At 34.8% G+C, this 288,358-nt stretch overlaps 1 protein-coding gene across 4 annotated transcripts; it reads right to left on the bottom strand.

Moving 5' to 3' along the window:
* Positions 1–63,328: 63,328 nt before the first annotated feature.
* LOC145664541 (sodium-dependent nutrient amino acid transporter 1-like) lies at positions 63,329–252,745 on the bottom strand. 4 transcript variants are annotated; one of them, XM_081731301.1, is made up of 13 exons: positions 252,031–252,745; positions 177,165–177,349; positions 102,245–102,364; positions 94,933–95,206; positions 85,404–85,614; positions 84,199–84,469; positions 80,485–80,588; positions 79,334–79,523; positions 74,983–75,159; positions 72,706–72,805; positions 71,258–71,434; positions 69,123–69,220; positions 63,329–66,962 (listed from the first exon to the last, which is right to left on the bottom strand). In XM_081731301.1, the coding sequence occupies exons 2-13, from the start codon at positions 177,201–177,203 to the stop codon at positions 66,786–66,788; spliced, it is 1,938 nt and encodes a 645-aa protein (XP_081587427.1). In that variant the 5' UTR covers positions 177,204–177,349; positions 252,031–252,745; the 3' UTR covers positions 63,329–66,785. The 4 variants fall into 4 exon arrangements, with proteins under 4 accessions (XP_081587427.1, XP_081587428.1, XP_081587426.1 ...); XM_081731302.1 differs by lacking the exon at positions 252,031–252,745 and adding an exon at positions 177,515–177,946; XM_081731300.1 differs by lacking the exons at positions 177,165–177,349; positions 252,031–252,745 and adding an exon at positions 154,377–154,614.
* Between the last annotated feature and the right edge of the window lie 35,613 nt (positions 252,746–288,358).

The following is a 288,358-nucleotide window of genomic DNA, read 5'->3' as shown; positions in this document are numbered from 1 at the left end:
GATGATTTTTCGTTTCTTTTACTTTTATTAAAATGTAAAACTTCCAAACAAATGTACAAGATTAAATCTAAACCTAATAGCTCTCTCTCTTTCTCTCTTTCTCTCTTCAATTAGTTTTTTTTTGGTGAATGAATTCAAATACGATTTTTGATACAACGTAAAATATTAGTGAACTAATGAATGATACATAATCGGAAATGTATAAAATATATCACTTTCACTAAAATCACTACACTGAAAAAAATATTTTTTTCTTTTCATAATAATGAATTCAAATACAATTTTTGCATACAACGTAAAATATTACTCACTAATGAATGATACATTTTTCAGAAATGTATAAAAAATATCACTTTAATAAAATCACTAGACTGAAACATATGTTTTCTTTCTTTGCGTGTTTCATTTCATTATTGGTATAGTAAACTTGATAATGCATATTATTTTCAGACAGTTAGATATCCTCTTGTCACTCAATTTACGTCATAAAAATATATATCACTTTCACTAAAATCACTACACTGAAAAATATTTTTCTTCTTCTTTTTTATCAATACATATCATCTCATCGATGTCATCCACAGGTTGAGTATCAGTTTCCCCCCACCATGATTGTGTTTGATTTCTGTCAAATAATTCATCCCTGATTGCTTCTATAATTTTTTGTTTACATAATACTTTCATTTCCAATTTTAATCTTTCATCATCAATGTTTATATCGCCGTCCTTCTTCAAAGCCGGAGATACATTCGAAAACTATTGTTCATTTCACTAATAATATTTTGTTCATTTACACACGTGTGAATTGCCTCAAGTCTAGTACATGCAAGACATTGCGATTCTACATGATTGCGAATAGTCACTGAAAATATTCACGTACCACCTCAATGCAAAGTTTACTTTTTTTTACAGCATGCTCAATACACGGTAATATTTCCAAAAAATGAAACCATTCGCTTAAGTATACACTGTTTCGAGGAGCATGAAGTGTACCTTTTTTCTGTATTATAACTATTTTCTCACCCATCAAGTTTCGCATCAGCAGTTCATTATTTCGTCCAAGAGAATTTATAGATGTAATTTCAACTTGCGAATTTAAATAATCCGAAACAAATGGGATCAAATGTACAAGTTTTTCCCACTCCGACAAATTTAACTCGACTCCAAAAATAATTCCTTTACCAATACGGATCACTGGCTCAAATGTATCACTATCCAAACCAATACAAATTAATTTTGTTTTCATTGAACTAAGTCCATATTGGACACTTAACAGCAAACACTCTTTCTTAGTCACCATTATCGTTGAACAAATAGTCATGGACATGTTACTCCAATAGCTGAACAGTACAGAATAATGTCACTATATACACACATACACACACGTTTGTCTGAGCACACGTGAAAGGGAAAAAGGATGAGAATGAAGAAGAAGTCGATAATCATGTACATGTCCATACACTTACGATGCGCTCAACTCTGTGAATTCAATATCGTGCATGCTATGTCCCATTAAATTAATCTTTTTTTTCCTTTGTATATAAAACAAACGTTTCCACTTTGCAAATATATTAATAATGCGCCTTTTTCTGCTTCTACTTTTTCAGTAAATCGTCCTGGTAGAATCATTTTTTGTCCTGCTTCAAAAGTCACACAAACCTTCTTTCCATATACGGTTGTAATTAATTTGCAATCTACAATACGATAGGTTTTATTAATTTCTAAGTCTTGTAATTTTGTAAAAGATATTAACGACGCTGCATTAAGTTTGGTTAATAAATTCATTGACGATGCCATCTTTAACTAATGGATTATGTGTTCACTCTCGAAGACGTATTCTATATGTATGACCATTAAATCACCTTGTCCTCATTGTCTTAAGAATTCGCAGGATACCTTTCTTATCTCTCGGCGGAAATAATAATAAAGGACTCTCCTGCGTGAGACACAAAACTTAGTACATTCACACAGGATTGAAAATTTTCAAGCTCATCGATTTTCCTTAACATTGTGTGAGAACATGATGTCTTAAGAAATTACACGAACAAAGATCATTTCTTTGATCACATAGGAAGTAAATCGTAAACGAAATAAGCTGAATTGCATAAATAATGAAATTTGCAACTAAGTAAGTTAACGAATAGTGTAATGAGAGAATTTACTTATCATGGGTACAAAAGATTTATTACACTAATTTTACAGCTAAAAAGTGCTAATGCTATATCCATACATATCAATTATTTATTAACTTGAGAAAGGCCTACGACTCGATTATGTGGGAAACAAAATTTGAAATACCGAAGAAAGTTATTAAACTAATTAACATATTTAAATGAATCTAAAAGTAATAAATTTTTCTTCACGAACTATGAGATTGGTCTGAAACAAAGAGAGATGCGTTGACGCCCTTATTATTATACTGAGCATCTAGACTAGTAATACATGAAGGCAAAATTTGTATGTGATGTCTTGTACTTCCAAGTCGAGTTGCCATATTACACGATTTAACGGATATCTTCCAATTAAAGCTTTAATTTGCAACAGTGAAAACAGAATGAATCCTTTTTCTATGACTTTTATAAGGAGTTCTGTCCGACATTGGATCTCATCATAAATTTTTGTAAAAGTATCGTCGATCTTGCTTCTCGATGTATTCTATCTCATCTCGAGAATGAACTATATCATGAGGGACGTACCCTCGCCACAGAATTAAGATTTCTTGTTCAAAGTAATTCTACTTAAGGAACGTCTAAGACGATTTTTCGTTTCTTTTATTTTTTATTAAAATGTAAATTTCCAAACCTAGCCATAAGAACAGAAACACGACTAAAGTAGAATGTTACACATGTTGATCGGGAAAACAATTGTGTGCAACGATAAAGATGAAATCTTTCAGTTTAACGCCCCACAAATATCTCTTTTAGGCTAAGATGAAAGGATGATTAAGGTAAATGAAATGATATTATGAGAATCAACGAACCACATGAGAATCAACGAACACGATGTTGTCCATCACAAATTTATTTAATGTCCTACGATTATGCCCATTATGCTAAGGCACCATGAGCTAATATATTCGGTAGTCGAACTAGGGACCCCCATATACCAAATGTAAGCGCTTTGCCGCTGTGCCGTCTGCTCATCTTTTCAGCACCCCCAGCTGACCTAATAGCTAACACGGGCATGTGGTGAACGTGGTCCTGAGTTCGATTTACGGATGGGAGAGCATTGGAAGTCAAAAATAAAGCAAGCTTATTATGATAACTGTTTTCAAGAAACATATGAGCTTTTCCAAGGGAATAAAATCTCCCCACCTCTCCCATGCTACATTTAATATCCTTATTCAGTTCCACATCTAAAACAAAGTTTCATTTCTTTATTCACATACATTATTTGATAGGTGTGTTAAAATAGCATCTTTAGTAAATCTTATCTATTAACAGACTTATTTTTCATTACACGTAACTCAGCATTTTCGCATTCAGATTACACTATCTTCAGTCGCACGTGAGTATGTTCGTATGTGAAGACGACAACAAACATACATGTAATCTCAAATGCTGTATACGTTTGAAAATGCGATATTCACGAATCATGCAATGCGATATTCACCTTAGCAACTAAGGTCTATTCGATCAAAGAACAGTCTGCAGACAAATCTTATTCCCATGAACACTTACAAGTGAATTCGTGAGAATCCCAAGACCAAATTAGATAAAGCAAATAGTTCACGCCTTCAGTTCATAACCTACAGGCATCTCATGGGCGTAGTCTTTTGTGCTATGGGAATATGTTATAACGCAATATCTCATCACGGGCATAAGCGCAAATTCATTTGGCATAATTTGATCTTTGATTTCTCTCCGGGTTCGATTCTTGGTGAGAATACATTAAATATTTTAAGACATTAAGTTAATTCGATCCTTTCTGTCGTTTGGGGTCCGGGTTTGATTCTTGGTGAGAATACATTAAATATTTTAAGACATTAAGTTAATTCGATCCTTTCTGTCGTGAAAACGAAGTGCTATATACGTGAAATTCTTTTTTTTTTCATGCAAGGACTAGTTCAACTTTAAAATCATAAAGTACCAAATTCGATCCCAGCTCCCTACCAAAGTAGATTTTTGTGTACAGTCTTTATTTCATAAGTTAGCGAAGCTACTATCAAGGTTAGTTGTTTGCTTCACTTTCACTCCCAAAATAATAATAATAATAATAATAATAATAATAATAATAATAATAATAATAATAATAATAATAATAATAATAATAATAATAATAATAATAATAATGTGATGCTGTATTTTTCAAATTTATTTTTATGGTTGTTATTTATGTTTTAATACCACTTTGGTCCGGGTTCGATTCTCGATGATAGAGAGAAAGAGAGAGAAAGGGAGCATTGAACACTTGAAAGCATTATAGTGCTTCGAAATGAAGAGCTTCGAACAATGTACATATCATATGCTACGCTAAAATCAATACATGAAATTATTTTTTTTTCATGCAAGAATTAATTCAACTCTAAATCGTGAAGTACTCGTCTTGCGTTCGATTCCGATGAGAGGGCTTTCAAAATGAAAGCATATTTAGTGTTCAGGTTCGATTCTCGATGAGAAAGCATTGAATATTTTAAGACATTAAGTATGATCTTCGGTTTCCCAGGAGAAACGAATCGGGGAAAGACGAAGACCAATCAAATTGGAGTGCTTCGATCACTGAATATCAAAGGATTGGGGGTAAAGGTCTACCCTATGCTACGCAAAATAGCTATTCAATATATAACGAAAAAACGAAAATCAATCAATCAATTGGGAAGCTTCGAACTTGATATTCAATCAATTGGGAAGCTTCGAACGTGATAACTAAAAGGACTCTCGTCAAGATCCGATAGCCGTCCAAGAGTATGAGCATAGTAACAACGTTCGCTTACGTTCTTCGCAGGAGGGAGTGGAGGGGTTTGGGGGTTCAAATCCATAACGAAAAGACAAAAATCAATCAATTGGGAAGCTTCGATCATGATAACTGATAGGACTCTCATCCGTCCAAGAGCATTTAGCTATTCAATACATAACGAAAAGCAAAAATCAATCAATCAATTGGGAAGCTTCGATCATGATAACTGATAGGACTCTGATCCGTTCAAGAGTATGAGCATCCAAGACTATGAAGGCCAAGAGCATTTAGCTATTCAATACATAACGAAAAGCAAAAATCAATCAATCAATTGGGAAGCTTCGATCATGATAACTGATAGGACGCTGATCCATCCAAGAGTATGAGCATCCAAGACTATGAAGGCATCCAAGACTATCACCATAGCAACAGGCTCTTCTCATAAACAAACATTTTCCCACGGATCCTGCGGTAGCCGTAAAAGGCTATGAACATAACAACTATAGGCTTGTCGAAACTTGCCTCCTAATTTCAGGAAATGATATCGATTTCTAGGAAAACAAGATCAAATTTCGCTGACTCGGCCATCTATACGCACTCTATTCTACTTAAGTTTATTTCATATACCAATAAGACGCAATACTATGTTAGAAAATATGTCATAGATGGAATATCCCTGCAGAAAGTTGAAAAGATTAAAGATTTAGGCATAACATTTGACATGAATATGAAATTCAATTATCATATTAATGACATAGTACATAGAACACGAAAGACTATAGGGTTTATATTTAGACAGTGGCCTGAGTTTAAAAATGCAAACACATATGTCTATCTATTTAAGGTACTTGTAAGACCCAGATTAGAATTTGGTGCAATTATATGGAATAATATATCCACAACATTATGTAGCAAAATTGAATCAGTTCAAAAATGCTTCATTAGGCTATTGTGTAGAAATAACAAAAAAGATTACTACTCTCATAGTTATGATTACTGGAACGAATACTGGGGGTTCTAAGAGTTACATGTAAGAAGAAAAATGATAGAGAAAAACTTTATTCAGAAAATTTTAGATAATAGATATAGTAGTGAATACTGCCTACATAATATAGGTAAAAGGGTACCAACATATAATTTTAGAAAAGCATCGGAAGAGGTTCCCATGAATAAAAATTCTATAATCTTAAGAAAACTGACAAGTTCTTTTAATATATTATCGGGATAATTGTATTTATTGAACAGACGTATAGATTTTAATAGGTATGTACAGAGTGCGGCACGTAAAACGTAATATTCTGGTATATTGTGTTTTTGGCAACACTTAAATAATCTACCTTCCTACCAAGAGATGGCGTGTCGAGGTCGGGTCGACTTACGTGACCTGCAACAGTCACGTGCAGCCGCAGCCAGTGAAACTTGTCGAAACCAGTTGAGAAAAAGGCCTCGTTGTGTTAAGCCGGGTGAGTGTCAGTGTGTGATAATGCCGTATTCGATACCCGAGCGTGTTGCCATTGTTGAAGGGTTCATTCTCACTGGATCTTTTGTGAAAACAAAGAATTTGTTTCGGGAGAAATTTCCAGGACGTTCTGCGCCAGCAAAAAGCACCATTCAGGAATTGATTGAAAAATGGCGGCGTACAGGATCGGTTCAAAATGCTCCCAGGAACAGACGACCATCTGTCTGCACACCTGAATTAAAGATGCAGGTGGGGGAGATAATGACAAGAAGTCCTCGAAAGTCAACCAGGAGATTGAGTCAACAGGTTCATGCGAGTGAGAGAAGTTGCAGACGTGTTTTAAGGGGACTGAAGTTAAAACCGTACCGGACTTTACGGGCCGGTTTTACGTGCCGCACCCTGTATATTTTTATAGTATATTTGTATGTTTGACGGTATCCTTGTTTTAAGGACAATTTTAAGAAAATTGACTAACTAGTTTATGAATAATGAAGTAATTATGTTTATCCAGACAAGATACAAGTCATAAAATTATGTATATATTATAAGATAGACAATGATCTCCTATCGTCGAAACAAATGTATTGTTAATATTAAAAGGAATATAAGATGTGTGTTATAACCCTTAGTTCTATGACTAATGCCCGGTTGCACCAACCGAGGATTAATCCGTGGATAGGGATTAAACTAAAGTTAATCATCGAAGTGAGGATAATGTGTTGCACCAACACTGATCTGAAGATTATATTGCCAAATCGTCGAATTAAGATTAGCCATCGAAAACGGGAGTTTAATCCTTGATAACGTCGTGATCAGCTGTAAGTAGAGTGAATATGCTTGCAAAAGATTTGGATATTTTAGATGAATCTGAAGTGCTCGAACAGATAGAATATGCTATCCGACCTAGAAGAATAATGAAACAGGGAAAATCCTTTTGAGTACTTCAACGATGATGCATTTTGTAATCGTTTTCTCCTGTCGAAGTACTCTTGTTTTGTTGCAGGATTGCTTGCAGAAGATTATATCAATAACTTGGCTGTTTATGTGGTTATTTATGTGGATATAAATGGTGTTACTGTGCTTATTTCAATTGTTCCTAAAGCAAGAAAGTGATATTTGTATCAATAAATATCTGTCATTACTACAATGGACCGATTAAAGTAGCATACTTGCACTAATTCATTATATTCATTAACTTATTTATTATAGTTTGTGAATTGAAGAAGTGTAGTTTTTAGTGGCTACCTAGTAGAGTTGGACATAGTAGGTTAAATTTACCTCACATTTAAGGTAATTATATTTATAAGATTCGACCTTTCTGCAAGACACTCTCTTGGGGTCAATTATATTTTATGGTATACACTACAACATTCCTTCATTTAACAGGTCTATTGGCATTTTAAATATTTACAATTTTGGTTTATTTGGGTTGAATATGCCCTTGTATATTAAATACTGGAGAAATAAGTGTGAAAAGAAAAGTAATAAACCGAAGCAGAAAATTGGAACATTAACTTTGTATGTCACAAACTAGAATTGCTCCCATCCTTACATTAAATCTGCTAGCATGTTCTGCAAATTTTACAATAAAAACTATTGATTGCTGTCATCGTGCTTCTATCAATAATGGTCCCCCTTCCCTTTGATCAGTAATAAAGACAGAAATCAACGTGCCGTGCGGGGCTCTAACCCGCCTTCACTCGCTAACGCTCGCTCGGCAGTACTGTGTAAATTAAATGTATAAACTTTAGTACACAAAGAAATCAACCCAGCTACTAACCTACATGGGGGACCAGTAATCTAGAACCTTCCCCGTGGATTTTCCTATAAGGTAGCTATTAATCATAGTAGATGCTAATGTGCTAATTCATGCTGCGAAACGACAAAAGTCTGAGATTAAGAGGTTCACACAATTATGAAATTTACGTTAGTAATGTGTTATGTTAATTTGAGCATTTGTGCTGTATCGCCGGACTACACGAAAATCGAAACAAAAAAACTACATTTCGTTAGATTAGATTAGATAACATTATATTAGGTTAGTGTTAAGTTTAGAGTTACCCCTCCGTTTCTTTATATAAAAATTAGGAAAATTTACAGGAGAAATGCGGTAAGAAATGATGATTTGGAGTTTTTATGCGTTGTTTAGGTATGTAACTTTGGCAGTAAAGTTATGTTTAATACGAGAAAAGATATGTGGAAGTGGGTACTATTTGCAAGACGCGGAAAGTTCGATGATTTAGCAGCGTGCCCATTTTATGTCAAGAACAGAACTCTTCTAACCCGTTCCTACTCCTACTCTTACTACTACTACTACTGCTTATACTATGGATCCGGATAGTACAACTGAACGTTTTGATGTTTTTTACTGCTTTTTTGTAGGTATGAAACTGGAGGAGCAACTCTAAACTTAAGCCTTAGGTTAGGTTAGGTTGAGTTACAAGTCAGGTATCTTGAAAACAAATACGTATAAACTTTTACAGCTTGGAATAAAAAATCAATATATTCGTATAAATATGGAGTTCGGATATAGGTATGGCATAAAAACTACAGTGCAAAAAACACAAAACAACTTGTGCTAGGTGGCCACTATAAAGCACAAATGCTACATACCCAGTCGGGGCAGGGTGAAGCTAGTGGACCCACACGATAGCGCAGAAGTATATCCGAAAGGAGCGGGCGCGGAGCGGCGTGTACGCGCGCAACCGAGGGTAGTGAAAACATGTGAATTTTGGTAATGATACGAGTTTCAATAGCACTTGTCATGGGTTCATACTAATAACTATCTGCACTGTTTGCAGAAACACATTGTCGTAGTGGCCACCTAGCAGGTTAGGATGGTTAACTTACATTTAGTTAGGATATAATTCGATAAAACTCAAATATGAGTGTCTGAACTTTGACACATACGCGCCATTTCCACACTGCCTTATCTGCCACTAAACAACCAACAACAGACACTTTCTTAATTCAACTTTTCCCATCACATGACTTTCAATAATTCTTTATCAGAAATCAAAATAAATTAACGAATTTACCCATTTCCTAAAACTGGTCCGGCGATACAGCACTTAACCCTTAATTTGGAACACAAATATACAAGCAATAAAAAATCGGGCAATTACCTATAACGTTTTTAGTAACGAACAAATACATTATTCAACATGTAAGGTAATTTGATGCCATATATAGTGTTTGCACTATCCTCGTTTATATCTATACCGACCTTTCGCTAACGCACACCCTCGCTACCGATCGGGTCACTCCTCTGCGCTCCTACCGTAACTTGTTTAGATAGCATTCATGCTTTAGTGACCATCTAGCAAGAGTTGCTTAGTGTCTTTTGCGCAATAGTTCTTATCGTATACATACACTGAAGTTCCCCTAAAATGAATCTATACAAGGGAATGCAAGTCCTCACCCAAGAATGATTATTTAAGATACAAAAAGTCGATTTACTGAAAAAGAAGTATATATATATGCAAGAAATTTGTGCTGGATCCATACGTAAATCTGCACCGCATCGCCAATTGGTAACATTATGCAAACCCGACAGTCAACTACTAAAATAAACTTTACTTTATAAAGATGACCATATTTAGGTACACCAGTGCTACTTTCTGGAATGCAATATAACCAACTGGCGACGCAAATGTAAACTTAAACTTTTTTTTTTTTTTTTAGCGGAACTGGCGAGGCGGTGTAGATGTAAATCTATATCAAAATTTGGATTTTAAAAAGGTGGTCTGAACGGAGTCGTGGGGGGCGAGACGGGACATATAACCTCATTGTTGATGTCCCCATTATTCCCCCCATTCATACTCATATAACTGTTAAATACAGTGTGATGATGAGACACGGCAATATGATGAGTTAACCTAACCTAACCCTTCCTACTCTGCCCTACACTTCAAAATAATGGCCTAAATATTGATTGTAAGGTAACCTAACGTAACTTAACATAACTTACTCTACCCTACATTTGGAACGCTTACCTCTGGTGCGTGGGGTCCCTTATTCGATCGCAGGCCAAGTCAATTTGTTTTGGACAAGATCGTGTCCGTGGGTTTTCTCAGGATACTCCTGTTTTCTCCAATTCTCATTGCACCAATTTTTCTATCATTCACTTGTCTTCCTTAGCCTGAATGGCATAAACGTGGGACGTTAAACTTAAAGATTTCATTTCATTTTTCTGCCCATATTTTAAAATAGTGGTTAAACATTGAGCTAACGTAACCTAACCTACTCTACCCTACCCTATATTTGAAAAAATTGGCAAAGCATTGTGCTAACGTAATCTAACTTACCCTACACTACTCTACCCTACGCTACCGTATTCTACCCTAATATTCTCTACTTCTCCCTATCCTATCCTTCAGTGCAAATACCGAAAGTTGGATTTTGAACAAGACGGTATTTGTGTGAAGCTTAGCGTAGTTTGTAGTCAAAAATTATTTAAGAAACATGGACTACCCACCCTTACTTGAAAATGTCTCTTAACAGCCGGATAAAGGAGTTTGATCTGCTAGAACAAAGCTATTCTTCTATTTTTTTTCAATTTAATATTTGAACCCTAGATATCTATATTTGATTTGGTTTGGAGTTTAGCATCCCTTTCAGCAGCGAGGCTATATAGGATGCGGTCCTACAGCTTAATGTAAGATCCGAACTACATGAGCTCTCGCCGGCTGATTTTCCACGCCATTCCGCTTATCAAAAAAAAAGAAAGAAAAGCGCTCGTATATATATATATATATATATATATATATATATATATATATATATATATATATATATATATATATATATATATATATATGTATGTATTGGAATATCAGAAACAGCTTCATTTTAGTATTTAATATGACTTTATTATTATTATTATTATTATTATTATTATTATTATTTGTTAAAGGACATGTTTGTCCAAAAGCATTAAAACATATCTGCCTTCCCGAGCAGTCAACTTCACCCGCTTTTTTCCCATATCTAGTACAAAAGTTACCACATGCTACGCGAATCAGTTTTCAGTTGTTACTGCACTGTTTTAGCCAATCAAATGCATGATATCGCATGACGTCATGTCATAAACGTCATAGTTTTATACAGCTTCCGATTACTCGTGGATAAGTTAATCCTTTCTCACAAACTGTTGGTGCAACGATGTAAGATTATTATCCAAAGATAAAAATAATCAATGGATTATCTTATCCGATCTTAATCTTCGGTTGGTGCAACCGGGCATAAGTGCTGTATTTTTGCTATCTGGCTGTTCATGGCACTAAAAATAAATAAATAAATAAATATATTATTATTATTATTATTATTATTATTATTATTATTATTATTATTATTATTATTATTATTACCCTGGGGACACCGCGAGAACACAGTTCCACATTGCCTATGGCGTTTTCTTTTTCATTTTTGTTTCTCCATTTCTACTCAGCCGTTTCTGATTTATAAGTACTGGAAATTTTATGATACAGGACCATTTTGGGGGACCATCTTGAAAGCGGTACCCCATATCAAAATTTGTTTCCTACAAAAAATGTTCAATTTTCCAATCTCTTTCGAACAAGGTATAACACGATCTATGTTCCCATTTGAAAATTGGGGAACCTCGTGTTTGACTCATTTCTAGGCCCTTCTGTATTGTACATTGACTCTTAATACTTTTTCTTATTTGATGTATAGTTCGGGAGATTAAGGCTTGTAACACTTATTTTGACTCACCCTGTATATATCTACTTAACTATCCTTTGGAAAATGATCATACATCGAAACAGCTTCCCCAGTCATCTCCATTGTTTGTGGTTTTAATTGATAAAAAAATAACTGGGTTTAAATTAGTCTTGTGTAAGTTAGTTTCACCTATAATTTAGAAGAGTGTTCCGTCATGCATATATGAAAGAAACGCCATGTGATGCATATATGAAAATGTATTTTTGGAGTCTTCCCAGCTAGCCCAATTATTTGCTGTTGGAATCAGTCCCGGATAGAGGAATAAATTCACTCCAAGATTAACTAATAGTGAGTTTCGGAATAAGAGTTCTATTTTCATGATGCGTGGCATAGTTTCAGATTATTCCAACTGGCTGAGGTTTAAACAGGTCAACAATACGGAACAGACTCTTGATATTTATAGATATCAACAATATAGAATCTTGATATTTATAGGTATCCTCTTCAACCTCTCTCTCCAAAAAAAATGCAGTTTAAAATTCGTCTCTCTTATTGATTCTTAAAATTGTATTTTTTTTTCTCTCTCTCTTGCTGATTCGTTAAAAGGTAAATGAATACTCATAAATTGCTGTGAATATGTAGCTAGGATATCTATAAATATATCAAATAATCTTGTTGTGTGTTGAAAAGTAGGCACAATTTCAGACATGGAGCTACGTGAGACGTGGACCTATAAGATTTAAACTGGACTTCAAACCACCAAAATTCGTTCGAATTTCTATGTTTTCCCACCGAGAATTGAATCTGGAATTCCGTGCTTCATTCTTTGCATCGCTTTAAGCCAAAATACTTGTTTCCATGATCTAATATTCATTTTCAATATTATGTTATTCAACACAACATAGATATGAAAAGAGAAATTTCGCGGACAGTTTTAAATGTCCATGCTCTTCAGTGTAAATTCAAGCTTACAATGGATTGCACCTCATGGTACGAAACCAAACTCTCGAAACCACTCGACTATATTGCCACCGGCTAAGCAAGCGGGAAGGGCATATAAAAAATTATGCTGTGCTGTACTATAATCCTGCCAGTTGGAGGCAAAATAGTGTAGTGAGAAATGATGGATCTTGTGTGGTGATCTGGACGCTCTAGTCACATCGAATTTAAACTATAATCGTGATTAACAAGTCCAGTTTTTCAACGCATAACACAGAAAGTAAACTCAATGGGCCTCACGCAGAGTCGTTTTGACATATGATTAGCGTCGTACTAAAGGCCTGACTACTGCAGGAAATATGTTAGTCGAACTCTTTAGTTTGGCACTAATCACGCGACTCTGCATAAGGCCCAATATGTTTCTATGATTATATAGCTAGTAAGTTGTAAATAGGTTTAACGGAGGGAATAATAATCGCACATCTACTTTAAACAGTTAAAGGCATAGGAAGTATAATGCAATAGTACTCGTAAATACTTCTGCTTTTGATCAAGACAAGACACGGTCAGCAGAGAAGGCTATTTCGATTTCCTCCACTCTACCTACCCAAGCTCCTGTCTATTTGACTCAAGTCAAAACATGTGCACCATAACAATAGCGGTAAGTTCTACTGTATATATCAGCTAGACCATTTTAATACTTTTAATATGGTAAGAAAATGGGATAACGCCGTAATTATACAGTGGATAATTCAAAGTAAAGAAATTAGAATAGAGAATGCGTACTTTTATTACATACAAAATGTTTTTATTACTTGTTATTTTGTGGCAACTTAATATCAGCTTTAACATTCTTTCGTAAGGTATTGCAAAGCGAATAATAAAGGTAGAAAAAAATGTTAATAGGAAAATATTAGAGAAATTTTATAATAGGTAATATCATGTCCAATTTAATATCCATAAGAATATTTTCGTCCTTCTCGTGTTAATATTTTCAGAAAGCCTGTAGCCAAGACACGTTTCGCTTAATATGGAATCTACAGAAGGGATATTAAAGAATTTTTTTGCACAAAAACGATATAACATGATCTATTTTCATGAGCGTTGTATCACATACAACGGCTGGTTAAAATCTCATTAGCTCCAACTCCCTAGGTACCAATAACTTCAAGCTTATACAAAACGAAATGAAGGCGATATCGCGTAAGCAAGAAAACGAAGAAGTAAAAAAAAAAAAAAAAACTATAAAATTAGATGGGATCAAGGAAAACCATATTACTTATTTAAAAATAACAGAAATTGAAATAAAAGCAAGGTAATAAAATTAGATGAATACTGCTTGCTTCTTTCGAAAGAAAAACTGATTTGCATAAAATCCTCCAGCTTTCGTATTGACTAAAATTTGTTATGCAAAACAAGAACAATTTACGATATTTATGGCTACTGAAAATTAAATCAGATAATTTAGGGAGAAGTAGAAGATATAAATATTACTTCTTTCTGCTATTTCTTGGTCCTAAGCAGAATCTTACAGTTAGAGAAGAAACCGAAGAGGCACTATTGTGTTTCTTATTCATTGTAAAGAATGTGAATGCTCTCAGAGCCAGTTTTTCAGTAAGAAAACAGTCACCTTTATTTAAATTTCATTTAGGATAAACACGTGAAGTATTCTTAGCATAGAAATTGTAAATCTCTACATATCAGAGTGAAAACGACGATGTACGCTTCTGGTCGTAAAATCCTAGACTGCCTTCCAGGTTTTTTTTTTCTTTAAAAAAGAAAGAAGACGACTTACGTCCCTTAGTTTTACTTACAAGAGAAATAATTTTTTTCAATTTATTCTGTTGCGAAGTAATATAGGGCCTACATAGGTTTGGACTGACAAACTTTGTCGCCCCCCCCCCTCTCCCACGCACTTCCGCTACAGGGTTGCCTCACTAGAAAAATTTATGATAGTGGTTTCTGTTGCAGAAAGGAAGTGTTTCTGAATATCAGTTAACAACTTTTTTTCTGTCTTTTAACTTATGTCAACAATCAGGTTCTGTGTATCTTTAATCGCTTCTCACTAAATTTAGTACTGAAGTTATCGATTCTCTTCTAATCTTGGTTAACAAGTTAACTGTTGTGCCTCATCTTGTTTATTATTATTATTATTATTATTATTATTATTATTATTATTATTATTATTATTATTATTATTATTATTATTATTATTTCTTGAATATAATTAAAACCATTCTTTCAGTAGAACTGTAAGTTTATTTTTACTTCTTATGACACAACACATGTATTTGCTATCTTTTCTTCATAGCTAAGACAAGTTTAGGATTCAAAGGACTTAGCTACAAATTTCGATATAAAAAATTAACAGATGTTTACAAGACGATTGCACCAATATCCACTACTTATCGACAGTGCTGTATTCGTGTACATTTTCACATTTTTGTTACTAGTCACCATTAGAATTTGATGATAAACTCATTATTATCCCTAAAATTTATTATTTTATATAACCATAACAGCTTGAACATAGGTAAATTTGTTAGCATTAACCACACAAGCAATAGGATCTCCAACTTTGAAACAAAATTCTGATTCATAGCAAAATGATATACATTACATAACCATATTCTTTACGTATTTCTCTTATAGCTGTTTTAATATAACTCCATAATTCACATAGAATACAATTTTCATATTATATATTTGTTAAGTAATGTTAACTACAGCTTCATCAATTTTAAAAAATTAGGAAAATTATCAAGTGTCTATGACCAGGCCTGTATTTAGGTAAGTGCTATTCTGTGCTCGAGAACAAAGCGGCAGATTTTAGGGGGCGGAAAAATTTTGGATTTTTTTTAAAAAATGAAATGAAATCTTTAAAGTTTTACGTCCCACGATTATCGCCGTGAGGCTAAAGGACACGGTGATGATGAGGATGAATGAAATGGTGGAATGAATAAAGTGGTAGGAAACGGGAGAATCCCGAGAAAATCCACGAACACGGTGTTTGTCCGCCACAAAGCTCACTTGGCGCAATCTGGGATCGAACCAAGGACCTCATGCACCAGAAGTAAACACTACCACTGAGCCACCGTGGCCCTCAGGATTTTTTAAAAAGATACACAATAAGGTAATATTTAAAACTAGCAACCCGCACAAGCGCGAGAAAATATGTTTGTTTTCAATTTGCTCTAATTAAGTAGTTACTAATTAGGTAGCTTATCGGATTATTTTTAAAAAGTTATCCTCTCCCACCCACCCAAAATTGTGAGGATGAAGTTGAACATAATGAGAACTAACACCGTTAACCTCAGCGACCTCGAAAACTATAAATTCAACATTAACAGTCTCGAACTGGAGGGTATAGGGCCTCGACAGGGGAGTAACTTGGAGAGCCACATCTTCCCTTCCCACGTAGCATGTAGGAGTCTCACATTTAACAGAGTTTTGTAAAACATTTGCGATAGATGGGGTAGCTTTTCTTCATAAAGCTGTCAGCTTCATTTACGCATGGTAATTTGGCCCTAGGAAGGGGGACCTGTTCTGTTTCTTTATGGTGTTGCAATAGCTTGTCAAACGAATAACAGAGGGCCCCTGGAGGACTTTATAAAAGTAGTCACATTTTTGGCATTTATGGAGCCCTAATACACACAGGCAATATGATACTGGGGCCCCATTCTTCATATTGATTAAATATATTATTGCTAGGCCCCAAACAAGCCTTTATAATACTATTAGCTTCATTCCAAGAATGGGATCCCAAGACTACATTCAATGCTGGAAGCCAACGAAGTCGGGGAACGGAACAAACTACAAAGAGTAACTATGCTTCAACAGAGCAGACATGTTTTATATTACTTTCCATGTTATTCAATATTCTATATTCTATATATATTTAGAGAGGGCCCCGGCAGAGATCCCTATCCTCCTGCCTTGCTCAGTCCGAGCCTGAACACTAATATCTGTCGTTTTTGATTACTTTTAAAATCTTGCTCTCTCCCTGGGAAGTGGAATATGACCTTGAAGTTGAATTGGATCAAAACTGTTACTATTCATTTCAAAGACCCCAAAAACTATGAATTCAACTTTAATATTGGATATTTGGGGGGACGCACAATATAGAAATACGGGCCTACCTATGACATAAAATTTTTATATTTGTAGGCAGGAAATTAGTCATAACAGTGTAATACTCGCCCTTGCGCTTACAGGGTTTCAATTTTTTTTATTGCGCAACATATTATATATAGTTCATCAACGCATTCATGAAAACACGCGAGAACTGAACAAAATTTGGCCCAGTAAATTTACTAAAGTCGCCACCGCAGCAACTCGCCACGGAAGAGAAGAAAAACGCAATTTCAAAAGTTCGTGTGGGCACAGGAGTATATAGAGACGATATACAAATCACATCGTACGGATTATTATTGTTTCCGAAACGAACTTAGCCACAGCTAAGAAAATATAGACTAATTAATATACCAGTTATAGAAATAACTTACTGAACACTGAAATGTAATTTACAGAACACTATATTATAACACTGGAGATACACGAATTCAAAACCAATTATTGCGGATCATAATAAGTATAATAGAATTGAACCAGCGACGTTGAGCATAAAGACAGTTCTGCTTCATAATGCCCGCAGTGTCATCACATATCATCCTTCGACGCATCAAAGTATTTCATAACAGGTGTTAGGTAAGTCGTAATTTGCTTCATTTTAAGTAGATTTAGTGCTTAACTAGTAGTATTTATTCCTAGTAGTGTTTTTACAGGTATTTCAGGTTTTAGATTAGGTTCCTATGGATGTATTTTACTTTATTTTATTTATTTGTTTATTTATTTATTTTGCAGATGTTCCATCGAGATATCACAATTCCAAGCATCATCAATCATTTCTCTTCATCACAGGTAAGTATTCTCTTCTTCCATTTCATTATTTCCATGTATTATCGTAGATTTTAATTATTATACTATATAATTATCATTTATTTTATAACAAACTAAATTGCATCTTATAATCCTTCATTAAATACTATATATTAACTGTTCATTAAAATTATTATTACTCGTTTATTCAACTATTATTACCATACTTTACTTTCCAGAGACAAAGTTGAGTTGATCCCAGTGTTATTTCTTTTACTCGTGGAAAAATGCGAACCTATGTCAACTTTACCTATGCACTTGTAGAAGAATCTCATTACATTAACATGAATAGATCGCTAGCATATAATTACGATATCAATAGTTGGCATTTTTAAAATGATTACTGTATCTTATAATCAGTAAACTGTAATGACTATTGCTTGCAGACATTATGTTTCCTTTATTAATATCGATTTTTGCATTCAACAAATGATATGATTGTATTGTCAATAACTAACTGAAAATTTTGAAAATAAGACGGTGATGAATTAAATTATAGACATTATCATTTGTAGTGGCTGAGTGGGCTCTTGGGGTTTAAAAATCCCCAAATCACTAGCCTTTCTACTGATACTTCATTTTAATTATTTCGCACTTCACAAAACCAAATATACAATATTTAATAAATAAATTTTATGATTTTACCTTGTAAACAACTTGTTATAAATAAATATCGATTTTACTTATCAGTTTTCCAGAAAATATCAAATATCTTATCTTTGATGAAAATCCTTATTATTTTTTAAAAGCAAACTTCGTTGTGTATGATTTAAATGTTCTTCTTTTCTTCTTGAGCAAGTACCAAAAATTTGAATCCTTTTCGCCAACATTGAATATTCCAATGTAATATGTGTATATGAAAATTTGGTTACATATTGAGAATAAGGTAGATATTGCATAACTTCTCAAAAACGTAAAAGAATTAAAGTTAGGTCAATAATTACAATAGAAGATATAAACAAAAAGAAAACGACTCAACAAAACCTCAATTAAAACAAATAAACTGTAGTGCCTTGTCGTCATGTGGGGCAGTACAGCTCTCCCCGTCGTTGGAAAAGAAAAATTTTATAGACATAAAATTTTCTTCAACACTGTACTTCTTTGACATTAGTGGTCATCTCGTCAACTCTCTGCGTTCTATTACCATATTTACTTAGTAATCGTTCTTTTTCTTCCTGTGTACAATTGAAGTATTTTAGGTTTCGAAAATTGTGTGTTCCAGCCGGCTTGTTGTCCAAAGTGACTAGTACAGCACAATTTCTCAATATTCGTGCAACTCTATAAGATCCTATGTAACAATGCAAGTACTTCGAGGTTTCACTTTTGAGAGCCTATGATTGGTAATGGTTTCGTCGCATAACAAGGTCATCCAGTTTAAGGGCTATTTCTGATTTGCAATTCTCTGAGTCTTTTGACGTGATTTTAGGTAGGACTGGGTTTTTTATCAAAAACATTCGATCATGGATGTCCAGCGGATATAATTCTTCCGGCTATTTGAAGGCGCGTTTGAAATTTTCTACTGACGATTCCCTAAGGAATAGTTCCGCATTTGTCTGATGATTAACAATATTCATGGAATAGTTTAACAAGTTTTGTATAAACTTCAACATATGGCTCCATTTGTGCTTGTTGTCTGCGCAATATGTCCGAATGATCCGATTGAGGTCTTTGTGTTTCCTCTCTACTACTCCATAACCACGAGGGTTATAAGGTGACGTTGGTTGATGTTTAATCTTGTTACTTTCACAATATTTCTTCCATGCTCCGGACATAAATTGTGAACCTTGATCCGTGATGATTACACTGGGGTAGGGCAACAAGTAGAAATAGAACTTTTCGAGCGTTCTTATAATTTCCACAGTTGTAGCTTTTCTAAGAGGAAAAAGCATGTAAACCGGGAGTAAATATCTACCACAGATAATATATAATTAAATCCGTTGCTATTAGGCAACTTTCCCTCAAGATCCATACAGAGTTTTTCATGAGCATAGTTTGCAGAGAGATGGTATGTCTCTTTTCGTATTTGTTTGTTAGAATACTTGTTTCGAGCTCAATCTAAACAATTTCGAATACAATTGATCATATCACGTTTCAAAGTACGCCAATAGAATATGGATCTACAGAAAGCCAAACATTTTTTATGTGCAAAGTGACCTTGGTTGTGAATTCTCGTAACTATTTCCATTGCCATATTTTTAGAAATCACAAGCAACCAACTACCTCGTCGCATATTTTTAACAAATAATAAAGAATTATATAATTTAATGTATTCGGGTTTGTGTAAAAGTTTCTTCTTTAGACTAATGCAATAATCGTCTTCGCGTTGTTCTTCCAATGACTTCTTCGCATCAAACAATTCTGGATCCTCTTTGAAAATAAAATTTCCATAAATATGGAATACGTCATGTTTTAATGGTTCAATTGTAGTAAAGGATGTCAAAGTTCCTGTGTTTTCTGGTGGATAACGACTGAGAGCATCAGCTATGAAGTTCTCTTTTCCGGTAATATGCTCAAATTTTAAGTCGTATCGTTGTAGTTTCAAGATGATCCTAGTAGTTCGAGCATCCAAGTTCTTCATTGAAAAGGCATATGTTGCGGCTCGATTGTCGCAGTGAACTATGGTTGTTCGTCCTAAGATGTAACTCGAAAATCTTTCACATAGGAAAAGAATAAACAGAAGTTCTATTTGGAAAATTGACATTGAAAGTTCATGCATCTTGACTCGTTGACTAGCATACGCTAAAATGACTTCTTTGTGTTCCTCAGGATATTGGCATAAGTATCCTGCTAAAAATTCTTGACATGCGTCACTATATATGTGGAAGACTAAATCAAAGTTAGGCTCTCCTTGTGCTGGTGGAGAACTGGCTAGTTGTCTTAACGTATCAAATTTTTGAGTTAATTCTTCTGTAAACTTGAAAGGGACATCCTTCTTCAGTAATTGATGAAAAGGTGTTGTCAACTCAGCATAATTTGGAATATGTCTATGTAGCCATCCTAGAATTCCTAAAAATGATTTCAAGTGTTTTCGGTTCCGTGGAATCGAAAAGCATCGTACAGATTCCGTCATTTTAGGATCAACATTCACTTCTTTGCCATTGACGATATGGCCAAGGAATTTAATTTCAGTAACTATAAACTTACATTTTTTAAAGTTCAATGAAAAATTTGCATCGTGAAGATTTTCATTACTTTCTCAAGATGGATAAAATGTGTTTCTAGATCAGGGGGAAAACATAATACGTCATCAAGATAGACCGTAACAAAACTTCTAGTCGCCATATCAAAGAATTTGTTCATCATATTTTGAAAGATTGCTGGCAAGGAACGAAGACCCCTTAAGACAGTATTGTATTCCGAGATATACAAAACTCGTGCACTTGTATGAGTCAGGATGTAATGCCAATCCGTAGTATCCTGCTGTGCAATCGAATGAGGAAAAGTATTTGGCTCCCGATAACCTCGACAAAATTTTAAATATAGGTTCCACTTGGACCTTAGGCGCTACAACTTTTGTGTTGAGACTACGCAGATCTAATACTGGCCTTACACCGCTAGAACTCTTTCTGACACAATGCATAGGATTTCTATATGGAGAGGATATTTCCTCTGCAATTCCATGCTCTACCCATTTCTTCAGCTCAGCTTCGAATTCGGAACGTATAGCATAAGGAACATTATAGAGCTTCCCGACGACAGGTTCATCATCCGTCAGTTGTATCTTATATGGTTCTGTTTTTATTCTCCTCGGGTATTCTGTGAACATCGGTCGAAAATGAAGTAACAGGTTCTAAGTTCTGTAATCGTTCTCGAGTATGTTCAGTTAAATCATGCTGGTTGCACAGTAAATTAATTATGTCTTCTTCCGTAATGTTCGGTTCAGGGCTCTTTATTCGTTCATATTCATTATAAACTTCAAATGTTACCAAATCAACTGGTGGAAGAGACACTTGTAAGAAGTTAGGTTTGATATATCAACTAGGACTTCTAAATCCAAATTATCCCTTAGCCTTATTTCCTGTTTATCTACATCGATAACACAATGGAATTTCTTCATAAACGGACTTCCTAATAATATGTCCGGCTTCATGTTTTTTACTACAAAGAGAGGAGTCTCAAACAGGTTTTCTTGCAGCTTTAAATTTATCACTTGGAATCCCTTGACATTGAAGTGTTCCGATCCCGCAAAAGTTCTTAAAGTGAGGTGGGAATACGGACGTAGTTTTACAGATGGAAATATTGCTTGTACTTGTTTCCAAATTCTTTCGCTTAGAAGATTAATCTCCGCGCCTGAATCTATTACACAAGTGAGGGATGTATAATCTATACTTCCTTGTAACGTCGTTGACGGATAAGAATAATTATCACTTGATAATTCAGAACTTTCTTCTTCAATAACAAAAGAAACTTGATATTTTAGTTCTAAGGGTTCGTTATGCTCTCCAAAGTTAGGTGTTTCGTCAAGAGGGTTTATAGATACTAAATCGCAACCACCGCCCCCCTCTATGACAGGTTGCGGAGTCAGTTTCCCTGATTCTGTACAAGTTGAGGTTCAATAGGCGTCTGAATTTCATTTCTGGCCCGCATGTCAGGCGTAGTATTATGTACATTTTCGTTGAATCTTGCAGAGTTTTCAGAATTAGCATTAGCAAGCTCACTTCTTAGATTTGATTCACATTGACAGAGACACGACCTATTCATCCAAGGACGAGGATAACCAGTCATTCCAGGAATTGACAAGTTGTAATTCGGGTTTTTCCATCTTTGCCAAGTTCGGTTATTTCGACCGTAATTCCTATTTTCGTTACTTCTCAATTCGAGTCCCGTGTTCCGGTTACATTGTGGTACCAATGTTGAAGGTTGTGTTAACGCTTCTGTTTGCGATGCCGTGTCTATTCTGGCACGCTTTACGTAGTTAACTCTAGGCGGTCGATTAAAGTTTCGCCGTACACCTTTGTCTATCTCATCTATTTCTTCATGAAAATTCCTTCGGTTGTCACGATGTCGACTATGATAGCTATTAAATGGTGTAGTGCTATTGTAGTCCTCCATATTCATTATACGCATTAACAGCTCATCAACGGTAAAACATGGGTTTGCTCTTAGGATTTTAGCATCATCACCCGGGATATTATTCAGAATCAAATCTATGAGTTCCGCTTCATCCACATTGTCCACAATCGCTCGGTATTTCTGAATCAAAGCGCATACGAAATCCGCCAAAGAAGGATATTTGCTACGATTATATTTCATTCCTTGTAAATTACGCTTTTGTACTCTCTCAAGACGAGGAGACAAATATTGTCTTCTGAAGTATAGCACAAAATCTTCACAGGAGCGCAATACCGGTTGAATCGTTCGAAACCACGTGCTCGCACCTCGGGTCAAACATCTTTGTACAAAATACAGCTTTTCCTCTTCAGTCGCATGGAATAGCTTGAATGTCTGTGTTAAATACTCAAGGAACGTTTTCGCAGAACCATTCAATTCTCCATCGAATTTCAGAAATTCCCTTAGATCACTTACTCTTATTCTTGTTTCGGTTGTCAGTACAAGACAAGGCATTCCAGTATTGAGACGATATTGCTTAGGCGTCAGATCTTCTTTGATAGAACATACAGGGTTCTGCAAAATATATAATAACTGTGGCTCTCTTGCACAACTTCCTGTTGGTTTTATCATATACCTCGAAGTAATGCCACTGCCATTATATCCTTCCACAGTCGCCAGGGTGACATGGTCTTTATGTTTGCTTACATCTCCGTTTGTCGACTGACGCATTACCGTTGTAACAGTAGCATTATAAGTTATAGAAGAGCTTTGTAAAGTAGGTATAATAGGAGTATTCGTTTTACAGACGTCTATTACCTCGATCTCAGTACTCGTCTTTGTGGATGTCTTTAATTTCTGGATTTCTTTCTCTAACCGTTGGAATCTTTGATTTACATCATTTTCTAATTTCTTCATTCGCGTATTATTAGTTTCAACATTTTTACTAACTTCACACTGTTCGCTTTTCATGGTTCTTATTACAGTAGTTTTATCATCGCAAGATTTTATCAGTTTTCCCACAGAGTACTCCAAGTTATTTACTCTTTCCTCCGTCTGGTCTTCCTTTACCTGTAATTCCTGTACATCTTTTTCAACAATTTTCACACGTTCGTTGAAATCTCTTCGCACCTCCATTTTCAACATCTCCATTTCTCGGGTGTTCCGATCCAGTTGCATCTCCATTTCTCGGGTGTTCCGATCCAGTTGCATCTTCATTTCCCGAGTGTTCTGATCCAGTTTGAGTCCCAGTTTGGAAATTTCTCCAATCAGGCTTCGAATTAAATCATTAGATGGCATTTCTTCCGTTTTCTGGGTTTCTCCATTCCCAACTACGTCTTCCATTGATATAGTTATATCAGCTTCTTTTGAACACGCTTCGGTTGGTTTCTTATTTTGAAAATCTGTTGTATTGTTTGTCGATTCATGAACAAGGCTGTCCGTCATGATAATCATTTCATCCACTTGATCATTTGCTTCGAGAGACATCACTTCATTCTCTGTCATCTCCTGCTTTTTTTCTTCTGTTTGTTTCCTTACTTTTCCAGTATATCCATTTTCATCTTCCTTTGCGCTATATGTAATAAGGTCCTTCTCATTTCTTTCTTCATCCACTTCTTCATTTTTACATGGGTCACAAATCCATTTCACTGACTATTCACTCAATAGTTCAGATTGTTCTTCCGATAAGTTAATACACTCCACGTGAAAGGAACCATTGCACTTATCACAAACAATGCACTTTTTAGTACCCTTTCCTCGTCTTCGTGTCTTTTTAGCGCACAGAACTTCTCCTTCATCACAACATTTATACGTTATTACAGTTTCATTCTTCCACATCATTTTTCCTTCTTTCTCCTTAACAATGATTCAGGGACCCCTTCCACTAGCCATATAAAACAAGAAATATTATACGTTAAATTTATTTTTTTTTATAAAATTCACATTTTATATTTTATTCCAACAGTAAGTTCATAGATATTCAAACTATCGTCTCCATTTAACTCCTATTTCCACTGAGATTCCTGTATTCAAACGACGTGTTTCCTGATGTTCCTCTTAACCTCATTGTTGATCGCCATTTTGTAATACTCGCCCTTGCGCTTACAGGGTTTCAATTTTTTTATTGCGCAACATATTATATATAGTTCATCAACGCATTCATGAAAACACGCGAGAACTGAACAAAATTTGGCCCAGTAAATTTACTAAAGTCGCCACCGCAGCAACTCGCCACGGAAGAGAAGACAAACGCAATTTCCAAAGTTCGTATGGGCACAGGAGTATACAGAGATGATATACAAATCACATCGTACGGATTATTATTGTTTCCGAAACGAACTTAGCCACAGCTAAGAAAATATAGACTAATTAATATACCAGTTATAGAAATAACTTAGTGAACACTAAAAAATGTAATTTACAGAACACTATATTATAACACTGGAGATACATGAATTCAAAACCAATTTTGCGGATCATAATAAGTATAATAGAATTGAACCAGCGACGTTGAACATAAAGACAGTTCTGCTTCATAATGCCCGCAGTGTCATCACATATCATCCTTCGACGCATTACAGAATTTGATAACAGGTGTTAGGTAAGTCGTAATTTGCTTCATTTTAAGTAGATTTAGTGCTTAACTAGTAGTATTTATTCCTAGTAGTGTTTTTGCAGGTATTTCAGGTTTAGATTAGTATTTTTACTATGTAAGATATGGATGTATTTTACTTTATTTTATTTATTTGTTTACTTATTTATTTTGCAGATGTTCCATCGAGATATCACAATTCCAAGCATCATCAATCATTTCTCTTCATCACAGGTAAGTATTCTCTTCTTCCATTTCATTATTTCCATGTATTATCGTAGATTTTAATTATTATACTATATAATTATCATTTATTTTATAACAAATTAAATTGCATCTTATAATCCTTCATTAAATACTATATATTAACTGTTCATTAAAATTATTATTACTCGTTTATTCAACTATTATTACCATACTTTACTTTCCAGAGACAAAGTTGAGTTGATCCCAGTGTTATTTCTTTTACTCGTGGAAAAATGCGAACCTATGTCAACTTGACCTATGCACTTGTAGAAGAATCTCATTACATTAACATGAATAGATCGCTAGCATATAATTACGATATCAATAGTTGGCATTTTTAAAATGATTACTGTATCTTATAATCAGTAAACTGTAATGACTATTGCTTGCAGACATTATGTTTCCTTTATTAATATCGATTTTTGCATTCAACAAATGATATGATTGTATTGTCAAAGACTAACTGAAAATTTTGAAAATAAGACGGTGATGAATTAAAATAGACATTATCATTTGTAGTGGCTGAGTGGGCTTTTGGGGTTTAAAAATCCCCAAATCACTAGCCTTTCTACTGATAATTCATTTTAATCATTTCGCACTTCACAAAACCAAATATACAATATTTAATAAATAAATTTTATGATTTTACCTTGTAAACAACTTGTTATAAATAAATATCGATTTTACTTATCAGTTTTCCAGAAAATATCAAATATCTTATCTTTGATGAAAATCCTTATTATTTTTTTAAAAGCAAACTTCGTTGTGTATGATTTAAATGTTCTTCTTTTCTTCTTGAGCAAGTACCAAAAATTTGAATCCTTTTCGCCAACATTGAATATTTCAATGTAATATGGGTATATGAAAATTTGGGTACATTTTGAAAATACGGTAGATATTGCATAACTTCTCAAAAACGTAAAAGAATTCAAGTTAAGTCAATAATTACAACAGAAGATATAAACATAAAAAGAAAGCGACTTAACAAAACCTCAATTAAAACAAATAAACTGTAGTGCCCAGTCATCATGTGGGGCACTACAACAGACAACATATCTCTACTTTGTAATTTACTTGAGTTACTGTCTATTATTTCATGTTTCCTTTGTTGATAGTCAGCAATTTATACATATAACGGCTTAATTCTTTTGAAGCAGAATAATCTATTCAATAATTGTGGCATAATTAAAGTTAAATGTCCTTTAAATGTACAAGAGATCGAAATCCTCTAGCAAGTCCTATTCAAAGGAAGGAAGTAACCGATTCTTGACAATCTTTATGTTGGTAAAAATCCTTTTTAACATAGTATTTGGGTGGCTGGATGAAAGAAAATTTTATTCTATTCTAAAATTTATTCTATCCTAAAATTTATTCAATTATAAAATTCATGTTTTGAAATTTACCCCAATTCTCAATCAATCACTTGGCCTTGAAAGTAATAAATGCGTTAAAATTTATGACGTAAGCAACATCGATCAAGCACTAAGAATTTCTACAGTCGCATAAGTATAGAAAAGTTATCGAACATACTACTGAAAGCTCAATCCTTACTTCACCGTCTAGTTTTAGTAATGTTTTGGAGTCACCGAAGGAGTTCTATTCCCCTGGTAAAACTTATGTTCATTTTTGTCTATCCTTTTTTCTTTTATGTGAATTAGAAAAAAATGTCCATAGTTTCAACCAATTCAAGGAAATCTTTCGCAATTTTGAAACGTTCTTTTGAATCAATTGTGACTAGAGAAAGAGGCAAAATATAAAATTTATTATTTTAAACCATACCTTATGAGGGTATGTGAACAAAGATCTTTACTTATGTATTCTAGACCGAAATAGAATGTTTAAAATTTTCATATTTGATAATATTTTGAGAAAAGTATTATATTTACAATATTTTCAGAAAATTTTCATATTTGACAATATTTTGAAAAACATTTTCATATTTGGAAAATATTTTAGTATTTCATCACATTATGCATATTTCGTGTGCCTAAAGTAGGGTTGCCATTCGTTACGGAAAATCTGGGACCATCACGGAATCGAGATCTGCGTCCCGGCATCCTGAAAATATTTCTCAGGACGCTTAAATGTCCCAGATTTCAGCAAAAAAGAAATGAAGGAAATATTATAGTTTACTTTGTCACAGAATTAGGTATATAATTATTCTCTTCAACTTCTGAGTATGGCAATTCAAAAGTTGAAAAAACTTGAATAATAAAACATGGATTTAATTAAATTTACAATTTAACTACTTTAACATTGATCGAAGCATTCGTTTCATTGGGCCAGGGACAAAAGGTTTTATTGCTCAATCTTACTGTCATCTTTAGTACTCTGTTTCAATCTGCACCTTGCATCTGAATGAGCTAAATCCTAAAAATTCATATCTTGAATGAGCTAAAACAGACTCTGAAAACCACGAAACATAAAAGATCTGAGAATTAAAAAAAATGCTTACCAGGGGGAGGGGGTGAATCTTCTGCTTACGTTTGCATAACTAGGGAAGAGAAGGTCTACTCAAATGACTAAAAATGTGATTTTGTAATACTTGAACAACTCTATCTAGTAGAAGAAAGTAAGTTAGTATATAACACTTCTTTTCATTTTAAGCATTTCAAAGATTCTCGTAATTTAGTAGCGTCCTAAATTTTCATTTTTGAAATATGGCAACCCTAGCCTAAAGTGTATCTTTAACTTCGATTAACCCAGTGACTTTACATTATCTTGAAGAAGTGATGAAATCATAAACATTTTTAGTAGCCATTCTCTTGATTATGTACAAAAATATAACGTATAACCCCTTCGTCCCTCCCAAAAAAGTAAATCTAAGATTTTGGAATTTTGAGATTTAAAAATTGTATATCAGTAAAGTTCGAATTTTTTTGAACTACTTTGATGAATTCTTACTTACAATCAAATATTTTGTTAAGAATTTAGTATCAGGAAATGCAATATTGATCACGATGCAAACTGAGAGTATGTATTTAATTTTCTGTGTATACCTACATATTGTGTAAATTTAAAGAGAATATAGGCTGGGCTATAAAACTATTAGACGGGTATACTTTCGATTACATGTATCCCTTCAAGGATAAGCATATTTTCCTTCTCATGTAAAAAAGTGTACAACTTTCCTAGCAAATTAGAGTCTACCAGCATATCCAGTGTTGGTACCTGTATCATGTTTCCCTTTGGGAGACAGACTACGTCCTAACATTGCAAGGTACAGATATCCACGGTATGATCACAGCCCGACAACGTTCACCCATAATCTAAAAACCTTTCTGAAACAAGAGAGAAGATACAATCTCACTTCCATTAGGGCTAAGATACAAGTTTCACAACTGAAACCAATATCCCATTTATGGTTGAAAATAATCTCTTCTCACCGTGCAGTATTTTGTGAAAATTAACGGCATCTAACACTTCAGAAAATATCAAAAACCATGTTAGGTTTTACTTTATTAGGCTCTCCTGACTTTTATGAGAAAGACAGTGCCAATGTAGAGTTTACTTGTACTTCAAATACATTTAACTTTAAAAATAATAATGCTATACCGTGATTATATGGTTAGTGTACGCCTACTCGACACGGAGACCGGGTTCGATTCCCAGCGGGAACTCATGTGATTCGAATCTTATGCTAAGTTCTAGGGCTACGTCTCATATAGCCTCGGTGTTGAAAGAAACGACAAACACCAATCCACTTAAAAAACAAAAGCAAGTACTCCACTCTATTCCACTGGGTACAGAGCTTTGTAATGCAAAATTAAGGATATTGAAGTGTTTACCACAGTTGTTGTTCGTGTTGGATAAGCATTTACCCTTTTTGAAACCATATATCTATTGACTGACCTATAGATCCAAACATACATAGTGATTTCACATTCGAAAAGTGCCTGCTTCGCACATAACACCCTCCCGAATAAGGATAATGGGATATGCCCATCATGCCAAGTTAGTTTCAGAGTCCTCTGGAAACCTCGTGACACAAGTTTTTGCTCAAAAGTAACATAAATTCTACTGCGACTTGATTACGGTATTGCAGGAAAAATGCCGAAAAGTCACCGAAGAAATTGGTGCATACGTGGCTTTATAATGTTGTTTTCAAATCAAGAAATGAGTCAATTGTTTAAGAAACAGTGCCATAAATTCAGATTATGCCAGAAGTGTCAAGTTGCTTCACCGACTAAGAGTTCCACATTCTTTTATTAGTACATTAGTATAGAATCTATTACATAGTATGGACTTTTCAATTTCAGAGAGGTCCAATTGCCCCCCTACCCTTCCCAAATGACGCTCCTATTGAGAAACCATACTTATCCAAGAAAAATCTATTTTTACTTTATGATTTAAATACAATCTATAACAATAATATCAAGAGAAAACGGACTTATGCCCCGGTGTATAGAAAAAGTGAAATCTTTGAGTTTAACACCCGACGATTTTGCCCGTTAGACTAAGGGAGACGATGATTAAGGCAAGTGAATGATGATGGAAGGATTGAAAATGATGATGGAAGGATTGAAGAATCCCTTTACACTATATATTAATAGCAGTGACTGTGAACAAAACACTTCAGATCAAAATTCAAAATGACTATGTTTGTGACTCTTAATCTCTTGAACCACCCGACCGATCTAAAACGAAAAAAAAAAAAATGACGTAGATGCAGTTCTGGCCTGGGAATGTTTTTAGCTATTTACTTTCACGGTAGAATTTAGGGAGGAAGGGAATTATAAAACAATAAATACAATTTAGTAACTCTTGAACCAAACGACCAATCTCAATCAAATTTTCAACATAGATGACGTTCGTACCTGAGATGGATTTTACCATTTCACTTTTACGGAATAATGTAAGGGATGGGGAGGATGGGGAGATATACGAAAATCAATAAATATAAAAATAAAAGTGACCATGTTCGTGAGTTAATAATTCTTGAACCACCCGATTGATCTCAATCAACTTTTCACATAGATGAAGTTCGAACCTGGGAAGTTTTATATTATTTCATTTTGATGGTAGAACTAAGGGTATGGGGAGGGAAGAAGGGTAAATATATGAAAATGAATGTAACTTAATAACAGTTGAACCACCCGACCAACCCGGATCAACATTTCAACATAGGTAAGGTTCGGACCTGGAATGGTTTCAAAATTTTACTTTGACGGCACAATGTACTGGAGGGAAAAAAGGGGCATATATGTAAAAAAAAAAAGAAAAGAAAAAGAAAAAAGAAAAAGAAAGAAAAAATAAAAATAAAAGTGATTTTCTTTGTGACTTCATCACACTTAAACCACCGAACCGATATTAATCAAGTTATCAACATAGATGAGATTCGGACCTTGGGTGGTTTCTATCATATACCTTTGACGGTAGGACTTATTGTAGGAGGAGGGAAGGGGAGAGATATATAAAAATAAATAAAACTTAATAACTCTTGAACCACCTGACCGATCTCAATCAAATTTTCAACATAGATGACATTCGGGCCTGGCATAATTTTTATTATGCAGTGTCCCGCAACGTGAGGAGGGGAGAAGATTTTTCCTTAATTTAACCCAACGAAATCGGGGTGCATCTTAGATTCGAGGACGTCTTAAATTCGAGTAATTATCGAGAAATTCTTCATTAAAGATATTATTAACGTGTTATTAAAGCTAGTTTGCTAGCCATAAATATTTTTAATTTTATATCATATTGGATCATTCAGACAACAATAGCGTCCTGCGCTTGCGCAGGACGTGTCGGTTTGCTAGTATAAATTAGTACATACATGACTTTCGCACCCGCAAGAACAGCAACAATACTTAATCCTTGAAAAACGTATCGTATCCTACATTATCATACTTCGAGCATGGACTAAAAATAAACCCTTCGTCTTAGTCTGAAGCATTGCATATCAGCGCTTATCGCTAATAACCGAGCGGCTCTATCGGTTAACAGTGAAAAGAAAGTAAGAATTGCGATTTTCATTCAACTTTAATTATAAGGAATTCCAATTATACGTATTATTATTATTATTAATCTAAGTATAACGGGAATAATAATCTAATTATAAGTATAAAAGTTTAATCTAAGTATAAATATTAATCTAAGTATAATATAATAGTCGAGTCAAAATACGATTTGACCTGGGCAAAACTGCAACCTTTAGTTTTACACATGTATTTTGTTTAGGTACCCCACCTGATGAAAATATCCAAAATCCGACAAAATCGGACCACGGGAACACCTCCAAAAACGGGTTTCAAAATGGCGGACCATGGTTTTTCAAAAAAATCGTAGACCTTTGCGTTGGCGGCTCTAGTAGTCCTCTTAATTGACACAGAGACATGAATGATACCTCGTTGAAACGCTCATAGACAACAAATTCCAACGAAGTGACTTTTGTACCCATCATGCCCAACCCCTAGAAAAAGAAGAAGAAGAAAGTTGATTTGTTTGTTTTTTCTCTTCTGAATTGATATTTCTTGGACCCTTGCAACACTGTACGTCCTCATACGCCTTCAGAAAAATTCCCACACGTAGACCAGATATTGGTAACAATAACATTAAAAAATTAAGGACGTAGGTTCAACAGTAAGGGAGATAAAAATTCGGAAGCACGGACCAAGGAGGGTCACTCTGTATATTTTTTACAGTGGTCTAACTTATGTTTCTTAGATCTAGCATCCTCCCTAATTGTCACAGGGACATGAAGCATACCGCATTGGAAAGCTTACAGAACCCCCTTGCCAGCGACGTATCGTTTGTGCCCCCTGTGCCCAACCTGTAGAAAAAGAAGAAGAAGAAACCTTGAAAAAATTGGGAAAATCTACACTTTTACCTTTCTTGGGCTCTGGCAACCCTGATAATCGTTGTACGCTTGAAAAAATCTTGTTTCTTTCTTTAAATCAAAGGTCGCTTTAATATAAGTACTATACATAAAACAAAAATATTCTTAAGCAAAAGAATGGGAATAACGAAAGACTTTGGGAGGAAAATTACACATCTACATCGTCATTGCCTAAGCTAACACTGTCCTCACCATATTCATTTAAACAGTTAAAACATTCAGTTTCTTGGCACACACCACAAGAAATAGCAAATAGAAGGTCATACCATAATACAGTGTACAAGACAATTCGTTTTATAGAAACATAACACCTATATATAAAGCAAAAATATTCGAAAGCAAAAGAATGGGAAGACGAAAGACTTTTGGAGGCAAATTACACATCTACATCGTCATCGCCTACGCTAACACTGTCCTCACTATATTCATTTAAACAGTTAAAACATTCAGTTTCTTGGCAGACACCACAAGCAATAGCACATGGAAGGCCATGCTTTCTGCAAGTACAATGCGTTGTTGCACACCCGGTAACACAGTTGCGATGAACAATGGTGAGCAAATTCGCTGGAGCTGGTGGTAGATCACATAAGATTGGGTGGAGCTCACCATTCCTTTCTTGCCAGCTCCATTCTGTAGCGTTTGCAGGTTTCGACTTCCACACTTGGACCTGGTGGTAGGTGCGAAGAGAGTGGAATTTGGTGGAAGACGCAGTTGGTGGCAGTCTTTCTGGAGCTACGAAACATTTGGCTGTTGTGACTTTTGCACTGAACATGCGATGTCTAAGACGAGTGAGGTCGATGTGATCATCATCCCCAAACAATAGAACCATTGCTTTATGCCCGGCTTCGATTATTGCGCTTGCTGGCTGGCCAGGAAAACAAAATACAGAAGCTATTTCTCGAAGTCTAGAGTCTTTCTGCATTTTTATAAATGCCTTCTGCTTTTCAAGCCCATACACTCGTGATGTGCTGTCGCAACCAGTAAAGGCATGCAAAAAGAGGAAATGTTCACACAAGCTGGGACTGAGACTTTCACGAATTAGGTGTATGTCATAATCGGGCTTAACGTTTTTTCTTGTATTTATGTCGCTGCGGTAGACGAGGCGGAATGGACTCGGTTGTGAGTAATATAGGAGTAAAAGTAGTACGTCTGTGTCTTCTCCAATCACAAAAGTGTGATAGGTCTTGGAAGCTGTGGCTGCTGTTGTGGCTATCAGAACATCAGCATCTCCGTCACCGTAAAGCACTGTGCAACCTACTTTCTCTAGGTGGACTGTTATGAGGTCGATCATTTGCTCCTTATTACTTTTGTTGGACAAGAAGCTGTCCTTTTTGCCAACGAATTCCATCGATGGCATAAAATGCACTGTTGGACCAGCACAGGATCCAGCTCGACGGCGGTGTGTGACATCTTTCGTTGATGGTGATTCATACCCATCAAACACGATGGTTGATGTGCCATATTTAAGAAACTATATACTCAGCAAATGATGCAGCGATATTGTCGTACGAACTGCCTTTACACCATTGTAGTCTATGTAACAAAGATCCTCCGTCTAAGTCATACAGAATATTGTCTGGCTCCGTTTCCTCAAACTGTGCGGTCTGCTGCTTGCTGAACTCTAGTATCACATGAGCCAGTGGGGCTTTGTATGCCTTACGCATCATGCTGGGTGACTCAAATAAAGCTGGTGGGTAGGCACATAATTCATGAGCTAAGGTCTCCTCTAAAGATGTGCTGCCTGCATTAGCGACAACTAACAGTCTTTAAAACAAAAGATTCGAATCGACGGAGATATCGTTGCTGATTTTAACACTACTCGCGGATGCTAGAGTTTTGACTATCAGCACGCTTCCACTTCACAGTGAACAGGTCTTTGCAAGATAGTTTCTTCGCAAGCTCTTCCCCAACTGAAAATAAATTATGCACGTTGACCGAGGAATTCGCTATGACACCAGTGACAATGTTTCTCAATGATTTGTCTCCGTCAAATGGTGAGATGGGCTGCAGTCGTGCAAGAATGCGACGTGTGTCACTGATATCACGTGACATTCTTGACGTTTCGGCTTCTTTATGTTGTTCGCTAGTGACATATGCTGTGTGAGTAAGAGTTTGCATCGCCAGATTATACTCGGAGCATGCTGGCATTGAGAGCACCCACAAAGATCGTTGCATCTCCGACATTCCACTCCCATGGGTTAGACCTCCAGTGGATTTTAGCGATCTCATCAGAACCTGCACTATGACTAGATCAGAAAACAACCTAGCCCAATAACGGTTGCTTCTTCTAATAACTCCGAACCCATTTTGAAAGCTTTCGTGAACTGTTGGATTAACCGATGGCAGCGTTAACATTGTTTGCAGGTACAAGCATGTCCACTTCAAATAATTGAAGTGTCCTGCTGCAGCGAATATGGGAATGCACTCTGCTATAGCATCAAGGTGATCCTCCCAGCTTCCTGTTCGGTCTGCTGCCACAAGTTTCCTTGCTGTAGTCAACATGCGCTGGTATGCAAGCCACAACTGACTTGTTTTTGATGTGTTAATAAGTTCTGACTTTCGTTCTTCTATTTTTTTCTGGGCTTCTTGAAGAAGAGGTGAAGAACTAGCTCCAGTTACATTAATCTCACTCGACATCAGACTCTGGTAGAGAGAGTAAGCATCGTTGATAGTTCTGTGTATTCCGTTATTGGTCTCCAGAAAAACATTCTCCACAAGCAATGCACTTAATGCGAGGTCAACCATCATGTACGCACGGAAGGCTCTTGCTACGGACTTGCCACTTAACATATGTACAACCGAATTTTCTCCATAAACCTCATGCAAGATTTCACATAAGCCTGAACCATCCATCAGGGAACCAATTGCTCCTAGAAGGTTCATCAGAGTATGAAATGAGCCCAACAGGAGAACCGTGTCCTTAATACTGGTGTTATGTGCTCTATCATACAGGATACTTGAAGCTTTCCAAAACAGTGGTTGGTCTAAGGTGATGATTGGTGTGACTTCATATTTTCTCGCAAGATTATTCAGGTACACTAAAGTGGAATAGATGCATGACATATCAGATGGAGGGAGGTCAATAATCGGTAAGCAGAGAACAGTGGATTTCCCTGGATGATGAAGAGATGGATCTGCGTGAATGGCCTGCATCATTCCTGATCAGTTTGGAGTGCGTGACGGAAAGTGCCAGGAAAGTTTCCACAAAATGTCCAGGGAGCTTTCGTTCGGTGATGGTGCTGTTACCAGTTCACAGTTGACCTTTTCAAGAATAGCCCTGGCTTCAGTGTATGCATGAATGGGAACACTGGCAAGGGACTTCACATCAGCATCAGACACAGACTTCCGAAGAATGGTTAGACCTTTGAAACAAAACACAGCACAGAAGTGTGAAAACAATTCAAGAACTATGAAAATTGAAACATGTTTACGAGTTATTATTGAATCGCCCTTGCTAACGTAGTGAAACAACATTGCGGAACACTTAAAGTAAATGTAACATCCATCTTGGCTTATTAAACTACATAGTTACTATGGTTTATTCTTTATGATTTTAAGTACGCTATTCAGTACTGATTTGTAGAAAAGCTTAAAGAACCCCCTTTCCAACGACGTACCGTATGTGCTCCTTGTGCACAACGATTTTTAAGGTTGCCAGAGTCCAAGAAAGGTAAAAGTGTTGATTTTCCCAATTTTTTCAAGGTTTCTTCTTCTTCTTTTTCTACAGGTTGGGCACAGGGGGCACAAACGATACGTCGCTAGCAAGGGGGTTCTGTAAGCTTTCCAATGCGGTATGCTCCATGTCTGTGACAATTAGGGAGGATGCTAGATCTAAGAAACATAAGTTAGACCACTGTAAAAAATATACAGAGTGACCCTCCTTGGTCCGTGCTTCCGAATTTTTATCTCCCTTACTGTTGAACCTACGTCCTTAATTTTTTAATGTTATTGTTACCAATATCTGGTCTACGCGTGGGAATTTTTCTGAAGGCGTATGAGGACGTACAGTATTGCAAGGGTCCAAGAAATATCAATTTAGAAGAGAAAAAAACAAACAAATCAACTTTCTTCTTCTTCTTTTTCTAGGGGTTGGGCATGATGGGTACAAAAGTCACTTCGTTGGAATTTGTTGTCTATGAGCGTTTCAACTAGGTATCATTCATGTCTCTGTGTCAATTAAGAAGACTACTAGAGCCGCCAACGTAAAGGTCTACGATTTTTTCAAAAATCCATGGTCCGCCATTTTAAAACCCGTTTTTGGAGGTGTTCCCGTGGTCCGATTTTGTCGGATTTTGGATATTTTCATCAGGTGGGGTACCTAAACAAAATACAGGTGTAAAACTAAAGGTTGCAATTTTGCCCAGGTTGAGGGTAAAATTGCTCTAGATTTCCTGGACTATAAGTATAAAAGGGGATAACAAAACAACAAACAACAATAATATGATAACAATAAAGTAAAATAAATTAATGTTAAATAATCATGATAACCATCCAATAAATAAATAAATACAAATATATATATATTAATTAAGAAGTTCATTCATTGTGGGAATTCAAATTGGAAAAAAATGTAGTTAAAAAATAAACATTTTTAAATATAGCAGGTTCACACATTCATCAAATAAAAAAAAGTTTTAACTAAGCGGAAAAAAATGGACCCAAAATGATCTATCCTCACCGGTGAGAAACTACTAATGATTGGCACAAAGGAGTCAATATACAATCTAGTTACATTACGTTGTTGCAAAATTGTTCAATAGATTTTTTTCTTTTTCATATTTTTCTTTCTTTTTTTTAAATACTTCGAATGATAATCTTTGAGGTTCAAAACATTTAGTATTTTCGTCGGCAGTTAAATATAAGATCTCGTCCAACGTTATTTCAACATTACCCGAAGAGGAAAAACTTTAAGTTTATAACGTTGAAGGAAAAAAATATATAATTTAGTAATTATTCTTGTTCACAAGTTTAGTCCTCACAGTTAACTTTGATAAATTAATTCAGCCAGCAATTAAATTTAATGATACTTGTCCAACAGAAATACACAGGAAGCCAAATAATTATATATTAATTTCTAAATACTGTAAGCCGAAAGTTTATCTAATATCCAAAATGCAATTAAATTCCATGATATCGTCCAAAAATAAAGAAAACTGAAAGCAGAATACTTTTAGTCTCAATTTTCAGTACCAAGATCGAAAATACAATTAAACATGACTGTATGCTGTATAAACTGTCACTAACACTTCATCCAAGGATCGAACCAAAAGTAACGAAAAGGTTAATGCTTCTGTTCAAAACCGAATGAATTTTGGAAAATTTTATCATGGAACTATAAAAGAAATACAGAGGCGGACTATGAGGGAAAAACCATTATTTCATTTTTTACTGCATTAAACTCATCCAGAGGGAATGATTGGAAAACCTCAAAGAAAATGAACTACATACTACGTCAAAATTGATCATTTTAAACGAAAATTATCATTGAATATTTTTTTTTTAAATTGAAGGGAAGAGGTGAATTATTTTTTACGTTCCTTTTTTGAAAGTTTTATCATAATCAAATGTTTTTTTACATTATTTATATTGTAAGATCGTCTTGCATGTACACGTGAAACTTGCAACATGGGGTGATTACCTCCTTATAGTAAGTTCGATAGAGATGGATCACTTTTTAATGCCAAAAAAAGCTCTACATGCACAATTATTCGAGTAAAAACTCGAATAATTGTGCATGTAGAGCTTTTTTTTGTGCAAGAAATTGAAGACAGGACTATTAACCGCAGCTAAAGGTTTTTAGGATCAATAAAGATATATTTCTACCCGAAATCTAAGCTTTAAAAAATGGCTGACTGGTCCATCTATCCCATAGTACTATGGGTTAGATGGACTATGCACTATAGGAGTGATGGACCATATTCAGAACGTAAACAATACAGAAACTAATAAATAAATAATTAACAAGTTTTGTCTTTAATAAATATTTGTCAGTATTTGTCTTTGTCAGTGTTTACAGTGAGTGAGTGTTCGCTGACTGGGGAATGTAGATCAAACGAAAGGATAACAGTCTCCTACATGAGTTGACAGTTAAAACAAGCATAATCATGTTTGAATATCATTGATATAGCAAACAACAATGAGTACTTACGGACTCCTTGCCAAGTGTGCATTTTGACTTTTCTCGCCTTGTGCTGATAGCGGCATTTTTCACCAGTGCTGCTGTGTCACTGATTAGACAGTGAGTCACAACTAGAGGAGAGAAAGGAGCTTGAGAGCCTTAACTGGATTAGGCATTCATCCTACTTTATTTTACTTCACATCAACGAATTTCCAGTTGAATTTGTGAACAAAACACCTCCTAGAGTATGTCGTCATTGCTTAATACTTTGACCCCCTTCTGCTCAAAAACACAAAACGCGCTTTGTTGTGTGTCATGGTATGCTAAAGGAGTAACTATTTCCAAAATTTCAATTTTTTTTGTCCAGGCCCATTGGAGATATTGGACAGTGAAATATGGCAAATTGGCATAATTCCCCAAATTTACGACATTTTTTCAGGCCTTTGGGACCAGTTACAGGTATGTACATTTTTGAGTATAAACTTATGACCCCGGACTACATGCACACACAAATTCAGAGCTCTACGTCAGCTTCTTCATTTTCCCAAACATGTCTTCAATGTTCAAAAATGTTGCTACTATAGGCCCTGTTTTCACCCCCTTTCAAATGGTTTTAGGCAAAAATGTTGAGATATTCAAAACAACGTAAACGCCTGAAATCGAAAAAACGCAAAATGGCGGCAGCCGCTGCGTCGCTACGATATGTTTTGAAAAATAATTAATCGTGGTTTTGAAGTACCCTGATATAGTATAAACATACATGAAAAAAATTAGATTTTTTTGAAAAGGTCGAGAGGCAATTTTTCTTTTCCCTCGATCACTTGGCATGGATTGACCCGCTAGTGAGAAACAAAAGCAAAGAAATCTATATCAAGAAAGTTGAATATTGATTTCATTGAAATGTGGTTAAAAAGAAGTTTTGACCTACCTAAAATAAAAAATTTCGCCTACTAAAAAAATGTGTGGACTTCTGTTTCAGAAAAAAAACGCAGTGTTTAGCATACATCCGCCATGACACTGCACTAATATTCACACTGTACTCTAATGGATAGTTTACGAATTATGGTCCTGATTCTTGTCACTTGAGGGGGTTAATCTCTACCGGGCTTGCCTTATACTTTATGGATTGCAACTCCAAAAAAATAAAGTTTTTTTTTCTGCATGTTGGAGGAAGTTACATACCGAGTTTCGTTAAAATCAGGTAAAATTTACGATTTTTATTGTGGAACAGAGAGACAAACAAATGCCAATTGAACCAAATGGTAGAAGCGTCGCTAATGGTAGAACCCTCACTTTAATAAATGTATGTAGAGAGTCATGAAGCATACTAGTATGGCTCCGTTGAAATATTAAATTAGAATTTTCTATCCTTTCCACGATTACAAGATTGTTTACTTCTATGAAAGTTTGAAAGAGTAACAATTTGACTACGAATTAATGGATTAATGCCATTATCTTGAAATTAGCGTAGAGGAAAAGCTGCTTAAAACATAATCCCTAACTAGTAAACAAGATAACCTTGTTTTAATCATTTTCATTTTCATTTAAAGTGCTTTCCCAAGAAGAAATCGATGCCTTCCTAAGCGATTCACATGGCCAAGTGCCTCTCTATTCTTATGGAATGGTTTCAAGCACTTGCTCAAGAAATTCTGCTGTATGATAAGCACCACTTGAGAACAAGCTGATGGAACGAAGACAACAATAATTAAACCTGTTGTCACCGACTAGATGATATGTAACGAACAATTTCGTCTACTCTCAGCTCTGCGTTTCTTCATAGCAGAGGACACTGAAGAAACAACTTAACACCATCTACTTTTCGTGCTAGAAGAAAATAAAATCTCTTCCTCTTGGATTATAACAGCCATTAGTACGAAAACAACGAGAGTTACCTATTATCCAGGCAATTTTAAGAAAAATTACGCGTTCACTGCCTTAAAATTCATCCTTTCACCTAAAGACCTTGCCCTTATTCTTATTGAAGTTTCTATTCTACAACTAAAACCCTGCTGCTTTCCACTGATACTCAGAAAGGAACGTTAAGTATTTCCACAGAGTCTAGTTTCAATTAAAAATAGTGTATTAATAAGGTAGCTAAGAGAATATGCACAATTAAAATTGTAGTTGCTATTGACGAAAGTGAAAGACAATATGATTCCAGCATGTTGAAAATGAAATATAGATGACTAAATTATATCTGAGAAGAGAAAATACCTTTTCTGTTTGAAAACACTTAAATAAGTTGAGACAATTGATGTTGATACATATTAGATAAGAGAACTACTTGCTGAAGGGCATAACCATCATGATCACCGTGTTGAATCGTGATCAAAATTTCAAATGTCTTCTAATATGCGAAAATTGTATTGGAACCTATTTCTAAAATCAACAAATCTTGTAATGCGTTTTTACAAATCGTAAAAAATCATGAATTCTAGAAGTAGAAATTCTAAAATAATAAAAAGTCGTTTCTAAATACTGATTCTTATCGTATATTAGTGCAGGAATTTTGTGAAAAAAATAAAAATGATCTATACAAGCAAAGAACTTCGCACAGTTGTAGTACATAACCTCCTTATCAACATATTTACTACAAGTCCCCTAAGATTGACCTTGAGCTTCGGCAGCCATATTGGAAAATGCCGCCGATTTTAAGTTTTTCCCCAATAACACCACAATTAGCAGAGATAGCGTAAACTATAAATAGTAATCATATGTAGAAAAGGAAACACCACACATTTTGGTGTATAATACATCTCTCTAGCTTTATTCGTTCAGGAGATATGAAGTTTTAATTTATGGGAACTTTATTTTGAGCAGATAGTACGGTTTCTCTGGCAGAATTCGATTACTACATATTGCAATTACTCAAATTGTGCATTGAAATGATTTCAGTACTCTTAAACTGAAACTGAAGAATAATATTACAGCTATGGCTTCAATAAATGCAGGAATAAAAATCAAATAAAATAATGTAGTTATTAATAGCCAAGAATTATTCAATAGATTTATCTATGTAGTACAAGAAATTGATCAATTGGAAGATTGTTTCCGATATGAGTTTTCCAAAAACCACCTTCATTATTTGATAACTTCTCAATGAAAAAGGGCATCAAGTCATCTTCAGTTTCAGCTTTTAAATGTGAAGAAAACAACTTTAAAGTACCAACGAATGCTGTTCGTGTTTTAGATAGAGGATACAGCTCCATTCTGTTGTATGGCCAAGACCACCCACATACAGTGATATGCTTGACCGCTACCTGTCATACATAGTATCCATTACGGTGATAATTGCATCGTTGGTTTTGATGGATATCTTAAACAGCCAACGAAAAGAATCGAGGAACAGAGAAGAACAGCATGTGCAACTTCGGCAACAATTCACTTTCAAAGACAACTCAGTTAAGACCTGTACTCAAGCTGAATTTTTAGGTAATTGCAATAATAAAGGTACCTTAATTAATGCCTTGGTAGCTCGTTGTTCGAAGTCCAATGTGAATGTTTGTCAAGCAGAAGCTAATGCTGATATTTCCATCATTAACTTTGGAAAATGCAAAATGTCAAGGCCTGTTGTTATAGCTCAGGACACTAATCCTTTGATTCCGTTAACAGCATTAACAAAGGAAAAGTGTGATTTCTGGTTTCTAAAACCTGCCTCTGGGACTAAGAAACAGAAAACTTTATTTAATATTTACCAGCAACAGTTATTAGTTAGGAAAGATATATGTGATGTACTGTTGTTTTTGCATGCACCAACAGATTGTAATACAACTTCCACTATATACCGAAAAGAAAAACTTCAAGTCATGCGTCTTCTCCAGAATGATAAAAAAATTGAGGCCATCAATTTTAGTGTTCAATGATCCATTATCTATCAAAGAAACAATAGCCGAGGCTGGTGAAAAATTTCTGCTTCAACTCTATGGTACCAAGAAAAGCTAAAGCCTCGATGAGTATCGTTATTATGGGTACAATTTTCTCACTGGTAAGCAAAATTAACTCCCAGATTTCATCCCAACAAATGCAGCCTCAAAGTAACATTCTTTCCATGTATATCATCAGGTGCAGAAATGGAAAGGAAATTCATTGCAGCCTACAAATTGGGGATGGATACAATCTAACAACAAATTGATGCCGGTTTGCTCAGACCTGGAACCTGCTCCTTCTTAGTTATTGCACACAGGGTCGGCCTTAAGCCGATTGGACCGATTCTTGCCAATCGGGTCCCGCGCCTAAGGGCGCCCCGCGCTAGTGCCGACTACTCTACTGCCCAGTCTAATCTACTCTCCAGTTCTGTTTTAATTATTAGGCCCAGAGCAAACAAGTGTGTTGTGGTCACTATGACTAAATTTTGCTCTTAATACATGCCATTCTGCTCGCGGGGCCCCCAACCAAGTGGCTATGGTACCGTTAAGATGGCTTTGATACTGTCGGTTGTCAAGGACACATAACAGCATATTGCAATACAAGTACATCCATTGACTCCACAAGGGAGGGTATGGCTTCTCCCTAACAAGTTAATAAATAGTTTTATTAAGTTTCCGGGCATATGCAAATATTTTCTGAACTTAATGCTGCAGTAGTTTCTTTCTTTCTTTCTTTTCTTTTTTGTCTTTTTCTTTCTTTCTTTTTCTTTTTTTTTTTTTTTTTGCGTTTCCAACTTATATTGTAAAAATTGATATGATGTCCAGGAAGTATTCTGCACACCCCTAACACTCCCCCAAATTTCCTTATACATGCCTCTGGGCGTAAAAATATTGTTCTCTTTGAGTTTGTGTGTAAATGTATATCACTATTCTGGGCGCACACCTTGTTTTATTTTGAACATCCCACTAAGTAAAAGTTTCTGGCTTTCTTATTCATTTTGTCATGTGATACTACCGTGAATACCGAGATGGTATCAAATAAATCAGCCTCAGTGCAACTTCTTTGAGTATCCTTTCTCTTATTATAGCTCTATTAAAAATACAAAACCAGAGGACAAACTTTGTCTTCACCTGCAAAAAATCTCATGAATGTATTTTTAATTTTTTTTTTTTTAAGTCAGGAAAACTGAATGTATACTAGTGCGTACTGAAGAGGTGGTTGCTTATGAAGGTTTGTCTTCTAACACGAATAATCCAATAAAATATGTTATCCATCTTCCATCAGTTCCTTAAGGTTTGTGATCGTCTCATCACCACTTCGTTTTGTCTGCAGTCGATAACGATTTCAAGCTGATTATACCTTTCATAAGTAGCTACCTACGATGTTCTTACTAGCAGTGCCGTGCCATGGAAAATCAGTGCCAGGGGCGAGAGCATACGACGGCGCCCCGTACATATCAGTGAGGTCGACAGACCAGCCGCAAAGCGCCACCAAGGTTGGCACGAACCGTAAGAAAATTTTCAAAAATAAATTCTGGCTTTCCTTGGTTTTGAGCACTTTTTATTACTTTTTTTCTTTCATTTTATATATGTGCACAAAATGCACATGCATTTTCTTAACATAAGTAACATTATAGGACCACTTGCTAAAGCAGAAAGAGGATTTAAGTGCATACTATAAAGGTAACCAAGAACGTTCTGTCGCTTTTTGTGGAGGTCTGTGTTCGATTGGCCCTCACACCGTGAGTTGAATGCGAATGGAGATAAGACGAAGGTCAGTGTTTGCTGTGGATATATCCAACATACCACCTGGTTGCGGCAGTTCAGTTACATCATGAACTTCCGTAAGGACAGAATGAACATGAAACCTCTACTGAGCGTCATAAGGACGTATATGCTGTACGACTTCAAACTGGGGTCAAATGCCGCTGCAGCGGGGTGGAAGATGTGTCAGGCCTTTTGCATGGGTGTCGTGACTACGCAGACAGTGCAGCGGTAGTTTAACAAATTTAAGAACAGTAACGAAACACTCGAAGACGCACCACGTGCTGGAAGACCAACACATGTCAAAATGAAGATCTTCAGGCAGCAATTGAGGCGAATAGTGGCCATACATGAAAGGAACTGGAATTGAAATTCAGTGTGAGTGGAGAAACCATTCAGCAGCACCACCATCAACTTGGGAAGCACTACAATTTGGGTCGATGGGTCCCACATGATTTGACTCCGGACCAGAAGCCAACGCGAGCAAACACCTGTGTTTCTTTGCTGTCTTGTCTGAGGAAGGAGTCATGTCTGGGCAGCGTATTGACGTGATGAGAAGTGGGTTCTGTACGAAGCTCCATTGCGCCTTCATCATTGGTCAGCATCCAACGAACCGGTTCCAAAACAGCCGAAACCAGCACTGCACCAGAAGAAGGTTCTCCTGTGTGTTTGGTGGACTGATCGCGACATCGTGCATCGGGAAATGCTACCAGCTGGTCAGGGCATTAGTGCAACTGTGTACTGTCAGAAGTTGAGCCGTGTTCAAGAGAAACTCAAAACTCTGGAGCCAGCACTTCTGAATCGCAAAGGGGTCTTCCTGTTACAGGACAACGCTACGCCCCACGTGGCTAGGATAACCCGGAACACCATTCTGCGCCTTGGATGGGAAACACAATTGCATTCGCCATACTTCTCGGACATTGTACCGTCCGATTCTTACTTGTTACATTCCTTGGAAAATCACCTTAGAGAACGCCCGTTCAAATCCTTAGTAAAGGTGCAAAATACACTTGATACATTCTTTCCTTCACGGCCCACCAAGTTCTACCGCGATTCAATCCATGGCCTTCCAGAACGTTGGCAGAAGGTCGTCAATGTTGATGGGGACTACTTTTGATCTTTCAGGTACGTCTTAGGTGCCATATCAATGTTCGAAGGTGGGGGGTGAAAAGCGACAGAACTTTCTTGGTTACCTTTATAGTTTGTACCGATATGTACTAAAATATTCCAAGCAATTTTTGCTCTCCTCTTTTTCTTCTTTTCCTTTTTCCTCCCGAATTTTTTACCCCTTACTTCTGCGCCGGGGGCCGTCGCCCCTCTCAGCCCCCACACCGCACGGAACTGCTCACTAGCGTACATTAGGTTTTCTTGACTTGAATTCTTTTCAAAAAGATACAGTTGTTAAGAAATCTTTGAACTAACGAATTCATATCAATGTGCATTCCATTATGTCTTTCAAATATAAACTTGTGGAAACGTATTTCTCGTAATTCTAGCCCAATTTGATATATTACATGACTCCCTTTTGTATTTAAAAATGTCGAGCGAGATAAGGATGGCTGATTTCAAGATGGCGACCAAGATAAGCATCCCTCAAATAGATGTCTACTTGCTCCCGGTGTCGGCTAATGTTTTTTTCTTTATTCCTTTACCCGCTTTTCAAATAAAATGAAATTTTCAAACTTGAAACACACTGTTATGACTTATTCTGATCAATCAGTTTTGGGGGCACTGCGGACGCCTTTATGGACAGAAGCACTTTAAATTTTGTTTACGCTCGTTTCTCGATATTCCACACTTCTCTGCCAAGTTTGGTCAAAAAACTAGTTTTCCCACATCGACACCTTTACCTGTAAGAGAAGAAAACTATGAAATACTGGTACAGAACCTTCTTGAAAAATTGCGAGGCACAAGGGTGAAATATTTATTATAACATTAATTCCCTGCCTGCGTTTTGATTTGTGTTATTTCTCTGAAGAATTGCTGCCATAAGCAATGAGCAGGGTGAGCGTTTTCACCAGAATATGTTGTAGATGGAAAAACGTTATAACGGGAAATGGGTATAACCACTAGATCAGCAGGGGAAGCGCAATATATATATATATACAAGTTGGCCCAAAAGATCCGTTGGTATACAGTCCCGTACTGATCAACTCATTGCTTTTTACATAATTTCTTATTGTTATTTATCAGATAGACTTAGTTTCTTTATTATTTGTTCTTAATGTGTTTTTACTTATATCTTAAGATCGGGAGAGCCGAAGCGAATAAACCCATAAAATAGAATGTTATACACGATTAATGCAGGGGTGTACACATACTTTTGGGCCACCCTATATACAGTGGTGCTATTCTAATTTTTTTAACAACAGGTTCTCTCTCTCTCTCTCTCTTTCTCTCTCTCTGTATATATATATTAGAGATATAGTAGACAGATAGATATAATTCTCTTGTAACATATAGCGACCTACATAACATACAAATGGTGTGATAAAATTATGTTGCACCTCAAATAATTTGGAAACGAATTATCCAACATAGACAGTTGTCAAAGACCTTCATCCAGCAATGGACCGACAATTTTTAATAATGGTATGTATGAGTTTCAACTCTCACTACTTCACTCATATGATCCCAGTTCTCATTCTTGATATCTGAGCAATTGAGATTAAGGAATAAACGTCTATATCTTCTTCTGAGAGATGGTACGTTTGACCCTGTAACTGTAAGAATTTCTAAGAACAAAGACACTTAAAATAGAATTTACCGTTCCCCCGGCCTCCTTTAATCTTCTCGTATGTACAGAGCAAAGTAATGTTCTTTATATATGTCAATTGTGTTTGGTTGTGAAAAATTTGGATTCTACAAGCTCTCCCTCCAGCTGAAATTTACAATGCACACACTTGCTATGCTAATAGACATACAAAATATATAGAAATCTTATCTGCATGCTTTATTTTCGATTATCGAAAGTGGTTCTGCTACGTGAAGTTGCCACCGCACATATTGTCTTTGGTATACATTGTTTATAAATTCTGAACAAACGACAATTTTATGAGAACAATTGTGAACAAACGATCTGCAAACTTTAATTTTCAAATTCTGAAAATGGGTTCTGCCGGGTTTAAACAGATACTTTGTTTGGCTTCTTCCTTTCACGCTTAGCTTGGCGATATATATATAAATTCTACAGACCTTAGTGCAAATTAGTTGTAAACCTGGGGCCCCGCAAAATGTTCCCACTCGGGATCCGTACCTCCTAAGGCCGGCCCTGATTGCACATAATATTTTGTGGGTTTAAAGATAATTGTAAGAATAATTGCATTTGTTTCAGCGCTAGGTTACCTTGTTAGCCCATGTGTGGTTATTGCCACGGTGTTTCGTGGGATAACTACCCAGATGTTCCTACTTCGGAAGAAAATGAGGATGAATTACGTGTATTTAATATTTAAATTACGTAGACAAAAGAACAAGCTTTAGACCATATTTTTAATGATAATTTTCAATATAAATTCTTGTATTCTAATGTATTTTTAGCATCCTTACATATAAACATGTAGTAGTACCTCTGAAAATAATATAAACACTGCAGAAATATTAAGTCAAAGTTAGAGGTTTGTTCAGATGGTCAATATACGTTTATTTCTAATACAAAAGGGATCACCACGTGATTTATTACTGTGTGATTACAAGCCACTGATAGAGATATATAAACACATTATACACCAAAATCTGTATTTTTATCCTCTTCATTTAAATGCACAAGATGAGTCAGTATGCAATTTGTAATGTCCTAATTCTGCCAGAGAAACCGTCCTACCTGCACAAAATAACAGTTTCCATTACTTAAAACTTCGTATCTCCTGAACGGATTAAGTTCTGCACAAAATAACAAAGTTCCCGTAATTTAAAACTTCATATCTCCTGAACAAATAAAGGTAGAGAGATGTAGTATACACCAAAATGTGTGTTTTTTCATTATCAACATATCATTGCTGTTCATAGTTTACAATATATCTGCTCATTTTAAAAAGTTATCGGCGAAAAACTTAAAATCGGCGGCCATTTTCCAATATGGCGGCCGAAGCTCAAGGTCAATCTCAGGGGACTTTTAGTATGTTCGTAAGGAGGTCAAGTACTACAACTGTGCAAAGTTCCTTGCCTGTATGAAGCTTTTTTTTTATATACAAACCCCTAATTTTCACCTAAAATTCCTGCACTATACCTGTAATTTCTCATGATTTTTGGTATGTATAGTTATACAATAATTTGATTTTGAGATTTTTTATACTATGAAACACAGGGTCCTGAATGCTTATACTTGTATTGTGATTAGAGATAATGACATGTCGAAGTGAAAAAACGACTGAAGTATAAACTAGAGACGATCGTATTCTGGTTTCAAGTATCTCAAGGTGTTGGAAAATCAAATAAGCACTTACAGATTCGGATTAAGATTTGATTACTGGGCTTTCGGCATCCATGACTATGTTAACCCATCATGTATGAGGGATGACGTTCCTCGGCGATCACACTATTCGAGGAAAGAGACGAAAGAAAGGATTGGGAAAGAATGGAAGCGTCCTGGGACCTGTATGTAGATACCATCCCAGCATTTACCTGGTGTGGATGAGAAAACCCCGGGACAACTTTACTCAGGATTTCTGGTTTGAAAAGGCTTTTACACCCATTCAGGAATCGAACCAGGGACCACTCGCACCAAAGGCGAGAGCGTTAGCAACTACGCTACGTGGGGCCATACTTATTGTCTCGTACATTCTGATAATTATACCAAAATTACATAGCTGTTTGTTACGAGAGTGTAGAAATACACTACTTCATCTCGTAATAGATAGTAAGCTTACCATATAAAACTATTACGTGAGTAGGGCATAATTTGGGAGCTTAAGGGGGAAGGGGGCAATCCTGAGATTCCGTTTATATTGGAGAGCCTTGCCCACTCGCAAACAAAACCTGAAATTACGCTGCAGCTGTCGGATAACATATTAAATTAACATCAGAGTCTACATCGACAGTGTACTTAATTAAGCTCTCTTATAACCTACTTCCATTTACTTCCAGACATACAGGAAAATACTGACATAAAACTGTTAGAAACTGCAGTTTGTATTTATGTTCATTTTATTCTTTTATTATGCTTCAACATACAGGGTATAAACAGGCACCAAAAAGATTCTTCTAAAAGATTATCGTATACTGAAGACCACAATTTACTGCGGGGGGCGCGGTGGCTCAGTGGTAGAGCGTTCACCTCTGATGATTGGGGTCCCGGGTTCGATCCCAGCCCCCGCCAAGTGAACTTTGTGGTGGACAAACATCGTGCTCATGGGTTTTCTCGGGGTTCTCCCGGTTCCACCCACTTTCTTCATTCCACTATTTCACTCATCTCTCATCATCACCGTCTCCTTTATCCTAACCGGCATAAGCGTGGGACGCAAAACTCAAAGATTTCATTTCATTTTCTACAATTTACATTCAACAGTGATTATCATCTGTAACTTGGAGTGCAGAAAAAATAAATAAATAACTATTAGTTCTAATTTATAAGTAATTTTGCCTATACAGTAGACTTTCGACTATCCGGGTCGCGATTATCCGCCCTCGTTAAAGAGAGAGAGAGAGAAACGTGATAAAATGATAAGCATTTTTTTTAACGATCTACTCGACTTGTAATGCCTTCATAAAAACGTGACTTGGCCCAGGAAAAGCAGTAATCGATTAAGATTTTTTCAAACCCTAAACGTTAAAAGTTGACACTTCTAGACCTTACTTTCACATTTATGTAGTCATTTATCAATAAACAACAAGTAAAGTTTAAATTATTTATCTAAGAATTAAGCCTACGTTTTACGCCAATGTTTTGTTCATTTTAAAATTGGTTGCATGCACAAGTACATTATTTTATGTTTCCTGCAATCAAGTTAGACATTATAAAATTTAGCTCAGCTTAAACTGTGTATAGTACTTTTATTATTGGACTTCCTCTTTCTGTAACTTAAAAAAATATTCAGTACAATATATTAAACATTTATACAGAATTGGCCTGTACTAACAAGAGGTTAGAAAATGTGAATAAGAGCAGATTTTCGTATAGGGAGTATGTTTTTAATAGAATGAATGGGAGAAGAAGTGAGTAACGATAGAATTTCGGGCTATCCGGCATTTTTGTTATCCTGTCTGACCATCAGCCACATTAGGCAAGAAAGTTGACAGTATATTGTAACACAAAATAAGAAACACTTCCAATGTACTTTAGAATAAAAATCTCAGGTGTAACCGAGTGAAAGAGAATAGTTTCGTCACTGTAAGAACAACTGTATAATTAACAATTTCTCCGCATTGTTGTTTATGGAGAATGTTCGCAAATATGGTTAGTATCAGTGTTGCCACACTTAGTACAGTCCGCAGCAAAAAAACCTGCAACATGAGCATCTAAGTTTATTGTGGAACGACGAAATCTTTTGCTCTAAAACAAGTGTGCAAGGGAGCACGCCGAGGTATCTCTGGCGTGATTCGTGCCACTTAGAGGTTATGTTGACTCCCTGCGCTGTTAGGTGTAGTTTCACAATAAACTTACATGCTCATGTTGCAGGTTTTTTGCTGCGGACTATACAATTGTACCAAATTCAGCCCTTTTTGTCATTCATCGGCCCGTTGGTACCAAGCTGGCATTTTCAGCCTCTTTCCTGAAAAAAGTTGGTACAATTCTACCCAATTCAGCACCATTTAACAAATACTTGGTGTTATAATATTTAAAATTTTCGATAATGTGTTGTGGTATCTTTCAGGGACGGTTCTAGGATCCTGGCTTCACATTTTTTACAAATGTCAGTTTACTTCCTTTATATTCTTCTTACAGTTTATTATCCTTCTTTGGTCGTGAAATACGCGAGAATAAGGTGCAATAATCTATATTTTAATATTCTATTATAGCATACTGTTTACACACGAACACTGAGAGCGTTTGGTTTCCTTACAATACATACCGAAGATGATAACTGTTTTCCCTTTTAACTTGCGGCCTCTGTTATACTTCCTACGTGCTAGAAAAGTTTCATCTACTTCCACGGTTGTTCGGAGTAATCCTATTTGGATGTTTTTAAAAAGTAATTTTTAGAAAGAGCACTTTCTTGGTTTGGACTCTTGGCAGAGGGGGGAGGGGAGCGTTCTAGAACTTTACCTCTTTTAGTTTCGTGTTATAGAACCATGTATTACACTGGTATAAAATAATGACTTCGGCCCTTTTTGCTTCAATTTGGTGCTATTTTTCAGCCCACTCTAGAGCTATTGCTGTGGCAACACTGGTTAATATATAGGGTGCGGGAAAATTAGTGAAGAGCAAGACGTAAAACACTTTCGGAGGACTTGTCGGTAAAATGGGGTGACAATACGAGCAGTTTTTCTTATAATTCCCTATATTATTATGTCACTATTTGTTATTGACATATGCTATTTATGGAAAGACATTCACACAGCTTTGACCTATAGAAAGAATCAACAGGGTGAAAGCTACTCGAAAAAAAACTTTCAAGATAACCAATGCTCAAAAATTCTACCTAGGTATTAAAGTATTTTTGAAGAATTAGTGTATTGAATCATAGTATGTGTGCATCAATTCAAATATTTTTTTTAAGAAACGTTATTTTAATTATTTAAATAATAATAATAATAATAATAATAATAATAATAATAATAATAATAATAATAATAATAATAATAATAATAATAATTGTTGTTGTTGTTGTTGTTGTTGTAGAGTAATAGTTGTTGTAGCCTTTCATATTATTTGCTTTAGTGTGTAATTATAAGAATAACTTTGAGCTGCTTCGTAGCTAATCGGTTAGCGTACGCGCCTTTGACATGGGAAACCCGGGGAAGCTCATGTGGTTCGAATTCCAAGTTAATCAGGACGTCCGCCTTCAGGCTCATGTTTCGTCTTGTGTCTCGTCTCGAATAGATGTGCTTGTCTCGTTTCGTGGCAACACTAACATTGTTTCACAGACATGTTTTTTTTAATTATTATTATTATGAAAATTTCCTGGAACACTTTTTGTTTAATATCAAGAGCAGGCAACGAGCGATGAGCTCGGAAACCGGATTGTCCGTTGAAAACCGGACGGTTGATACCCCTATTTCTTAATGGTCTAAAATTACAGAAAAAAGACCCATAATATATATATTTAATTTTCAAAGAATCAAACATCTTTCTTTTTCGAACAACAGGCATAATTTAGGTATTACTATAATTTTCAGGTTCTAATTCAGCAATAATATTACAGAGCTTTTCAGCTGAGTAAATTTGCAAAATATCTATAGTTTTTTTGAGTGACAAAAATAATTTAAGCTATAATTTATATATGTGTGAAAGTTTATAGTAAAATCACAATATACCTATCATAGTTTGGGTTTTTGATGGACCCCAATTTTCACCTTCTAAATCCGCCACTGGTTGTGTGGTAGACAAACACCACGTGCATGGATTTTCTCATATTTTCTCCCGTATCCCCTTATTCACTTCATTCCACCAATACGTATACTATCGACATCATCGTCTCCCATAGCCTCGGTGTATCTCCGTTGGACGTTAAACTAAACAAAGCATAGTATCTAGATTTTGACAGCTGGCTCCGCTTAGAATAGTCATTAACGCTCTCGCCTTTGGCGGGAGCGGTCCTGGATTCTTTTTCCGGTAAGGATACTCAGTCAAAGAAGTGTAACAGCTTTATCAGACCAGCCATCCTGAGTGAGATTTTTCCTGGTTTTTCCTCATTTACACCAGCAAAATGTCGAGATGGTACCTAACATATTGCCCCAGGTCGCTTTCTTCCTTCCTTCTTCCCTGAATAGTGTGCTGGCCGAAGGACATCATCCATCGTACGTGACAGGATTAAAGCCAATGACACTGGTAATATCCAAAAAATATGTATAAATAAATAAACAAAATAGATTTTGACTTGCATTCATTCAATATATTACACTGCTCGACAAAATGAAAGTTTTTGGAAGCTGTTTTTGATTTGACATCTGATTTTATATAATTTGAGGTTGCTAATTACGAAAATGAAATTAGTTTTTCCCCGTCACGTCAGGTTTTTCACAAATCGGAAAACATAATTGCGTAAATCGTGCTATTTACATAGCAAAGCTGCTAATATGACTATTATCTCTGACAAAGGAACATTATTTTGCTTAATAACTAATCTGAACATCGATATTCTAAATTATTAAGGTAATTGATAAATTTCTAATTCTTGCCTCTGCCTTTTCACTTGAAACTCCTAAAAATAGATTTATTTTGGTGAGTAGTTTGCGAATCTTCACGTACCAACGTCCAACAATAATCCGCCAGCATTGTTGTACTCAAACGTTCCTGATAGCAGCATCCAATTGCTTTGATTTCCTGGTGAAATCTTTTACCATGTTCTTCACTTAAATCACCGAAGTTAGAAGGAAAGCTCTTTAAATGTGAATATAGAAAATTAATCTTAAGATTCATTTTGCACCCTAATGTTTTAAACTTCTGGAGCATATTAGACACAATGTACTTCTAATTCTCGTGTTTGTTGTTCCCGAGGAAATTATGACACACGTCCCTGAATGCACTCCATGCTTCCCTTTCAATACTTGTCATACAATGTTCAAAGTCTGAGTCCTTAAACAACTTTCTGATCTGAGGACCAATGAATAGTCGTTCTTTTAACTTAGTACTTGAAAGTTCTGTGAATTTTGTCACTAGATACTGTCAATATTTATCCAAAGCATTGACAAATTGTTTCATTAGGCTTAGTTTAATATGCAAAGGTAGTAATATGACTTTTGGAGGGTCTACGAGGCAGACGTTTTTCACATTTTTACTTCCTATATTGTGGCTTTCCCTGACAGACCAATCAGTTTGAGTCCAGTGTTTATCGCGTTCTCTGCTGTCCCATTCGCAAATGTGGCATGGATATTTGGTGTACTCTTGCTGCAGGCCAAGAAGCATACATATTACCTTTAGATCACCACACAATAACCACTGATGATCCTCGTATTTGATTTTTTCAAAATTATTTATCCTTTCGTAAGTCTCCTTGAAATGTACACAATGAGCAATAGGTACAGAGGGTTGTTGGTGACTGTTGTGAAGAAAAATACCCTTCAAACTTCTCTTGTTGGAATCAATGGAAAGTCTCAATTCCTCTGCATTATATTCATCCTCTGTGAGTTTTATCATGAGATTTCTGATATCGTTGCAAAAAAAAAAAAAAAAAAAAAAAAAAAACATGTTTCCGTCAGCAGAAAAGTATTGTACAAATTCTTTCTCACGATGTCTAAAACATGAAGATGATGTCCCTGAAGCCAATAAATTCTTTTCACTAAGCCTTGAGCGTTGAGCCTAAGAGTTCCGTTGGTTGCTTGAACAGATTTAAGTCTCGCACTAAATAGTTTAACTCGGATTTTGTAAATAACTTTGGCTCAGCAGTTTCCTCTTCTCTGCTATACATCTCATCACTACATTCGGTGCTTCTAGAAACAGAATCTGTAGACAGTATTTCTTGCGGTGGATTAGATACTGGAATACCAGGACCACGTGGTACAGGTCGTAATGAAGATGGCGTAATGAAGTCTTCAGGATTCGTTTGTTTCTAGCAGTAAAACCTTTAACCTCACACGAACAGAAATAGCAGTCATTACTATGATCTTTTGCTTCACGCCATATCATTGGTATTCCGAAACGTAGAGATTTCTTCTTACCTTTTGTCCAGTTCCTTAGGTCTTCGACATATACTTTACATACTGTATGTGGCGCAAATGATTTTTCTTGATCTCCTAACTTTATTCCGAAATAGGCGTAATATGCACGCTTCACAAACGATGTAACTGTTGGTTACAGATATAGCAGAAATAATCAGGACTGTTCCGACACTTCCTACGTTCCATTTCGATTCAACAATAAACAGCACAGCTAGACACAACAACAAAACATATGACGACCCTTAGTTCTGACATTCACAGCTTACACAGCGCTGTCATTGCATTCCCAACTTGTAACGCGTTGTGATATGATTGCGTCATCTACCAGATACTGTACATATTTTTTCAATGTTAGCAGAATAAGTAACTGCACGTCTTTTATTACAAATCCAAAGATAATCAGAAGGATGGCATCGAAAGTATCTTTTTATATTTGCAATTATAATCAGTACTTCGTCCGAAATATACATTTATAACGCTATTTTCCTCTCCTCTACCCTTTATTTTAAGAAAACTGTACGTGATAGAACAAAACTAACTACATTTTTGGATTTCTCAGGTCAAAAACATTAAGAAAACGTTAATAATTTCCAAATAGCAAAATCATTGTAGAGCAGTGTTACTTACCACCTTTCGTATTCGATATCGAAAGATAAGGAAGCATTTTTGCCCATAATACTTATATCTCCATTGATAGTGTGTCCAATATGTGCTTACGGGAAATCGAAGACGCATAAGCTAACCTATATACATGAGGAAGCTCTTTTGGGAGCAATAATAGTGAAATTTATATTAAACTAGCCTTTCGGCTGACTGGAAACTTCACCTCTAGTCCCCTCTTTATTTGTTCGGGCTACGGCCTGGTACTCCTTATATCCCTAACATGTATCTAATCTTAAGGAGTTTCGACTTTCAAGATACGGACATCTTAAATGCTACCCCTACCTTTTTTCCTTCTAAAGAAAAAAAGGCTCAAACACGTCAAACTAAAAGTGAACAGCAGTTTTCAGGCCTTTATCCTTAAGGAATTTGAGATATGCCCATCTTATTTTAAGAATTGCAACGTCCACTGTTTTCTTTCTACACAACTTTTGTAGAAGTATCAAAATTTCGAGATATTGCCATCCAATTATAACAGTTGTAACCGTACCCTTAAGCTATATATATAAAAGCTTAAAGACGTGTTTAATTGTTTTAAATGAGAAATCCATGTATCAAATTTCATGTTTCTAACATTCAGTGATGCCAAGAAAATTTTAAGATGATTGCAACTCCTCTTCACCCTCTTTCCTGTCGGATTTCCAAAAATCGTTCCTTAGTGTAACATCACAAATCCGGTGCTCTATCTAGATATCATGTTTCTAGCTTAAGAAGTTTGGCCTAGGCGTTGATCAATTAGTCAGTCAGTCAGGACTTCTTTTACATCGAGAGATTAAGAACCTAATGTTAACTTTCGTGTGTCTAAACTTAGAGTTTCTAGATATGGCCATATTATTACAATTATTGTAACGTCTATTCTTTTTTTTTCTTCTTTCCTTTTTTCTTCTCTTGTAGGGGAAATACAAAAAAAAAAAAAAAAAACGCTGAAATACGTCTTTAATTATTTTAAATGAAAAGTCTGAATACCAAATTTTATGTCTCTAACCTTAACGGATTTTGAGATACAACCATCCCATTATAACAATTGTAAGCCCAACTTTTTTTGCTTCCTATCTTTTTCACTTCCCTTGTCTGGGAAATATCAGAAAATGATGTGAAACACGATGTCGAATGATTTTAACCCTTCGGGGTCGCAAATGAATGACCTCCCTGAAAGGTATCCAAGATTATGATTGGGTATTGAGTGAGTTATTTGACAAACTAAACGTAATCGAGGCTTATAAACCACACCTGTCATCAATGGACCGATCGGTTGTGTTTATACACCACTCCCGTCTCTAAAGGATTAAATGAGAAGTCCATATAAACTTATTAAATTTCATGTCTCTACCCTTCAGTGATTCGGAGATCTAGACATTTTACTGTAATAATTGCCACCCCCAAATCACCCCTTTCCCGTAGAATTTTGAAACATCCTTTTTTTAGTGATACCATACGTCACAAATCCTATGCTTCCTATATCCCTAACAATCTCTGATCTAAAGATATTTCAAAGTACGGCCATCTTATTATAACAAGTACAACCTCCGCCCTTTTTCCTTCAGTTTTAGGGAAACATCAAAAAACGCTGAAACACTTCTTTAATTAACGTGTCTCTACTCTTAAGGGATTTCAAGACATTGCCATGTTATTTTAACAATTACAACTGACACACTTTTTTCATTCCGCCTTTTCTTCCCTTCTAAGGGTAACATCAAACAACGCTGAACACGTCTCTAATTATTATTAAAAATTAAAAGCCTAAACACTCATTTTCATGCCTGTAACCTTAAGGGATTTCGAAATATGGTCATTTTATTTTACTACTTGCAACTCCAACTCCTTTTTACTTACTAGCTTTTTTTCTTCCCTTGTAGCGAAAATAGAAAAAAAATGATGAAACTCTTCTTTCGATATTTTAAATAAGAAATCTAGATGCCAAGTTTCATGTCTCTAGTCTTAATGAATTTCGAAATATGGCCATCTAATTAAAACATTTATAAGCCAACCGTATTTTCTTCTCGCTTTTTTATTCCCTTCTAAGCAAATATCGAAAAAACGGTGAAACACGTATCTAATTATTTTAAATGAGAAGTCCATATATCAAATTTTATGTCTCTAACATTCAGACATTCTAAGATATAGACATTTTGAGATAATAATTACCATCCCTCTTTCTCTCCCTTCCTCGCCGAATTTCTACAAATTCTCATTTGTGAGACATCACAAATCTTATACCCTATCCGAATTTCAAGTCTCTGGCTTAAATGGTCTGGTCTAGGTGTTGATGAATCAGTCAGTCAGTCAGGACTTATTCTTTTATGCGTGCAGCGCAGTTAGGCAGAACACTGTGAAATACATTTGTTTCCTCTTATAGAAAACCTTAACTGTTCTCCAGCTTTTTCGAATGATAGTAAAACTACTGTCTTTATTTATAAATAAATATTTATACTCATATTGTCCTATTTAGTTGTAATAAGCATAGTTTAGTTTAGGTATTGTATAGTGTTATAGTATTTATTTATAAATATTCCTTCAGAAAACACGTCAAATAGTTCAAAGGAGATGAGGGATACTTTGTTCAAACTTAATTACTTTCTAGTAAAACAAAAACCACTCTATGTCTTCCAATTCAACGAATATACTTTCATACCTTTAATATGTATGATCTTCAATATAATTTTTAATTGCATTGTATCTGAAGGTAGCCCTGTGTTGAAATAGAATATAATTCAACGTATGTTAGTAATTACCTTCGTAACATTATACATGTATTTTTGGTTTGACGGATTCATTTGGTTGGCTTTCCTTTTAAAATCCGTTTTTCACAATAATGCTGCACTTGGCATACACTATAACTTGAGATATGATCAAATATGTGAGCTTTTATCGAACTTCTTCATGACTATATGGTTAGCGTACACTTCTATGCGGAAGACCCGGGTTTAATTCCCAATGGAAGCTCATAGTTCGGATCCCATATGAATATGAAGATCCACTCCTAATGTAATTGTCCGATCCCAGCTCGCGCCAAGTGAACTTTGTGGAGGACAAATACCGTGTGTATGAGTTTTCTCGGGTTCTCCTGTTCCCTCCCACTTTCATCATTCAACCATTTCATTCATTTCTCATCACCACCCTCTTTAGCCTACACGGCATAAAACTGAAAGATTTACATTTATTTTTAATGTAGTTACACCACTCTGTACCAACTGTCCAACCAATGAGCTTACACTAGAATCCGAATCTGAAAGCATACACACAAAAAGTACGCGCTCTGCCCACGTAGCTACAAAGAGAGACAATGCGTTTTTGAGTCGATTTTACTTGCATTAGAAATGGTCGAAACCTTTAAAAATAATGATAAATAAAATAACTACTGACTCATTGATATACAAGTTTCGAATCCGTTACAAGAAATTTTAATAAGTATGTTCTCAAACTCAGCTTTCATGCTAAAAGGAAAGTGCTTATAACAGTTTCACAAAAAACTTTTCAAAAATCAAAACTTTCGATATCTTTTTAGCAAACTCATAGCTCTTGCTTGAGAAATGCTTTCTACTCGAAAACAAAATTAAAAATTCACCGACTTCTTGACAACCTTTTTCGTGTATTTCATCCACAATTCATCAGCTTTTTGATTCACCTGTTTGTATACTAACTAGTAAGACTGCATACGTTGCATAATGTATGTACTTATGTATCTTTCAACGATCTTCAATCCAACTTATGAGCTGTGCAAAACAAAGGGGAAGGAAAGCAGCAGAAAGTGGGAAGAGGCGCTGTTGCGAATAGTAGATGTACTAATTCTGAGTAGAAAGCTTAAAGGCTAGAGAAAATTTTAAATTCCGTCAGTATACAATACTCTTTTTGATATGCAATCCAACAGGTTTTAGCAATGATAAAGAATTTAATTAGGTTTCCACCTCATACAAGGATATAGTTACTAGTGGAGCATATGTAGCATCTAGTCACCAAAACATAATATTCTTGTGTACGTTATGAGACAATAGAAAGAGCCACGGGAGAAAGTAACGCCTATTTTCAACTTTAATCATCCAAGACTAGGCGGGAAAAAAAGTTAGTACTGCATTAAAATCTAAAGGTCTGTTCGTGTTGATATTTTTGTACTGTAGTTTTTTCAGTGTCATGACTGAGCAAAATGAAGAAACCTCAAAAAATGTATAATCCCTCAAGATGAAAATACTTCAAATAGAGCTGTGTAAAAATTTATGAATCATACATGCTACTGTTTGGTATTATCATATTTTTGCTTTCAAATTGTATCAAGTTACAAATTCAGAATTTTACTTCATAAGAATCAAATATCAATAATGTTTCTTTAAAAAACAGCTACGCCTAATATTATTTTTTAATTGTATTGGTAGAATGACAATACATGATAAATCGGTGGGAAAACATTGAACGCATCAGAATTATTCAGATTCCAGTTTTGAACCGAAGATCCAAGTCTCATTTAGCCTCTGTGGTGGAAAGGGGCGTTAATTGTCTATAAATAAACCTAATGACAAATGCAATAACCTCACTGGGAGTGCGGTATTAAGTTAATGTTTAAAATTCAATTGTCCTTAAATATAGTAGAGTCCGAATCATTTTTAGTATAGATACAAAGTGTCCTTATATCACAATTTAAGTGAATTATCAAGTATAAAACAGTTTCAAGACTAATATTAATTACCGGTGTTTTTTTTTCTTTAACATTTGCTAATAAGGAATTCTAATGCAGTATCTTTGCCAAATTTGTACCGCCAGGGTGCTTCTTTGCAAACCAAGTAGAGAATGTAGTTCCTGGCTGAACACCAAGCGGGTACTATCTTTGTATAAAAACATGATTAATATTCCGATTCTACTTTAAGTGCTACGTTCTTTCACATACAATGTCAGTGTTATTCGCGTTAAACTTCAATCAGAAGTTTTCATCAGTAAGGTCAACCGTAACATCCGATTTCTCTATAATTCACCAAGACATGTTGGGGGTCACGGTGGCTCCGGTGCGTGGGATCCCTGGTTCGATCCCCGCCGAAGTTAGTTTGTGGTGAACAACATCGTATCCGTGGGTTTTCTCGGAGTACTCCCGTTTCCTCCCACTTTCCCATTCCACCCATTCTTCCATCATTATTCACTTGCTTTAATCATCGTCTCCTAAAGGGCATAACGTAGGACATTAAACTCAAAGGGCCTTATGTAGAGTTGTTTTGACGTATGATTAGCGTCATACTAAGGGCATAGCTACTGCAGGAAACATATGTCAGTCGAACTCTTTAGTATGGCACTAATCACGCGTCAGAACAACTCTACATAAGGCCCAAAGATTTCAAAGATTTTCAAAGATATGTTACTAGAAATGTTGAATTCATTCATCATACACATTAAATACATACATATCATTTTTGTTCAAATCTCTCTGATATATTTTTATCCTCACAAACAACTTGAATGATGATGACAAAAAGTAACCTATAAGAACACGTTCAATTATTTTACAATAATTTAATAATTTTTGCTATAGCTTTATCATTCACATAATCACTTGTAAAGATCTCACTGCACTTCCGTTAGGGTGTAAAGTACAAATAAAAGAATTCCTTTTTATAATCATAAATATTTAATAAAATTGTTCTTTATTACATTTATAATACAAGAATTGACCATTAATGTTTGGGTTGATTGTGTATCACAGATACAATCTTATCACAATCACACTAAAACAAAACAATAAAATCATATTATCCATTATTGGAATATAGCATATATGTAATTTGCATAGTTTCATATAATTCTTTGTACAAAACTACATGTATAAAAATATGCAAAATTCTTATTGTTCAATATATGCTGTCAATTGGTAACATTTATACATAATGATTTAGATACTAATATCATAATACTGAGTGTCTCCGAATACTTCAGAGTAATAATTTTCAAATAGATATACCTAGGTATTTAAATAAATATTTCTAAATCACAAAACAATCTTTTACTAAAAGTTATTTTTGGAAACCTTATACTAAATAAGTAAATTCTTTAGTTGCAACTTTCATATTATATCTTAGTATGAATTGTGAATTAATTTAATTTTTCTTTTAAAATACAGCACAATACATGTATTCCAATTTTAGTTGAAACTTAAGTACAAACTGAAAATAATTACACAAATCTGTGTAATAATAGATTTTTTATTATATTTTTTAATTCATAATAATTTGCTTCCTTTCTAACATTGTACTTGTTACACCATAGTTGAACAAGCTATTCATTTTTACTTAGAAATAATGTGTATCTGGATTCTTCTTGGCTTCTTTATAGAAGTAATACGATATACATCAGGTAGTAATACATTAAAAGTTAAAAACAAACACAATGAAAAAAACTTACATCAGTGACAAAAGTCGTCTTTTTGTTTTGTGCAGGTACAAAAAATCATTAGTCTTATAAGACTTTATAATCGTATGTTGAACTGTCTTGGCTACGAATATAAGAATCCATCAATCAATTTACCGTTTTTGTAAGATGTTATCTTGCAAAATTTCTTTATATTGTAAATAAAAAAATCGTTTCTTGTTAACAATATTTACATTTCTTCAGTAAATTTTAATTTCTTTACTTCTTATTACAATCGATTTAGTTCTGTAGCAAGACTAAACTTTACTGCACTTCGTCAAAAGTTTAATATGTATTAATCTGACATTCAGTATGCGAGAAGATATTCAAAAGAAAGTTAGTTCCTCATTATTTTAGCTATACTTTAATATATATAAAATTGGCATATGAACGGACGGTATGTAGTAAACTTTACAACAATGAATTCTTAAAAATTTTGTCAGGTGTGCGTTTAATAATTTTCTGAAGGGAAGACTGTTTAGTTTATTCTACATGTTTCGAAAGACATACATTAAATCTATTATTCAAAACACTTCATAGTAATCTTAATATTTTCCATATACTCATACACGGTATAATTAGTGCATTGCTACATTCTGGGAAGGTCAAAAAAAAGACATAGCAACATTCTTTGGAAAACATCACTAAATATTGAAGTTTTCGAGATTCTAATCAAAAACTTAGAAATTGATACATCATGTGCAAAGGGTTGTTGAAATATATGATTAATGCAATTTTGTGTATAATCTCTCTGGCATATTATGCCAAAAACAAAAGAAAATAGCTATTTTTCAATTTAATGTCTTAGTTGGGACACTTTTGTTAGAACACGATAATTACAGCATACATTACTCTTAGTGAATTTAAATCTAAATTCATTTTCCAAAAGAATTACTTGCAGTTGTACTCTAAATCGCACAAATCACGCAGTTCAACAGTCCACAGCAAAAAAGCTTTCAATAGCTTTGTGCCATTAATAAGTAGATCAGGACATCGAAAACTTCAATGTACATTAATTTAAGCAAATTTAACTTAAACCATCTCCTATAAGAATACTGCATGGCCTTTTGATTCAACTAATTGAAAATACTGTATCTAATTAGTGAATATTTTGTCAATAACACAACACCAATATAGAAAAATAAATTTAATTCAATTTGTAATAAATTCTTTACAGGGAATATTACTTTCATTAAGATAACTCTGAGTATAATAATACGTATGTCTGTTGATAAATTTTGGTTCCGAAGAAAACTTTCTAACTGACTCAAGTTAGCATATTACCAGGGTTACAAAACCATTTATCTATTTAAAAATATGGCGAACTTAAGCAAGTGTTTAAGTTACAAAAGACCCACACTTTACAGATTTTATTATGTACATTACATGTGCAATTAACCATCAGTTACATATAGTTGGCACTTGGTCGTCAAGTGCTTAATGATTGAACTTTCTGTTCCGGGTTTAACCCTGATAAGGGCGCTTATCTTGGATTAAATCCTAAGTAGTTTTGAATCCTTCTTTAAATAAGAGGGTACGCTTCATATAGACTCGGTGCTGAAAAGGGACGTCAAATTCCAATCAAGTCAAGTTCCAATCAATCAATGAAGTTACGCATGAGCTTACCAAAAATCAAATGTATAGTAAACATGTTGCCTAAGCGCGTGGATAGGGTTCAAGGTATGTGTACATACCAGTAAGAGCTGTAGGTTCTCTCGTATAGACGCAGGTGCAAAAGAACGTTAAAATTCAAACATACATACAAAGACAATTAAGTTACATACATAAATTTACAATGCTCTTTTTTTTGAACTGTTAAGTTAGTACACAATGAAGATACAAATAGTACTATAATAATAATGTAGAATACATTCTATCACATTAGTCATATATACATAATTATTTTAATCACAGTCTTGCATAGTATTCTATTTACAGTAATAGTTAACACTTAATAGTAACAATATTCATATATTATTTTCAAATACAGTATTGTCTGCACAGAAACATGTAGACCACGTATATCGCTATTTTGCACAATTTGTAAAATAACATATATGATGGGAAAGAGATTACTCTTGTAAGAAATTGTTTAAATAATGTAAATACTAAACTTTGTTATGTTGTTGACTCATAGATTCAATGAAATCATTTTTATAGTAAAGTGAAATGTTAATAAAAAATTAAATATTATTGATTTTGAACTTCGTTTTCAATCAAACTTCATTAGCCATACACAATTGATGTTAATATTTTCTTTTTTTCAATTGTTATAGTCTCTCATTGAATAACCCTCGACTATGATTTTTTGAATTGTGCGCTATAACTTTCGAATGCAGGTATTTGGTATTGAACCAAATTTTAGCTCATCTCATTCTTTTCTTATATGATTATTATTTATATTTATCACTTTCCATGAACGTATCTTATTATGTTTCAGATAGATGTGCAATTATTACTAGTGCATAGGCAAATACAATTTTATTTCTAGCCTATGAATAACAAAAATGACATTAACAAAATGTAAGAAAAAAACAGTTGTACTAGCGATAAACCCAAATTCCTTTCAGTCATATCTATTGTGTAGAATTTACAAAATAAAATGTATCTTTAGTAAGAACAAATGGTTTCCGATCGAAACTACTTATACTCTTAATTTCTTAAACTTGCAAATACAATGTTTCCTTCTTACGCAAATGTTTCGGGAGGGGGAAGTAGGAACAGTTACGGTGAACCTAATACAGTTTGTTTTAAATGCTGAATGGACTTGTAAAAGAGCTAAACAAATACTTGGTTCAATCCCACTCACAGTTCGAATTGCTATATGGCACCCATCCTTAACAAAGTGCTTTTACTGTGCTATTTGTAACAGTATAAATGTTTTTTAACTTCAAGTTTATAATATTAACACTTAACCTATCTTGTACTCCTTCCATTTTCATAATGTACCTAGATAAAACAAACATCAACCTCATGTATGAAACATCAATAAATGCTGTCTCATAGTTTTATATTTGTTCTGTACTTAGTAATATACAGTATGCATCGGTTACATACAAAAATAGTAGTTATCACAACAACGATGGCAAAATCTACATACAGATATAAAACTTTTGTTGAATAGAAATGCTTAATGCCCAAAATTGTACCCTGTATTTTGTGATAACATATTATTTCCTATCTTTTTACTATATACCAGTACTATTTCACAAATAAGTACTGACATCATTCATATTTTTAGAATGACTTTCAAGATTGAACTATGACATTTTTCTGAAGAAAAATGAAGTAACATAGTTGCGTCAAGAAACTGTTTCAAGAGGTAGACTAGCATATTCATTACTATTAATTAACTTCCTACAACACAAATTTACGTTTTTAATTTTAGTACATGAATAATTCTTCTTCAATTTATTCCCAATATCTACATTAGCATGCATATAATACCGAATACTTGTATACAATTTAATTATCTTTTAATTCAATATATAATTTTGAATAATACTAAATAAGGTACATGTAGAATATTTTTAAAAATGATTAGATTGATTTAGGATTGAAATAACTTTGAAAACCAAACCAAATCTACAAAAATTGAGACATTATTCTAAGTGCTAGTATCACGAATTGGCACAAACTGATAAAAGCTTTTGCTTTTAAACAGAAGATACAGACTGCCAAAGTTAGTAAAATTGTTTAGGCAAATAACACAGTATATATGATTACATATACTAATTGAAATTTACATAAATCAAAAAATATTAAAGACAATTATATACTCTCACAACCTCTATTTTGATTCCATGTTAAACTAATTACTAAACAGTGGCGAACAATCATAAAGCTTGTGCTGCATACTGTATGTGTACAATATAATCTTCTCCCTCTAGAAAGGCATTATTAAAATAGTATTTATTGCACATATTTGTATGAGGCATATTCATAAATAAATGAAAAGCCTTTTGAACGAAGAAATAAACTAGCGCACATTTTATCTATTTACATAATGAGATTGCAAATTTTAAAACAAAATACAAATATTTAATATAAAACATTTAAAATAGTATGATGGGTATGTACTATTATTAAATTCTCAGAAAGTGCTACTGTCTTTTAAATATTTAAATATATTGTGTTCCATTACTTTAACGCAGTTAAAATGCTTCTTCTTCTAAAAACATAAACTTGATTTTAAAATCACAACTTAGCAGTTCTTATAAAGAATATCTACACTTAAATCTTGTACAGGATTTAGAGAAGTACAAACTTACGTTTTTCTTGTATAAAAATAATCGAGTTCTGTAATAAGATGGTAATGTCTTGCACCATAAAGCAAACACGTATATAATACTGTTTAAAATGCTTTACATGCTTCTATAATAAACTTTCACTCATTTGTGAATATCCTGTTCCTAATACTTTGGAAAACACTCGGAGCACACTCTTCAATATAGGTCTTATGATCCTCAATTACTTGTTCTCACTTCGAGAGACCTCTTACGTGCATTTCTATTCAGTTCACGATAAAATGTAATCAACGCTTGACTGCATTTTAAAATATGTTTATATGTACATTTTCAATAAAATTAGGGGCTAAATCACTGTTTAGGATAATGTAATGTTTTTCCTATCAACATCTGGACGGCACGTAGAGCCTTGTTTTCACCTTTGTTGTCTTCTCGTTTCTTCATTGCTTTGAATTCTTTCCATTCTCTGTTAGTTTTTGGGTTCTTTGGTCCCCATAAGGCCGTTGCACGGAATGAAGCTTTAATCATCTGCAAAAGAAATGTACAATTTAATGAGAATCTACTTAATAGTTACTAATCAGCCGTTAAAATAACAAGTTCTCCCAAATAGGGTTTAAATTTGATATCACCTTTTCCTGTATTTTAATGTACTTTTCCATAGCCTGTACTTTTAATACACTTTCCAGTGTGGTCTGGCCTAAATCATGAGCTTTATCAATCTTATTCAATTTACCGAAAAAAACACAAGAGTACTCTCGAACATCAACCACTCTTCTCTTCTTCTATGTTCGAAATATCTGTATGAACATACTGTATTATCAAAGTTCTATCCGCATCTTTTGTTGTGTCAATTCGTCAGTGTGATCGTTAATTTAGTGTTATTTCGTTGTTATTGTAAATATACTAGGATTGTTATTCTTTATAGTATATCATCGACTGGCTTCATCAGAATAATCTTTTTACACAAATTTTTTCTTAAGTTTGTTATAATAAGTCTCTCTCTCTCTCTTCCTCTCTCTCACTCACGCTCTCTCTCTCTCTCTCTCTCTGTGTGTGTGTGTGTGTGTTGCTTTTCTTAAGAATAAATTATCAGTACAAAATCTATAACTTTTAACGAAATAATTCAAAGTAAAACAATTATCGTTTATCGATTAAGCAGAGCTCGCGTTTTAACTTTAAATCCTATACAATACTTTCAAAGACCATAATCATCTAGGTAATAAGTGCTCAAATCAGTAGCGCACATAGAATTTTATTTCAAAAAGAACTAAACCTCAATGCGTTGAGTTGGTACAAATGAAATATCCCTTCCGTCATTTACTAAAGTCAAGAAAATTGAAACTACGATGTCTAGCTAATCAAAACAGTCGCCGCCTGATCTCATACGCTTTCTCCATCACCCAACTAACGGTTCGATTCCGTGGCAAAATAAAGTCTGAAATCAGATGTGAAGAAGTTCGCTATCGCACGTTCTCCATTTACTCTTCGTTTAAGTTCTCTGTACATTTATTTATCAAATTAGAATAAATAAGAAGTTAATTGCTAAGAATTAATCAGTCTAAACTATGAAATCTTAAGTTTGGTCATTAAGTTTTAGGCACTAATCAACGAATAACTGGTAGTGTGAATAAAATATATTTCCAGTTAGTAAATTAAAAATAATTATGATTTTAATCAAAGCATAATTTATTGTAGTAATAATTACTTTTTAGAGTAAGCTAAACAACAAAATGCACGATATCAATATTTATCTGGTGAGTTTGAAAAACAGAAATTAACTCATTGGATTTTAAAACGAGGATCAAGATTACACTTTAGTGCGTTATCAAGCGAACTATCTATTTCCGCTCACTTTTTTATTTTATTTAATAGCAAAATATTTTCTATCGCTGACATTTTCATGGGGAATATAGGCGTAATTGATGCATTTGGGGATATATTAGGTTACAAGGTTCACGTTAATGAAAAAATTCGGTATTTTTCTTCAGTATACATTAATGTGTAGGATTACGTAAGCATGTTTTTCTTCAACAGCTTTCTGTACAATAATGTGGAATTTTGAAATATTTTCTCTCATAGTTATTCTAATCTGAGAAACTTTAAGTAATTAAAAGTAGATTACTTTCTCGTCTAGTTTAATCTAATATTGTGAACCACTTTTAATGATGTACCTTGATATTAATATTAACGATTGCGCAAATTGATATTTTGCGGAAATATCCGAAAGGATGTTATCAGACACAAAGGTCAAGTTGAACTGTATTCTTAACAATATATAATTTTATTATTTCGAATGTACTTTGATTCAGAAGTATCAATGGTTCACATTTCTTTCAAAATTTCTATAAATGAGCATGCCGCTGTCATTCTATGTAATCATCAACATTGTAGACGTACAAAATGACACATATGAGTTAACTCTGTTACAGTCTAAGATATATATATCTCAATGTTTAATGTCACTCACTACCAGCAGTGATGTCAGATTGTGTTACATTATAATATAATACAGTTGAAAATTCAACTTAAAATTCGCACTTTTTCAATACATTTTAAATTCTGTTTTTTCAAAGTTCTTTAGAAACATTTTTTTTAATTCATGGTATCCTTAAATTTGGTTTGTGGCACCAATATAATCAGTTGACTTCATTTGAAAGTTTTATTTTTACAAGTTTTGAAATATCTTACCTCTATAAAGGATGATTCTCCTCTGTTCTTAATTATAGCGAACAGCATCCAAATTGGAACTTGGATAATAGCAAATGCCATTAACAACCATCCAAAAACTGTAAAGAAAAATTACAGATTCAATTAATATAGTATACCATGTTCCACTTACAAGAATGGACAACTTTGCTGCACAATTTAGGATTTCTTAGTTCCTTCGTGGTCAAATGGAACAAGTGCATGCTTCTTGTGCATATTGTTTCTAGTTAGAAGTCCGAAACAAGTGTGTTTCTTAGGATAAAAACCGATTTTGTGGTTTGGATCTCAATTTAAGAAGCAGGTCTCGTCTTATATATCCTTCGTGCTGCAAAGGCCGGTTAAATTTCGATAAATCAATCTTGTTTTTAAGTATTTACTTATTTATTAGCAAAGTTCTCAATACAACTGTGAAGCTATTATATGTTCGGGAGGTTTACAAAGGAAATATGGAAAGGAGTTTTAGAAGAAAATCAACCAAGGTTTATGTTTAAAACTATCTCTCAAAATTCACTTGGTGGAACTGCAAAGATGCAATTACATGTTCATCACACATTCAATTCCAAAAGTTGTTTGTTTGTGTGTGTGTGTGTGTGTGTAAAATAGCTTTCAAAAAGTGAAATCTTCGATGTAACTTTTATTATTATTCAGTCCAAACTCTTTCGCCTTCGAATATTTGTTCACAGAATTTGAAACTAAAAATATATAACATGATAAACATGCATGTTGTGCGGTATGGTTGCGAAATGTGATCGCTTATTCTGAGAGAAGAAGCAAACTGAAAGTATTTCAAAGTAAAATTCTGAGGTGAATATTTGAATCCAACAGGGATAGGAATGGGGAATGGTCGAAACTTGATAATGAAGAATTATATAATTTAACATTGTTAGAGTCATAAGTTTAAGAGGCTCAGATGGGCAGGTCATGTGGTCAAAATGGAAGAACGTAGGAACGCTGTCAAAATTTTACTTTGAAATCTAATAGGAAAAATACCATTGGAAAAACTTAGCTACTGATGGAACGACAATATTAAGATGGATCTTGCAGGAATAGGAATGCAAAGTAAAAACTGGATCCAATTGAAGAGTTTTGTGAATGCAGCATTGAACCTCTGAGTTTCATAGGCCATGTAGATAGTTTAGTTAAGAGTTAGTTTGTTTAACAACTTATTAGTTAGTATATTTCTTTCGAAAAGCAAAATAATTAACATTTGTAGTTTAACGTCCTGTGTTTATTATTTTAGGTAAATGGAAAGGATTATTGACGGAATGATGGAAAAATGTATGGAGTAAGAATAGTGAAATGAAATGAGACAACACCGAAGAAATCCACAGGCACAATATCGACCATCATCAGATCACGTAACCTTCGCATCAGAGTTGGATCCTCTATCTCTGAGACATCGCACCCTGCAGTACACTTTTGTTTGTTAGTCATAATATATATATATATATATATATATATATATATATATATATATATATATATATATATATATGCAAAATTGTACATTTGATTTAGATCGAAGGAAATGATTAACACAAATAGGCGTCATTTGCAGTAAGCTTGAGAAATATCTCAGGGGAACGAAATATGTTTATGCTTCGTCCTATGTACCGAATAAGCAAAATTGCATGCTTCGCCCTATAAGTTATTTCATTAATAACTTCGGAATGAGCATATTCATTTAAGAATAGTTTTCAATAACTCGGAGGTGGATTGCTTTATCTCTGTTTCATAAAACAAATTGTAGTTAGATGGAAACACTCGTTTCAAAATTAACGGTAAAAGGTAATGTACAAGGAAGAGACACTTGTCAACGACTACGTAACTTCTTATTAATGTTGCGTTTCTTCGCAAACTGATAGATTTCTCGTGAAGATAAATTGCGTTGGTTCAAGTCAATGTTTTAGTATTAATGTATTTTAATTTAAGGTTTCGAATATATCATAAATTACACGAGGAACAAATTACGAACAATGATTGTAAATACGGCTTTACTAGTTGTTATGATTTTAGAAATTCGGAATACTAATATACTTCAACATAGTTTCAAGCTCTATACATCAAAACTAACTACTACAATTATCAAAAATCAATTTTAATAATCCTACACTTACCTTCTGCAATTGTTGGGAAAGGCTTTCCATTGTATGTGACAGGCTCCAATTCAATCAAAGAATAGATCAAGATGATAAGTAGTAGTAGTGGAGTAATGAGGCCCCAACAAAGTCTCCAGTAGACTCCAACTCGTCTCCCTATCATAAATTCAATATCCCGGCAGATATTCTCCAATCCTTTAAAGTATTAAAGACACAAATAATTAAAAACGCCAATATTAATTAGAACACACAGAGACAAGGTCAACATTTTCAACCAAATGATCAATAATTTTGTATCTCAAATACAATGAGAATACAAAATATTAGAAGACAAACATTTTCATAAGCGTATGGAAAATTCTGAAATAACATTGTTTTAGGTGTAAAGGAAACAATTCATATATGAGTCATCGTATTCATTGGTATATACGAGTCATTGGAGATTTTTAAAAAAAACTACTTGATTTGTTTACTAGTTTATTTTAATAGTAAAGCATTTGGGATTGCATTTGCTTCTTATCACATGAGAATATTGAGCACAATACTCAAGTCTAATTTTGAAATCATCATAAATTAAGATTAAATATTAGGCTTATAATCTAGTTAGCATAACTATTAAGCAGGATGGCAAAGACCTGTTGCCTCTTATAAATCTGCTTCAACACTACTGAGTTTCATAAACTAGTGAGCCCAGACGGATCTCAGAGCACATTCCAATATTTGCTGTACTATTTGTGAATTTAAATAAGATTATTTCATAAATCTTTCAAGAGAGAAATATCTTAATTGCGAAACAAATAAAATTGAAAAAATGAGGAGTTTTATACGTAAAGGCTTGATGTATACATTAATTTCGTACTTCAATAATATACTTACTTATTTATGTTCATTTTACTATTAATAGCTAATTTAATTTCGTAGAACAGCGTAAGTTAAAAGGTAAGTTTGTATCCTTGTTGAGGTAAGTTTCTCAGGTATCAAAATTTCTCAAAACTATTTCGCGCACATTACCTAGCACAATTTTCAATCTAACAAACTTTTAAAAGGAAATTTAAACTATGAACAAAACTTTCTTTCCTCATTTCTTTAGAAAATGAACGTGTTGCTTCTTTATTCTGCCCGAAAATCAATAAAGAGATTGACTGACTTAATTTAAAACGAACGTATTCCATGCAGCATATGCTTTCGTAATACTATTAAACAAATATATACAAATAATAAATTGAACAAAATAATAAATTTAGATACTACTTGATTATCAAAACATTTCTATATTTACATGTTTCATGTACAATATCTATATTTTAATGGACCATAAAAGTCCTTTCAGAAATTGAAACTTGGGCAGTGTGTATCAAGGGTAAGCATGTTAATATTTAGTTTTATAAAAGCTGAATACAAAATTTTAATTGTCCTCTCATACGCAATTATACCGTAGAAGAAACTTAGTTTCACAGAATGCTTACCGTATATCCAAGAAATTGCTGTAATTTCCACCACGGAAAGAACGAAAATGATAAAGGTACCGCCGAAATAATCCACGAGTTCTAGAATGGCTTGTCCTCCCTGTAAAATGCAAAATTAAGAAACATGTTATGTACGATTTTTAGTGAACAACGTTAATATTAATTATAGTAGCATTATTCACGGATAGGACGATAGAGTCTACCCTCCAAGCTACCTTTCCTGAGTTTAGTTACTTTTGCGATACACAGAATCTCATGTCAAATTTCAAAATAATGATAGTTTAGTAAGTCCCTACCAATGCTAACGTCTTGTAAGGCTTTAAACTGGCATGAAGCTCTATTATTCAAATACACGATACATGGTAACTGACACAAGTCCATGTATCATGTGGTTCTTACTTAATAATATTGCAATTTGAGTACTATTTCTTTCTTTTCAATTACACAGAATTATATAAAGGTATGAACAGAAAGTAAAGAAACATATAAGAATCGTTCCAGTATAACAAGTAATTCTTACAGTCGTTTGTCGAGTGGGATTCAACATTTAATTTTGCCCATAGCATACTGATGTCGAGTTACGCTGTAATCCTTTCTACGGTTGATTTCAAACAATGTCGAGTATTAGTTGCTTGCTTTTCGTTACTACAAGTAGCTGACTATCTTTAAACCACCAATTTTCACTCCTCTTCTAACAGATGGCGTCAATGAAGTAGGTTTTAACTTTGGAAACCTCCCATTATATACAAAACACTGTAATTCGGCAAATTAATTGAGACCAATTCGGACAAGCTCAGCAAATATACAAAGACCACAACGGGTTAATTGTTATAGCATATAATATCTACCAGAAATATTTACAACAGACTATGTATACTATTTGTTGAAGTCCATTCAGATATATTTGTTATCGTATTCTATTCTTGCATAAAACTTCGTATTTGAGTAGGGAACACGGTGGCTTAGTGGTAGAGTGCCTATCTATGGTGCGTGGGGTCCCCGATTCGATCCCAGCCAAATAAGTTTGTGGTGGACAACACCGTGTCCGTGAGTTTTCTCGGGGTATCCCCGTTACTCCAATATTCTCATTCCACCAATTATTCCATTATCATTCATTTCCCTTAATTATCCGTCTCCCTTAGCCTAATCATGAGTTGTTAAACTGAAGGATTTTGTTTCATTTAACTTGTATTTCGAGTTACATTCATCATCCAGAAGGCAATCTTTCCCTCCTAACGACCCTTTTGGATTTGCTAATACGTCATCATGTTAATTTTCAAGCTTGTATGTAATTTATACTAGCGTTAATAATAATAATAATAATAAAATTACATGTTTATTAGTAATTAACATAATAAGAGTGGCTTAAGCATAAATTTTTATTCTTTGCAGATTAGAAGTATTTTAAAAATGATACAACTTATGAATTTTGTGTCCTACGAGCTAACAAGATATAGCCTAAATCACAAATCAAGAAGTGGAGCTGGAGTACTTCATACCAAAGGCTATCAAATCATTCAGTAAATCAGAGTTCTCCTTGATTGATTAAGAAATGAAATCAGTCTCATATCCGTTTTAGTTCTTTCAAGATCCCCAACTATTAGACAGCTTTAGAAGCAGGATTCCAGATATTGTACGCACAAAATAACTATAAATCAATAATATTATTTCATAATGCAGAAACCATATGTCACTGATTTGATATTACTTGTTTACCAGACGCTTAACTAGGAATGTAATGGACACTATTGCCACCTGATCTCAATCCTATAGACTCTGTATAAGACGTTTCTACGTTATTGTCCGTTAAATGTGGGATCTCAGTCATCTACGGAAGAAAATAATCACTATATAACCAATAGTTTCTCGAGATCTTAGCATATTTAAGAGGATTTGGAGTTTATGTTGGAAATTCAGCACGAAAATAATGTGCTCAAGGTTGTGATGTAAGCATGTGAAGAGAAACATGAAGCCAATGTGATGTTTTATAGTTCTTCCAGTTTCAAATTTTATAGGTACCCGACAACATACCCTTATGAAGAGGATATTTGGCTAGAATGAATATTCTCCCCCAAAATATAGAGTTTACACTGAACAAAACGAAATTCATGTTTTTTCAATTCCCTTTTCTGATTTTACAAATATTCCCCAAATTTACTGAGAATGGCTTTGCATCGTAGAATTTTGTTGAAATATTTGACAGAAATAATAATGATAAGTGGATAATAATATTTATGATAAGTGGAAAATAATATTTTAAGAAAAGCTTTAACTTACGGGTGTCACGTAGACAAGACCAATCAAAAATCCTCCGAGGCAAATCACAAGGGTCACAATCCATCTCTTCCAATGTTGAAATTCATCACAAATAATTGTTATAACTGCTCCAGTTAAAGATACAGCGCTTCCAATACCCAACGTGTACAGCATAAGAAAGAAAAGAACGGCAAATAACTGAAAAAAATACAAAAGAACATATAAAATAAATGTAAGAGTAAAAAGGGCATGTGTAGGTGTGTACTTTATGTTGTGTTACGGAAAAATGTATCTTTTGTATCTCTGAATCTTTATCTTCCTGGGTTCATACTTAGTCCTACTGAACAGGAATGTATAAGTACGAGCTCGTGTATAGATAGAGATTTAGAGTCAGACTAATTTTGAATGACTTGCAATAGAAAAGTCCATTATGACATGTACGCAATTAATTTACATTTATAACCATTAACGTGCACAAGGTTTCTCTCAGGAGGGGACAAAATTTGTACTTTTTTAGTACGCCCTTTTGGCTCAGTTCGTAATAGGGGAAGAGAAAGACATGAAATTGATACGCCTAAGAGCTCATTTGTATGGTACCTTCCTTCCTGCTCCTGGTATTTACAGTTTAATTCTCAGCAAAAGACAAATTTGTATTCTTCTGATTGCCTATATATATATATAACAGCACCTAAAAACAAAGAAATGATGAAAATATTGGAGAATTAAATTTTAAAAATGCTCGGAAGCTTAATTCAAAATAATGATCTACTTGATTCCAGGAAGCGGTCATGCCCTGCTCTTGTCCCCTCCGCATGTCCATGTTGATTACAGTAAAGCAAAGAATAATTTCTAGGAAGTGTAAAACTAGAAATATACATATAATGTGTTTGTTTTATTTATTTATTTATTCAGACAAGGATGCTCACAGGATTTTTTTCCAATAGGGCAAAAACCGATACACAGGCACAGTCGTACATACACATATGCTTTAATGTACGCGTAAACATAACATAAAAGAATATTTATTTACGTATATATTCTTATTAACTACAGTAAATAAATTACAGTGCTACAGTATAGTATTTATAAATATATTAAGTACTGTAATATGTTAGCAACCCCTCCTGGTGCCCATGTTATTTCAAATTGTAAGGGTATCTATGGTAATGAGAAGTAAAATGAGCTGACTAGGAAACCTGCACATAAGCAACCTTTGAATTATTGCAAGCAGGGCCGACCCTAAGCAAATATGCCGCCCCGTGGAATGGCATCATTTTCCGTCCCCCTTTCTCTAGAAAGAACACATCTTAAAAGCCACGATTTTCTGTATGCTACCCCATCATGAACAATGAAAGGGAGGGAATTAGCACTCGCACTCGGAAAGGCCTAAACACTACAAATACAATGTCGTTGTGTGTGTTTTTTCTTTAAATAACAATATTTTATGTTAGTGCAAAATAAAGCAAACACGCCTGCAGAGGAAAGATAGTAATCATTTTTATAAAATTTAATATCTAGCTTCACTCTCAATATGTCAGTTTGGTTTGCAATTCAAGTGCAACTACCTCTTTTATCTTTATTTCTTGATTTTCTTTCAACATTTGTTAATGAATAAATAAATAAAAGAAATTTATTCTACCTTCAATGATAGAGAACTTGTTTGTGACAAAGAAAATACTAGTTTTTACATCAAACCTATGATAACTAATTAAAAGGAACAGGTGTTCACTACTACCCGAGAATTGAGCTCTTGTACTTGTTAACAATCAAACAATGCTGGGATTTGTTTGACGATATGCTTTAGCACTGTCCATGTGATCTTAAATTAATGCAACCTAAATATGATTTATGAATGCAGAATTCAAATAGGTCAGCTTAGTAAATTTAACTACCATTATCATGAAGTCTGTTTCCAACAAGAAATATTTATTTTAAATAACTGTGACAGAACTATAACGTAATAGAAACCAACCGCCCCGTGTAAATGCATATGTTGCACATATGGTAGAGCCATTCCTGATTGCAAGTAAGGTTTTGAAACGCAAAATAAACTTAAATTACGTGTTGTGTGAATGAGTACTCGGGACCTAAGTATAGAAAATAGAGGCTAATAAGTTAATTTGCCATTTACCATTTTACGAAGGAACAAAATATCAGCTTCTTCTGATATACTGTATGATAGTATGCATATTCAGTGTTCTCATGATGCTTTGATTAGTTGACATACATAGCTCTTGGAACTCTGTAACAAATCTCTACCAGCAAGTATTTTGATGAGAACAGACTATAAATCAGAATATATTGAAAACGTGGATGTATCATGTTTTTTTTTTCTTATTATTATTATTGCGAATGTAAATTATTCTAGTAATTTTAGAGATGTTCTCTAAAGACATTAATCTGCCTGATTTAAGTATTATTTTACGCTTTTCAATGTTTGGCATGCTAATGAAAGGATTTTTAAAGGTATGGTATGGTGAACATGCAGGTGAAGTTTTTAGAACAGAACACACACAAATTATCTCCAAAATTGCACATTAATCCTTCAAAAATTTTAATAAGTGAAGAAAGAAACACTATAGTGCGCATATACTGAGGAAAAGCAATAAAGAAATAAATTGCAAGCTTTTTTTTTTTTTTTTTTTTTTGACCTATTGCTTCTGTTTTCAGGAAATTAAGCATATGGAATTTAGAGCGCTATAAATCATTCTAATAGTTTCCCAAGCATGGTGCATACAAGCTACAAAGCGTTTTTAAGACTTAAAAGAAAAGAACAGGCTTTAATTTCGCGCCAATATGAAGCCTTTATGCACACAGAGAAAAAATAAAAAAAGAATATGGAACAAAAAACTTTCTTCTTTGACACTTTCCTCCCACCTCAATTCTTTTTTCTTTGTGTGTGTGTGTGTGTGTGTGTGTGTGTGTGTGTCTACCTATTTCAGAGGATTTCTTTTTTCTTTTGGTAGTTGCATCGTGGTGACATGAAGTCGATTTATTTCACGGAGATAATTGAGAAGAGCGTTAATCTCGTAATGTAGTTTCCTTGTCATCTCTCGCGCGGAAGAACACCTTCAGGCACAAGGCTACGGAGTTGAACGTGACGTTAACAATTCCTAGCTGAAGGCGCTCCAATACTGAACAGATACGAAAGAAAAGATAAAAAAGACAGAAGATTGTGCTGCATCAGCCATTTTCTTCGTTTCTCCCCTTTCTTTCCTTCCCTGAAACCTTTTCTGGAATACACAGGTTCCTGAAGTACAAATCGAAAGCAAAGAGAGTTCTTTGAGAGAAACAAATCTGGAAAGAATATTTTCACACGTGACTTGCGTAATTGCACTTACTGAGACGATGATAATGTACTTAATAAGCGTCGCAAAAGTACGGATTAGACAAGTAGCTTTCCTGAAGTGTCATTCGAAATAAAATTCGATCGCAGTAGAGCACTTAGGATTTGCGTTCAAGGTACAAACGACAATAAAATTTTCTTTGCACCAGTTTAAACTTACTTTACTAAGAAGGAATTATAACAAATGAGAATCCACAGTAAGGAAAAGTTTTCTCTCGAAACACCCCTGATGATTTAAAAAAATAATACAATGTGCAAAAAAATTTCGACAATCAATCTACGAACCAATGCTAATGTACTTCGAGAAGAATTATTTCTCCACTTTCTAGTTACAATTTATAAAATAATCAACCGATTTCGGTATCAAAATTTAGAGAACAGAGTATTAAAGTACTAGGAAAACATGTTTTGGCATATCTTATCAGCAGCGCCATAACTTAGTTCTTTTTTCTGGGGGAGGGGCAAGCATTAATACGCATATTTGGGCCCCCTAGAAAAGTTGTTTTTCTAATTTTTGGGACCTATTTTTCCATCTTTCTCTTACTCTTTATGGGCCCCCGGAGCCTGTGGGCCCTCCCGCACAGCAAGGTTTACGCGGCCGTTAGTTATGTCCCTGGGCCCCTTTCATACATGACAAATTAATTAAGGGGACAGTATTGACAAATCTCAAAGCCATACGAATAAATATTATTTCTAGGGACCCTAATAGTATACATTTTTTTACTGAAATGGGCCCACGACTCATTTTTGTTTTATTGACCTTTTATGTGATGTTTTGTTTATGTAATGTAGTGAACCTGTTTGATACTTCATTTTTAATTCCATGTTCGTATCATATATGGGGTAAGAATTTTTTTTTTAAAAGGGGTCCCCCTCGAACGGCGCAGAGCTTCCCTAAGGGGGCAGTTGTCCCTTGCTCCCCACAAGTTGCGGCCCTGCTTACCAGTATTTCTGCATTGTTTTCGACTTAGTTCGAACTAGGCTAAGAAGACTGTGTATGATTTTGTTAAATGGCTGTATCCTTACCTGTGGAACGACATCGAATTTAGCGATTGCATCAGGGTAAGAGACAAAAGCAAGTCCAGCACCACTCTTTACAACATCTCTTATCGAGTCTCTTCCCAATTCATGTTTGAGATTTCCTAAGATGGAGAATATTGTAAATCCGGCCAACAAACTCGTTAGGGTATCCATTATGCTTACGATGAGAGCATCTCTATAAGAAGAAAGAATTTGAAATCAAATTATAGATACAGTAGAAATCACCATCATCATTACAAGCACCATGATGACCATCAAAATCTCAAAAACATCATCACTACCAGGATCGTCATTGAAGCCAATATCATCAATATTAATAATAACTATAATACAAAACTATTCATTCTATCAATTTCTAATAATAATATTTTAACATTTTATTTCCAGAATATCAAAGAGTACAGGGCGAATCCAGGATGGACTTCTGGGGGGGGGGTAGTAATACTGCTACTTAGAGCTTCTGTTAAGAGCTCCAAACTCTAGGATGGGTTTTATTTATATTTAAATAAGAAAGTTTCCTCTTCTGGGGAGGGCGATTGCCCCGATCGCCCCCCTGGATCCGCCCCTGAAAGAGTATCTATATGTATTTGTAATACATGAGGCTTTCCAGTTTTGTAAGAAATAACATAAATTTTCAAAAAATTATGAATGTTTGAAAATACCTAATTTTATGAAACCATAAGTACCAGTAGTATACGGAAGGGGGATTCCGTGTTTCAGTTTTAATACGCACACTAGTTTGAGTATATATATATATATATATATATATATATATATATATATATATATATATATACAAGTGCCTGAAATGAAATGAATATCCCTCTTGATAAAAATCTGCGTACATCACTGGTAAGTACACCGTGATATATCAGATTAACTCTATATATGATGATACGAATTCTACTTAATTTTACATCAAAGAAAGATGTTAATAAACAACAATATAATCGAGACATCCTTAATTCAAACACTTCTCAATTGGATCGAGGTGTCTTATCTATAACGCCACTCAATGTTAGGACGATAAACAGTACTCTTGTACCTTGAGTCATTTCCGCCTTTTTTCTTGTGCGTTTAAATTGGCATATAGGAAACAATCTACTTCTAAATTAACAAAAGTTGTAATTCCTTACCTGTGGACATTATGTTTGAAGGGGTTATACGAAGAATACATGATGATGGGCCCAAAAGAAACTGACAGTGAGAAAAATGATTGGGATACAGCAGCATACCACACCTAGAAACAGAGCATAAAAAAGAAATAATATAGAGTAATTTTGTATTAATTTGTTGATTTTTTGTTTAACATTCCTTTTATAACCAAGGCTCTTTTATAACCAAGGCCATGAAACGCATCTAAGACTACTTTCTCAAATTGGAATTTAAACTACTATTCGAGTTTTTATTTATATAAGATCCTCATAGGGATCAAACCACAAAATACAAGCACAGAAATCATGTGATCATAAAACATGATACTTAAAATTTTAAATAAATAGTTAATGCATATTGATTTAAGTAAACTCGGATTTTAGAAATAGCAAACCAGACATATGTATTTATTAGTTAACTCTTTGGTCATTAATTAACAGAACTTCTTCATCAAATATCAAATGCCTTATATTTCACCTTGCCAATTAATCTAATTTAAGAGAGGAAACTTACATCCTACTTACATTAGTATTTCCCAGTGGTAAAATTCAAACAAGATTACTAGCTTTAACTCAGCAGCTACGCAATAAACATTTCGTTATAATTTACATTTATACGTATATGTGACATGAGTAATTTTCAATAAAATTCTGCCAATAGTTTCTCTTGTTCTCAGATAGCGTGTAGTTATTTCTTTCTCTGTGAAATATAACCGAGACCTATATATAATCGAACCTAATTATATATATATATATATATATATATATATATATATATATATATATATATATATATATAGGGGAAGGTAGTCGAATTCTGCGCGGTGGATAATTCTGCGCACACGTGTTTCTTCAACTTGGAGATTCTTTACGACACATTGGTTGCTGCTGCCATGAAGCGACCGTTACTAGTAACTAATATTAAAGAAGGGAAGCCAATATGTCAAATGTTTAGGCTGAAAGTGGCAGTTGAATTATTTCTTCCCTGTTGATGTTAAATTGTCTTCAAGAGAATTAAGAGGTACGTTCTATATTTTATATATTTCTAGATCGTTACTTTTATATTCCATTTATATTGTAAATGGACATTATAATTACGGCAATTCGTAGTTCTAATCAATTTTTAATAGCTCGTAGTTTTGTGTTTTTTGTTAAATTGCGGAGTGGGGCTATTCTGCGCAAAATCGATGGGTTATTCTGCGCAGTGCGCAGAATTGCACCTCAAGAAGTTTTATGTTAATAACAAGCATACGTAATAGATCTGCAAAATATCGTCATACTCTGATTAAAGATACAGGGAAGAATAGAAAGAGCAACTACGGGAGGTAGTTATGCAGAGAAACAACTAAGAGAAGCTATCAGTGCTCTTAAAAGTGAGTGTGCGATTCGAGAAGTTGGAAGATTGTACGAAATAGCAGAATCTACTATTCGTCTACGGATAAAAACTGGAAATATGGAACATGCTACTCTCGTAAGTGTTCTCGCGAGAACAAAACACGAATTGGTGGACTATGTGATAAGCGTTGCAAGCGTTTGGTATCACACCTATAGACCATCGGCGTTTGGCATACGAATTTGCTGAAGCAAGTCGAATTGCGCATAATTTTGATGGAACTACCTAACTTGCTGGAAAGGACTGGTTGAGACTATTTCTTTAAAGAAATCCAAGAATAAGCCTAAGGAAACCTGAAGAAGTAAGTTTGAATAGAATAAATTGATTCAATGAAGAAGCGGTAACACTATTCTTCAATAACTTGGAAACAGTGATGAAAAAGCACCATTTTCCCCTAAGTAGAATTTTCAACGTGGACAAAAGGGGTATTTCGAATGCAAAAAAACTTGTGAGAATTTTAGCGCCTAAAGGTCAGAAACAGGTAGGAAGTGCTATGGTGTGCGAGCGTGGAAAGACAGTCACTGTTGTGTATGCTTGTAGTGCATTTGTAATCTTCGTCCCTCCCATGTTTATATTCTCACGGCGTCGCATGTACGATCTCGCCAGTATTTTCGATGAAGCATACGTCAAAGTTCCAACTATGGACAAAGCCATAGGTGGATTTAGGGCTGTGGGAATAATACCATTAAACCCTGACAAATTTTCAAAATCAGACTTTCACGATGCCACTTATGGAGGAACCTAACATAGTCATTACTGCTGGAGATGATGAGGACAGGTTGGTATAAAACGTCGAGGAAACTAGTCGTGATTGTGGAATTCATACTTCAACAGAACATAGTTTTAGTGTCACATCTCAGAATGACATTGTTCTCCCTTATCATAGCATGCTTATGATTTCAATACACTCAAAAATATGTAATATTTTGTTCAGTTATAAAACAAGTAGAGAATAAAGTATATAGTAAAACCTGTAGCCCACCTTGTCGTTCTTTTTCTGAACCCATGCCATCTACATATCTAAGTATATGTTATTAAAATGTTTCCTTGCTTTAAACATATATATTTGCTTTGCGCAGAATTACCCCATATTACGCGCAGAATTACCCACCTAGTTGGGTAATTCTGCGCAAATGTATAGTTCAGGTTTTTTGTCTATTGTCGAGTACTGGTATGAGCTTTTACTCAAACTACGTCTTTAGCTTGTCTACTACACAGCAAACAATGGCTGTGCAAAGTTATGTCGTGATACTTACAAAAACAGCGGAGAAATTCCTTAAGTGCGCAGAATTCGACCACTTTCCCCTATATAATATCTTTACTAACATTTCATCTTCCTTTGTTTTGGTTAAACGAAAGTACACAAGCTTTTAATAGTACAGTATATTTTTTAAATATATAGGATCTTATAAGTGAAATAGTATACATTTAAAGTACAAGCAAATAACCAGAACTACAGTCATATCTTCTTTAGTCACTCCAGGAAAAATATTCCAACTGAATCTATACACTTAATTGAAATCATGGCCATTCTGCTTTCTTTAACAAGTTAATATCAATTACTGTTTAATCCAAATTTGCTCACTTCTCCCCAATCTGCATTTGATATTATTAGATACTTGTACTGACTTGAAATTTTGACGTCTCATTTTCCTATTTTGTCAACTACACAATAAACTGCCATTGCCTGATCATGCATTATTACCATAATTAGTTTCAAAACAATTACATATTCATTTCACAGTTAGCAGTATTACTGTACAACTTTTATCAATTATGAGTTCGTTAATTGTAGGGATGTCCTAGGCTAGGTTGAGGCCAAAGCAGATTGTTTGGAACCAATGCAGCATCTTTTGCTTCCAGTGGGCCATCCCATTTCATTTCATGTGAGTGATCGACTCACATCTACAAGTCCTGCGATTACTTTGGACATGAGCACTCAAGTATATTAAAAATGCTATTGGCTTCGTGACAATAATGTCGAAAGGTGACAATAATGTTCACATTCGACGCTTCATATCCTTTAAGGATATCAAGTGACTCGGTTCGGTTCATCTCCAGTGAGCTTGCCTCAGCAAGGATCTAAACGATCGAGCCAGGCAAATCGTTGGCTTTACCGGTTGATTAATCTTGTATTGTTTTCAAATGATTTAACATAGTAAACTTTATCACATACAAGCATAGGATATTAGTATTTGTGTGTAATTTAAGTATGTGTGTCTATATGTATGTATGTATGTATTATTATTATTAAGCTAAGGTGATTTTTCATTCTTTATTTTACATTTTATCTTTTCCCTTACCTTAGGTTCCAGAAGTTTCTCCCACTGTGGTGTAATGAAGTACAAAATGCCTTCTACAGCTCCTGGAAGTGTCACTCCTCGTATCAACAACGTAATTAATACCACATATGGAAAAAGGGCGGTAAAATAAGCCACCTTTCCAGAACTTTGTACGCCTTTCACGAGTACCAAGAATATAGTAATCCACGAGAAAAGCAGACAAAGGGTCAACTTCCATTCAGGGTTACCAACTCCATCATAAATTTGGTCCTTTCTCTGTAACACAACTCTCCTGAAAGTACAACAAAAAATATATAATTGATGGATATCAGAGCAAAGAATATACATATCAAAATTACTACGTTAAATTTATCCATTTATTGATACACTACATAGAGGTATAAAAGTTTGCTATACAGATTTTCTCTGTAGAAAATAAGTATAACCTAAGTGCATGAAGTTAGTTTGGTAGGTGTCATACATATTTTATACCAGGGATGCAAATAAGCAACAAAATTTTACTCGCCCAAGAAAAAAGCTACAAGCCCACATCCCAGTCTTTACAGTTTGAAATAAATAATAGTGTCTTGCCCGCACCAATGAACCACTCGCACCGAGCGAGTGGTTATTTGCATCCTCCCTGTTTTATACGTATCGTTTCAACAATTCACATTTTTGAGACCTAGATATGGTACGCACTATTATTTAATATGCATAATAATTGTATTTAAATAAAACCTGGGAAGTTTAAAATTAAATTGTATATCAGTAATTAATGTTTAAAATAATTTGTTTTTACCTTCCGAGAAAATACTTTCCTGATCAAATTTCGATTCTTGAAATATTTCATCGTTCTTAGATTTCGCTATAAATCTCTGTGTGCAGTAACATTTTTGTAAAATTAAAAATGTTAGAAATAAATTAATCAAAAATAAATATTCGAAAATCTAATCCAAATCATTCCATATCACCACCATCGTAATTTCGAATTCCATCACAATGGTTCTATACTCATAACGTATTGAAAGACTATATTTTATATTTGAAGAGTATCTGACACTAAGAGCCGGACACATGCAGCTAATTGAAGTCAATTGTTTATTAGTTATCATTATATATTGATCTTAAAACCCCTTGATTTCTTACTCTAGTACGTACAAACTATTCATAGGACTTTTTCTTGTCCACACAATTAAGTTAAGAAGCTTATGCCAATGTATACGTACTCAAAATAAAGTTCCGAGGAACTTGTTAAGTTATCTGTGCTTATATTGCCAGTGGTGGCATCGTAGCAGATGTCTTTCCACTCTTCAAGGCATCTGCTCCACGGTAACTCCGCTTGGAAGGAGACAACGAAATAGTACACAGTGATAGCCATCAGCGCACAATAATATGTTACTACACTGATTGTTGCTATCATCTGACCATAACCAACACCTGAAATGATTAAACAGACGATGTTAATTGAGGACAAAGCTGTTGTCACAGTCGTGATATACTATGTGCCATAGCCCAACACTTTATCCTAGACGGATTGCCTCATTAAAATTAAGCAACATCACCTATGATAATAAATTAAATTATAAAAAATAACAACTCGGAGATGGTGTAAGATAAAGTCATAAATTACTGAACAAAAAAGAAACATAAAATTAATATAAAAATTAATTAAAATCGAGGAAAATAAAATCAAAATCTTGCTGGTCAAAAAAATAGGAAAATATAGGAAAAGAGATCCAGAGATAAACATAATCAAAATAATAATAATAGCACAGGAAACATTTACCATATCAATGACACCAATATAATAAAGTGCGCCTAAAGAAAGACGGACATCATTGTCCAAGACAAAGGTAAAATTACTTGCCAATCCCACATCTCATATATCCTCGGTGGTTAAAAAAAAAAAAAAAAAAAAACCTAAGCCATCCAAGCAACTTGTCAGTCCAAAATTATATGATATCTAAGCTTCCGGGACACTCCATTAGAATGCTACAGCTGTATCACATATCATAATTGAAACGGAAAGTTATGCAGGAGAGCTATACACTGAACTAAATCATTGTACGGTGGACTTAACAGTGTAAAAAAAATATGAAGAAATAATTAATCAATTTTGTACTTCCAATTCTGCCTTACACGTACAAGTTGGTAATATAGGGGGGTTGAACTACGCAAAATTAGACATCATGCGAGCAGTTGCTCCCTAATGTAGGTCTCAAAGTTTATGACGGCTTTACCTTCAAAAATCTATGATACGTTTCAACAAGACTAATTGATGGCATAACACGATTTTACTTTCTTTATTTCTATGCTTGATTCTAAAATTTATTATCCAATGAAATTGTCAAATTTACGGCATCAGTATACATAACCTTAATATTTACTAACCCTGAAAATTCGTGATTCTTAATTAAGTGTGGAGGTATTGACATGTAAATAAAGGCAGACACTTGTTCTCCTTGTATCTCACTTGGAACGAAGAACATAGATTATAGTTCTCAGTTGCTTATAATTTCTTTCTTGTTCTCGCTATATATATAGAGAAAGTATGAGTTCTGGTATGGATGTTAATTTTACGTTTTATCAGCATCTTCTTTTACAGAATGCATAATACCACGCTTTTAGCTTCAAAAGACATTTCTGAATAATATACACTTCGCCTACTCTTTCTATGCGAAATTACAAAATGACCTCGTAAGCTATATGCAGTTGCTATTAAAGTTGATATGTTGCAACAGTTTACTAGCTGCAAAAAGAAACTTTAGTTGCAGTCTCATCCTACGTACACGAATCAATCAATCTGGGATTTATAAAACTGTAAGAAAGTAATCAGCCCACTCTTTACATTTATTAGGGGAAATCAATTATAGATATTTGTTAAACAGACAAGCAAAAGAACAACTACAGATAATAAACGATAATTGAAGAAAGAGGAAAGAAAAACTAAAAGTTTCTTCTAACAAACTATTAGAAATTTGATACGGATCTTTCTTTTCTCTAATTTTTTCTCCACTCACTTCTTTACGGATTAAACCATAATGTATTGAAAGTTAATTTTAAATGCAAACTTAAGACGATGCTAGAACCATTTTCCATTAACACTTTCCGCCTCAAGGGCAAAATTGTTCTCTTTCGATGGTAAGCTTCATTTGCTTTTTAATTTACATTCCCTCCTTCCTACAGCCTACGTTTTATAAACAAAAATTTAATCCAAGTTTCTTTACTGTTTATTTTTTACTTTTTCTAAAAGGAAAATCGAAGAAGCAGCCACCCTCAATTGTGCTGAAGAAGCAAAAACCTTAAAATTTCACATTACAACAGCTGGATACTTAGCTTTCCTTGAAACTGAAAGGATGGCTTACGTTCAATGCACCAACGATCATGTTAACTTTTTTTTTCAGTGTACAATATGTTAGCAAAAGAATACATGCATCTCACGCATTGTTCTTCTGTTAATAAGCTGAGGATGAATCAATTCTGAGTGCACTTTCTGGCAATTTATAGATAATTACATTTCTCTTTATTATGCCAAACCAAACTGAACTCAAATCTTTCAGAGCTACTTGAAGAGAACACGTTTGCAATCAGCATGCACTTTTTCACTCCTAATTGTACGTGTGTACTATGTACTATGAATAGACAATATTTAGATATAGGCTTATAGCAGACAGAGTATACATCGCCAATAAAAATACAAAGTGGTGTAAGATCACCAGTGAATATTTAGAGTTTTTTGTTATATGTGGTCATGTTTAACTTAGATATAGTAAATGTTATTGTATTCAGTGTTTTAATACAAATAATAATAATAGTTTTATTCATATTATAATTTGGGGTCAAAAGTGTATTGTGTGGTTTACGCCTGTTTGCGTTTTGAGAAAAAGAAAACTAAACATTAAACTTTCCTTATGTGCTACGAAGTAGAATGTGAAAATAAGAGTTTCAATGTTTTGTTGTTTATTTACAACTGTAAACTAATTTAATATATATAGTTAATAGATTTAAACAAGACAATATTACTCTATCCAATAAGTTACAATGTACCTCTGAAAGTAAAAAGCAGTGAATCGGATTAATTTGATTGCATGACCGACGTAGAGGTGAAAAATTATTCTATGCCTATAAGAAAATTATATTTTAATTATATAAAATATTATACTATAATTTGACGAATTACAAAGAAATGTAATGTTGTGTATGGAAGCAATCCAATTACAATATAATGTAACATGATTCAATTCAAAAATAAACTAAGGAAAATTAAAGGTAAATTCTAATTTAAGAAATGAGTAAACAAGAGTGACTCTCCATCATCTTTACAGAGATTGATTCTCTATCATCTATCTGTCAACTGGTTTTTATAAAAAGATGGTGAATTCAGAGTTTCGAATAACAGGGGTGACCCTGACAAAGAGACATTAAGCCTTTGCATTTGTCTGCTGACATCTTGGGGAGAGTGGTAAGTAAAGACAGATTTTGTTGGAAAATATGTTGTGATAATCGTGGCAAAGATGTTGATATGTAGAACGAGTCCAAGTGAGAGGTCTTGAAAAGTATATACTTTTAGATACATATTTCATGAAATGTACTTAAACAACTTCGAATCAATTCAGACACTTTCCAGTGTCATTATCTTGTCATTATTGAAGAAGTCTAAACTTTTGGAAAAGTGATTTGAAATGTGTAAGGACATTAGTTGCCATCTGATGTATTATGTAAGAACTTTTACGTCTTCCTAGTTTTAGTTACTGGAACTAAAAGATCTCTAGTATGATTTACTACATATCCATTTGCACTGTGACCTGAATCACTTTTATTTTGTCCATGATTAGTTTCAAGAATCTCAGAAAAATATCGATGATTGAAGTATGCTTTACTAACGTCTTCTTAAAAAAAAATTCAAGAACAAAACAATCGAAATGGATAACGAACAAACACCAAAGATACTTATCCTGGCTTACACTTGCTTTGGTATGGAAATACCTTTTACTATCGCTTGCGTCCAACGATGGATAGTCTATTTCTCGGATACAGCTTATTCCTGTTTGTGATAAGGAGAAAACACCTTCAAAAAGCTCTTTACTGGTGGCAACTCAAAATCGCCAATTGGAGGCTTACGCCACTTTGTGTTTGCCAATTTTCCCAACTAGAAATCGAACCTGAATCTCCTTGCACAGGAGAGTATTCTTATTTATTAGAGACTACAATCGTTGGAATTTAATCAAATAGCATTCAATTTACTCGATTTGATGGTTTACCTGTATATTATTATTATTATTATTATTATTATTATTATTATTATTATTATTATTATTATTATTATTATTATTATTATTATTATTATTATTATTACCGTCATCTCTCAGCATTTTCAAAGATAAGTGATTCCCATTTCTTCAAACATTAATGTACGCTAGAAATTGAAAGCCTCGACCTAGATACGGGATCGATTCTCTGTGGTAGCTTGTATTAAGTTGGAAGTCATGTCCCTCAACAGCCTTACTACTAAGGGGAAAAGTTAAAATCTCTATACCAAACAAAGCATGAAATATATATCTGCAAGCGAAGACAATACCTCTTCTTTTTTTCTAAACTTCCTTTGCCACCAGGAAGTTTTATAAAATTATCTACATCAAATATATAATTTTGAAACTATTTTCTGTCTCAGCTGGCCGCAAAGGACAACTTAAATGTGTACTAACTATCCAGTGATATTTCTGATGTGTTCGTTACAGTGGACGTTATGCATGTTTGAATCACGTAATCGAGTGTCCTTTGCCCTTTAATTCAGCTTTAACCACAACACGGATGACAAAATTATTACCCATATTATCCACACGACGTTTCGTGGTTGATAATTTTAAGTAGCATACGATGAATCCGGATATTCTCCAGACAAATACACTCTCCCTAACCCTGGTACAACATGTCTTGCTAAAGAACACCCCTAAGCTATTAAAACGGAGTCTAACTTCTATTTCCATTTTTGTTTTTGTGGTAACTCTCTTTCACACGTCTCCCAGAGCATAGAGGAGCACATTTACTATGTGCATATAATCCAGAGTTGTTTTACTGAAAATCCCTTTTATGTAAAATGTACGAGGTAATTTTCTGCGTTAACGTCCTCTGTTACGCTCTTGAGTCAACAATGTTGCTGTTACGTAGCCATGTCATGAAACTTTGTCCATTCCCGACGGGCTGTCGATTAAACTTCACACTATAATTACTAATATATTTCGAAACTTCCTTGGCACGTGCAGCACAAACTATCTTCATATTAAAGGTGCTCACTAGTTTCGCTTCCCTTTTTTACTTTTTTCAAGATGTTTCATAGTTTAAAAAAAAGTCATTTTTCTGCATTTTTTAAAAGCAAGTACTAGTTTCTACTTCGTAAACTAGTCAATGTTATTGAGATGGTCTTCGGTCTTGCTCAGTTTATCTCTTTCAGCTACAATCGACCTGAAAACGTATCTTATTCTTTGAGAACGGAGGAACATTTCGATAATACGAACTGCAGTAGTAGCTCTCCCTAGTGTAGTGGCTAGCTCTTGTGCCTGGACATAGGTGCCAACTTTTCAATTTCTCATTGGCTGATTATGCTTCAGTACTTCTAAAATAAATCACATCTCGAGTCTCATATGCTATTTGTATTAACAGATCTGATAGAGCAGTGGTTTTCACACTAAGGGTGGTCTGATAGGCATAAACAACCATCAGGGAAGCACAGACTACTGTAATGAAATGAAAAGCGTAAGGATTTTTATCTGCTTATTTATTTTTTATTTATTTATTTACCACGATCACCTAAAATTTGTATTGAACAAAACTCTTAACATTGAAATTTTGCTTTTCTATTGCAAATGTGTTTAGCAATATTGCCCCAAGGAAGAGAGAAAAATGCAAGGGGTGCTGAGAACCCGTTAAAAATCTCCAAGGGGTACATGAAGCCCGGAGCCCCCACGTACTCAGCACCTATGATTCTGGGTTCGATTGCTGGTGGAGTAGTATAAAAATTTAATTTCACAATCATTCACTTTCATTAGCCATACGTTTACTTTAGCCTGAAGGACATAAATGTGTGACCTTAAACTAATATTTCAATTCACGAACTGCAGTAGTACTTTCATCACGTATACTTTCTAAACAATTTATGCAGGGCAAATTTTAGTATTAATTATTGATTGTCAGAATATTTTGAGACATGTAGAAAAAGAGAAAAACAGAGAATGAAATATTAGAAAAGACGGAAGCAGATCTAACGAACACTATAGTATTTTAAGAGAAACCTCAAATTGTAAATTTAGAACTAGCAAGAAGAGTGAAAGCTAGTCAAAGCACTGGATTCAGCTGCGAAGATTGAATCTGAAGTAATGTATATATCGACGAGTGTGCAGTCATGGAGATATTGGAAGCCCCAGTCCAACAAATAAGCAAAAGAAATTGTCAAATCATAATATATATGTTATTAGAAAGATCATGTTATAGTATTGTTAGTCTTCGGATGACATTTGTGATTTTTTAAATTTTTATTTTCTAAATTTGAAAAATGTTGCGACGTTTCTTTGCTGTTTCAAAGATTGTGAACTTTCTAAGGTTTATTAGATCGACAGGAGACAGGGAAACTTCTGAAAAGTCGAACTTAGTTTAATCGTTAGAACTTAAGACATGTATTATACTTGTAGTATCGAAATTCAAAGCATAATTAATAATAATAAAAAGCGGGTTTCTCCAAAACTCAGTGAGAAGTCACTGCAAGTTAACAGTTCATCGAGTTCTCTTTTCCATCAATAGATGGCAGCACTTGCCCAAACTCAGACCATTTCATTCTCATTCGACAAGCTTTTTTCCCCTCGCAGAAACGAAGACAATGGTTATCCTTAGATTATTTTGATAACAGACGCTATAGGTGTAACAAGGTATTGTATTAATGTCAATCGAAATCTCATCAATTAAAGGTATGGGAAATAAATTCCTCCAGTTACACCTAATTTTGTGGCACATTAATCTTTCATAAATGAATACAAGTATATAGAAATATAAGTGACTATGTTAAGCTTCAGGAAATAAAAAAAATATACGTATATATTGTAGTTTCTTCGTCTCACTTTTCACTTTATGATCTAGAAACCATGGGCGCCTGAAGAAAATTTTCTAGAGGGGGCTCAAATCCCTGGTTGCTATATTACGTTTGGTATTTTTTTTTTATTATTTGTATTAAGAAAATCTTAAGAAATTTAATACATTTTCGTGAGCCAGGGGGGCTTGGGCCCACCCTGTCCTCCCCTTTGGTCTCCCATTTTAGAAACTAAGCACTCTTGAAAGTTAAAAAAATAAAAAAGAAAGAAAGAAAAGAAACTAAAAGAAAGAAAACAAGAGAAAAAGATGATTCGGCAAGGTTCAACACTTAACTAGTTTACTCTTCAGAATTGCTGTATTACTAAAAGTGGTCGATTCTTCTAGCTGCAAGTTAGCGTTCGTTTTTATCATAAAGTCTATTATGTAAGGCGTCTGACGCACAACAAGGACCCGAACAATACAAGCTCTCACCAAAAATCCATTGCTACATCTTTCAGAGATAAAATTAATCCATACTGGAGAAATTGAATTCTCCGTAAGTTATAATGGGAATTCAAGTATTTGACTTCTACACTATTATATGTAAGAGCGTTTAACGGAAGAAAAATTATCAAAAGAGGAGACATATACCAGTTGATAGGACTTATTGGGCTGAACAGAATAATATACGGGAGTATGAAGGCTTAATCATGTGTATTCTCGAGAGTAATTCCGTTGTAAAGCTAAAAATCTATGCTGTATGACAGTTCTTCATTATCAAAGCACGACTACAATACATAGTGTGCTTAATAAGATGCAGGTGAAAAGTATAATTAATTGTTAAATTTTAACTTCTGTTAACTAAAATATTGTCGTAAGATAAGACACATATATAACTCGATAAATCACATCGGGCTAAACAATGTAATACGTCTTTGACTGAATTCTCATACGTAATTTTCAAGTTAATCGAACCTTAAATTTTCAAGACATCTTTGAATACAAGTATCAATGTTTTAAATTAGTTACACGATTATTCCTTTTACGTCACTACATTAACTTCTAGATTTCTGTTCTGACCTCACATGCATCTTTAATTGTAACTTACTGAAGTAAACTGGTCATCCTGTAGGAACTTCCCAATATTGCTGTTAAAACTAGAATAACCCTTTCCGCCCAAGCCCGCACAATTGTGCGGTGTGCGGGCAGCTTTTCTGTATTACACAAGGGAAAACTTTTCATTTTCCACGCTCGCTACGGCTTCAAAACACGCACAATAGTGCAGGTTCACTTTCTCAGAACTACAATGGATCCACACATTTTTAAAATGAAAATGTTCTATACATGTTTCATGTAGTATGGAAAAAACGGTTTCATGAAAATAATCTAAGAATTTCTACTCCCGTGCGGAAAGAGATAATCCCAAATTTGAATATAGGGAACCCGTAGCGTGGTCCCATACTCCAGCTCTCTTGGAGAGGAGATAGTCTGGTGAGGAAGGCCTCTACTGTGAAGATTGATCTTGGATGATGGACTGTGCACCCACCATCTACACTGGATTCAATCCCCAGTCTGTGGAATCAGTGGCAGATCTAGAAGGTAAAAACTAGGGGGCAGCTAGAACCCTGACTATGATACGTATATCATGAGTTTATAATTTTTCATGCATCCTGCATAAGTTTCAAACTTAATCTTTCCCGATTGATATCATAGCTAGGTCGGACGTTGATATTGTTGATTTCAAGTCTTGTTTTACACATTGCATAACACAAACAGTATAACTGAAACTATATATAATGTGTCAAAACTTTTTCCAATAAAGAACAAAAGGCAACGCTTACTACAACTTTCAAAAATATATAAATAATAGTTTCAATTATTTTTGTCACTCTAAAAACTGGGGGACCTAGGCTCCCGGACCCCGGACTGGATGCGGTACTGTTTGGAATATATTTTAATAGTAGAACTGTCCTTCATAACCTCGGTGTTGCATAAGGACATATAAACAAAACAACTCAATCTATTTTTAAAAAAATGGGAACAATGCACTTTTTCAAGACGAATATTAGAACAAAACTTTTATTCGAATAAGGATAATCCTTCAAATAATAATTATTTGAACACTAAAGTAAAACCAACAGAAAAAGTCTTTGAATGATAAATACCGTAATAATTACTGAAATTTAATTTAACAATTAGTTATTGCCAGATTCTAACACTATACGGCTCAGGGGCGGATACAGGACCGACTTCTGGAGGGGTTGTAATACTACTACTTAGAGCTACTTTTAAGAGCTCCAAACTCTGGGATGGGTTTTATTTATATTTAAAATAAGGAAGTTTCCTCTTCTGGGGGGAACGGTCGCCCCCCTGGATCCTCCCCTGATATAGCTTAAGAAATGCGAAAGCTTATTGTGCATAAAGAAAAGCACATTATTGGATCATACTTTGTGCCCAGCTAATCCAATCAGTACAATTGCAGTCCTAATTATATTCTTCTCAAACTTTCTTCTTATACTATCAAAAAGTACGTTTCCTACAAGCTGTCCACACACAGCCCCACTAATATTTTCTCTTGAATTTTTCTTATATTCGGTCAACCAACAAATATCAGTAATCTTGTCTAGTATACTCTTACACCTGCTACCGATAACGCTATCTGAATAACCTCTGAATTGTATATTTAAAGGAACTTACCTTTAATACCAGGAACCATCTCCCATACTTTGACAGAGCCAAAACTGGAGAACTGACCCACAGCCATTTCCAAATAGTAAATTGGTTTTCCAATGACGAATAGCACAATGATATATGGAATGAGAAAAGCTCCTCCACCGTTGTCGAAGGCAGTGAAGGGAAATCTCCAGACATTTCCCAGACCAACAGACATGGCGATGCAAGACAGTAGGAACTCAATAGGATTAGACCATTGTTGTCTGTCAGGCGCATCATCATCTGACTGTACTTGCCCCTAAAGGAATGGAAATCAATAGTAATTCAGTATTACGTACCATTAAGCTCACAAGATGACTTTATATTTTAGAAGGTAATTCATTACGGTTTTATATATATATATATATATATATATATATATATATATATATATATATTATTACCAACACGGTGAACTTTAGAAGGTAAAGTATGTCGCCAGAAGGATTTGCCACTGCAATCCACGTTTTGAACGTAATACAAAATTCGTTGTACAGGAAAGTAAAATTATTTCATTACTTTTTTCAGGTGGAGGAGTGCGCAGTACGATATTGACATGAAAATATGTGAGCAAATTAATATTGAATGCAGTATGAATATCTAACCTGGTTATGACATAATACCGGTAATTCATAATGCACCTCAAACTTCTGTAAACTATAAATTTAATCTCTGAAACTGTACACTATAAAAAATTGTGTTATTTCAACGACATGCCTATGTGTTATCACGATTGTATTAAAATATAACACAAACAGGTGGTTAGAACAACTCACTCGCCATTTGGAGTTGTGTGTCAAATGCCAGTAGTCGAAATGAAACAGAGCCTGTGTGTTAAATTAACACAAGTGTAGGATCTTCGGTGTTGTTTTCTGCATGATTGCCAAATATATTGGGCATCTAATTATAAAGGCTTATATACTGAAGCTACAGACAAACAAAGTAAAAAGAAATACTTAAACAAATTCAGATATTCGCCAAATTTCAACATGCAAACGCGGGATGTGTTTCCAATTGTTTTACATAATGTTTCTGAAGAAATATGTCAACAGCGAGAAACAGCAGCATATTACTGTGTCACTTCTACACTGCACTAGAGCTCACTAGTCAACATCGGGGACTGTGTTTCAAAAATGGCGGAAAACAAGTAGAAACATGATTGAGAGGCAAACATACTATAAAGATATAGGTAAGAGTTTCTATCATTTTTGAACAAGATATTGGTGAAGGTTGAGTTTCACACCATCAAGAAATACTTCACAAGAAATGTTGGGAAAGACGATAGAGAAGTTTATGAAGGTATTCTAAATGAAGTGTTCTATAATTTACTATTCTTATTTTAAAATTAGAATCTTCATTAATCATAAGCATGCTCACTACAAGCTTTTCCAACACAGAAAAATTGTTACATCAACACCACACACGGAGTTATTTCAACACCGAAATAGGTGTCATAGTAACACAGAAGTGGAGTCTAACACCAAAAACGGTGTTAATCTGGTGTCCGACCTTGAATGTTAACACAGGGAGTGTTGAATTAACACCAAAACGGTGTTACTTATATGACTTTCACCTTGAATTATGACACAGATTGTGTGTTGAAATAATACGAAAATGATGTTGAAATAACACAGGGACTTATATTAATACTTGACATGGTGCACTATTAACATAAAATAATTAACACACTACATATTGTGTTACTTTCTTTGTGTTGGTACACCACCACCACAAGTAACACTCAACACTTTTCTCCACACTACCGACCCTGACATGGTGTCGAATCAACACCGAAAATACTAAGACAGATCCGAATTTAACATCGCTCAACAGTTGTGTGTTAAAAATGTAACACACCCCCTGTGTTAATCGCCAACACTGCGGGTTCTGTGTTGAATTAACGCCGCATAGTGGTAGTCACGCTGAAACCACTGCCCTGTGTTAAATTTGAGTTGAATTAACACAACCATTTTTACTGTGTACGTTACTTTTACCAGATTACGTAAGCACATAAATAACACAGACTTGAGCAGTGTCGTAACTTACATTTTCTTGGGGGGGAGGGCGAGCATTAATACGCGTATTTGGGCCTCCTAGCAAGTGTTTTTTTCTAATTCTTGGGCTCCCTCTTTCCAATCTTTCTCTTACTCTTTATGGGCCCCCGAAGCCTGTGAGCCCTTCCGCACGGTAAGGTCTGCAGGGCCGTTAGTTATGCCCTTAGGCCCATTCCATACATGACAAATTAATTAAGAGGACAATATTGACAAATCTGAAAGCCATGCGAATAACTATTTTTCTAGGGGCCCTAATAGTAGACATTTTTTTTTTTTACTGAAATGGGTACACCGTCATTTTTGCTTTATTTACTATTTGTGTGCTGTTTTGTTTATGTAATGTAGTGAATCTGTTTGATGCTTCATTTATAATTTCATTTTCGTATCGTATATGGAGTAAGAAAATTTTGTGTTAAAATGCCCCCCCCCCCCCCCGAACGGCGATGAGCTTCCCTGGGGGGTCCACAAGTTACGGCCCTGGACTTGAGCTATGATTACTTTAAGCAACTGTATTGCTTGAGAACTAAATAAGATTTACTGAGAGTTTAGATTGGAAGTTGAGATGTTCAGTTATTCATATTTTTCAATACGAATCTGGTATATCTGGTGGCATTATGAATTAAAACTAGATATGATTGAATTAAATATCTAGTAATAATCCAGTCTTTTAGTTGCCATTTCAAGCCACAAAACAGATTTTCAAAATGCAGAAAAGTTGATAACTTTACCCGTTAAAGCTCCTATCTGCGACATTTTACTGCAAGCTTACTAATTCCCCTATTCCAATATTCAGAAAATAGAACTAACGGTTCGTTTTAGAAGTACATGTCTTGTGGATTGCGTATTTCAATAATAATTAGCTTTTTCAAAACAAACAAGTACTGAAAAACAATATATCATATCTTGTTTCCGGAAGCGAGTGTGTCTTGTCTTCATCGCCATTAACGTTTTTTTTTTTTTTTTTAAGGGGAGCATCAGCTTTAGAGTCAAGTATGCTAAAAATGTGTGTAAATTGAATTACTTGTACAAGAATTGAATTGTTTTGTTAAAAATTACAAATGACGGATGACACCATTTGCATTTTTTGGTCGGCTTTCAAGTCGCATTATAGTAGGAAATAAATAGAAAAATAAAAAAAACTGTTAATTGTGTAAGTTTAGGAATAGGAGAAATAATTTGTCACAGTTAGGTAAAGAAATGTATAGTCACAATCATATGTAGTAAGAGTGAAAATCGTGATGAAGTTCCAACGGGAAGAAAGGAGCCAGTTATCCAGATAGGGTGAAAGATTTAGAAAAAATGAAAAAAATAGATGAAATGTAAATGTGTAAGGTAATTGTAAATGAATGTAGATGATTTCAGGAGTATTTGATAAATGTGTATGAAAAGTGCACTATGAGAATAGTTAACTTTTTCCACTTCCTCTTCAGCAGCTCACTCTAGGAGATGTTGACACTATCTCATTCACCGCGGAACTCTGAAGTCGAGTGTGTATATCAATAAGATCCTTGGTGTATATAATTTTTTTTTTCAATGTTCAAATTTATATTTTCTTCTTTTTCGTGACACATTCTTGTATATGGCCGTGTAACGTGGGTTCCCGTCACCACGGCATGGCGCATCCTCAGGTTGCGGATCGAGGAGAAGGCCTCTAGATATAGAGGTTAGCTGCGAATATACTGAATAAGCAGTCGCGGACAGACGACTAGGAGTGGTCCTCCAGCTTGGGGGTTTGGGTAAGGCTAACACCCTCATCCTGTAAAAAAAAGGTACTTGTTCAGAAACATTCACAAAAGCCTCGGACAAGGACTGATAACTTGGCACGACATCAGCAAAAGAAAATGGACATGAGATTTGGAACATGGAATATTAGAAGTCTTTATGGGGCAGGTGCGTTAAAATCTGTAACGAGTGAGTTAGAGAAATACAGGATGGACTTAGTAGGAGTTCAGGAAGTTAGGTGGGAAGGAAATGGATCTGAGAATTCCGGAAATTTTACGTTCTTTTACGGGGAAGGAAATAAAAATCACCAGTTAGGAACAGGGTTTTTCGTTCACAAACGAATATTACCAGCAATTAAACGGGTTGAATTTGTTACTGACAGACTTTCTTTTATTACTCTTAAGGGACGGTGGTGTGATATTATTGTTTTAAATGTACATGCTCCAACTGAAGATAAGGGTGACGATATAAAAGACAGTTTTTACGAAGAAGTGGAACAGATATTTGACCAACTCCCGCGATACCATATGAAGATTCTATTAGGGGATTTCAATGCGAAGGTAGGACGAGAGGATATTTTCAAACCGATTATAGGGAACGAAAGTTTGCATAAGGAAAGTAATGACCACGGTGTTAGACTCGTGAACTTTGCAACATCCAAAAACCTAATCGTGAAGAGTACAAAATTCCTACATCGCGACGTTCATAAATACACTTGGACATCACCAGACGGAAAAACACATAATCAAATTGATCACGTTTTAGTAGATAGAAGAAGACAATCTAGCATAATTGACGTCCGGTCGTTTAGAGGGGCTGATTGTGACACTGATCACTACCTGGTAGTAGCGATAATACGGGAGAGATTATCGTTGAATAAAGGTAATATTCAATGTCCGAAAACGGAGAGATTTAATTTAAAGAAATTAGAAGAGAGCCAGGTAAGAGAGGAATACCAGATTGAAGTTTCGAATAGATTCGCGGTTTTAGAAGACTCGGAGTGCACTAGTGTTGAGGATACTTGGACTGAAATTAGAGATAGCATTAAAAGTTCAGCAATAGAAAAATTGGGACACGCGGAAATACGTAGGAACAAACCATGGTTCGACCAAGAATGCATTAAACTAGCAGAGAAGAGAAAACAGGCAAAATTACAGTGGCTACAAAATCCGAATGAAACAACTACACAAAATTTCGCAGATATCAGGCGGGAAACTTCCAAAACTTTTAGAACAAAGAAACGGGATTTTTTGAAAGCTAAAATTAAGGAACTTGAAGATAATAGTAAAAATAAAAATATTCGGGACATGTATAAGGGGATCAGCGAATTTAAGAAAGGCTATCAACCTCGTGCTTATATATTAAAGAAATCTGACGGAACAGTTCTCACCGATACGGATAGCCTCTTAAATAGATGGAAAGATTTCTTTGACGATTTGCTGAACACGCAGCCAAAAACTAATGTGCGTAGAGAAAAGGAGATACACACCGCAGAACCGTATATTCCACAACCCAATCGAATAGAAGTGGAAGCCGCTATAAAGAAATTGAAGAAACACAAATCTCCGGGTGTAGATGAAATTCCGGCTGAGTTAATTTTAGCTGGAGGCGAAAAATTGTGGAACAAGATACACAAACTCATTCTCCTTATCTGGAACAAGGAAGAATTGCCACAAGACTGGAAAGAATCAATCATTGTTCCAATTCACAAGAAAGGCGACAAAACTGACTGTAATAATTATCGAGGCATTTCTCTTCTGTCAACATCCTATAAAATCCTTTCAAACATTCTGTTAGCAAGATTGACCCCATACGCAGATGAAATTATTGGAGATTATCAGTGCGAATTTAGACGAAATCGATCAACTATCGACCAAATATTTACCATTCGCCAAATACTCGAAAAGAAGTGGGAATACAATACCCCGGTACATCAACTATTTATTGATTTTAGAAAGGCTTACGACTCGGTTAGGAGAGAAACATTATACAACGTTCTTACAGAACTTGGAATACCGAGAAAGCTAATTAGATTAATTAAGATATGTTTAAGTGAATCCCAAAGTAAAGTCCGGGTAGGAAAATTTTTGTCCACGAGCTTCCACGTCGAAAATGGCCTGAAACAAGGAGATGCATTGTCGCCATTATTATTTAACTTTGTGCTGGAATACGCCATAAGGAAAATCAAAGATAGCAACCAGGGCCTAGAGTTGAACGGCATTCACCAGGTTATGGCATATGCTGATGGTGGAAATTTAATAGGTGATGATAGGAGAACAGTAGAAATAAATGCAGAGATCTTATTAAACGCTTGCAGGGACATGAGTTTAGAAGTAAATGCAGAGAAAACTAAATACATGGAAGTGCGTCGGGACCGTAATACGGCAAATTGTGGAGGCGTTAAAATATTAAATAATGCTTTTGATAAAGTGGATACTTTCAAATATTTAGGATCAATATTAACAGACGAAAATCATATTCACGAAGAAATTAAATGTCGACTAAAAGCAGGGAATTCGTGTTACTATTCGGTTCAAAATCTCTTGTCGTCGCGAATTCTGTCGAGGAATTTGAAGCTTAAAATATATAAAACGATAATCATGCCTGTTGTTCTGTATGGTTGTGAAACATGGTCGCTTACTCTGAGGGAAGAACATAGACTGAAAGTATTTGAAAACAGGATCCTGAGAAGAATATTCGGACCCAAGAGGAACGAGAATAGGGAATGGCGGAAGCTTCATAACGAGGAACTACATAGTTTATACGGTTTACCCAACATTGTTAGGGTCGTCAAGTCTAGGAGGCTTAGGTGGGCAGGTCATGTAGCTAGAATGGAAGAAAGTAGAAACGCTTTCAAAGTCTTGACTGGTAGACCCATAGGAAAACGACCATTAGGAAGACCTAGGCGCAGATGGGAGGACAATATTAAGATGGATCTCGCAGAGATAGGAATACAAAGTAGAAACTGGATGCAATTAGCTAAGGATAGAAGTCAATGGAGAGCTTTTGTGAACGCGGCACTGAACCTCCGGGTTCCATAGGCCATAGAGTTAGTTAGTTAGTTAGTTATTCTTGTATATGGTAAAATCAATGATGCGGACTAATGAACAACTAAAATTGCAACTTATAATCCGAACCATCAAATAGCAAACTATGCCAATAAGCATACAACAAATATGTACAGTAATTATATAAACATGACATAACAAATTATATATTATGCGATTTCATGTTAGTGGGTCGTCATACATAAAAATCTTTAAGAAAATTATCAAATTTGTATTTCACCGAATCGGATACTCATTGTAGGTGAATGGTTAGCTGAAGGGGTCCAGTATTTTGTTTCTAAAAAATGTTGCAATTTTGGTAATTTTTATTCACATTAGTTTAGGTTAGGTAGGTTAGATTTGGTTAGGTTATGTTAGGTCTAAGTACTTGCATCTTCCATTTCTCCCGTAAATTTTGTACTTTTTACGTACTTCTGCTAAACATTCTCCAAATTCTCTACACTTGTTACATACCACTTTCGCATTCTTTTCAACATCTCCATTTTTGGCAACCGCCGACGAAACAGTAGTCACCCCGTTCGTATGCTTGGCTTCACTGTCTCCCACAAACCCTGGATTAACGGTGCCCATCTCCTGGAAGACAAAGAAAGAAAGAAAGACATATTACTACTAGGTTAACTGCTTTAAATTATTAAATTATGTGAGTTACAAATTACACAAATACCACTTTATCTTGCAGAGGAAGAATGCTCTGCAAGAGTTGTTAAATTTGATTCGTAGAGTGAGAAATGTTTCACGCTAAATTGAATATTTGATAAAGAATTTTAATGTTCTGATACATGTACGAGGGCTGTAAGAAGAGTTCTATAGTTTAACATGGTCAAATCAAGATTAACCTCGGGACCACAAAAGAAAAAAAAAACTAGCTAGTCATTTGGACACAAAGATCTACAAACTATTACGTGAACTATAGCCTAATAGTGATTGAAGTGATTTCTCCTGGACATATAAGCATTATCCGTACGAGACAAAATTTGTGCATATAAGTGAAAATTCTGCATATCATTATCGCTTAATGGTAGAACAATGTTCAAAGGTGAGGCATACACCAATCAATAAATCTTATTAGCTGAACAAAGTAAAATGAGTCGGTGCAGAAAACTCATAAGTAGATTTCCAGAAAATGGAGAAAAGCCAGTTAAATTGTATACTTAGAAGTTAATACTGTACGGGAACCATAACATTTATTGAGATTAAATTAATGCTGAAATGTATATCCTCATTGTGTTCTTTATTATTGACAGAACAATATGGTTAATACTATAGCCTAAATGTAAATCTTAAATATTAATTTAACTAAAATATTATTCAAATATAAGGCATATTCTGTCGGTACATCACATCGAAATGAACAAGATAACTTGGTTAAAGTTAAAGTCGCATGTATAGTTTTCGAAAAAAAAAAGTCGCAGAAAACGAACTTTTGCGGCGCCGAAAAGCACACCGTTTGTTGCCAATAAAAATTGAGTTTTTATTTTTCTGGAAGAAATTGTAATTAATTTTTGTATGGTATAAGTAGAAAAATACACTGTTTACTACTAGAATGCTATTAGTCTTTTCCTAACGATGACACGTGTATCTTTTACGCACCTACTTGTAATAGAAATATGAAAAGTTCAAAAATTTTGATAAGAAAAAGTAAACCTAAGGGTTTAGATTTTACTAACGTGAACGCAGTTGCACTTCGAACGAAATAAAGATAACAACTCATAATACAGTTCTAATTACCACAGCAGATTGGTTGGTGGGTTGATTGGAATTTAACTTCGTTCTTTTCAGCACCGAGGTTATATAAAACCTGGACCTACAACTTAACATGAAATCAGAACATGAGTTCCCACAAGAACTAAACCCGGATCTCCCGCGTGGAGGGCAAGTGCGCTAACTATATAACCACCAGAAAGCTCTTCCCACTGCAGGAAACCTAATTAATATATAGTAGCTGAATAGTATGTTCCCTGTGAGGAGTTTTCAGTTTACATTTGTAATATTTAGATCTACTTGTCGCTGACTATGTAAATCGGTGTTGCAAACATCTAAATATCTAGGGCACTTTTTATGTGGTAGAGTGCTCACTTCTGATACGAGGTATCTCTGATTCGATCCCCGACCAAGCGAGTTTGTAATGGAAACATCATGTCTGTAGTTTTCCTCGCGGTTTTCCCGTTACCTTCCACATTCTCATTCTATCAATTTTTTCATAACAATTTACTTTCATTAATCGCCCGTGTCTATTAGCTTAAAGAGACATGTAAAATTGTAATATGGGATGTAAAATTGTAATAGTGTCATATCATTTCATTTACAAATGTTATTTAAGTTATTTCATTTTTTCCTTTTTAACTGGAGTTTAGGTTATGCCTACCGTCTAACACAGTGGCGTAGGGAAGGGGGGGGCCCGGAGGGGCCGGCCCCCCCCCCAAAGAGGTTCGACAATGTACTTTGGTACTTTGATGTTTGCAATGTTTTATATATTTTTATGCTTATATATTTTTTTGTTTGTAATTTTTCTATATGTGCCTATAACAGCACTTGGGCCCCCCCCAAACACACATCCTGGCTACGCTACTGGTCTAACATAAAATATACATATATCAGAACAATTTACTGGATTTTCCGATGGCACCCTAGATGGTAGTATAGATGTATCTCCAACAGAGACGCCGAAACATCTCCGAAAGTTTATATGTAACGAACGGGAGCAGGTCAAAACTCAAACAGCCAAAACTCCCACACATTCAGAAAATGTCAAAACTCCCACACAATCGGTCAACTCCCCATACATAGCAACGGTCACAATCCCCACATAAATGGACAAATCTGCCACACAAATGGACAAAGCTCCCACAGCCAAAACTTCCACACTCAAGAAATGTCAAAACCACCACACAATCGGTCATAATTCCCACACAGATGGACAAATCTCCCAAATGCACGAACGATCAAAACACCCTTGTACTTCTTTTTATTATTTTCAGCGTGTGAAACTTACAAGGCGTGCAACCAGGATCATTTCAAAGTGTGGGAGATTTGTCCGATTGTGTGGGAGTTTTGTCCATTTGTGTGGCGGTTGTGACAATTTCTGTGTGTGGGAGTTTTGCCCATTTATGTGGAGATCGTGACCGTTGCTATGTGTGGGTGTTTTGTCCATTTGTGTGGGACTTATGACCGATTCTGTGGGCGTTTCGACATTCTTGAGTGTGGGGGTTTTGGCTGTGGGAGTTATGACCTGTTGTCCGTTTGTGTGGGAGTTATGACCCATTGTGTGGGCGTTTTGACATTTCTTGAGTGTGGAAGTTTTGGCTGTGGGAGTTTTGACCTAGACCCTAACGAACAGAATAGAAAATAAAGGTTCGTAATCGAACAAACCTGATAAAATATGCACCCACAGCTATCTTCTGGAGAAGGGAGAAGAGCGAAGCAGGGATTGAAACGACAAAGCAGTGGACATAGTGAAATTAAGGAAAGAAAAATTAGGAACACAAGGAGCTCTTAATATTGGCGGCTGGATTAACATTTTGCATTCTATGCCAGCTAATAATTCTCCGAAATCAATTGATTTAATTGTACCTAAAGTTACAGCATCCCCTTGTTCCAATACTCTTTTTATAGTATATACAAAAGAATGAATATATTTCATTAGTCCATTTTGTCACTTTATAAATTGGACCTTTCAAAAGTAAATACACATAAAGTGACCTGTACTATCTTCTTCTGTAAAGCAGTAACAAATGTGTTTTTCATCTACTGTTACACAATTGTTAATTTTGCAACTTGTTATGCAAATTCCTACAGTGAAAAGAGAGGACTAAACTTCGCACACTGTACAAACTTATTTCATTCTGAATGGCAGAAACGTGCTTTCGACGATTTTTTATTCCTCCCAAAAACCTTCAACAAAGGTTATTTTCATGAATAGATTTTTCCAATTGTAAAACAATAGGGCGAAGCTTAGTATCTGGCACGTTTGGAGACAATTCCTTTCGAGTTGGTACCGTCTCTGCAGAAGACCTTGAGGCTAGATAGCATAACTAACGAAGAGAACGAAATCATTTTTGTACTGAATATCCGTGAAGAGGTGCAAGGTTACAGTGTAAAAGACAGGACGTCACAGACAAACAAATGAATCATTACGTTTGTTTCCACCATCAATCATCACACATCAACCACTCGATCATGTGCACTTGATAGGGCGAGTGCGTGACCCTGTAGGCAACTATGTTGAGTTCAGTTCATTTCACCTGCAAACATCTCTCAAATAAATGTTTTATTGGGAGTCCAAATCATCTTTGACGAGTATTCGCTCTTAATTTGGTTATTTTTAGGACATTTCTTGCTGTTTTTAGGCTTCCAAACTATGTTGTGCATAAGTGCGGGAAGTCATAGACCGGCTATGTCCGTCCGTCTATCAGTCTGTCGACAGGTTTCACAGCTAAAACGATCATAGGTAAAGAGAAGCATGTTTTTCTTTTTTTTTATTATTGATTCAGCATCCCAAGTATACACCGTTTTTTCATCCTTAATCCTCTATTCAAATCAGAAGTACTAAAAACAACGATTTTCGGTTTCAACTCCGATTATCATAGAAAAAAAAAACAATAATAGATAGCGAGAAGCGGCTTTCTGCAACTAACTCAGATCACAACGATCCTTTCAATTTATTTTCTTGCGTAAGTATAATCAATGTTGATCAACAGTGTACCATAGCATAGAGTTTACAATATTTCATGTCGATTGATTTGTTGTTCGAAAAACTTTCTTACAACAAGCTCTATGTGCAGAAAAAAGTAACTGGCTTTAATAATACAAAAATTTTAATTATAAGCCTACAACCACAAAGTGCATACATAGCCTACATTTATTTAAAAAGGTATCACAAATATCCCCCCAAAAATGAAAAGAAAAATATCACATCATGGGCAGAAAAATTGACTTTATTAATTCTCATTCTTTATCACAATTACGAAAACAATAACGTTTTAAGTCAAAATTTGTGCTGCGAAATGTTACTGTCTTTATTCTTTCAATAAAAACACTCATATATTTATTTTATTTATGGTGCACACTGCATTATAACTAGTACTTCATTTTTCTCTCCGCTGAAGCATTTGAATTTAGGGTGATATCACATTCCTTTCGTACGTAACTTGCGTAGTAACATCGAAAACAGGATAGGTAGATCTATATGTTATTGCATAATTTAAATACATAATTTTATTAACAATAGCAGGATGAATCTCAAGGAAAAGGGAAATTATAATCGTAACTTAAGAGGAAGTTACGTAAGATTAGCTCATCAATCCCAGTGACTAGTTCTTTTTCACTATTGTCTCTTTGATTATCCTTTGAGTTTTGATTCTTAACAGGATTTCTAGGGTTGCAATGGAATGGTATCCTTGATGTAGGATAAGAGGAGATAACGTGCATACGTGCTATCAATGTGTGAGATCTTCTCTGTTGTTTCACTTAACACTTTATTCTTTTCAATGTCATTGTCAACCATTAACATCACACAATTGCTTGTAAGTAAGGATAAAAATGTGACGTAACACAATTTCGATTATACTATTTATCCACAAGCTCATCAACAATATTGTAGGCATGTATTTCTATAAATACATACATATTGTACATCTTACATATATTTATCCATTCTACGGTCAGCTCATCACTGATAAAAATTAATAAAAAAAAGCGCACGTCGTGCTTAACTTTACCAAGAATATTTGTACACTATATACGAATAAGCTTTCCATGTGTGTCATCATCTCCGAATAGTGCAAATACATTCTGTACATATTGTCCAAATAACTAATGTAACCTAACAACAGATATATTTAATAGAAATGAAAACATTTTGGGTATTCATAAGTACTGTCTTTCTGTATTCATAAGAATCGTCTTATAAAAAATAAGAAGAAAGACCGTAAGCAGAAATATAAATGCACATTAAATTAAGAAATATTATAGTTTAAACAACCAAATCAATTACTCTATTATTTCTAATTAAGGGAGTGGCCAAAGGTTATGTTAAATTAGCTGTAAACTGACAGTACTCTTGAGATACATTTCAGGAAAAAAAAAACCGCTTTGTGTATAAATAAACATGAGCTCACTCCCTCGTAGCTATGTGGATAGCTTATATGCTTTTGGCGCGGGAGACCCGGGTTTGATTCCCGGTGGCAGCTCATGTGGTCGGATTCCAAGTTGAGCTGAAGATCCACGTCGGATTTAGCGTCGCAACTGAAAGGAACGCTTAACTCAAAACAAAGAAACAATGTGTGCTAACGGTAGTGAATAGAGGAGAATTCTGTTCCTGTTAAATGTGCCTAAAGTCAGCGCTGATTCTTGCGCGCTCTGTTCATTGCATTACAAGAACTAGCACGCCTTATCAATGCAATATATTTTGCGAAATAATATCTCTCGTGCTAAATTGCTCAGTAAAAGGTTGTAAAACATAATCCTGCAAAAACAATAATAAAATCTTATCAATGGAAATCAGCACATGTCAAGTAAAACAAATTAGGAAAAGATGAGTCTATTGAAATTGTGTGAAGCTCAAATAGTACACCACCACTAATTTACACCTCAAGATTACACTTAGAAGAAAGATTATGTCTTCAGTAGAAACCGACGATGGGTGGAGTAAAGGATATGTAAGCCGCTTTAGATAACTGACTGTGAGAGACGTTATAATGCTTTTCAGACGTAGATTTAATAAATTACGATGTACGTACAATGTAGAAGAGAATGTTTTATCTTTCAAATAGCCATCAATCTCTTTAGAAAACAAGAGGTTATTAAAACAAGTAGGAGTGCCACATAGTGTGCGCCACGTGAACAAGTTTGGCTTGATTTTTTTTATTTAAAAAAAGAAATGAAATGAAATTTTTGAGTTTTACGTCCCACGATTATGCCGGCTAGGCTAAAGGAGACGGTGATGATGAGTAATGAATGAAATGGTGGAATGAAGAAAGTGGGAGGAAACGGGAGAACCCCGAGAAAATCCACGCACCAGATTTTTTGAACCCGCGACCCCATGCACCAGATTTTTTGATTTAAGAAAAACTCTTTAACAAGCTATATTTTTATCAACCCTAGGCTTAAGTATAACATTTATCTCAAATTAAATGAACTATGCTTTAAGATATTTGAAAATATTTGAATATTTGAAAATAGAAAATACAGTTTGGCCGAAAAGTAGGAATACAGTCCCATATTGATCGGCTCATGGTATTTTATATCATTTACTTATTATTATCCATACAGGTGTTGACTTAGTTTCCTTATTACTTGTTTCTAATATATTTTCACTTATATATTAATTCGGAACAGACCTTCGCAAATACATTCATTATTTAAATAAAGTAAAATGATGTGCTTGTACAACGCAGGTATGTATACCTTCTTTTGGGCCACCCTGTACTTAAGTCTTTAGATTTGTCAAGTAGCTAGAAACTTATTTAATTTAACTTTACCACTGTATTCCACAGATTAGAATTTTTGTATCCTGAGCGTTATATTAGCTTGCTAATCTCAACGGCACTACGGGTAGTCTATCAAACAGGGATATGATCCGTAATTATGGTATTCCCATAGGAATATATGGGGAATCGATTTCTGATTGCCTGTATCTTGAGATCAACTAGATGGATCACTCAATAAACGAACTCGATCCCTACTTCAAACCTGGCCAAAATTGATAGTGGTCCCTCAAGCAATTATTGAGATTTTGTCTCCCGGACAGAGTAAGTAGGCTATATTAAAGGAGTTACCATTTTTCTGTAAGCTCGACTCCTCAAAGAGCAAGTGGTTATTTTGAAAATGAAAATACTTGGACACTATATACATATATAATATCAATTCACCTTACTTGAAGAAGCATATACTTCGCACAATATACACAGGTAATCAGTTTGTTTCTCTATCTGTTACCACCAGGGCCGGATTTAGGGGGGTGCAGAGGTGCACATGCACCCCTTCATTGTAAATATATACTACCTAAAGTGAGAAGCTAGCAGTGAGTTTTGCAAAATCAATAGTTTCAGTCAATTTTCTGAAGGTTGAACGAACAGGATTCATAGAGAGCAGACATTTAGCATTTCCAAGGCAATTCCTCATTCACATCACAGATGCCTAAAGGCATTTAAAAGCATCAAATTTAATTCAAATGTACTGGCAATTATTTGGTGCATCCCTTCAGAAAATCCTGGATCCGGCCCTGGTTAACACCATAGTCATGTCACTTTTATAGGCTTGCTAGTCCTCTTGAAGACTAATGTTTAAAACAGACATCTTTATACAGTTATAACTTGTTTTGCCTTTTTAAGAGAGTAATAGTGATTCCTCCATTCTGAAAAACCACCCGTTGAAAATATTTCAGGATATCACTAACGATAATTCTGAATAAAACTGTTTTTATAAACAACTGTTTGCATTGGTCGCATGAAAGGCTATTTATTGAGATTGTATTTGCTTTTATTGGATGTTTAAATACCACAAATTACAAACAACGTAACTGCGAAAATGCAAGTGCTTATTTACAGATTATTATTTGAGCAATGCAATAATAATAATAATAATAATAATAATAATAATAATAATAATAATAATAATAATAATAATAATAATAATAATAATAATAAATTAATTAATTAACAAATTAATGAAAATTTTGAAAATCACACTCTAACAATAAAAACCATACGTAAGTATAAAATGAGGTAATAGAGATCGTTATTTGAAAATGAAATGAAAACTTATGCCGGTTAGGCTAAAGAAGACGGTGATTATGAGAAATGAATGAAATGGTGGAATGAAGAAAGCGGGAGGAAACGGGAGAACCCCGGAAAAACCCATGTACACGGTGTTTGTCCACCACAAAGTCCACACGGCGAGAGTTGGGATCGAACCAGGGATCCCAAGCACCGGAGGTGAACGCTCTACCACAGCCACCGCACCTCCAGATCGTTATTTGATTAATATGTTGTGTTTGAAAAAAATTACAAAGTCTTTATAAAAGAATTACGGGATTCTAAACGCTTTCATTTGTGTTGTATGTTAAACTAATGCATTTTTCGTTTTGCAGGCTGTGAAGAAACTCATGAAATCTGTTTCTGGAAAGATGAGATTGTTGCATCATCAGGTTTACCTCCACTTGACTTTTATCTAAAGCTTTTGGTGTCAAGGACAATGGGATGGCGAATCCAGTAGAGAAAGCACAGTGCGTTAATTGGTTAACCCTAACTAAATCTGTTATTACTGTATAACATAACTTTCGTCGCGATTATGGCTGAAATAATTTAAAGAAATAAAAAGTGTCTTGAAAGAAAAATAACCTATAAAAAATTGGCAGAGCATTTTCATTTCCTCGCAAACGGACCGGCAAAGGATGATCAACTGCTTTACCTCCTTGTATCCCTAACTTGTAATATATATATGCAATATAAGGAAGACTGTTAGATATCATACATCCTCCAACAGCATGATGTAACATCTAAGGGCAGTGCCTATGTAGCATACGGATAACGTATGCTCCGTACTGATTTCTGTAGTGAGCAAGAGGATTCCGTATATTTGACAATATACCGCTGTCAAGAGAACGGACTTTTCTCACTGTGTAAACAACTAATAAAAAGAAATAATAATACGAAATATTCTCCCTCAAGGATTTTAAACACACTACATTAAAATTAACTTACAGAAATATCACTAATCAACAATGAAAGTTTGAAACAAAATGGCTATTTCTAATTTAACATTTCATAAGTACTACTTATAAATAGCTGAAAAAATAGGGGGCGATAGATAGCAGCATGACGTCCCGCCGTCCCCCTGCCTATCTTTGCCCATTGTAATTTGTTTTAGAAACTGGGGGACGCGGTACAATTTTTTAGAGGTAGGGGACGGCGTCACCCCGCGTTCTCCCGCACTTTTACCCCTATATATATGAATATAAATTATTGTATTCTGGAACTGTACTTCCTAACTAGTAATTAACCATTAACATAGGAGCAGGACTCGATACAAGGTATGGAATAAGGACTTCGATTTAACATAAACATTTTTCATTACGTCTCTCAGGTCTACGATTATTACTACTAATAAGTTTGAAAAAGGCACAATCAACGTAGTTAATGCAATTGTACCGTGGAAGCTTCATGATATATTAAATTTGTAATTTATTATATTAACAACCGAAGGTTCTATAAGGAAATTGCACAACATAATGCAGTTCTTATGATGATTATTTTCCTGAGAAACTCAATCAGACAATGAAATGAAATATAAATCTACTAAATCCAACAGGGCTTAAATCCTAATACAGACACAGATAAAATATTTCCTCAGACAACTACGTTATTCTATTAAAACCACATGTTTTCGTCTGATAAGAAATGTTGCGCGTTCCCTTATGATCAAAAGATAACAAACCTCTTTGCAGAATATGAGTTTGTTATTGTTAACGAAAGAAACCCTCTTGTCTGGTTCAACTGAAGATTAGCATCCCTTTCACCAGCGAGACTATATGAGATGTAGACCTACAGCTTAGCATGGAATCCGTACATGAACTTTCATCGAGAATTGAATCCGTCTACCTCGCGTAAAAGGTGCGTACTCAAACCATAGCCACTTGTCACACAACTACAAATATAATTAAACATTTCCTTTACTAAGTTTCGAATTCTAATTGTTGGAGGTCGATTTGTCCTGGAATACTCGAACGTCAGTGATCATTTCAGGGGGACGCAACAAAGAAAAATCCCCCGGAGCTACGAAATATTTCACGGGGCATTTCTCCAATCAGGCTTAACGTAGGTTACCAATATTTTCACAGTACTACTTCCACTCTCTGTTAAATTCTCTGTTTGTCGAATACTAATCTGTAGCTTTTTACGAAAGCAAGTCTAAATAATATGAAAATCCACTTCTGATTTTTCTAATGGTCACAAGCTATTACAAGTTCCAATATTTAAATACTCAAATCTTGTCTTATGTGCATTCCTACTGTAGGTCAACAGGAATAATACAGTAATATTTTGGTGATTGCTCCTTTTTCTACGATATTTGTATTATTTTACCTATGATGAAAACAATCTTACTTTTACAACGTGCTTTACGTTTTACAAATTTCTATATGCCTACTATAAAATTGATATTAAAGTTGGTCTGCTTTATTAAAGACTTCAATTTGGTGTAAACATTAAAAATATAAATAAATAAATAAAAGATTGTGTTTTGAAATATCTGTTCTCAAATGTTCCCGTCCTGACTACTACATTTCTGATAACTGTGATGTTTTTCACCTCCCCCGCACTTCCCAGCGAAAAAAAAATCCGTGAACGTTGCCATATATATATTTATTAAATCAAAGCGACTGTCTCTTTGTTTCTCAATTTGCATTCAACGCATACTGAACAGAACGAAGCAATGCGACATTAATTTTACGCCTGATCATTCCGTTCAGAACATAACAAATCGATGTAGGAAAGCTTTGGAAAAAGGAAGGACAAAAAGAAAGATAGAATACAGGGGGCAGAGACTGCTACGTAGGAATACTGTTGCGCAAATCTTTATATTATCAGCAGTCTTTCGATGTAAAAATACGGATAGTCTGTCAAAATTGGATTTCGTTGAGCAATGTGAAATGACATATTATATATATATATATATATATATATATATATATATATATATATATATATATATATATATATATAAAGAGAAGTTTGGTACAATAAAATATATTGATTGTCCGTTACAAGTAATGGTAGATATTTCTTTCGTACTTCATTTCGCAATTTCCCTGAAACTTATTTCGTTCCTTGCTTATTCCTAGATCAAGCTGATATTGAGATAATTGGATAATTGATAGAGTGAGATCCTAGCTGGGATTCCACGTAGTTTGGAAGTCACGATAAGCAGAAAGTTTTCGTCTTGTATAGGTTGTTCGTGATCATTCAAATTTTAACCATTTAGCTAAGGAAATGATCAATATACGAGAAGAAGTCAAAAAGTAAAGGGACTCGCAATTTCTCGCACTGGGGTTTGGTAACAGTATCGAGCGCTGAATTAGTGTGTGCAACACTTTTATGCAACGTGTCACTTATTTTCGCGTTAGTCGTTGGGGTGTAGGAGACAGTTAAACATGGCAGCTCCGTTGTCTTTCTGCACCAAGGAGGAAATAAGGGCAGTGATTCGCTTTTTGTTTGCAGAAGGTGTTAAACCTGCGGAAATTATTGCAAGCTCAGTAGGAGTAGGCTATAGTGACAACTGTTTATCGCGAAGCATGATCTACGAACGGATAATACGTTCAAACAGGGAAGAACTTCTTTATGCAGAAGTCATCGATGCCGTTCAAAATTGGGTACAGATGCAACCGAAAAACATTTTTTTCCGACGGAATCAAAAAAAAAGTTATGAAACGTTTGGAAAAGTGCGGTGAAGTGCAGGGAGATTATGTAGAAAAGTAATGTATGTTTCATTAGAAAAAATGTAACTTTTCTCGTCCCTTTACTTTTCGACTTTTCCTAGTACATTCATATCAATCAATATCAACTAAATCAAAAAGTAAAAATGAACCAACTTCCTTATAATAAAGCGGCCTTGAAATCCACATCTAGACTACTTTCTCTTTAAAGTTCTCTGAATGCATATTAACTACAATGTCGTTGTGGAATGGTAATTAAAAATTAAACAGTTAAATAAAGAAAGGGTATGTACGAACCTTCCCACACTGAATTGTTAATCATACATTAAACTCTTACTCACATTACGTATATTGACACACTTATTCAATAACGAGCAAGTACTAACTGTACTTTACTCAAGACTTGACGACCTTGAAAACCACATTCTGTTTCGCTACTTTTCTTTCTTTTTAATGCGGTTTATTGATAAACATTTTCCTTCTTTCTTCGAATGTTTATTTTATTTGCAACGGCGATTCTTAACCGAAGTCACATTGGTAAAAATGAAACTTTTAACGCTTAGAACTAACATAAGCAAACTTATCTATTGTTTAGTTCTTTTACACAACTATTAACATATTAGATAAATTTTCTTCCTTTTAGCATTGAGCGATAAAAATTCAATTTTTAGTGATGTGATTTCCCTCAAGAGCCGCCACTATATATTTACAAATTATATTACAGAAAATATACAGGGTGTTTCAAAACAACACTGACAATATTTGGAAGACGATTCCTGACATCCAAACAAGACAAACAGTATAGACCAACCTGGATACACAAATGCTTCCTTTCGAAGTTATAGGCTGCCAAAAACATGAAAAATTGAACTTTAAAGGGCCATAGCTCCAAAACTATGGGACCTACCGTAGTTGGATCAAGACTTCACTGAGGAACTAGTATGTACTGTATCCAAAAAATACGTGCTTTAGAATCCTAAGGTACCCACGCGGCAATTTTTGCAGGGGAAATTTGGCTACGGGCATATAACTTGAAGCACTCACCAACTACCTCCGTAGAAATTGTTGCAGAAGTACCTCAGGATTCTGAAGCATGGATATTTGGATAGGGCACATACTAATTCCTAAGTGAAGTCTTGATCCGGCTACGGTAGGTCCAATAGTTTTGGAGCTATGGACCGTTAAAGTTCTTTTTTTTTCATATTTTCGGCAGCCTACAACTCCGAAAGGAAGCATTTGTGCACCCAGGTTTGTCTATACTTTTTGTCTTGTCTTGATGTTAGGAATCACCTCCCAAACGTTGTCGCTATTATTTTGAAACACCCTGTATACCTATATCGGTTTAATAACAAACGTAGAGATTAATTCACAACTACACAAAGTAAAAGAATAGATATTGTGGTTGTGTAAATTTTGAGTAAGATTTTTTTTTTTTTCAAGTAGAAAGTTGAAAACTTTATTAAGAAATACAGATGAATAAAAGAAAATTCACTTACAAAAAGCACATTCAACTACAATATTTACAGGAGTGAATTCTATTGCAACTACAATATTATATCATCTGACATTTGAGTCATACCCAACAGCAGATGAAGTACTACAGGAAGAGGAGGGAAGTACATAAAATATATAGACAAACTATAAAATGGCAAACTAATTTTAAATATAGGCAAACTAATGCTACAAATAGAATTGATCCCAAAAGTAACACCAACAGAACAGTGAAACTTGCCTATGTTGGTCATCATCGGTTCTAATGAAAATTGGCAACCTTAGACAGGTAGCCATCTTGTAGAAAATGAGTATATTTTGAAGCAGAAATTACTGTAGACTGTAATATACGCATTTCTAATGTAGTAATTAATTATTAGCTAGGTATTTGTTTGCAGTCTGTAAATGATATTATTTCTGCAAAACAAACAAACTAACTAACTCTATGGCCTATGGAACCCGGAGGTTCAATGCCGCGTTCACAAAAGCTCTCCACTGACTTCTATCCTTAGCCAATTGGATACAGTTTCTACTTTGTATTCCAATCTCTGCGAGATCCATCTTAATATTGTCCTCCCATCTGCGCCTAAGTCTTTCTAATGGTCGTTTAAAGATTGGTCTTCCAGTCAAGACTTTGAAAGCGTTTCTACTTTCTTCCATTCTAGCTACATGACCCGCCCACCTAAGCCTCCTAGGCTTGACGACCCTAACAATGTTGGGTTAACCGTATAAATTATGTAGTTCCTCGATATGAAGTTTCCTCCATTCCCCATTCCCGTTCCTCTTGGGTCCGAATATTCGTCTCAGGACCTTGTTCTCAAATACTTTCAGTTTATGTTCTTTCCTCAGAGTAAGCGACCATGTTTCGCAACCATACAGAACAACAGGCATGATTATCGTTTTGTATATTTTAAGCTTCATATTCCTCTACAGAATTCGCGACGACAAGAGATTTTGAACCGAATAGTAACACGAATTCCCTGCTTTTTGTCGACATTTAATTTCTTCGTGAATATGATTTTCGTCTGTTAATATTGATCCTAGATATTTGAAAGTATCCACTTTATCAAAAGTATTATTTAATATTTTAACGCATCCATAATTTGCCGTATTACGGTCCCGACACACTCCCATGTATTTAGTTTTCTCTGCATTTACTTCTAAACTCATGTCCCTGCAAGCGTTTAATAAGATCTCTGCATTTCTTTCTATTGTTCTCCTATCATCCCCTAGTAAATTTACATCATCAGCGTATGCCATAAAATGGTGAATACCGTTCAGTTCTAGGCAAAACAAACACCTCATATGTAATAATGTCAAATATCTAAATTTGCTATTCGCATACTATGATTTAAGTGTAATTTCAATTTGTTAATTACGTTTAAGAAAAAAAACAACTAAGGTTCATTCTTTGTCAATTATTCCATTTCTTTCGGGTATGAAAATAGATGTAGATAAAATTATCAGTTTAAGAAAATGTTCGAAACAGTCATTTTGCCAAAGATAATCTTTAGTTGTATCTTTACAAATAATCACAATTATCTCGCTAATGTGTGTTGATATGCAAAGACTTGTCCTATTATCTTATTCTTTATTTTCTTTCCTTTTGTTCGTGACGGGGACAAATAGCCTCGCTGCTGACGTCCCCATTAAACCCTATTCATTCATTAATTCTTTCCCTTTGCAACACGAATTACTTTGACCTTTGTTCTAAATCTCCTGCAATTTCCCCAAAATGTAGATTCTTCCAACACGTGACAAAAAAAAAAAAAAAAAAAAAAAAAAAGCCATCTAACGTAAACCAATCCCTCTTAACTGAGTACCAAATTTCCTGCAATATAGAAAGAATGTGAATTTCTTTAAAATACTCGCTCATGATAGACATGGAAAACAATAAACAGTACTAAGCATTTTGTATTTTTGCAGAAGTAATTTTCAATGGACAATTACTTTCCCCTTTCATCTTTGAGTTTATTGAGCTTTGAAAATTAACAACAGTAAAACATGTTCTATAAGATTTCCTAAGAAAGGAAGATGGTCACGCGTACTGTCGGATGTTCAGGGGTCTAATGTGTAGAAATAAATTAAACATTATCAGCAAAGAACTAGCGTTGCTCCAAAATGCGTGCGGCCAAGTTCAAAGAAAGACAGATGGCCAATTTACAGAATAATAAGTAACGCATATCTTACGGGAAAATACAGGTACTTAAAATTGGAGCCAAGTTAGATTGTGGCCAACTTACAGAATAACAAGCAATGCATGTCTTACAGGAAAATGCACATACATAAAACTCTAGCCAAGTTAGATTGTGGCCAACTTACGGATTAATAAGTAATGCATGTCTTTAGGGGAAAATGTAGATTTCAACAAATCTCAGGCAGAGCTAGGCAGGTGGTCAACTTAGAGAAGTAGCCAAATTAACGAGTGTTACGTAATATGAATTTGAAAAGTAAAGACTTGCTTGAAAATTCTCTTACACGCACTGTAACAGTTCAATCGAGAACACTATTAGCCTCAAATTTATTTTCCTTTTACAGTCGTCATCGTAAAATTTATTTTACCGTTTGACATGATTTTAAGTTTTAAACATTTACGTTATTGTATAGAAGTTAATGTTAAATCATTTAATCGTTCTTAATCATTTAATAATACTCTCTTAACTTAAACTATAGATTCTTTACAGTACCTCGTACAGCAGTTTCTTCATAAGTTACTACGTTGTATACGTAAGAAAATGTTCACTTTCAAGCGTTTAGAATACATACGCACACAAATTTTAAAAATAACTACATTCTTTTTGCTTATCTAAAATGTTCTAACACCATTTAACTAATTAAGGAAGAAACAGAAAACCGTGTCATGGCTGACACTTTCAATGTTGAAAACAGAATTAATCGTACTTCGGGCAAAAATGTTATATACAAGTAGAAGTAGCTGGATAAATATAATAATAATAATAATAATAATAATAATAATAATAATAATAATAATAATAATAATAATAATAATAATAATAATAATAATAATAACTAATTGAGATGGTTAATGGTATTCCACTTGCTTTTATTTGGTGCCACATCTATTTGTTTAGATCTCTAAAAATTATTTATTTTCATTTTATGAAGTCCAACTAAATTACTAGATAGCCATGACCAGGACAAGTAGCATTATCTTGTAATCCAGTTCACTTAAAAATGAGATAATGTGGTAAGGACCGACAATATTGTAAAGATTGACCCTTCGTAATAATCTGAGCACCCGTCAACCGTTGCGTGTTACTTGCCACGGTGTTACTTGCCACTATTGGAATTTCGTGTTACTTGCCACGGTTACCTTATCGCATATTTATCTGTCTATGGCAGCGTGTCCGTTGCCACGCACCTGCATCTAGATTTCACCTTGAAGGGATGGGAGTAATTTCCCTGTGTTGTTTTTTTCTTGGCTGGAAAACTCATTCTAGTTTCTTATAACAGCGAAACACACTTTCTTCCACAAATTCTTCTTTATATATATTTCTTCTTTAATGCTGGGCGTTTCTCTATTTCCTCAATTAATTTTTCATAGTTTTTATTACTAATTAAAGACATGCTAGTCACTAATCAAAGAATATATTAGTTTCCATTGCGAACACTTCTTTTCACGCGCTACACACGGAACGAACTGTTACGTGAAAAAACTTGTAGAAAACATTTATTTTTTACCTTTCTATTTGGAGATATCTCGGCAACTTTTCTGTTGCCGTCTTCTCAGTGAGCGGACTCCCAAAAGATTCAATGCATTTGTAGATGTTGCGCAACTGTTCCGTCGCCAAACGGTTGCCCTGCTGTCGCCCTGCTTAGTGACACCTCAGCAACTATTCTGTCGCCGTCGCCTCAGTGAGCGAACTCCCATAAGACTCAATGCATTTAGCCAGAGCAACAAGATAGTTGTCCGACAAAATGTTGACAGTGAACAGTAGACCTAAGGCAACAGCTTGGCGACGGAACAGTTGGACAACATCTAAAAATGCATTGAGTCTTATGGGAGTCCGCTCACTGCGGCGACGGCGACAGAAAAGTTGCCGAGGTACGTCCAAGCAGAGAGAGAGAGAGAGAGAAAAAAAATAGATGCTTTCTACAAGTTTTCACATAACAGTTCGCTTCGTGTGTAGAATATGAAAAAAGTGTTCGCAATGAAAGCTAATACATGTATGTCTTTAATTAGTGATAAAGACATTTTGAAAAATTGATGAAATAGAGAAACATCCAGCGTTATATATATATATATATATATATATATATATATATATATATATATATATATATATAAAGTTATCAAGAATATTCAGATATACACTAAATTGAAAGAAGAAATTGCAGGAGGAAGTGTGTTTCGCTATTGTAAAAAACTGGAATGAACTTCCCAGCCAAAAAAAAAAAAAAAAAAAAAAGATATTTACACAGGAGTCTATTAAATTTTGAAATGAAAATGAAATGAAACCTTGGAGTTTTGTTCCACGATTATGCCGGGTAGGCTAAAGGAGACGGCGATGATGAGAATGAATGAAATGGCAAGATGAAGAAAATGGGAGGAAATGGGAAAACTCATCCACACGGTTTTTGTCCACCACAAACCCCACAAACCCCGCGAGCTGTGATCGAACCAGGGATTCTATGCACTAGAAGTGAACGCTTTACCACCGAAACCTATTAGATTTTGAATTTGATATCACAGTACAAGTAAATGGACCAATGTCAATAGGCATCTAATTATTATTAATGCTTATATTACAGGTAAATCATTCTAATACACGCATAGTCCATGCTTACCTTAATGTCACTATTAGCCTTTCTTCAGGTGGTACAGCTAGTCTGAAGTTTGTGCTTATCTTTGTTAAAGGTGCTGAAGGAAGACGCTAAATTTAGTTTACATGCCTTTATGAGACAGCAAGTGCAAAGTATACCGCAAAAGAGAAGAAAAGTATCTTCTATAAAGCTTGACGAGAGAATACAACGAATTCTCGAGAATCTGAGAAGAGGCTGTGATTAAAAAATAAAAAAAAATAAATAAATAAATAAATAAAATTAAAAAAAGTGTCAGAAGTTTGAGTTACGTACAAAAGTTGGAATAGTTGATTACGAAGAAAGGGAACATGCTGTTGGATTTTGTAAATAATTAATGTTTAAAATCATAATCATTATGACGTGCGACGCGCAAGTGACAAGGTTCCTTGTGATGTAAAGATAAATCATTGCGTTTCTTCCATGCTTTCAGACGGCAAAATGAGCGCTCGAATTACTGAAGAATTTCAATTGTTGTGTAGATTTGCAAGAATACTCCTTTCATCAGAATCTTGTTTTTGTTTCTTGTATTTCGCGCGAGTTTTGTGAGTTTTGTGACACGCATAAATGTAACAAGGTTCCTATTTCTTAAATCAGAAATTTGCTTTGTTTCTTGTGTTTCAGGTGATTGCCTTTCTTTGAAAATTTCTTGGGAAATTACTCCCACCCCCTCAAGGTCAAATCTAGATGCAGGTGCGTGGCAACGGACACGCTGCCATAGACAGATTAATATGCGATAAGGTAACCGTGGCAAGTAACACGAAATTCCAATAGTGGCAAGTAACACCGTGGCAAGTAACACGCAAACCCCGTCAACTACACCGGATTTGGAACACATGTTAATAGTACGTTTTGTTTTCCACAACCTCGGTGTTGGAAAAGGACGTAAAACTCAAAACCTCAACAAAAGATTTTTGAATCTTCCAAGCCAGGATTATAACCATTGGGATAAGGGGAACGAATGATTTAGGCAAGTGAATGGATTATGGAAGAACTGATGGAATGAAAATGTGGGAGGAAACGGGAGTACCCAAAAAACGTACGGACATGAAGTTGTCCACCACGAATGTACTTGGTCGAGAATCGAACCAGAGACCCCACACACCAGAAATAAGCGCTCTAGCACTGAGTCGGCGGGTTTTCCTTCAATAAAAAATAATTAAATTGTTACATGTTTACCTCCGCGAAACCTTCACGAACTTTATAAAACTCAACCCTATGCATATAAGTTAGATTAATCAGTTTTAGGTTAGGTGGATGAATAAGAAATGAGGACATGAATCTGCATTTTTTTTTCCTACGGTTAGAGAAGTGCCGTATGTTAGAGTGATATAGTTTATACTACGATACGAAATATAATTTATAAAGCTTTTTTTTTTTAAAAAAAAAAAAAAACTAACATTTGAACGGTAACGATAACTTCTTTATTGACTTGGAATGACTCACATTAAACATTCACATGCATAAACGGAACAGAGAAAAGTAAGGAAGATCCAGAAGAATGAATTGAAGTTAATTTTGGAAAACTGAAGAGAGAGAGACGGCAATACATCGTAATGAATAAAGAAGTAAAGCCTTTCTAATGGCTTCAGAGTATCAAGCAGTAAAAATTTATTTTAAGAAATTCCCTTAGTAGTCATATAGGCAATCTTTTCCTTCACGTTTGAGAATAGGATCCGATATTTATTGATGTGATAAAATTACAAAGGAACACATGTTTATTCTATATAAAACAAGCATCTAAGAAATAATACAAATTATTACTATTGAGAACAAAGAAGAGCTAAATGAATTTTGTGCTCTTCATGTCAACGAACTTGGAAAATTAACTGTCCAAAATCAGCTCTTACAACTTTATCTCACATGTAACAAGCAGTTCTTGCATAATGTTTTCATTCGCCGATACATGGCGCAAATCCAAAAATATTTATTAAATATTTAATTTATTTTGTCACTATTGTATCTTTTAGGCTAAAAGGAGAAGGACAATCGATGAAAGTGAATGATTATGAAATAATTGATGGAATGACAATGTGATAGGAAACGGAAGAATCCCGAGAAAATTCACGAATACAATGTTATCCATCACAAACATCATGTCCTACGATTGAAGCAGTGATCCATTAAACCCGAAGTAAGTAAGTAAGTGAGTACTCTGTCATTAAGCCAGCGTGCTACCTACATAATCACCTCATGATCTCAAATGCGGCTTAGAAACTTTGGAAGCCAGAGTAGTTAACCTTGATATTTTTTACTCCTCCAAGGGAAGTTATATATTATCCGAAGTGCAATATTATGAGGTCATATGATCATTAAGGTCAAAAAAGTGGGAAAAAATATGGTTTCATTATTATTAGATTACTCGGTTCGTGTTGATGTATTTCAATTTTATACAAAACGAATGTGTAAAGAATGCTGTAATGGGGGAGTAGACGTGGTCTTTGGTTAAATAATATATATAGAGAGATAAATGGCCTACCACTTCCGTCAGTGAAAGTCGTTGACCTTTAGTTTTGTAATAATATGTTTCAGGACACTTTTGTGTTGCGTCAAATATAATAAAAGTTCAAGAAGACCGCTGAATTAAATTAATGCTTACATTCACAATTCTGGGTGGTAAATGTTCGGAAAGCTTAAACAAAACAACAATTATTCTCAATACAGGTACGCCTATTATTGTATTACATGCAATACGTTTACAAATAGGGATGCGCACGAGACAATATTTGAGGCGTCTCGTCTCGAAAATGTGCTGTAAAAGTGATGTCTCGACTCGAAAAATGTATTCTTTTCTATTGGAAGAGCTGTGTCTCGACTCGAATTTTGTCAGGAAAATTCTGTCTCGACTCGTCTCGTGCGCATCCCTATTTACACAGGATATGAAACTCAGTACTTAAACCCACTCTTGATGAAATTCTGCGTACACCACTGATGACAGCATCATGGATTTAATTTTAATTGCAAAGTTAGACGAACAGAAGGAAAGTAGCAGAGTGTCTACTTCAACCAGGAAATTATCAATTTCTGTTAGGAAGCCTAGAAAATGAGGGAAGTCTGGGAACTTCAAGAACGGCAGCCTCATGAAGAATTCGGTAGCAATCGAGTTTCCGATTTCACGGCTTCAGAACATATATGAGGCTACGTGAGTAATTAAATTGCAGTCATATTTTTTAAAATAAAATTTTATTGTTAACAACTAACCAGAGTTTGGGCTGCTCAAGTGTTTCTTAAGGCAAATGTGAAAGATTATTTTTAAAAAAGAAATCCGCTTTACATAAATAAGGAAGTTTAATCCCGATCGAACGAGTTCAATACATGACTTTTTGTTTCAGAAAATATGATCCAAAATTTAATCACTCATAACTAGGGAACCGAAACCCTACAAAATATAGTACCACACACACACACACACACACACATATTATATATATATATATATATATATATATATGTGTGTGTGTGTGTGTGTGTGTAGCAGAGACAAGATCTCGTCTGCAACAAATTTCGTAAACTGTGGTTTGTATCGAGGTATCGAACTCTTGATCCTGTCTTTGAATTTGAGAGCTCTTCAATAGAGCTACAATGGCCTCAGCCACTCTTTAAAAGTACTTTTGCAATTTTGTTTACATTTATTATTCTCAAGCAGATGCAAAGGATTAGCCTTTAATTATTCACGTAACGTGTGCTAGCGCACACTTTCCTTGTGACCCCGATTTTCTTCTCAACCGGCTTCATTCGACTGCATTGTGTACACAATTCTTTACGTAGACTACTATTCACATAAACATACACCGCTCAGACTTTGAAAATACAAATTACTTTTATATAAATGACAATAGGTAAAGCATATTTCTATAATTCCATCTCTTTCCTTCACATCTTACTTAGTGGGTGATTAGTACATTAAAATTCAGACAGGGAATGTAACCTCTTCCTACAGATGTTTGCTCGTGTGTAACCAAACATTTTAGGTCAGGTCAAGGCTAACAGCAACGAAAACGAAACAAAATAACTACACTTTCTATTATGTGAGCGAGCATTGGACCAGATCTCCAGATACACAACACTTACTTTGCCTTTCTGTGACATTCATGAAAGTTGCATTATCCATTTGAAATTATTACGACGGTTCATGTTTTTGTAATGTCTCATGTCTTTGTTCTTTTCTTAAAGAAATAAAATAGGCGCTTTCTTTAAAAATAACCAACAAAATAAACCAAATGCTACTAAAAAAGTAGAAACAAAAAAATCTGTTCTTTTTTTTAAATATTTTTAAAAATCTTATTGGTGTAATCAAAAAGAAAAGCATGGGGGGGGGGCGGTCTTATATACAGTCGAGTTATAAATTCTTCGATTCTCATGTAAATTAAATGTTGTGTATGAGAGTTTTTAAAAAAAATTTAGTATGATTTGTTTCATTTTGATTACTTTTTTTTAGAAAATGTACGTTTTAAAAATATTTTTATTTCATTACATTACTTTTTAGTAGGATTTATTTTATTTTGTTTATTCTGTAAAAAGAAAGTACGTTTTAAAAATATTTCTTAGTACGATTTGTTTTATTTTGTTTATCTTTTAAAAAAACGAAAGTACATTTCTACAAAATATTTTTATTTTATTTTATTACTTTTTAGTATGATTTGTTTTATTTTGTTTATATTTTAAAAAGAAACTGCGTTTAAAAATATTTTTATTTTATTTTATTACTTTTTAGTACGATTTATTTTATTTTGATTATTTTTAAAGATAAATCATGTTTTTAATTCTTTTCAATTTTAATTTCGAAAGTGTTATGAAAAATGTAAAAATCTGATATTTTCTTCGAATTTGTGGATGTTAACCTTTGTGTACTAGATAATCCTGTTTTACTCAACAGTAAAACTGGTCGCATACAAAAGAATTGATATCGGTCTTTAAAATAATTAAAAAAAATATAGGAATATATAAAAGTAACGACATTGTTACCCGATTTTTGTCGCTGTGTAAAATTTCATCACTGTATGACGTCTGGAAATGAGTTGAATTAAGGTTGCAAGATTACAAGGCATGGTTGAAGCACTGCGAGGAAAGCACTGTGGATATCATTAAAGCCTCTTACAGACATCGTACTTTATATAACGATGTATTGATGCAATTATTTTCACCTTAAATGAATGTTTTTAGATGAACTGACCCTCCATTTTGATGAGGATTTTGCATTGCGAAACTTACAAAATTGTGAAAAAAGATGTATTTCATAACACATAATTGAAATATCCGTGTATCGTTCAACGCACCATGAAAAAAAATGAAGTTTGGGTACAAGATTAAACTGGTTCATGGAAGTTACATCTATTCCTTGAAGACAGTGTGCATTGAATAGCAAGATGACTTACATCTGTCATTCGAAGCAGAACTGTTTTCAAAATGTTTGTTTTTGAGAAGTACCACTTGCGTAACACAAGGACATCATCTAGAAATGCTTAACTACAAGTGGTTCATTGTGTAGCACCGTGCGTGATTCTCTAAACACTGAGCAAAATATTCCTATAAGCAGTGGCGGATAATGAGGGAAATCATCAGTAAGTATTACAATTTTATCGCTGTCGAGCTAAGGAAAAACATTATCTAACGCCTTAGTTCTTGTAAGCAAAAATTAGGGTGTTAGGTTAGTTTTATTCCCTCAGTTTGTAGCGATAAAATTATTTTATCGACGTGACTTCTATCTAGGAAAGTTTTCCAGGCAGCGGAAACTATGTTATATATATGCAAAACCTGTCTTCAGCAGAATCTACTGGGATTCACAAAAACTATCCGGTGAAGATAGGTTTCCGGTTAACGAAGACAGGCCTATGCAAAAAGAAGTGCATGCATTATAATGGACATACTGAGATAAAATAAGATACTGTATGTACTTTGGTCAATTTACTGTATTTCTACTACGAATTAATACACGGAAAGCTTACAACGAAGGGCAAAATTACTCCACACGTTAACTTATTTTTTGCAATAGTTAAGGAGGGTTTCCTGTACACATTACTGCTTGTCTGCTCAACCTTTTACAGCGACTTTACCCTGAGAAACCACGCTAAGCATATCAGTATAATTTCGACGTAAGGTAAATGTTGGATTTTCTTTAAACCTTTGACTGAATCTTGATACATCTTTAGCTTACACTCTTCTTCCAACTCAATGCCTTATTTCTCTTCTTTCTAAACCTCTTCTTCTTTCATACTTCCCGTATAATTCTCAATTAAAGCATGTATATCTGTCGTGTCTGCTTCGGTTTGCATATCACTGTTTGCTTTGCTATATATATATCTCCTTTTATGCAATGTCAAAAAAAACTTTCTAAATGCTGCACTTTCTAATTTTCCTTTAAGAGGCTTATTTTGATTTCCTTTGTCTGTGTAATACAGTTTCCGTTTAAAGAAGAAAATTTAACACTATTTGTGCCAGAATAAATTCATGGAACCGTGAAATGTTTCCGTTTAATAAAGAGTCCGATGAAGACAGGTTTTACAGTATATGTATATGCATTAAGGATTTGTTTTCGTGCAGCTAAAATTATTTGAATAATTCTTTAAGATTTTTTATCCGATTTTAGAATAACTTTCATCAGATATAGAAAAAAACATTCGAACAGCTGATCGTTATTAATTTGTTTAAAATAATTGAACTATTTGATTAACTACTTTGGTGATTTAAATTAATAAAAAATACACTTTATTAGAACATTCAAATGTGGCACTATCAACATTTTGATGGCACTACTTTCTAATATACATTATAAGTAGTAATCTATTAACAATCTACGATTAACATTAATAACCAAATAAACATTTAACTCCAAGAATTTGTTAATTACTGAAATAAACCAAGTGGATGAAATATATATATACCTACTAATTTTCCGCCTTTTTGTAGCAAACACAATTGTTGATCTGATGATACAAACTACGGTGAAATTTCACAAGTTAAAATATTATCACGAAAATCAATATTTTTTTCTTCCCTGAGAGAAGATTATATTGGATACAATTATGCCTGCTATATAGTCTGATGTTGATAAACATTATATCGGAAAATGAACATCATTCATATCGTCAAGATAAGATTCCAATGTCAGAATTAAATCCTAGGATAATGGAAGGTTAGAAAAATTGATCTTTTTTGACCTCGATGAAATGAAGGTCACCGATCATAATGTTAACTTTTCCCCTTTATTTGATTATAAACAGGATAAAGATTTGTCATTCATTAAAAAAAAAAAAAAAAAAAACTAAATCCAAAAGTTGATTTTATCTGAGACAAGTAAATCTGTTGCATGAAGGAAAATGCGTTTTTTGTACGTCATACACAGTATATGAATTGCGGAAGGTATTCTGTTATAAATCAAAATATATCAATGCGGTGAGAATATATTATCTCCCTTCTACTAGAAAAGTAACGCCTACATTTTTAAATTTTTCTTTTGTTTCAGTTGTCTGTACAGTGTGAGCTGAAAGTAACTTCCCATTTTAGAATGTTTATATCTCCTAAATTGCTGAAAGTACAACCTTTTATTTTCTCTCACATTTGGTCTACTTTATATCATTATGTTATATCACTACTCTAATCGTAAGAAAAATAAATAACTAAATAAAACAACTGGAATATAAAGTATATCGTAAGAAAACACTGAGTATATTATGTAGACTTCAATGCTTTTGCAAATTGCTTGGTATTGCATAACAAGTTTCTCAGATGATATGTATAATATGCAGATTACAAGTTATTTGTCAAGAATAACTTGCGTGTTGTGATTGAAAAGAAAAACGTTATGAATGCAAGTGTGTGCTTAGAATCGGTGAACGAAATTCGCTCTTGAGAAGCATGACATTTATAGTCATTAATGGAAATATATTGAACACAAAACATAGTCATTACTTAACAATAAAGAAAACAAAATGGTCAATTCATTACCATGTAAACAACGTGCCAAAACAAGAACAAAGCATGTTTAACCGCTTCTTGATACGCTCAAACTTCATAATTGAAATTCATTATTCTAAGCTACAGATAAGACTGTATGTTATTTACATTTTTAAATTTATTTTATATTCTGCAATTCAAGTTTAGAAATCTAACGCATTCTATCTAAAATTGTATTCAGGAATTTTTTTTCGCCTCCATATTATAACTGGAAAAAATTAAATTATGTTGTCTTTAGATTAGTTAATACAATTGTTTTTATAACATATAAGTTTAATATAAAATCACATAATGGCTTTCCCATTCTCTCCAGCTAAAACCGTTTGCGTGATCGAATTTCAAACCCTGCTGGAAGGCCTCAGATAATACAAATCTGAATAGTAGTTTAAACCCCGCTTAATAATAGCTGTTGTTCTTTGCTGAACACTGAAGTGTCATTAGGAAAAGTATGCAACAAAAATATGTTTAAATTTAGAGCTTTCTGACCACTCATTTTGATCTGTCTTTGGGTTTGAATAGACGGTTAACGGATGAAATGGAACCTATTCTTTGAACGCTGAATCGATTGCAAAACACCGTTAACACCTGATACCTGTCGACAGGCAGGACCGACAAAGCAGTTCTATAAGATTTCCGATACTTGTGCAAAGCATAGTTTGGAAGTCTAATAAAAATAAAATGAAAAATGAGCTTTTACGACTATTCCGAAGTTTCACTAGTACTTTTATGATACATTATTTTGTTTTTAAAATATTATTTTCAGCACCGAGACTATGAGATGTATTTCAACAATTTAACATTTAAATCAAAACACATGTATTACCTATATAAATATTTATTATATAAGAATTTTTACGAAGTAGTAATTAAACTTGTGCATAGATCGCTTACACCAAATAGAAATAACACGAACAAAAGTGATAACCTTCTAAGATGTAAGGGAACGGGAACAAAGGTTTCATTTATTTATTAAATGCCACAAAATATCAGAAAGCCCATTTAAACTAAACATATTAATCATATACGGTAAAGGAAATCAGCTAGGAGGGCCGGTGAAAGGGAGACAGCCTACATTTAAATTTGTTAACCAAAAATTTAGCTGGGGCTGAGGAGTACAGCCATCCCATTGGTTTAGTGCACGCGCGTTTGGTGTATAGGGTCCCAGGTTCGATTGGCGGTGGAAGAGCATTGAAATTTGAACCCATTACTGTGGTTCGAGTTTCAACTATAGATTCACATCTCATATAATTGGTCCTAGAACTTTAGCAAACATCAAGAGTACCAGCCGAGAATTCGATTCATGGAATTGATTACGAGAAAATAATGACTCGCTTGATAAAATAACAAGCAGTAATGAGAAAATGAAATGAATATGTGCCTTAATGTAAACTACATTTGCTAGAACTGGAGTATTACTGTTTCTTCAATGAATGCCATATCCCTACTTTAGTCGAAGTAATGAATGAATGGAAAGAACAAAAATTCTACGAAAACTAAAAATGGATTTTGAAAAATGCAAATTTGGCCAATAATTAGTTTTTGGATCAGGGACCACAAAATTTTTGACCGGCCCCTAAATCGAGTTTTCGTATTTTCTACGGAACAAACACATCTTGCTGAGTTAACTGATAGTTTGGGTTTGGCTACCCTACATGTAGTTCTCCAGATATAAGGCCTATATGAAATTTTTGATTGAATTTGATCTTATGCTTTAAAAAAAACAAAAAAAAAAAAACTTCCCTTACTCCGTCCCTAGCATTTCATTCTGGTGCGGTTTATATCCTATAAATGAAATATATTTGATTCCAGTTCAATGGCATTCATTAAAAAAATATATTGACGTTCTTCTTTATGAGACACAAAATTGCCTTATTTTCCCTTCACGAAATCTATTTTTGATACGTACCTTCTGTCATCATCAATCGATTTACACTCTTTAAGCTATATGCGTCACGGATTCTAAAACCGAAAACGGATTATATATATATATATCCACAAACACAAAATTTATCCACATCATGCATAACTGTGCTTCAAAATTACAGCATATAGGTCTATATACTTTGTGCACCATAATTTTATATCGCATCTATTCAGTCTACCAAGTTTATGGTTCCCTTTCAGTGTCTATTTAATTTTTATTATTATTTGTATGGGGCATAAAACTTCTGTTGAAATCTTCCAATGAAATTAATTTCATCAACTCGATTTTATCAACACTGTACAGTACATAGAATAATCTAAAACTCATGCACTGAAAATAATCGCACTTCACTCACATAATCAAATAATAATAATAGTTATAAATTTAAAGAAAATAACCAAGAACAGTTCGGATGAAACATTCGTGAAACTTGTATACCTAGGTACATATTACCTGTGTAGAACAATTAGTTTGAATAAATGTTTCCTTTTGGCGCTAGGACAGAGTGTTTTGTGCTAGCAAAGACAAACTTGATACGAATTGTTATCTATGGGTACACAGAGAGAGGGATAATGCAAACCATCTAATGATACAAAGGATATGTCACTGAGTATATCGTATGAACGCATATAAATATACACTCACAAACTTTGTTTTCAAATCTAACTGCAAACAGCGGCTTTGGAATAAGAACTGCGTGTCTAGCGCGTGTCTCCTAATAACCTTGGAGTTTACATACTATATATTACTTGGAAGACGCTGAAGTCATTTTTAGTGCTGAGACCTTATGGTGTAAATTTTAAAATGGAATTCGAAATATACGGTGTATGTACTGTGAACGAGAATCGAACCTGGAATACCAACATCAAAGGCGAGAATACTAATTATTTACCCATATAGGCATAGCAAGAGTTTTCATATAGGTGCGCATAAAGGTTATTAAAGTCAACTCGTCCTCACATTATAACATACTCACATGCTCGTTTTATTGGGTTTTAAGTATATTAAAAATAAGAAGAAAAATTTTATTTCAATGAATTGAAATTCAAAATAATAAAATTTTAGAATACATGACATTTTCTTTTTAAAAAAAAGAAGAAACTCACTTCATTAAGATATGCATAGGCACACCCGGTATATCCTCTAGATACACCTAAGTTTGTCCATGGCGAGTTACAAAAACAAATTATATTATTTATAAACATCTATAGAACTATTTCTTAATAACATGAAGTGGTATATAATGGTCGAATCTGAATTCGGAATTTCGACTATTGTAGACGTTAAATACTATTCTTCACAAAAAAAAAAAAAAATTAGATTATATTCGTCAATCCGTGTTTGTAAAACCTGACTACAACACCACGAATATCACAATTTCAAATGTTGGTTCGATTTCCCCTTATATGAGTAATTTCCCATATAAGAAAAGCTCAGTAATTCATCACAACAGAAAGTTGATTTATTTATCTCTCAACATACGACTAGTAACTCAGAATTCATAATTATTCATTAGTCTCGAACAAAAGAGACCAAAGAATTAATTTAATGTTATTTTTCTTTATAAAATCGTATATGCGAATTTATTAACTGGATCGAATCAAAGTATACGAAGTAAGAGTACAATGACATGGAACTGCTAGAGCTATTTCTGGGAAGTTATCTTTTTTTTTTTTTTTTTTACCCTTTAATGAACTACATTATTTTTAGAGTAGTAAACAAATTCAAATTCCCTTAAAGAAACTTACGAAAATTTGAAATTTGGTCTGGATTCTTATACGATATTGCCTTGAAGCCAGTGTACATTCACCACGATGATCGAACGGACAGATAGACATCTAAAAGCAACTTTCTTGTCATATAGAGCCATGATACGACACGTAAATTCGTTGAAATTTCAAATTAGACTATTTTCACGATAACCATACTTTTCTTATCTTTTATCATCGCTCGAAACTAAAAACACTTGAAATGTAAAAATATTTGTGAATCATTAACCATCTTCACAATTTTGGACATTTATCTCCCCAAATGTCTAAAATACGCAATATTACACTATGCAAACCATAATGTTTAGTCATAAGGTTACTATTGAGAAAGATCTGCTTAACCAATGCATTGTAAGTTCTTTCTGAGATACTGAACAGTGAGTGTACAGATTACAACTAATTTACAATCCTGTTAGTCAATGACTTTACACGCATGTGTTAGCAGACGGGTCAAGGTCAATGACAGTTGGATGTTTGTCATGCATATTTAAACATGCAAACGATATGTGTTTACCGCTATATATTCTACGTCATTTAATCGTTCTAAGGTTGATATACTCTACAACTCCACTGTAATTAAATAAAATAAGTTCGCGGTTTCAAGTCGCTTCGCTAGCTTCGTGGGATCAGCACCAAATATTATAATTTTCTTTCCTTCCACTATAAGTATTAACCCTACCAACTACTAACAATAAACCAGAACGTTTTTATTCCAATTTTGGTCTAAAGATACAAATAGAGCAGGTGGTAAATCTTCGTGCCTTGCTCCATAATGTGAGCGAGAAATACAAACAACAATAGGAATGGTAAAAGAAGTCTTTAAGAAGAGAAAAGTATATTTTAAGTGTTGTTGGATAAAATAACGAAAACAAACTTTCATGGGCGTCTCTGGCGGGGGGACGACGGGGACGCGTCCTACCAATATTTTGAAGTGCAAAATATTCAATATTTTATTCTAATTTAATTTATTTATTAACGACAGAATAACATAAATAATAGTAATTATATTTATTTGGAATATAATATTCAGGCTGTGAAACGATTATAACAGAGTTCTTGATATACCTTAGGAAGTCCGTGAAGGTAAGCAGAAAGGTAATCGAAGATAATAAACACCTTGGGTTAGGTAGTACCATTTAAATCACTTTCTTTGATGTCCCCCCAAATTTTAGATGCCCGAGACGCCAGTGCAAACTTTTCAAGTGTTTCATATGTAGTACGAAATTATACGAAATAGAAAGGCCGACATGATAAAAATTGACAAAAAAAAAAAAAAAAAAAAAAGACTGCTCGAAGCCCAAGAAAATTGGGTATAGAGAAAGATTAGCTTACCTTGATCGAAAGAAAATCCAATGAGAAAGTGCTAGAAATAGTGGATGAGAAAGAAACAATATTCGATGTAATTTTGAAAGAGAAGTTTTTAAAAGATTATTGTTCAAGAATAAATTATAATGAAAAAGATGTGATGAAAGATATGGATGACGGGAAAGAAGAAGAAATGATACAATAATTGATATGCGGCATTAAAACTGGTAACTTCTTTTCTTGATTAAAAAAAAGAACTACTTCAAGGTCGTAATGCGTCGAAGCTTGTTAATTTATAGCAAGTATAGTACAGTGCATCTATTGATGACGATGCACTAGAGTTCCATCTTCAGGCATCATCCTTTCAACACTTAGACAATAGAAGGGATTTACACTGTTTCAATGATATCCAAATTGCATTTGTTGACCATACTATCTCGACTTCAAAAGAACTGCATCAAGGACCAGCCACTGATCCCGGCATAAACATTTATGAAAAAAAGCGTAAAGGTACATGTTACGGAAAACAAACATAAGTAAAAGTTTGGTCGATCTCATAAACAATGTAAACAAATAATTCGCGACACCCCTCTAAGTCAGCCAAAGCGCATTGAAATGAAACGAAACTTCTTGTTTTATGTCTTACGATTATGCCCTTTGGACTAAAAGAGTCGGGTGATACATGGAAGTGAACGACAATAAATTAATTGATGAAATGAGAATATGTAAGGAAACGGTAGAACCTCGAGAAAACCCACGGACACCATGTTGTCTACCACAAACTTAATGGTCGGGAATCGCATCAGAAGCCTGTCGCTAACAAGTATTTTTTTCTTAAATATATTAAACAACAGTTGTATTCTCATCACATTGACTACTTATAAACAATATTTTCTCTATTTTTTTTTTTTTTATTTAGAAAACTTCGTATTTATATTCAATTCTCTGGATCTCCATATTTTTCCATTACATCACATGATAACATGTGCATAATTTACGTCAACATTTACGAGGTATTCATCTTTTGTAGCATACCAATGTCCATTTAGCGATCTATAAATTCTTTTCTTTTATAACCGCAATTGAAGTTTATCATCTTCAGGTATAGACCTACGTCAAGTCACTTACTGTATATCACTAAATTTTGTTATAAATAATTATGTTATGTTAGTGCTGTAATTTTAATGTAAAAAATGACCAAAATGGTTGATGATGAAAGATTGCAGATGAATCTCCGTCCCATTTTTATTATCTAGGTAACCAGAAATTTTGTTATTCAATTATTTACAACATATTTTATATTTTAAGAATTTTTGGTCAATATTTAAATTGACTATTGTCAAAAAATTAGACCGCCGATAAGGAATAGAAGTTATTTTATTTAGAATATTTTTTACTTACTTATTACCTAGTATGAACTGGCTATGACATTTAATAAGTACGCATGTTTTGTAATGCATTTTCAATACCGCCAAACACAATCTCTAATAACTTGTGAGGTGGTTAACAAATTAAACAAGATACTCATTCAATATATTTTCAAGTAAAAGCGTTGAGTTATTGCTATCAAACTATAATTAAATAAATATTAATATATCAAACAAGTTTTCGGTAGGATAATGAAAATTAAAACGGGTTTTAAAAATAAGTATCAGACTATAAGGACACTGGAAAACAAAACCTTTTGTATAAAACTGAATCAACCAAGTAAGCAAAGGATAAAATCGAACAATAAAACAAAAGAAGAATCAAGTAGCATTAAATTTCCGCATCAACTTCTACACCAGTAGTTAATTGCCTCTTAATGATCATTATTTTCAAATACCTATCTGCTATGCTCTTGAAATTATTTTAGTACATACTGAGTTCCTTTTTCTTCCTTTTGTGACTCATGGTAAGTAATTGTTTGATATAAAGAGTATGAATCAACTATACGTCTGTCCTTGGATACTTTAATTTTCACTTTTTTAAATGAGGGATTATTGTTTTTTACCCGTAAACTGATTCAAGGTTAGGTAGTTTCTGTTGCACAGTTTTTGCTCACTGTCTCATGAATCAACAATGATTGAACATAATCTCGAAAAAAGTGCAGAGCTGTAGTACCTTCACAATTGTTGCTTAATTGTTTACACTCAAATTTTACCACACAATTTTATTATTCGAATCTACCCTCATTGTATTATAATTGTAATAAGAATTCATATGAACACTCAATGACAATTTATCTCTGTACTGCTTATATCAATTATGAGGAAGGAAAAAAAATGTCACAACTTCAATGCATTTATAAATTTGATACTTTCCTATTTTGTATAAGTCGCTGTGCCTTATATCAAAATCAATGACATCCTTTGCTACTGCTCCGTAGAAGAATTTGGAGGACAATGCCATCGATCTCGATAATTAATGCTTTACCTAAAATTACTAAATGAAGCTGAGAAAAACATCCATTTAAAAAAAAAACAAGCAATCCACGGTCAGTATTCTAATTATTTTATCTATTTTTTAAAATTTCGTTTGTGGCAAACGAAATTGTTAGATCTTGATCAAAGTCTAATCATCAGTAATACAAGGAAATTAGGACTGCGATTGTTTGTTTAATTTTACATCTTAATGTTCTATATTCCCCGCCAAGTAAGTCTGTGGTGGACAACTTCGTATCCGTGGGTTTTCTCGAGATACTCCTGTTTTCTCCCACTTTCTCATTCCACCAATTCTTCTATTATTATTCACTTGCCTTAATCACAGTCTCCCTTAGCTTAAAGGGCATAATCGTGGGACGTTATAATGAAAGATTTTTCAATGTTCTATATTATGATCTGAACTGTGCATTATCCTTAGGTCGTCATATATTTTGACTTGTAGTTTCTACTAAATAATATAGTTCTAACGTAACTACAATAAACTGATTATAGTAAAGGTACACTTTACGTATTTCTCATATGCTACAGCTGCTTTAATTACATACACGTATATTTTCGTCCCCAGAATTCTATTGAAATACAATATACTATCAAAAGATTGGAAATAAATAAAATGAAATATTAAATTTAACGTTCCTTGATTACACATATAGAGTAAAGGGACAGGTGATAACGGAAAGGAGAAATCTAGTAGACTGACAATAATTGGAGAAAACAGAAATATCTTCAGAAAACCCACGAACACGACGTTAAGCATCGCAACTTGTGTAGTATGAGATTAAACTACAACCCTTTACTCAAGAGAAAAGCACTCAACCACTGAGCTATTATTTCCACTATAAAACAATTCAATAATCTACGTATTTAAAAGATAAACATCGTAATATTTATTAACCATATAAATATTATGCTTACAATACTTCTCGTAAGGACAATACTTTAGTTCGGTACTAGTTAATCCGAATTCAAATATTAGTTGCAATTTACGCTATTTGAATAACTGCTGTAAAATTACAGTTGTAAAACTTACCGAGTATAGCTATGTTCTCTGACTTGCACCACAATTACAAATATACACACTCTTTCTTCAGTTCCTCTTACAATTAGATCTTGGTTACTAATAAAGAAATCCAATAGTACGTGATATTTTAAAACTATATATATTCTTCGTAAACAGCAAACTTTGACGTAAGATGTGAATCCAAAATTTTACAATGTTAGTTGTCATTTCCAGGGAAAAACGTGCTTCATTTCCTTGTCTGATTTCTTAAGTACACACTCCTAACAAACATCTTGCTATAGATAACAAGACATCCCCTTCCCCACCCCTTAAGCTCACAAATGCATACAATAGCAGGAATGTAGTCTATTCATCTGCAAGTTGCAAATATACCAACTCAACTCTTAAAGCAAACAATTCAAATACTAAATTCTTCCGTGACTCCCTAACAGTTTATCAGCTTTCTTTAGCATTTCAAAATTGGATTACTCATATGTCACGATTTTCCTAATGAAAATTATAAACTTTCAGTAATTTTATGAACATTTTACATTCATGTAATTAGGGGATCTGCATCTAAGGTAATAATGTACGAAAAATTTTATTTTCTCATATTGAATTGAATTAAATTTTTATTGCGTTCAACGACCATTTACATTGGCTGATTGTCATATGGTATAGAACATGTCAATGATGTGATTATCCAAATATATATTCATATTATACTAAAAACAACTACTTTCACAATATTTCCTAGACGATGGAAAAACTTGATAAAATATTGTAGTTTCCTTCTACAGAAGATACAGACCTTTTTTTTTTTTTTTGTCAAAATAGAAAAATATAATATGCACAAAAATTACATTTACGACTTAGCAGAACCTAGATCAGTTTCCAAGTATTCCTCCACACTGTAAAAGCAGTGATTTACCAACAGAGGACGTACTGAAACTTTCATGTTTGGTAAGAGACTTAATTTGATTAAGCAATGAGTTAAAGAATTGTACACTTTTGTATGCAATTGTTTTCGAAAACAAAGTGGTGTTATGAAGAGGAACTTGGAGATGTGATTTCGTTCTCATATTATATCCATGTTTATCTGAGCTCTTTCAGTACAGTTCTATTCAGTTCAGTATATATATATACAATGAAGGTAGTGGAAGAATATTTAGGTATTTGAATAACGTTCTGCAAGAAGCATAATATGAAGTATTGCTGATTATTCTTATCACTTTCTTCTGGACTATAAAAACTTTCTTAAATTCAGTGGATGAACCCAAAAAGCTATTTCATATCTGATTTTGCTGTGGAACAGTGCATGGTAAGCTGTTAAAACTGTTTTTCTGCTTAAAATGGAAACAAATGACTTTATTAGGAAATTACAGATGATAATTCATTAGGATAATTGACAATATTATTATACATATGAAAATTATGTATTTAGGACTTTACTATATTATTATTGATTGAAAATATACACGATAAAATTAAATGGTATTTCTTTTCACATGAAATTCAACAAAACGTTGAAGTTCTAACAAACAAGATTTGGAAACATTTTGATTTGAATCTGAACGTATCGGAAACAAACTGATGTTCTTTTATACTGTAGATCTTTAACTTCAAAACGAATTTAAAAATGAGATGAAATGAAATTCTGCTTCAGATAATTATACCTTACGAGTTGACGTAGAGGAATGGAAAAGATACATAAATAAATGATAACGATGGAACGAGTGAAATAAAAAAGTACACAAAAAGGAGGAACATCGAGAAAAACAAGGATAAGATCGACCTTAAACTAGGGATGGCCAATTCTGGAATTTTTACCTTCCAGAATTCAGAAAGTAAAATCGAAAAATTCCGGAATTCGAGAAAATTTTGTATTTCGGAAAAATCCGCATTTTGGAAGAATTCCGGTTTCGGAAAATTCCGGAATTTTTAAGAATTCCGATTTTTTTTTAAATTTCAGAATTTTCTAAATTCCGAAATATTTCCGAAATCCTGAAAATGTTGACCATCCTTACATCAAACTTACACGTCCCGGTATTGAAGCGAGACCCTTTGCACCAGAGTGCTCTTTCATTAGGTCATTCAATCCTGTAAATTATGCTTAGTAATCAGCAAGAGTGGACTTATTTTCAAAATAATTTGAAAATAAAGACAATTTCTTTAATGGCATACAAGGCAGGTTACCTTCAAATTAAAGCAAATAATTATTTATATCGACCCATCAGTACGAAGTTTTCGAAGAAATATGTTTTAATTTAAATGTTATATACGTTTATAATACATAATTTTGCTGGTGTTTGTATCCAAATGAATAAACTAAACCACAGGTTAAACATCGCATCCAATTTTCACTATTTCTCAACACACTTTTAATTTAAGCATTTTTTGAAAGTAGATTCAATAATGCACTGGCCTCTTCGCAGAAGGTATGTGAGTAATAACTGTAATAAAGATCTAAGACTCAAGGGTGCTTTTCTCTCTGGTAAGGTAAGTCACATTATCCTTAATATATTTGAGGATAAGGATATCGAGTCAAAGTGAGTAAGGACGAAGCAAATGATTTGCAACCAAAAATATATTTTTTCACGAATTCAACTTCTACGCTATAAAGATAAAATAAAACAAAATAATTCAAGGTCCCTTTTTCCTTGTTGCAGCAACGATAATGACCATTGGCTAAGTGCAAAATAGTACGTCTGAAATAGCTGGAGAGCATGAATTACGAAAATACTGCATAGGAAGGATATTATTCAGTGCTTCCAGCCGTTTCAAAACAACCTTTTCTATTATCAATACAAGAAAAAAATAAAAGATTGTAGCAGCCGGCAGACATAAGGAAAAGAATGTTATTGTCAAGTCATAACTGCAGGTGTGGGACTGCGTAATCAACCTCTTGGTGAATAGAAGAAATAATTATATAGTCACGGCAAAAGCAAAATACAAAACGCCTAGCACTTTAAGTGCATAAGGAGAAAAATTAAAAGTGTGTGTGCAACGAGAACAAGGAAAATAATCAACTACTGATAGCATTAAAAATATGTAGAGAAATGAAAAAGACAGTTATTATTAATTAACAGTATGTGAAAGGTTATAAAATACAGAATTATTAATATTTTTTGTTAAGAAAGATTCGTAAATTGTGTTGGAATGTCATATTTCATTAGAATTCGAATGCCACAAGGAAGTGACCCTGAAGTATGTCTTCAAAAACGATAAAGTAAACCTCATATACGAAGGTCACACACATTTAATACAGAATGTGAAAATTAAAGCAGGTTGAATTTGTCAATTCCGACTTCCGGTAGAGTCGATATGTTTAGTTCAACTGCCAATAAGAAGTAAAGCATTGTTTCTCATTTATTTACTATAATCTGATATCCTTTCTCAGTATTAAGATTATATCAGATCGGATCGACAGCTTAAAGTTTATTCGAACCAGTACGTGGGTTTGTATAAGAAAAATGTACACTTCTATCTTGGCTGTTATTACTGGACCTTATATTCTCTCGTATTTCTTTCAAACAGGTCATGATGTCGGTATTTTTAAGTAAGAAAATAAATAATCAAAATCTCTGTCTGTCTGGCGTTACAACCTATGAAGTTCACGACCTGTCACATAGATGGCACAAATTTCAGGATGATACTCCCCAGTGCGTTGGCTCTATGCGCTATTATTGTTTGTTTATAGACCGGAGTCTACTTTGGCTTATTTCAAGTACCTCCCTAACTCACTCATGATGCTATTAAAAATGGATTCTTTTAAATCAAATGTGAAATTAAATCCGTAACAACGCATTTTAAGTTGTATTGGTTATGTGTATTATTGACTTCATGTTCCAGAATCGCTACATTTGTTCCGTTTTATTGTCATGGAAGTCGATATGAGACTGGATCTCCTGGTTCAAGTGGGATTCAAACCAGTACTCGGGTTTGTATCCGAGGAAAGGCCTATACCGGATATAATCCGTGACCACGCGCACAGAACTCAGGCGTTAGCAAATTCGTCACAAAACGGCAAATATGTGAAACCTTAAGTAGTACGTATCTATCTATTTTAAACTAAAACAGATAATTTGTAGATATTCCTTTTTCGTCTTTTAAAACATTGAGTATTGTCCCTAGGATAGCTTTCCTTGTTAGAAATATACATACAAAATATTATTATTATTATTATTATTATTAATAATAATAATAATAATAATAATAATAATAATAATAATAATAATAATAATAATAATAATAATAATAATAATAAAAACTGGTTCAAACTCTTTTTGATATATTCTTCGTGTCAGTTTTAAAAAAGAAAAACTAGTCTTATTTCATGCGATAAAGACCGAGTTATTGCATGCGATAAGTACTGTCAGTTTATTTTCTTTCTTTTTAACTAACGTCTTTTATGTATGTTGTGTGTTTTGTATTTGGGTTAGGTCATAGCATATCCAAAGGTGATAATACGAACTACAAACCGAAGCTTTTCTTTCACAAATTATCACTATCCATAAGACAGCAGACGAAACTTACTTATCTGAGTTACTGCTAGTAGAAGATGAAATAAAATGGAAAGTGTGTTAACAAAAGGAAAACGAACAATTAAGAATTCGATTGTTTGGGAGGATTAACATCCTTTTTCGGTACCAAGACTAAAAGAGATGGTTTAGAGTCCCGACATAGATAATGTTCATTGAATTGCTTCCGTGCTAAAATGCCCTTTGCCTTTTTGAAAAGAATTATTTATTAGTGTATTAACGAGTAAATGTCGAAAAACATTTAAAATCATTATCATGATTCGAATAAATTTAAAATGCATAGTAATGATTGGATATTATAAGGCATGTATTGGTTTTCTCTGTAGTTTAACTAGGAAGAGCAAGGTCACTCTCTTCCAATAACTCCAACAACGCGCGAGGTAATTTCTTATACGAAAACAAAGAAGTAAATAATGAACAGGGATCTCCAAAACGCCTACTTTTAGAAATACAAGCTGCCGAAAGTTTGTGATAAGGTAATGAAGAAGTTAGTATTCAATAGAAACATATTCATATTTCTGAACCGTGAAGAACTTACCAAAAAAATTTTCGAGAATAAATTGAACTGTGTTGTATTTACCTGTTTATTTTTTAGTTTTACGTCACACGCATATGTTCTTTAGGCTAAAGGGGACGAGAAGAAAAGAATGATAATAGTGGATAGTGAGAGAATAATAAATTCGATTAACATCTACACCCTCGAAGGAATTTGAATCAACAACCCACAGATTTTGAAACTCCGAGCCTTGGAGCACTTCGCCCTACAATCTAATTCCCAACTAACTAATTAAATAATTGCTGGAAATTCACGTAATAAACTGGGTTTTCTTGTAAAATGTGTTGTTAAGATAAGGAAAATTTACAAACACGGATATTTAGAGATTTGTATTACATATGTTTTTATATAATTTATCGTTTTCTTTAAGAATACCATAGTTTCCAAGCTATACATCCTGTAGTTCTAGAAGAAAGTTTTCAAGCCATGTTTATTACGATATCTTTAATTTACCATAAAGAATCACCTCTGAAAGCTCGTTTATTTATTTATTTATTTATTTATTTATTTATTGAGTTATATATATTTATTTATAGATTGTGCATGACACTAAAGGTAGCGAACCATATGAACTGAACAGAACCCGAGCCGACTGACTATCTGGATACTTTAAAAATAATATTATATAATTACCTTTGTACGAATCACAAAAGAGTATTTTCTACCTTAATCGAAGAACTTATGTTCAGAATACGAAAATTATCATTAAATTCTATTTTCTCACATTATTATCTACTAGCAGAATGTCTGTTCTTCGTACGGGGAGAATATGTTTCGTTTTGCAGCATCGGAAGTGTCACTGTTCATCTCAGCTACCCTGAAAACTATGGATTCGACACGAATATCGGTCATTTTCGATCATTTTTATGTATCTCCCTCTTCCCAACACTGTCAAAGCGAAATGATTAAAAAAAAAAAACATTCCATGCCCAAACCTCATCTATATTAAAAATTTGGTTGAGATCGGTCGCGTGGTTCAAGAGTTATTAAGTGACATAGTTACTTTCATTCGTATTTATATAGATTATAAATTATTATTATTATTATTATTATTATTATTATTATTATTATTATTATTATTATTATTATTATTATTATTATTATTATTATTATAAATAGTTGTAGTAGTGATGATGATGGCATTACAGTAACTACAGCTATAATAGTGATCATTTAACGTAACGAATCTTTTATATTTTTATATTTTACAAGTAAGCAATCGTTAACTAAGGATAATAATTGCCATTGAAAATGAGTATTCACTTTCAAACATACATGATAAAAAAAATAATAAAGCTTTATAGACGAAAATATAATACACCCAATACAGTTACACTATTAACCTGTATTGAGAACTTTATTCTTACTCTACTCTTATTCTAATGACACAGTTACACATAAAAGACTCCGAGAGAATACAGAAGTGTTCTTGTCGCCTTTTATCAGAAGTCTTGTATCACACACCAATCAACTTTTGAAGGCAAAAGAGAGAGAGAGAAAAAAGTTCAATATACTCTGTGCGAAAGCTTGAAGTTTTGCGTGTTTTTTCTTTTTTAAGAAAGAAAGCCAGACAATTTTCGGAAAATGACTAAACTAGGTCGTTTGCGTGAGAATTTGTCCCGTACATGCAGTATACAGAAACATTTTATTCACAAATGTTGAACCGGTAGATGAGAGAGTGTCGAGGACATGTTTGGAAGTTCGAACAATGTCATTTGCAGCTTCAGTTTTTTAGAATATGGGAAAATTTCACTTGACGTTACACGCAATAAAATGTTAGACTACTCATTACGTATTTCCAACGCATCAAACAACAAATAAAATAGACATTAGTAAGAATCAGTAGTATAATTAGTTGGTTGGGGAGTCACCCATATAAAGAAATTAAAGATTTAATATTTGGTTATTTAAATTAAAGTAATTTTCGAGAAAATCTTTTTATTTATTTTCCCTCAAGAAAATGTTTAGGAGTTTTGCTTATTTGTGGCTATCGACATGAATGATGCTACGATGTAGGACCTTTGGAGGTTTCTTTTGCGTCGCACTGATTTTCATAAGGAGAGAGTGAACAAATACTAGTAAACTGAAAGGCATTAAGCTAGTATTAAAGTTGAAATAAGCTTTACAATCGTAATTACCTATTAACTTTCACAATTACGACAATACAATGATCAAAATTTAAACTTACCACTGTTTATTGCAATAAGTGTAGTGAGGATAAACTTAGGTGGGCATGTTTAATTAATTCACCTGTGTTTACACCCCCCGTCAACAGCGAGGCTATATTGGACATTGGTTGGTTGGATGGGAGTTTAGTGTCCCTTTCAGCACCGAGCTATATGAGAAATGGACGTAGAGCCTAAAGTGGATACAAGTCATTTGAGTTCCCGTCAGGAATCTAACACTGGTCTCCTGTACTGCTATATAAGACGTGATCTACAGGTAAATCTGTAATCTGAACCATTTTAGTGCGTGCAGTGCTCACCCACTGGGAATCGAACCTGAGATATGCCACAAGATACATGAGCCAGCTAATAGACCAGTGAGGAGTAGCTACAACAGTACGTTTTTAACGATAGGTGCAGTGCCCTCGCACATTATGCTGTGATCCAATAGTTTCAAGAAACAGTCCCTTACAGTTTTTTTTATATTATATATGTTTGGCAGGATTTGTTTCCTTGACTGCAATGCCTACAGGCGAAGTTAATAACCAGATTGGGAACATAATTTTTCATTAAATTGATAAATCGAATTTTCATAATATTATAACGTTTTTTTTTTTTGTACAAAAAAACATAGCAAAAAGTTCAAAATTTGAATAAAATTTTGTCCACAAACCAAGTTATCTTGCGCTTGTCACAACCAACTCAGTCTCCTCTTCTACTTTTTCTGGGAGGGGGAAAGGAGAAGAGAGGTAAACTGGAAGGATTGCGCCCAAGTACTTGAGGGAGATACGTAATAATGCCAAGCTATCAACAAGTATGCAAATCAAACATTGAAAAAGACTAACAAGACATTACAATACGCAACACTAACGACAAAAAGCAAATAAGAACATCATTCGCAGCATGCAATCAACATTGCTTTATTATTTTTCGTCGTAACATCTAACGCTGAAAGTGAAAGCTATGTTGAAGGAAAATATATATATTTAGTGCGTGAAAGATTTTTTAAAAGGAAAAAAACTGGCAAGCATTCCAAACACGAAGTCACTACGTACACTACGGAAGAAAACGACAACTAAACTGATAAGATATTTGGAAAGGAAATACACAAACAAATGCCACAATCAAAGGCACGGACTATGACGCTAAGGAAACATTCACCTCTTTGCAGGAAGTACTTAATTTCACTAATAAGATTTCACTTTTTTTTAAAAAAAATCTTCATATATATATATATATATATATATATATATATATATATATATATATATATATATATATATATATATATTACAGTATATATAGGGCAGACGCACACCCAAAAATTTTGTTGGGTGGGATTCAAAATTTTTGGGGAAGAGTCCAATACGCCTGTGTATTATTGAACGAGTTATCTTGCACTAGAAGAGACGATAAGTAATTGTTATCTTAGAAAAAATGATAGAATTAGATTATTTTTAAGAAGAATAGATTTTGGATATGGATTTGGTTTCAACGTTCCTTTTAGCAGCGAGGCTATATGAGACATGGACTTATAGCCTAACGTGGAATCCGAAGCACATGAGCTTCCGCCAGGAACCGAATCTGGCTCTTGATAATAATAGAAAGAGTACGTATACGATGTAACATTAAATCGTTAAGCTACATCAATAAGTTATGTTAAACCAGTACAGATGTGTTAAGAAATCATACAAATGTTAGTTGACTTACGAAGTTTGGGAGGGGGGTCCGGACCTGGTGAGCCCCATGCGTTTGTGCGCACTTGATGTGGCGTGATTCCAAAATTTACTGTAAGTTCGATGGCAGTGGTGAGATGACAATTTGATTTAGAAAGTGGAATTGTAGGAATTCAATTGTACACTTTGAAACAAGAAATACAAGCGTTTCGAATAATTTATTTTCTTACTGCAAACTGTTCTCAATCTATACCATTAGGTACGAAATCACTGTAGGCGTGTAAACTATGATATTAGGGTGGTCCTTATTTTTTCGACTTAGGAGATTTTTTTTTTTTGGTAATCTCACTCTCTAAAATGTTTCCATATCAGAATAAAGTAACCCATGAGAAAAAAAAGCTCAGTTGAATAATACTAAAAGTACCCCATGCAACCTTAGGTGTTTAATGCATTTACAGTATGCAATATGAGGCGAATTATGGAGGTAAAAACTACTAAATCATTAAAGGTAAGTTGGAAATAACATGTGATGTGTGGTGTGTTTGTGGTGAAAACCTACTCTGAAACAATATGTAATGTAACCCCCGTTCCTACTTAAAATTTTGTACCTGAATCCATGATGGTACTATATAGCAGTAGGTCCAGTTTTACTTCCGTTCTTCCTATTAAAGATATGGTATCACTCCTCCTAGTCGTTCCAAAACATATAAGGTACCTTCGTTTCATATACTTTCAATGCATGACATATGTAAGGTTGTTTGAGGCACCATTTAATATTCGATTTCTCATGGGTTACTTTGGTCTGATATGGAACCATTTTCATGGGTGAAGAAACTCAGAAATCGAATTCCCTAGTATATACAGTATATATATATATATATATATATATATATATATATATATATATATATATATATATATATACTAGCAGCGTTCACCCCGCTTCGCTGCGGTCACCCCGGAACGCAATAAACTTTGTTACTTAGATAATTTTTACTTTTTCGCTTTCAAGTGATATGATAAAAACCATAGAAGATTGCAGTAAATGTTAACATTATATCGCCTGTCATTTATGTTAACCCGCCCCGCTTCGCTGCGGTCACCCCCGAACGCAATAAACTTTGTTACTTAGATAATTTTTACTTTTTCGCTTTCAAGTGATATGATAAAAACCATTATAACGCCTGTCATTTATGTTAACCCGCCGAGTGACACGGTCATGCGGGTTGCATATAAATACGTTTATTTTTATACCTATGATGAACTAACAAAGGATTTGTACGTAATGGACACCTGAATGGTCAATTATCTCAAGACACTGGTAATTGAAAATTAAAGTGATATGATAAAAACCATCTAGGGTCCAAATCCTAATAACCCCCCAAAAATAAAAGAAATTGGTTCAGCCGTATTAGCGTGATGAGCGGACAAAGGATTTGTACGTTCTCTTTTATATATATAGATATATACAGGGGCGGATCCAGAATATGTTCAAGGGAGGGGCTAAACCATATTTTGCAGTTTTATCCAGTGTAAAGCAGGACTGAAGCCCATTTTATCCAGTGTAAACACCTGAACGTCAAGGGGGGCCCTATAGCCCCCCTTGGATCCACGCCTGTATATACCTATATATATATATACCTAGGATGGTCTCGGTTTTGAGGAGTCGTCCCGGCATTCCGGCTGCTTTCGTGTTTAGGCCGGTCAGACGGAGAAATTTTGTTTATAGTCGCAAAGTTATTGAACAAGTTCTAGTGCTTTTTCCATTGTGGGCTACTGATATTTTGGGTTTACGATCTGGTAACTATTTAAATTCTATTTAATACGAGTTGGGATCTATAGTCGTACATCGAGTCGTCGTGTTGTAGTGTATGTAGTAGAGTATTATTAATAGTTGGTGTGTATTTCAGTTGGTTCACGGTGCCTAAAAGGTCATGTACTGTACATTTAAAGATACACTGAAAAAAGATAATATCATTGTACATGTGTCTTGTTAAGTTGAGAATTTATCACGTGGCACTAACAAATGTCCCAGTTCGTAGCTTCAGCAATGTGGCAAATCTGAAGACAATTCCGTTGATCTCTGCTTTCGATTCATTTGTTTCGCAAATTAAAATGTAATATGTGATTTCTTTGCTACAAGTAAAAGTGGAAAGGAACTGTCTTCAAGCACTGTCATTAACTTTCAACATTTGTTTTTCAAAAGGACTATTAAGTTTCACTATTATTACAAAGTTTTCTGTTATTACAATTATTATATAATCATTGCAGGCTATTACAGCTAACTCAGAAGCTTCTATACATTATGGTGTCTTCTGACCTCTTCGACTTTACATAAGTCATCATCATCATCATAGGTATTCTGCCTCTATTGGCAGGTCACTTGCCGCAGCTGAGAAGCTTCCACGGTCCTCCGTTAACCATTTCGTCTTCGCGTACGATCTTTGTGTTTTAATATCATCCATTAATTGTACTCTCCTTCGCCCCCTCCCTCTCTTTCCCGCCACCATACCTTCTAGGACGTCCCTCATGATACAATATCTTCTTAGGCAATGTCCCAACCAGTTTCTCTTCCTCTTCCTAATAATATCTAAAAGTTTTCTTTTCTCACCCACCATTTCTAACACTCTCTCATTCGTTTTCTGCTCGACCCAACTAATTCTTTCCATTCTTCTCCACACCCACATTTCGAAGGCTTCCAGTCGATTTTCGTCACCTTTACGTAATGTCCACGTTTCCGCCCCATATAGTACAACACTCCACACGAAGCATTTTATGAGTCTTTTTCTCAACTCTTTATTTAAGGTACCATAAAACAGACTTTTCTTCCTCCTAAAGGCTTCTTTCGCTATTCCTATCCTTGCTTTTATTCACGTTCGCATTTCATGTCATTACTAAGAATACTACCCAGGTATCGAAAACTATTCACTTGTTTTATTTTCTCCCCTCCTACTTTTATATTTGACACAGACCCCTTCGTTCCAATCACCACTTTACATAAGAGCAATCTATTTTTATACTGTTCATGAACTATAGTATTTTCTCCCTTCCTTCTACAACGACTTCTGTCACCTCTCCTAAAATGCATTTTCTGTTTAAATAATTCTCTAAATGGTTTCTTTTTCTCTTGTTATTTTCTTATAAGATGGTCGTTTACTCAATTTCCTCCAATACTAATTGTTCTTTTCTTTCTTTACTGGCATTTCCTGATTTATGTTTCAAGTAAATAGTATTCTAGTTGGTATAATTTGTTATAAATGCATTTAGAACATATTGTAGTGGTTATTATACTTTCTTTGTCAGGGCGCGAACGCCAGAGGACCATGCCTTTAAGTTTAAAAAATAAACTATAAATATAGACTTAAGAAATCAAAAGATGTTAATAGGGAACGAAACAGTATTAGGAATTTAAGTTTTTTTGAATACTATCTTGTCGAGAACGTACTGGTATGCTAAGGCACCGTTTATATCGTTTTCGATAAAAGCATAATATTTAATTATTGTCATTATTATTTTACTGAGACAAAAAATATCTTTATTTACAATGCAGAATGAAAATAAATCGATGAAACCCATGAAAACCTAAACCTTAAAATCTAGTACCGATTCTTCCTCCTTATGTATCTATACGTGTGGATAGACAACAGATATTGCAAAGGAAGGGGGCAATGTAGTTCTGATGAAGCACGTAAATCAATCGAAAAACCCAAATTCGTTTACTTTGGCCATTACAAAATCTTTAGAAAAGAAAACAGATCCGGGATTAACAAACATACTTCTTTTTGTGTAAACACTTAGGCCTATACGAATATTACGTAGTACACGAGCTCGATTCTTTATCAATTCTTATTTCCTGACTGATCTTAATCAAATTTAAATCATTCTCAGATCTTAACTATAGATTGTAGTAAAACTAGCAGTATATAAAGTTCCTTTTCAAACTATATTTTTTTGTATGTTTATGAATATTAGTAAACAAAATACGTTAATTTTTAGCACACACGTTCCATAATACTGCACTAGCATTTTAAACTAAGCTTTATAGTATTATAGGACATTAATTCATGTATAGGTCTCTTTCTATACAATATAACTTTTTGTATACGTGTAGTTGACGTATACGAGGAGCAGTCAAAATTTTCACGGAATATTTTTTGTAGCTCTTTATTAACACAATGTAAATACTTAATCACCTTGAAAGTAAGTACCTTCGAAACACAAACACACTTGCTCAACCGCTCCTATGACTGCTGGAAACATCGGCGAAAGTCGTCTTTTGGTATCTTCCGAAGTTCAGAAGTCTCGACGGTCTTGATCTCTTCCACGTTGGCGAAACGTGTATCTTTAAGGCCCATTTTTAGCTTTGAGAAGAACCAAACACTCGATGGTGCTAAACTGTTTCTGAGGCTATCAAAGTCTCTGATGCAGATTTTCCCAATTTGCACACGAACTTGATGTTTGTGCGTTGCTCGGTCTGTAAAATTGCGCAAACTGATCACCACACATTCCTGCATTGAATTACATTATTCGTACACTGCCTATTATGACCGGTTCACACTTGTCAAATTCATAATTAGGCAACCTAAGAGCTGTACAAGATTAATTGTAATTGCATCACAAAGGCCAAAACTACAACTGATCAGGAACTTTTCGACTGCTCCTCGTATATTTTACGTCAGTAGATCGTAAACTTGTTGGTTCTTTTTGAGTTTAAATCTCATAACTCTTTGACAGGAGCAATCTTAATTAAGGCATTACACGATTTCACGTATCAGTATTTCGAAATGAAAAATAAGTGACATTTTCCTTATTGTTGATAATATACGAACTAGACCTAACAGGAAAGAGTTGGCTACTAAGTTTATATTTGTGTAAGGAAACCTCTTTATGAGTTGCCTATAGCTTTAATCCAAAAGACTTTCTATATCGTTATGTTTCAAAAGATGCATCTTCTTCCAAAGTGTACCTTTAACAACATTGTGCTTGACGTTTTCCTCCTTTCTCTTTGACTATACATAACCGCCTCACGTCTGCCATCACTGACATATAAAAATGACTAACCTGTTGGTCAATCACCTCAGGGCTTTCAATTAGTATTTCTCTGATACTAATTAAACGTGCTGTATGTTCATGCCTTTCACATTCACTTTGAAAATGCAAATAGCGAATAGTGTTTACAAATTGCAACTCGATGAAGCATACGGAAATTTTTATTTTTTTATTTTTATTTTTATTTTTTATTTTTATTTTATATTATTTATTTATTTATTTATTTTGCATTTAGTTTCAAAATATACGGTACATCTATAAAGTCTTGAAAATAATATACTTTCACAGGTGAAGCGAACTATTGTAGCACTTTTCTCTTGTCTAGTTGTTTCATCACCAGATCAAAGGGTCATTTACGGGCCTTTGATGCTCGGGGTTCTGGGTTCAGTTACTAGATACTGAAATTTGAACGCATTACAGTGGTTTAGATTCCATCTTAAACTGTAGATCCATGTCTCGTATAGCCTTGGTGCTGAATAGAGACAAACTCCAACCAACCAGCGTATGTATGGTTGAAAGTATTGATACTTGAAAATGAAATTAAATATTTGAATTTTACGTCCAACGGATATGCCGGCTAGGTTAAAGGAGACGGTGATGATGAGAAATGAAAAAATGGTGGAATGAAGAAAGTGGGAGGAAACGGGATAACACTGAGAAAATCCATCACACGTTATTTGCCCACTACAAAGCTCACTTGTCGCGAACTGGAATAGAACCAAGGACCTCATGCACATGAGATTGTGAGAGAAAAGTGAAAAAGTGCAAGTCAACTTACAGACATGATATTATCCAAACTAATGTAACCTGAGATAGAACAAAAATTGACCCACCATGCTCCTCTTAACATTGAAATGAAATGAAATATTTCAGTTTAACATCCCATGTTATGTTCTTTTGGGCTACGGGAGATGATGATCAAAACAAATGAATGATTATGGAATAACTGGTTGTACGAAAATGTGCAAGGAAAACGGATGTACCAAGAGAAAACCCACGGACACAATGTTGTCCGCCACAGATTTACTTGGGCGGGGATCGACCAGAGACAAAACGCACCAGAGGTAAAAGCTCTACTACTGAACCACCATGCCCCCAACTTCAACATTAATAAAGATTAATTTTAACAATAACTGATCTATACTATTATATATGAGTAAAATTGGCCCATTCATCAACCACAGAACATAGCTAGAAACTTGAAATTTGGACATGAATCTCTTTTTATCACGGAACGAAGGAAAAAGAAAGGATTATTTTTCAAATACGTATCCTGAAGGGAGGGGGTCAAACTTTTTGCCAAGAACTCACAAGGAATGAACATGTCATCCGAATCAAACCTAGTCCATTCGATAAGCATAACAATGATATGTTCATGCACAAAAAATTAGGTGCCATGGACAACGGAGTAAGCCCCTGGGGCTCACTGACCCTGTTAGTATAAAGAAAGTCGTAGACTCTAAGTGAAATAGCTATTGCATCAACACTGTTCATTGCAAAGTCATGGTTTATAGTTCATTCTCTTCAGCATGAAACAAACTTTCCAGAGGTGCTATGTTTTGGGGCCCATAACGTACTTGAACAGGGAAAATTGGGAGAATTTCCACTTTTACAAGGAAAAAAAAAAAAGAGGTAATCTACAATATTCAAATTTCCAGTTTCATATGTATTGGACCTTACTCTTTCTGTGTAAAGAACGGAATATAGTCTAATTATAAAAATATAGTAAATATAAATGTAAGTAATATGTTTATAATTATATTTGAGAAATGAAACCCAGAAGAGCAATGAATAAATTACCTGTTTCTAGTTACCGTCATCGTGCTAGGTTTTATCTGAATCTACTGTAATTCTATTAGGTTTTAAACGCTGATCTGGTGGAAAAGTGTGATGGCACAACACTGAAATCCTTTAGTTACAAATTATTTGAGAGAGCGCTTCGATTCACTTACAGTTGATCATAAGGATTTTATCTGAGGAACTAATCGTTCCAACGATAGTTCTAAATTTACAACATAATACTATTCTTCTATTTACTTTATTTAAATTATAATTATTATTTCATATCTCAGTTTACTCATTAATATGAAATAAATAATTTTTTGTCGCATAGGTCTGTATATTCATTTAAGGAAACAAAAAGGAAAGAAGTAAAATCTATGGTCCACAGTCCGTACCAATCTTCGCAAGATTTTGCGTACAGTAATGCAACGCGTAACATACTGGAGGTCATTATAATTACTATGCCGATTATTGGAAATTAATGGCAAATTTTGCGCGTGTTGACGCAATTCGTTACAGAATGAGACCGCATGTCTGGATGGTGACAGTGGATACTACATTTATACTACTGTATTATTTGAAAATAATATATGTAAACTGATGGATGGACGCTTAATTGCAAATCTGAAGAGGAGATACGGTTGTCATTCAACTCCTATGTCAAGATCTTAGGAGGGAACCCATGAATTGTTCGAAAATCAAAATTAAAACTCAGGGTAATATATGATGGAACTCTGGATAAAATAAGCTAAAACCAGGGCATTGAGATCCTCTGGGCCTTATGCAGAGTCGTTCTGACGCGTGATTATTGCCATACTAAAGAGTTAGATTAACAAGTTTCCTGCAGTACTCAGGTCTTCACTATGACGCTGATTCTACGTCAAAACGATTTTGCATAAGGCGGTCTTTGTCTCTCTACTTGTATACGCAAATTGGAGATATGTACGAGATAAGCATTCAGACTGTCTCGTCTCGAAAATTTGTTTTTAAATAATGTCTGATCTCGAAAAACGTATATCTTCTTTAAAAGAGATTTATCTCTCTTTATAAACTTTTGTCTTATCTTGTGCGAAACGCTCTAATACAAATGTTGATAATTGGGTCGCAGATAATTTATAAGACAAAAATCAACTGATTCGGTTCCACTGCCGGAAGCAAACAGTACAGCTTACTGCAAGAAGATTAAAGGAACGCCAATGATCATAATCTAGCATAACTTATAGAAACTGCTGAAATTCTGGTAGCAATATTTAAATAGCTATAGGCCTGAATTGATCTTAAATTTCCAGTATTTTGGTATGGGATCTTTAACTTCGGGATCATGCAGTATCATGTCTCACTGATTTACATAATGATAAGATTGAGTGATCATTTTAAAAGAAGTATGAGAATTATATATTTAGCGAGGTCGTCAAAAGACACAGATTGGAAGAAATAAATAAATCAAGCTTACTTAAGTCGAGTTGTATGTTGAAGTAAAGCAATACGGACTATGCCGTACCTGACTGCCGGGTGCCGGTAGACTGATGACCAAAACCTGTATCCGAAGCATGTTAATACGTAATATTCGTTCTTTTTAAAAATTAAAATACAAGGTTATTAACAGATAATCGGACATCTGTAGGCTGAAGGCAACTAAGAAAATTCAAAATATGTTTTAACGGAATTGATAATCTTTATAGTGCCATTTTTGTACTTACCGCTTGTGGGTCTGCATACAAGTGTTTTTCTTCAAAACATATTTTGCACTTGAGTTCTTTTTTAAGTTCATATATCTGTTTTTGTAGCCACGGCATTATTTTACAACCAAGGTCGTAGATACACAAAATGTTTACGTTTACTGTTGGACAGTCAAGTTCCACTTTCTTTCACTTTGTCTCTATGGTTTAGAAAAGATTAGTTTGACACCTTGAACCGGAGCCGACAATTTGATCCTACTGAGGCAACCCGTACACAGGTGACTGGCAAGGTGAAAAGACCAACCAAGGTAGTCAATTATATTTCCTTCCCCCTGGAGATGGCCAGATAACAATTAAAGACAATTTGTTTAGATGCTTTTACTGATGGGATGCAAAGTTTTCGGTGCGTTTCACTTAACATAAACCGTTATTCTTATGTCAATGGAAAATTTTGCGCCTTCAAGGATACGAACAACATAACAATGTGGAACCTGGAAATACTTTTTTCATAACCTAGTTTTCTATTCTCTTTCTAGAAAATTCGTAACTAAATTAAAAATATTTCAATTCGGGCAATTTCCATTATACTTTTCCTCACAAATATAGTCACTAGTCTGTTTATTTGTTGATACTTTTACAATATTATTTACAAAATAAGAAATGATGTAAGCCAATTAGTTACTTTTAACAAGAAAATATTATTCTTGGGAGAAAATTAAATTTAAAAAGGGCCTATCTATTAGCGAAAAATGTAATTTTTTTTTTAATTACTCGTACAAAATATAAGTTGTGATACAGTGTGAAGATTTGGCTTCTTAACTTAATAAGTATTAAGAGTGTCTTACATAATCGAAGGAATGAATGTGAATACTCGCATTAAAGTGGATATCTGTCTAATGAAACGAAATTTATAGTTTTACGCTCCTCATTAACTCCATTTAGGCTAAAGGAGACGGATAATTAATAAAAGGGTATGGTTATTAAATAACTGGTGGAGTGAGAAAGTGGGAGAACACTGAGAAAACCCAAGGGCAGGATGTTTTCCAACACAACTCGCGTGGCAGGAAATCGAACTCCGTTCCCCTTGAATCAGAGACGCTGTGTAATGACATCATATTGACTCAGCTCTTGTATCCGTGGTATCTCTTACCATAATTCTTAATCTATTCCAGCACTGCACAAACACATTATCAAGCTCTTCATGTTCCCTTTTTGAACCACAATGAAAAACAACACGGCATCCTTCTCTTTACTGGTTTTATCACCGCCTAGTTACCCTAGATCAGCGTTTCCCAACCTTTTTAAACTTGCGGCACACTATAAGTGTAACTTGAATTCCCGCGGCACACTCATGTAGATATTATTATTATTATTTGTAAATATGAAATATAGTGGTAACTTTTTCTTTGATTACTGATCTCCTTCTCACAGGGAAGAAAGCTCGATCACTGATTTCCCCCCGTGGTATATCATTATGCTTATTTTTTTCATTCTAATTTAAAAATAGAAAACAACTGCAATGAGATATGGGACCAAGGCTTTTAAAAATACACTTTTTCTTGAAAACTATCCAACCTCTCACTAAGAAGGAAGATCACTAAATAACGAATGAACAAACAAATCTCTTTTACTTTTAAAACACAAATGTAGGTAATTTGCATGCATGTTTACTTTGTCGAAAGGACAGAATGCATTTTAAAATTTTAAGTTACGAAACAGTCTGCAACAATAAAGAAGCAATAATGGTCATAACAATGATAACAAATACTATTTTCAACATTAAAAATGTACAGAAAAGTAACAGTGTGAAAGTCAAAATTGTAGATACATAGTAGAGGTTCATGTTAATGTTAAATATAAATATACATTTTTCTCTATGTCTTGCAATTTGACTGCTACAGAATTAATAATTTGTTTCGATTTCCTCGCGGCACACCAGCGGCCCATTCACGGCACACCAGTGTGCCGCGGCACACCGGTTGGGAAACGCTGCCCTAGGTAAATAGGCTAGAATCTGCCTCCAGGTAAAACATTCAGATAGATAGTGTCCTGATATACAACACACAAGTGTAAATATTAGAGTATATCGCAATCAAGTTCATATTGAAAAGTATTGCATTCTCCATATTTCAATTGTAATCCTCCTAGGAACATATGGGAAATAGAAAATATCGGGTCTAGGAAAATTCGGTGTAGGAAAATTCGGTGTAGGAAAATTCGGTGTAAGAAAATTCGGTGTAAGAAAACTCGGTGTAGGAAAATTCGGTGTACAGAAAATTCGGTGTACGGAAAACTCGGTGTGGGGAAATTTTGGTGTACGGTAGATTCGGTGTAATACATATTGAATATTACCACTTACGATAATTTACGACATTTCATATTGTGAAAACGAAAACCATATAATGTAACGAATAAAATGTTATTACCTATTTCAAGAAAAGCAAATTTATTTTTCTGCCTTGAGTCCAATACCTTCTTGCATGTCTTTTGCGGGATATTACTATAAACTACTTTTCATCACACAATGAAGCTGACATTTTTGTCACAAATAAAACAATTACAAGTTCAGAGAATAGTTATAGAAACAACTAAAAACACCTTTCCTATATATTACATCACAGAACATATACAAGGTGATTCTTTTAAAACTCATGGATTTCATTTGGGTCTAGAATTTCTAACTGAAGTCCGATTTTCATGCAGTTTGTGGCAAATGATCAAGGAACGTTGGAAGATTGATGGAAGTATGCTTACTGGTTTAAATTCATTTAGGGTAATATCGGCCACGCCTCTAGAGAAGCAGCAAATATTCGCCACTGTACCGAATTGGAATTAGGTGAGGTGCGGTGTGGAGATTTGAGTTTCTTCGTTAGATGGCAATCTAGCGACCGTCAATAAGAAACAGGAAACTGGGCCGTTGCATTGAGAATTATGCTGTGCTACTGTATCAATATGATCAGGACACAGTTACAATAATGTACTCTTTGGAGCAACGTGATTTTATCGTTAAAAAGATTTTGGAGACCGGGATCTGTTGTTGCTACGCAAAGGGCAGTTACACGTAACTTTGCCTTGCGTTCTGCCCCAAACAGGAATATAATATGGTCGCTAGTGAATAAATTGCAAGAAACAGGATCGCTTCTGAGTGAGTCAGGGAAGCATCGAACCCCGCTGGCGGATGTTGTGGAAGATGTCAGTTACCGTCTTTTTAAGTCGCCCAAAATATCTCTCTGTCGTTTGTAGCGAGAAACCGGCTATTCAACATGTGATTTATGTGTGTCACCACTAACACTTAATTTTGGGGGGCGTGGTGGCTCAATGGTAGAGCGTTCACCTCCGATGCTTGGGGTCCCTGGTTCGATCCCAGATCGCGCCATGTAGACTTTGTGGTGGACACACACCGTGCTCTTGGGTTTTCTCGGGGTACTCCCGTTTCCTCCCACTTTCTTCATTCCATCATTTCACTCAATTCTCATCATCACCGTCTCCTTTAGCCTAACCGGCATATCCGTGGGACGTAAAACTTAAAGATTTCATTTCATTTAACTTACACTTAATTTGTATTCTTCAATTTCGCTTCAAATATCCAATATCTCATTCGAACTGTAACATACAATGGGTAATATTTGCTGTTTTTCTTACGGCCTGCTCGATATTACCCCGGATGAATTTAAACCAGTAAACATAGTCCATAAATCTCGCATCCTTCCTTGATGATTTGCGACAGACCGCATGAAAACCGGACTTCAGTTAGAAATTCTAGAACCAAATGAATCCGTGAGTTTTGAACATATGCATATACATATGTAAGATGCAAAAAATATATTAATCTTAGTGGAAAGGGCAATATAAAGCAGGATGGTTTTATCAGATAATATTTGTACAAATAGTTTACTTATTTTCCAATCAGACACTTTAGTTTGTTTGCCTTAAGTTAAGGTAAACAAGTACTGCAACCCTATTGACTCCTTATTGACTTCTCCTTCAATCAGACGTAGATACTTCAGTTGAGGCATTTATTTTTACACCTTTGAGTAGCATAAATAAACTATGTCGTTTTTGAAGAAATTAAATTTAAATATTTATTTATAAAATAGTAATGAAATCGTCTGAACATTTTTGAAAAATCTACAATTTTCAACTTTACCCGTCCAGTAACCTACATTTTTTTTTTTTTTTTTTCAAGTAGAAAATTCTAGGAGACATTTTCCAAAACAGCATAAAAACTTAAGTTTTAAATAAAATGTCGATTGGTAGTGATGGTCGCTTCGCTGTCACAGGAACGGACATTAAAAAAAAAATTCTCGTCATGTAAGGGCTATGAAATGTTAAAATCCGTCCAAATCTAGAATTCAAATTATTTCACGACACATTTTTTTTTTTAAATTTGGTACAGTAGACTAAAATTACGTTCTACACAAAGTTTGAACTTAAAACTAATACTCTCATTTATCCTCAAACTTGAGTTTTTAATAAACCTTACGGTTTACTACAACGAATGTTTCCTTACACCTAACATTCCCCACACCGAGTTTTCCGTACACCGAATTTTCTGTACACCGAATTTTCCTACACCGAGTTTTCTTACACCGAATTTTCCTACACCGAAATTTCCTACACCGAATTTTCCTGCTCCCGAAAATATCATAACTTGAGTTTTTTTTTTTTCCTTCTTAATCCACTTCAAATATACACAATTATGAAAATGTTACACTATACATTGCTGATTGGCTATTTGAAACACTTACATGATCCAAAATAGATGTATTCTTTATTTTGGGGGATTGGTTGGCCACTCTTTTCAACACCGAGGTTATATGAGGCGTGGACTTACAGCTTAAAGTGAAATCGAGACCACCGTAAAAATGCGTTTAAATTTTAATGCTCCACTACAGACTAGCGGAGAAGGCTATAAATGACTGCGAAATGCAGCGAACGTTCAACTGACGTTCCTTATTTAGATATCAAAGCGTACCTAAGCTGTAATCGTTCCACACGATATAGTCAATTTTGATGTGCATAATAAACTTAATAAGTAATTTTAAAGAACAAGTGTTTTACTAGTAGTGAATGATATTTAATGACATTCAGTTTAGGAATATTGTGGATTTCAATTAAAATACACGGAACATATACACGCTGATATATACAATGTCTCAATAAGACACACAAGACACACATGTCACTACTTTCAATAATAATAAACTATATTGTTTTCTCATATATATATATATATATATATATATATATATATATATATATATATATATATATATATATATATATATATATATATATATATATATAAAAGAAAACAAAGTTTCTATATATATATAGTATAAAGGTTATAATCCAAATTAAAGAACACAAATCATGTCTCTAAATTGTCCATAATATTCAAAATTAATAGTCATTCCGATTGAAACACTATTAAAATCATGGATTACCTGAACTGAAGAACATCATAAATGAATTTGACCACATTCCCTTCCAATCCCTACCTTCTGCCATTTCTATGATGTAAATTTTATCTTACCTTGAATGTGGCTCCTGTTAAAACTCAATGACGTAAGTGAGATTTGTTGAAAATTGAGAAGTCTACCAGCAATGATCGTAGCTTTAATTTCTTTGGTGGGGAAGGCAAGAGGAGTAGCAAAGAAACTTTAAGGGGGATTGCTATTTTTTATAATAATAACAATAGTGTTAATTACTTGAACTATATTCAACTTCTCACTTCCACACTTCTTTTTGGCCTATGGCATAACGCGTCTTCGCACCGAGTTGGATGAAGTGGCAATAGTATACAACTTTACTCTGAGACATTCTTTATCTACATTGTTGATTTTAAGATAAAGAGTTATTAATTTTAAGATGTAGAATTATTCTTTTGATAAAAGTGATAAAACAAGGCTAAAGAAAGAAATGATGATTTTATCATAACGTAGCTACATTTTCCCTATATTGAAGGAATATATAAATTCCTCCTGTTCTTAACTTAGTTTTATTTATCCACATTTCACACTGTTGTTTGTATTCATTGCATAGTATTACATATTATGGGCCATAACTTATGGCAGAAAGGACATATTCATTTAATTAGATGCATTGGTCTAGGATTCGAATGCTGTTATTGGCCAAATTCTATTATTATTATTATTATTATTATTATTATTAGTAGTAGTAGTAGTAGTAGTAGTAGTAGTAGTAGTAGTAGTAGTAGTAGTAGTAGTAGTAGTAGTAGTAGTAGTAGTAGTAGTAGTAGTAGTAGTAGTAGTAGTAGTAGTAGTAGTAGTAGTAGTAGTAGTAGTAGTAGTAGTAGTAGTAGTAGTAGTAGTAGTAGTAGTAGTAGTAGTAGTAGTAGTAGTAGTAGTAGTAGTAGTAGTAGTAGTAGTAGTAGTAGTAGTAGTAGTAGTAGTAGTAGTAGTAGTAGTAGTAGTAGTAGTAGTAGTAGTAGTAGTAGTAGTAGTAGTAGTAGTAGTAGTAATAATAATAATAATAATAATAATAATAATAATACGAAGTTTATCTCATCATTATGAATGCTGTCTGTGAATATTAATATACGAAGTTTTTACAATTTCTGCTAAAAAGTTCTAAATCTCCTCCCACTGTGAGTGCTTTCTATGTTATAATGATTTGCTCACAAGGTGACGTTGCAGTACGAAGTGAGACACTGAAAAGTAGGACGTAAAATTGAACTTCAAATCAGATATATGGGCCTGATAAGAGCAGAAAAAATTTTAAAAGTATATATTGTTTTCGTAAAGAATACATCAAAAGAATACGGGAGGGTAGCATTAAGGACTTTGGGGAAAGGGCACACTCTTGATATCAGCATCTGAAACTATGTTAATATACGTATAAAAAATATATGACTATTCTCATAAAAGAGTCAAACACAATTGTTGTCCCATCCTAAATACAAAATAAAATAGACAGTACCCCTAACCATCATGAGCGACTACAATAAGAAACAGTTGAGAATTTTTTGGATATTCTAATATTCACTGACAATACTTAGGACGATGGAATTTAAATGCGAACTGTTAAGTAATGCTGTACATTACGTTATAAACCATATACATTTAATTCTGTTTGTTGAGAAATAGAACAGATTAGAAAGATAACTGCATTAAGGAACATAATGTGTTTAATACATGTGTGTTGGAAGTAAAGGGTTCATTAAGTTCAACCATGTACTATAGACTACACCTTTACGAGATTGAAAACAAATTGCTAACGCCTTTCGTGCTCAATGCAGCATAATTTATCATTTGTAACAAAAGAAGCTGTTACATGTCATTAACCCGTAACGTGTTTCTTGGCATTGATTTAATCATGCAAAATAACGGGCATTTTGTAACACTGAATGCTGAAGAATGGAACACGAAGTTTGTCTTTGCTCCAGATTAAGTTCCTTATTACCTTATGCCATGTGAACGACTGTCCTTACCTTCTTAAATACGTATGCTAATTTAAACGTTGTTACGTTATTTTCGTCTTCAAACTTCTGGTTGTCGTGTTTTATAGAAAGGACATTCTCAACTAATGCACTATTCGAGGAAAGGTACTGGAGATCACGCAATTGTGCAGGTCGCGGTTTGATCCTTATGCGACTGAGAAAATAACCGAGCATGATTGAAACCAATTTGCTCTCTCGATATCCCTTCAAAAAGTCCCAGCTTAGTTGACACAGAATTAAACTCAAGATTGTGCTTATTAACAGATAATCAATGTTGATCTTACGCCATAAAATAAGCATCATATTTAAAATGTTGCTTTAAAAAATTATATCGGTTACGAAAAATGACTATATATATATATATATATATATATATATATATATATATATATATATACGTATAGTAAACTTATAATTATTCGTACTAATCGGCGAGCAAACTGGCACGGATAATAATTGAAAAGGCGACAAATACGAAATAAAAGCTGTTTACTAGCTTGTAGGCCTACTTTTGATCAGTGACACGAAATAGCAACTCCAGAAGGGGTCGTTTGGGAGGGGGAATCACTTTTTAGACAATGAATCTAGGCTGGAGATACGAAATATTAATTTTAAGTTACATCAAAAGAGAATAAAATGATTATTTTAATTATCTAGTTGCAGTAATGTCATTTCAGGTTTGCTGTAAAAGGCGGTGTCCCGACAAAACGTACCAGCGACAAAACGTACCACTTGAATTTTCACGACAAAACGTACCACTTTTGACGACCTGTCATAAATGACAACCTATCATGGATTAATTAAAGCATTTCTGGTATTTATTCCACGACAAAACGTACCACTTATATAAATTACAACCTGTCATGGACTAATTAAAACATTTCGGATATTTAATCCGCGACAAAACGTACTACCTCATGCTAAGAAACTACTTCCTCATGAACAGGTAAAACAACAGCAGTATAAGGTGGAGAAGAACAGACAGGTAATGTATCGAGTTGTCAAAGTGCAGTAACTCATTGGTAAAAGAGGGCTCATTTACAGAGGAAATGTAACAGCCTATAAACTGAAAGACACAGCTATAGATCATGGAAACTTTTTGGATATTATTGCTTTCTTAAGCAAATTTGATCTTCCTCTTAAAAGTAATTTAGATAAGGTCACCGAGAAGTCATATACGAGGAAGTAAGCAGGATAGTGGTCGCATAACTTTTACTAAACACGGGATGAATTATGTTTTGAATGCTATCAGCACACTTGTCAGATAAGATATTTCGAAAGAAGTCTCTCAAGCTTCAATATTTTCTGTTCTATTAGACACTACTCAAGATATAGTAGTTTCAGGCCAGTACTCTGTTGTTTTACGGTATGTTGTTAAAATGGTTGTTAAACAAAGTATTGTCATTGTAAAATGCATATCTACCACAGGCCAGTGTCTTTGCGATTTACTGCTGGAAATTCTGCAGAAGTTGAACCTTGATATTAAAAAGCGTATTTGAAATTCAACCGATGGCTCATGTAACATGCAAGGACAATATTCAGATTTTTTTCACTTCACCTATGATCAGTTACACGTGTGATTCAGTTGATTTTAACGGCCCTTTTAGCAGCGAGGCTATATGAGACGGGACATACTGATTTACGGGAAATCCGAAGCACATGAGCTCCCGCCTGGAATCGAACCCAGGTCTCCCACGAAAAAGGCGCATACGCTAACCGCTTAACTACTAAGAAACTCAGTTACACGTGTGGTGTTACGTTCATATACTCAATCATGTCTTATGTGATCTGACAAAAAATTGCATTGATTCTGTGTCATTGTTCTGCTGAATGACTGTGCGATATTTATGCGTGAGTCTTATCAGCGAATGAACATTTGGGAGATCAAATGTTAACAAAGGCGTCTTACAGTAATTGCAGAAACAAGATGGTAGAAAACACACTGTTTTTTAGAAAAAGTTTGGTCATTTTTCGAATCCAAAAAGTGCTTTGTATATAGAGTTGACGATAACAATTAAGAAAATTGCTTCTACAGAAAATATCAAACCGAAAGCTAGGTGTAAAGCAAAAGGATATATAAAAGATCTTCTCAAGTTCAAAACAATTCAGACAGCAGAAATGTTCCTTAAGATATTTCAAGTGACGATCTCTCTGTCAAACTATCTCCAAATAGAGGATGCTGCTAGTGTAGTCCTATCGGATGGTGCAGACTACTCTGTTCCAACTGAAAGAGTAGAGAGATGATTTTGAATCCGTTAAAAATGCAGCATTGAGCTTTGCAGAATGGCCCAATAACAAATTTGAAGACTTAGAAAGTGATTTCTTTCTTTTTTTTCTTTTTTTTTTTCTATTGACCTGTCGACAATTCGCCTTTAGAGATGGACGAAGATTTTTCCTGTGAATATGAAGATGAAGCTGCTTCTATCCAATGACCAGGTACTGCATCGAAGCATTCAACACAATATTGGACATGGTGGTTTTGAGTATTTCTTCAAGATTCGTGAAGCAATGTACTTTATGGATTATTTGGACCCTAGCCACTTCAACCACGTAACAGAACTTCCATACGTGCCTTTCGATAAATATTTTCTGAAAAACTTCAGTTAAGAAGTTTTCAAGGATACGTATTTTCTTGGACTTTTGAAGGACGTGGATATCCTTGAAAGTCAGTCTTGATGACGAGCACATGCGAGGAAAAATGACTGTGCTGATGGTGCAAGCGATTCAGAATGAGGAGAAAATACATTTGTTTACAAGGAAAGCGAATGCAAAACGTGTTGCAAAATTGTCCAATGTGCTGCTTTTTAATTTTGCAGAATTGTAATTTGTGCAGTAATACTTATCCAGGTTTCCAGCATACAAATTTTTATTGACTTTGCCCATAACTCAGGTAACATGTGAAAGAAATTTTTCAAAATTGAAATAAACTGAAATACATTAAAAATCGGCTAACTAGTACCATGTCTCAGGAACATTTGAAAACATTTTGTTGATATCTGTTGAAAAATATTTATTAAAAAATATTTCGAATGCGAAAGTGATAGACACAGTAGCATCAAAAACCAGCACACTAAAACATCTGCTAATTTAGTAATATAGTATACGTTCTCCTTGAACTTCATATAATATTTTGAACAATTCAGAATATATATTGATGAAAGAATATCAGGTTTTAATTGTCAACTGTTAATACTATTGATTTACTGTAGAAAGAAAACTATGCAATTGATTTGTGACATTGAGATGCTGATGGCCCTTGTGGGAGAAAGCGCCCGCGCCCCTCTAATAATGCCTATCCGTCTCTGGTCCAAAGTCTGGATAAAGTGTGATGGAAATCAGCAAATATTCAAATATTACATATGCAAGATTCTTGCTGCTCTTGGTCTGGCGAGAATCTTGCAGGTATGGTCTTGGTGTTGCAAGAATCTTGCAGGCATGGTCTTAGTCTTAGCCTTAGTCTTAGTCTTGGTCTTGCATCGGTACTTTTCTCAGCACCAATCTGTAACCTTATTTTGGCCGATATATATATATACTTATATACCGTCCTATCAAGTGGTACGTTTTGTCGCCTGACATTATTTGATGGCTGATTGGAAGACTCTTCGCAAGTAGCCCTCCAGGCAAGTGGTACGTTTTGTCGCTTGTCATTATTTAAAGTGTTTTTAGAAAACCCTTCACAAGCAGCCCTCAGGGTAAGTGGTACGTTTTGTCGGTGGTACGTTTTGTCGCGTATTCGTAAAAGACGCGGGGGACAAGACTCTCTTATTTACATGCAATTTTACAGTAAATTGCATTAAATTAGTATTTACAATTTATTAAAATGTATATACATCTCAAACTCGGAAGGAATTACTCCTCTGCCCTCCCCAAATGACGCCCCTATTTAGATGGCTAACAAACGTTGAATCGAAAATTAAATAAATAAATAAATACTGCAGTCGGATTAGCAAAAGTAAACGCTAATACAGCAGCAGGCTTCTGGATACATACACCGTCACTATACTTTCACTGCTGGTATTATGAGCAAAAGTACTCCGAAGTATTGTCATGACAAACGTAAGGTAAATAACGGCATACACCAATTAAAAAATCATGGACAATCGATAGTTTTTTTGTATATTCCACTAGACCATGCAATTATGTTAGATTTCGTGCTCTAGCACCAATCGTAATATCCTTTAAAAAAAAAAAAAAGTATGTTTTCTCTGCAGCCTAAATGAGATATGAATCACCGACCTTACACGTGCCAAAATCCAACCCACCTTCTTCTTTGTTTTAGAAAGAGTTGCAAGGAAATGGATTTCCCAATGCGGTTTATAACTGAAACTAGTTTCCTCTTGCCATTTATCTTTACGTAACATTATATGAGCAGAAAAAAAAGTAAACAGAAGTGTATATATGCTAAATACAGACAAGGAAAAGACAACTTTTCATGTGACGCATTGCTTGGCGATTTGCATTGAGTACATTGACACTCCAGTCACACAGAAAACGTAGGAAAAGTGGGAATATTCCTAAATATCTTCCATGAGACAGGCAGCGGAATAACATCGAGCTGTAAAACTTGTTCTGGAAGAGTAACTGTAAAAAATTTCGCAACCCATAATGGAATATTACAGACTGCCTATTATAAATTGCATATTTTGAAAAGAAAGAGACGGAAGCCAGAAGGAGAACATGAAAACAATGCCTTGCTCAATATCATGGCACTGCTATCAAAGATTTATGAATGATGTTAAGATAAAATTTTATTCGTGAATGCTTTATTACTTATTCCAGTTCTACTTATTACTTTATTAATAATTACCGCAATGTTTCACCCATTTACAAGGTTATCTAATAGCTTCAATGAACCCTGTGTGTTCTAAATTGGTTTATTAAATCAGAAGTGTATATAGATTAACCAACTTGCAAATTGATACTTGTCAATATAGCTATTAAGATTTCTATCTAATCTGCATTTTAGCTCAGATAGTCATATATATTCATGTTACATAAATTACAGTCAACCATCCACTACTGGATGAAGGTATCTCTATCTCTTCCCCACAGCCATCTACCTTAGGCAATTGTCTCCCACGTTAATCTGTGGTGCTTCATGATTTCACTACACCGAAATGTAATAGAATGTTTCTTATATTTATTTTGCGTCCTGACATATATGTCTCTTGTCTCTTATATTCAACAATTGTTTTTTTTCGTCCATCGATTATTATTTCTTCTTGCAATATATCCGACCAACTGCCAGCTCAATGCCCTTATTTCCATGATAATATCTCTCACTCCTGTCATCTTTCTGATCCATGTATTTATTTTTCTATCTGCGGGTGATTTCTAGTATTGATCTTCCCAGTGGCGTAGCCAGAATTTCATCAAGGGAGTTCAAGCACTCGATCTCTCATCTTTTCAGTGAAAGTGTGGTTTATATATCATCAAGGCTTGAACCCCCTTGATCAATTCTGTGTACTCACTCGAAGTACGTATATATATATATATATATATATATATATATATATATATATATATATATAAGATACATACATACATATATATATATATATATATATATATATATATATATATATATATATATATATATATAAGATACATATTTTCAAGAATGTCTTGCTCAAGGGGATTCAACCCCCGAAATTCTTCCTTGTGTACACCACTGCATCTTCCCATACCTCGTTGTGCAGTATGCAGACAGTGAATGTCTGATGTTACTTTCACGTTTTTGATTCATTATGTCGAAATATGCAAGATAAATTGTTGAAAATACAGTATCACGCCTTAAACACATTGGCATTTGACTTTTTACTATAAAACTATTCCTTCCATATGCACTCCAGTCTAGCACAATGCATCTGTTAACTTGTTCTTTAATGCTGCTATTCATGAGTATCTCCTGCTCCTGATATACGTAGGTATACTTCTTGTAACTCCATATTTTCAACTTGAAAATTACTTTTTTTTATATTCACTTTCAATCTGATTTCCTTGCCCTTCTACTTAGGATCTTCTATCATACATTGAACTTCTGTGTTGTTTGCGAAGAAACGGATGTCATTAGTGAATCAAACCTGGGTCAGATGTTCCCCGTTCACGTTTATTCCTTTTCTGTCCGTTCCGAGAACGAAACATGTCTTAAATACGTTCGTACTTAGGAAAAATAGTATCAATCCGTCGTACTCTCTTCTCTATTTGTATAGACTTTGTATAGCCAAAACGTTTGATAAGCTTCTTTGACACTGCTTCACTTAATCCTTAACGTACAATACTGCGTCAACGTTGTTTACCAAGCTGGGGTTTTCTAGGGTCCCCAGGTATTATTTTAATTTCTCAACTTATTTTTTTGCACTTTTTTAACGAGCATATCTAATTGTGATCTAATCTGATCTAATTTAATTATATAGCAGATATCTCAAAAGGATGCAGGACACATATAAAAATCGAGAATAAATTGGTTCTTATAGTTGCGGCAGTATCACCAAATATCACCCTCTGGGGTCCCTAGAGGACCCCGCTTAGTATGTTAAGGGTTAAAAGCGTCAATAATTTTCAAAATCTTGATCTGATTGAAATGTTTTTCGTAGTCAATGAATATAAGGTTATGTGTACGCTATTGTAGAATTCTGGTGATCCACAAGGAAACATTTAATGTTTTCAGTGCACTTGTACAGTACTTCCTGTTTTGTGGGCTGCATTAATCAAGAGAACAGGAACATTTCTAGTTCATATCCTTTACAATGTGAAAGATTAGAACAGAAGTCATTTTCTCTTTATATTTTTTTGAGATGTGTGCTCGGTGTAGCTGAAACTCAGGTTCCAGCTTCGATTCTAGGTTGATTTGTTATTGCAAACAGGCACGTAGCCAAGGGGTGGGTCCGGGGGGTCCGGACCCCCCCTTCGAAACCAGAAATGAAAAAATAGGGAAGGATGAAACAAAAAGAATAATCAGCGTTATAATAATAAAACTACAACAAACGTTTGATTACTTATTGAGGAGCTCTCTGTGGAGGAAACGGGAGGGTCAAGTTGAAAATGGATATTATTGTAACGGAGCATTCCGAATTCCATCTAGCTCCATGCTTATCCTGTGGACTACAAATGACGATTGATAAACCAGTTCGATCATATAGGGCGGTATTCAGAGAGAATTCGTTAATCGAAAGTTAGTCAAAGACTAGCTAGTAAGCATACTAACTTTTTGGTACTCAGAGTCTACTTTGACTACAACTAAAATGATTATTTGGGTATGATTAACTTATAGAACCCCAATGCATCGGTAAGTAAAATAAATGTGGCAACTACGGAAAAGTAGATGAGCGCATGCGTAGTCTGTAAAAATGAAAACACATGAATTACGAAATACGAAATGTTGTATCGCAAGCTAAACCATGGGTAAAAGATTAGCCTCTGCTGTAGATTAACTAGTCACATGTGATTAACTTCGTCAAATACTACGTCCTAATCAGAGACTCTAAATACAATTTTGAAAACCATCCTTTAGTCAAACTCGTAGTATGTCATTAATCAGATTCAAAACGACTCTGCATAAGGCCCATAGACTCCCAGGTAGAACTTAAGAAATGCCCACAATCACCAGAGCCTGATAACAGATTCCAGTTACACTTGTTAAAGAAAGTTTCAAATTCACAGCAACACTAATCTATTTTATACGATGTCTTTACTACCGAAAGAGATCTCGTTGCTATCCTTAATGGCATTAAACGAAGACAAGAAAAACAAGAAAGAAGACAAGAATAACCGAGTTCGAATGACTTCGGAAGATCTTTTTCAATGTCTTTTTCAATACTTTTTAATATTCTTTTACTCGAGATTTCTTCATAGTTTGTTATTAAAATACTTATTAACATATCCTAATTTTATTGTCCTAACAAACCAGTATTAATATGTTGCCAGTAGAATAGTTTAGATTGATCGATCCCCTGGTGTGTGATCACAGTATTTCATGTCACCCCCCTTTATTACAAAATCCTGGTTAAACGAACCAATATATCTTGCCAGTAGAATAGTTTAGAATGATCGAACCCTGGTGTGATAACCACGGCATTTCGTCTCGGACCCCCCCCTATAACGAAATTCTGGCTACGTGCTTGTTGCAAAGCAATTTGAATTACAGAGTACCAAACGTAGGTTCAGAATGAACAACGGTTCGTCCAACCGAAAAGTCCCTTCTGTCATTGCCCGAAGTGTCTCATTCACTACGTTGATCAATATTTAGATATTTGTTTTAGATATATTAATAATGAGAAGAGAAAAGGAATTGTCAGCCAAAACCTACAAATATGTAAAGATACTATCTCGTTATTCGCCTGACGGAAGTAAAAAAAAATCCTGGAATAATATGATTTACGACGGATATTCTCAAGATACAAACTGAGACGTATCGATTACGAAATGTGAAAGTTTAAGTTATGCTCAAGTGTCAGGAAAAGAAATCTACATTTATAAAATAAGATAGGCACTTAGAATAATTGAGCATATATCATTTTACGACATTCACATTAAGCAGATATATTATTTTACGACCATAATGTAGAAAAGAAATAGCATTTAAATCCCAAACAACAAAATAAACGTCATACACTGTGTAATCAACAGAAGAAAAACCTTAACTCAGCGTTTCTCTCTCTCTCTCCTTTTTTTTGGTTTTTTTTTTCTTGTTTTAACAGGAGAGCTTTTATTAGTCACAATATTCTACAAAATACAATACTGCATCCCCTTAAAAAGTAGTTTGCTTTCGTATAATTTTGTTGAGCATACGTTAATACTACACTGGTGTGCCAAATTTAAGGATGAAAGTAAGTTTCGCATGTTGTGTCACTGAACCATACATAGAAAGTAGTAGTAACAACAAAGATAAACACGTGATTAGAACAAAATGATTTTATACAGAGGCAATATCTTATACCAGGAGTTGTCAACCTATTCCACTGACGTACCACCAAAGCATGATACAACCATAAGTCGTACATAACATCAATAGCAGATCGTGTACACTATTTTTTAGATCAAAATTCCTGTCTTAAACTGAAAGCACTGAGACTCATGATGGCCCCTGACATTAAGTGGAATGGTCCTTGAATGGTGTGTGATCACTACTGACAGCAATGTACGTTCTGCAATGTGCGCCCATGCTGCTCACAAAGTTGGTAATGAGTTGTTATGGTAAGGAGTTGACGATTGCTGGAAAGACGTATGTGCACGTGCTACAAGACTTCTTATAGAATCACACACGTCCTCGATAGGATTCAAATCGGGGGAATAAGCATGTCGGTCCATTCGCAGAATACCGTCTCTTTCCAAGGATTCCGACACCTGAGCTATTCGATGCAGTCCGCATATCATTCATAAGGAAGAAGTGTCCAAAGATTGAAAGGCTGGTATGCCTATGCAACACTATGCCTCTCCAAACAAGAACGATCATACTCAACAATATTCCTGGATCCACTGCTTGTTTCTGGACTTACATCGACTGCGAAATATTTTATATTACTTTATCCAGCTCGAACTTAAATGTTGCAAACAAGTATAGCATACTTAAATTTTTAAAGTAGTTAAAATTCCCTTAATCTTAATTTCCTTAATATATTGCTATTAATAGAAGGAAATACGTACATATCGTTCATTTGCTGCAACAGTGACACAACTCAAAAGTGACCCTTATTTAGTTAATTTGCTGCATTATTATTATTATTATTATTATTATTATTATTATTATTATTATTATTATTATTATTATTATTTGCTGTTACTGCTGCTTTGGACTAATTTTCAACCTAAGAAGATCCCAACAAGTAACATTGAGGTTCATCCGCGAACTACAGTTTGAGAAACTCAGCCCTAAGTCAAACTGTTCGGTAATAATAATAACTTCTTTGATGCAACTTTCCATTCTGCTCTATTCTATGCTAAACATTATTTTCGTTGTAGTTTTTATATTCCTTTACATTTTACATTACTTGCTCCGTACATTTAAATCATGACTTTCTTCTAGGTATTTCTTATTACTATTCCCGTCATAATCAGCAAGTAAAGTGACAAATAACGTGACCATTTATCCTATATCCTATATTTTCTTTCCAATCAGTATTTTTTTTTTTTTTTTTTTTTTTTGTCCTACCACCAGACTGAACATTAGACTGTTATTTATAGCCTTTCTTAGATCATTATTGTTCCAATTGTATTGAACACTCAGTTGTGAAGAAAAAAAAAAAGAACTTGTATTAATATAGAGAATAGGATATTACTGTGAAAGACAAAGGTTAATCTCCTTATCCCATCATGTATTTTCCGAGATTCACTCATGTTGGCAGTAGTGTAGGTGCAGTATCTGATACTTTTGTACTGTCATGAGTTAATGATCCTCCTAATCTAAAAAATTATCATATTTTGGAATAGGATATGCTTTGTTCTTTTAAGAACAAAGCAAAGATGTGAAAGAGTACTTCTGAAGCACACGTTGCATTAATATATCTTCTGTGATCCTGTTCTAGTGTGAATAAAGCTATGTAGTTTCTGAAAATATTTTTATTGGTAACATGTATAAGCTGTAATATATGTATTTTACTTGATATGCAAGAGTTTCCTTAGATTATCAGTTAATAGTGTTGAAATTGTGAAATGAAAATAAAATTTGAGAGTTCTCTGACATACTTTGTTCCAAAGATTAATGAGTGGAATTGTACAGCTTTTATCTTTTCTCCTTTTTACCTCACGTTCTTTCCAAGATAAATAATGACGAAGGCAGTAGTCAAGGAAATATGACGTGACCAGTCGAAGTATTTCGTTTAAAACTTTCGATACGAATATCCTTTGGAAAACTTTTCTATATGAGTCATTCACATTAGATTATTTTACTAAACTTGTGAGTGTACCAAGATAACAGTATCGTCCCCATATTGTCTACTTAGCTTTTACACTTTCAATTCTGTACAACGCAAACGTGAGACCAGATAAGATGTCGTTACTGTCTTTTGGTGTCATTGAAATGAACAACTACTGCATGTCCCGTTTCATTTTTCCATAGCTCAAAGGCTCTCACATATTATAGAGAGCGTCAGGGTAGGGGTGAATTGGAACGAACGAACTCCATAGTTAAGGCAAACCAAAGGCTCGTTGATGCAGAAACAAAAGTTTGCAACTGCATCGAACCTTGTGCAAAATCAATGCAACCGCAGTCATTCATACCTTCTTTTTGAAGATTCTTTCCTATATTAGGTTTATCCTCCTAAGTAGACCTATTTTTAATCTACCCAAAGATCTTTTTTCGAATTGCTTATATGGAGGGCGAGGTGGTTCAGTGGTAGTGCACTTACCTTTGGTGCATGAGGTTCTTTGTTCGATCCGAGGCCAAATAAATTTCTGGTGGACAACATCGTGTCCATTGGTTTCCTCGGGTACTCCCGTCTCCTCACACTTTCTCATTCCACCAATTCTTCCATCATCATTCACTTGCCTTAATCATCGTCTCCCTTAGCTTAAAGGGCATAATCATGGGACGTTAAAGTGAAATACCGTATCTCATTTCATTTTCGAATGACTTACAATCTAGAAATTATACATACAAATTATTCGTTTTCCTCATGCGAATGACGTATACTACCTATGTTTGACATTTAAAGCATACTATACGCATAATATTCGGTTACTTGTACTATTGTTAAGTACCACACTTTCTCTGGTAAGCGATATTCATTTTAGTGATTTCCACGTCACTCTCTCCCTGGTTTGATTCTTTTATGATTATTATGTATAATTCGCTGTGATATTCTACGGTTTTTATACTTAAAATATTTTGATATGAGGAGTGAGTTATATTCGTTTGAAAACTATTCCTTCGGAATATTCTTTACATTTTTTTATTACAACAACAATAATGATTAAATGCACATATTTTTGTACATAAAGTTAAAATAGTACTGTCTTTGGACTTTTGTGCAATCTACAGATCATAGTTGTAGCTATCAATCTTCTTAAATAACTCTTAAACTCTGCAACACTGTTACGTATTAGACTTATATTTTTGTTCATCATTATATACAGTCAACTAATACCGACGTAGAGCCATCTGAAAATTTAAAAATGCATACCGAGTTGATAACACTGCATTACTTACAGCAATCAAGATAATTGCTTTAGAAAGCATCTATACTGTGTAGAATGTTACTAATATTTCTTACAGATTGTTTAAATTCATTTTAAATTATTTGTATTTAAGTTACCTTACTATTTTACCTGTGTTTGGGTTCACTTTTCCCAAATCTTTATTGGGCATAACTTCATGATGTATGCTTATTAGCAGCTAAAACGTCCGGAATATGACACTTTCGGAGGGGCTAATTAAATCCGTTTCCAGCTTATGCAAAACCCATTTTTCAGTTGGGAAGCATTCCTGGTCAGTTGGTTATTGTGATACACAGAACCACATGTCCCCTTCTAGCTATCGCTTATAAACTAAACTTAGAAAATAACGGAATAAAGCATGCTCCTGCTTTAATCTATTCTGAATTGCGAAAGATTCAGACTGTTTTCTTCCTATTCATACATTTCTACTTAATTTTGTTTCTGAAATGAAATCTTTCAGTTTTAGGTCTCATGGTTATGACATGATTATGAGAATGAATGAAGTGGTGGAATGGACAAAGTGAGAAGAAACGGGAGAACCTCGAGATAATCACGCACACGGTATTTGTCTACCACAAAGCCTACCTGGCACATTCTGGGATCGAACCAAGGACCCGAACTAACAGAAATGAACGCTCATCACTCTACCATCGTAGCCCTTAATTTTGTTTCTGGTTAAGACCTTTCATTTGTATTTACATCCTATGTGCCCTTTAGTTGAAAGGGGAAGAAAGCAAATTTATGAAGATAATGAAATGGATGTGATCGAAGGACAATACGTTTATTGTCAGCAGGATTCAAATTTACAACAGACAAGTCTTTAGGTCGCTACTTTAATGCTTTAGGCTGCTCGGCCACGCCAAACGGCTTTAAGACTTGATTTTCTTGGTAGAGTTTTCGACACAGCATCCAACTCTCGCTTTACATAAAAGCCAGCATCTGTATTTGTCAGAAAGGTCGATCGGATATAATAAAAACTGTTTGTATTCGGAAAAAGGCTTAAGTCAGTCATTCTTCTTTCTTTTGTTCTGTAAATTGTTTAAGATAAATATTAAGGCAACTTCCAACTCTACGGTGAATTATCTTTCATATGAGATTATAATAATTCACTGTTTCAATGATTAGACGAGAAACCGAAAACCATGAGAGAAAATTGTAGAAGCTAATACACAGTTTCCATAACGTTAATATTTAGTGAAAATGAATACATTTTAATTAGACCTATGTGTGGGATAATTTTCCTTTCATGCAACTATGAGACTTTCACGATTCACTCAATGTCATTGATATGGATAGGATGCGCATGAAATAATAAGTATTTTAGAGTGTGCTATCTGTATCCTGGCTAGACGTATATAACTTTTGTTGTTTGTTGGAAGTTTAGCATTTCTTTTCGGCACCTAAGGATATAAGACGTGGACCTATAGTTTGTGGCAGAACGGTAGATCCACCATAATGTTTTCAATCCTCTCCCTACGAGAACTGAACTCAAGACAACATGTATCGCTAGAGCAGCAGACACGATCTATGATTTTTGAACATTTGATCAATACCATTAGTATAGAAGGAAAAAGAATAACTTTCAACAGAAGCTTAACATAAATTTCAATCTGGAAATTCTTACTACTTTACAAAAAAAGCAATGCTTCACTCATAGGTGTAATCATTGGTATAATGCCAAATTATATTCCAAATGTAAAATTTGAAATAAAATCAAAAAGAGAATACAGCCTACTGTAATACTGAAATTACTTTGTCAGAAGATTAGATTGATTGTCAGGAAGATGCTAATTATTTAGGAAAATAATAATTTAAAAAATGCTAGTAACCATTGTAAAATCATATAATCAAAAATTAATCTAATGACTTTCTGCTTCTTTTTGGGTTAGCAACCTTTGGATTGGTTTGACCCTGCTTTCTGCCCTTCCCTCTCCTGAACCACTTCATTAATGTACCATTTTTTATTTACATGTTGTACTGATATACTAAAAACTACAGATGACTAATTAAATATAGAATATTATATTAAATCTAAGAAATGTAAAGATTAAATTACAGTAGAAACTGAATAATTTATGAAGTCTATGACCTAACTGGAAGATCTCCTTTCAATTTCTCCTGGACTAGACTAGGAGCGACAGATGTATCCAACGTACACAGTAGTCTTTCTCAACGCTCTATATAAATATCAAATTTCTTTTGATGGAAAAGATACTAAAACCTAAAATTATGGAAACTTCTCGGTGGGATTTCTGCTGTAAGCATGTATATAATTATATGTAAAATAATCAAAGATACAATGTCATTATAGTTAATACCAAAGGTCTATCGAATGAGAAACATTTTCGGAAGAAATACAGAAACATCCCTAACCTAATTTACTGTGGCTTATTGACATATTAAGTCATGGACGCACTGGTCTACCTGTTTTTGTGATATTATCAAAGGCTGCATCGGGTATGGGTAACCAATTAGGTAAACCAGATGGCGTTAGTAGTGCGACATTTACCCAGTGTCATGAAAACAACTAGAAACCTGCCTAAAGGAAAGAGGTAGTGAACTGCGTTAAGGAAAAAAAATAATTAATTAATTAATTAATAAAACGACGACGGTGCTGGGACTAACGGTGTGCTGACCACACATTTCCTAATTTAGAAACGTCACTTGGCCGGCTTAAGCTCTTTGAGGTTTTGTGGCTGGAGTATATTGACAGATAGGCCTAAGAGGACTGATCCCGGAAAATTAATCATGTGATAGTCATATTGCTAGAGCCACAGAACAACAATTGTGATTATTGCACCAATACTAACGCTTATTCAGTGACATAACTAGGGGCAAAGGGGACTTGTGCCCCGGGCGCCGGATTGCGAGGGCGCAAAATTGGGCAAATATTTGGGGGGAGCGTTGTGGTTTAGTTGGTCAGGGGAACGCTAAGGCGAATTCTTGCCCCGGCGACAACTATCGTATTTGCGTCGCTGCGCTTATTAGAATATCGGATTATTATCTAAATAACTCATTTCTTACATTGTGAGGTTGTAAGGAAACTTATATCTATATTTTAGTTTGAGTTCAGGATCGTGTGTAACCTATCAGCATCGAAGACGGGTCTACACATTTAGCGAACATGTCTATTCGGTAGATTTATATTTTAAAGAATCACACATGCAACCTAATATTCATAAAGTAGTACTTACCATATGTTGGAGATCATATCTATCTTTTCCAAATACCATGGTGGATGTGATCTTATCCGTATATTCTCAGTAGGTAAATTAATTACACACGAGACTCCAAGACGCACTGTGACCGTGTACTCCTTCACTTTCGTTTCAACTAGCTTTTGGATACCTTCTAAGATCTTCCCAACAATTCATCCGACCTTCAATAGAGAAACACAATGGTTATTAAGATTCATAAAGGTTACTCTATCCAATACATAAATCTTACATTAGTAGGCAAACACTAAATCTGTCCACACACGATAAACACACATAAGGCGAACACACTTGTCACAATAATAAAGCAAAATATGGGTCACACGAACCTTGTAGTAAGTCAGAATCCACGATATATTTTGTTGTCTGTGTCACTTTGCAAAAATCGTGATTGCGAATTCACTTATCACTGGACAAACAAACGTAAACAAGAAAAGTGTCTTATATTTGATAAGTGACTGGCAGTAATACGTGATGATACATGAATGAAGTGCTGTTGACACGTCCAGATATATATATATATAAACGCGAAATATTAAACCATTGGGCGATTCCCTGAATTGTTCATTGCCGGAATTTACTTCGAAGAACTGGACAATTTTCCTTCTTTAAAATTAAGAAAATGAATCAAGGTAATGAACTTTTGCAAGTTTCCGTCTTTTTCAAAAAAAAACACCGGAAAGTGGTTTTCCTTGACTGAATTCTGCGAGAACGAGCTGAGAAGTTCCCCAGAGCAACCGACACCATCAACAGCTGATAGGTAACTGACAGGAGTTTAAAGGAAATGTTATTTCATAATGTGCTTTAGAAAAAAGAAACATAAAAAAAGATAGTCTAGGTATACTGTTTGTTTTTTTGTAGCAACGGCCAGCGAGATGGTTGATGCAATTAGGACGACCAATAAGAACGTTAGAATTGTAGGTGTTTCTCCAATACCAACCTCATCCAAAGAGGGGAAGTCTACACTCGTTTTGCTCGGGGAAATCCGCAACAATACTCCCGAAGAACGTTTCGGAGACCACTTAGTTATATATGCTACCTTCTAAGATCAGTCGGCCGCCAAGCACTAACGAAAAGCACTTTCACCGTGCTAGGTGAACTGAATCACTGTCCATTCTTTTTCTTATTATTCTTTTAAAAAGAAAAATCCCCGACGAATTTTGCTGGTACTTCCGGAGAAGATTTTTGAGGCGGGGAGGAGCCTTAATCGGCAAAATAGCAAAAACGAACGTAGGACCTACGTCATTCTCCAAGAATTACAAAATGATTTTAAGTTACTCATTGCTATAATATTATTCTGCTCGTGGAAGCACGTTGTGTGTAATCAACAAAATGTAGCATAAATTGTCACGTTCATAACATAATAGAATTTACTTGTATAATTCTATGTAATCCTACAAATATTCATGTTATCAGTTGTGTAGTCACGTCACAAAGTATGTGCATTTTTTTTTATTATATAAATCACACTGAAATGCGATATTATAAAGTTAAATTTCACTCATATTTCTGCTGAAGTTGACTTTTTTGTTACTTTGCTGCATCAAAACTGTGAAACATGGATCTACAACTTAATGGGTTCCAAACTTAGGCGATCAAGGGTTTTGGTTAGTCCGTGAGGGTCTTAAAATGTGACCATTCTTCTTTCCCTATGTCTTGAGCAACTTCTCCTTGGGACGCTAAAGTCAGGTGTGTATAAAAGACGTAACATTCATACCGTGACCTTATTTCTAAAGTGTTAATGTACAGAACTTATATGATGAGAAAATAAGTGATAAAGATTGGCTTATTATTCGACCGTTTAAAAACAAATCAAAGAGTATTGGACATTTAAAAATCTTTTATAATTATAGAGAGAAAAATATGTTTTCCTTAATAGGATCTGTTTAGTAAGTTGTATACAATAAAAATAAATAAATAAACTGCTTATTAATTAACTATTATTGTTTACCAGGGCATCCCTACGAGCAGAGGTGCCCACAGACGGGTTTTAAAGCATAGGTTCCTTCCATGAGATTATTTGTGGTATTTATTATTATTATTATTATTATTATTATTATTATTATTATTATTATTATTATTATTATTATTATTATTAAAATGGTACAATTGGACAATGGTAAATATGTGGGAGAGAATGGTAAATTTGGAGGGCAGAATAGTAAATTTTTGGGGAAGAAAAGTAAATTTCGAGTGAAGAATGGTAAATCTGGGGTATACCAAGCCTTTGGGGAGAATAAAGATCCCTTCCCGTAAGACAGAAGTGTCCATACCCCATGGTCCATGACGTACTTCCTCAACTCTTCAGCTCAGATGTCCTTTTTCTGAAGAAAACGGAGTAGGTTACTATCATACTTTCAAACTTCAGCGATTCTGACCTCCGATACCGTTTGCTTCCTTGGTACGGCCTTGGATAAAACATGGATTTCTTTTACAAATTATAAAGTTTTGATTCAAAATTTCTGTTTCTAACTGGTTATACTTTTCTTAGCCTCTCCCTAAAATTCCAATCACTTTGAGTCACGTTTCTCTACCCCCTTGTAAGAACCCTTGCAAAAGAAAGTAAAACTTTATAAGAAGGAAGCTTACAATATTCTCGAAAACACTGTAATATAACGTAATGTTTTTTCTTTTCCCAATCCACTTTCATAAATTAATTAGCAAATGTTCCTTCTTATTACAAAGAACAATATTTTGCACTTCTTTTCTCTACGTCCTGAACATTGAGTTCATGAAATTAAATTATATGTTTGCATAGAAAATAAGCCACACATTACATTTAATCCTTTTGCATTGAACATCTGAAAGAAGGTACCTCCTACTAGGTTTATATGTTTGTCTCCAATTCTTTCGACAATGAGATCGCAAAAACCACAAGTGCTAAAAACGTGCCGTTTTTGCTGGTCGATTTCAAATTTTGTGTAATTGTCCAGTTCTAATTTGATATTTAAATAAAATGGCTGTAATTTCTTTGTTACATTTTTTTAGGACGCTAGAAGTGTTGATTTTTTTTTTTTTTTTAAAGTGGCATATTCTATACATTCCGACTTATATATTCCAACACAACACCTTTGCATACAGGGGTTGCACATCTCTCAGGTGTTTGTTTCATGGCCAAATTATAATGAAGGATAACCATTTCTTCAGTGTAAGATGAATCTTTGTTGTTTGGAGTGTTTTGGCCAATGAACACCGTATATCACTGACATTATAATTAATTGTGTGTGTAATGTATTTTCTTATTACACACTGCATGCAAGAAGAAAGAAAACATTGATCAAACGAATTATAAATTCCAACTGGAAGTAGGTTCAAATCTTGCAAACGGTGCGAGATATTGAAGAAATAACCGAAAAATCTCCCCTTTATGGTACCCCTTGCTGATTTTTATCAAGACGTCTTTCACTTGTGTCTGTAAAGAGACATGTACATATGTTGTAAGAAATGACAAGGAGATTCATGCTCATATGTGAATGATGCGCTGTGTAGAGAGCGCAAGTTCAGCTAGTAATAATAAAAGTGTAATATCTTTCCCGCTTAATGATGGATAATGATGATGACAAAAATGTACGTCAAACGTTTAATGTAACTTTCAAAAAAGACTGTTACCGTAGCAAAAATAATCATGTTTATTGGTGCCCACAAGACGATGCGAAAGAGAATTTTCGTGATGAGACTGAAATCTTAGAACTAAATCTAGTCTCGTGAGTAACAGTAACCACGTCCCACAAAGTAGTTCTTTTCGTAATTATGCATTTTTGAAACTGTTTATATCTAAATAGTTCTGCTGCGCCTATGTAATACAATATTTCATATTTATATAACACTCGAAACGTAGTAAGGTTGATTTGGTTTTGATTTTGGGTTTAACACCTCTTTCAGCAGCGATGCTATATAGAACGTGGACCTGCAGCTTAACGTGGAATCCGAACCACATTAGCTCCCGCCGGAAATCGAACCCGAGTCTCACACGCCAAAGGCGTGTAAACCAACCGCTTAGCCACAAGGAAGTTCTACGGATTAAATGGTATCCAAACTACTACCACGATGGAACTCAGAACTACACAGAGCCTCCTCGTAACTAAGTGGTTAGAGTACGCAACTTTGGCGTGAGAGACTTGGGTTCGATTTCTGGCGGGAGCTAATGTGGTTTGGATACCACCTTAAGCTATAGATCCACGTCTCATATAGACTCACTGCTAAAAAGGGACGCTAAACTGAAAATCAAATCAAATCAAATTAAATCGGGATTATACGCACAAAAATCACACGTGATATCTACCTGGTAACAAAACGGGTTCAATTCGACATTAGATAGAGAGAAAGAAGTTTTAAAAACATGAAAATGTTTTTGCTGAAAGAAAATAACTTTTTTCCTTCAAAGTGTTGTATAACTCCCTCTACACTCTTGGGACATTAAAAAATTCCGACCATATTCGATCAGAAAAATTAAGTCCGAACTAAATTGTTACTAAGTCTCTGAGATGGAGTCACTGACTCGTTGGGTACTTTACGTCATTGAGTTACAAAATAATTATTTAAAAAAAAAATAATTAAAAATGCGAAAAGTACGAGGGCGTCTGTGACATAGTAGAGCGTTTTTCTCCGTTGCATAGGAGTAGCTACGGGGTGTGCTTATTCATAATCAAAAAAGTTTATTTTTTCCTTTAGTTGTCATGCATTATAGAATTTAATAAATTCAATTTATTTTTGTCTGTATTTCTTCAATTCATTGAAATAACATCTTACCTGACTTTTAATACATTTAATAAAACCCAGTAAATTGAGCACGTGAGAATGTTACAGAGAGGGGGAAGGGTCAGCTTTAATTATCTTTGTGCACAGCCAGTAACGTACTCAACGGAGAGATGTCTGGATCTGAAAATCTTTTCCGATTAAGATATGAAAACAAAGAAGTTGTTGCCATATTAAGATATTCTAGTTATTTCCGCAACGCATTCGTTTCATTTCAAATTACCTACACGTTAGCGACCTTTCTTGGCATCATGTGGGAGGTAGCACAGGCAGCGACAAGTATTAGCCTGAATGTGAACTATTACAAGCGTGACAGACAGGCTGAGGGGTCTTGCATTTTATAATCTATATTATAAAAGAGAACGTACAAATCCTTTGTTCCCTCATCACGCTAATACGGCTGAACCAATTTCTTTCATTTTTGGGGGGTTATTAGGATTTGGACCCTAGATGGTTTTTATCATATCACTTTAATTTTTAATTACCAGTGTCTTGAGATAATTGACCATTCAAGTGTCCATAACGTACAAATCCTTTGTTAGTTCATCATAGGTATAAAAATAAACGTATTTATATGCAACCCGCATGACCGTGTCACTCGGCGGGTTAACATAAATGACAGGCGATATAATGTTAACATTTACTGCAATCTACTATGGTTTTTATCATATCACTTGAAAGCGAAAAAGTAAAAATTATCTAATTAACAAGGTTTATTGCGTTCCGGGGTGACCCCAGCGAAGCGGGGTGAACGCTGCTAGTCTTATATATAAAAGAGAACGCACAAATCCTTTGTTCCCTCATCACGCTAATACGGCTGAACCAATTTCTTTCATTTTTGGGGGGTTATTAGGATTTGGACCCTAGATGGTTTTTATCATATCACTTTAATTTTCAATTACCAGTGTCTTGAGATAATTGACCATTCAAGTGTCCATAATGTACAAATCCTTTGTTAGTTCATCATAGGTAAAAATAAACGTATTTATATGCAACCCGCATGACCGTGTCACTCGGCGGGTTAACATAAATGACAGGCGATATAATGTTAACATTTACTGCAATCTACTATGGTTTTTATCATATCACTTGAAAGCGAAAAAGTAAAAATTATCTAAGTAACAAAGTTTATTGCGTTCCGGGGTGACCGCAGCGAAGCGGGGTGAACGCTGCTAGTAAGGATATACAAAATCTTCCGTGTTCTCAAACAATATTAATTTGGGTGCTTGAACCTTCCTTTTGATGGAATGTGTGGATGGATGTGTACGAGATTGTACATATGCATGTGACACGTTCTAGCTATGGCTATGCTCTGTTGTGAAAGATCCCTGGGACAGTGTCCGTAGTTTTCCGTAAGAAAATTTCCCTCAAATTGTTCAAAATTTTCCCTTTTCTTATCAAATTTTTCCTAATTAGGGAAATTTTCCTTACACTACGAATACTGCCCTGGAAACTTATTCTGCATCAGTCGCTCAGTGAGCTGTCTATTGAGATTTGTGACCTAAGTAGCTCGAAACTGTTAAATTTCGGTTTCTCCAACCATTTTTAACGATTGTTTCGTTAGCTAAGTAACGAGAATGGACTTCATTCAAGTCGACAGCAGAGGAACAGGAGACATCGCAAGTAATAGTATGACAAATGTATGTACTTTTTTGTTTCCTGCCTTTTAGATAATTAAATTGAAAAAATAATGATATATAAAGGCCAATAGAATTGTCTGATTGTGCGAATTCCTGGACCTCTCGGAGCATCACTTTAGAAGATAACTTTACATTTCTAAAGATCTCGTAAACAGAATAATAATACAACAAACTGAACCTAGGGTTCAGTTTAAGAACCCACATGTCAATATTTGGAAGATTTATAGGTAAAATTTTTTAATTTAAAAATTAAAAAAAAATACGGATAATGATTACGAACAGATGAATCCATATCTCAAAAAAATACAGAAGAAATACATTGAGTTGAGTTGATTTTGGGTTTAACGTCCCGTTCAGCAGCGAGGCTATATGAGACGTGGACCTACTGATTAACGTGGTATCCGAACCACATGAGCTTCCGCCGGGAATCGAACCCGGGTCTCCCACGCCAAAGGCGCGAGCGCTAACTGCTTAGCCACAGAAGAAATACGCTATATACGAAGTATATATTACTGAAAGTAGGTAATTTATAGATACGATTTATCTGTAAGGTAAGTAATAGCGAATGATTTTAGAGGGCGAAATTATCTTTCACTACGTTTCAATTTTTTATAACAAAAGTAATGTATGCTCCCAACGATGGAGATGTGCAAAGTTTCACTGCTCTGTTTCGAACTGTTGAAATATACAAAGTGTGAACCAATGAATCAGTACGGGAAGTTCGCGTGAAATCTAATAGTTGTAACGAACATATGGCACTACTGAGACTGATAAGAAATGTGAGAGATGATTGCTTTAGCGTGCTACTGTTGAAGGTGACGTAAAACAAAATACTGGAGGTACATCGAAAAAAAGTGCAAAATCAAGTACCGATAAAGCTCATTCAAACACAAAGTAGGTTAGACAAATAGTGTATTGTAAGTAAAATACTCTATATAGCTCCCAGTCATCTGTACTATTCGCCTGCCTTCCTTACTTCAGCCTTCTGTAGTCTTCGTTTCGTCACCAAACAAATTCCACAGTGGAAGTAACCTAATAAAAGTATTTTTTTTTCTTTCTAAGCAGCTTGAATCAAATTTTACATAGAAAGTGCTGAATTCATAGTCATAATGTATACTTTTCCTAAGACTGCATTGGGGAGCGCAACATTTCTTGTAAATACTACATTTTTAAGGTACCAAGTATCGATTTGTTTCAAAAGGCAATATGCGAAGTAATTTTCTGCTTGTACACCCAGTGGTGTAGATGGAAGTTCGTCAAGGGGAGTTCAAGTTCCCAAGTGTGTATAATTTCAGATCTTTGTAGACGTATCTCAACATGGTAAATGTTTACTTTTGCATATCTTGCTCAAGGACGAATTTAAATCCCAAAGCCCCCTTGTGTACGTCGTATGTACACTTATTCCTAATAACTTCTTATATAGACCAGCAATCATGTAAGTGAGATATTAACGTACTAGTAACATTAAAACTACTCGTCATACGATTTGCTTAAATTTGTGTTTCTATTTATAAAGTATATACCTGTAAAATGATTATGAATAACACATCCCCCTCCCTGCAACTTCACCGTCCCAACCCTCAGTACCTCCGAATGCTCTCGCCAGTACCACATTTCATAGTTGATCACAAAACAAATCCCCTTGTGCAAGCGCGCCTAGTAAAAGTGACCAGTAGTCATGGCAATCTCTTTTATTACATTGAAGGCCGAAGTGCCTCAGTGGTAGAGTGTTCGCCTCTGATGGGTAGGGTCCCTAGTTCGATCCAAGCTCACACCAAGTGATATTTGTGTTGGGCAAACACCATGTGTGTAGGTTTTCTCCGGTTCTCTTTTCCGAGAATTCATATATATATATATATATATATATATATATATATATATATATTTCTAATAAAGTTGGTAATAATACCGTTTGCTTTCGTCTTGCTCACGACTTAAGTAATCTCCAAAAAAAACCGAGTAAGTTCACATATCGCTAAATGATTATCGAAATCAAATGTGTTACAAACAACATGATTGGCTGAACTGTAACCAGCCTCTTCAAAGTCATCAGTTTCAATGTTTAAGGTGAACAAAGAAGTTAATCTCCAAAATACAGAATATGGTTTTAGTAACACTGAGGAAAAGGCCGGTAACGAGAAGATCGAAGTAGTTAGCGATTCACAACTAAACCAGAATAAGCCTTGTGGATCAATATCAAGTCATGTGCGTTTATAGTAGTCTGGATTTTATAGGGATTATCCCGTTTTCTATCACTATCTTGATTCCACTAATTCTCATTCATTGAGATTAATCAAGTGTCTCCTTAGCGGGACAGAGTATATACTTCAAACGGAATGTTATGCTAAAATATAAAAATGAAATTTCTAGTTTAAAATTCGATGTTTATGTCCTTTTGGCTAAAGAGACGGATGATAAATGGAAATGGATGAGTATTTGAGACAAAAAATGAGAACTCTGACAAAAGACATGGACACAATGTTGTCTACTACAAACTTAGATGGCCTGTCATCAGATCATTACTTATAAACAATTTGAACATTATGACTTGTGTAGAGAAAAAATTCAAAGGAAACAATTTTAAAAGCGATTTTTTTGTCGTTTTCTGAATCAAAATTTTCGCGAACTTTTCATCACTGACTGAAGCAGCAGTGTCATTTCAGACTTTTTTTTTCCAAAACAAGGGTGTGTGTGTCAAAATTATTCATTCATATACGAATTTTATTCTTTCAATTAGTATAATACTATACCATTGATTAAACCGTACGGTGCACGGTGGCTCAGTGATAAAGTGCTTGCCTCTGGTTGGTGGAGTCAATGGTTCAATTCCTGGCCAAGTAAGATTGTGGTGCGCAACATCGTGTCTGTGGGTTTTCTCGGGGTACTCCCGTTTACTCCCACTTTTCGTTCCACTAATTCTTCCATTGTCATTCACTTGCTTTAATAATCATCTCCCTTAGCCGAAATGGCATAATCGTGGAACAAACACTGAAAGATACCATTTCATTCTTTAGAACATATGTATTTCTCAAACTCAGAAGGACAATTGCCCCCTTCTGTCCTTCTCAAATGACGCCCCTACTTGTAAGATAGGAAGAATAGTTTCCTCTGAGATTTATGGGGTTAGATCAAGCATTCGTATTTGTTGTTGTTTAACATTTCATAGTTCCAGCACTTATGCTCCTAAATATTAAAAGTTACCTACTAATATCCATCTATAACGAAGACACAGTATCTTTCCATCTTTAAGGAAGAAAAAGAAGTTTTACTGTAGTATGATTGGTTGTTGATTTTGAGTTTAGAGTCCCGGTCAGCACTGAGGCTATATGAGACGTGGACCTACTGCTTAACGTGAGACCCGAACCACATGAACTACCACCACAAATTGAATTTTTGTAGTATTTGTATCGTCTCACTACGTATTCTACAAAATAGTTACTAGTGTTCATAAAACTGTTGGAATAATTGCTATTCGAACAAGTATATATTTATTCAAGCCATTTCTCATTATTCTAATAATTCAAATAGATAAGTTTTCATTTTCAGGATAAATTATTCAATTATTCGAGTCATTATTTTGTTCGAAAGTTCTAAAAAATGTACAATCAATTAATATAATCTTTGATAATTAAAAAAAAAATTGTTTAATTTAGTTGCATTACTAGTTCCATTAAAACAATCTAAATTGATGAATTCATGTTGATATGAAGAACAGATGATGGGATGGAGAAAGAAGCTTAGATATATTAAACTAGTTTGCAATTCATGCAATGAAACTTGTCCCTTACGATGCATTGTAACCAATGAAGAAGTTTGATCACTCCGAGATATCAAACAATGAGAGAACTTACCCCTTGAAGGCAATCATATATTTACATCATAAAAACTACTAAAGTACAAAATATTAAACTTACTTATGTAGTTGAATTAATGTACAGAATGTTCTTATTTTTTCTCAGTATAAAACATTAATATTGTAAAACTGAAATCTCGTAACAATTTATATTAATCTGTATTATTTAAGTTTCTAATTTATCATTTCTTATGAAAGTTCCATAAGTAACTAAAATTAATTAAATCTATAGTCTATTCAACCCAGAGGTTCAATGCCGCGTTCACAAAAGCTCTCCATTGGTTTCTATCCTCAGCCAACTGGATCCAGTTTGTATTTTGTATTCCTATCTCTGCGAGATGGATCTTAATATTGTTCTCTCATCTGCGTCTAGGTCTTCCTAATCGTCGTTTTCTGATTGGAAACTCTCAGCGTTCCTACTTTCATCCATTCTGGCTACATGATCTGCCAGCCTAAGCCTCTTAGATATGATGCCCCTAAGAATGTTTGGTAAACGATATAAATTATGTAGTTTCTCATTATGAAGTTTCCGTCATTCCCCCATTCCCATTCCTCTTGGGTCCGAATATTCGTCTCAGAATCTTCTACTCAAATATTTTCAGTCAACGTTCTTCTCTCAGAGTAAGTGACTATGTTTCGCAACCATATAGGACAACAGGCATGATTATCGTTTTAGGTATTTCAAGCTTCAAATTCCTCGATAGAATTCGAGACAAGAGATTTTAAACTGAATAATAACACGAATTCCATGCTTTTATTCGACATTTAATTTCTTTATGAATATGGTTTTGATCTGTTCTTTGATATTAGATATTTGAAATTATCCACTTTACCGAAAGTATTATTTGATATTTTAATGCATCCATAGATTGCAGTATTATGACCCTGATTACGAAAGTTCCATGTTATCATATGCGTTACAAAAATTCCCGCAGATGCTGTGTGTCATGGCCTGTAAATCATAGATCACGGAAAGCAAGTACTTGTGCAGGTAGATGGATTCAGCTTACGATGTTAGGCTGTTGACAACAAACCTACAATTATTTACTGCAATTGCCGTGACTTCTCCTCCATTAATTAAGGTTATTAACAAAAGAATCTGTTAAAAAGAAACTTTTGGTTCTTTTCAATATATTAATTTTAGAAGTGGCAAATTTGCTGGGTCATAACAACTCTTGGTCAAATTCAACACGTGTGTCCATTAGGAACTCTGTGAAGTTGGCTCCTCCACTTTTAAGTTTAGACTCGGAAACAAAATCAATCGTTTGTTATTGACAGTTTTGAAGAAAAAGTTGTTTGTCTCGAAAAACGTAAGGAGGTATTTACAAAATAAAGTTGGGGGGAGGGGTCAATTTCACACGAGCCCCTTACTTTCAAATTTTGATTCGAAACCGAATGTAATAGTTCGTTTTTCGTTTGCTTTCGATTGTTTTGAAGAGAAAATAGTTTCTTTCGAAAAAAGGGGGGAGAGATTTACAAAATAAATTTCGGATGTGACCAAATTTATCCTCATCCATTTACTTACAAATTTCGATTCAAATCCCAAATCAATTGTTTGATATTGGTTTGTTGTTGAATTGAAGAAACGTAGTTCGTTTAAAAAAAAAAAAACGTAAGAATATATTTGCGAAATACAGTTGATAAAAGTGGTTAGGTTTGATTGTTTAGAAGAGAAATATCACTTGTTTCGAAAAACCAAAAGAAAGAAAAACCCAAAATGGTGTAAGAATGGAACAATTTTAAGTTGTTCTGTTCTAGCAATTTGAACACTTCGTCCGTTAATTTTTCTGGGGTTCTCATCTTATTTTCATATACTGTAAAAAATGAGATGTTGAAACAACACAAAATGACTACCACTTAAGCGTGTTACTTGTGTGTTAATTCAGCACCAAGACATCGCTTTCCGAGCACATCATTAATAACTAGTTACTACCTGAGAGAATTTGCATTGGTGTTTATCGTTTAATATGAGCAAAACTTTGCAAAATATTTTTGGCACTTATGCCAAGTAACGAATAATGTTCTATGTTTTCTGTAATCGGTCACAATAATATTGTTGTAAACCTGTAAATCATCTAACAACAGTTACACAGACAGCTGTGCTTTCATCTGTTTTCTTTATTTGTTATTCTTGTGTCTTAGTATATATGAACAGAAGATGGCAGAACTGTTGTCAGACGATTCACAGGTTTACAACAATATTATTGTGACCGATTACAGAAAACATAAAACATTATTCGATACTTGGCATAAGAGCCAAATATAATTTGCAAAGCTTTGCTTATATTAAACGATAAATACCAATGCAATTTCTCTCAGGTAGTAACTAGTTATTTCTGATATGCTCGGAAAGCGATGTCTTGGCGCTGAATTAACTTACAAGTAACACGCTAAAGTGGTAGTAATTTTGTGTTATTTCAACACCTCATTTTTTGCTGTGTAATCAATCGCTATATATATCTTCTATCTTCTTAACTGTCCATTTTCACATTATAATAAAGTATATTATTTTTCATTTATTTATTTACTTTTTGTAGTGGATTTGCTGCTATTATTTATGCTTCTACAAAATCTCAACTTCGGAACGTGTACTTTCCCCACATCTTTTTAATCATAAAATAACACTATTTTATGACATTTAGTGAAGCTCGTCCCCACAACAGCTGCAAATGTCATTTACAAAGATGACGTGGAAGAATGGGAGTTACATGTTGTGCCTTTTACACCATAATTAGGCACACGGAAAATTTAAAGGTGCGTACGATAGACATGTTCAAAGTAGGTACGTGAAATGAGAGTTGATATGAATGGATATAGAAGCGAAGAACAGGAATTTAGAAATACACTTTCAGTTTTTCTTCTTCTTTCTTTACGATGTTTTTAGTTTTGAAAGTTTATGTGTATATACTTTGAGGAAAATGTTCATGATTCCTAGGAATAGAACTGCAATTCCAGAATTAAGAGAATGATCATTATTATATACAGTCTGTTTGGGCTGCGCTACGAGAACAAAAGCCCAGAAGAGCTGGGGAGCAAGCGAAGTTTCGTGAGCATCCGAGTAAAGTTATTCTCGTGTTCACATCATCGTGTGATTCTAATAATTATTTCCTTCTTTCTTGAGCTTTTATTAAGGGGATACCGTCTCGTCGCATCCCCCTTCATTTCAAGCATCTCTTGATTCCTATGTGACACACGCTTGTGAGTTCAGGTTTAGTGTTTTCTTCAGTGAAAATGATGCAATACGAATATTTAGAGCCATAAGGAAACAGTATTGTTCTTTCTTACCACAAGAAAATAATTTATGATTCATCAATAATGGAATTAGTCTTTATGACTGCTCGCATATATACACAATTAAAGGGAGAGAGAGGGAAGAAGGATAATTGATGAGTTATTTGTATATATGAAGAACATAACTATTCACAGACATCACTTATCTATTACGGAATTAAAAATTGCATATCCACTTCTATATTTTCTCAGTAGTTTGATGAATGAGGTTGTATACAGTAGTATTGTTTCTGTATTAAAAAAAAGTCCACAGGTGTATAAGTATTTCGCATACTTGTTTATATAATTATAATTCTTACACTTCTGTCCTATATGTTGTCATGTTCACATAGTAAATGAAATGAAATTAAGTTTTACGTCCCACGATTATGCCGGCTAGGCTAAAGATAATGATGGTGATGAAAATGGATGGAATAGTGGAATGAAGAAAGTGGGAGGGAACGGGAGAAGCCCGAGAAAACTCACGCACACGGTGCTTGTCTACCACAAAGTTCATCTGGCGCGAACCAGGGACCCCATACACCAGAACAGTTCACATAGTAAATTGAGGTGCGTACATACAGTTGTATTTCTTGGAATCTTAAGCTATACCCTACCCTACAAACATAATTCAATATTTGACAGCAACATAATTTAAAACATGATATATTTATTAAAATATAAATTTAATGGAATATAGAGTTTATTATTACCAAATATATCAAATTTTAAGTTAGTTGATTTCAAATATTGAATTATATTTGAAGAATGTAACTTACACACCAACAAATACATTTTTTACATGTACCAAAGTATCCTTACGCTCATATACCTGTAGATTAAGATTTCCGCAAATCAAATTTGTTTACACAGAGCTCCACTGAAAACAAGATAAGTTCATTTTTTAAATCAGAGGCGAGATGAGAACTTTACGAGTCTCGTGGGTAACACTAATTCACCGAAGTTTTAAATCTCAAACATTGTCTTAGTGTTACGTGATTTGTAGTATAAAAAACTATAAATTGGTAATTTGATTCTATGGCCAGAATTCAGAGAATTCATTAACGTTTAAAGATACGCAAGTCATTACACAATATAGCCTACTCTAATAATAAATGTGGTTTAAATGTTGTTGCATCGGCCTTCGTGGACTTTTAGTGACACGAAAGGACTTTGATAATTTCTAGATGAAATCAAAAGTAAATTCAAGGCATAAATTTACAAAACAAAAAAGAGCAATTTTCGAATCGAGACTAGAAGAGGTTTTTGGAAAATCGAGACGAGGAATATATTTTTTTCGAGAACTAAGACGAGAAGAAACCTACAAACTTTAGGAGACGAGACGAGAAGACTTCTCGTGGGCAATACTAGTCTTGATGTACGGTGCAATAAATCTCGTGATCATCTGCGTTATCACCTTCTATATATGATTTGATATTTCAACGGGTTTACACATTTCATGGCACCTACAAAATAAAAAAAAAAATATTTTTGGAAGTCTATTCGTCCATTAGTCCCGCTATATGCACACTTGCTTTTTTTTTTTTTTTTTTTGTATTGTTCAGGGAAGTTCTTCGAATTTTCTTCCTACCCTAAATACTAAGCGTAATCCACTAAAGAATTTTTTTTAACGAGATTTTCACTTAAATTGCTCTAACGACTGTCCATATTTCATAATTAATATTTTGATTAACAACCCTGTTGTAGTATGTCATTTTTCTTGAAAAATCCAGAAGGGTTAGTTTATTTATGGGGTTGAGTTCTTTTCAATCGAGACTCATTCAATTTTGTTCATATTTCGTAGATAAATACTTTATTAACAACCCTGCAATATAACATGATGTTTCTTCTAGAAACAAAAATATATATATATATTTTAGTTTAACGTCCCACGGTAATAAGTATACATTTGTCTATGGGAGACGGATGATTAAGACAAGTGAAAAAGATGGAAAAATTCATGGAATGAGAAAGTGGAAGGAAAACAAAAGTATCCCGGGGAAACCCACAGGCATGATGGAATTGAACCAGGAACCTCATACACCAGAACCTCACACACATCTATCCCGAAGACAACGTGTTCTCGCCCCCAGAAAGAAAATTAAAAGAAACAGGAACTCCGTATGAGATGGTCCTGTTGGTTATGTTTCTCTTTTCCGGAAGATTTTTTCAAGAAAATTAAGGTAACCTTGTTCATATTTCATACATAAATAATTCAGTCAGTACTGCAGCATTACATACCCTAATTTAAGAAATAAGAGCGAGAAAATAGTATAGTGAGATGGCCTGTACCTTTTATTTGCTTTTGCGTTTGGCAGCATCGACTCAGAGTCCGAGATGTTTTGATCGATTCTTGTAGTACTCGACGAGGCAAATAACGATACCAAGCTTTTGTAATACGATCACGAGAAAGTAAGTAAAATCAGTAGACCTATTGAATATGGATAAGGAGGAGGGAATTTATAGTGGGCTCACGATGTTTTGATTTATTTTTGTAGTATTCTACGAGACGAACAAGGCGATACCCAACTTTTTAATTTACAATTTTTATATATTGCTCAGCTCTAAAACATTATTGTGAAAGACAGTATATTGTAAGTTTCATCTAGAGTTCCGAAAGAAGAACCCTTAATGGTGTTCAGTACCTACATATATCATTATTTTTTAACCCATTGCATAATATGGAGAATTATTGTGATGTTTCCTTTGAAATGGACAAAATTATAATTATGGAATTTTACTGATTTCTTCTTCACTTCGAGTTAAGTGTCTTGTGGAATTTTTTAGGACCACCCAATCTTATGATGTCTCATACTTTATGAACAGACTATAGCTGCGTGTCGTCTAAACTTGAAACAATCAGATAATTATGTAAAAATTTACGTAACACTTTATTTTTTCCCAATAAACAACGGACACTACTTTTGCTCAACATTATCACGTGCCAGCTTTTATCTTCTTTTAAATCGATTTCCAGAAGTAAATCAGTTAATTCAAAGCATTAATTTCCATTTCATTTCATAGTAAACAGAGAAATAATTCCGCATATAAATCAATGAACTAGAAAAGAAAGTGAGGCATTCAAGACGGTTAAATAATAAATAGATAGAAGATAAGGAACTGTAGCCAGGGGTCGAAGTGAGACGGTATGCGGTGGTATGCCATACCGCCTCTGGTTTTTCCGTGATGAAGACATACCGCCTCTGGTTTTCCAGTGATCAAGACATATCGTCACTGGAGAATGGATGTTAAATACCTTTAATAAATCCATTTTTATACGCAATAATTGACGAATAGCTTTGCACACAAAGAGATTTTATTTTTTATGTAGAAATAATTTCTAAGTTGGCAACACCAACATTTTTGTTATATTTTCCCTACCTTTTGTATTTAAAATGAGGTGTCTTTAAAGAAGTTCATCTAGTTTATATTTTGATGTGCCATATTGAATTATTTGTTTCTTAAATGTGTGTGTGTCTTCTTGTCTTAATGTGTATAAATGGCATCTTTTTAACATGGGTGGATTTAGGGGTTGTCTGAAGTGGAAGATGGAACTTCTGGGGGTTTGGAGTACCTTTCAGTTGGGTGAGGGGTCCGGGAGTTTTCCCGTAGGAAATTGTTAATATAAAATCTCGATTTTTGAGCTTTTTCGTGTATTTTCTATAACACATCATAAAACGATATTTTTTAAATTTTTTTTCAGAGAGTTGTTGCTGGGGGATCAAGGTTTCTTCATGTCCCTTGCCCCCGTAACTACAGAGAAACTCTCACTGTATTTCAACATTTAGATAGTCGGTATGTCGAGTCAAAATCGAATAAAACATACCGCCTCTGCTTTTTTTCCACTTCGAACACTGACTGTAGCTACATGAACATAAATGTGCAACGAATACACTATTGCATACCCTCCTTATCTAGCAGTTGATCCTGTTTATAGTCAAAAATATTATTTCTGGAATCTTCTATTTTCTTGACACCGAAGTAACGAAACTATTTGACTTAACCAATGAATCTCCTACTGCAAAAAGCCATTCTCTTAGCCCACAATCGTTTCAAGTAAAATAAGCACCAGCTCTTGTAGCTTCTGTGCTTCTGGTGACAAATGTGAATAAAACCATACCGTTGAGAACGACCGAAAACGGAATATGAAACGTATTAATCAATTGACAGAGAAAGTTATTTTGGTTTCTAAAACAAAGTTTACTCAATTGCGAATTATAAATTAAGCTTGTAGGATATCAACAGTTTGCTCTCAGATAACAATACGAATGTTGATGGTGAATTTCAAAATATTTTGTCCTTGCCTTGTCATTTTTGAAATATAGGACGTTATAGATATTATGGCATTGAAACAAAACAACTGTAAAAGTGGAATTCTTGTACGAAACAGCTAATAAATCAGTGCAAGAAAACTCTGAACTGGAATTAGAAAATAAAAAGAAAATTAGAGAGAATAATATAATGCATACAGGAAAGAAAGAGTGACAAATGGAGAGATTTACAGTTTTGCAGCGATTTATCCAAGATTCTCAACATTTATAGGTAAATATTGGTTGTGAAATTGGAAGACACTGAAAACTCGTAAAAGATCGAAGAAAATATGAGTTTATAGGACCACAATGCTTTCAAGAGGCTCAGTACTATTCAAGAAGACTTACGCAAATAATATTTAAGCAATTTTAATATTTACTTTTCTATTTGACAATTTTTTACCTCAATATTTTTCATATTCAGTGTAGAATATCTAGTGTCATGTAAAGTGAATATATAAGTGAAAAATCCAGCTAAGATTGTACCGCCAGGCTTTAGAACTTATTCGTATTTCATTCAAAAATATGCATAAAAACAATTAAGTACTTATGACAATTTTAGGTTATAGATCACTAGAATTTATGTCTAGAGTGAAATATCACTATTCAGTTTTAAATTGTGTTAATGAAATTAAATATGTATTTAGAGTATTTCCTAAAATCATAAGCAACTATTCCGCTGTAAAACGTTTTTTTTTCACAAATTTCGTCGAAGTAGTGAAAGGGTGCATATTAAGATATTACGGTACGATTATCACAACTAGCTGTAACGACTGGAATTCTCCAAAAGCATGGAAATCGAGCCCTATTCTAATGTTAAAAGTGCTAATTAATTGTCAGAGAAAATTATTTTCACTTCCGAAACCAAGTTTGCTCATTCAATTGGAGTTATTGGCAATTTGTCTACAGAAAAGAATACTGTGTAGCTGGATATAGACTTGAATGTTTGTTTACACAGTATGACTAACGTAAGCACAGTATGAATCCAGGAAAATATGAGTACTAAGATTGCAGATTAATTGATTGAGTGTAGCAAAACATAACATTTTGCTGTTTTACAAGAAATCGTAAATAAGTTACTTATTGTGATCATTGCTCATATTTACCATTTTATGGTTGCATCTTAAGTTTAGTTCACTTTTCTACCTGAAATACAAGTCACAATGCTTGCTGTTATCGTAGAATGCAGCTCACATGATATATAGCTCACATGCAGCACACACTGTATATATGTATGGAAGTTAATGTTCTTTATTCGATAGGGTAATTTAATAACCAAATACATGTAAAGAATAACTTATCTTGCCATGAATTCCAAGATTGTGACGTGTTTGAAATATCATCTTGTTACGTCTGTAGATGTTGAACGATCATCTTCAGGCTTCAAAATCATCTTAATGGACAGACGTCATAACTTGTAAGTGTAAACAACCTAAAGAGAATGCTTACATGATATGCAATCAGAAGTGAACTCTATGTAGTGTAGCAGGATTGATTTATCAAGGTATAAATATTCTTTTTTTTTTAATTATTTTTACATTGTCACAGTATTCATTAGCAGTTTTATGTTTATGTAATTTGTATGATTTCTAATTTTCTTTTTCTGTGCTGATTTAGATGAGTTCTGGTTCTTCCTATGTTTTCTTTCAGTTTAACATCCTACGATTATGTCCTTTAATCTAAGGAGTTAGATCAGCGTTTCCCAACCGGTGTGCCGCGAGGAAATTGAAACAAAATTATTAATTCTATAGCAACCAAATTGCAAGGCATAGCAAAAAATTGATATTTTTATATTTCACATTACTATGAATTTCTACCATGGAAAAAATTACTCTAATTGTAATATATTATTCTACATCCATTACTGTGTAGCAGACAGTATTTCGGCTCGTATACATTTCCACGGTTAGCTGCTATGTTACGCTTCAATTGAGAGTCATACTACCAGCGAGAAATGGAAGCACTTGTACGGTACGCGTCAAGTGAACGTTCGTAGAACACTCATTCGCACGTGAATGACAGAACACTTTCTTCAGCAGGTGTGTTTTGACTTCGACACATAGTAAGCTGTGTGATTGCAATAATATGCACCGGTTTTTAAAATAGCAAAGCTAAAAGTACAAGACATTTGTTTGTTCGTTCGTTATTTAGTGATCTTCGTTCTTAGTGAAAGGTTGGATACAGTTTTCGAAAAAGAAAGCGTATTTAAAAAAAAAAAAATGAGTCCTATATTTCATTGCAATTGTTTTCTATTTTTTTAAATTAAAATAAAAAAATAAGCATAATGAATTAGCATGGGATCGAGCTTTCATCTTTATGAGAAGGAGATCAGTAGTCACAGAAAAAAATTACCATGGTATTTTATATTTGCAAATAATAATAATAATAATAATAATAATAATAATAATAATAATAATAATAATATCTATGAGTGTGCCGCGAGAATTCAAATTACACCCGTAGTGTGCCGCAAGTTGAAAAAGGTTGGGAACGCTGAGTTAGATGATTAAGACAAGTGAATGGTGATGTAGGAATTGGTGAAATGAGATTATGGGACGAAACAGCAGTACTTCGAGAAAACCCACGGACACGATGTTGTCAACGACAAATGTACTTGGCCGAGAATCAAGGTGACCAGAATTTTCACTTGCGAAAACGGGACGCATACGAATCGGCTATGGAGGGGGGGATATCTGAGTTGGAACTCAGCAGTGTTCTCAATTTACAAAATACACAAGTAAAAGTGATAACACACCGTTTCTAACTTTACGTGTACCACACAACAAATAATGGTTCCCGATTGCAAGTTCTACCCACCAATTCCTTTAACTAGTAAACACTCAGAATTCCCACTTGAACCACGAAGACTCAATTCCCATTTAAAAGTTCAGAAGTACTAGACACGGTTGAACCTTGGCAACGAGTGTTGGTACGGAAGAGAGTAGAATTTACATTGACAATTTATATTTTGAATAATAATTACGGGACAACTAGCTCATTTTTACTTAAAAACGGGACAATCAGCCGTCCCGTTTGAGAATCAGAAAAATACGGGACAACGGTTGGAAAAAAGGGACTGTCCCGGCTAAAACGGGACGTCTGGTCACCTTGCCGAGAATCGAACCAGGAAGCCCACGCGCCAAAAGTAAGTACTCTATCGTTAAGCCTCTATGCCTCTGGTACTTTGAAAGTCAAATTCCGTAATTAGTGCAGTTAATTATGATTAATCCTTAATGAAGATTAACGCATTAAATGTGAGCTTTTGGTGCGTTAAAAGCATATAGTGACATAATAATAACAGTAAAACAGTAACATTTTTGCGATATAGACTAAACTGCCATTACTGAAATTTCTTTTACTATTCTTGGTGTTTTATTTTGCCACAACTATCGGTCTCTAATAATTATAAACACCATGGAAAGGACACGATTGAAAGAGCATCTTTGGAATTTTGAGGAAGGCATATCGAAAAAAAAAAAAAAAAAAAAAGTAGTTGAAATACTTAAACCAATAAGAACCCAACTGTGTTTAAAAGAAAAATAAAAATCTTTCAGTTTTAGGCTAAAGCAAACACATAATCAATGAAAGGGAATGGTGATAAAATAATAGATGAAATTACAACATGGGGAAAAACGAAAGAACCCCGAGAAAACTCGCAGTCAAAATATTATCTACCACAAACTCACTTATCCTAGGCGGAACTAAAACAAGATATATCTGCTTTACAAGAAAACATGTCAAGGCTGTACGCAAAGCAAGTGATGGGATATTAAAGATCGAAACAGTTGAGTAAGGTTAAGAGCAGCGTGAGCGGTTTTTTGGCTCTAGAATATAGGGCGAAAGTTATGAACTATGACGGATGGATACTCTTAATCACTCTCAATGCTCTTAAAAGAAGACATGCTAATAGATCATATTGAAAGAATGTATACAACAAAAAAAGTGAGTGGAACGAAAAGCTCTAGTGAAAGCTATGGAAACTATGTCGTCTACCATAGTCATATGGCTAGGGATAGAACCAAGGTATCACCCTGCCAAAGGCAAATCATTGTGCCCATATTTTAGTTAGGTTCATGGTTAAAAAAAAAAAAAAAAAGGTTAGTACGAATGAAATATCCACCCCAATTCTTTTATTTACAAAGGCTAAAAAATAAACATTACAGGACCTGGGCAATCAGAATAATCACCATCTGTAATTGCACAATTCTATCATCGCTGAGCAAATGATAGGATTCTGTGGCGAAAAAAAAAAAAAACGTCTGGAGTCTGTGTGCAAAGTTCTCAACCGCATGTTTCACCTCCCTATCATCAGGGAATGTCTTACCTTTCAAGAAGTGATCAAGATGTCGGAAGAGTTGAATGGGTGAGGAACAGAGCCGTAGCTAAGGGGGGGGGGCAGCGGGGCGCCCGCCCCGGGCGCTGATAGCAAGGGGGCGCCGAACGAACAAGGAGAAAGAAAAAGTGGTGTTGGACATGATTAAAGATGAGTCGCCCCCAGAAAATATTAGTGCCCTATTAGATCAATATTGCTGTCGGTTATCATTGAAATACATAGATTTCTTAAAAATTTTCTTGCTCGCTTCGCTCGCAATCCAAGAGTTTGAATAAGTCACAACAAGTTTTTACTTATTACTTAAAGAGTCATTATAGATGATTTCTTAATGACATGTGGTATACAAGGCGCCGAGTAATGACTTATAGTGTACGCAGGAGCATTTGCAAAATCCGAAACGAGCAAAGTCGTGTTCGGTGTTTTGACAGTGATGAGGTTGCTCAGTTCGAAACGTTTTTCTACCCAATCGGATTAATCACGAAACACAGTGGGGCCAAAGCACTGAATTCTTGACAAAAATAAGAATTCGCAATATGAAGCAGAACACTGAAAGAAAACCAATTAGTTCAGTGTGTGCAGTTGCTACAATAATATTATTTCGACATTATTTAATCAAAAACAGAGTTTTACATTATAAAAGGAAATATTCCTTATATTCGCGCCTAAATTATATAACAGATTATATGACTGGCATAAAGAAACGCATGGGCAATATGCTTTGATTTGCCAATTTATGATTGGCTTACATTCTTATGCATGAAAGGAAAAAGTGTACTTATTTATTTTACAACTGAAGAGTAATAAAATTGAAGAAACGTTCTTGCTCCTCAAAATTATTTCAAAGTTGTGGAGGATTCGTTATGACAATGAGGATGCAAGGACGCTTCAATGCATAAAAATTATCTCATTACAAGTTCTCGATATGAATATATTATCAGATATATTAAATATATGATTTACAAACATCAGTAACCTGTTCAGGTTGTTTCATATATTGCATCGTGCATTACGTGAGCTCATTTCAGGGCTTGATTGGAACACTTCTGTGCACGCGTCACAGAAAATAAAAAATAAAATAAAATAAATAAATAAATAAAATAAAAAATAAAAATTCTGAATTGATCAACACCATTTTCAATATGGTTCTACCTTATGGTCCATAGATTGTTTAGCAAACATTGGCGTTTCAAAATGTCGCCACCATTAATCAAATATGTTTGACTAGAGTTTAGTTCTGTTGGTGAATGCCAGAGAAATATGACTAGATGTTGGAATCAAGATGGGTCCTGGGGACGAAGCCCCAACGAGGCCTGGGGGCAAAATTACCAGAATCGACCTATATTCAATCTTGTCACTGCGTACATGTGGAACACACGTCTAATAACCTAACACTTATTCTCACATTCATCCCAAATCAATTCAAAAGCAGCATTGCATCCAGAAGGCGGTTTTCCTCAAACATTTTCGTGCGCTATTTTTCCAAAAAGTGCAAATATGTGCAGGTTTACTCTTTGCATACAGTAAGAACAATGTTTTCGCTACGGGCATATTAAAAACTCACAGACATATTATGCCATATTTTCTACTAAAATGCCATTCTATCGTTTGACCATAGTTTATATGCTTTCAGTACCACAGCATTTTCCAAATATGATATTAAGTAGGGGATTATCATAGGAATATGATAATGATATTAGCATCATTCCAAATATGATTATTGACTACGCACCACATCAACATTCTAAATATATGATATAAAACGATACATACATGTCGGTTGTGTCACCATGTTTACCAGCCACTGAATATCTACACGTAATGGAGGAATAGTCGCATTCAAAATCAATTTCCTATTTTCTGTCACTAAGCAGCGCCTCTTCGACTTCGGCGGATAACCAAATTTACACGTCCCATGAGTTCATTGTAAACTGCTATCACCTCTTTTCCTGCACACTATCTTATGTGTACACTATTAAGGTTTCATTACAACAAATTATATCGAGTCAATCTTTTACTTCATTCTTCGAGTTTTTGCTAAGAATTGCCTAGTTTGGTCCCACTGTGCGACGGTGAGAATGAAGGAATGAAAGTGAGAATAGTGAAGAGACACATTCAAACTGCTGTTTGCGCGGGAATATTAAAAAAAAAGGTAAACGAGGGGAACAATAACATTTTCGAACTTCAATAGAATAGGGGCTTAAGGGATCAGAACTTAGCCCAACGAAGTTCGACTTTTGCCGACACTTATCACTACCAACGATTTATTTTTAAATTTCGTTGACATATCAAATGCTTCCAATTTGGAGGAATTTATTAGGGTCATTTTTTCATCAACTTTTTGTATCGCCAGCATATTATTTTGTGCATACGTGTCTAGTTGTGTGATGTTTTTATCTATCTACGTACATACAAAACATAAGTACACACACTCTTTATATATGTACGTGTTAGTGTATTTTAATATGTTAATTAATAATAAGTATCTTAAATTCGGAACTTTCATTCATTAAGAAATTAAGTAATTACTATAATTTCAGACATATGTAGTAGCCAAAGTATATTTTGGATTTTAAGTACAAAAATTGAACATATTGTTCAACACCATCGATCAATACTTAGAAATTCACAAAGAAGGCTCCTTCTGAATTTCCATTACATTTTACAAAATATTTCTTACCGTAAAAAGATCGAAATTAAAATGCTATTGATGTGGTCACATAGAGAATAAAATTTAAAATTTTACATTTATTACTGGAAATTAATACTGTCACCCATTTCGAACAATTTAAAAGCACATAGTTTTTAATGTATTAAAATTTCATTTCGTATCGATAGTATGAAACGTTGTAAATAGTAGTAACTCTTCATAACTGTTCTCCTAGTGAATCTGTATACAACCAAAGATAGTTTTGTCAAGTTTAACAAAAAGGCCAAAATAAGACTCTTCTTGAAAAAGGATACATAATGATCGTTTTTGGTTCCTGCAATGGTCTTCCAAGAAGATTAATAAAAATTCAGTGTACCATAACAACAAAAGCTGCTTTTCTGATATATCATAATTATTGGTAAGGTGAGTGTAAGGGGCGCCGAAATCTCTAGCTACGGCTCTGGGGTTTCACAGTGCAACTCATGTAGATCCTGCACGGTCCTTTCGCGACAGCATTGTCATACAACACCAGGATTCCATTTCTGTTGACCATTGCTGGGAATTTGCGGACAAGTTTGCGATACATTTCATGGATTGAAGCACAGTAGCGATGTGCATTGATGGTTTCCCCTCGCCAGAGAAATACATGACGGATCACTTCCAACATAGACCACCATATCAGCAAGAATACCTTCTTTGAGTGAAGAGGTGGATTAGAAAACCTTCCTGTAGTCTGGAGGAAATCCATCGAAACTACAAATTTCAGTATGTCTAATGTTTTTCAACGGCTTTTACCTAATTTGAGGGTGCTGAATCTGAATCTGCCGGGTGTACAAATGTACACCTGGAGCGTTTTGAGTAATTCAAGATGGCGGCCAAAATGGCGGCTGTAAACTTGATAGGAATATTTTTGTATATTTTATCAAGATGGGTATCAAATTATATGTTTTTTGGGTTGCGGATTTCAATAATAATGTCGAAAATGTTATGAAATTGATACAAATCGAGATATTCAATATGGCATCCAATATGGCGGCCGTAAAATTGGCAAGAATATTTTTGGAGTATTGTATCGACATGGGTATCGAGTTATATGTTTTTTGGGTTGCAGATTTCAATAGTTACTTCAAAAATCTTATGAAATTAATAGAAATCAATATATACAATATGGAATATTCAGATTCGAGACCCTCGAGCTAGGTGCATACTTAGAACAATATCTGATACACTGAAATTTTGGATTGGGTGTTGATGCTTCCTCCGTCACTGCAACTCTCCTTATTTGCGCTCCAGACCATTTTTTCCCTTCTCTATATTTATTTACAAAACCATTCCTTTTTGTGTGCAAAAGAAAACAAACAACATAAGCTTAGGTTTGAAGATTTTCTTATTTTTTCCATGGACATTTTCTTAATCAAGAATTATGTTGCTGGCCACATTAATGCGAAATATGTAAATTTACAATACAAAATGCTGATGTTTCTATGTTACTCCGCAACAAAATAATAAATATCACAGATCAGTCACTTGTCAATCTTCGTCAGAAGAGTATCCATGTTTTCGTCTTCTAGATTCCTAGTATTTTGACGTGTGAAGATATTCTGGCATCGTTTAGAGGCTTCACAATTGCAGAAGTCAGTGTAGCTATTATGATTTTCCACACAGCCACAATGTCCTTTACACATGTTTTCAGAAGAACAACCGCAACTCACCATCTTCAAGATGTCTTTGGGTGCCATCACAGTTCCCGGCGGTACAGTAACTGGTTCCAATGTTTTGTTCAACTCATCACGATACCACCCAAAATGTGTCGGATCCATGTCTGGTGGGTCTGGTTTATCTGCTTGTTTCCAAATACAAGCCTGAAAATGAGCTCTTTTTACATTTTCAGGGAATGCCTCTGTAGTTGGTGGCAAGCTCTTCAATTTCGGCATATGTACGGCAGTCTTCTTTGACAATTTCTTCAGCCAGACATCTATTCTGACATCAGACATTGTAGGGCCAGTTATCCTACTACCATAGCAAGAAGCTATAAACTCAGTTGCCTCCTGAATCACATTTTCAAGTAGTGATGTCTTATTTCGAAGCTTTTGAAGCTCCTTATCACTTTGTAGTACTTTCATTGCCTTCTGCTTTTCAATGCCATAAAGTATCGCAGCCAGAAAGTGAATGAAGTGCTAGTAAGTTTGAAACAATATCACGGTGTTTGGACGCAGACAATCCAATGTCAATAACTCCTCTCTGACTTTGAGTTGCCTCCATAAAAATGTTACAAGTAAGTTTTTGTGTGTGGTACTGGTGCATCAGGAGGAGAACATCCGTGTCACCACTAATTACATTTATTGTACAATTTCTGGGCAGCTGATTATCTACCATCACTACTTGTGTGATTATTATGACATCAGGCTCTTCGTGAGTCTTTTTCATATCTGGACGTTCCTTGATACAATCAGCAGTTATTTCTGTTGTAACGTCTTCCGGTCCCGTGATGAATAGGCTTTTGGTGGAATCTGATGGCAACCCTTCTGTCATTAGGTACTTGCAGATCAGCTGCACTAGCTATACCTTATTCTTCGTAACATTAAGCACAACTTGTTGGGAGGGCAAGGACGTGTTGAAAGACAATTTATGATACCTGCTACATGTTAATCCTGCTCTGACGCTTCTTATTCCTCCTTTGGTGCTGTACTTCTTGTATTTGTCAAATATCAGGTACACGTTGCATTTGCTCAATTTTTCAAGCACATATGACCGATACAATTTTATGAAGTCAAGAACAGTTCCGTTAGATGGCCAGTTGATCATCCACAAAACAGCACACCCAAGTATGAGAGCATCTTCGTGCTTGTACGATCTCATAGACTTCTCTAATTGTAATATTTGTTTCCGTTTTGACTTACTTTTGCAGAACCTGGAAGTCCCATATTCATCAAACAAAGATATGGGGATAACGGCAAGCTCATATGAAATCACTCCTTTAGCATCAATATCTCTTGTAGATGTGAGATACATTGCACGCGTATACAAGAGTTTTGATTCAATGACACCAATACAAGCTGTTCTTTTGACGTCATCGCAGGAAACATTACCAACCGTTGTTGAGATTGCATCGTGAAAACCAGTTGATAGATTTTCTTCGTAAGAACACAACGCCTTCTCACCTACCTCAACAGCATTATCAACATTCACTTTCTGGGAACAAACTTTCCCTGTCACAATATTCACAATAGTTTTTGGATGATCATCGGTCTTCAGAAGATCTATACAATAAGACAGCTTTTCCTTTAACTTAATTCGGTCTGCAGCATCTCCTTTTACTCAAGATGGCATTTCTTCCTTATGCTTAGTTATTTCCATATCTCATCCAGCATCTCTCATGACATAAATGTCATTTACTAAACGACTGCAGGTGTGAAGGCTGAAAGCACATCGCTTCACTACTGATGGATTTAGTGTAAGTCCGATTATTCACCCTGATCCATGGACATAACGCATAAATGTATTCTCAATGAATATGTCTGACAATATAACATTCCAGATACCTGGTTTGTGACGCAGAACATGTTCGCCTTTCATAAATCATTCTTGTATTTCACTTGGAAGTCGCTCCACTGACCGCAGGTAAAGACCATATCTAGCGTGTATCAAATATCGTTCTAATTTAAACATAAAATTTCAGTGTATCAGATATTGTTCTAACTATGTACCTAACTCGAGGGTCGCGAATCTGAATATTCCATATTGAATATAATGATTTCTATCAATTTCATAAGATTTTTGAAGTAACTATTGAAATCTGCAATCCAAAAAAACATATAATTCGATACCCATGTCGATGCAATACTCCAAAAGTATTCTTGCCAATTTTACGGCCGCCATATTGGGTGCTATATTGAATATCTCGATTTGTATCAATTTCATAACATTTTTGACATTATTATTGGAATCTGCAACCCAAAAAACATATAATTTGATACCCAGCTTGATAAAATATACAAAAATATTTCTATCAATTTTACAGCCGCCATCTTGATTTACTCAAAACGCTCAAGGTGTACATTTGTACACCCGGCAGATTCAGATTCAGCACCCTCAAATGAGGTAAAAACCGTTGAAAAACATTAGACATACTGAAATTTTTGGTTTTGCCGAAATATACGGTTTTTCTTCCAGACTACTGGACATTGATCACGATTCAACCTTGGATTCATTTACGATTGCCATAACAGATCCATTTTACATCTGAAGTGACAATGCAATCCAAGGAATTTTACCGGTTATTCCTTACACTCAGACAACTGCACCCCTCCAGATGACGATTCTTGATGGCCGTGACAAACCATGTCGCACCGCCATGAGGACGACTTTTTCACCTTACCGATTGCATTGCGCCGGCAAACAATAGCGTAAGCCTATATCTGACTCATCTGCGATGACACGAACAGTTTTTCGAGGGTCCACTTCCAAGGCGTACCTAAGAAGCTCATCCAAATATAGTATTGGTCAAGTCTTATGAGGCTCAGGTTATATGTATGTGTTTGCCATTCCTGACCAAACACAGTGTTAGTTTTTTTTTTCTTTTTTTTCAGCTTGCTGTGCAGAGTGCATCAGTCTAAATTCGTAAAGAAAATTCATTCACAATTACGTGTTCTCCACTGTTCACTTTCCTATGGCCGTGTTCAAATCCTTAAAATCCAAAGGGTCACGTCTCGTATAGCCTCGATATTGAACAACAACTACTACTATTTGATAAATTTCTTAGCTTGGCAATTTATTAACAAGACATACGAAAGATTTCTGGAAAGGGTAAATGTATTTTGCTATTCACCGAGCTAGAAGTATGGAAATATTGTCCATCTCAAACCTCTCTCAACTGAACATGTGCTATCTAAAGCCTGTCTCACAAGTTGTAAAATGTTACGAAACAGAGACTGATAATGAAAAGCATTTGTCAATACTAATGCTTTTCCTTATTGATTTATCATGTTTTTGATATATGATCACAGTTTGTTTACTAATACTCAGAATGGGTGTAGGCCTATATCTTCTCTAAATTTTTTAATGGGGAAATATTCTTGGAAAATAAGGAAAATATTTTAGTGAACGTGGGTCAAGAAAGTGTGTACTTTAACAACTATAAACTCAGCAATATGAAACATGAACTTGAAAGCCTTTTTTTTTATTTAGCCTTATATGTAACTCTTTCAACGTTGTAATGTGCCCGTAAAATGAATGTTAAGGCGTGTGATAGATTGACTGGTTTATTTCTAGTCATATTTGAATAATAACTCTCTTATTTTATTGTGGTGGTAGCACATGATTCTGAAACAATGATGTTTAGTACAAAATAAATGCTAATTTCAATACAGTGTCTCGGATTGATTTATCTATGTCCGACGATTTCAAAAATACTGTAGCATGGTTTAAAAACTATTTTTCTGCATTTTTAAAGTTTACAACATCTGTAGGGTTTAATCTCCGGATTACTGGTGACTGACTTCGTGAGAAATGTTCTTTTATAAATTATTATCGATAGACATCAAAATGTATGATTCCATACACTTAGTGCCTAAAGTTTCATTGATATCGAAAGAATCTTTGAAGTATTGGATAACTCTATGGCCCATAGTACTCGAAGGTTCAATGCAGTATTCACAAAAGTTCTCCATGTCTTCTGCCCTTGCCAATTGATCCAGTTTTTGTTTTATATTTCTTTTTCTGCGGGATTCATCTTAATATTGTCCTCCTATATAAGTCTAGATCTTCCAGATGATGTATTTCTTTTTACAATTGGGTTTCCAGTCAAAGTTTAAAAAGGTTTCCTGCTTCTCCCATTCTGCCTACATGACCTGTACTTAGAAAGTCCGTTGTCCGGACAGTGGTATATTGTACAACTATACGGAATCATCTTGCTTATTACAAAAATCAGTACGGAGCAAGAGTTATCCATATGCTACGTGCGCACTGCTCTTAGATGTTACATCATGCCGTTGCAAGATGACTGGCATCTAACAGTCTTCCGTATATCACATACATATACGTATGTTACATTCGTCAACTATATGCCCATTTATATGTGAGATCCTGACGTATAGATGGAACACTTATACGGAAAGTATTATAACACATGCGATTTTAGTTATACGTTTGCTGTACGTTAAGTCCAAAAACTACAGGATTTACAAATGTAACATTCGTTTTTACAGTACGTACGCCACATACGATTTTTGTTCTCAGTGTGCTCTGTTCACTTGAGTCTCTTAGGTTTAATGACCCTAACAATGTTACATAAAAGATATAAGTTATGCAGTTCCTCGTTATGAAGTTTCTGCCATTTCCCATTCCTAACCCTCTTGGGTACGAATACTTGCTTCAGTATTTTATTTTCAAATCCTGTCGCTATAGAACTAAAGTAGTTTCAAGTATTTTTTAAAGTAATACGTGGTTTTCACAGGTCTATTTTAAAACTAACTTTGCACATTCAAGGAGTTCTCCCGAGACCAAAACAAATGATTGTCTGAAGATGCTAGATCCAGATATACCGTCGATCCATTAAAACTTTTCTGCTAAGTTCTCAAAATGTTTGACGAGTCGTTACAGATGTATGCGGTCTGGCATTGCCAGTGTTATGCCTTCGACACATTTTTGTTAAACAGCTCTCACAGTCTCTTTCGCAGTTAGGTGCACTCGTGGTGATTGGCGAATGTGAATGTCCAAGGCTACCATTTTGTTCGACGGCAGTAGCTCGTGATGCACGATGCCCTTCTAATCCCGCCAAACACACAACATAACATCCCCGGGCGTCAGTATGGACTTTGTCACAGACTGTGGATCCTCTCCTAACTTAAATCACGATTTTTTCGCACATTGTTGTCGTAGATCATCCAAGTTGCATCATTCGTGATCCACCGCTTCACAAATGACTCGAGTTCGTTACGTTTCGTAGAGATTTGCAAATGAAATTCGATCGAGTAAATGTTTTTGAGTCATATCATGTGACACTCAAACTTCGATGATCCTTTTGCAGCTAACTTTCTTCAAAAGGTTTATCACTGTTTGGTGATGGATTCTTAGATCATTGGCAATGTAATGATTGCATACATGCCAATCTTGCTCTGCTTTTGCCAGAATATCACCCGCTCTTATTGTGGTTGGTACTCCGCTGCAAGAAACGTATTGGAGAACAAAAATGATCAAACCAGTTGCTTTTGATAAGGTTTTCCCCATAAACAACACAAATTCCTTCCCGGAGTCACGCAGCATTTGTGTTTTTATGAGAATAAAATTGTAAAATGTAGTTCTGTTTTTCTTAACGTTCATTCATCTGCACGGCGCCATACTTTACGTCTAATCATAAGAATTCCAATTCTTTTTGAACATCAACTAGCTTCAACTATAAGCTGTCAATTCATATTAGGTCTGACCGGTTATGGTTCATATACCGTGAGATTTGGAATATTCGCGCCATCTCATGTCCAAAAGACTCAACACTTTCTAGACAACCTTATTTTTGAAAAAGTATTACCGATACCTTAAAGTGGAAAATGTGTTGAAAATGAAACTGCACCTTAATACAAGAATTGTAGTTAGAAACATAAGACAAAAACATACCAAAACACGATTTTGTAATAGTCATCTTAAACGAAAGATGAGCAAACCCTTGTCATATGGAAAGCTAAGTGATATGAAGATGGAAAGGACGGACTTCCTGTTGCTTTAGTGCCTATTCTGTAAGCTCCTTTCAGCATCAATAAAGATAACCTAATTGGCTTCCACGTAATATACTGCAATGTCTCTAATAACATGTTATGAATATGCTGTTTTGCAAGCTTATAATAATGGCAAGGCTCAACATTACTTGAAGGTCAACTTCGAAATGGTGATAAATTGCTGAAAACAACACTTATAAATCCTCTAGTTACATAACGAATGTATTGGATTAATTACCAAGTGGAATAGACAAAAGAATAGCATATGGAAAGGTATCACTATCGTGAAAAGCGACCAATTCATCTTCAGCTGCAGATGTTAATTCCAATAAATTACTATGTTGGCTTATTGAAAGAAACCTTAGAGCCTATGTTATTTTCGGAACTTTCTAAGATAGCACATATAATCTGAGGCAAACAACATGTATTTTGACACAAATGCAGAGAATTCAATTATTCATAGCACTAGCGTGTAAATTGCACAAGGAAAGAAAGTACCTATAGTAATAAGAAAGGACACATTAGTCATTTTGGGGATACGCTTCAAAAATATCTTGGTTAGATTCAGCTCACTCTAAGTGAGCTCTGTGGTGGACAAACACTGTGAGTGGGTTTTCTCAGAGTTCTCCCGTTTCCTCCCACTTTATTCAATCCACTATTTAATTTATTTCTCATCACCGTCTAATTTATCCTAGCCAGCATAAGCGTGCGACGTAGAACCTAAAGATTTCGTTTCATGTTATTTTCAAAAGTATCTTTTATTTTTTATTATTATTATTATTTTTATTTTTATTTTTTTATTTTATTTTATTTATTTTTTTTTTTTTTTTTGCGAATCCAATTATTGTAATTCAATCTTTCTCTTTTTATAACCCATTACACTAGGTTATGAATTCTTCCGTGAGTGGTACTATGCCTTAATGGTGAGCTGCACTTGCGCAAATCCCGGGAGGGACGAGGGGGACATGTCCCCCCAATCTTGGACCTGGGGGGGGACGGTCCCCCCCAATAATCTGACTTAAAAAGTGCTTTCTGGGATAAGTGTGATGATTTGTGTCCGACTGCCACAAAGGAATGTGAGATTAAATTGATTTCTCTTGACTTTTCCATTTCTTTAAAAAAAAAGTCGTATCGTGTAGTATTTCAAACTGAACTTTGTGCTGTAGTGCGTTCAGTAGTCTCATCAATACGTATTAATTCCACTTCCGCTACTTGGGTACAAATTACAATGTATGCCAGAGGAGGATATGCTCCTCTCCTCATGCTGGGAAGTTGTCTCAGCTGTAGGTACGGGCATAAATTCCGGGGAAATGGTGAGACATGTCCCCCCCAACGTTGGAACTGGAGGCTCTCCCAATAATCCGATTTGAAAAGTGCTTTTTGCAGATAAGTGTGATGATTTGTGTCCGACTGTCACAAAGGAAAGTGAGATGAAATTGATTTCTCTTGATTTTCCCATTTTTAATGAAAATGAAGGTGTGTGACTGTGTGTGACGTAAGCTGATGTGAAATCTTATCTCCTCCTCTCCCCTAGGGCCTAGAACACGAAGAGTAAATATACTACCCAATGTCAGTAGAACTACTCATTCTTCGTAAGTCAACTCTGTGGCCTTTGGAACCCGGAGGTTCAATGCCGCGTTCAGAAAAGATCTCCATTGACTCCTATCCTTAGCCAACTGGATCCAGTTTCTACTTTGCACTCCTATTTTTGCGAGATCCATCTTAATATTGTCTTCTCATCTGTGCCTACGTCTTCCTAATCGTCGTTTTCCGATTGGTCTTACCGGTAACACTTTCAAAGCGTTCATACTTTCTTCCATCCTTGGCTATATGTCATGCCCACCTAAGCCTCCCAGACTTGATGACCCTAACAATGTTTGGTAAGCCGTATAAGTTATGTAGTTCCTCGTTATGAAGTTTACGCCATTCCTCATTCCCGTTCCTCTTGGATCCGAATATTCGTCTGAGGATCTTGTTCTCAAATACTTTCAGTCTATGTTCTTCCCTCAGAGTAAGCTACCATGTTTCGAAACCATACAGAACAACAGGCATGATTATCGTTTTATATATTTTAAGCTTCAAATTCCTCGACAGAATTCGCGACGACAAGAGATTTTGAACTGAATAATAACACGAATTCCCTGTTTTTAGTCGATATTTATTTTCTTCGTGATATTTATTTTTGCCTGTTAATATTGATCCTAGATTTTTGAAAGTATCCACTTTATCAAAAGTATTATTTAATATTTTAATGCACTCATAATTTGCCGTGTTACGGTCCCGACGCACTCCCATGTATTTAGTTTTCTCTGCATTTCTTTCTATTGTTCTCATATCATCCCCTATTAAATTTACATCATCAGCGTACGCATAGCCTGGTGAACTCCGTTCAACTCTAGGCTCTGGTTTCTATCTTTGATTTCCTTGCAGCGTATTCCAGGGTAAAGTTGAATAATAATGGCAACAACGCATCTCCTTGTTTCAGGCCATTCTCCACGTGCAAGCTCGTGAGCAAAGAGTTTCCTACCCGGACTTTACTTTGGGATTAATTTAAACATCCCTTAATTAATCTAATTAGCTTTTTCGGTATTCCAAATTCTGTAAGAACGTTGTACAATATTTCTCTCCTAACCGAGTCGTAAGCCTTTCTAAAATCAATAAATAGTTGATGTACTGGGCTACTGTATTCCCACTTCTTTTCGAGTATTTGTTGAATGGTAAATATTTGGTCGATAGTTGATCGATTTCGTCTAAATCCGCACTGATAATCTCCAATAATTTCATCTGCGTATGAGGTCAATCTTGTTAATAGAATATTTGAAACGATTTTAAAGGATGTTGACAGAAGAGAAATGCTTCGACACAATTATTACATTCAGTTTTGCCGCCTTTCTTGTGGATTGGAACAATGATTGATACTTTCCACTCTTGTGGCAATTCTTCCTTGTTGTAGATAAGGAGAATGAGTTTGTGTATCTTTTTCCACAATTTTTCGCCTCCAGGTAAAATTAACTCAGCCGGATTTTCGTTTATACCCGAAGATTTGTGTTTCTTTAATTTCTTTATAGCGTCTTTATACTGTTAAGCAAATCGCCAAAGAAATCTTTCCATCTATTTAAAATCAGTTTTCTTTTATATAAGCACGAGGTTGATAGCCTTTCTTAAATTGTTGATCCCTTTATACATGTCCCGAATGTTTTTATTTTTACTATTATCTTCAAATTAATTAATTTTAGCTTTCAAAAAATCTCGTTTCTTTGTTCTAAAGGTGTTGGAAGTTTCCCGCCTGATATCTATGAAATTTTGTGTAGTTATTTCATTCGAATTTTGTAGCAAACGTAATTTTGCCTGTTTTCTCTTCTCTGCTAGTTCGCACCATAGTTTGTTCCTACGTATTTCGTGTGTCCCATTTTTTCTTTTGAGAGAGGATGCTCCGTAAGCAAAGAAAAGAATTCAATTGCTGGAATATTTTCCTCCATAATCTTAAGGTTACATCTGTTAAGTAAAGAGTATAGGAGATGCGTCAGTTTTCTGTAACGATTCCTGTAACGTTATTGAGATTATCATCATTTTGCTCAAATATGAGTATTGTTGCGTCATACATAATTGATATTCTTTCTTCATAGTTTTGGGGAAGTCATTTTTTATATTATTATATTATTATAAAACAATTTTAACGTTGATCTGTCTGGATGCCTAATTAGAAACATACCAATTATGAATATGCATGTATTCAGATTTCAGAATGTGTTCAAGGCAGTGATATGTTATACTGATGTGTACTACTATTTCATCTACATCGCCTAATATATAATATACTCTACAATAGGTTCACCTCAGAAATCAGATTCATCTATCGTAATATGAGTTTCATCTCCCTTTTCTAGAATAAGCCTCAAATCTGCCCACCTCCCAATGTTGAAGATAAACAATGGCGTCTTTAGGATTTTGTTTCGAGGGGCTTTGCCCAACACAGGAAAGGAAGTGGGCAATTGCCTACCTGAGTTTGAGAATTAAATATATTTTAATTTACGCATAAATTGAAGTTATAGTGGCAAGAATTGCAGACCAATAAATCCTATATGATATAATACAAAAATTTAGGAGTGAATATAACACTTTATTCTATTTACTCAAGAAAATGGAAGCATCCTCTTGGCCTTCCTAATTTTCCCCGTTTTGATTTTATTTTATTCAAACATTTCCTTCTTTTAAAAATAACTAACCGATATTTTTCCTTTGTTATAATAACCCAAATCCTGTCATGTTGATATCCGCGCAAGTTGGTGTGGAACACCAGTTTCGCTTATCAACTCCTCTTAGTTTTGGTGTTACTGATGACGGCCGACTTGAATCACAACTGACAACGGTCGATAAAGTATGATAAGTGAAATGAAAGAAAGTGACATCAAGAAAAAAACAAACAGAAAAGTAGAAAGGACAAAAGAAAGAACAAAGGACGCAGTTCTTACATGGAATGAAATTTGACAAATACAGTATTATTTCTGAACAAAGAGCATAAGAAAATGAAAAGTCAATGACATTGTTAGAAATAGTAAGAAGGATTATTGTTGTGCGTGGAATGCGAAAAACAAACATATTTATTTCGGGGGGAGCTTGAGACCATTATTTGTGGTCGGGTCCGATAAACCCCTAAATGCGCCACTGAAGACAATTCTGCTCCCCTGATCCTCCACAGCATTATTTTTCAACTTCATAAATATTTTGAACATCGCTTATATATATATATATATATATATATATATATATATATATATATATATATATATATATAAAATATGGGAACGGTCATACCCGTCCCCCCCAATGTTGAAGACAGATTTGCGCCGATGGTGAGCTGACGTGTGAAGTCAAGTAGTTTAAAATGTAAAACTCACGCTCATGACGCGAAACCCATTAGGGTGTTCAAGTGCCTCTGAAGAGCTGGTTCTTTTGTATAACTGTCCTCGAAGTTTCTATGTTCGTGTCCTTGTTGCATGAAGATAAAAGTTCAGGTCAGAAAGACCAAAGAGGACCATAAAGATGCTCTGGTGCTAGATATCCTTCTTTTGGTCCCAGACCATGTGGATATGTGGTTTAAAAAAATATTGTATTCGTGTGTTTTCTCGAGTTTCTCTCGTTTCCTTCCACATCTTCATACCACCAATTACTAACAATAATTCACTTTTATTATTTATTCGTCGTTTTTAGTTCACAAGGTAAACATGTTGGACGTAAAATTAAAATATTCCATTTTTTCATATTGTAAATTATTATTATTATTATTATTATTATTATTATTATTATTATTATTATTATTATTATTATTTGGCAATAATGGGTATAAGTGTATCCATTTATGATGAAGGAATAAATGTAATGAAGTTTTTTGCAAGTTTCTCTTACGTCTAAATAAGCTTAATAAAATTTCTTTACTCCGAAACTTTTCAGAGTCCAGTATCTCGTAACAATTTGCAAATGAAGTCAAAACCATCGTACAGTTCTTGAACATTGTTTTATGTGAAACTGTTACACCTTTAGGTTTTATGCTTTTTTTTTATTATTAGAACAAATAAGTTTTCCATATTAAATAGATTTTTCATGTCCATATTTGAAAATGGCAGACTTTAGTAGCCGTTACTCTGCAGTTGCTGCTACATTTAGCGCTACTTGTAAGACATGTTTCCAGTCTGTATCTGAAAATGGCTGACTTAGGTAGTCATTACTCTGCAGTTGCTGCTACACTAGCGCTACTTGTAAGACAATTCTGTAGAACACTGAGTCTATACATCATTGTCCAAATAGCTGTTGTCTATCTAAGACATATAATTGCATTAGCTTTTCTTTTGTTCAGCAATCCTTATTGACTTAGTAGCTAGCGCGTGTGCTCTCCGTGCACATGGCTCGGGGTTCAATTTCTGGTGGAAGAGTATTAAAAAAATAATAATTTCACAATCATATACTTTCATTAACCATCCGATACCTTTAACCTAAAGGGTATATTCGTGGGGAGTTAAACTAAAAGAAATTTATTTTATTTATTTTTATTTAGTGTGAATGGAATTTCTTTGTTAAGTGACACTATAGCTCAAATTCCCGTTCTTCGCCAGGAGAGAATAGAATTATCGAAAATATTTGAGCTCCCCTAGAATACGCATTTTAATGGATGTAATAATACAGGGTGGCCCAAAAGTAGGTATACATACCCATACTGATCAACTAATTGCTTTTTATATAATTTCTTAGAATTAGTCCCAGAAGCGACAGTCCTATTAGCGACAGGAGCTGTTATCTGTCCTATGAGCCACCGATTCATTTACATTGAGATGATGGAAGATGATAGGATTCCATCTCGTAAAATATGTTTGCCTCTGGCGTTATTAGCGCCCGAACAACCTTGGTATGAAAAATGTATGTGCCAGTGATACTGTTCAAATATATTTTTCCTCTACTGTGAGTGCAAATAAAACTTATTTTAATTTTGAGTTAGATTTGACATAAAACATATCAAATAACTTAACAAACCAACAGGGATATTTCCATGAAAAGTATATTCCTATGTAATTATTGAAAATCCAATTGTAATATCCCCTTTCTTCAAAAGCTCTGTTTTCTGTATTTAATTTGATTCAAATCTAATCACATACTAAATACAGTAATATATTTTATTTTGAAAAACATAAACGTGTAACAGTTTCGCCAACAATTTACTTTTTAGATTTCCTAAGACTCTATGAATAAAATGAAAAAAAAAAATGTCAATGATAAAAGACAGCTTTTGAGATCCCTTACATCTGATTGGCTATTCTCAACCAATCCCACCAATTACAATGCAGTTCACTCTAAACAATCCAAAAGGTAAACAAACTCTTTAAACTACCTTCCCCCCTATTGTAAGCTACTAAAACGTAAACTAATTGCTTAATTTGCCTTCCTACCTTGTTTTGACTTATACATAAAAGCTTGTCGTGTAGCAATCTGAAATAATCCCTTATAACTAGACGAACTGTTAAGTCCTGTGAGAGATTTGTAACTTGTGTAATAATTTCTTCAAATACACCGTGTTTTAGGTTTCTTTGATATCCCCAAGTGGTAAACACCTTTTTTCTATGGGCGCCCGATGGAAAGGCAGTGGTCGCCCCCTGGTTCACAAAAATGTATACATAATATAGCAAACAACGTATATTAAATACCAGATATACCAGACGTGATACAGCAACCATGGAGATGCCCTCCTTAGAAATTTTTTTCGGGCGCCCCTACCTCTTTCTGATTTCTTTCTTATGCCATAAACATATTTAATCTAAACTTATGCTCCATATCATTTTAACATGAAATTTTTAATTATATTAGAATCATAGACAAAGGCGGAGCTACTTTAAATGTATTTAGTTACTTTTCTCCTTGATATAGTCAATGTATTCATAAAAATTAATTCAAAAATATAATATTAGGAAAAACGCATAAAAGATTGTTAATGTAATGAGAGCATTCTCACATATTAAATTCAGGTAGAGCGAAATTTTTCATAGTACATTTTGTGAAGTTCTAAATCACATTAGCATGAAACAAGTTAAAGAAGGGAGAACCTTATCTTCTTCCATTATCTCAGTATGAACGAATCGGTCGCTCATAGGACAGTAAACAGTTCCTGTCGCTAATAGGACTGTCGCAAGTGGGAAAACACCATTTCTTATTGTTATCAATCGGGTACATGTAGTTTCTTTATTATTTGTTCTTAATTTTTTTGTTTTACTATAAGTTCGGAACAACCGAAGCAAATAAACCTAGAAGCTAGAATGTTATACTTGATCAATGCAGGGGTGTATATCTACTTTTGGGCCACCTTATATAAACCCATAAAATACTCTATTTTTGGCATACATTTTGATCAACCTATCCCCTTAGAATAGTCTTTTAATCAAAGTGACATAATAAAAACCCAAATACGTTCCGGAATTCATCTGAATTGTTCAGCAATTTTTCCGTGGTAGTATCACAAACAACAATGTCCACTTCAATGTGCCAAAAAATATTGAAAGTGTTTTCCGCCTTTAAAACTCAATTTTGGAAAACGTTGGTACAAGTATCCTCTTTCGTAGTGAGGAATTGACATACAGAGTTTCATCTTCCTAGCTTGAGGACTTCATGGGATATTTTTCGCAAAAAAAAAAAAAAATCCCTCACTCACTTAGGGTGTTCACTTTAATTAAAGTCACATGGGTGCTACGAAGATAAGTCATAGTCTTGCAATATTTTTATAACCCAAAGAGCAAGTGCGTGTATACGCCGTGATCGATCATAAGTAGAAAGTCAAACTACCCAAGAGGTAGTGGTAACAAGCGGACTATTTAACATGGAGGCCGCCATCCCATCAGTGTATTCAGGAAGTTACTCGTATTATTGGCAGTTACAATAAGTGCTCAACAACGTCTGATAGGCTACGTGGACTGTTAATGTATGAGTTTGAACCTGGGCATAACGCTGCAGTAGCAACCCAAAATCTTTGTCCTTAGAAATGAGAAAGTACGGTGAACCACAGCACAGGAACTTGTTGGTTCCAGAAGTTTCGTGCAGGTTCTAAAAATGTCGAAGATCAACCAAGATTCAGCCGTCCTAGGGTAGCTGATTTTAAGAACATACGATACATCATTAAGGAAAATCCACCAATCAGCACACGATGATCGCCACACAAACTAGATAAGTATCAGCCCACTGTAGTGCGTCATCTTCAGGAACTCAGGAAAACCATCGGGAGCTGTCACATTATGCCACATGACTTTACTTCATCTCAGGCTCAGAGTAGAATGAATGTGTGTAGACAACTACTACAAAGTCCTCGTGACATACAGTATATTTCCCAAAATGAATTGTTTCATCTGGCGAAAAGTGAGTGTTTCTTCCAAATCCGAATGTGCAAAAATAGTTGTACAACTGATAACTTTCAGAACCGGTGAGACAATAGGTCTATTTCGAGCTTGAAGTCATATTCTATGACTGTGCGTTCGTTTCTAGTGGTCGTATCATCAATATCGACATTTATTCCGAACAGTTGAAGCGGATAGTGCTAGATTACACCGAAAATATCCCGCATCGGTGGACCGAAAGCGCGTCCTGCTGAAACAGGTTAACGCAAAACGACACTGGGCTAGAAAATTGCAACAAAAATTTAAGAACTTTATGGCGTTGAACTGATAGCACACGTAGTATATAGTTCTAATACTACCCCTTCCGAATACTACCTTTTTCAGTTCGTGGCGCACTACTTGAAACCATAATGCTTTACCAATCAACAGAAAGTGGAAACAGGAGAGACTGACGTCTTGCTTCTAAGGTAAGACGTGATATTGACATGGAATTGAGGAACTGGCAGGAATATGGTTGCAGACTGTCCAAGACGAGGAGCTATACTTTGAACGCTAACCTACTTGCACTGTACTGTGATAAATATAAGTATGTTGTGTATCAGAATATCGCAAGAATTATGATTGATCCTTCTAACTATGTTCCAAAATTAATCAAACCTTTCAGCCGCTTTACCGTGTGCGTTCACAAGTAACAGAACATTGCTTTCAATGTATCGGGGAAAAATGACTCCCTGTAACCCTTAACTACTCTGGTGGGTTCTCACAGACCCCAGTTGTCACAATGTTTGTCTTTAAATTTAAAGGTGCTCAACAGTTGAAGCTAGTTTCTTGTCTACCCTCTGCATAAATTAGACACCCCTCAAACCCCCTTTAGGATATGCAACATGATAAAACCCAATTCAAGGTAAATGACAACCATATTCCAAAATTCATTTCGAATAGTTCAGCTCTTTTCCCGAAATTCGATCCCACACGACATCAGGATAATTTTTATGCAGTAGATTAGACAATTACAGAAATAATAATTGCAGCTATAAAGTCTATTCTTTCAAGAGTTGGCCAATACTAAAAAGTGTGTAATTGAAAAGAAAATAGGAAGGAGCGAATATTATCAATTAATAAAATTTTAAGTGTTCCTTCGTTACAGACAAAACATTTAACAGAAACTTACGAATTCTCATGCATTATGGTGCCTCTGCCAAGCTCGTTTTCACTTGAAATTATCTTCTTTGATATTGCCTTTTCTCTTTTCCAATCTATCGGTTCATTGTTTTTCTTTCCATCACCTCAGGAGAGTTGCCAAAAGATTTTCTGGAGACCATCATGATAGCGATGGCAGCAAAAATTATGATTCGAATACTGAATAGAAGGTTGTATAGAAGAACAAATGAAAAATATGAGGAGGAACAGTTCGCGTTCAGGTGAGTTAAGGGCACAAAAGATGCAATTAGATTATTAAGGGTAATCATTGAAGGGTTTATAGAAAGAGGGAAAGAGGTGTATGTTGTATTTATTGATCTACAAAAGGCTTTTGACCGCGTGAACAGGCAATTGTTCTTAGGAGTTCTAAAGAAGGTTGGGTTGGAATAGAAAGATCGAAGACTCATATGAAACTTATATATGAACCAACATGTAAGTGTTGAAATAGGGGAGGAAATGACAGAAGAGAGTGCAATTAGAAGGGGAATTCAACAGGAACGGTGTCCTTGTCAATATTATTTAATATCTATCTAGAAGAGATGATGAAAAAGAGCCTACATAATAAAGACGGCATTTTAGTAGGAGGTACGAGAATAATTAGGTGGATACTGTTTGCAGATGATATGGTGTTTGTTGTGGAATCTGAAGAGAAAATCAATAAGATGTTTCTAAAAAAGACAATTGAGGAAATGCTGTGAAGAATATGAAATAAAAATAAATGTTAGAAAGAGAAAATTCCTTGTGATTAGAAGCAGCGGTTAGTGTCAAATATAGAAGGGGAGAAAATAGTACAGTTGACTAGTTTTCGATACCTGGGTAGTATTATTAGTGTGAATGTGAAATAAAAAGTTAGGAATGGCGAAATAAGCAGTTAGAAGGAAGAAAATTCTATATTTCTTTTAATTGTTGAATAGAGAGTTGAGGAAACAACTTATGAAATGCTTTGTATGGACAAGGAGTATTGTACTATATAGGGCAGAAATATGAACATTATGCAAAACGCAAAAGAATGGAGAGGATCAGCTGGGAAAGAATGAAATGAAATCTTTCAGCTTTACATTTCACGGTTATGCCAGCTAGGCTAAAGGAGACGATGATGGTGAGAAATTAATGCAATGGCGAAATGAATAAAGTGGGAGGAAACGGAAGAACCTCGAGATAACCAACGCACATGGTGTTTGTCCACAACAATGCCCACTTGGCGCGAGCAGGGATTGAACTAGGGACCCCACGCACCACAGGTTAACGCTCTATCACTGAGCCATCGCGACCCAGGAAAACAAACGAAATGGTGTTAGAAATGGTGGAGGAAAAAGATCTTAGATGTATAAGAACAGAAGAACATGAACGAAAAACGAGTAAGAGAAAATGGTTGGAACAGTGGCTAATAAGAAAATGTATCATGAGAGACGTACTAGAGAATATGTTGGCAGGTAAGAGAGGGAGAGGGCAAAAGAGGCTACAGTTGATGGACGGTATCAAAACAGAAAAATCGTACATGAAGACCGTGTAGACTAGAAGTTTCTCACTTGCAGCAAGTGATCTGCCAATGATGGCAGAATACATATGATGATGATTATGACCTTTTCAAAAAAAGAATAATTCTTAAATTTTTGTAAAGCACCAAGCGGAAATCTGTAGCGTAGCGCCTTCTTTATTTGTGAGAAGTGGTTATCAATGATTACAAAACACTTAACAGGGCTATCTCTTCTTTCTTATGTATTAAGTTTTACATTACTCACCGAAAGAAATTAGCAGTGCTAGTAAACGAGTTGAAAAAAATTTAGAAGAGAATGTTCATTTCTTTTATGATATTAAAGAGTAAAAGAAAATGTAAAACACTGTCAAGATTTACGGCAACATGTTCCTTGTAGGCTACCATCTATATTAAATTATTAGGATCACGCAAGTGAGCCCTTTACGATTGTAATGCAAGTACTCCACCCGCTTTTCGCAGTGGATAATTAGAGCAATTATCTCAGTGGATTTTGTTAATAAATTGAATCCGTTAACATTTTCACGAGTAAAGGTGATTTTAACGATAGTTATCCAATATTACATTCTTTTATAATAATTATTTTTATCCTGGGTTGTTAACTAACCCACAAAACAACTAATCAAGGTGGATTGCAGCACCACACAGGAAAAAACCGGTAATTTATAAATTATTGGCAAGAAACAAAAGTCAAGAATTCAATTAATTTACATTATTCTCTGTAGTTGAAAAGTAACGTAATGCGATCCTTATCCCTAATTCGGCAGAATTTATTAACGCATACGAAATCAAGAAGAAATAACGACGAGGGGTATTCGAAACTTAGGGATGAGGAGGATTGAAGAAAATTTTGGGACGGAAAACCATAAAGAAATGTTAGCAAAGGTTCAGGAGAGCAACAGTGGAGATGCTAAAAGGTGAGAGATAGATAGAAAGAAATGCGTTGAAACGACAAGACTTGTAGAGTATCGTAGTGTAAGAAAATTTTTTAATTTGCTAGAGATATACTGTCACTGATGAAAGAATATTTGTGATAATGATGATGTTAGATAAATAGAAACAAGGAGTGTTAAACTAAGAGTTGAATTGATGTTGAGTGAGATTTTTTAGACTTCACGACTTAATATGCATGAGTATTGGAACACATATAGAACGGCTATGTCCCTCCTTCCGTCCATCTGTTGACAGGTATTAGAACTAAGTAGAAACAGTTTTCTTATAGTAGAACAGACACAACAAGAAACAGTTTTCTTATAGAAATTCACAGTCTCAACAGTTAGATCTATCTTCGTCCCTACTCCTTTACACCAAAAGCAAATGTAGACATATGCGAATAGGGATGCGCACGAGACGAGACGAGTCAGAATTTCCCTGACAAAATTCGAGTGGAGACATAGCTCTTCCAATTGAGAAATATACATTTTTCGAGTTGAAACATCACTTTTACATCACATTTTCAAGACGAGACAACCTCAAATCTTGTTTCGTGCACATTCATATATGCGAATACCGGTTTTAGTGCTAATAGTCATAGAGTAAATATTGGGGTAAAGTAGTAAAAACAGCTTCTTGGTATTACTTTAGCGTACCATGAAAAGGTTCATTTTCGGTTCTGTTCCATCTATTGTAACCGAAAGTGGCAAAAAAGGTCCGAATTCAATATCGATCGATATAAATGAAAAACTGTAAGAGACAACAAGAAGCGGTATTTCATTGTGAATTTAGCGTTATGACTTTTTCGTTCTTATCCCTCTAATAAAACCGGAAATGGTACATTTTTGCTACAACTTTTGGTTTCAATATTGATCTACAAAGTGCAAAAACAGTTATAGTTAACAAACCAATATTTTTATGGTATAAAGTTAGCGATACACGAATAGATCCATCTCAGCTCTATTCCCCTATTGAAATCGGAAATTGTATAAATTTGTCGCTTCGAGCTTTAATGTTGTACTTCATAAAAGTAAGGCAGTAAAAAAGAGTTTTTTTTTTTAATATACACAGTTAGCATCCCAAGAGTAAGTTTCATCTTCACAACTCCCCTCCTCATTCGGCTACTGACACTGGAATTATGCTTCACTTCTAGTTGGGGTGTTGGACCGCAATAGTTCGTAAATCTCACAATGTGAAACAAAATTCCCTTGTTTAAAAAAGTTTCGGAAGTTCCTACGATATACTAATATACATTATTTAAAAGAAACAAAACGCAACAGAAATGAATACTTTAATTCCGTTTTCACTCTCAGTAAGATTGTTCTGTACGATGGACTTGTAACACTTAACATTTCAAGCGGAACAGTATTGTTGCTTTTTTGTGGTTGTATTGTCCCTGTTTCTTAGTTTGTGATCAGCCACTCCTTTGTGAAACCGTTTTGTCACGTTTCAATTGCCAGTCTTTGTTTCGAGAAAGAAAAAGAAAAATATTTTGTTGAATAATACCCAAAATCACAATAGTAGTGTGATTTATTAAGAACACGGATAGTTATTTTACATTTTTGAATGATAACGCAATACTAGGATATTCATGGAAAACAGCTGATTTTATGTTTCTTTTGCCATTTATTATTAGTGCAGCTACCCATACAGAAACAAAATGAAGAAGCGTAACGGATTATAAGGTAAATGTCATTTACACATGTATTAATACTATAGTGCAATATAACATTATTTTTTTTCATCTTAATTAACATTAAGAATTTCCTGTTAGAAACATTGAAAGAAAGAAATTATATAATGAGAATATACATTATGCAATGTAATACTTGAATAATGAACATCCTTTTAAAATCCGTTAACAGATAGGTATTTCGTAACTCACGTGGGTAAATAGTTCTTAATCTAAAATGCAGTGGATAAAACTGATGATAAACTTTTTTTTTTTTTTTTTTTTAATTCTGAGAAATGGGGAAAAGAATTCCTCTCGAAGTTATTGTTCATTTTCAATGTTCACGCACTCAGAAGCTTAAACGAAACATATTCACACGAGATACCAAGATACCATACAAGGTTACAGAGAAAATAAGTCAAGATATTTATGCTACAGAAAGAGACGCCGATTCAAGTTCTATAAAACTTCTTCTACCTTGTGAAATCAGTATCTTTTGGAGGAAAGTTTGGATCAAAAGAGACGATAGCAACCATCGTCTTTGTTAAAAAGTTCTTCGATCACAGCTAAACTTCTTAACAATCAATTTAGTGGTTATTTTTAAAATATAGAAACCACTAGGGATGCATTCGAGTCGAGTCGAGTCGAGATTTAAGCCTGTCTCGACTCGTCTCGAGAAAATGTTGTCTCGACTCGTGTCTCGACTCGAAAATATGTTTCTGTCTCGACTCGTGTCTCGACTCGACAGTCTCTGTCTCGACTCGACTCGAATTCGAGTCGAGACGTCTCGAAATTCGAGTCGAGACGTCTCGAAATTCGAGTCGAGACAAAATGTACGAGTTAAAATATATGCACACATCAGCCAGACCATCATGACTACCTACCTAATTGTCAGTATGTCGACTTTTGGCATGGATAAAAACGGCGATACGTCTTGGCATACACGCAATGATCCTTGATAGGTCGCTGGAGAGAGCTGGCACCACATGTGCTCACTCAGGTCACCCAATTCCCGTAAATTCCGGGAAGGGGGGCGATGTGCTCTGATGTCACGTTCAATCACATCCCACAAGGGACATCACTCAAATGTCCGGCTCCAATTTCAATGAAACTTTTTTTGCTGATAGAAGGCATGTATGCATCATTACTTGTGATGACAAATTTTTGCCATGGTGCATGTTTTCTATTTTTTTTAAATAATTTTTAAGAGTTGTGATGTGGTTATTAGAGATTACTACAGAAGTCCCTTACTACCCTTTGTAAACGGAGCGTTAATGAAGAAAAGTGAAGAAAAACCATGTGGATACATATAAGTCCTGGGGAGAAGTCGTATGGTAGATATGACCTTGATGGCAGCCATCTTGAAATCCACCATTTTGAATTAAGGTCAAGTTTTCAAAATGAGAATAGGGTAATATGATACATAATTTCGGGCTAGAATTTAATTAGAAAAATAATGGTGAGGTTAGTTTTAAGATACACCCATTTGGGGGAAAGTTACAGGCATATTAATTGTTTTTACTTACTGTGTGCGTAAGTCCCTTCTTACTTTCGTCTCAAGACTTGTAAATCGATCGCAACGGCAGAGCCCGGTTTCGCACTAGTGTTTAGAAATCTTTAAACTCACTTGAGGCAATATTTGTGGATTATTGTATTGTATTTTGCCTTTAATTAAATTTGAACCCACTTCATGATCTTGTGTAAAGTATCAGTAAAAGAGAATTTCTGTTTTTATGGAGAACGTAAGCATGGCAATTATAAAAGGTGAGTAAGGTGCGTATGTATTTATAAGAAAGTCTTTTGTGGTTCCGCCAACCTATTCTTTAGTTTTTTTTTCAAAATACTCATATCTCATAAATAAAAGAGTTATTATAAAATCTCTTACCTCTATTCTTTAATACTTATAAAATTTTATTTATTGTAAAAGCACTGGCGAGATATTTCTTAACGCCCACTAAAATTATGGTGGAGCTCCTTCGTGGCTAACAGTTAGCGTACTTGCCTTTGGCGTGGGAAACCTGGGCTTGATTCCCAGTGGGAGTTCATGTGGTTCGGATTCCACGTTAATCAGTAGGTCCACGTCTCACATAGCCTCGCTGCTGAACGGGACGTTAAACTCAGAATCAATTCAACTCAAAATTATGGTTTTGACTTTATTATGATGTCAATAGTTTAAACGCGCAACTGCCCAGTAATTATAAACATTGACTACATTATAAAATTGTAATTTGTGACGACTAAAATATCAGAAATTAAAGATTATTCTTTGGGTTTTGGAACATTTTGAAAAACGTGAAAAACTGGTACTGCACCGATACAACACACCTTTTGGATTTGTCATAACATGTCTTACATAGCTTTGGTTCGATTCTCAACACGGACTGCAACTACCGTGTTAAATTGTGCATCCGAAAGGCACTCTTTGTTAAACCTCGCTTATCACCGCTCATCTTAATAATATATATAACTTCACCGCGAAGCAAATGTTGCATTTCTCTCTTTCACCCTAACACAAAACAAAACTAGCCACAGCTGTGACACGAAGGAGCTATTTCGAAAAGAAACAAGCTGTGCTTCATAGAGATGTGTACCAAATGATAGAAATATAAAGTATTGTTTTCTTTCCTGTTTATTGATATCAGTTGGTGTTCTTAATGAGTTTACTCATTAGTTTAGAAAGAGCATATATGGAATTTGGACATATGTTGTACGTATTCTCCTGAGAAATTGATGAGACCAGAAAAGTTATAAGAACAGATGGAATAGGTTTAAGCGCATCTACGTGACTTTATCAAATATTTATTCTCCGTAATGGTACCACGCGGAAAACTTGGTATAGGCCTACTTTTATCTTTGCCTCCCTCTGTTAGCTGTTTCGTATCATATATATCGGATGGTTTTGATATTTCTTCTGATCATTAAAACAACAATGGCACCTGTGTGCGTGCAGAAATGCAAAAGCACAAGGTAACTTCCTATTTGTTTTGGAAACAACAAACCCATTTCACGTGTGCGAGAGAAATTGAGCACAGTGAGATTGGGTGTTTACTCACGGTCAGTTCGCAGCAGGAGTCTATGGTAAAAGATTTGGCTATCTCGAAAACACTCGCAAAACCTTACAAATACAAAAGACTGCGCTTCAAAGAAAGTTTAGACACAGATGTTTCAATTTTCTTTTAGCATCTTTCTTCAGCAAAAGAGTCGGTATTCGAAAAAGGGAAGGGAGAAAGGGTGAATTTATATTTTATGTGGGGGGTAACGTTGTAAGTAGTATAAACAATACATACCGCTTCCGACTCTGTACTGAAGCACTTCCTTTAGCGGTATATCACTAGATCTATCCTGACCCTCATCCCACCTCAAGTTGTAAAGTAGAAAGGGACAGAAGTATTCAACATGACTGCGCACTTGAGTTTCAGTTCACAATACGAAAACCAGTGAGCAAGTAAACAGTCTTTTGTAGGATCGTGTTTTACTTCTTGAATTTATTTTTGAACATTTCTGTGAATTCAACAACAGAACGCAGTAGAAATACGGACTAGTTTTTACTCCAACCATTACTTTCGCTCCAACCCAGGGATGCCACATTTATGATTTCGTACTAGATTTAGTGATTTTACTATTGAACTAGTGATCTAGTACGTACTTTGGGTAAATAGGCACATTCTAGTGATTTTTTTTGCATTTTTTTCTGATGCAGACAAATGAGAAGGAAATGGTTCTTAAAATAAAAGGAAGAACTATATTGCAGTTCAAAACAAATGTAGAAACCTTAAATTATTTTTTCTTTTCCCTCTGACTGAATGAACCCCTGCTGTGTAACGACCTTAGGTAAACAACGGCTATCTTTGGTCCGCTACCTCCTTTTGTTAGCCGACATGAGATGGGTTACTTTTTTTTCTGGAAGAAAGTGAAGAAATAATTATCCAGTACATTTACGTTTTGTCAGGCACACAGGCGCAGTCTGTACTTGTTTCCTAACGAATTTTAGCAACATAACATAAATGAAACATATGTACCAGAAAATAGAGGCAGTACAAACGGAAATTTTCATCTGTGACACATTTGATGAGAAATATAGTTAGATGTCACGTGCAAGCAATCTAAACATGTCCTATCCTGTAATTCTATTCGTATGTTTATGTAGGTGAGACTGAGAAATCAAGAAACAATAATAACTGGTTTTCTTCCAGGGGAAAAATCTAAATGTGAAGGGGTGTTACACTGGGACTTTAATTGCGTCCTTTGTACAAGATTAACAAGTAATAGCAATTTTTTTAATTTATTTTAGTTCTTGGGGAGAGGAAGATGGAAGCGAACCCTCGTAAGGACCACTGCAAGGAAACATGAATACTATCCGCCACTGTTTGTTACATTACACAAAATAGTTATATATATATATATATATATATATATATATATATATATATATATATATATATATATATATATATATAGAGAGAGAGAGAGAGAGAGAGAGAGAGAGAGAGAGAGAGAGAGATAGATATAGATATAGATAGATAGATAGATAGAGAGAGAGAGAGAGAGAGAGAGAGACAGAGAGAGAGTTTTAGTCAGGGTTTTCATTCTGCAGAAGAGGGGGGGATAGTAATACCTGACGAACATTTTCTATTCTCAGAGTGTTGCAATGATAGCATTTCCTCCATTATAACTTGGCCAAGCTAGTTGCATTATATGTAAGGATTAAGTTAGCCTAAAAAGCTTAAATTTCTATAGCTGTTTTACTCTGTATGTGTCCGGAAATTTTCGATGGCTTCCAAGTCGGAAAATAAGTGTATCAAAGGCATATATATTATATGTATGGTTATATGAGGCATGGATCTACAGTTTAAAGTGGGATACCGGTAACAACTTCATGAGCTTCCACCGTAAATCGAACCAGAGTCTCCCGCGATGAAGGCGTATGTGTTAACCATACAGCCACGAGGAAATTCACATAAGCACACACACATATATATTGTTGAATTGATTTTGACTTTACCGTCTCTTTCAGCAGCGAGGATATGTGAAATGTAGACCTACTGATTAACGTGGAATCCGAACTACATGAGCTCGCGCCGGGAATTGAACCCGAGTCTTCCACGGCAAAGACGCGTACACTAACCGCGGAGTTCACACACACACACACACAGAATCAGAATCCTCACACACCAAGGGTGAGAGCTGTGCCACTGAGTCACAGCGGCCACGGGGCTAGGTCGAGTCCACTTTACGTTCATAGTTTCTTAGTACATAAATGTTACGATTATGAAATAGATTTTCCTTAATGAGCTGCATAAAAACAAAAGCTTTCGAAATGCATTAAACAATTAGCTCGATTTGAGTGTGAACTTAAAGTTATATCAGAGTGTAAATACGGATACGCACCAAAGCTCGAAAACTTAATACACTATTTCTCCTATATAGTCAGCATGTATCAAGCAATCGTTCACCTTTCATTTGAGAGGATGGAAATCGAAGGCCCCTGAACAACTATGTTACTAATGTGCGGAATGTATTTATCTTACAGTGAACTGCTTTGATGCCAAGTGGCCTAACTCCAAAATTGAAATTTTCCAGGAGTGAAAGTTGAAGTTCAACATCTCATGAACAATCCATATTTCTTTTATGTTGGGAACCAAAACCATAACTACTGTATGTAGTTCATTGTTTTATAACTTAGTGTTTGCAAAAATCCTTTTAAAAAATACCTATTCATAGAAGTGAATGGTACTTATCTGTACTAGTTCTTGGCATCCAAGCAGTCCATTTATTGTAATACTAGCTTAATATACCCATTCTTCGCATGGGGCTGTATTTGGAAGTCAACACCTGAGGAAGTATCACCATTCATTTCAGTGACCGCGAAAACTATGGATTTGACACTAGTATCAATCAATATGGGCTATTTATGCATGTCTCGGTATTCCTCACCCGCTGACACCCGGCCCGCATACAGTAGTAGCTGAATTTGCAAGTCATCGCTGATGGAAGTGTCACCATTGATCTCAGCGACCGTGAAAACTATGGATTTGACACTAATGTCGATCAATTTGGATTACTTTTACTACATGTCTCGCTAAACGCCCCCCTGAGACCCCCTGATTCCAATTTTGACAAAAACGCTTCGCCTTAGACTGGGACCTGGACCAAGATATCCGTGACCAAAATTTGGTAACTCTCGGTCAACTTGTCTGGTCCCCAGGTCGGTCCCAGTAAACGTCTCCCCCGAGACCCCCCTGGTTCGAAATTTAAAAAAAGCGCTTCGTCTTGATCTGGGGCCTGGACTAAGGTACCCGAGACCAACTTTTGGGAACTCTCGGTCCACTCATTTGGTCCCTAGGCCGCACACAGACAGACAGACAAACACACAAACAAACTCTTTATTTTATTTATATTAGATAAGATATAGTGTACTATGTAAAATAGTCTCGTATCATAATATGTGATTTACAACAAATGTTACATTATATATTATCCGTAGCTCGTGATATGCTGCAACATATTAAAGCCTCAGAATAGTTGGGCAAGCGAATAATCCAGAAGTTACGTAACCCTATTGCGTTCATGGGAACGAAAACACAATAATTATAACTATGCTAAATTACTATAGACTACCAACTGCTCATTCAGAGAATTTATGAAGTTCACTTTATCGCAATAGTTTTATACAAACTAGATTTAGACTACGGATAATAGTTTTATACAAACTAGATAATCAATTATTATTATTATTATTATCATTATATTTGCAGTACAACCAAATACGACATTAACTATTAGTTCTAATTAACTGAATTGAGCTGAAAATTAAATCTTGATCTTTAAAGATTAACTATTAATTTTATGCGTTCTGTACCTTTCTGAAGGAATAAAAGCTGGAATTTATTTCAAGGCTGTTTCTGAGTGAATACTTTCTTCAAAATAATATTAAAATTATAGAAAAATTTTCGAGACATTCGAGTCGAGTCGAGATTTTTAAGAGCCGTCTCGACTCGACTCGTGTCTCGACTCGAAAATTCGAGTCGAGAAATACGTTTGTCTCGATTCGTCTCGAATTTTACAAAGTGTGTCTCGACTCGAATCTCGACTCGAATTCGAGTCGAGATTCGAGACATGTCTCGACTCGAGCGCATCCCTAGAAACCACCAGCAACAAATTATAATTATACCTATGGCTAGAAATTTTTCCTTCGTATACAAAGTAGTTAGCGAATATTTATTATTATTATTATTATTATTATTATTATTATTATTATTATTATTATTATTAAGTATTCTGTTTTTCGGCAGGTCCTGGGACTAATGAGGTTTTTCAAATTTAGATTTGAGCCTGGAAATGTTTCTGACACGTTTCTTTATCTTCAGCTTCCTCTTTTAACTCCCAATATTTTCTTTTATTTTTCAAACCATCGATTACTTGTGTTCTTCTTCTTCCTATTCCTAGTTTTCCCCCCATCTTTCTTTCTATAGCGATATAAAGAAGACCATTTCTTCGCAAGATTGGCCTTCGTACGAAGAATCCTGGCTAAAAGCGTTCTCTTCCCTCCTATCCGTTTCAAAACATCATCATCTATTACTCTCACTCTCTGTCTATTTTATCTTCTTCTTCCTCCAACACCATATTTCGAAGCTCTGTAAATATTTCTTCTCTAATTTCCTTAATGTCCAAGTCTCTGAAGCATACCAGTTCAATGCTGCATATATAGCACTTGACCAACTTCTTCCTTAGTCCAATTTTAAGAATGCTAGTGAAAAATGATTTTTTCTTGTTGAATGCATCTTTGGCTTTGACCTGATCTCTTCGGTACAGTAGGCGTCGCTCGTCAAAATACTTCTCAGATATTTGAAATGATCAACTTCTTAAAGTTCTCTTTGTTCTACTCTGATCCGTAAGGGTGCGTTTCCACGGAATATTTTCATGAATTTCGATTTTCCGATGTTGATTTCCATTTCCTATAGTTTCCCTAGTGCCAACTATTTTGTCAATCATCTCCTGTAGTTCTTCTTCGGTTCTAACTGTAATAACCGTATCGTCCGAATACCTGATCCTGTTAGTGATTTGCCCTCCAATTTCGAAATCCCCAATTCCCATTAATGCTTCCTTCATTAAACATTCAGGGACGTTAAATGTTTGTATTGCTCAGAGATTTTACTCCTTTCTTTTAAATCTAATCATTACAATCCTGTCGTCTTCAAATTTTACTTTTTGGAGGCCACAGTGGTAGGCGTTCGTTTCTAGTGCGATGGGTTCCTGATTCGTTCCCAAGCCATGTAAGTATGTGATGGACACCATCGTGTCCGTAGGTTTTACCGGATCCTGCAATTTCCACACACATCCTCACTCCGCTAATTGTTTCATAATGATTTCCTATCATTGGTTGTCATTGGTTATCCATCTCCTTTAGCCCAGGCACGTAGCCAGGATTTCTTAATAGGGGGGATCCGTGGCGAAATACTGTAGTTATCACACCAGGGGCTCGATCATTCTAAACTACTTTACTGGCAACATATACTTATTGGTTCGTTCGGCCAGGATTTCGTAATGGGAGGTGGGGGTCCGTGGCGAAATACTGTGGTTACACACCAGGGACTCGATCAATCTAAACTATTTTACTGGCAACATACCCATACTGGTTTGTTAGGTCAATAAAATGAGGAAATGTTAGTAAGTAGTCTATTGTAATAGAAAACTATGAAGAAATCTCGAGTAAAAGAATATTTTTTTAAAAAGTATTGAAAAAGGAAGACTTCCAAGGTCATTCGAACTCGGTTCTCTTGTCTTTTTTCTTCTTACTTTTCTTATCTTCGTTTAATGCTGTAAAGGATAGCAACGAAACTTCTTTTGGCAGTAAAGAAATCCTATAAAATGGATTAGTGTTGCCGCGAAATTGAAAATTTCTTCAACAAGTGTAACTGGAATCTATGCTGCCATAGGTTCATGTTATTGGTGATTGTGGACATTTCTTAAGTTCTACCTGAGAGTCTATCTGATCGAACCGGTTTATCGATCGTCATTTGTAGTCCATAGGGTTAGCATGGAGCTGGATGAAATTCAGAATGCTCCGTTATAATAATATCCATTTTCAACTTGACTCCCTTCCCCCCCCCCCCCCGTTTTCTTCACACAAAACTCCTCACAAGAAAAAGTAACCAAACGCTTTCTATAGTTTTATATTTTTAACGCCGATTCTTCTTTTTCTCGTTTCTTTTTGTTTCATCCTTCCTCAATTTTTTCATTTCTGGCTCCGAAGGGGGTGGGGTCCGGACTCCCCAGACCCACCCTTTGGCTATGTGCCTGTTTAGCCTTACAGGGTACAACCGTGGGACATAAAACTAAAAAAAGAAAGTAATTTTATTTTTATTACTTTCTCTTTCAGTCACTCTTCTAGAATTACACACACAATCACTTTCCCATTACCTGTACATTTCGAACGTTCAACTTTGTATTCGAACTACTTCACTATATTCCCTTCTAAATTCACGTATTGATTGATATCCATTTACCATTTCTTTCTTATTACAATATATCCTAACATTTACCAATTCCCTGTTATACTCTCGTCCAATAATTTTTCCCAAAACATTTCCCTTCTAGAAAGGGGGGCGGGGGAGATATTTTAATCCAGAATATTTATCTTGTGAACGGACATTGTACACTCCTGTCCAAAATGATTGTCGCATATCTATAACTGTCTTCTTGTAAGAATATAATTCGATAATGATATTGCAGGGCACTTTTAATACTGATACTGTGTGTATAATCGGGAAATGTATATTTGTGGTAAATTTCATAGGGAAAGAATTATAAATACGAAAATTAGGAGTAAAATAAAATGTTGCTAAATGGACAAGAAAGTTTTATTCTCGTTTTATTGTTCTTATTTACTGCTCTTTTAACATGAAATTTGCCGATTATACACGTACTAACGTTATATGAAATACCGGGCGAATTCGTTATCAAATTATATTTCTAGAACAACATATTTATAGACATGCGACAATAAATTTGGACATGAGTGTACATAATTTTCGTCCGCTTTCCACTTGTTACAAATTACTACAACAGTAAAATAACTTCCCATTCCTTTCCACAAAGCAGTGTTCGAGTCCTTAAAGTCAGTGCAAAGGCTCTACTTTTACCAACAGAGGCACCACATATTCCCTATCATTCCAATGTGTTCTGTAGGGTCCGACAATATTCACAATAACTGAATTAATTTCAAGATATGAATATTCAAACTTTGTCCAGAAACAAATTAGATTACTAATTATTTAATAATCTGTTATTTTATTTCATTTTTTATACAATACACTTAATTGTAATATTTAGAAACTTGCTCCTAACAGCCTAATTATTAATTCTTTTGGACAAGGTTTGAATATTTCATCTCCTGAAATTGCTTTAATTATTGTAAATATTGTAATATGCTACAAAATACATTAGAAAGATAGGAAATACGTGCTGCCAACTGTTAGAGACAGTAGAGTCTTTACACGCACTTTAAAGTCGCTCTGAAATTAATTTTAACTGAAAAATGCAAATGAAATCTTTCAATATTACGTTCCACGATTATGCCGTGTGAACTAAAGGAGACGATAAGAAGAAATGAATGAAATGGTGGAATTAAGAAAGTGGGAGGAAACGGGAGAATTCCGGTAAAAACCCAAGCACATGGTGTTTGTCCACCACAAAGTCCACTTGGCGTGAGCTGGGATCGAACCAGAGACTCCAAGTACCAGAAGTAAACAATCTACCACTGAGCCACCGCGGCCCCGAATGTAAACTGAAAATCACGATTTACGATTTTTCTAAAACTACTGCAAGAATTATCTTCTTCGTCTATCTGCTTATTTTAAATTGATCTGGCGTGGATGGCTCTTAAAAAGAAAAACTCCCACCTTAGCTTTAAACTTATTGAAGATCAATTCTTCTCACCCAACACAAAATGGTTTTGTTAAAATAGGTTTATCAGGGATGGTGGAGTAAAGCAGTGAATTAAAATTTTACTTCCGCCTCAGAGCACTAAAACATTATATTACTGAGTAAAGGTCTGCTAGTTGGTAGGAGATAATAGTTTTAGATCGAAGAAACGCTTCAAAAAGCGAGAGAAGTGCTGACATTTAAGAACATGGAACTGAGTGTAGAGTTACCCAGAGACAAGACGAGACAGAACTCTTCCCGTAGAAACAGATAAATCTTTCAAGACAAGATCTCACTTTCACGACAACTTCTCTACAGAAGACACAATCAACACTCGTCTAGTACGCTACTCTAACTGATTGCCAAGAAAATGGAACTGCCCCCACAGATTTCAAGAGAGCTGTCACTCTAGCCATGGGAGTTCAGTGGTAGGATCAATTATCTTAAGATTGAAGAATAAAGGCAAATGGCAGAGCGTATCCTGATATTTTGGTGATTTTGAATGAAGAAACGTTATATACGTAGATTCATCCAGTATATTATTCAATCACTGAAGAAACAATGATTTACAATTACTATTGTCTACCAGTCGAAATGTAAAAATTGATGGGCATCCAACTTAAAAGAAAATCAAACACAATAAACTATAAGATATAAGTTTTATGATCTGCATATGTGTTTCTTAAGCTGAAAACACGAATGATGAATGGCAATGAAGAATAGGAAGGAACTGGAAGAACAGAAAAGTCGGACGAAACAAGAGAAAAACCATGAAACTTACAGTCAAGGCGTTATAAACCTCGGATCACACAATCTAGGATGAAACATATTATACTAAATCAGTTCTGTCTTAGAATATGAAATGAAATCTTTCAAGTGTTACGTCCCACAGTATGCCCGCTAGGCTAAAGGGGACGATGATAATGAGAAATGAATGAAATGGTGGAATGAAGTGGGAGGAAACGGGAGAACTCCCAGAAAACCCACGCAGACGGTGTTTGCCCACCACAAAGTTCACTTCGCGCGAGCTGGGATCGAACTAAGGACTCCATGCAAGTTCTGTCTTAGGATAAGATTCTGAAATTTAGAAACCATTAGTCTTATAAATCAAAACTAGATTGTGATTACATATGCAAGGTAATTTGTCTCAAAAAAAAAAAAAAAAAAACGCACTAAAACGTGAGAAGCTTCCTTGCCATTGTGTTATGGTAGGCCATATAACAAAATTTTTAAAGGTCACCCCTATAAGCTGCAGATAGTTTTCAGTGATGACTTTCTTTCTTTTGTGGTTGACACATCGACCTTGAGTCTCTGAGCCAGGTGTTTGGCTTTGTAGTTTTTAATGTTTTTTGTTCCTGAAATCATCATAAACATTATCGTCCACTTTTGTGATGTAACTGGCACAAAGATAGGTCGGAGTACAGTTTACAATAACATGTAGATTATGGAACTCATTAGGCACAAAGAGAAAGCGGGATTAGACAAACCGACACAACAACAACAACAACAACACTAATAATAATAATAATAATAATAATAATAATAATAATAATAATAATAATAATAATAATAATAATAATAATAATACAAGACTTTTTTGGCTAAAATATCTCCACAATTGGGAACATGATTATCATAAAAATCGAAAAATAAGCTAAATTACAAGTCCATTCGACTGTCCATAGAGTATTACACAGTATTGCACAGAATTTTAAAGTCAAAGGGACAAGCAAAGGAATTGTATTGCATATGAAGCAAGCTCAAAATTCAAATTTGTTTCTTTTCAGTTACAAGTCGTGATAAATATGGAAAAAGAAGTTCGAAACTATAAAGCAAAAATATTAATCGTTTTAGAACATTGTTTCTAAAAGAGTGATCCTCCGGACTCTCTTGTCCGGAGCGTTTGCCAACAGCGTTATTTCAATCCACCCCCAGGAGTAAGACGTATACCGCATACACCAATTTTCCAAAGATAATAAGCATCTTATATTTATGGCAGCGAAATTTATAACATGCTACTTATAATTAAGAAACACAAACAAACTATTTGCTGAGCAAAACAATATATTCACATAAAAAACTACATGCGTGTTACAGTTTCGCCAACTAACATTTTGGCTTCATCAGACACTATCTGATAGTGTCTGATGAAGCCAAAATGTTAGTTGGCGAAACTGTAACACGCATGTAGTTTTTTATGTGAATATATTGTTTTGCTCAGCAAATAGTTTGTTTGTGTTTCAGTATATACAAAGCAAAGCTTCCACTTATGGAAAATATTATAATTAAACTTATAAAACAGTCATATTTGAATATTTAATGCCCTTTCTAAATAGTTACTACGAAATTTATCATACTAAAAGCAGTAAGTAATCTTACGTACAACAACATAGAGTACTGCAGATATAATTTTTTACGTACACATTTAATGAATATAATTACATAGTCTGCTGTAGGGGAAGAATTGGAACACTCTCAGACGAAGTAATATAAAAAATCACATCCGATTAAATACGGAGGATTAGTGATTCCGGGTTTTGAGTTGAGTTGATTTTGAGCTTAACGTCCCTTTTAGCAGCAAGGCCATATGAGACGTAGACCTACTGATTAACGTGGAATCCGAACCACATGAGCTCCCGCCGGAAATCGAACCCGGGTTTCCTTGCCAAATTCGAGTAAGCTACAAAGGAGCTGATTCCTAGTTTTGATCTACGGTATAGGCACAGAAGTTTTGATTTATTACAAAATCAACAAGCAACAGAAGAGTAATTTAAAACATGATCAATTGAAATCGGTTTTAGATAGCAGAAACAACGTCGATGGGAACTGCATTGTCAATATATTGTCAAACTAAAAGTCTCTGGCTGGCCATATGGGCTGTAATGGGAGGAAGCTTAAGTTTCAATTCATGCTTGGCTTATCGAGTACCATATTTCTCTTCTCACTTAAACCAAAAGTTTGTAACATGAAAGGGCTTTTGGGGAAATCTATTATTGATTTGCTAGTATGATTATTCTTTCTTGATGTACTTTAAGCAAGATACTCCATTCTTTGTTGTGAGCGTCATTGTTTCTTCTTAGTCCTGTCTGAATTGAGTTTTAAATATGCAGTTATGCTATTTCTTTCTTCTATTGCGGTCAAAACGAAACCATTTTAGCTGCTTCCTATAGTACTGTACGCCAGGTACGCACCCAGAAATTTTTGTTGGCAGGGACCAAAGCTTGAGAGAGGAATCCAATACTAAAGACCATTAGTCTATGTAGCATTGAACGGGTACTATTCTGCATCCGAAAAGACGATAAGTAATGATAAAATACTTCGACCTATATTTCCAGGGGAAAAAATGATAGAACTAGATTGTTTTATAAGAGAAAGAATACAGATGAAGTGTAAGATGAAATTTTCATGCTACATCAATAAATTATCCTGTTAAATAAGTATAGTTTTATTGAGAAACTGTACAAATGTATATTGAATTAAGAAGTTATTATTATTATTATTATTATTATTATTATTATTATTATTATTATTATTATTTTGAGGTGTCCGGCCCCTGTGGACTCTTCCCCCACTGTGTGCGCTCCTACTGAACGCTACAGTTACTGTAGCTACTATTTCCTCGTTTAAGCAGTTTTCGCCTTCAGCGAAATGTCTTCTATTTTTCTCGTTTGAAACTCAAACGTGTCTATGGTTCCTGAAGTGTACAACGCCACGCTTCACACTGAATTCTTAATAAATGTTTAACTCATTGTTGTCATGGGGGTGATGGTAGCTCAGTGGTAGAGTGTTCACCTCTGGTATGTGCGGTTCCTGGTTCGATCGCAGTTCGCATCAAGTAGGCTTTGTTATGGACAAACACATGTGCGTAGGTTTTCTGCGGGATCTCTCGTTTCCTCTCAGTTTCTACATTCCACCATTTCATTAATTTCTCATGACCACCGTCTCCTTTAGCCCACACAACATAACCGTTGACGTAAAGATTTAATCTCGTTTTTATTGTTGTCGATACGTTCCTCGGTAGCAGTATCCTTTCTTTTTTCCTTTTTATAGAATGTTTTACTTCTACTAGAAAAAGTATTTTCCTTTTATCATTCTACAATGTAGTGCAGTGGTTTCTAATCTGGGTCTCGACCTCTGGTACAATATAAAGAAGCAATATAGTTCTAAGCAAATCAGATTGTGTATATATATATATATATATATATATATATATATATATATATATATATATATATATATATATATATATATATATATACGACGACGAAAATACCCAACTACATGAAGAAGCGAAAGGAAAAATCATACTTTCACTCTAGCTTGAAGAAAAGAGATTAAAAGAAAAAAAAAACTTCTATACATATAAAAAGAAGAGATACCGATGTCGAGGAACGTATTGACAAAGACTTTGCCAGTATGTAAGATCATTTGCATAGAACAGATCTAGTTAGCTTCTAACAAGTAGGGTATATATGCATTACCCTTCACCAAACACTACCAATAAACCTATTAATATAAGATCAAATAGTTACTTAATAGCAACTCTCTTTAAAACAGTAATAGTTAATGGTTCTTCCTGTCATTTCTTCTTCATTTATCCATAACCATTATCACTTCTACGTACGTGGCAAAAAAAAGAAGAAGAAGAAGAAGAAGAAGTGGATAGGTTTTACAAGTTATTTGCTTCTATAAGCCATTGAATTATGTTTTACGTAACAGTTACAAATAACTTTTTCAAAGTTGCTCTCAATTTTATTCAGTGTATAGTCACGCGATGTTCAGAGCTTTCGCTACTTTGCTGTAGTAAATAAATACTAATTTACCTGATAATACAGATTTGTTGGCGATGATGCGATTTGACTATGTCAATAAGCATGCAAAACAATATGTTTACAGTACCGTACATTCACTTGAAACTATATATTTCAGTAAACTTCTGAAACATAAGATCTAATCTCACATTTTCCAGTTAGTTAGTTCTGCAACTGTAACACATGCAGTTAGAAGTTCAAAAAATGTAAAAATAATCAACACGAAATCAGACCCACTGCGAGCACCAGTCTTTAGGGACATTTCTTGCTTGAGTCCAAATTTTAAAATATTACAGCCATAATTTACAATGAAAGATATATATATATAAAAAAAAAAGAAATGGGTGTGCTAGGCAATAAATTACCATAAGCTATATCACTCACTAAAATATTTTCATATTGCAAAACTTAACGACAAGAGATACAGACGAGAAAAGAATGCGGTTGTTAAAAAAAAGTTGTACTGTAAAAATGTCCGATTGACAGATGTAATTTCAACGAAAATTCTCGATCGATAGATGTACTTTTAGAACAATGCTCGATAAATAGGGCTTCTTTATTATGAAAAAATCCCTATTAATAGATGTAATTTTATGAAAATGGTTAATCGATAGATATAATTTCTAATCATCAAATCATAGAACGTCTTCATTTTATTTGTCAAGTCAAAATACTCTCCATATTTATTAATATCTGAGACATATTTTTGACAAAGGTTGGATACCACGGCGATATAATTAAAATTGATAGATAGAAAGAAGTTCTCACCATAAGAGTTCTAAACAGAGATTAGGTTAGAATGGAAACATATATGAACCAAGAAGTAAGAGTAAGAGAAGAGAAGAGAAGAGAAAACAGGGAAGATCTGATAGAGGAAAGTGTGTGACAGGAATGCCACTTACCACATTATTAAGGATCCACCTTGAAGAGAGAAAGAAAAGTTTACATAGAGAAGTCAGTCAGTATTTCAGTTGGATGTAGAATTATGTGTAAGGTGCATGACATAGTTCTTGTTGCAAAATGTGAACAAAAAATTTGTATCGTATTACAAACTACGAGAAAAATATGCCACGGAATTACTCTGTAAATGTTAGAAAAAACACAAACAATAGTGATTACAGGGAAGCGATCTGTATCAAATACAGCTATATAAGGAAAGGAAGTAGAACGTATGTTTAGTTTACGGTGTGGTATTATTAGCGAAAACGAAGTATGAACATAAAATTAGAAAAAAATAAATAAAAGCATGAATAGCCAATAGAAGCAATTAGGAAAAGTATATTTTGTGGGACCTCTAAAATAAATAAATAAATCATTATTAGTTTAACAGTCCACGGTTATGTGCTTCAGGTTAAAGGATTATGATTAGAAATTAGATATGCCTGGGCTTTCGGCATCTCACGCCAAGTTAGCCTGTCACATATAACGGGTGACGTCCTTTGACGATTACACAACGATGATTGAAAATGTGTTACCATTAGTTTTCTATATATACGAGTATATCTATCTATCTATATATATATATCTATCTATCTATCTATCTATCTATCTATCTATCTATCTATCTATCTATATATATATATATATATATATATATATATATATATATATATATATATATATATCTTCTCGCCCGGTTGTAGAAGCTCTGAAACGTCCTAGGAAAGTCGACCATTGGAATGCTGTTCAGCCCCACCGTCATATCCACTTGAATCGATAGAACATCCTCTAAAGGCTTCCCCTTGGAGACAGATTTGAGCTTAGAGAAGTGCATGAAGTTCGGAGTCTAAATCGGGCGAATATGGGGGTGTTTAAGAACTGTGACTCTCCTTTTTTTCAAAACCTAACGGAAAAAAAAAACTGGTGAAACCCAAATTGTGCATCAGGTTTTGGCAAAGACAAGAATCACAGCTCTTAAGCACCCCCACGTTCGCTTGATTTAGCCCCCGGATTTCATGCACTTCTCTAAGGTCAAATCTGTTCCCAAAGGGGAGCGTTTTGAAAACGTTGCATCTATTCAAGTGAATGTGGCCGCGTAACATTTCAGTGGACAACTTTCTTAGGTCGTTCCAGAGACTCTACGAACGGTCCCGCGAGAGTATGGGGTAGGAAGGGATGTACTGTATTTAGGAAACTAAGATGGTAATAAAATTTTGTGGCATCATTAAGTATATTATTTGCATGTAGTTCCAGAAATTATTGAACACACTGTGTGCATTAATTTTCAATTCAAATTCCGTAATAACAGCTGCCTGTTTCATACATACTTTTACATCTAATCAAAATAAGAATCTCGCCTCGTAAAACCACAATCCTGGAAGGGAATGTTAAACCATAATGAGTCAAGTGTATCCTCGTGGCAAAATGGTAAACGCTTTTACTTTCCGTAGGAGGGCAATGAGTTCGATTGCCAGTGGTCTAGTTAGTTCAGATTCGGAAATGAAAGCAATACGCTAACCCCATCTCATATAGTATCTTCGCAAAAAACGCCAAATAATTAAATAATTAATTAATCAATGAAGTAAAACCATTCTAAACACACTTCCAACAAACTCTGGTAAAGACAATAGAGAGGATCACGCGAAACATTTCCACGCATGGGATATGGATAGTCACCGTTAAACTCGTCATTATCCGTTAAGATGTTAACGGATTGACTCCGTTACTAAAATTTGGCCGGGGTAATCGTTCTAGCTAACTATTGCAATATAATAAAAATATAAAAAATCGTTTACATACATGGAATATGAGCTACACGTGTGTATAGATAGCTACTGTTAAAGTCGCCGTTATTCATTAAGATGCAGTCATTCTAGCTATCTACTGCAAAAAAATAAATGAATAAATACATAATTTGTATCCGTTCAGGAGTTATCGAACGGAGTAACGGATGGTCAAACGAAGGTACTAGCAACACAATCTAATAAGTCTCACTGCGTGATCCTAAAAAAGTGTAACGGAGAACGAAGGGAAGCTGGGTAAATATCACGAGTTTTCATTATTACTCGCCAATAAATAACGAGTTAGTTTTATTGATTTGTATTGAACTAGCGTCAATTACCTGTTTCGCTAGGTTAAAATTAAAAAAAAAAAAAAATTGTAACATGTTCGTTACTCAGTCAGTTTTTACTATTACTGAAACACACTGTAATATCGACCATTTTTGATCATTTTTGTATCTCTCTCTCTTCTCATCCTCAAGCTGCGGGACTGAATTTGGATTTAAACGGCATTGGTAGTGTCACTGTTCATCTTAGCGACCCCGCCGAAAACTATCGATTCAACCTAATACCGGTCATTTTCGATCATTTATATATATATATATATATATATATATATATATATATATATATATATATGTGTGTGTGTGTGTGTGTGTGTGTGTAGGAGCGGATCCAGGATATGATCAAGGGCGGGGGGGGGGACTAAACCATATTTTGCCGTTTTATCCAGTGTAAAGCAGGATTGTAGCCCATTTTATCCAGTGTATATCTGAGCTTCAAGGGGGGGGGGCTATAGCTTCTATAGCCCCCCTTGGTTTCACCCTTGTATATATATACCCTTCTCCTCCTATAAATTGCACCATCAAACTGAAATTCTAGTCCCGAACCTCTTCTACATGGAAAATTTGATTGAGATCGGTCGGGTGGCTCAAGACTTATTAAGTCAGAAACTTAGTGACTTTCATTTTTATATAAATAGATTAGCACAATAAACTCTCTAATTTGGCCAAACTACACTTTTCTCTCTAAGATTTTCATGTTATACATCGTGTGTTTTTAATCCTCAACTGATGATCGTTCTACTGATCTTATTGCCAGTCTTCTAAGGTCAATATCGATCTCTTTATTGATCTTGAAGAAACTGGCAACAAGATCAGTGAAACGATTGTCGATGAAAAATTTAAAAAAAAAAAAAAAAAAAACGACGTATAACCTGGAAACATTATAGAGAGGCGTTGAACTCTCGTCATAAAAGCTTAATACACCGAAAAACTAAACTTGTTTAAACATTATTAGATCCTGAACTACACATCTTTTGATAATATTTTGTCCCTGACATAAATGATACAACTAGCTACTAACTGGGTAATTCTGGTTTACAGTGTACGTACACATATATATATATTTAAAAAATTACGTAGTAATCTAACTAATTTGTGTTCTCTTAAATAAGGAGATTGTGATTGCTATTGTATGTAGAATATACCGTTAGAAGATAAGGACCAATTGGCAAAACATTTAAACACTAAACTTGATTGAAATCTAGGTAATGAAAAGAAAATTTATTTAGCGGAGGTTAAACAGATCAGTTCAATGATGTACTTTTGACAGTATTATTGTTAATTTCATTTTGTTGATGATAATTTATCCCGTGAGCTCCTCCGTGGCTAAGCGGTTAGCGTACGCGCCTTTGGCGTGGGAGTCCCGGGTTCGATTCCCGGCGGGAGCTCATGTGGTTCGGATTCCACGTTAATCAGTAGGTCCACGTCTCATATAGCCTCGCTGCTGAACGGGACGTAAACCTCAAAATCAACTCAACTCAATTTATCCCGTTTCAATGTATTTAGTCTTAAATTTGAAAACAGATAATAATGGCAGAAATCAGTAAAAGAACTAATTTATTTCTTGGAGATACTTCGAGCAATCAAAGAAACAAGTGTTTCTCGTTTCAACAATATATCTACCGGGTGTATCAAAAGTTTGGGGTCTTAATCCAGCTCTGTTATGAGTAAGGGTAAAAACATGCCGAAGAAGCGTAACGGTCAAGGTTTAAGTCGCAGTCGCTACCTCAATGTCTAGATCGTGATGGATGAAGGGCGCACATAGCAATGAGGTCGTGTTCTCGTTGTACAGCTATTTATCTACCTCATGTCAGGACGAATTTAGAAGAAATTCTTTTTTTTATTAATCTCGGAATTGGGGTGGGGGACTTGAAGTATTTAAGCATAGATATGATTAACACTAGCTCCTTTGTTTCTTTAGCATTTTAGGAATTTGGGAGCTTCGGCCCGAAATCCCCCATCCCCGTAAAAGCCACCGCCTCAACAGCATAATTCTAAAAAAAAATATGAATAGGTTATCTGACATTCCCATTTGACTTGCTAATTTTCTTCCATTCTCTATTTAAAACTTGCCTATTATAACGATGCTTCTGACCCTTATCCCATATTACTGGTTTTATATAGCCTTGCTGCTGAAAGGGACATAAAATTGAACCTATATTGCTGGAACATTTCCCACTGATGTCTTTCATAATCCGATTTAACAGTACAGCAAAACCTCTTGAGCATAGACACAGACAGTCCTCTGCAGACGTAATTCCGAACAAATGAATTTTTTGTTTCGTGCAGCGCTTCGAGACCTGCAGAGAATCAATGAGAACACAAACCACAGCGATGATTCCACTGAATATCTCGGTTGTTTATAATCGCGACCACTAATTCACCATCGCGGTTGCAATGTAGTGTAAATCTCTGGCATGTGCTTACCCATTTGAATCCATGTGTTTGTGCCATCACTGAGGCAGCGACCGCGACTTAAACCTCGACCGCGAGGGACCTTCGGCATGTTTTTACCTTACAGATAAAAAATGGAAAGAGAAGAAAATTGGAAATACGTGGTTATCAATTTAAATGGTGTATTTCTTTCAATCGCATCAGCCGTTTTGGTTTCATATTGGTAAAGCCCCATGTTTTTTTTTAAATTAACTTTTTCAGTTCAAAAAACTCTGCAAATTCAACGTAAGCGCACGCACAAATGAGTCGGTGAACAAAAACGTTGTTTTATGAAGGAACGTAGGACACCTAAAATCCATTTCCCAGCAATGCTGTATTGTTGTTATGGTGAGAGCCTAAGGGAATTCGTAACTAAACTGGCAACGTTGCTCTGAAATTTGGCATAAGGCGTCTTGCCAGTATGGTATGGAGCCCAAACAACTGATGCGATTGGAAAAATTCCACCATTTTAGATTGAAAAATAGCTTGTTACCAATCCTCTCTTTCTATTTTTCGTATCTTTATTCATAATGGAGTTGGTCTATGACCCCGGACTACATCTATTCTAACATTCGCCTGTGAGAAAAAGTGTAAAAAAAATAAATAAAAAAATGACAGGATAGTTGGTAAAGAATTCGAGCATTGGATTCCCAACTGCGAAGCAAGAACGCTAATGGTTCAACTATGCCTGCTCAAATATAGATGGCTAGATTCCGAAAAGGAACGAAGATATAGATATAGATAAATTAGCACACATTACGATAGACAGTGACGGATCTAGTCTGGAGCTCTGGAGGGGTAGGGGAGCTAGCCATCGAGTTTTTTTGAGTGGCAAAAATAATTTAAGCTATTTTTTTTATGTTTTTGAAAGTTTATAGTATCATACCTATCACAGTCTGCGTTCTGGCTAGTCCCCCCACTTTTTGCCTTCTAGATCCGCCACTGATGATATAAAATAAGCACAGAAAGGAAGAAACGTTAGAGATGTAAGCCTAAATGTGTTACATTAAAGTTCACTGCAGATGGATGTCGTGAAGAATGTGACCCTTTTTCTACACACGGCACGAAAGTTACAGTTCCAACAGGTATATTATAGTTTTCAGCAGTTGCAAAACAAAACAAAAGAGCATTTTACTTCTATAGGGCACTTCATTTGGCATTTGTCCAAAGAAAGTGTTAAAGAAAGAAGTAGACAGATTCATTATAGTTCATCTGTCATCTCACCATTCACTCGCCTCAAGCAGTGGAAGATAGGAAACCTGGAAAATGACACCCGTGGGCACATGTCCTGATTCATTAAGATTCTACATTCACTCACCCTCTTGTCTCTTAGAAAATTACCAGTGTGTATATGTCATTCGCTAAAATGATTTTGCAACTTTTGCGCCCAGAGGATATATTAATGTACGGCGGAAAGAATTTCAGTTTACGAAATCAGACTAGGTCATCTGGAAGTTTCTTTTTAAGCCATTAGAAATTAAAACAACAGATTTTATGATGTGTAGAAGAAGAAAGAAAGCACTGGACCTCTCTTGTGTTTTCTAAGCATGCAAATACAGTCTACAAGCTGTGAGGGAATGGTTGTGGAAATCGCGTGAAAAAAAAAAAGAGAGAAAAGAAAATCAAATAAGAAAAAAACGGATGATTGAGTTTAACGTTCAGGATTAGAAAAGACTAATTATTGTAAGGCTATTATTACATTTGGAGCCGACCACGGCTAAAAGTCATCAAGCAAGCACTGAAGAACATTGGATCCCCAACCTATCTGACCATGAAGAGCTTAGCAAAAGACCACGAGGTCTGGAGAGTTGCTGCAAATCAATTTTCGGATTGACAATTCATGGGGATATATTACTCTTTTGTATTGGAAATGCTGTAGTCCGAACGAAATCTGAGTTTACAACCAGGTAAACTGAAAACGAGCACTTTAGACATAATTTCACGTAGAAGTCCCCGAATATGGCATGATTGTATATAACAATTGTTATCTTAGTATTTATCTTGTTAATTCACCTTTGAAATCTATGGAATTCTCCGTCCTTTATCACTGAAATCCACCCATGAGCGTCCGAAGGGGAGGGCAGGGTGGGACCCGAGCCCTCCTGAGTCACGAAAATGTATTAAATTTCTTGAGATTTTTCTTAATACGAATAAAAAATATCATACGTGGTATAGCAACCAGGGATTTGAGGCTTCCCCTAGAAAATTTTCTTCGGGCGCCCATCAACTCACCTGATAGAAGATTCAATTGAAGTAGCTATAGGGCAGCATTGTTCGGTAAGACTACATGAACAAAATGAATCCGTATACTTTGGTACTATACCTTTTCCTTTCCTTTGCGCTTAGTTCATTTATCACCGTCAATGGACCAATTTTACTTACGAACTTTTAATCTAACAGAATAAGAATTGAAGGAAAAATGAAAAGATCAAAATTCGAGGGAAAAATGACGCAAGAAAAAGATGGAAACATTACTTCTTTAAAAAGTAATAAAAAATTTATAAACACCAAATACTCTACAGAAGCTCCTAGCATTAACTTGTAGTTGTAGTCTACGTTTTTAATAGAGAGCTTTTCGAAAGGAGACGCGTGGCCATGTATTTTCTAACATCAGGACTGCACTATATATAATCTTCGAAACAATTGAGTTACAACTTGTTTACATTTATATATATATATATATATATATATATATATATATATCTGCTGGGGGAGGGAGAATACAAATCTTTAAGTTTTACTTCCCATGGTTATAACGTGTAGGCTGAAGGAGACGGTGATGATGGGAAATGAATGAAATGGAGGAATGAAGAAAATGGGAGAACTCTGAGAAAACCCACGCACTCAGTGCTTGTCTACCAGAAAGCCCACTTGGCGCGAGTGAAAGGAAGGAGAAGAAGAAGAGGAGAGGGAGAGAGAGAAATGAAAGTCAATTTTATTTTAGTGTATAAAAGCGCTGTCAATATTTCAAAGTTTCTGATCCATATGAACAAATTTTAAAATGGAGATAATAGTAAAATAAAGGTAGGTACAGGAAGTCTTCTGTTTATTTCCATTAATAAAACATCTTAAACCTTAATAATGCCAGAATTAGACAGTAAATTTATGAATCTCCTTCTCCCTCAATGACTCTAAAAGAAACGAATATGAATTTGAGTGTAACTTCATAAAACTTGAAGGAAGGAATATTTTCTTCACTTTCCAGCTAATCATCTACTCAATTAATTCTCAAGTAGTGAAAAATAAAATTGCAACTGTGTTCGTAGACTCTTGCTGGTGATTGAACAGTTCGGAGAAGGTTAGGGTCTAGCAACCAGCTTGTGGCATTCATGCCTTTGGGGCGATGTGTGGTCAGCGCATTCGCTCCCCTGGGTGATAATGCCAATTTTTCTAGATCGGAGTTTGTTTCTTCTTTATTTTAAGTAGCTTCTCAAGTGTCCTCACGACGCTGAATAGATGACACAATGCCAACATCATTTGGTGAGTATGAAGTCACTTATATTTCCTCTTACCATACTCAGCTTTGCTTAATTTTTCTTATCTCATAAGAAGTGGTACTCTCACTGTGGTCAGAGTAGACTACTGTATATCTCTGCTTGTTCTACGGTAAACATTCAGATAAATTGAATTACTACACATTCATATTGATACTGAAGTATTAAACTTCATCAGTAACATCATTCTTGAACTGTGCTCTCTGTCATTAAAACGACAGTTATTCTGAAGCTAGAAGCAGAAGGAAAAAATATGTCTATTTCCTATCTGTGAATCAGCCCTTATTTTAATAACAAGTTTTGTATCACGTGGTTAAACTACGATATACTTCAAATGATGGGCTTTTAATATTGAAACGGAAAGTGGAAAATGTGTTTCAGTACCCCTTTGTGTTTCAGTAAGTAAACATGGGGGAAAATGGAACTTATTTTATGGGATGCTGAATCCCTACCAAAATGAAAAAAAAAAAAAAAGGGAAACTGCTGCGAGATAAGAATTACTCCGCAAGACTTCTTATCTTTATGCTAAGCTTAGTTTTTTTTTCTAACTGAGGTACTTTACTTGGTATGCACTGGCGTTGTAAAATCTTAATTTTCACCAATTTTGTACTTTATTTGTACTACTATCTTTGAGTTTTCAAGACTTCAATTATTACGTACCTACAGAAGTTGAGATATAATGGGCTATACTCAGAAATACGTCCGCACCCAGATTTTTTTTGGGGGGGGGGGAGAGTTTAAAAGTTTTTTTCTGAGGAGGGGTCTAATACGTTTGTGTAGTATTAAAAATGTGTTATTTTATTCCTGCAAATACTATAAGTAATTGTTAGTTGCTGCCACCTATATTCTCAGATAATTTGATAGAACTAAATATCAGGAAATAAAAAATACAGAATCAGGAATATCCTTTATCAGGAAATAAAAAATACAGATTAGGTGTGAAATCAAATCTTTAGGCCACATCAATAATTTCTCTGTTACACAAGTATAGTTATGTTAAAAAAATTTACAAATACTAGTCGAGTTATGAAATTTGGGACCGGACTAGGTGGACTCCGTGGTTATACCCCTGCTCAGGAACAATTTGATATGTAATACGTGTATTATGGATTGGGCTAATGCGTGAATATAATTTCCTTTCGTGATTATGCCCATGACTTATCAAAAGATGCAAGGCACGACTTTTCCGTTAGGTTGTCCAAATACGTTATGAGAAACAGGTAATACAGGAATGTGTTAATATCCTCTCTCAATTTGTTTTGATAACGTGTTTGGACAACCCTGTGGAAAGATTGTGGATTGCCTCTGTCGATATAAGCACAAGTAGTGAACAACATAATCTAAATGGCAATTAATACGGAAATATAATCACGCGTTAGTCAAATCCTTAAGTACGATGCTATTCAATCGTTTCTAAATATGGCCCAATAAGTATAAAATATTTAGCTTCCAGTGGGTAAGTGCCTAAATAAATTCCAACGTTTTCCTTTATAAGGAACGACTGACGTCACACATTTATCCATTGAAAGCACTAGTTTAAAGATTGGCCCAATTATATACGTAAGGGAAGATGGATCTCAGTCAGTAGCAATATATTCGAACATGTGTGGGACATTATCAAAATATTTCTTTAAAGTAATTTAGTAAATACCCATTAATATCTAAGTAATGATCAGTAATCTACAGATTATGAAAAACACTCTGTTCCACTTTAATCATACAAGGTTTTGAAAAAAGAAAAAGTAATGCTTACTTATCTATCAAAAACGAGGGCGAAATTGTTTAGAACTGCGGTTCTCAAATGGTGTTCCGCAGAGTGACACACAAAACAATTCTATTCCGCAGTTTAGGGAAGGAATATACATACTGAAACCAGACAAGATCTCATATCACTATCGGCTGAGATCCGCTTTGACTGAGCTGGCTGGTTGAATTACTTAATAACTAAATGCTTCAATGCAAATCTGTATGGGTAGCACAGAACGAATCCTAGTGGAGGATTCAGCTTCCAATATACAAGAACCTTACGTTGGAAGAAAATTAATTGACCTGTGCAAGCGAATATACGTGCAGTGAAATTCTAACTATTCTTTTCATGTATACGTGGAATCCCGATTTTTCAATCTTTCCCTTTCTAGGTGTAATTATAATGTTTTGAACAGAAAACCCCCCTTATACGTAACCGAATTTACTTCCATACATAGTATCGTTGTAGCGAAACATTACACAAGTAGGCTAATAAATAGGGCTGATGTTTAATATCTCCCCTAATTTTGGACATCTCCAGTGTTACTACTTCACAAAATATTAGCTGAGCGAGTGGCAGCAAGCGAAGCGGGTTAGAAGCTGCTCAGGGCCCGTTCTACCTTTATCACAATTTACACAAAAACAAGGTATATACGCGGTTCTGGAGCCATGGAACAAGTTGGGGAGATACTAAATGCCATCCGAAAGAAAAAAAAATATAGAGGATAAACTTTACGAGTATCCTTACGCAGACACACTCGAGTAATTTAAACAAAATGGTCCAAACTTCCCTAAGCTAATCCGATTCCATTCGTATCCTACTTTTCTCTACTTTACTATAAACTTTTAAAGCAGGTCTACTTATCGATGTCCACCTGGAGCGGGAATTGTACATTTTACCCAGTATAGTATAATACTATGACTACTTTAAAAGAGATTCAATTAATTAATTAACATGGATATAACATACAGTTATTACTATTCTGAAAGAAAAAAATACTGTGGGTGATTTGTTTAAAACAAACAACACTTGTTAACGACACTTAAAATTTACTCAAATGTCAATTGATCCAATTATAAACTTGATAATGTCGGGGATATAATTCTCCGTCCCTTATATACAGTATTTTGTGTGTCGGCGAGGGAGACTTCAGTTTGATTCCCGGTGGAAGCTCATGTGGTTCGGATTCTACATTAAGATGTAAATCCACGCCTCACGTACGTAGTATTGTTATTAAATGGAACATTGAACTCGAAAACTAACCAAGTATAAATTACTCCACTCAGGGAATTGCCCATAAACACAGAAATGAGCCACTAGGGTAACGAAAACATGGAAAATTGTCTGACAACTATTGAAAATTCAGAAACTTTTTTTTTTTTAAACTATTCTTATGCAATTTTTGTTGCTCTGAATTTTCATCCAGGGCTTGTACTGAAATTTTCTTTTGTACTTGTTTTTCTTTTATCATTGCAATTTGTAATACTGTACATATACTTCGCTGCTTTCATTAAATTGCTAATGCGAGTATGCAAACACTGATAAAGGCAAGTACGTGATCCTTTACAAAACAAAGCAAATTGTCAATGAAGTTAACAACAATTCTCAATTTGCATTATAAACAATTTTACATTATTCATCTGTATCTTATCCTATATTAAAATTACTATCAATTAACATTATACTTACCTTGTTGAACAAATTATGACGTGATGGAACTTTTCCAAAAAATAAAAATTTTCCACAGGTAACAGTCGCAAACCACACAAAATAACACGGTATAACACTACGTTCCTCGTAAGAAGTTTTAAAACGAGATAAGAGAAATTACAATGTTTACTAAATGTTTCTCAAATTATCACATATGCATATATTTATAGGAATTAATTAAAACAGAGAAAGTAATTGTCACTTCTCTGAGGGAACAGGAAAAAGTACACATAAAAACATACACACACACACTTTGCAAACAGAATATAAAGTTAATATAGTTCACTAGGCCTAAAAACAAAAGCGCTGTTTTACTCATGCATCACGATTAACTACTAAATCAGTTCCATGATTAACTAGATGTTTTATATATACATATGCATATAGATATAAACACGCATGGACCTCCTGCAAGGCAGACCTCATGACGACATGTTTCAATTGTTTTTCTTTTTCCTCCTTTTCTTTCGTTCTAAATGGTGAACTGATTTTTTTTTTCGTCACAACTTTTCCGTGATTACGGAAAAAATAACAGGAGGGAAGGGGAAGTTGGTGTGCAGATTGCCTGTGAGGTAGTGGGACGAAGACGGAAAATCCCTCCTGGGGGAAGAAACTAGTTGAATGACTGACTTGGTTGGCTGCCTTGCGTGATAAGCTTTGAAAACAAAAGAAAACCACACGAACGTTAAGATTTTTTTTAGTGATTAAGACAGAATTCCAGTTAGGAAGTCTTCTCGCCTAGAATCATTCATCTTCCGTTGTTTCGTCGAGGGTGTTGGGAACAGCCCGATGTACTTTGAGGAACAGTAGGTTGAGGACGTATAACGGGTTTCCTCTACTCTCCAATGATCTTTATTTCATTTTTATTAGTGGGTGGAATTTGATGACGTAAATTTGTATACAACATATAATATATGACTGTAATGTATGTAGAATACGGGAAATGCCTGGATTCCTCCATAATGGACTGTGTAGAGGTGTAGTGGAGGGCAGCGGAAGAAAAGTGAAAGTCTGATTCAGGGACGAACATGCAAGCAAGCTCTCGTTGAATGTTATTGCACGAGGACAAAAAATGAAGTTGTTATGAGGGAGGAAGTACGCTACAATGTGAACAGGTTGGGTATTACATGTATCTGTAAAAGCGAAATGATACAATGACTGGAATCATTAGTTATAATGGTTTGATTCGTTTTTCACAATTATTGTAATTGATAGTGCATTCTCATATTGAATTGCAATTAAAAAACGTAGATGCTTCTAATGTAATCAAGTATGCATCCTTATAGCCGAATGGTTAAAATCATTTTCCGTATGCGTGGTCCAGGGTTCAATTCTTGACCGCTTTCCTGACTTGGATACAAACCCGAGTAGTAGTTTGGCGAACCGTTCTGTCAAATAGAAGATGCCGTCTCGTGTAATCTCAGTGCTGAAAAGCCTCCCAATTCCGATGACTGCTATGTATAGTTTTGAGCAGGACCGTAACTTGGGAGAGGGAGGGGGCAACTGCCTCCAAGGGAAGCTCCCCGCCATTCGGGGGGGGGGCACTTTTAAGACAAGATTTTCTTACTCCATATACGATACGAACATGAAATTATAAATGAAGCATGAAATAGATTCACTACATTAGGGGAGACAGGGTCTATTTGAGTCAATGGGCTATTTGGGTCAAACTTAAGAAAAAATGTCACTGCGCACTTAATATATGCATCAGTATGCTGAATTTGCATTTATCTGTGAGTTCGTTGGTACAGGAAAGGTTGAATGTGCCGTTGATCTGCGGCTTTCTTATCAGTTGCTGTATATGGAGGGATCTGGTAAAGGCGGCTCGAAGACGAAAAGCATCAAGAAGACAAAAACAGTTCTGTGACTTCAAGTGTTACATATGTTACACGTGATGATGATAATGATTATAATGAATCCGAGAACAATGTAGCATGCGGATTCTGTAAGGTGAAATATTGCTCTAAAGATTTAGTGAGCAAGAAAAATGGATTCTCTGCAAACATTGTAAACAGTGGTACCATGAGATATGTGTGGACCTTATGAAAAAAAAAAAAGTTTTTGGTGCAACAAGTGTCTCTAAGTTATACATTTCTTGATAACTTTAATTGTGTCGTACTTCAGAAGTTCGAGAAATTAGTGGTTTCTCACAAGTTTGTATAAAAAATAATTTTCATGCGCTTTTTGCTTTCTCCAGCACAAGTTTTTATTTTCATCTTACTATACATTTTAACAGTTAAATTTCAACTACAGGTTTCATTATTGTGTATCCTTTATATTTACTAAAAAATAATGCAGAAAATGTAAACTACCCGAAGTTTCTTTTTACGTCATTCTGTCAGAAGTTTTCTATTTTCTCGTTTGCTTTTACAAGTATTTATTTCAACGAGAATAAGTCAAACCATTCTAAGATGAATCTATACGTGTAAGGTATTTATAAGAAAATTAATAGTCTTTGTATTATTACAACGCCGAATGAGTTTGAACTTTTCCTAAAGAACTGCACTACTTATTTTCTTTTTCTATGAAGTTATGTTTTTTTTTTTTTACAAATTATATAGAAAAGGGTATAATTTAAATAAATGAAATCTTTCAGTTTTACGTCAAACGGTTATGCCGGTTAGGCTAAAGGAGACGGTGATGATGAGAAATGAATGAAATGGTGGAATGAAGAAAATGGGAAGAAACGGGAGAATCCCGAGAAAACCCACGAGCACAGTGTTTGTCCACCACAAAGTCCACACGGCGCCATGAACTGGGATCGAACCAGGGATCCCAAGCACCGGAGGTGAACGCTCTACGACTGAGCCACCGCGTCTCCCGGTTATAATTTAAGAATATGCATGAACACTACTGTAATTAATATAAACAATGTTGATAGAGTGAAATAACAAAATAGCCCCGTGAGAAACCCAAATAGCCCCGTGATTTTTACTAGTCTTGAATTCTGCCATTTTAATTCTAATTCGTGTCCTGAATTTCCGTGATTTAATAGGTTCTTTGATCTTTAATATATTGTACTATAATAATGTACGTAAGATTATGGCCTAATTATTTAAATTCCAAAGTGCGTCGTTTTCTGGAAATTTTGAGTTTTCCTTTACAATACTCAAATAGCCCCGATTTCCCCTACATAAACAAAAACAGCACACAAAAGGTAAATGAAACAAAGATGAGTCGTGGGCCCATTTCAGTTAAAGCTGTCTATTATTAGGAGCCCTCGAAATAATATTTATTCGTATGGCTTAGAGATTTGTCACTATTGTCCCCTTAATTAATTTGTCATGTATTGAACGGGCCCAGGAGTATGCGGGACGGTGCACAAGGCTTCGGGGGCGCACAAAGAGTAAAAGAAAGAAAGAAAGAGGGGACCCATTTTCGAATTTTGCGGGGAGCACAAAACAAACTTTTTCTAGGTAGTCCAAATATTAATGCTTGCCCCCACCCCATGGAAAAAAAAACTAAGTTACGGCGCTGCTTTTGAGATACCTGATTCTGCATTCAATTCCTAGTAGCGAGCTATAGCACTATGGAAATACAGGGATCTCGTGTTAAACTATTAAATACTCTCTTTCTCTCTCAAAGTTTTGCTGTTGATTTTACCAAATTCTTTATTGTGATTCACTTGTGTTTAAAAAGAATTCCCCATCCCTCAATGTTCCATGACGCATCTTCCTAAATCCTTCCCCTCTCCGTCACAGTGCGAAATCATAGCAGTCGAGGTGCGTGTAGGGGGAGGGATGTAAAAAAGAAGTCGCACTGGAATGTTTCGACCACAATGGTGTTACTTTATCCCCTCCCCTCTTTGCAGTGAGTTATTAGTATAAGAATTTTCTTCCAAAAATATTAGATGAGGAATGCTCCTAGTTTTCCAGAATTTCCCACCCTGCTTTCCACTCTGCCGTGTCGTGACAAAACGCTGTAACTTTGGCGAAGAAGTTTTGCGAAAATGAGCCTTAAAGTTTTCATCCGAAAATGTGATCTGTATCGTGTAGAACCAGTGTAACTAGGCAATAATGGTCAACCAATCAATTTTCACCAAATTTAATCACACAACATGCATTTACGTAACATTACATGTAACCACGTGTTTCCAAAGTCAAGATACACTGGTTCTACACGATACAGATCACATTTTCGGATGAAAACTTTAAGGCTCATTTTCGCAAAACTTCTTCGCCAAAGTTACAGCGTTTTGTCACGACACGGCAGCACTGATATGGTGCTAACGGGTGCGCCTTTGGTACACACGAGTCTGGGTGCGTCATTCCCGGTGAAAGAGCATTACAATTTGAAAGCTTTACGATAGTTTGAATTGCACTTTCAACGGTAGATCAAAGTCTCACAGTCTCAGTGCTGAAAAGGGACGCTAAATCTCAATTTTAAAAAATCCTAAATTCTTTTCACATTTCCCACCACAACTCTCTTAAATTGATTTAATTGTTCTGGACTTTCTATATATTTCCTGCATCTGGCTGCGGTCTTGGTGATCAGATTAGCCATTCAGCTGCGAGGCTATATGAGACGTGGACCTACAGCTTGACATGGAAATCCCATGTAATCCCGTAGGGAATGAACCCAGGCTTCACTTACCAAAGGCGCGTACGCTATTGACACATTGAGATAATTGAGGTCTATATATTATCTCAATGTATTGACATAGCCACGAGAAAGCTCTATGGCCTTGGTGAAAATGATCTTTCTTGTGTAACTGATACACGGCCGTCCCCGTCGATTTACGAGAGACCAGCATGTATGTAAATTGCAGAGCCAATGATGTACGTGAGACTTTCATATTCAGCTTCAATAAATTGTGCCAACTTCTATTTTTTTCATGTGTGTCTCACTATGAGAACATTCCTCGACATTAAATACGAGGGTCATTACAAAAGTCATGACAACTATTTTTGTCTAGAAAATGGTAAGGAATAAAAAATTCTGAAATATGCAAATCGAAGGTTGGTTCATATGTAAACATTACATGTAGGGAGATAGATGAACACACAGACAACCATAAAGATATAGCACGAGAAAAGAGACGGAAAAATGTCGTTTCAAACGTGTTTTACTGTTAATTGCAACAGTACACAATAGTACAGGGTAGGAACACGTACCTGTGACATCTTAGACCATCCACCATATTTTCCAGACTTATCATCTTGCGATTATGACCTCATACCAAAGCTGAACGAGCCCTTGCGTGGAACACGCTTCCGAACATGTGAAGACTGCCACAGCAGTCACGCGTGTGATCCGAAGAGTCGCTAAAGGTGAGGCCATGGGTAGCCCTATTCGGCGTCTTCCACAACGTTGGCAGTGTGTGATGGATGCTTTAGGAGACTACTTCGAGGTACTCTTAAGATGTGTTCCTACCCTGTATTGTTGTGTACTGTTGCAATTGACAATAAAGCACGATTGAAACGACAAAATTTTGTTCGTCTTTTCTGTCGTGCTGATTTCTTTATGGTTGTCTGTATGTTCATCCATCTCCCTACATGTAATGTTTACATATGAACTAACCTTCCATTTGCATATTTCAGAACTTGTTTATTCGTTACCATTTTCTAGAAAAAAATAGTTGTCATGACTTTTGTAATGACCCTCGTATTTAATGTCGAGGAATGTTCGCCATCCCCCCCCCCCCCTTAAGGCTGCAGTTACTCACCCGACTCGGTGTCTCACGCCTCGTTTCCGCTCGAAATCCGATTATATACCGCCGTAGCAGCGATCTGCCCGACGATGTGCGGCGGACAATTGCTCATGGGAAGTGTTGCTGATTGGGAGAATATATTACTCAATCATATAAAAACAACATAGTTTTAACGTCGTAAGTTCGTGGTTTTTTAGACTAAAGAAGTCAATAGGGATTGAAGTGGAATTATAAAGAAATAACTGGCAGGGTGCATAATACTGACGACGGAACGAAAAACCCGAGAGAACAATGTTGTTCACTACAAAGCCCGTGTATATAGATCCTTCGTGGCTACGCGGTTAGCGTACGCGCCTTTGGTGTGGGTGATCCGGGTTCGATTCCTGGCGGGAGCTCATGTGGTTCGGATTCCACGTTAATCAGTAGGTCCCGTCTCATATAGCCTCGCTGCTGAAAGGGACGTTAAACTCAAAATCAACGTAACTCAACTCAACAAAAACTGTATATCTTGACCCACGATTGAAGCAGAAATCTGTAGACACTCTTCAGAAGGTCTATCTCTCATACGACTGTTGAAGTACTTGTGCTCTTAATTTTCTAAATGTATTAAGCCGCATAGTAAACACTGAAAGAATTTGTAAAAATAATTTTTCTAGAAGTTACCAGACTGATGATTTCTTTGAGTGTTGAGACACATTTGGAGTTAAAATCAGCGACGAGCATGAGGATAAATACGCTCGTGCTGAAAGATATTCAACTACTTTTCTACAGAGCACTCAATTTTGATTAAACATGTTGTGTGTTTTTTGTTTTTTTTAGGGCTCCGTAATGTTTTTTTTGGGGGGGGGGCGAACTCGTTGATAAGAGGTGATGTCAGTTCGAAAATTAAAAAAGTTTCAGGATAACTAAGTTTCAATTTTCATGACAAATAATATACCCGCCTTGAAGGCTTAAAATTATTCGTCTTGGTTTAAGTTGAAGAGGGTCAAGGGCAAAGTGATGAAACCTCGCAACTAAAAGAAGGAAAGAGAAAACTTTTGTTTCTTCCCACTGTGCAACAAACTACTAACATACTGCACACTGGGTTTACAAAATAAATAAATAAATAAATAAACTAAGTAACTCTATAACCTATGGAACCCAGAAGTTCAATGGTGTGGTGCATTCTTAAAAGCCTTACATTGATTTTTGTCCTTGCCAACTGGATTTAGTTTCTACTTTGTAACCCTGTTTCTGAGAGATTCATCTTAATATTGTCCTCGTATCCGTGCTTAGGTCTTCCCAATGGTCTTTTTCTTATTAAGTTTCCAGTTAACATTTTGAAAGCTTTCCTACTTTCTTCCATTCTGATTGCGTGGATTTTTTTTAATACCTATGTATACACATCTAAACTTTCTATTACGAAGCTTTTCACTACACGAAGTGGAAGTGAAGCTTTGGGGAACATGCCTCCTAAAAATTAGTGAAAGATGATCAGTAAATAAGGATGGACTTGGTCGCAAACTAGCCTGATCGAAAACTGCACTATTTAATGGTCTTCAGCAGGAAGTTTGCACATTCTTAATTATCTGTTTCTGTGAAAAATCTTGCAACTTGTCATTATAAGACGACTTATATTGAAAGTAATAGTTGAAGCGTCTATACCAATGGCTCCACGTGTCATCAGTTCAGTTGGGTCACAATTTTTGTCCAGGTCAGCTAGACATGAATGTTGCCTCTGAGATGCCATTTGATCCGGTGACCCAAAGAGATCAATGACCCGGTGAGCCAAAATCATATCAGTTGTACAGCATTATCATAGAAACTTATAGCGGATTAATGATGTCGCAACTCGAGCTTGAATACTTACGTATTTGACTCCCTATATTACATTATTCCTTAATCAAAGTAGCATAGGGCCGCGGTGGCTCAGTGGTAGAGCGTTCACCTCTGGTGCGTGCGGTTCCTGGGTCGATCCACGCTCAAGCCAAGCCAACTTTGTGGTGGACAAACACCGTGTGCGTGTTTTTTCTCGGGGTTCTCCCGTTTCCTCCCACTTTCTTCATTTCACTCATTTTTCATAATCACCATCTCCTTTAGCCTAGCCGGCATAATTGTGGGACGTAAAACTCAAAGATTTCATTTCATTTTCAAAGTAGCATGTTTTGAATACTTCAAATATAATTTCATATTTATAAGTATTTCTACTGTGAAAAGTAGTGCAGTTCTTTTGAACATAGGCTACACAAGAAAATTTAACAAAATACGATTTGGGGTCAACAGCATCGCCTCTATTCTACAAGAATTTTTAGATGGTTTTAGGAACTTGGCCCCTTGGCCCCAAGTCTCAATATTTCTCTTAAGAAATGTAAATAGCTTTTCTTTTCAGTGGTTCTCATTTACTCATACTATGATAACCCTTTCAGTTATCTTTCCAGTATAGTGTTCTGAGGAACGAACATAATGAAGAAAATCACAGACTTAGTAAGAAGAGAGAGGGGGAAAGAACCATATTGGTTAGAATTACATTAAGAGATTAGAGGTTCTCCATCTATCTGTATATATAGTGAAGTTTCCTCGTCTCCGGGTCACACCGAGTCTATTGGGCCATGAGTCACGAAGTTCATGACCCATTCAGTCACTCGTATAAGTGTATATTTAGGTAACGAAGCCATGAAATCCACATCAATTCTTGTATACATGATACCACTAAGCCTTTCTTATTCCAGAGCTCCTTTGTGATTATACGGTTAGCGAGTCACCTTTGGTGCGGAATGGGAATTTATGTTGTTTCGATTCCACGCAAAACAGTAGGTCTATGTCTCATGTAGCTTCAGTGCTGAAAGAAACTCTAAACTCCAATGCAATAAACCCTTCTTATTCCATCCCTTAACAGCAGTTTTCTAATGTTTTGATCTCTGTATGTGTAGTAAATCTGCTTGAGCCTTAGGGAAAGAAACTTGTTGAAAGATGATGTGAGAAAAGTTGAAAATAGCTTGAACATCCAAGACGCTTATAATCAGTGAGGAAGATTGACATGCTTTTTCAAGTATCAATTTCACTGCATTTTGGAATGTACTCTTTCATGAAAATTAATTCTTTAGAGATGGCTGTAAATTTGTCTTTTTTTTGAAAAAATAAATATAATAAATAAATAAATAAACAATTTTCAAATTCAAGTTTTATTATATTGCAATACATACAATGACGTATTTGACAAATTAAACACAAATGAGGTTTGAAACCACATACGTCCTTTCTGTCCATACTTTGTTTATATACTACACCTTTCTTCAACTGAATGAGCGCCTGTGTATTTATATGCAACATCTGTGTCTAAAGGGTTAATACCTTTTAGAAACAGTTTATTTTCCTAGAAGACGTTAGTTATTATGGAACGTTTTGTAACATATAAACTAATTGGAAAGCACGATTAAAATTCTGCTTAAAATATGATCTTTTATCTAGGCAATGCATAGTTGGAGTAGTCCTGATTTGTACTTACACTTACAATAATTAATAGTTTAAAGGCTTGACTACAAGATTGCTTGGTGTACGGTTAAATTTTGCGTTAGGTTAAAGTTCAATGGAATAATAATAATAAAGACCAAATTTAGATTAACAATACTTGACACTATATTCTTAGTCTTGGTCTTTTATTGGCTTAGTTGATTGCCCAGCTCAGTGGTTCTCAACCTTTTCTGACTGACAACACACTTTACCGAGTGTCCGGGACATCGCGACACACTTGTTTAATATTTTTATTATAAATAATAATAATAATAATAATAATAATAATAATAATAATAATAATAATAATAATAATAATAATAATAATACTTACTCTACTGTAGTTTCTTTTACCAATTACTGTAGTATTTATGATGACTCGATATAGCACTGATGTAAGCATTATTGATACAGCTGGAGGTATTGACTGATACAGTCTGTCTCGATTTTAACTAATTATTATTAAATTCTTGATGGTTTTTAAATTCTAAAATTTCATGACACACCTTAAGGGACTGTATGACACAGTGTATCGCGACACATCTGTTGAGAACCACTGGCTACCTGATACACATTTGTTTCTGCTAACACATTTTATATAGAAACTGTCAGTTCAGTGTTTTTTTAAGAATATATATCAGGTAATAGAAGACAAGTAGGGGTAGGAAAGTTAAATACGGCATTTCTTGGTATTGTTAAGTAGAATTGTTACAATATTCCCTAGCCCGTTTGTATTAACATGTTACTCCGAGCATCGAAAGTACTTAGGTGAAAGATGTACACGGTGTAGCAAGACAAGGCTTTGCAGCTGCATATAATGTTGCTCACGAGGCTAGTAATTTCTTGTCTCGTCTCGAAAACGAAACGAGAGTCCAGACGAGAACTACGTATAAGTTCGAGACGGGACGAGAAGTATGCTGATAAATTCGAGACGAGACTAGAAGTACGTTTTTAAATTTGAGACGAGAAGTACATTTATAAATTCGAGACGGGGCGAGAAGTACGTTGATCAATTCGAGACGCGACTGAAGAACGTTTATAAATTCGAGACGAAACGAGAAGTACGTTTGTAAATTCGACAAGAAATTAGAAAGTTTCTTAGACCTTTCGTGACACGGAATGATTCTGACAGCTTCTCGACAAAATTTTAAAAAGAAGAAATCAGGGCATAAATTTTGTACATACATTTACAAAACGAGACGAGAAAAAATTCTTCGACAATCAACATGAGACGAGACTTCTACAAAATTTACTAGATGAGACGATGAGAAACCCTTATTTTTCGTCTCATCTTGTCTCGTTGCAAGACTTTTTGTATAGCATACAGAAAGGATTTCTTGATTCAGTGTATGGTCACACCTACAAAGGAAGACAAGAGGGGAAGAAAGAGAGAGAAAAGGGATGACATATCACATCCAAAAATATATTACAAACAGACTTGTGGTGTGTGTTAAAATATCTGATCTCCTACGCAAACAGGATTCATGTTATTGTATACTTCCACACGAAAGGAAGGAAATCTCCACCTCTTCTTCCTGTAAAACACGATTCATTATTTTTAGTTTTACATGCAACTAATGATAGGGATTTTTTTTTCTTTGCGTCACATCTTTTCTTATCATGTTGTGGTTTATAATTTTTTTAAAAAATGTTCCTGTTATGTTGCTTTTGCGTAGATAAAAATTGCTACGGAATTAGATGTAACATTTACTGTGTACTAACATTCTGTAGTAATAAATAAATTTCCTCCAGAAATACGAACAAATTAGTATATAGGGCCTACCAACGATTCTCAGCACGATTGACTCATTGCGTAGCATTTCCTCTTTATATATATATATATTATTTACACCTACTCCTCCAATGTCACGAGCCAGAACCAACTCTAAAAGTGAGGAACCCTCGATACTATCTGGATCGATGAGACAAAAAAAAAAAAAAAGTTTTGAAATTAATTTTTTTCATCTCGAATTGAAACAAAACTATACTCCACTCTCGAAAATAATATATATCATGCCTATTAAGGTTGAGATTACCGATTCTTATTGATGCTGTTGGTTAGATATAGATTAGATTGGTTAGATATTGTGTGACATCCCCCTTTTTTTTTTTTTTTTTTTAGCCTTTTAAAAATTAGCATTTCGTCTGAATATTGCCAAATAATATTACTGATCGGGCTGTTAAAGGAAATACAGCTTGTGTAAACTAAGAAAATAGACGTTCGTAGTTGCAAAGTCATTGTTTCTATGGATTTTACTAATTTTCATTTGATTTCATTCCTATTATTATTATTATTATTATTATTATTATTATTATTATTATTATTATTATTATTATTATAGGTATTGTTTATGCATAATAAATATCTGTATTGGTATATATATTAATTTAGGTGAAATTTGTGCACATTCTGAGCCGGATTTGACATAGTAATACCCTAAACTTGCTACTTTCCCTTCTTCCGTGGTCCGGTCTGCTGACCGAAACGGATTCTTCTTTTCAGTAACGAAATATCTTTGACTATATTGTACGTAAGGGCTTACGTTTAAAGGACCGTTCTCTGAGGCACTCGGTCGCTAGAAAGAACCTAGTCAGAATACATAAACAGCGATGTTGATAAAATCTCATAGACATAATAAGGATTGCAAATCCATGTCAAAGTAACTACTTTTTATTCGGTCATTTCCCATTCGTGTACAGGAACAAGTGTGAATATATTTATTTTTAATTACTTTGTGACTACTTTATAAAGCTGCCTGCGCAAGTAAAACTAATTAAACCTGACAACCTGCTCAGTGATTCCTGCTTGCGAATCATTTCATTAATAAAATCAGTCGTTGGTCGAGGACTTCATCAATATATTTCACAAAAAATATACCACTAACCTCGTCACCAAAACATTCTTCAAATACAATTTGAATAAAGAAGAAGTGTAAAATAGTTATTGTGGTACCAAAGTCTACGCTACAAGTTCTGTTTTTTCTTTCTATTTTTAAATTCACTCTCCAATAACATTCGAATCCATCCAAACATCCTTCAAATAATATAACATCCATGCCCCACATGTTAATTCATCACAACAACTGAAGGGAAAAACAATCAAATGACCCTTGCATTCTATCGTGTCCTGTCTGGGTGCAGAGATGATCTGGGTCAATGAAAACTTGGCCCATGACCCATCACCCACTGTGACCCACTCTGTCTCACTGTGACCCATTCTGACCTACCACCCACTGTGAAACACTCTGACCCACCACCTACCAAAATCCATCATTCATCTCTGACCCATGATACACCCCCTCTTCTCCTCTGACTAAAATAGTTTACACTTGTAACAAAACAAGGCTGTGAAAGCATCACGAATCGTAATTTGAATTTCTACGGTCAATAGCTCAAGCACCGCTCCGTTACAATACCGGTGGATCTGACTTTTACGATCTAAAATGGAAAAGTGTCTGTCTTGGGCCATATTAAAATCGATTTCAATTTAATTAACATATATAATTATTTCCTTGTTGAATTATATATACTTTTCAGTAAAAATTAGGATGACATTTGAAAGTCTCAAACCAAGATAAAGTAGGTCAAAGTGAACGGCAAAAAGTGTAAATTCGACTGTGTCTCGAAAGCCAAGTGGTTTGGTATTATTACAATTACAATTATTAATATCCAAAGTGTCTGAAGTTCTCTATTCACTTAGATATACTCATCTCAGGTAAGTAAATGAAAACAAATGAAAAAAGAAAGAAAATGAAGGCCTCGAAAATAAAACGTAGACAAATTTGTCAGTGTTCAGATGATGCTGTCTACAACGTACTGAGCAGAGTGGGTCGGTGGGTGAGAGTGGGTCACAGTGAGTGGTGGATCACAATGAGTCACGTCATGTTCACCTACGAGCCACTGACCCACTCACAAATCTTGATTCACGACCCATTCCATCTCTGTCAGAATGATGAGGCTTCCTTTGATACTGCTACTAGCATTTTAAAAATACACAATACATAACTAACTAACTAACTCTATGGCCTATGGAACCCGGAGGTTTAATGCCGCGTTCACAAAAGCTCTCCACTGACTTCTATCCTTAGCTAATTGGATCCAGTTTCTACTTTGTATTCCAATCTCAGTGAGATCCATCTTAATATTGTCCTCCCATCTGCGCCTAGGTCTTCCTAATGGTCGTTTTCCGATGGGTCTTCCAGTCAAGACTTGAAAGTGTACTCTTTAAAATATTATTTGGTCAGTGCTGAAATGGGTCATGAAATTCTTGACTCTAACTCGTAAGCAGTCAGACCCATGATCCACCAGATCAGGAGAGACCTGTAACCCGGTGTGACCCACATACGAAATCATTGCCATACAAAAGTGGAGTACGTATAGATTGCTAATGAAATTCTAAAAGGAAAAATCTCTTCTCTTTGTCTTCTTACAAAATCTATAATTTTCATTGTTGCATATTATGTTCATGTCAAAGTATTGCACTGAAAGATTCCTACAAGTTCTCTCAGAATATGAGCATGACAACCGCAGAAAAGAAAAATTACATGTTTTTCTTATGAGGGATCATCAATATTTAATAGAGAGAACCGGTAAAACTTTATAGAAAATAAAAATAAAAGATGTCATTGAGCTAAGTTTTCATAAACTGTGACTGGTCAAGATCAAGATCAGTGTATTAGTTTTCAGTATGGAAGGCAAGTTTGAGAAGCACAACCCTTATTCGGATGACCCTTCCATCATTGCTCTGGGCAATCTAGCAACACATACTGGATATCCTTCTCATTCAATAAGGGTGGGTATATTTATGATAATGATGATGGTGGTGATTGATTACTAAATCCAGCCACACACTGAGGAAGAAATGGGTGGAAGCAAGCAAGTGTCGCGCGTCATTCTCGTTCCATTGAGATTTATTCGCGATTGGCTTTCCATGCGTTCAAATAGGTCAGCCGTACACTGAGCAAGCGCATTCTCCAGGGCTACTCGCAAGATGGCGCGGCACTTGGAGCAGTGTCGGACGCCTACCTTCATTTCTTTGTTACGTGTCAAAATTTCGGTAGTATTTCGATCAGTGTATTCGCAAATTGCGACCTGAACTGTCTGTGTTGGATGGTTGGCCATCTACAGTGTGGTGAAGTGCAATAGCTATGCACAATGAGGAAGCAAAGAGCTAAATGTCTTGCTTTGAGCAAAACTGATTGGCAACACATATTTAATTTTACATCATTTGCTCCCTCAGTGTGTGGCCAACCTAAACGAATAAAATTGACTTGGTCTCAAACAAAAATGATCGCAAACTGGAATATACCTTCAAGACTGAAAGAAGATACACAACAAGAATCATTAAAATAGGATGGATTTTAGGAAAATTATGACGGGAGAAGCGAGAGACACAAATACAAATGCACGTTGAGTTAAATACCATAAGGTCACTTAGACGACATTGCCACGTTAAATGAATCTGGTAGCTGTCATTAAAAAAAAAAAAAAAAAAAAAAAAAAGCTTGAAACCGTACTATATTTTACCATGTAAACATAGGCTTTAAAGGGGCACACAACATTTTTTTTTCCATCTTGCAAGGAGTTCAACCATGTGCAACTTTCTGGGACGTCTTGCTTGCTACCTGTTATCGCCCTCCCGCTGATATAACCCTTAACACACCAAGCGGGGTCCTCTAAGGACCCAAGAGGGTGATATTTGATGATACTGCTGCAACTATTTTTATATATGTCGTGCATCCTTTTGGGATATCTGCCACGTAATTGGATCAATGATACGTTCGTTAAAAAATGTGCAAAAAAATAAGTTGAAAAATTAAAATAATACTTGGGGTCCCTAGAAGACCCCAGCTTGGTAAACAACGTTGACGATTTAGGCTTGGTGCGTTAAGGGATAAAGGAAAAACCAATTTCGCCGCTACCGAAACAACGGATTCTTTTGGACAGGGAGGGTAAGTGCGCCAAAATACACGTTTTTAATAAGGAGGCTCACTGTTTGTCCACTAGAGTGCAGTGCTGCATATGTGGAGATACCTTTCTTGCTTTCAAGAAGTTGTAACATCTAAACAGTAAATAGAAAGATCGGGTTTCAGGATTTTTTTATGACAGCTACAAGATTCACTTGTGGCAATGTGGTATTACATTCGTTTCAACAGAAACCATTGTCTAACTCAAGGTTTCTTACTTACTTGAAGTGAGGATCACTTTTCCTAGGCAGAAAGTTGTATGGATCGCATTACTCTTGTTACATTCGCTGCAAGCGGTCCCGGGTTCAATTCCCGGTGAGGGCATTCTGTCGAAAAAGTGTACAAAGCGTTTTTAAGCCAGCTATCCTGAATGAGGTTTTCTTGGGTTTTCATCACTCACACTAGGCAAATGCCGGGGTGGTACCTAACTTATATGTCCCGGGCTGCTTTCTTCCTTCCCTTTCCTCGGATAGTGTGTTCGCCGAGGAACGTCATCCCTCATATGTGACGGGATAACTTGGCCATAGATGCCGAAAGCCTAGAAATCTAAATCCTAAATCTTGTCACATTCGAAAGCAAATTTATCTTTAAAGAAAAATGTTTTGAGCATATGATTATACAAGTAGTATTAATCAACATTCCCTAACTTTTATTTTGGAATTAATAGAATAAAATGCATATTAATTTCTTCTAATTATATTATGACACTTGTGATTATGTGAAAAACCGAGACAATTTATATAACTTTCTTTCAAAGATAGTTTCAAAAATATGAGTTGGGACAATTGCGATATTGTTAGTCATTTTTATAAGCATCTATCAAATTTAAGATTAATATTTCGTATTGAGTCCAGAAACTACCTTAAGACAGTTGAGTAAGAAAATTACTCACAGAAATGTACAGTGGGTGACAAATCGATAGATAGCTAAGAGAATTACGATAGCACAATATTTGTTGTGTGTTTTGCTTAGAAAACCGAATTACTGAATCTGACTGATGTAATGTAAATCGGTAACCAATTTTATTACAGTATTTATAGCCTTTGACTAGAAGACGCAATTATTCTCGATCTTACGATATTTTACCCCTTCGATTGGCCAGCTATATATATATATATATATATATATATATATATATATATATATATATATATATATATATATATATATACACCTGGCTTGTAAAGTGAAACACTAAATTGTAACTAGTGTCTAATGCAGTTTGACTTGGTTTATTACAAGATATGCTCTTTGTTGCTGTAAAACTAAAATTTACGTCATTATTTTCATATGTTTTTGCTAGTGGAAAAATCGAGGTGTGTGGTCTTCATTATGACTTTGATAGTGTTACTTATTTCTGTAGTTTTACAAGAAAATTCCCTCATGCTTTTAAACTCAAAACACTGCAGTAGAATCAACAAGAATACAACCCGATAATGTTTTCACGAATTGGCAAATATCTCATTTTTCATACATCACGAACTGGTGAATGTGCAAAATCTTAATTTCGAGAAAACGACGTCGAAAGTCATAAATTTTGAGTCATTTGCGAATCACTAAAAAAGAAAAAAAGGCGAAACAACCTTAATAGAAGCTTCAGACGTTGCCAAAAGAAATTACAAGTTCTTCCAATATAAACAGCGTCACATAACTCAACACGTCTATTTTGCATTCGCCGGTTTATGATGCATGGGAGTTGCGAATTCTCCATTTTTTGAAAATATCGATGAATTATGACTGGGATTGGAACTAAGGTCGCCTTCATACTAGATCTTGTGAGCCGCTCATGTGAACCTGTAGTGTGAGGGCATTGAATACTTCTGAGCCACTCAAAAGATCATGATACCAAAATGGCAGCCATGTTAGAATCAGAAGAAGCTGCAGCTTAATCTTAGCGATAAGTTGCAAGAAAAAAAAGGAAAAGAAGATATAAAATAATGTGGTTTCATCCTATAAACCGGTCAAGACTAGAACAATGTTCACTTTATAGTATAATGAAAGTTTTATTTTGCCTGAGTTTAGTTTTATTTTGTAGTATAACTCATATATAAATATATGACGTCTACTTACTACGACAAGTACGCGTTGATTACACACTATTTGCAATTATTGAAATGTACCATATTTCAGAATACTTGTTATTTGTTTCACGGCGATTCAGTACACTTCTACATAATAACATGGCGTCCTCTTGCATAATATTTGTAACAAGCATGGATAAACAAGTCTGGCAACGGAACTGTTATCATAGTAACCGTACTATTATTCTCCTTAAGAACTGTAGCTGTAGAGTATGGGTGGAAATCGCTCACTCTCATTGATATTGGAAATAACTAGTTTTCTCGCCTCTAAATCATACCAAAGAGAGGAGGAAAGGAAACAATGAATCAACAAACATTGATATCTATAGACTGAAAATATCAAGGATCTTATAAAATAGAGGATGTGCCAATACAACAAAATCTTGAAGCCATACGTCACAGTTTCGCCACCACTACTCTGCCCACTCCGCCCAATAGGTTTGCAATGTTTTGAGCCAACAACCATGGCGGAAACGGAAGCATCCAATGAGACGATGGTAGAAACGAGAGTAGCCAATCAGACATGCCGATGCTCGGTTGTTTTTTGGCTTCATCGATTTAATAGGATGAAGATATATACGGACAGATCCTCTATTTATAACATCCTTGGAAAATATAACATCTAAAAATAAGATTATTTATGACATTATATTATTGTCTTCTTCTTTTTCTATTGTGTAGCAAGTGCATACATTAAAGCACTTATGCCCTACATATTAAATGAACTAAACAATGTAAATACAGGTTATTGTTGTAACAGTCTTTCCCAAACTGAGAAAAGATGAAAGAAAATTTTTCAATTACTTCAGGATGTCTATATCTTCGTTTAACGAACTGTATAATAGTATAATGTGTGATCTCATCAGAGTAACACCAAATTGAGAAAATTTTCAATATCAAATATATGTATAATTTGTCCATTCCAACTGAGTTCACGCTCATGTGTGAAGGGCTCTCATAAGACTGTGTTATTTTGCTCTCCGCCAGTAGCCGGCTCGAGTTGGCTACTGGCGGGGTGATCATAACAGCTCAAAGCCGCGGCTCACTTGCACCGAAGCGCGTATGTGAAGGCGTAAATTTAAGACAATGTAAAACTTGCAACTGCAGCTCACGTGAGCGGCTCACATGGTCTAAAATGAAATCTTTAAGTTTTACGTCCCACGGTTATGCCGGTTAGACTAAAGGAGACGGTGATGATGAGAGATGAGTGAAATGGTGGAATGAAGAAAGTGGGAGGAAACGGGAGAACCCCGAGAAAACCCACGAGCACGATGTTTCTCACATGGTCTAGTTTAAAGGCATACTAACTATTCAGTAACTAGGTTTTTGTCGTGCAAATTTTATTTTAAAAAATTAATTTACTATATTTACAATTACGTATGTGTGTCACTGTTAGTCGCATTGTATAGCTGATAGCAGAAATCAAACAGTAGTAGATGCATTCTGTTGCCTAACATTTCATATTTCTCATATACAGCACATAAAGAAATTAATCTACTCAAGCAGAATGAAAACTCTCATTTGTATGAGTTTGGAACGAACATCATTTTCAACATTATATATATATATATATATATATATATATATATATATATATATATTCGAAAATAAAAATTCGAACGATTTTTCGAACATCATAATTATATATTTGAAAACTACGAAAGTTGATCGCAATTGTCATTAATCTTCAGATCATAAATTTTTTCGAAAAATTGCAAAGGCTGATTGCAATTGTGACTAGTTCTTAGATTAAGATATATTACTTCCTTGTTGGTCTTAACTGTCGCAGGTCGCAATATTGTCATTGCACTTTACTAATAATTGGAGATTAAATAACAAGAATATTTTAAATAGTAGATAGGGTGATAAATGTAATAAAATAACAGCCCTGAGGGACAATTTGAAAAATGCGTACTTATGTAATGATGAGAAATTTACTTGAATTTTATCTTTTTCGTCCCTTTGGATTAATGTTCAATCTAAGATGAATACAAGGGCAAACCATAAGACGCAGTTTTGGCCCGCGGACAACAGTTTGAGAAACGCCATTCTATTTTATTTTGGACGTCGTAACACAATGAATAATTTAGTTGTGAACAACTAACGTCTCTTTGTAGGCAATGACAAGATTATAACCTCTATTTCCAACAATAGAATTCGAATCCGTCCGTAATATTCATACCTTGACGCTAGTCTTATAAAATTTAGAAGCTTCTGGACAACTTTCCAATTTGATACACAAACCAGAGATCATTGACGAGCATATCCGTAACGATTTGTGTGAACGCAACACAAAATTTTCCATTTAGTTTGTGATAATCAGCACACCAGTTACATGATTTTTAAATTTTGTTTGTTTGTTTGCTTTGCGTTGATGTACGCAGAATTTTGCGAAGACTGGTACAGAATGACCTCTGAGTCGTAATCTTTGCTTCATTCTGGTTTTTCACTTCCTCCATCATTATTTTTGCACGTGTTAAAGGCGTGATACCTAATTACTCGAGTGTAGTGTTGTCACATTTTCCAGAGCTTTTTCCCAGATTTCATTCGATTTTTGGCACAGCATAGGAACTAGACCTTTGAACAAATGCCGACCGTATTCTTTCTAAACTTCCAGCATAGAATTAAAACTATGCTTCCAGTTTACTTGGAACTTGAACAGACAACAGCTGATCCATGTTCAGCATGAATTGGTCTAGTTAAATTCTACCATTTGCCGCAAATATATGAATTCCATGCCGAAATGTCTGCAAGGAATAGGCCAATTAAAGCTAAAAGCTACCAGATTAAGTTTTGGTTTTCCTTCTTGTGACATCAAAATTTTGTGTTCGTTAATTTTTACTTTGCTCAAATATTTATTTTGTTGGGCAGAAATCAGTGGTATTCTTTATTTTTGTAAGATTGTGTAAAACTTACAGATTTTGTGACAGGTGTGTATGGCAATCAATCATAGCATCTGCACCTGTCTGCGTTATTGTATTATCTGGTATTTGTGTTATAGCTCACTACTATCATAGTTTGTGTTGTTGTGAACGCTGTACAAATACTTTATTTTTAACCACCATAGATAAATAAATAAATAACAGAACTACAGAACTACCTCCACCAATTGCGACAGTGAGAATGACAGGGCAACTGATAATATGTAATGTATATCCATAATAATTCACATCAAACATTGGCATTGGTAAGTTTTATAGCCAAGTTACAGTCTTTCTTACAGTATCTGAAAGTCCTGTGAAAATTCGACAATTGTAATAGATGAGACAATTATGAGTTCAAGTATTTTGTAATAAGTTGCTGTTACAGGGTATCTTCTATGAGGATTTGGTTGATTGTGTAAAATACTGTTAATAAAGACGCACAAGAAGCTGGTTTTCTGTAATGTTATTAAGACCTGGTGATTTCCAATTTACGCAATTTTACGTGACCTAACCCAGACAACAGTAATCGCGGCAAGAAAACAATAAAATGGATTGGCATTTTAAAAGAAACTTTTTTTTAAAAAAGAAAGAAGACTCAAAAGAACACGGAAGATCATTTATACTTTTTTTTTTCTTTCTTTTCGAAGATCGCCCCAAGCGTGATATGATCCTTGTAACCTTCGCGCCAACCGGCTGCTGCAAGTAGTGGAGGGAAATCACCGCTGTCGTCATGAACTCATGATTTTGCAGTCTTGACGTCACTGATTTTTTTTTTTTTTTTTTTTAGTTTCGTCTCTCCTACTTGTTTTGGTAATACACGTGCGATGTCAGTGTGCTGAATCTGCAAGAAGCAGGATAAAAATTTGCATTCTTGCTAAACAACCTGTCTCTTCCAGTTACAACAGTCAACAAAAGGTGATTTCACCAGGTAGCGCCAGAAGGCATCTTAAATTATAACGACAAAAGCATATGGATTACAAGATTTTGCTTGGGTCAGTCTTCTACATCGACGAGGAAACTTGCTGCAGGCTGCAATTGAAAATGGTAAATGTCCGAATGAATGAGTCAAATCTGACATTAAGATAAGATCCAAATCGACGTTTACTTCATATTCTATAAATACAAATCTGTACGTTGATCATTTCAGGGCCGGATTAAGAGGGGGCTTAGGGGGGCTAGTTCTGTTCCTTCCGGTGGACAGGGGCCTCCACTCTAATCAAAATCTCAACTGTCTACCAGAATCATGAATATACAATCATCATCATAAAATAAAATATGACTAAAAATATTAAACATATTTCCTTAACTTTCCTACTGTACTTTCACAGAAATGTATTAGGTGAAGTCAACTGAGGCCACATTCTTTCTAGTCCCGGGTCTCCAGATGGGCTAATCCAGCCCTGGCTGCATGCATCATAGCACTATGAATTGCATAATATTAATTTGCAGGAACACGAGAGTTTTTTTTTTTTTTTCGAAAATAAGTAAGACAAATCTTCAGTATATAAAACAAAATCACTCTTTGTCATTTCTTCCCTTGTTATTTCAGAACCCTTTAAATTGATAGGTAATCGTGACATTTCATATTCTAGCATCTGCTGTAATGTCATTCGTACCACCCACCCGCATGACAGCAGAATGATTGTTCTGAAAAGTGGTAGCAGTAGTGCTTGGCTTTTAAATACTGGAGAACATGCCATATTTCACCAGGTGCAAGTTACTTTTTAACTCACACTATATATATATATATATATATATATATATATATATATATATATATATATATATATATATATATATATATATTGTTTAATTTGATAGAAAAATCAACGAAAAACATGCAAGTTTACAGGACCGAACGTTTGGGGAAGAGAGGAATTGTAATATATATCCCCCTCCTCCAACATTAGATAGGGCCTATTACTCTACCTAAGAAAACACGTGCTGTGAAAAAAAAAAATCACCACCCAAGATAGAATCCTAAATTTACCTAGAAAGAAAGCTCAACACTTGCGGTATCGACATTTGCGGTACTCCAGCTATCGATATTTATGGTACTGAGACATTTGCGGTACTATTCGAAATAACTTCTTATTCTCCAAGTTAAGAGAGGATATTTTCGGGTGTTCAGCTGGAGGATAAGCACACATTGTCAATTGCTATACAAAGAACAAATTTTATAACATTGGCGTAGCCAGCAAGTTGTTCTAGGAAAGAATAACATGACTTTTTCAGGGGACTTGGGCCTTTTTTGCGTACTAAAAGCAGACTAAAAATCTTCTTTCAGAATGTTATTATTAACTCACCATACATACATACAAACCTTTCTCAGAAAACTAAGAACATGTAAACCGAAATATAAAGATCACTTATACAGAAAAGTGAAGAAGAAAAAAAAAAAAAAAGAATAGATGGTAGGCACATCTTAAGATGTAAACAAATGCTTGTTTGTGATTGGCCAAAACTGAAAAAATGTAAACAAATCCTTATCTGTGAGTGGTCAAACGCCTGTCCATGATATTTAAAAGGAACTAGAAATATTTATAGTTTTGTTTTCTTTTATAGGTTTCATTAACAGTTTTCCAATAACTATTTGCCAGTGTTTACTCAAAGTTGAAATATAGTATTCTTCTGTCATCACTTTCAACATATTGGGATATTTATAATTACGAGAAAGTATTACGGAATTATCAAAAAAGCAACTTGCCTGCGAAGTGATTTTATCATGTCACTCATTTAGCATACAGTTATCCATTGTTGCAAGCATATTTAAGGATTTTTGGTCAGATCTAGCTCGGAATAAGCATAAGAAACAAAGTCAAAATTAACGTTCAATGAATTAGTAATTTTTTTTCATGATTTATAATAGAGTTCAATTAGTACATTAAAGGTAAACACATAACAGTAACACAATGCTACGGCAGAATACATTCTGAGGCAGAGCCTCACCTCTGGAACTGATTTATAGTTATTTATAAGTTCCCTTTCCTCCACAAACACTGAAAAAAATGGCAATTATACCCACTAATATGTGTTTCCTGCAGGAACAATGTTCTTCGAGATGTTATTGCTGCTTGCTCGAAATCCAATTTGATTAATTTAGGATTCCAATCATTAATATTAGCCTTCACCAAACTGAAAAAAAAAAAAAAAAAAACCCTCTGATATGTCGTACTATCTCTTGTTGGTAAGAGGCCGAAGATCAAAAAGACAATATTTGTTTCCTCCAAGTTATGTTCGCGTTTTTGAAATTTCGATATTGACTGTACTGAAAACCCTGATGAAAAGCGCATGGTTTCTTCTCAGAGTTTCGATTACTGTCATAGTTTCCATTAGGTGGCCCGCGCGATCCCTTATATATTTATAACCTACCAAATCAGCCAATCAGAATGAATCACATAATATTAGGCTGTTCCATTTCCATACCACCTTCTTTATTATTATATTCATTCTAATTTACACTAATGTGGGGTGAAATGGATTCATTTGGCGCACGTTCCACGGTGTATACTGCAAATGTCCCACTGTCTAAGGGAAAGTTTTGAAAAGTAGCGCAAATGTCTAAGAAAAACTGGTTTCCTGGTTGTACCGCAAATGTTCTGATACCACCTAGAAAATTACGGGTGGGACATGTCCCAGCCGTCCCCCTCTTAACGATGCCTGTGACACTACGTCATGTTTAATTAAACACAGAATTTTTTTATTTTGCATGTTCATATAATATTCCCTTTCACTTCCACAGTACTGAATAACTAACACGTAGTCTTCGTAATGAGTGAGATTCACAATATGCACGAGGGAAAAAGTAAGAAAATACGAAAATCAAAAGTCGTAAATGTGAAATTTTAATAATTTAATTTTTAGAAACTGAATTAGCTTTATCATGTGTTTATTAACTTTTCTGAAACCTATCAGTCACAGCTTTACACTATTATCTGTACTGTTGTAGAAGAATATAATTGACTAGCCGCTATAGCCTGAGTCGTACTTCTCCAGGTAGAACATGAAATTTGGACAGAAAATATATTGTCATGAAGCCAAGAGATAAAGAAATATTCTTGGAAATACATTCTAAGGTTTTGGGGGAGGAAAGTAAAGGGTGCTCTTTTTTGGACAAGAATAAAGTACCTCAGAATCCCTTAAATTAGGTAAATGAAACCCGGCACATAAACCTCCCATCAAAAATAACTAAATGAGAACATTTTGTCCTGAAAGCAAAACAAAAGGTCACTGTACTGTGACATTATTTGCTAAAGGGCGTGATCTGATTAAGGATAATATTTAATTGCAATTTAATTGCGCACGAGACGAGTCGAGACAGGATTTTCCGGACAAAATTCGAGTCGAGACACGGCTTTTCCAATAGAAAAATATATACTTTTCGAGTTGAGACATCACTCTTACAGCACATGTTCGAGTCGAGACAGCCATAAATCTTGTCTCGTGCGCATCCCTAATTGCAATCTTATTTATGTCAAAGCCCCGGAAAGTAAGCCTAGAAGAAATACTGAAATGAACACGTTTCAACAAATTTGAAAATTCTGCACCTAAAAGGAAAAAACGGTGCAATTTCTTTAATATTAAAATTTAGCACTATTTATTTAGAAAAGATCCAGTGTAAGTATTCACTCAAATTAGGGATGTGAAATTTGCTAAGTATACTCTTAGCTACAAATAATGGAATACTGATTTTAACGTTTCGGAAAATTCCACTTCCACAGGATGAAGAGATGGAATTTGTTTTCTTTTCTTTCTCGACATTCAAATCAACGTTGTCTACCTTATTACCCCTTGAAAACAGCTAAAATCTTTAAAATGAATGTTTTGAACATAGAACTGTTTTCGAGTCGCGTTTTTATCACATGACTTTTTTTTTTTTTTTAATGAGAATTCTAAGTAGAAAGCTGGTGTTTAATGTGCGCAGGAAATAGAGTGTCACAAGCTTCTCTTGTTAGGAAGATGAAACATGGTATACAACTAAACTAACTGTAGGGCCTATGTAACTCGGAGGTTCAATGCCAAGTTAACAAATGTTTTTATTGACTTCTGTCCTTAGGCAACTGAGTCCAGTTTCTACTTTGCATTTCTATTTCTGCGAGATCCATCTTTATATTATTCTGATTCCTGCGCCTAGGTCTGCCTAATGGTCATTTTCCGATTGAATTTCCAGTTAAAACTGTGAAAAGTTTCTTTCATTCTGGCTACGTGATCTTACCCACCTGAGCCTCCTAGACTTTATGACATAACATTGTTCGGTATATAAACTCTTTATTAAAAAATAAATGCTCACGTGGTCCAACGTTTTTCGATATTCCATTTCTAAGGAGGAGAGGGGACTGGAGGCAATTTCTAGAATATTTTTCTTGTAGTCTGTCTGATCATTATGGACTGAACGTTTTAAATGGACTCCGGAACATAACACTTGGATCAAATCTCGTTTTTGTTGTTTCCTTCATTAAAACCCCCACGAGACGAGGAATTTCTTGTCTTGTATCGAAAACTTGACGGGAGTCGAGAGTAGAAGGGTGTTTTCAAATTTAGGACAAGATAACAAACATGACAATTCTCGTCTCGTTTTCGAGATGAGACGAAAAATTTCTCAAACTACGTGGGAAACACAAGTTTACTCAAGCTTTAGATCACAAATATTGTTTTAGTATTAGATGATTATTAGTAAAAAGTTATAAAGTTCCTAAAGTGACTGTACAAACAGAATGAAGAGAATTAATCAATACTTAAAGATACCTAACTAATTACACAATATACTTGAATATTGAATATGGCTTAAATATTGTTGTATCACACCCTTCGTGGATCCCTCGTGAGGTGCGATGATTCTGATAAATCCTGGGTGAGATTGAGAAGGAAAACAGAACATAAATTTTGTAGATAACTTTGCAAGACCAGACGGGAATATTTTCAAGACGAGACAAGAAAAGGTCTCCGAGAATTGAAACGAGACAAAAATTTGACAAACATTTAAGAGACGAAACAGGAGAATCTTATTTCCCATCTCTGGGCAACAAAAACGTATATTCTAAAAGAAGAGAGGGTTTCAAATTATATACCAAAAATATATATCTGACGAGTGGCTCATATTAGAAAGATAAATCTCCTTACTAAATATAATCCCATCTATCCCATAAAAGATATAAACTATTTTACAAACAATAAAGTAATATGTGGTTTTGAACATCTAGTAGTTGGCACTAAAGTCGAGCTGAGTTTTTGTGTTAATTTGATTAAAATATGCATTGCAAGGAGGGAAAGAGGGTTCAACTATAACTTTCATCTGTTCTCCATAAACCTAGTCTTCCCGTGCGAGAAGAGGTATTTCAGCACTTTCAGTAATAGAGGCTTACTGTCAACAGTTAAAGTTGCTAATTTTACTGTTTCTTAAAAGATAGAACAACACATAGAGAAGATGGTTTAGTCATAGAGCGCTTAGACGTACGGGAGGGGTTCCTGGTTCGACCCCAGGTTATGTGGGTTTGTAGTGGACAACATCGTATCCGTGAGTGTTCTAGAAGTACTCTCGTTTCCTTCCACATTCTCATTCCAGCAAGTCTTATATTATCATGGATTTTCATTAATCTTTCATTGATTAATGAAAATGAAATGAAAATGAGTCGGCTAAGTTCATCTTTTTTTTTCCTTTTTCTAAAACTTGTAGATATGAAAGCGTGCTGCAAAATGTCCTGGAGTTTGTAATTCTACAATTAGTTTTTTTTAATGTGGTTTCCACAAGGGGCCACGCATCGTTGAACCCTAGGTGGGTAGTAATTGTTAACGACGCATTTCTTGGTTCTATCCTGATACGTTTAGATGGAACGAAATTATTGCTAAACGATGGGTAAACTAAGTGGCGCGGCAAATCGTAGAAAGAAGAATGAAAGATGAAGATAGGACATATGAAAATTGATTTTTTTACGACTGTTCCGACGAGGAGTGATTTTTCATTAGCTTCTGGTGAGTAAAGAATTATGCAGAGGAGCGTGTGACTATGTTAAAAAGAAAGGATAAATACTTGATGTCGATGATGATGCACTGTTCTGGCCGAAGAAAGGTTTCAAATCAAGAAAAACGTCCTCTTGAACTTTGGTTAAATGCAACTAGTTTCTGAGTTTTGGAGGTGTCCAAAGCGTGGAACAATGAATTTCAGAAACACATATTTCCAAGAGACTCTTCAAACGGATTGTCAAATCGACAGTGAATTGATTGTCGGTTTGTCAGTCTCTTTGGGAAATCCCTTGTCCATGCATTGCAGAGTTTTGAAACACGCATTTACAAGTAAACCAGGTACTACTTTCAGCGTGACGTTTTAAGCCGCAGTCTCTGCACTGGATAGTTTTTGAAATATAGGCTCTGAAATTCATTTTACCACGCTTTCGGCACCGTACATCTCCGAAACTAGTGGTATCAATATGACCAGCATCAAGTTTCCACTCTGTCGTTTTCTAATACGAGAGCTCAGTTGGTAGAGCGTTGGCTTCGCATTCGGGAGGTCGTGGGTTCGAGTCCCGTTGCCGACTATTCTGATTAGGGTTTTCCTCAGTTCTATCAGTCAAATTCCAGAAAGATACCTAGTAAATAGGCACTGGCTAATACCTACCCAAATCCTTTCCTTTGTTGTTATTGTTAAATACCCCGTGTAAAATGGCCAGTGAACTCTATGGGGTGATTGTTAAACAAATGCATGTGACTGTACATTTATACTTCATTTGGGTTAACTTTGCATCGAAATTTCGTGCAAGGATAATTATTTCTATGCGTCGTAGTATCAAATTTTTTTTGACAGATCAACATTCAAAGATGAAAAAATCAACTTCGAAACACCCGCCTAAATACAGGGTAAAAATAATTAGTTGTACTAATTTTCGGTGCAAAGCTAATGTGAATGGAGTTAAAGGATTACTTCTACCAAGTTTTAAGTTATTTCATCCTGCTTGAAAAGTAATTATTTTTTTAAAAAAAATAGAAATTCTTATAATATTTTATTTAAATTTATTTATTTATATGAATTTCTCAGGATTAAGGTTATTATCTTTTCTTCTGTCTGGTTAAAAATATAATTTTACAAACAATATGCAACTTAAAAACTATAAATGCTTTTAAAATATGTAACTTAAAAAGCTACTGTTAAATAATGTGTTTGTATGTCAAAAATAAAAAGGTGATTATATGACAAACATTTTACTTTTTCTGAGGGGGCCCCCTGGCCAATGTGTGCTCCCGGGGCACCGCCTGGTCTTGTTACGCCACTGCTTGGAATCATCAAAATTTAAGTCAGGGCGTAATGGACTTCAAAATATAACATCTTCATTATAAATGAAGTCAAAATAGAATGAAACATTTTGTCAGTGGTAGAGCACTTAGCCTACTTCTGGTACTGGGGTCATTGGTTCGATCCCGGCGAAGTAAGTTTGTGGACAACATCGTGTCCGTGGCTTTTCTCGGTCTACTACCGTTTCCTCCCGCTTCCTCATCACACTAATTCTTACATCATCATTCACTTACCTTAATCATTGTTTCCCATAGCCTAATGGAAATAACGTGGGACGTTAAACTGAGAGATTTTATTTTTTCTTCTCGAGTCACTCATTTTCCGCCAAGAATTATGATTACAAGAACTAGTTCCTCAACTCCGTTCGTGTAATGTCTTTTAGACAGTACCTAACATTATTACCAAGTGAGTTACTAGATCGCACGGTCCAGAAGAAATGTAAAAATGTACTCTGCTCCACTAATCATTATTCTACGTGAATGATTATAGTTAACTTTAAGCGCCCTGAGAATGAAAAGATTACTGGTTCAAGAAATAACACCATACAGAAAGTTGTAATTATTACCTTCGAAGCATTTTAATAGTACAACATACTGGTTTGGCAAAATATTAATTATACTCATAAATGAAATAATTATACGTTATACAATCAAACACATAAACCAAATTTAGATCAGAATAATTCCTTAAAAATTTTACAACATAAATGCTACATTCACTTAAATCTTAATTTTTTATGGATTATATAAGTAAAATTATATACATTTGCATGTTATGATTTCAACGTGTTTTACAACAGTACCAAAAAATGAAACAACAAAAAGAAAGAAAGAAGAAGAAAAGTAAAAAAAAATAGAAAACACAATAATTTAATATCTCTTAAGTGTATAGTCTATATGTTTATTCAGCTAACAAGCAAGGTTTTTCAAGTGTCACACTCCGATTTGCTTGAAACTTCTAATCAAAAGTATGAGATATGTGTTTATATATATATCGGCAATATGTGGGATGAAGGGGTAAACACACCTCTCTAAAGTGCGAACGGAGGGCGATATGGCACATTTTCGCAAGGTCATAAAGAGCAACGCACAATGGGAATTTGCTTGAACCTCATGGAGTGAATAAAGGAATCAAAAGTAGAACATACGTGTTTTTTCATATCGGTCAACTTGGAGGATGAAGGGAGTAAACACTCCCCAAAACTACGAACATACGCAACACTACAGCTGTTAAGAAGACCATAACTAGTTACGCCGTTAGAGATACGCATTGGCTAATGTTGAAAAACAGCTATAAGTTCGGTCACTTTGTGAGAACTAATATTGAGCGCCCCCTTAAATGCTCACAACCACGTTTTTGAGGCCATAAGTGAAGGAAGGTTATGCTCCTGACTTGCCTGGAGAGCCGGCCGCTGCAGATTCACGCCATGCAGCGGTAAATGTACACTGACGCCGGTTTGAAAGTTCTGAAGCATGGCGAGCGACACTCCACGCAATTGTATTTGTGAGTTCCACCTGAAGAGACTTGCTTTTCCCAAAGGTACGATTGTTTTCGGGACGTTACTTTCTTGTATTGTAGCATAACGGACATTACGACAATATCTTTCATTTTTCACTCTTCCATAATTCAACTGCGTTCCTCTTGTATTCCAAGTCCACAGACTCACCACTCATAACACCGCAGGTTCCTGATGCTTTCCTTTGCAGACATTCCTTGTAAGTTTCATCCACTTCTCCAGAGTCAGTGATATCATTTGGTTTAGCGACATCCTCATCCAAATCAAAGTGTACAGTAACGTCTTCGTTGTATATTGACATGGTTCTATCTGCAGCGTCATTGATCAATTCCCGGAGGTAGTTTGCAAGGTGTATCTCTGCCTTTAGAATGTCTGGATGTGGTTCTGGAATGTCTACAATAGCAAAATAGACTGCAAGTAGACGAATGACATTTAATGGGTTTAAACCCATTTTGGATAAGGTCCTATAGCTTTGACTTATTACGGCCCAATAAGCATAATGATAAGCATGTCTTATTGTGCATATATAATATACTGTTCAGTGCACGTCATCAATGATATATAGGACACAAGGCATATGATTAACATTTGACTATTGTTCACTGATAACTTGTCGGCACACTTGTACTTGAACATATTGCTATGATAGACGCTTTACTCTGGCGTAATTGTCTCTTTATTAACATGAGCCAACATTCTACTTGTAATACGCTTATCAAAGATAAAACGAATTAAGTTCAGTGTCCAATTGTGCTATGAATTTTTCGTAATTATAACTTAATTTGTAGTATCGTGTGATGTAGCCATGCTCTAAACACTCAAGATATTGCTTCCTAAAACAGGTACAAACGACAATTCAAACTTTAGTAACGAATTCCAATCTTATCTCTTACCTTGGCGAATATTTAAAAGGGATCCATCTATTGTCTTTCTGAAAGCTCTCCATAGCAACAAGAATTCATAGCACCTCTCACATTGCTATGAATTGCAGATGATGAGACAATATTCGTACTTGATCCGCCATTTGCCAGACGTATCGACTACTATTACTATGTTTCCCACTTATTGTTTCTTCCTCTACGAATTTTAAAAGCATCTAGCGAATCGAAAGAGTGCATTGCTCGTTATGGCCTTTCCTACATGGTGTTATATTGTCAAATGTTCTCATATTAGGAGGATGTTTACCCCTTTCATCCTCCACGTTGGCCGATATATACAAAAAACACATATCTCCTACTTTTGATTCCTTTATTCACTGCAGGAGTTTCAAGCAAATCGGAGTGTGACACTTGAAAAACGTTGCTTGTAAGTCAAACCAACACATGCATATGGACTATGTACTTTCTAGTAAGTCTAAAGACAACTGCTTCGTAATTAGCTGAGAGAAGCTTAATTATGGAGTTATAATACTAACAAAGTTTTAATAAAAGGTATCTACTATTTCGCAACTTGTACAGTGAGTCTATGACCTCAACACTAGTGGAGGAACAACTCCACTTGGAATCTCTAAGTCATGGCATTACGACTTTACGATTTTTACTAGGAAGAACACACCATATCCAAGCTAAACCCGAACTGAATATTGAATATCATCAGAGCTCGTACTATAGGACCATCTGAGAATTCAACTACATTAAATAAAGCACTTGCGTAATGTTTGTCAATGTCTAGTCATGATATGGTACCTGGAATATTCTCACAGACATAAATAAACATTAACTACATGCATGAAAAATAATTCTACGAAACTCACATCAGTTCACTCTACACCAGGGTTTCTCAACCGGGGGTCGCGACCAGTAGGTGGCCACGAGAGGGTTTGGTGGGGTCGAGAAGATAAACGGAAGAGATAAATATAATTAGAATGTAATACCGGAAAATATTTTTAAATATTATTTTAAATTTTGTTCTGATATGCATATTTTTTTATTTTTATACATACTGTGAAGAACAACAACAAAAATAGGTCTACTGAACATTTTCAACAGCTGCAGAGTTTGAAAATCAATTTAAATGAAAGAGGTATGATATGAAACTAATGAGAACTGCAGGTTGAAATACCAGAAAAATACAAATACAACAAAACCAGGATATTGAAATACAATTAAAATTGAAAGCTAATGAGATACCTGAGCATGCTGTAATTTCACTAGAGTGGGAATGCCCGGTTCAATATTCGTGATGCACATTATCAAGTCAATTAAAATATTAAATATTTTTTTAACAACTGTCAACTTTTTTAAACCAAAATTAGAAATCATTTTGTTTTTTATCATATGACCCAAGGAAGTTATTAAGTTTTAAAATTTTCTAACAGCCTCCATTTTCAAACAGTATAATGGATCCGATTCGATATTTGTAATATGAATGAACTAACTAAATTTGGTTTTAATCCATTCGGTTTTAGGGAAGTTACTGTATCCACTTTACACAAGAAATGGATTCTACTATTATAGAAATAGATAGACATCGTGAGATCTCCTCGCTAGGTATATTAAAAAGGCCACACAATCTTATTTCAAACCAGAAATTATAAGGGGGTCGCTGGCAGGAGGACGTGATAAAATGAGGGTCGTCAAAGGAATCCGGTTGAGAACCACTGCTCTACACAGAATATTGGTTTAAGATTATCGATGTCTAGATTTCTAAGAAATAGTTGGTTATTGCTATTACTGAGATACTTCTTGCACCCGTCCTTAAACAATGTTACTCATAGAGAAACCCATAGCATAACCACAACACATTGAAAAAGAAAAACTCATCTCAATTGAGTTTTTTTTTAAAGAAAATTACTTCAAACATTTTTCTCAAATCTTCAAAATTAGACTCGTAGAAAAATGCCCAACACTATAGGCCTACTTTGTATAATGACACTCTTTTAGCTGTAACGAAGCACGGTAAATTTTATTGTTACCGTATTCGTCTAACGGTTAATGAAATAAATGGACTTAAAATTTTTGTAGACTGTGCACTGGCGGATGTAGAAGGTAAAACCTGGGAGGGGCAGCAAGAACCCAGACCATGATAGGCATAACATGAGTTTTATAAACTTTCAAAAATACATAAATAATAGCTTAAATTATTTTTGTTTTTGAAAGAACTGGGGGGGGGGGGCTAAGCCCACCGGCCCCGGGCTAGATCCACCACTGAGACCAGATTTGGGAACAAACTGTTTATACATGTCCATATAAGAGTTAAAAAAATGAACATTACGTATGTAAATGAGTCTGATATTTTGAAGAAAATCAAGCTATCAATTAGATGACACATATTTTAAGTAGGTAATATGTACTGAAGACTACTAGATAGTACTACATTGCCAGTGTGCAGTCTGCAATCTGCAGCTGATGTCGATTTAGTTGAATCAATTTTGCTACTTTCGAAATACTTGACTCTAGCAATGTGCATTCGTTAAAGCTGGTTACAGGACATAGGGCTGTTTCACTTCGAATTGCCTGTTGAATTATATCAATTCGAGAGATTCAAGGATTTGAAAGAAACTAGCTTAAAAAAAGAAATAAACTTTTTAGCGGCTATTATGCCTGGGAAATATTGGATTAAAAAAAGAAATATATTTCAAGTTTAGTGGAGAGATAACATTCCTCCTCATACCCCCAAAATAATAATAAAAAAATAAAAATAAAAAAATAAAATTAAAAGAAAAACACCGAATATAGAGAAATTCATCCAATCCTTGTCGTATCATTCATAATCATAAATTTAAAAGTATCTTTGAGTATTGTTTTATAACAAATGTAGTTTTTTTTTTCTGTTTTATTTTCTTATAAACTGACTAAAGAATTCTATAGTCCATGAAACCCGAAGGTTCAATGCCGCATTCACAAATGCTCTCCATTGACTTCAATTCTTAGCCTACTGGATCCAGCTTCTACTTTGTTCTTCTATTTCTCCAAGATTTATCTTAATATTATCCTCCCATCTTTGCCAAGGTATTTCCGATAGTTTTTTTCTTTTTGCTTGAATTTCCAGTTAATATTTTGAAAGTGTTTCTACTTTCTTCTATTCTGGTCACAGCCTCGTAGACTTAATGAGTCTAACAATGTTGGGTAAACAGTATAAATTATGCAGTTCCTCGTTATGAAGTTTTCGTTATCATCCATCTTGGGTCCGAATATTCGCCTTAGGAGGGTTTCATTTTCAAATACTTTCAGCTTGCTGAAAGTAAGCGACCGTGTTTTGCAACCATATAATACAACATTCATAATATATTATATATTTTAAGTTGTATATATGTTAAGCCTTAAATTCTTCGACATAATTCGCGAAAACAAAAGATGTACCCTTATGAAACCACAACGTTATGAAGGACGGTATCTATTATTAAAGTGAGCTCCGAGCCAACACTGGACCTTGGATCCATTGAACGCCATCATACAAAATCAAGCCTCATCTTACTAGACCGTTCCCCATCATTCTATCTCGCTTGCAAAACAGTTTGATTTTCAGGACCATGCGAACCCAGCTGTAAATATCGCGAAATACAAAGATGAAAAATTGAGTTATTATAAATCTGTTGACTTTTATTTCATTTTTTCATTCCAGTTTGTGTTCGTGATAACCATTCAAAATATTTAGTTTGATGAATAGCAGCGATGTGTTCAGTACTTAATGTTGTATAACTCACACCTATGTGACAAATGAACGAGGTCCCACATAGAACAACTGAATGACATTTTCAGATAATTCCAAACGGAAATAGCTACAAGGACAAGCAATAAATTATATCCCTGTCAAAAGACAGGAATGACAATAGAAATAATGATTCATTGCAAGTCTCACTTCGGACAAAAAAATAAAAAATAACAATTGTATGTATTCTCTCAACCTTAGCCAAAAATACCCAATGAGGGTGACATTATTTTCACCGACGCAACTTAGAAAAAAAAAAAAAAGTAATGACTTCACAATTGTCTATCTCTGAACGTGAAAATTAACTGGAACCTTGAAACATGTATTTTCGCTATATACAGTATTTTTACAAATACGCTTATTTGCCAATGTGTTTCTATATAGCTACAGATAATGGAAGAGCAGGACTTCACAAATTCCTCCCGTGTGACTTTTTTTTTTTTTTTTTTTAAGCGGGGAAAGTGAATTATGTCCAGATGTCTTGGTTTTGTAATATAGAGCAACGTATGTTTAACAGTTATCGAAATCGTATATATATATATGACTAGTATTCGCAAACAAATGCACATAGACGCGGAAAAGATATAGGCAGGATGCTCGTTGATGATGGTAGCATATTTAAATTTTGCATCCAAAGACTGGAGAAGTACCGTAATAGGGTGTTGATAACACCGAAAATATGAATAAGAAAGAGATACTTGTGGAAGTGAAGAAAGGATTGTCTTTTCTGATGGTTCTAGTGGTTGTACGGTCGTTTTTGGTGCTTGAGGTAACGGGTTCGATTCCCAGTGTAAAATCCTTGAACAAACTTGAATACATTACTGTGGTTATGATGCAATCTTAAACTTTAGGTCCACATGTCATGTAGCTTCGGTGCTGAAAGAGACCCTAAAATTCAATTCATCCAGCCATGATCAAAAGGAAGCTATTGAAACAGGGCAATGTCAAGATTGAGCAAAATGTATCGAAGTAGGAAAACACAATATTAAAGAAAACAAATAGCAAGGAATAAAAGAGGTATACCAATGAAAAATATAGGTGAACGGCAGAGAATGTAAAGGGAGGAAAATTAGGAAAAAATCAAGGTGCTAAGCTGTACGATTTCCGATTTTAACACTGATACTATTATGGAGAAACGGTAGTAGATAGCGAGAAGCATTTTTGGGGGGAATGAATTCAGTTCCGCAAATTTTATCTCCAAATTTATTCTTCTTTTGCAACCTGAAGTTATTGAAATTCACTACCCCCTTCCAATTTTAATATGCATTTCCATATAATGAAAATTACTAGAAGGAGACAAATGGTTTATTGAAGTGGATTGAAGGTCCCAAGAATATTTATATATATAAATATATATTGCCAGAAACTGGAAATGGTAAAAACTAGCACAACTTCCAATTTCAATATTGATTCACATTTTTCATAGTAATAATCGTAACATAACGAGAAATTACTTTTGATAACGATTAGCTTTCAAAGAACAGGTTTCACGTCTATCCTTATTCCTATTTTGTATTCGAAGTTATAGAACCAGGCTCGTGCTGGTCCACCGGGACACCGGGACGTGTCCCGGTGCGCCCTCCAAAACATCACAGTATAACTAAAGGTACAAGATTTAGTGATAAATTCTTGCAGTTTTATTGGTAAAGAACCCGTGAAAGGTGTTGTGCGCCCTTTACATTAGGCGCCCTTGCGAGTCTACATCAAAGATGAAAGATTTTATTTACTCTTCTGTATACCACAGTTC

The sequence above is a fragment of the Thermobia domestica genome, chromosome 11 (genome assembly GCF_964235325.1).
Source record: "Thermobia domestica chromosome 11, izTheDome1.hap1.1, whole genome shotgun sequence".
Taxonomy (NCBI): domain Eukaryota; kingdom Metazoa; phylum Arthropoda; class Insecta; order Zygentoma; family Lepismatidae; genus Thermobia; species Thermobia domestica.
This window is presented reverse-complemented; position numbering and strand designations above follow the sequence as displayed.

Bases quoted from the DNA above. Each gene is read 5' to 3' on its own strand.
- LOC145664541 (XM_081731300.1), bottom strand. From the start codon at position 154,472: ATGCCGTGGCTACAAAAACAGATATATGAACTTAAAAAAGAACTCAAG. The intron at 95,207-102,244 runs GTATGTAACAAG...CCATTCCTTTAG, and splicing joins TTGAAAAGAATGCGAAAGTG to GGGCAAGTACAGTCAGATGA. The intron at 84,470-85,403 runs GTACGTATACAT...TTGTACTTTCAG, and splicing joins TCCTCGGAACTTTATTTTGA to GAGAGTTGTGTTACAGAGAA.